The following is a 288,358-nucleotide window of genomic DNA, read 5'->3' as shown; positions in this document are numbered from 1 at the left end:
CTCGCCCGTGAGTGAAAAGGGGATTGGTGTTGGGGATTGATTGTCCGTGACGCCACCCACGGTTGTGGTGAGGTTGTGACACCACCGCTGCTCTGGACGGGGATCCCGGGAGTGATGACAGGGAGCAGCTTGGATGTTGTTTTCTCCCCTCCGTGGGTAGGGGGATTGGTTGTCCCGGGGCCCGGTGAGGGCTAGGGAATGGATGGCAGGCGGGTTACGGGGCCTGGTGAGGTGCAGGGTCGCGGGGGCAGCGCTGTGCCGCACGGCACGGTGGTACTCACTCAGCCAGTAATTCACACGGAGTCTCTGGTCAAACAAACGGCTGGATGGACGGGTCCCACAGACGGCTGCGGTGTTTCTCTTCCCGGCAGGTTGATGGTCACTGCCTTTCCCTGCACCTATGTTGTATTACGGTTCCAATGGCTTCCCACTGGTCACCCGCTCCCCAGCTTGGATGGCTGCTGAAGGAGCCCCTTTTGTCCGCAGGCTCTGGCCCTGGGAAGTGTAGCCTTGGCGGTGACTGTGTTTCCCTCTACGGTGTGAGCTGTTGCCTTCAATCAGGTCTTGACTGCTGGGAAACCCTGGAGGTTCCCTTCGCTAACGGATTTGACCAATTTAACAGCGACTCCTAGCCTGGTCGGGGTCCGTAAGCCCTGCCGGATGGTGCTGGCTTCTCTTTACTCGCCGATCCGGTACCACCGGGCCACCGCCCGTCCACGGTCCATACGGTTTGCTCCAATCAGCCTCTCCTGCAGACGGTCACCCCCGTCTGCCAACCTTGCTGTATCGTCCGGGCCACACACCCGGACCGCCTTCAGTCTGCTCCTCTACCACTTCACTTCTCTCACTTCCACTTCAAAACTAATCTTCCCTCTTTTCCCGCCTCCAGGACTGTGAACTCCTTGGTGGGCAGGACCAACCGCCTGGCCCACCCCCTGGTGTGGACATCAGCCCCTGGAGGAAGGCAACAAGGATTTTGTGTTCGGCTTCGGTGTGCCTAACCGGGGTGTGGGGTGTGTTGGTGTAGTACCTGTGACGACCTGGCTTGTCCAGGGCGCCACACCTCCTTTCTAAGGGGGCGGTTCGTGAGGCGTCACAGCGACGTCACACAGAACGCGTCCAATAGAAGCGGAGGGGCGGAGATGAGCGGGACATAACATCCCACCCACTTCTTTCCTTCCGCATTGCCGGTGGAGGCAGGTAAGGAGATGTTCGTCGCTCCTGCGGTGTCACACACAGCGATGTGTGGTGACGCAGGAACAAGGAACAACATCGCTAATAAGCACTAAATGATTTTTTGTTTCAGGACGACCTCTCCGTGGCAAACGATTTTGACCGCTTTTGTGATCGTTTAAGGTCACTCAAAAGTGTCACACGCTGCAATCTTGTTAATGAAGCCGGATGTGCATCACAAACACCGTGACCCCTACAATAATTCATTAACGATATCGTAGCGTGTAAAGCCCGCTTAAGGATTACGTCAGAGCTACAGTGATTATTTTTTGTAAATTAGTGAACGAGTGACAGTATCTTGTCTTTCACTCTTTTTATGCCTTTTAGGTTTCCATTTCTGGATGACGGTGGTTTCAGTGGACTACTTCGGATCTGCATGGCTTTTATACTTTTTAATAAATTGGTGAACCAGGGCTAGAGTTGGGTGTGTGTTTTTTAAACTAAAGTATTTGTGTGTGTGTGTTTTTTTTCTTTTAACATACTTGGTAATAATTGAGGTGTCAGATAGATGCCTCTATTTATTTATTAAGAAGTACAATAAGTTATAAACGCATGGCACATAGATATCTGTCAGATATATATTTAGTGCCTTGAATATTTAGTTTACTGTACTTGCTAATAAATAAATTAGAAAAAAAAACACCTGGGGTCCCCTTATTTTTGATAACCAGCAAAGGTAAAGCAGACAGCTTCGAGCTGATATTATAAGGCTAATAAGATCCATGGTTATTGGTCCCTTCCCAGCCTAAAATAGCAGCCCCAGCAATGACGCATCACTTCAAATGCGCTAAGTCTGGCGCTACACCTCAGATCTTCCCAATTGACCTGGTTCGGTGGCAATTGGGATAATGGTAGTTGGGGTTGATGTCAGCAGTGTAATGTCAGCTGTGCATCAAACCATGGTGTTAGTAATTCAACTAACACCATGGTTAGGTTTATGTTTGTTTTTGGGGTGCGTGAGTTTTGTTGTCCCACCAGTCTGTGCTGTTTGTCGGTGGAGTTTTGTGACTACTGTCCTGGCCTGACCCTTGGGTGGTGGGTGAGGAGGGTGTTACATCAGGGTCTTGGACAGGTGATATTCAGGTCAGCAGAAAAATTGACATATAAAGGTGGTGTCACACACAGTGACAACGACAACGGCGTCGCTGCTACGTCACCATTTTCTGTGACGTTGCAGCGACGTCCCGTCGCTGTCGCTGTGTGTGACATTCAGCAATGAGCTGGCCCGTGCTGTGAGGTCGCCGCTCATTGCTGAATGTCCAGCTTCATTTTTTGGTCATCGCTCTCCCGCTGTGACGCACAGATCGCTGTGTGTGAGAACGAGAGAGCGACGAAATGAAGCGAGCAGGGAGCAGGAGCCGGCATCTGGCAGCTGCGGTAAGCTGTAACCAAGGTAAACATCGGGTAACCAAGGTGGTTACCCGATATTTACCTTCGTTACCAGCCTCCGCCACTCTCACGCTGCCAGTGCCGGCTCCTGCTCTCTCCACATGTAGCTGCAGTACACATCGTGTAATTAACCCGATGTGTACTGTAGCTAGGAGAATAGGGAGCCAGCGCTAAGCAGTGTGCGCTGCTCTCTGCACATGTAGCTGCAGTATACATCGGGTAATTAACCCGATGTGTACTGTAGCTCGGAGAATAGGGAGCCAGCGCTAAGCCGTGTGCGCGGCTCCCTGCTCTCTGCACATGTAGCTGCAGTACACATCGTGTAATTAACCCAATGTGTACTGTAGCTAGGAGAGCAGGGAGCCAGCGCTCAGTGTGCGTGGCTCCCTGTTTTCTGCACATGTTGCAGCACAGCGACGCGTGTCGTTATGATCGCTGCTTCGGCTGCTGTGTTTGACAGCTAAGCAGCGATCATAACAGCGACTTACAAGGTCGCTGCTACGTCACAGAAAATGGTGACGTAACAGCGATGTCGTTGTCGCTGTCGTTTAGTGTGAACCCAGCTTAAGAGGCACTGCAGACTAGAAGGTATATGAAGGGATTTATTTTATTTTTCTTCTGTACATGTTGGACAGAAGATAGGGACATGCTGGGGTCCCAGACCTCACTACCATCGAGTGTACCTCTGGGTTGAGAGTCAGCTCAGGGTCCTACCTATTCTGTGGGCCAGCTTAGTGATTCCTATCTAGTCACATCTTAGTCACCAGAGCGACATCATCCTTCTAAAAGCTCACTCACCCAAACTTTAAATAATTATTCCCATCTCCAAAATCATATCCTCATATGTTGTAGGTGTAAAAATAATTATTTGAATATTTGTATTATTGTTATTATTATTATTATTATTACTATTATTATTATTATTATTATTATTATTAGTGTAATGCAAAAATAATCAAAATGGTTATCACCCAACAAGTTTTACCAAAAAACGATTCTTCCATCATTTTATGGCCTTTTCAACATAAGCTGGATCTTAAATAGTAAAATGTAGCTAATTTTTCACTTATTTGCAAATTGTGACTTCTTTACTATGTCAAAGTGTCGTTATATGATGCATTATGTTCTTATTTTTCCATGTATATTTAATGATTATAAATTTATGTTTTTGTTTCATTTATTGTTAAGTAAATAGCAAAATAAAAATTTAACTAAAAAGAAGCACCAGTACCTCTCCTAAAGAGTTCCTGACACTTGGTTCAAAAGTTACACGTTTTTTGTTCCTTTTTTATTCCTGATTCCCTCACAATTCTATTTTTTTTAATAAAATGACACTATTCATTTTAGCAAATAATGTGCTTAAGACCAAAGAAAAAAATTATAAGTAAGTTGAAATGGTTAAAAAAAGGAAATCCTTTCATTATTGTTTATTTCTTTTTTTTTACGGTATTCATTGTCCAGTGAAAATTCCGTATTAACTTGATTCTCTGGGTCAGTTTGATTATAATATCAACCTTGAATAATTTCTTTCTTTGTTTTTAAAGTGTTGAAAACAATTAGGTAAAATTAGTAGAAATTGATTTGTGTCACCAATTTCAAAGACCGAGAACATTTTTATTTTTCTGTAAAAGTTTGTGTTTTGCATTGTTTAATTTTAACTGCTTAGTGGGAGGAATATATATGGTTAATTTGTTATTTTACAATGCACCCAGAGACTTGGTTTACTACGTTGTCAGCGTCTGCGTTCCTTTTGAGTGAGTACCGGATCATCCCATGGTCCCAGCGAGCCTGCGCTCCCCTGAAATCCATTCCACCATCCAGAGTCCCGGGGCCTTCCCTACCCGTGGAGGGTAACATCATCTGCCTGCCCCATTCCATCACCCCGGGTACTCTCAACGGCAGCAGCTGTACTCCCTATTACCACACACCACGGGTGGCATCACAAACTATCTAATCCCCTGTAAATAACCCACCCATCACATTTTAGAGTGACCCTGAGCCCCAGGGACCAGAGACCCTCAAGCCACGAGTAGTGACACCCGGATCTGAGCGGTTCGACCGCTGCTGGGGCAGTACATCTCTAAAAACATTTGGTGTCACGAACAGGATTCAGACAGGACCCACTAACCTGGGTGACGTGTGCCTTGAAAATCCAAGCTGCGGTGTTAAAATCCCGTTCCCGCAATTTTCCGCCATCTTTGGCGCCAAAACGCCATCTTTCAGACCAAAAGCGCGCAAAGCTGAAGCCCCGCCCTTCGTCCTGAAACTGTGGCCAGAACCAGAAGTTCCCAGGGGTCCCTAACGCAAAAGTGAGTGGCTGGTGAAAACGAAGGGGGCGTGAGGGGATGTAGCAGCGGAAGTGGAGCAGGAACGCTAGGACTCTGCCATAAAGTTCCTGGACACCGCAGAGGCAAGATGGTGGCAGCACAAGACGGATCACTAGAGTGTGCTGCTCCTGGGACCATGGCCTGGATAGAACAGCAAACAGAGCAACTCTGCAGGAGGATGCGGACGCAATTCCTCTATATCCTAGACCATTGGAGGGAAGAGATGAGGAGCCTGGCAGTGGCGGTGCGAGCTTGTGAGATAGAAGTCCCACGAGAGGAGCAGCTAAGCAGTTACCCAGTCCCGGTTGATCCGGCCCACTTGGCCGTGGGATCCGGTCTGCCCCCGCCCGTTGCAAGCATCCAGCCACTGTCATCCTCGCCCTCGGCGGATACTGAGCCTCTACCCTTAATGCCGGCAGCGGAACCTCCAGTCCCCGCCTACGAGGAGCAAGCTGCAGAGCCCCTGACCTTGCTACCTGACCAGGCCATGACAGTGCTTGTTCCAGAACCGGCTTGACCTGATCCGGCCGCATCACCGGGCCCGTACCCCAATACAGAGCCCCCGAACTTTGCATCCCCGGCTGCGGAACAGCCGGTTTTTCTATCCACCATAGTCGAGGCAGAGCCTGTAGAGATGCCAGCTCCGCCGCTGCATGGCATCCCGGCTGCTGGGGCCGCAGGAGTCCACTCGCAATCAGCACTAGTGGAAAAGGTGCAGCCCGACATTAGCGCCCATGATTGGGAAAGGCATTGGCGGCGGCTGAAGCGGCTGCATGCAAAAGTGTTTGCTTGGGAGCGGCGCAAGAGAGAAATGGCCGCTCGTCTCAACAGGGAGGAGAAGCACGCGGGCAAAATTACTGTTTGAGTCGGGGGCCCACAGGATTGTGGCCCACTGCAGCGTTGTACCCTGGATGAGACGTTGGTGCCGGCTGTCCCAGATTGTCTACTTCAGTAATGGTAGCGGGACCTGGCTATCTAATTCTACTGTTGTGTTTTCTTTTGTTATTTTTCTAAGTTTATTTTCCTGAAAATGATAAGTAAAATTTGAAAAATGCTAAAAATGTTGATTATCCGGGAAAGTCATTTTAAGTTTATGCTCAAAACATATAATGCTGCCCTTCACCTCTCCAAACACCCTCATCACCTCTCTAGCCAACAATCCTAAACGACTCTTTGATACTTTCCATTCCCTCCTCGGACCAAGAGTTCTGGCCCCAACCACCAACCTCAGCGCAGATGACTTGGCCAATTATTTTAAAGAAAAAATTGACCATATACGCCAGGAAATTTCCTCACAGCCTCATAACACCACACATTGTCTGCCCTCCTACACTTCACCTAGCTCACTTTCACTCTTTGATCCAGTCACAGAAGAAGAAGTCACCAGGCTCCTCGCATCTTGTCGCCCTACTATCTGCACCAGTGACCCTATTCCCTCACATCTCCTTAAATCTGTCACCCTAGCTGTCACCACTCATCTAACTAAAATATTCAATCTCTCTCTCTCCTCTGGTGTCTTTCCCTCCTCCTTCAAACATGCCAGCATACACCCATTACTTAAAAAACCATCCCTGGACCAAAATTGTGCCGCTAACTATAGACTTGTCTCTAATCTCCCATTCATCTCAAAACTCCTGGAACGCCTGGTCCACTCCCGTCTAATTCACTACCTGTCAGATAATTCTCTCCTCGACACTCTACAATCCGTTTTCCGCTGCTTACATTCTACTAAAACTGCTCTTACTAAAGTCTCTAATGATTTAAAACTAACAGCTAAATCTAATGGTCACTACTCCCTGCTGATCCTCCTGGATCTCTCTACTGCATTCGATACTGTGGATCACCAGCTCCTCCTCACTATGCTCCACTCTATCGGGCTCAAGGACACTGTTCTTTCTTGGTTCTCCTCTTACCTCTCTGACCGCTCACTCACTGTATCCTTTGCCGGATCCTCTTCCTTTCCTCTTCCCCTTATGGTCGGGGTTCCTCAGGGTTCAGTCCTTGGCCCCCTCTTTTTCTCTCTATACACAGCCCCTATTGGACAAACCATCAGCAAATTTGGTTTCCAGTACCATCTCTATGCTGATGACACCCAACTGTACACATCTTCTCCTGACATCACCCCTGCACTATTTCAAAATACTACCGATTGTCTGTCCGCTGTCTCCAACATCATGTCCTCCCTCTATCTAAAACTGAACCTGTCAAAAACTGAACTTCTTCTGTTTCCTCCCTCTCCTAACCTTCCGAAACCCAATATTACCATCTCTGTGTGTGGTTCTACAATTACGCCCCAGCAGCACGCCCACTGTCTTGGGGTTATATTTGACTCTGATCTCTCCTTCACTTCCCACATTCGTTCACTTGCTCATTCTTGTCAATTCCACCTCAAAAACATCTCGAAAATTCGACCTTTTCTTACTGTTGACTCTGCAAAAACTCTTACTGTTTCTCTCATTCATTCTCGCCTGGATTATTATAATTCTTTACTAATTGGTCTCCCTGTTACTAAACTCTCCCCTCTCCAATCCATTCTGAATGCCGCAGCCAGGATCATTTTCCTCTGCAACCGCTTCACTCATGCCTCTGCTCTATGCCAGTCATTGCACTGGTTGCCTATCCACTACAGAATCCAACATAAATTTATCACTCTCATTCACAAAGCTCTTCATGGTTCTGCACCACCCTACATCTCCTCCCTCATCTCTGTCTATCACCCCACCCGTGCCATCCGCTCTGCTAATGACCTAAGACTGACATCCTCAACAATTCGAACCTCTCACTCCCGTCTTCAAGATTTCTCACGAGCTGCACATATGCTCTGGAACACACTACCAAGAGCAATCCGATTAATTCCCAACATCCACACCTTTAAGCGGGCCCTAAAAACTCATTTCTTTAGACTAGCCTATCACCTCACTGCCCTGATCTAATTTAGTCCCTTTCTGCCCTTCCAAAAAATTTACTTCAAATTCTTGTCCCCTGTAACTATATCAATTCTGGCCAATGACGGGTTCATGCAGCTGCTTTTGAATCCCCAATTAAATCGATGGCTGGACCATATATAACAAGCTTTTCTCCCCCCGTTCACCTTTTGTGCCTCCCCTATTTCCTCATAGACTGTAAGCTTACGAGCAGGGCCCTCACTCCTCCTGGTATCTTAATTTTGTTATTTTGTATTGTCTCATATTGTCTGTACATGTCCCCTCTGAATTGTAAATCACTGTGGAATATGTTGGCGCTATAGAAATAAAACTTATTATTATTGTCTGCCAATTATTTAAAAGTTAAACATGGACCATGGCTGTGGGACAGGCAGCAGCCAGTACAAACTTGTGCTTTTGTATATAGTTGTGCCCAGTGCACCTACCAGAGTCATCTTTTGAGCTTCCAGGACTTCAACCCTGTCACGGAACCAAGTAGGAAGCAGTGGGCTTCAGGTTGTTTGGGTGAAGGGTTGAAGGGAGAGGCACAATGGGAATGGATTGTCGCAGGAAGGGGCTGCAGTGGAGTAGGCTGAGCCACTGACGGCTGCTACAACCGGTAGCGTTCCCACAGTTCTCTTAATAAAAATGAACTCTACGAGTTTTACAATGTAACGTAATGTGCCTCCCCTGTGAGGGAAGTGAAATTGTTAATTAAACTTATTATTTTTTCTCTTTTCCAGTTAGCAAAATGAACCTCTGGTTGTCCTGACGCTCAGGGACGAGCTACGTTTAACCAAGGGGGAATGTGATGCCCCTGGACTAGTCAGGGCTAGAGATGAGCGAACCTCTAGAGGCTTGAGTTTGGTTCGGTTTGTCGAACGAACCTCTCGAACCCCATTGAAAACAATAGGAGGCAATCACAAACACATAAAAACACATAGAAAACACCTTCAAAGGTGTCCAAAAGGTGACAAACAACTCACAAGACAACACAAACACATGGGAAAGTGACAAGGACAAATACTCATGCGAAAACAAAACAGCTGGATGAGGAAAAAGAGCAGGAGACACCGATCTATGAGTATATGCAAGTGAACATCGATGCCATTACTGTGCAACTTGAGCCTTGCTCATTTTAGGCTTCCAATCTGGATAAATGGCCTGAGATCGCCACTGACGCCTTGGGGATTTTGTAGTGTCCCGCAGCCAGCGTTTTCTCGGAACGTGTCTCCAGTGCTGCTGGGGGTGTGCTGACAGATAAGCGCACGCATCTGTCCACTGAAAATGTGGACAGACTAATGTTCTGCAAGATGAGGAAGTCATGGATCACAGAGGACTTTTCTACCCCTGTGCCATCCAGGGGAGGCGAAAGTCTGGTGTATTTTTGAGACTGCTTCATGCAAAGCATCTTTTTAAGATTGAAAATGGGGGACAACTGATGTCAGTCAAGTGGTGTGTGTCTGTCTGTGTGTGGCCCAAATTTTGGAAACGAGGGAGACTGTGGTTGGAGTCCCCTTTTTTAAAAAAAATGAACCAAGATGAAGAAGTCATGGATCAGAGAGGACTTCTCTACCCCTGTGTCATCCAGGGGAGGCGAAAGGCAGGTGTATTTTTGAGAGTGCTTCATGCAAAGCATCTTTTTAGGATTGAAAATGGTGGACAACTGATGCCAGTCAAGTGGTGTGTGTGTGTGTGTGGCCCAATATTTGGAAACGAGGGAGACTGTGGTTGGAGTCCCCTTTTTTTTTAAAAAAATGAACCAAGATGAAGAAGTCATGGATCAGAGAGGACTTTTCTACCTCTGTGTCATCGAGGGGAGGCGAAAAGGCAGGTGTATTTTTGAGAGTGCTTCATGCAAAGCATCTTTTTAGGATTGAAAATAGTGGACAACTGATGCCAGTCAAGTGGTGTGTGTGTGTGGCCCACTTTTTGGAAACGAGGAAGACTGTGGTTGGAGTCCCCTTGCTGTGCTTTACCTGATTTTAGAAGGGCATGACATGCCTAAGAAGTTGACTTTCAGCATCTGCAAGCTGTTGGCTACCGAAATGCTGCCTATCCACCCTTTTTACACAGAGGATTTTAGAGACCTTATGCCCATCGCAGTGCCCCAAGAGCCGATGCCCAGTCGCCACTCCTTCCCCAACAAAAGCGTGCCCGCGCTAGACCAGCATGTCACACACAACATCACCGCTTCCTTGAGAAACTCTGTGTGTGACAGGGTGCATTTCAACACAGATACTTGGACCGGTAAGCATGGACAGGGGCGTTACATGTCGCTGACTGGACACTGTGTAACTATGGTGAGAGATGGAGAGGGGTCTGCTATACAAGTCTTGCCATCCCCACGAGTTGTGTGTCAATCCTTCCTCTGTATGTAGAAGTTCCTACACTGCTTCTGCCTTCTAAACCTCGTCTAGGTCCTCAACCTCAGCTCAAAACCTGTATTGTAAGGCCACCGGCATTGTAACTGGAGATGAGCGAACCGGTTGCGGTTCAGCTCGAGCTTGGTTCGTCGATTGGAGGTCTAGTTCGAGTTCGGTTCGGCGAACCGCTCAAACCCATAGGAAACAATGGGAGGCAATCACAAACACATAAAAACACCTAGAAAACACCCTCAAAGGTGTCCAAAAGGTGACAAACAACTCACAACACAACACAAACACATGGGAAAGTGACAAGAACATAAACTCATGCGAAAACAAAAGAGCTGGACAAGGAAAAAGAGGAGGAGACACAGATATATGAGTATATGAAAGGGAACATCGATGCCATTACTGTGCAACTTGAGCCCTGCTCATTTTAGACTTCCAATCTGGATAAATTGCCTAAGCTCACCACGTACGCCTTGGGGATGTTGTCGTGTCCCGCAGCCAGCGTTCTCTCGGAACCTGTCCTCAGTGCTGCTGGGGGTGTCCTGACAGATAAGCACACGCGTGTGTCCACTGACAATGTGGACATACTAACGTTCACCAAGATGAGGAAGTCATGGCTCTCAGAGGACTTTTCTTCCCCTGGCTCATCCAGGGGAGGCGAAAGGCACGCGTATTTTTGAGAGTGCTTCATGCAAAGCATCTTTTTCCTTTTGAAAATAGGGGTCAACTGATGCCAGTCAAGTGGGGTGTGTGTGGCCCAATTAGTGGAAACGAGGGAGACTGTGGTTGGAGTCCCATTGCTGTGTTTTAAATGCTTTTAGAAGGGCATGACATGGCTTAGAGGTTGACTTTCAGCATCTGCAAACTGTTGGCTACCGAAATGCTGCCTTTCCAACCTTTTTAACCGAGGATTTTCGAGACTTTATGCCCATTGCAGTGCCCCAAGAGCCAATGCCCAGGCGCCACTCCTTCTCCAACAAAGGCGTGCCCGCGCTACACCAGCATGTCGCACAAAACATCACTGCTTCTTAGAGAAACTGTGTGTGACAGGGTGCATTTCACTACAGATACCTGTCCCAGTAAGCATGGACAGGGGCATTACATGTTGCTGACTGGGCAATGGGTTACTATAGGGAAAGATGGAGAAGGGTCTGCTGTACAAGTCTTGCCATCCCCACGAGTTGTGTCAATCCTTCCTCTGTATGTACAAGTTAATACACTGCTTCTGCCTCCTCAACCTCGTCTGGGTCCTCCACCTTGGCCCAAACCCTGTGTTGTCAGGCCACCCTTCCTTGTAACTGCGCACAAGGAATCCCACACACCTCCTTTCTATGCTGGCAGCAAAGCTCAATGCCATCAGGCGGTCAAATGTTTACTTTGAAATGTATGGGAAATGTGAGTCACACCGCTGAGTAGTTGTGGACGGTTAGCTCTGGAGACCGAGTTTCATCAATGGTTGTCTCCACTCAACCAGGAGCCAGGGAAGGCCGGGTGCGACAATGATGCAAACATTGGTGTGGCCCTTCGCCGTGACAATGTGACACATCTGCCTTGTGTGGCTCACGTGTTGAAACTGGTTGTCCAGCAATTTTTAAAGCACTATCCTGGCCTACATGGCCTTCTGCAGAGAGCACGGTGTAACGCCTTCCTTGATCCACACACTCAGATGGGCTGTAAAGGATAGGCTAGAGGGAAGCCACTCACCAAGCAGGACCCCCAGAATCCTGAAACCCTTTAACCCCTATACAGGGATTTGGAATTACACAGGGCCCAAGTTGATCAATACCTGTGGAAGGCTGCAGTTCCAGAGAATAGTAGTCAGGCAGGGTCAAAACATTAATTGAGGAAGAGGAACGGAATGGGATGGCCAGGACTTAATCAGAAAACAAGCATAGGTGAAATACGAATCGGCCAATGAGGTACATAAACAGCAAGCAGGAAAAGTAGTCAGGTAACAAGCACACAAACTCATAAAACTGAACTGGGGGTAACAGTAACAAGAAGTTCATAGCTATGTCTGGCAGTGGTCTGCAGACAGGATGGGCCTAAAAAAGGGTGTGGTGTATTCCCATTGGTTGTAGCTGAATGATAGTACTTCATCTGTGAGATACCCACCACCTACATTCAGCCTGTGGTTCTGCATCTGTCAAGGTAATGCAGCCCAGTGGGTGAGCATAACCTGCGTCCACCTGCACCGCTGGCATCGACTCCTCTCCCATCATCAGCACTATGCACGAAAGGAACACGTTGTCACCTGCCGACCGGAGTACAAATTGATTGAGCGGACTCCGGTGGTGACTTAACAGCCGTGTACGGCAATAATGCAAACCTGGCTGCGGGCCTTCGTGAGGGCAATGTGACACACGTGCCTTGTATGGCTCATGTGTTGAATCTGATTCTACAGCAATTTTTAAACCACCATCCCGGCCTACATGGCCTTGTGCAGCGGGCAAGCTCGCTATGTGCTCACGCCCATCGTTCGCACCCAGCAGCTCAACAACTTTTATCACTCCCGAAGTCTTTTGGTCTGGCGGTTCAATGCCTGAAATGCGATGTGCCGACATGCAGGAATTTGAATCTGCACATGTTGCAGCGTCTGTGGCAGCACCGCCGAGCCCTGCTGAAATACGTTATGACGTATACCCTGGGCTAACTTGATCCAGAGGTGGTGCAGCTCACGCTGCTGGAGTGGTGTCAGATCAAGGACCTATTCACCCTTCTACACAGTTTTCAAATGTCGACGAAGATGTTTAGCACTGGCGATGCCATTCTCAGCGTAACAATTCTGGTCATCTACATGATGGAGCACACTGTAAGCATTATTCGGAGTCAGGTGTTGGGACAAGAGAAAGGGGAGGAAGTACAGGAGGAGTCATATGCGGAAGGGATAACAAGATCTCCAAGGTCCAGACGGTCAGCGGCAACTAGGCGGCATTCATAGGACAGTGGGGGAGAGGGATTAACAAGGATGCATAGAATCAGAAAAACTGTTGAGGAAGGTGCAGGAGCCCATGAAGAAATGGAGGACGAACTAGCGATGGGCATGGAAGACTCAGCAGATGAGTGAGAGCTTGCTCACATTTCGGTTGTGCGAGGTTGGGGGGAGAGGGCAGAGGAAGGAGGCACGATTTTCACCTCTCTGCCACCAACACAGCAAGGACTTGGTCCTCCTGGATGCACAAGATACATGAGCGCCTTCTTGCTGGACTACCTACAACATGACCCTCGCATTGTCCAAATTAGAAGTAATGCTGACTACTGGGTTGCCACACAGTTAGATCCCTGGTACAAGACAAAATTTTGCGAAATAATTCCGGCCATAGAAAGGGACGCACGTATGCAGGAGTATAAGCAGAAGGAGGTACGCAATCTTATATCTGCTTTTCCAGTAAACACCAGTGCTGCACAGAGTCAATCTCAACGCTTTGTCATGGATAGGAGGAAATGGTCTTTTACTTGTCCACATCTGAGGGACCGAGGGCTGGCTGCTGTGCTGAGACGGCGTTGAGTAGGGTGTCCCCTCAGAGTTGCACTTTTGGTCATATACAAAATGAGTTGAAAAAGGACAGATGCTGGTGGAAAGGGTAACAGGTGTGTTGGAAAGGGGAAAAAAGTTTGTGTCCGTGGGTTTGGTGGTTAAGCAACAGTAACATTTGCTGAAGAAACAACATCTGTTATGGTGGGAATGGCAGATTTGGATAAGGTGGTATATACTATGTTACCGCTATATAAAAAATTAAGAAGAAAAGAAAGAGAAAGGTATATATCCCCATCGCCAGTAGGTGTCCACCGTGCTCCAAATGGAAAAGGAGAGGTTTGACACTGGAAGGTTAGGTGGAGGATACAGAGCTGGGTGACTCTGAAACTAATAGTAGCCTTAACCGAGTTAGACAACACTCGAATCTGGAGACTGGGAGCCCTGTTAGCATCACAGGGTCCACACGCCCACCCAGCCCAGGAACTCCCTGTTAACAACACAGGGGCCCTTGGGTACGCTGTTCGTGTGCGTAGGCACCACACCTGTGGACAGCAGGCGCATCAGCAGCAGCAGGCCTGTTAATGCCACTGGGCTGCACTAGCAGGACTGGTAGGACAGGAGCTGGTCTTAACCGTTCTGCGTTACCAACTGTGGTGGCAGCCTGCATCGACGCCCTATCCCTGCCTACCTCTGGCCTAAAGCCGCAATGGGTTCAACACATGGAGGTGTGCTCTTTCGGAGCATAATAGAAGACTGCGCACCTCCTTGTTGGCTCCAGCCCCTTTTATAACCTGGGTCCACCCCAAAATGAATGAGTTTTCAGATTCCGTTTGAAACTTGCGGGTGTAGCAGATAATCTGACGTGTTGAGGTAGCGAGTTCCAGGAGACAGGGGAAATGTTCTGCACATATAGCCAGAAGCTTTGTGAGTCGGATCCAGGCCCCGATGAAAAAGGTGCTGAGCCTAATCTACACCCTCATTTCCAAACAGTAAATCCTCCTGGTGGAGACAATGAAAAACATGATGAGGAGACACAGATACCTGATTGGAACGACAACTTTACTATTCGGTCAGGGCAGGAAGAGGTTGTCTCGGAGGACTCAGGACGAGGGGAATGAAAACACACAGGGTGATTGATGAGGTTGGAGACCACACTTACTGTCAAACCAAAGTCATCTAGTCGATGAGGTCAGCAGAGGAGGTGGAGGAGGATGCTACTGACGACGAGGTTACGTTGCGTCTTCCTGGCCAGAGACAAAGTACTGGAAGCACGTCAACAACTGAATCCTGGGCCACAACTTTGCCTCTGAGCAGAAGTCGTGTTAGCTATGCAGGTCGCATGGGCTGTAAGCCTTGCCTAGCCTGGGACTTTTTGGACATCGCAAAGGATCACCCAAGTCATGTAATCTGTAAGATTTGTCAACAATCTCTAAGTAGAGGGCAAAAACTCACACCTTTGACTAATTACTCCATGAAGTGTCACATGGATATGAATTGATAGCGTGAAGGTGTATTGCTCAGCTTTAGCCACTGTCAATGCAACATGCTTATTTGCCGTTCATTGATGCATTGTTGCAGACTACACACAAGGGGCTGCTGTTTTTTTGGATCTGCCTTTGTCTGTTTGGTCACTATAGCAAAAGCAAATTGGTCTTCGGGTGTGGACTTGGAGATGCTGTCTATGAACAGAAGGAAAAGCTAAAGGTGTGTGTTACAGCAAGGAGCCACCGCGGAAACACTTCGTTCAATTGTGAGGGGAGTCGTGTTGTACTTTGGTGAGGAGTACCGTAACGCCAGTGAGCAGCATCCTGTGCCACAGACCAACATTCTTCCGGTGCTGTCTATACTGTTTACCGTGAGAGGAGCGTAAAGTCTGTATTTCTGGCAACTGGACATCACAGTACCCGGGTACGGTAGACTGTGCCCAGACAGTAATGCGTGTGTTACGGGGGGCTGTCTGATAATAAAACCTAAAGGAATATCAGACAGTCAGGGTCCACCATGCAAAGACTCTGCTGCAGACTATGGCAGAGTGCAATACCTCTGTTAAACTCACAGAGGAATATAATTAGTAAATAAGGCAATTCCTCCCTTACTTGGAGGGTGTGTGGAATGATCTCTGTTAATGATCAGAGAGACAAAAGCAGTGAGTGTGAAATGGCACCTACCTACGTCCGTTCCTCTAGTGGTGCCAGGAGACGGACAGCAGCGTAAGCCGCACAAAGCTCCTACCTGCGTTTGCTCCACTAGTGTGCGAGGACACGAACCACTAGATATGGCACCTGCCTAGGTCCGCTCTTCTACTGGTGCAAAAGAGACGGACAGCAGCATAAGCCGCACAAAGCTCCTACCTCTGTTCGCTCCCCTAGTGTGCGAGGATACGAACAACTGCCAGATGCAGTATAAGGAACGTTACCCTAGCGGCAACGTCCACCTACGAGTAGAATCACAAGGCCCAGCCGGACCATGTGCCTCAAGCACCTGCCTATGTCCACTCCACTAAGAGGTAAGGATACGGACTCCAGCCGAAGCTGTAAGGTATAAGAACGCTACCCTGCTGGTAGCGCTCACCTAACATAGACAGAGAGATGCCTAGAGGGACGTGCACAGGGCGTCTACCCTCATGCATGAACCAAGAGGACTGAGCGCCGGGCGGCGTGCGTCAGGGTCTTATATAGACTTTGTGCCTCATCCAAGATGGAGGACACCAGAGCCAATCCGCTGCCAGAACGACAGGAATGACGTCACGCTGGCCTATCACCGAGCAAAGCGTCACAAGCACATGACCAGCGACCAATCAGCATAGAAGGTGTCAGAGACTTGTGACCACGTGTCACAAGCACATGACCAGCGGCAAATCAGCTTAGAAGGTGTCAGAGACATTTGACCTCGTGTCAGCGATGATGTCACCCGCACATGTGCAATGGCTCCAAGATAGGACTTAGTCTCCAGCGCTTGCACATGTGCAGTAGCAAGAAATCCGAAGATAGTCTCCAGAGCCACAGCAACCATAACAGTACCTCCCCCTCAAGGGCCCCCCTCCCGGTGACGCAGGTAATCGGCAAGTAAGTCGGGAGCCTGGACAGCCTCCTCAGGCTCCCAAGAGCGATGTTCCGGGCCGTAGCCCTCCCAATCTATCAAGAAGAACCTGCGCCCTCTAACCATCTTAGAACCAACTATGGCTCGTACCTCATAGCTAGAGCAAGAGGAATCAGAGGCAGGAGAGTGCACTTCACGAGCGTGAGGTAAAATAGCCGGCTTTAGCAGTGAAACATGGAATTTATCATGGATCCTAAGATGGACGGGTAACTTCAATAGGTAGACTACAGGATTTACCTGTCGAAGAACCTCATAAGGACCTAGGAAGCGAGGAGCAAATTTGACAGAGCTCACTCTAAGTTTCACGTGTTTTGCAGAGAGCCACACAAAGTCCCCTGGAGAAAAGACAGGAGCCGGGCGACGAAACCGATCGGACACCATCTTCATACGGTCCTTAGCTGCTTGGATCGACTCTTGAGTCCGATCCCAAACCTCTCTGGCATTAGTTGCCCAGTCGGCCACAAGAGGAGGAGGTGCAGCAGCGGGAAACGGTACCGGTACCCTAGGGTGTTGCCCATTATTGAGTACGAATGGTGTCTGCCCAGTGGCTTCAGCCAGCGAATTGTTAAGGGCAAATTCTGCCCAGGGTAGGAGGGAGAACCAGTTATCATGGTTCTCAGCAACAAAGTGTCGAAGGTATATAATCATGGATTGATTGGTACACTCAACCAAACCATTGGTCTCCGGATGGTATGCCGAAGAGAGATTCAACTCAATTTGCAGAAGGCTACAAAGATCTCGCCAGAAACGAGAAGCAAATTGCGGGCCTCTATCACAAATGATATGATCTGGCATCCCGTGAAGCCTAAAGACATGCTTGAGGAATACTTTGGCTAGTACCCTGGAAGATGGGATTCTCGATAACGGTACGAGATGAACCATCCGGGAGAAATGGTCCGTAATGACCCACACAAATCTATGTCCCTGTGAACACGGAAGATCACCCACAAAGTCTATGCCTACCACCTCCCATGGTCTATCTGGCACTGGTAAAGGATGCAAGAGCCCAGCCGGTCTCTGCCGTAACGGGCGGTTGCGAGCACACGAGTAGCAGGAACCGACAGATCTCTTGACGTGGCTGGCTAAGTGTGGCCACCAATACCACCTCTCCAGTAACTCTCGTGTCCGTCTAATACCAAAATGCCCACCCACCTTTGAGGTGTGGGCCCACGACAGTATATCATTCTGTCGATCCGGCGGAACAAAGGTCTTGCCCGGTGGGATTTGGTCTAACGTCACAGGGGAGAGCGTATGAAAAACCCTGGAGGGAAGAATAAGACGAGGTTCGTCAATCTCTTCCTGGGTAGAAAGCATAGAGCGAGACAGGGCGTCTGCCTTGTTATTCTTACTCCCAGACAGATAGTTGATGGAGAAGTGAAAGCGGGAGAAAAACAAGGACCAGCGGGCTTGGCGAGGATTCAGACGCTGAGCGGTTTGTAAGTACGTCAGATTCTTATGGTCTGTATAGACCTGAAAAGGATGTTTCGCTCCTTCCAGCAAGTGACGCCACTCCTCCAAGGCTAGTCTCAGGGCGAGCAGTTCCCTATCCCCAATGGTATAGTTTCTCTCTGCCGGTGAAAAGGTTTTAGCAAAGAAGAAACATGGCCTTTTTCTACCTGCGCCGTTCTTTTGATACAAGACCGCACCAGCACCCACTGAAAAGGCATCAACCTCAAAGAGGAAGGGCTTATTCTCATCGGGTCTTTGAAGAATGGGAGCAGTTGAAAAGTGTCTTTTTACTGCCTCAAAAGCCTGGGATGCTTCAGTAGACCAGACTTTTGGATTAGCACCTTTCTTAGTCAAGGCCACCAAAGGGGCCACCAAAGTAGAGAAATGGGGTATGAACTGCCTGTAATAATTTATGAATCCTAAGAAGCGTTGCACCGCCTTCAAGGAATGAGGTTCGGACCATTCCAGGACAGCAGAGAGCTTCGCAGGATCCATAGCCAGACCCTCTTGTGAGATAATGTAGCCCAAAAAAGGCAAGGATGACTGCTCGAATACACATTTTTCGAGTTTAGCAAACAATGAGTGCTCCCTTAAACGGGAAAGGACACGAACGACATCCTGACGATGAGTCTCCAGATCAGGAGAAAAAATAAGGATGTCGTCCAGATACACCACGACGGAGGATAACAGTAAATCCCTAAACACATCGTTTACGAAGTCCTGAAATACTGCGGGTGCATTACATAACCCAAAAGGCATGACGAGGTATTCATAGTGACCGTCTCGGGTGTTAAAAGCGGTCTTCCATTCGTCACCCTCTCGAATTCGTACCAAGTTATACGCACCCCGCAGATCCAACTTCGTAAAAACCTGAGCTCCCCTCAGTCTGTCAAAGAGCTCCGAAATTAAAGGTAACGGGTATTTGTTCTTTATTGTGATTGCGTTGAGACCCCTATAATCTATGCAGGGACGCAAATCACCCTCTTTCTTCCGAACAAAGAAAAACCCAGCTCCCGCAGGAGAGACAGACTTCCGAATGAACCCCTTCTCTAAACTCTCTCTTATATAGGTCGACATGGCCTCTGACTCAGGTATTGACAGGGGGTAAACCCTGCCCTTAGGTGGAACCGAACCTGGGATAAGGTCTATGGCACAGTCATACGGCCTATGAGGTGGAAGAACCTCAGCACCCTGTTTGGAGAACACGTCAGCGAAATCCAAATAGGGTGTAGGTATGGGAGAGAGATCAGTTGATGCAACCGCAACGACCTTAGGTGGTAAGGGAAGACATCGGGACTGACATTTCGAACCCCAACTAATAATGCTGTCGGACTCCCAGTCAATTAGAGGAGCATGAGTCCGAAGCCATGGGAGACCCAGAAGGACGTCGTCTATACCCTCAGGCAAAACAAGAAAAGAAATCTCCTCTATGTGACCCTGAGACAGGGAAAGGCGCAAGGGAACTGTCCTCAATGTAATGGAGTCAGACAACATAGTCCCATTAACAACACGGACAGGAATAGGCGCCTCTAACATGATAGAGGGAATATTGTGTCTCTTTACAAATCCTGAGGACACAAAAGTCCCGTCAGCTCCGGAATCCACAAAAGCCATAATAGGCCATGTATTCTCAGAGAATGAGAGCTGACCTGGGATACTACACTTAGAGGGTGCAGAAGACGTCTCTTGTAACTCCCCTCTAATGGTTACTAAGCCTGGGAGTTTCCCTGACGGCTAGGACACTTGTTGGCATAGTGCCCAGCCTGACGACATACGTAACATATAGGAGGACCAGACTTGCGTAGTCTGGAGGACGTATGACCTAACTCCATAGGAGTGGGAGATGTTTCAGATGCTGAGGAAGATGGTAGTGGAGCCTCAACAACTGGAATAGCCCGATGCTTAGGGCGTGAGGAAGAGACCTCGAGTCTACGTTCCCTATGGCGTACGTCGATCCTCGTTGCTACTGTGATCAAGTCCTCCAGAGAAGCAGGGACCTCACGAGTAGAAAGAGCTTCCTTGACATAGCCTGCCAACCCTCTCCAGAAGATAGGAATCAACACCTTCTCTGGCCAATCTAGTTCTGCCACCAGAGTTCTAAAAGCAATGGCATAAGAACTAGTGGATAACAAACCCTGAGATAGATCTAACAGTCTCAGGGCCGCATCATGGGTAACCTGCGGACCCATGAATACCGCCTTAAGAGCATCAAGAAAGTCTTGATGTCTCAGAGTAACCACATCAGAGCACTCCCATAGGGGAGTCGCCCATTCTAAGGTTTTGTCCTGAAGTAAGGAGATGATAAAGCCTACTCTGGACCTCTCCATAGAGAAGCGAGAAGAGTTGACCTCTAGGTGTATCTGACACTGACTAATGAAACCACGACATGATCTGGCATCGCCAGAATATCTGTTTGGCAGAACAAGTCGAGGATCATGTGCAGATGTCACCATGGTCTAAGGTTTATCCTCTATACTCTTGAGCCGTGACTCAAGTACTTGTATGTAACGGTGTAACTGCTGATATTCTGCCATAACTGCCAGACCCTTGGCTCAGTCCTAATGTTACGGGGGGCTGTCTGATAATAAAACCTAAAGGAATATCAGACAGTCAGGGTCCACCGTGCAAAGACTCTGCTGCAGACTATGGCAGAGTGCAATACCTCTGTTAAACTCACAGAGGAATATAATTAGTAAATAAGGCAATTCCTCCCTTACTTGGAGGGTGTGGGGAATGATCTCTGTTAATGATCACAGAGACAAAAGCAGTGAGTGTGAAATGGCACCTACCTAGGTCCGTTCCTCTAGTGGTGCCAGGAGACGGACAGCAGCGTAAGCCGCACAAAGCTACTACCTGCGTTCGCTCCACTAGTGTGCGAGGACACGAACCACTAGATATGGCACCTGCCTAGGTCCGCTCTTCTAGTGGTGCAAAAGAGATGGACAGCAGCATAAGCCACACAAAGCTCCTACATCTGTTCGCTCCCCTAGTGTGCGAGGATACGAACAACTGCCAGACGCAGCATAAGGAACGTTACCCTAGCGGCAACGTCCACCTACGAGTAGAATCACAAGGCCCAGCCGGACCATGTGCCTCAGGCACCTGCCTATGTCCGCCCCACTAAGAGGTAAGGATACGGACTCCAGCCGAAGCTGTAAGGTATAAGAACGCTACCCTGCCAGTAGCGCTCACCTAACATAGACAGAGAGATGCCTAGAGGGACGTGCACAGGGCGTCTACCCTCATGCATGAATCAAGAGTACTGAACGCCGGGCGGCGTGCGTCAGGGTCTTATATAGACTTTGTGCCTCATCCAAGATGGAGGACACCAGAGCCAATCCGCTGCCAGAACGACAGGAATGACGTCACGCTGGCCTATCACTGAGCAAAGCGTCACAAGCACATGACCAGCGACCAATCGGCATAGAAGGTGTCAGAGACATGTGACCACGTGTCACAAGCACATGACCAGCGGCCAATCAGCTTAGAAGGTGTCAGAGACATGTGACCTCGTGTCAGCGATGATGTCACCTGCACATGTGCAATGGCTCCAAGATAGGACTTAGTCTCCAGCGCTTGCACATGTGCAGTAGCAAGAAATCCGAAGATAGTCTCCAGAGCCACAGCAACCGTAACAGCGTGCATGCAACACTTTGTTTTATTAGCAAAACACATATCTGTTTTGGGTAGGCCGACTATATTGACAATAAGACTTGCTGCCTCTGCACTGTAAAATTGTCACGTACAGTTTAAATCATAGAGGGACAGTGACACATGTTTGCATTGACTGTTGCTTTTCAAGATTTCCATGACTGTGTTTCAGAGCTGTGTGGTTTGCATTCTCACTGTTATAATCTGCCTTACCTGTGAGGCTTCAGCTAACGGTACCTTCACACTTTAGCGATGCAGCAGCGATCCCACCAGCGATCTGACCTGGTCAGGATCGCTGCTGCGTCGCTACATGGTCGCTGGTGAGCTGTCAAACGGGCAGATCTCACCAGCGACCAGTGACCAGCCCCCAGCCAGCAGCGACGTGCAAGCGACGCTGCGCTTGCACGGAGCCGGCGTCTGGAAGCTGCAGACACTGGTAACTAAGGTAAACATCGGGTATGGTTACCCGATGTTTACCTTAGTTACCAGCGCACACCGCTTAGCTTAGCGTGTGCAGGGAGCAGGAGCCGGCGCTGGCAGCGTGAGAGCTGCGGAGGCTGGTAACGAAGGTAAATATCGGGTAACCACCTTGGTTACCCGATGTTTACCTTGGTTACAGCTTACCTTAGGCTGTCAGAAGCCGGCTCCTGCTCCCTGCACATTCAGGATTGTTGCTCTCTCGCTGTCACACACAGCGATGTGTGCTTATCAGCAGGAGAGCAACAATAAAAAAACGAACCAGGACTGTGTATAATGAGCAGCGATCTCACAGCAGGGGCCAGATCACTGCTCAGTGTCACACACAGCGAGATCGCTAATGATGTCACAAAAAACGTGACTCAGCAGCGATCTCAGTAGCGATCTCGCTGTGTGTGAAGTACCCCTAACAAGGGTATTCAGGGGGGTTAATGGGTTTTGTCTATGTTTATGTAGATAACTTGAAAGCTATTGTGATGCGCCACTGGTAAGTCGTGTTCGCACACACACACACACACACGCACAAACACACAATTACTGCTGCAATGCAGAGGGATTAGCAGGTAGTACGCAACAGAATAGATTGTTCTATTATTTCAATTTTATGCATGGTTCTTATTGTTTGTTTTGAGAAAGTTAAACAATCATTTATCAACCCAACTGTCTAGAGTCCTTTTCCTGTTGCGTGGTTTTGCTGCATACTGGGGAGCCCACCCTGTACACGACTTAAAATGAAGCATAAGTCGCAATGGGAATTTCACTGTGCTACAATGCGGCCTAGCGGGGCTGTGCAAGCACCGCCTGCCCCATCATGTGCATCTGCGTGCTCTTCATCCTCTGTGACTGTGGGGACAGCAGTCACACATGCTTTTTCACACTGAACTTCCACCCCTTTACCCGTAAGCGGGAGTGTGATTGGCAGGTCGTCACTTGTTTTGGAAGTGGAAACAGATGGTATTGTTGAGCTGTCAGACATCGAGAGAACCACCATTGGATGAAGGAAACATTATATCCACGCCTGCACCTTCGTCACAGATTGGCTGGACTACCTGCAGTTAATAATTGTGTTCCAGAAATGGAAAGGAGTGTAGAATGCCCATGTGTTGCACCTTGCTTGGCAGCAAAGGAACACTAAGGTAATATCCCAGACAATTGTTGTATGCCCCTAAAACTGTCAGCACTTTTGTAAATTAAAATTGCGTACCACAAATGAAAAGGAGTGTAGAATGCACATGTGTTGTAACTTGCTTGGCCGCAAAGGAACACTAACTTCGTTTTCCAGATAATTTTAGGATGGCAGAAAGAGTCAGCTCTTTGGGAAAATTAAATAGCGTGGCAAAAGTGGACAGGTAGGTACAGTGGCCGTGTTCTCTGGGTACCAGGACAGTAAAGGAAGCCTCACTTTCTATCCCTCCTAATGATCAAATGCAGCAAGGAATTCCCTGAGTTTGCTATAAAATTAGCGTAGCAAAATGTGCATGAGGGTAGAATGCAGAGGTGGTGGGACTTGCTTGGCACAAGTGGCACAATAATGGAGTACAGCAGCCACTCTTTGGATGGTACTAACTGGCAGCACTGTTTTCAATTAAAATGGCTTTGCAAAAATGTGCAGAAGGGGAGAATGCAGAGGTGGTGGGAATTACTTGGCACCAGTGGGACACTAATAGAGTACAACAGACACTTTATGGATGCCACTAAGTTTCAGCAGTGTTTGCTATTATAATAGCTTAGTAAAAATGAGCAGGAGGGTGGAATGCAGAGGTGCTGGAAATTGCTTGGCACCAGTGGGACACTAATGGAGTACAACAGCTACTTTTTGGATGCCGTTAAGTTTCAGCAGTGTTTGCTATTATAATAGCTTAGTAAAAATGAGCAGGGAGTGGAATGCAGAGGTGGTGGGAATTGCTTGGCACCAGTGGGACAATAACGGAGTACAACAGCCACTTTTTGGCTGCTACTAAGTTTCAGCAGTGTTTGTGTAGCGCCCTGGACAAGCCAGGGGCCACAGAGAACAACACCCACACACCCCACACTCCCGGTCAGGCACACCGAAGTCAGACACAAACCCTTGTTGCCTTCCTCCAGGGGCTGATGTCCACACCAGGGGGTGGGCCAGGCGGTAGGCTCCGCCAACCGAGGAGTTCACAGTCCTGGAGGCAGGAAACTGTAGTCAGTTTAGCTCAGGCAGAGCTTGAGCGCAGAGCAGAGTTAAGTGCAGCGAGTAAAGGTGTGCTGAGCTACTGCAGGTGTCCGGGTTGGAGCCCGCACAGATCAGCAAGGTTGGCAGACGGTGGTGACCGTCTGCAGGAGTGGCCTATCGGAGTCTACCGTAAGGACCGTGGACTGGCGGTGGCCCGGCGGTACCGGACCGGTACGCAAAGAGAAGCCAGCACCATCTGGCAGGGGCTTACGGACCCCGGCAAGGCTAGCAGTCGCCGTGAATTTGCCAAATTCGTTAGCGAAGGGAACCTCCTGGGTTTCCCAGCAGCCAAGTCCCGACAGAAGTCCAACCAAGAGAGGGAGACACCGCCACCGCCAAGGCAACCGTTTCCCAGGGCCAGAGCCTGCGGGCAAAAGGGGCTCCTCCGGCCCATATCCAAGCTGGGGAGCGGGTTACCGTTGGGAACCCATTGGAACCGTTTACCGTACATAGGTGCAGGGAAAGGCAGTTATCACCAACCTGCCGGGAGAAACAACACCGCAGAAGTCTGTCGGACCCGTCCATCCAGCCGTGTGTTTTACCGAGAACTGTGTCCTCATCATTAGCTAAGTGAGTACCACCGTGCCGTGCGGCACAGCGCTGCCCCCGCGACCCTGCACCTCACCAGGCCCTGTAACCCGCCTGTCATCCATCCCTACCCCCTCACCGGGCCCTGGGACAACCAACCCCCTACCCACGGAGGGGAGAACTAACAACAAAGCTGCTCCCTGTCACCGCTCCCGGGATCCCCGTCCAGAGCAGCGGTGGTTTCACCAATATCACCACAATCGTGGGTGGCTTCACGGACAATAACCAAATCCCCCACAAGCAATCCCCCCCTTTTCACTCACGGGCGAGGAGCGCCGCCCCAGTTCCCGGGATCCGGCCTACTGCTCGAGCCACCACCGAGCAGCCGCAGCAGCAGCAGCCGGACCCGAGCAGTGGGAGAGCACAGCGTCCCCTCCTCCGCCCGCGACAACTTGGCGTCACGAACAGGATCCTATCGTTCTACCAACTGGTTGAAGTGCGCCTTGTGTGACCGCCAGAGGTGTCCTGCTGAAAAATTTGAAATGCAGCCATCTTGGGCGCGAAAAAATTCCCGCTCGAGCGTCTCCTCGAGTAGTGGAGGCGCGAAGGCCAAAACCCCGCCCCAGTAGAGGAGGAGCCGGGAAGAGACTAAGGGGGACTGATGGCGTCTGGCCGCATGTAGCGCGCGGCTATAAAAGCAGAGACGCCAGGACTCTGCAGCGATACCGGGTTCCTGGAAGACTTCATTGCTAAGATGCACAGTCCGACTACCATCGAGGACGCTTCCGCACCCAGCACGGCGATGTGGCTGAGAGACCGGACTGCCCCGCTGAATAACCGTCTGCAAGCCCACATGCAGCTCCTCCTGCAGGAGTGGGAGACCGACATGGCGGACGTGGTGGCTGCTATGCGGAGACGCGAGGTGGAAGAGGATTTGGAGGAGCGGGTAAGAGACCCACGCCCCTGTATTCCCGAGGGATCGGCCACTGCGGCTGAGGAGCCCGGCCTGCACCCGCTCACCCTGCCTCCCTCCCTGCTACCCATGTTAGCTGCTGCCGCCCCGCCACTAGGCCCGCTACCTATCCAACCGGTAGCGATACCCTGCCAACCCGCCCCGGCGGACCAACCAGCTGCAAACGCTCAGGACTCCCCTGAATCACTCCCGTGGGAGCCGCTGGGACCGCGGCCCCTTAACGAAAATGTGCCCGAAGTCCCGGCAGTGGTTGCGCCAGACCCCGAGCCCGGGACCGTGGCATGGATGAAGACGTTCTACCAACGTCAGCAAAGTCAGATATACCTCATGATGGAGCAGTGGACCAATTAAGTGGAAACACTGGTTGCAACTACCTCAATATATGGGAAGGGAGCAGATGTGACGGAGCCGATAGGTAGCCCACGTCCCCATGTCCTACCAGGACTGGCCACCGCGGCTGGGGGGCCCGGCCCTGTCTCGGCCCTCGTATCATCAGTACCATTATCCTTGGGGCGCCTCAGTGTTAGCCAACCTAACCTACTGCCCCACGCTACTGTGGAAGGATCTGATGTGCTGGATACTGGAAGCCAGGAGGCTGCGGCAGCTGGCGGCAACCTGCCTGACGCAGAGACAAGTGATAGTGACTCCAGTGACTCCAGCTCCGGTGCTGAGCCCACCCCTGAAAGTGAGGAGGCAAGTGAGCGTCTCCGCTACGTGGGAGAACCGGTTGTTTATTACACCGCGCGTAATGGTGGGAACGGATACCGGGCACCCCTGTCACAGCAGGCATGTCACTGCATGTTTGATATGCTGGTGGCGGAGGATGGGGCCGCCTCATCAGAGGAATACGAGTAAGGGCAGCGGAGTCCCGTTGCAGTTGTCCCCCGTTGGGACCACAAAAGTACCTTTTAAAGTTTTGAAAAAGAATGAAAAAGAACGAAAATCAACCGAAATGTCATCTGATTTGCTACCTGATTGTTAGCCTGAGTGAAACCGGTCGTTGCCGGCAAGTGGTCCCTGTTGGGACCCCCCTTTTCAAATAATGCGTAGAAACTACTACGAATAGGCCGGGGAACTAGCAGGGCAACCACAAACTTGTGGCATGTAAACAATGTTGTTGTGGCTTTCACCGTTACCGCCTCCGGAGAGGCAGATTGGAGGAAGGGCCCACAGTGGAGCAGGCTGGGGCCCAGCCACCACCGGAACCGGTGGCGATCCTCTGGGGGTTTCAGGGGTTCCCCATGGACGTGGGTCCCCTGAAAAGGACAGAACCCGCTCGGGCAACTTGTGCTGGACTGGGGTCAAGGGGTGCTGCCTGTTTGCTTAGGGGCAGCATCAGGGCCAGGTTGCTTGGGTGGGAGACAGCGGAAGCCATAACCGTTTAGTAACATTTAAATAAGAGTACCTCCCGATGTGGGAAGATGTTATTTTACTTGTAATGTGTTACCGTTTTTCTATTTTTCAGTTGTGAAAATAAAACCGGTGATGAACGGGCAGCCCGCGGACGGTCTGCATTTAACTAAGGGGGAATGTGGCGCCCTGGACAAGCCAGGGGCCACAGAGAACAACACCCACACAGCCCACACGCCCGGTCAGGCACACCGAAGTCAGACACAAACCCTTGTTGCCTTCCTCCAGGGGCTGATGTCCACACCAGGGGGTGGGCCAGGCGGTTGGCCACGCCCACCGAGGAGTTCACAGTCCCGGAGGCAAGAAACTGTAGTCAGTTTAGCTCAGGCAGAGCTTGAGTGCAGAGCAGAGTTAAGTGCAGCGAGTAAAGGTGTGCTGAGCTACTGCAGGTGTCCGGGTTGGAGCCCGGACAGATCAGAAAGGTTGGCAGACGGTGGTGACCGTCTGCAGGAGTGGCCTATCGGAGTTTACCGTAAGGACCGTGGACAGGCGGTGGCCCGGCGGTAACGGACCGGTACGCAAAGAGAAGCCAGCACCATCTGGCAGGGGCTTACGGACCCCAGCAAGGCTAGGAGTCGCCGTGAATTTGCCAAATTCGTTAGCGAAGGGAACCTCCTGGGTTTCCCAGCAGCCAAGTCCTGACAGAAGGCAACAGTTCAACCACGAGAGGGAGACACCGCCACCGCCAAGGCAACCGTTTCCCAGGGCCAGAGCCTGCGGTCAAAAGGGGCTCCTCCGGCCCATATCCAATCTGGGGAGCGGGTCAACGTTGGGAACCCATTGGAACCGTTTACCGTACATAGGTGCAGGGAAAGGCAGTCATGACCAACCTGCCGGGAGAAACAACACCGCAGCCGTCTGTGGGACCCGTCCATCCAGCCGTGTGTTTTACCGAGAACTGTGTCCTCATCATTGGCTGAGTGAGTACCACCGTGCCGTGCGGCACAGCGCTGCCCCCGCGACCCTGCACCTCACCAGGCCCTGTAACCCGCCTGTCATCCATCCCTACCCCCTCACCGGGCCCCGGGACAACCAACCCCCTACCCATGGAGGGGAGAACTAACAACAAAGCTGCTCCCTGTCACCGCTCCCGGGATCCCCGTCCAGAGCAGCGGTGGTGTCACCAATATCACCACAACCGTGGGTGGCGTCACGGACAATAACCAAATCCCCCATAATCAATCCCCCCCTTTTCACTCATGGGCGAGGAGCGCCGCTCGAGTCCCCGGGATCCGGCCTACCGCTCGAGCCACCACCGAGCAGCCGCAGCAGCAGCAGCCGGACCCGAGCAGTGGGAGAGCGCAGCGTCCCCTCCTCCGCCCGCGACAACTTGGTGTCACGAACAGGATCCTACCGTTCTACCAACTGGTGGAAGTGCGCCTTGTGTGACCGCCGGAGGTGTCCGGCCGGAAAATTTGAAAAGCCGCCATCTTGGGCGCGAAAAAATTCCCGCTCGAGCGTCTCCTCGAGTAGTGGAGGCGCGAAGGCCAAAACCCCGCCCCAGTAGAGGAGGAGCCGGGAAGAGACTAAGGGGGACTGATGGCGTCTGGCCGCATGTAGCGCGCGGCTATAAAAGCAGAGACGCCAGGACTCTGCAGCAATACCGGGTTCCTGGAAGACTTCATTGCTAAGATGCACAGTCCGACTACCATCGAGGACGCTTCCGCACCCAGCACGGCAATGTGGCTGAGAGACCGGACTGCCCCGCTGAATAACCGTTTGCAAGCCCACATGCAGCTCCTCCTGGAGGAGTGGGAGACCCATATAGCGGACGTGGTGGCTGCTATGCGGAGACGCGAGGTGGAAGAGGATTTGGAGGAGCGGGTAAGAGACCCACGCCCCTGTATTCCCGAGGGATCGGCCACTGCGGCTGAGGAGCCCGGCCTGCATCCACTAACCCTGCCTCCCTCCCCGCTACCCATGTTAGCTGCTGCCGCCCCGCCACTAGGCCCGCTACCTATCCAACCGGTAGCGATATCCTGCCAACCCGCCCCGGCGGACCAACCGACTGCAGACGCTCAGGACTCCCCTGAATCGCTCCCGTGGGAGCCGCAGCCCCTTAACGAAAATGTGCCAGAAGTCCCGGCAGTGGTTGCGCCAGACCCCGAGCCCGGGACCGTGGCATGGATGAAGGCCCGAGTGATTAGTTCTACCAACGTCAGCAAAGTCAGATATACCTCATGATGGAGCAGTGGACCAATGAAGTGGAAACACTGGTTGCAACTACCTCAATGTATGGGAAGGGAGCAGATGTGACGGAGCCGATAGGTAGCCCACGTCCCCATGTCCTACCAGGACCGGCCACTGCGGCTGGGGGACCCGGCCCTGTCTCGGCCCTCGTATCGTCCCTACCATTATCCTTGGGGCGCCTCAGTGTTAGCCAACCTGACCTACTGCCCCACGCTACCGTGGAAGGATATCTGATGTACTGGATACTGGAAGCCAGGAGGCTGCGGCAGCTGGCGGCAACCCCCCTGACGCAGAGACAAGTGATAGTGACTCCAGTGACTCCAGCTCCGGTGCTGAGCCCACCCCTGAAAGTGAGGAGGCAAGTGAGCGTCTCCGCTATGTGGGAAAACGGGTAGTTTATTACACCGCGCGTAATGGTCGGAACGGATACCGGGCACCCCTGTCACAGCAGGCATGTCACTGCATATTTGATATGCTGGTGGCGGAGGATGGGACCGCCTCATCAGAGGAATCCGAGTAAGGGCAGCGGAGTCCCATTGCAGTTTTCCCCCGTTGGGACCACAAAAGTACCTTTTAAAGTTTTGAAAAAGAATGAAAAAGAAAGAAAATCAACCGAGATGTCATCTGATTTGCTACCTGATTGTTAACCTGAGTGAAACCGGTCGTTGCCGGCAAGTGGTCCCCGTTGGGACCCCCCTTTTCAAATAATGCGTAGAAACTACTACGAACAGGCCCGAGAACTAGCAGGGCAACCACAAACTTGTGGCATGTAAATAATGTTGTTGTGGCTTTCACCGTTACCGCCTCCGGAGAGGCAGATTGGAGGAAGGGCCCACAGTGGAGCAGGCTGGGGCCCAGCCACCACCGGAACCGGTGGTGATCCTCTGGGGGTTTCAGGGGTTCCCCATGGATGTGGGTTCCCTGAAAAGGACAGAACCCGCTCGGGCAACTTGTGCTGGACTGGGGTCAAGGGGTGCTGCCTGTTTGCTTAGGGGCAGCATCAGGGCCAGGTTGCTTGGGTGGGAGAGAGCGGAAGCCGTAACCGTTTAGTAACGTTTAAATAAGAGTACCTCCCGATGTGGGAAGATGTTATTTTACTTGTAATGTGTTACCGTTTTTCTATTTTTCAGTTGTGAAAATAAAACCGGTGATGAACGGGCAGCCCGCGGACGGTCTGCATTTAACTAAGGGGGAATGTGGCGCCCTGGACAAGCCAGGGGCCACAGAGAACAACACCCACACAGCCCACACTCCCGGTCAGGCACACCGAAGTCAGACACAAACCCTTGTTGCCTTCCTCCAGGGGCTGATGTCCACACCAGGGGGTGGGCCAGGCGGTTGGCCCCGCCCACCGAGGAGTTCACAGTCCTGGAGGCAGAAAACTCTAGTCAGTTTAGCTCAGGCAGAGCTTGATTTCAGAGCAGAGTTAAGTGCAGCGAGTAAAGGTGTGCTGAGCTACTGCAGGTGTCCGGGTTGGAGCCCGGACAGATCAGAAAGGTTGGCAGACGGTGGTGACCGTCTGCAGGAGTGGCCTATCGGAGTCTACCGTAAGGACCGTGGACGGGCGGTGGCCCGGCGGTACCGGACCGGTACGCAAAGAGAAGCCAGCACCATCTGGCAGGGGCTTACGGACCCCAGCAAGGCTAGGAGTCGCCGTGAATTTGCCAAATTCGTTAGCGAAGGGAACCTCCTGGGTTTCCCAGCAGCTAAGTACTGACAGAAGGCAACAGTCCAACCAAGAGAGGGAGACACCGCCACCGCCAAGGCAACCGTTTCCCAGGGCCAGAGCCTGCAGGCAAAAGGGGCTCCTCCGGCCCATATAAGCCAGGGAAGGAGTCTTGCGAGGATAATTTGCATATTCCCAGTGCCTTCTGGGATAAGTGAAGAGTCACCGCGAGCTCAAGGAGAACCGGGTTTTGGCCGTTACAGCCGGAAGGAAGACTTCTGAAAGCCAGGGAAGGAGTCTTGCGAGGATAATTTGCATATTCCCAGTGCCTTCTGGGATAAGTGAAGAGTCACCGCGAGCTCAAGGAGAACCGGGTTTTGGCCGTTACAGCCGGAAGGAAGACTTCTGAAAGCCAGGGAAGGAGTCTTGCGAGGATAATTTGCATATTCCCAGTGCCTTCTGGGATAAGTGAAGAGTCACCGCGAGCTCAAGGAGAACCGGGTTTTGGCCGTTACAGCCGGAAGGAAGACTTCTGAAAGCCAGGGAAGGAGTCTTGCGAGGATAATTTGCATATTCCCAGTGCCTTCTGGGATAAGTGAAGAGTCACCGCGAGCTCAAGGAGAACCGGGTTTTGGCCGTTACAGCCGGAAGGAAGACTTCTGAAAGCCAAGGAAGGAGTCTTGCGAGGATAATTTGCATATTCCCAGTGCCTTCTGGGATAAGTGAAGAGTCACCGCGAGCTCAAGGAGAACCGGGTTTTGGCCGTTACAGCCGGAAGGAAGACTTCTGAAAGCCAGGGAAGGAGTCTTGCGAGGATAATTTGCATATTCCCAGTGCCTTCTGGGATAAGTGAAGAGTCACCGCGAGCTCAAGGAGAACCGGGTTTTGGCCGTTACAGCCGGAAGGAAGACTTCTGAAAGCCAGGGAAGGAGTCTTGCGAGGATAATTTGCATATTCCCAGTGCCTTCTGGGATAAGTGAAGAGTCACCGCGAGCTCAAGGAGAACCGGGTTTTGGCCGTTACAGCCGGAAGGAAGACTTCTGAATTTTAGCCTGTCTTCTTCATTGTGAGCGTGAGTGAGCAAAGTGTGAGCAAAAGTAAGTGTGAATAGAATTGTTTGTATTTAGTTGTTTAATTACTTAACATTTGTTTAGTGCTATCCCCATTAGAAAATGTGCTCCACTATTGCTAATGCGATCCAGTGTACATCTTGTCTCATGTATGCAGTCCTTGAAAAGCCGTTCGAGGGTGCATACTGTTGTTCGAGATGTGCGCAAGTTGCACGTTTGGAAGCCCAGATACTGGATCTAAATGAGCAGCTGGCAACTCTGAGATGCATTAGCAATATGGAAAGGAGTGTGCTGCTCACTGAGCAGCAGCTTGCTGGGTCAGATGTGAGGGAGGATCGTAGTAGGGAGCGGCAGGACGGTGAGGTAGGTAGCTGGGTGACAGTTAGAAAGGGGGGTAAAGGGAAAAGTACTAGGGAGGCTAGTCCTGAACTGACACACCCCAATAGGTTTGCAAACTTGGCAGATGAGGGGGATGTCATTACAGGGGTAGCATTGCTGCAGCAAGGCATGACCTCTGAACGCCAGAGGAGTGTCTGCTCCAGTAAGGGGGGGAATAGGAGTGCAGGGCAGGCAAGACAGGTACTGGTAGTGGGGGACTCAATTATTAGGGGGACAGATAGGGCAATCTGTCACAAAGACAGGGATCGCCGAACAGTGTGTTGTCTTCCTGGCGCTCGAGTTCGGCACATCGCTGATCGGGTTGACAGATTACTGGGAGGGGCTGGGGAGGACCCAGCGGTCATTGTACATATTGGCACAAATGACAAAGTTAGAGGTAGGTGGAAGGTCCTTAAAGATGATTTCAGGGAATTAGGTTGTAAGCTTAAAGCATGGACCTCAAAGGTGGTATTTTCGGAAATACTACCTGTGCCACGAGCCACACCAGAGAGGCAAAGAGAGATCAGGGAGGTTAACAGGTGGCTCAAGAATTGGTGTAGGAAAGAGGGTTTTGGGTTCCTGGAGAATTGGGCCGACTTTTCAGTTGGCTACAGATTCTATGCTAGGGATGGGCTGCATCTTAATGGGGAGGGTGCAGCTCTGCTGGGGCAGAAAATGGCTAGAAGGTTGGAGGAGTGTTTAAACTAGGAATGGGGGGCGAGGGTATTCACTTTATAGAAGGGGAATGTAGTGCAGATAGTGACCAGGGCACAAGTAATGAAATTGGGGGTGGTACGGGGGGAAGGGTTAGGACAGTCAATACAGTAAGCAGGAATATAGGTACAGAGTCATACGTAACGTGCATGTACACTAATGCCCGAAGCCTCACAAATAAGGTGGAGGAATTAGAATTAATATTGTTGGAAGAAAATTATGATATAGTGGGGATATCAGAGACATGGCTGGATGAGAGCTATGACTGGGCTGTTAATTTACAGGGTTATAGCCTATTCAGGAATGACCGTACAAATAAGCGAGGGGGAGGTGTGTGTCTATATGTAAAATCATCCTTAAAACCCATCCTGCGTGACAACATATGTGAGGGTACTGAGAATGTAGAGTCCCTATGGGTGGAGATAAGGGGGGGGAGAGTGAATAATAAAATACTGATAGGGGTGTGTTATAAGACGCCGAATATTATGGAAGAGGTAGAGAATCTCCTCATAAAGCAAATTGATAAAGCAGCGAGTCTCGGAGAGGTAATTATTATGGGGGACTTTAACTATCCTGATATAAATTGGGGAACAGAAACTTGCAGTTCCAGCAAAGGAAATAGATTTTTGATAACAATGAAAGATAATTACCTTTCACAAATGGTACAGGACCCCACAAGAGGGGGAGCACTACTAGACCTTGTACTAACCAATAGGCCAGACCGCATATCAAATATACAAGTTGGGGGTTACTTGGGGAATAGTGATCACAAAATAATAAGTTTTCATGTATTCTTTAGTAAGATGTATAGTAGAGGGGCTACAAGGACACTAAACTTCAGGAAAGCAAATTTTAAACGGTTGAGAGATGATCTTAGTGCAATAAACTGGGATGATGTACTAAGTAATAAAAGTACACAAAGCAAATGGGAGACTTTTATGAGCATCCTGAATAGGGCTTGTGCAGAAAATATACCCTATGGGAACAAACATGCTAGAAATAGGAGGAAACCCCTATGGCTAAATAGAGCTGTAAGGGAAGCAATAAAAGAAAAACAGAAAGCCTTAAAAGAATTAAAGAGGGTAGGTAGTGATGAGGCATTATATAATTATAGAAAATTAAATAAAATATGTAAAAAGCAAATTAAGTTAGCTAAGTTTGAGACAGAGAGACTCATTGCGAGAGAAAGTAAAAATAATCCTAAAATATTCTTTAACTACATAAACAGTAAAAAACTGAAAAGCGATAGTGTTGGCCCCCTTAAAAATAGTCTTGGTGAAATGGTGGAAGGGGATGAGGGTAAAGCCAACCTGCTGAATGACTTTTTTTCTACGGTTTTTATACAAGAAAATGCCATGGCAGATGACATGACCAGTGATGCCATAAATTCACCCTTGAATATTACCTGCTTAACCCAGCAGGAAGTACGCCGCCGCCTCGAAATCACTAAGGTTGACAAATCTCCGGGCCCGGATGGCATACACCCCAGAGTACTACAGGAATTGAGTTCTGTGATAGATAGACCATTATTTTTAATCTTCTCAGATTCCTTAATAACAGGGTCGGTACCGCAGGACTGGCGCATAGCAAATGTGGTGCCAATATTCAAAAAAGGGACAAAAACTGAGCCGGGAAATTATAGGCCGGTAAGTTTAACCTCTACGGTTGGTAAAATCCTTGAGGGTTTCTTGAGAGATGCTATACTGGAGTATCTCAAGAAAAATAACCTTATGACAGAGTATCAACATGGGTTTATGAGGGATCGATCCTGTCAAACTAATTTGATCAGCTTCTATGAAGAGGTAAGTTCAAGCCTGGACCAGGGAAATGCAGTGGATGTTGTGTATATGGACTTTTCAAAAGCTTTTGATACGGTGCCACACAAAAGGTTGGTACATAAAATGAGAATAATGGGGATAGGGGAAAATATGTGTAACTGGGTTAAAAACTGGCTCAGTGATAGGAAACAAAGGGTGGTTATTAATGGTACGTACTCGGACTGGGTCTCAGTTCATAGTGGGGTACCACAGGGGTCAGTATTGGGCCCGCTTCTTTTCAACATATTTATAAATGACCTTGTTGGGGGCATGCGGAGTAGAATTTCAATATTTGCAGATGATACTAAACTCTGCAGGGTAATCAATACAGAGGAGGATAATTTTATATTACAGGGAGATTTATGTAAATTGGAGGATTGGGCTGAGAAGTGGCAATTGAAGTTTAATGTAGATAAATGTAAGGTCATGCACTTGGGTAGAGGAAATAACATTTATGATTATGTACTTAATTGTAGAACACTGGGTAAAACAGACACAGAAAAAGACTTGGGTGTATGGGTGGATGGTAAACTTCACTTTAGTGGACAGTGTCAGGCAGCTGCTGCCAGGGCTAATAAAATAATGGGATGTATTAAAAGAGGTATAAGTGTTCATGAAAAAAATATAGTTCTACCTCTGTACAAGTCACTAGTGCGACCGCACTTAGAATACTGTGTACAATTCTGGTCACCGATATATAAGAAGGACATAGCTGAACTGGAGAGGGTGCAAAGAAGAGCGACCAAGATTATTAGAGGAATGGGGGGGCTGCAATACGAAGACAGGTTATTAAACTTGGGGTTATTTAGTCTGGAAAAACGAAGGCTTAGGGGAGATCTAATCACAATGTATAAATATATGAGGGGACAGTACAGAGACCTTTCCAAAGATCTATTTACACCTAGGCCTGCGACTGGAACACGGGGGCATCCGCTACGTCTTGAGGAAAGAAGGTTTAATCATAATCACAGACGAGGATTCTTTACTGTACGAGCAGTGAGACTATGGAACTCTCTGCCGCATGATGTTGTAATGAGTGATTCACTACTAACATTTAAGCAGAGCCTGGACGCCTTTCTTGAAAAATTTAATATAACCAGTTATGTATATTAGATTTTATGACAGGGTATTGATCCAGGGAACTAGTCTGATTGCCGTATGTGGAGTCAGGAAGGAAATTTTTTCCCCATTGGAACTTGTTTGCCACATTGGGGTTTTTTGCCTTCCTCTGGATCAACATGTTAGGCTACAGGTTGAACTAGATGGACTTAGAGTCTCCCTTCAACCTTAAAAACTATGATACTATGATACTATGATATGATATCCAATCTGGGGAACGGGTTACCGTTGGGAACCCATTGGAACCGTTTACCGTACATAGGAGCAGGGAAAGGCAGTCATGACCAACCTGCCGGGAGAAACAACACCGCAGCCGTCTGTGGGACCCGTCCATCCAGCCGTGTGTTTTACTGAGAACTGTGTCCTCATCATTGGCTGAGTGAGTACCACCGTGCCGTGCGGCACAGCGCTGCCCCCGCGACCCTGCACCTCACCAGGCCCTGTAACCCGCCTGTCATCCATCCCTACCCCTCACCGGGCCCCGGGACAACCAACCCCCTACCCACGGAGGGGAGAACTAACAACAAAGCTGCTCCCTGTCACCGCTCCCGGGATCCCCGTCCAGAGCAGCGGTGGTGTCACCAATATCACCACAACCGTGGGTGGCGTCACCGACAATAACCAAATCCCCCACAATCAATCCCCCCCTTTTCACTCACGGGCGAGGAGCGCCGCTCGAGTCCCTGGGATTCGGCCTACCGCTCGAGCCACCACCGAGCACCCGCAGCAGCAGCCGGACCCGAGCAGTGGGAGAGCGCAGCGTCCCCTCCTCCGCCCGCGACATTTGCTATTATAATAGCTTAGTAAAAATGAGCAGGAGGGTGGAATGCAGAGGTGCTGGAAATTGCTTGGCACCAGTGGGACACTAATGGAGTATAGCAGCCACTCTTTGGATGGCACTAACGGGCAGCACTCTTTTCAATTAAAATGGCTTTGCAAAAATGTGGGGGGGGGAATGCAGAGGTGATGGGACTTGCTTGGCACAAGTGGCACAATAATGGAGTACAGCAGCCACTCTTTGGATGGCACTAACTGGCAGCACTCTTTTTAATTAAAATGGCTTTGCAAAAATGTGCAGGAGGGGAGAATGCAGAGGTGGTGGGACTTGCTTGGCACAAGTTGCACAATAATGGAGTACAGCATCCACTCTTTGAATGGCACTAACTGGCAGCACTCTTTTCAATTAAAATGGCTTCGCAAAAATGTGCAGGAGGGTACAGTGGCAGGGTTGTGGGTCAGTGTAGAGGAAAGGATGCCTCACTTTCTATCCCTCCTAATGGTGAAATGCAGCAAGGAATTCCCTGAGCTTAGGTACACAGATGCTGTTATCTGAAGCTGTATACAGTGTTTCCATGGACCTGACTGTCACCTATGGCTCTGAGCCTGATGAAATTAGCCCTGAAAAGGGCTGAAATAAACTTCTGTCCCTAATCTGTAGAGCGCTGTGTGAATAGTGTACACAGCCGGACCGGCGACAGGAGCTGCGTGAGCGGTGACTGTCACCCAGACGCAGAAGGCAGATAATGGCGTCCTGAGGGAAAATGTCCGTATTTATATTGCAAGGACATGTGACATGGACAGCCTATGACACTTGAACTTGCTTGTCTGGCAAAAAGTCCACTTAGCCGTGTGTGTGTCTGGAATTGCCTGACATGCTGGCTCGCCCCACTACACGCGCGCTTAGAAAAAAAAAATTGGCGATCAGCATTTTCTCAGCACCACAGATCTAAAACCCGTCCCCCCCGCACACTATACGCTGAAATTTGATAATAGTGTGAATCACAGAGTGACTCACACTATTACAGTTAAAAGCCAGCTAGTAATTAGCTAGGCTTTTTGCTGATAGAACTGTTCTCGAACGTAACTCGAGTTGCCGAACTTTTAGCAAAAAGCTCGAGTTCTAGTTCTATCTAGAACACCCCCCAAAATCACTCGAACCGCACTCAACTCTAGTTATAACCAAGACCAACTAAGCTGCAATGCCTTGCACATGAGATAAGAGACATAGCTAATCAGGATAACTATACTACTTTTCTAATTGGAGGTATTTGCTAATATTATTATTATTACACCTACCACATGTTGATATAGGATCTTGGAGATGGAAATACTCCTTTAGCCTCCGGGAAATCCTTATAATAGTTAGTTAGTAATGGCTGCCTGATAGAAAAAGCTTGAGTTTCCCCCTTGCAAAACCAAGCCAGTAGACATACATCATGTTCAGATAGAGCAAAGATCAAAGCAGGTGCACTACAGTGGTAAGCAGAAATCAGGCAGAGGTCTGGATGGGCAACAGACAAAAGAATGAAGCCAGAAAGCAAGCAGTGTCATAACCGCAAGGAATAGACACAAACAAACTATAACGGAATAGGAACAAAATGCTCCAAATTGCTCAGTCCCAGGTCACTGGCGGACACAGACAGAAAAGGGCCCCTCCATAAGAACAGTATATGGGTTCTTTGCAGTCTAATAGCTCATTATAATGCATAATAATGCATCATAATGCACTGCTCTGTGCCAGTCATTGTACTGGCTGCCCATATATCACAGGATCCAATTCAAACTGCTTGTTCTCACCCATAAAGATCTCCACAATGCGGCACCCCCCTACATCTCCACCCTCCTCTCTGTCTATCACCCCACGCGTTCTCTACGCTCTGCAAATGACTTTCGACTAAGGCTGCTTTCAGACTACGTATTTTTAACATCCGTCATGAACGTTTTTTTAACGCAAAAACGGATCCAGTGCAAATGCGTTTTAATTTCAATGCATTTGCAATGGACTCGCGTCAACATGCGTTCACATGCGTTTGTGTGCGTTATAGTGAGGATCCAGCGACTTGCAGTTTTTTAACTTTTTTCAAAAACGCTACTTGTAGCGTTTTTCAGCTGCGTCTAAATACTGCAAATTGCTGGATCCTGACTAAACAGCACGCAAACGCATGTGAACGCTGGCATGCTGATAGACAGGATCCTGCTTGCTCTACTGAGCATGCACAGAAACCAGCCTCGCGTGATCAGTCCCTCTCTTCACCTCCCTCTCTTCACCTCCCTCTCCCTCTCTCTCCACCTCCCACCTTCCCCCTCCCTCTCTCTCCACCTCCCTCCCTCCCCCTCCCTCTCTCTCCACTCCCCCCCGCCTGAGAGCGGAGGACGCTCGTAACCAAGGTAAACATCGAGTAACCGCGGTCTTAGTTACCCGATGTTTACGTTGGTTACGAGACTGCACAGCTGTCAGAAGCCGGCTCCCAGTATATCACGTTCAGTTCCCCTCACTCCCGATCACATGACTCCAATGCCCGCCCATAAACTTAAAGTGACAGGATCTTGCAAAATAATACATGCGTTTGCATGCGTTTTTTTGCTGTAAAAGCAGGATCCGCTTTTGCAGCAAAAAAAGTTCATGACACAGTTTAAAAAAACGTAGTTTGAAAGCAGCCTAACATCCACACTAATTCGAACCTCCCACTCCCGAATCCAAGACTTCTTCCGAGCTGCACCAAACCTCTAGAATGCTCTACCCCAAGAAGTTAGGAGATAATGGCTTCCTGGACCAGTTGGCCAGAGCCTTGAGATGCATTTGGGTGCCATGGAGTTTGACGTGGGTTTATTGTCTGATAAGTTGTGGAGGGATTAGGTGAAATTAGTTCGGCTAGGGAGTGTGATAGGCCGCCCTAAAAAGATGCGGTTTTAGGGTGCGTCTAAAGCTGAGTAAGTTGTGATTCATATCCCCCATTTTCTTGAGATGGCTGGATTGTCATTGTAAATAAGCACTTGTACCTTGTCCCCCCCCCCATCTCATTGTAGATTGTAAGCTCTCACGAGCAGGGTTGTCTTTTTTCCCTTTAAATATTGTATTTTCTATAACTGTTACTTGTTTGTATATGATCCTCCTTAATTATAAAGTGCAGCGGAATATGATGGTGCTATAGAAATAAAGATTATTTTTACAATACCACCTGTTTGGGAGGTGGAAATGGCCTCCTTTACCTCTTGGGCCCTGTGCGACTGCACAGTTTGCACCAAAGATAACTCTCCCACTGCCCAGAGCGGTGTGAAAAAACCTAAGACATAACAAATAAATAAATAGTGCTCTTAGGCATTGGCTGGTTACGAGACCTAGAGGTGGTGCATGTGCAGATGTCAGAAGTAGACCAGTGCTATGTAGGAGGAGAGCAGCGGCCTTGAAGAGGACACCGGTTACCACAGTGGTAAGTCGGCATCTCGTTACAGATAAATAGATATTATATTAATGATGTTTTCAGTTTCTCTTTAATTGAGGACAGGATGTATCATTTTTAACTTCCTCTTGTTAATTATCATAATTAGTTTTTGTTTCACATACTTCACAGACTGTATGAAAATAGATATCCCTAAGACAAAACTTTCTTAGCAAAAATAATAGCATGTTTTCATTAACGCTGACCTCTCGCCATGCCATACGCAGGCCCCTTACGTCTCAAAATAAATGAACCCGCACTGTGCAGATAGCTAGGTATGCACATGAAGCAAGATCCTTCCCAAAGATAATTGCTACAACAGAAATTAAAAGTGATTTATCTGTGTGTCATGATAAATAGATGCCTAGTTTATGCAGATAAACCGGATCCAAGGTCACTATGGAATACAGAGAACAAAGGACCATTATCTGCAAAACAGATCCACAGCAAGCAGTGTCTTCAGCTTTATCCACATTACACACACACGCAAACATATATATATATATATATATATATATATATATATATATACTTAAAAGAAAAATTTGTATACGCACATCCAGTATATGATTATTTTGTTTCTTTTTATTTATTTTTTAGCAATGTAATATACTGTTAATCAACTGGTCATCCTCAATAGCATATTTAGCATAACACTTCACTTTAAAGGCCACTTTACATGCAGCAACATCGCTAGCAATGTCGCTGCCGATCGCATCCGCCCCCGTCGTTTGTGCGTCACGGACAAATCGCTGCCCATGGCACACAATATCGTTAGGCCCCGTCATACGGACTTACCTTCCTAGCAACGTTGCTGTGGCCGGCAAACAGCCTCTTTTCTAAGGGGGGGTTTTGTGCGGCATCACAGTGACGTCACACGGCAGGCATCCAATAGAAGCGGAGGGGCGGAGAGCAGCCGCATGGAAGACACGCCCACCTTGTTGCCGGAGGACGCAGGCGATGTGTGCTGCCTCAGGAACGACGAACAACCTGTGTCCTGAACCAGCAACAACATTTGGGAAATGAACAACGTGTCAACAATCAATGATTAGGTGAGTAATTTTGATCGTTATCGGTACTGGTTTGCTCCTAAAAATCAAAATTTTTATTTTAATTATTTTGTAAATCCACCTTTGGCTTTCAACACTTCCTGAATCCTTCTGGACATGCATTCGATCAGATTTAAGCATGTCTCGACCGAAAATTTGATACCAAGTCTCTTCTACATATTCCCAATGTTGGTGCATACTGGTAGACTCACTTGTCTATATATACACCGCTTTTTCTTCAACCCTACTCACAAGTGTTCAATTGGTTTGAGGACTGGGCACTGTGGGGACAATCCAGCACCTATACATCATTCTCATTGAACCATATCTTCACCAATCTCGAAGCATGCTTCGGGTCGTTCTTCTGGTGGAACACTATGTCGTCCTTTTCATACCCATATAGTACTCGAGTGTGAAGTATCTTGTAGGATACTCACATATAGCTCAGCATTAAGACCACCATCAATCCTGGACAAATATCCAACGCCTTTGGCTGTGAAACTACCAGATATCATCTGGCTTCCTCCACCGAACTCGACAGTTGCTTAAATTTCTTTGTTAGCCTGTTTTTCCCTTGTTTCTTCGAGACCCATTGCACCCATCAAAGCCCAGTCTATTGGCTTTTATTCCAAATCACCAGTTTCCAATCTTCTATTGTCTAATTTTAGTACTTTTTTGCAAACTTGAGCTGCACTTCTTTTGGCAATATTGAAGTCGAGACTTCTTCATCTTTAATTGGTCCACCATTCCAGACTTGTGTAACCTGCATGGCATAGTGCTTGAATGTATGTCTGTGATGTCACTATTCCAATGCATAAAAGCCATCTCCATTGCCATGTTTTTCAAGCCAAAACTGATAGTCCTTGTGATGAGCCAACTTATTGACTCTGATATTTTGCCTGAACGTCAAACTCTTTTCTTTTGAATGCATGGACGGACTTTATTTTGTATTCTATCAACTGCGATGACACTCACCTGATGCAGTTTGGCAATTTTCTTGGCTGAGAGACTGCTATTGATGAGATGGATGAGGTAGTTTCTCTTTCTTGGGAAATTTTCTTCTCTGTTGTTCCTCCATTTGAACCAGTCACATCTCACTTGGGAATCAACCTAATAACACACTGAGCTATTAGGGAATGTGAGAACAGGTTGTATCTTGTAGGAGGTGTGCCGCCCCTACATCAGCAGTCGGGCTGCTTGGATCCGGATCCGCAGTGGCTCGAGGGGTTTCCGGACCTGGGGGTCGCATGGACACGCAAATAAAAAGGGATTTATATTTACGGGGATTGCTGTGGATACTTCGTGACGCCACCCACGGTGTATGGTAATATGGAGTACCACCGCTGCTGTTGGGAGGCACCCGAGGCGATGGAGTGACAGCTGGTTGTTTAACCCCTCCGTGGGTAGTGGTGGATACCCCGGGGCTCAGTTTCCAGGACACGGGGAGTGATGTAGGCCGGAGGTGGCGTGCTGGGCCGGACCGGGGGATGTTCGTGTACTCACTGTTGAATAATTGCACACAAGTCTGTTGGTAAACCAAGGTGTCAGTGGCCGGCTACCGCATCCGAGTGTACTTGGGTCCCACACCTGGCTGGTGTACCGATGTCCCTTCCTCCAGCACTCTGTAATTTTCCTCACTTCTGGACAACTCCGTATGGAACGGGGAAGTCCGCTCCCGGTATGTTCTGGTTGGGAGACGTGCCCACGAAAACTGACCCTTGGGATCTCAATGGGTGTTTGCGGATATCCTATCCCCCGTGGTGGGCTGCCGTTTCGCTCTATCTGGGCTAACACTTCTAGAGCAATGTCTAGAACCTTGCTCCCGGCCTGGTGAATTAGAGAAGGGGCTTGCAACCGTCTTCTAACTATGTTCCAGGTACCTGGCCTGTGCACGGTTTCCGGACCGGATCTCCACTGTCGGTACCACCGGGCTCCAACCCTGTCACGGTCCACTTTGGATTTTCCACGACACGGTCCACTGCTTGCCACCTACCAGTAGACCAGGGCCACTACCCTGGCAACCCTCCACTAGGCTCAGCCTTGACCTCCACAGTCTGTCACTGTCACAGACTCTTCTCCACTTGACCTCCAACTTCCACTCTAAACTAGAACTCTCTCTGACTTGAACTACTGTGTTCCTGCCCCCGTATCATCAAGACCCCTAGGTGGGCGCTCGCAATCTGCCTGGTCCTGCCCACTAGTGTGTTCTTCCTACCTTCAGGGGGGTGGCTAGGATTTCGTGGCTGATGGTACCTAGTGTGGGATGGTGTTATGTTGGGTGAATTATTCTTTTGTGACCACCTGGTGGCACCAGGGCGTCACACATACATTAAGAAAAAGATTTTTACATCATCAGGAGCAAAACAGTAACAATGCAGTGAAATGACAAGCATTTGCATAATCAATCATATGCTAAATGGTTGCAAGTCATATTTATGTATGAGATAACCAAAATGATTGTCTATAAAATGAAGATAGTTTCTAGTGATGAGCCAGCACTACCATGCTGGGGTGCTTGGTGTAACGCTTGTCACTACCTTACGGGGTCACATGAATGGTAGTCAGAAAAGCCAGGGTCTGGTAACAGGAGGTCACATCTAATCATAAAAGGTAAACAGAGTCAGGGCACACACCGAGGGTCACAATACCAGAAGTGCTCGTTGTAGTAAAAGGGAACAAGCAAAGCCGTAGTCACATAATGGTCCGGGGTTCAAGATAGGAATGCATGACGAGATTGGGGAGTGGCCAGAGGGAAGTCCAATAACAGTCTGGGGTCAGAATACCAAGATCAGAATACTAGCAGACACACAAACGATGGCAAAACAGCAGAGCCAGAGAATACAACTGGCAGAGTTCTAGGGGAGCATGCTCAGTAAAGACGCCTGAACAATTACCAGGAAGGTGAAACAGCTGAGTAACCAGCACCTCCCAGAACCAAGCAGGACTCCAGTATAGTGACCAAGCTGCCAGTTCATTAACAAGGATGATGCTGCAAGGATGATGGCAAGATGCTCTGAACAAGGAATGGACGCACTGTAAGATCTGTAATTGCCGGACAGCATCTCCAAAGGAAAGATGCTCTGCACAAAGAAATGGACATACTGTCAGATCTGTAAGCAGTTATGAGCAGTTGGATGCTCAGATGAGCGTGACTTGAGTACCCAATTATAATGCAAGTCAATGGGGAACTCAAGCATTTTTCCAGAAAAAATGCTTGAGTTCCCAATTGACTTCCATTGTACTGGAATTGCGCCCATCAGAGCATCCAACTGTTCTTAATGAGTACTAGGTATCTAAGCATGTCAGTGCTCACTCATCACTAGTAGTCTCCAGTTCGAAACTCTAGTGGATGGTGAGATATGGAGCCTGAAAGTCAAAAGTTCAAAACATTGTTACTCTTTTGCTCGTCAGTATAAAGCCAGCTTTACACCTTGCAATTATGTGTGCGATCTCGTATGTGATGTGTCACACCCAGGTCGCATATGCGATCTACTGAGATCGTACATAGGTCGTGTATTTGCTGTCACACGTGCGTTAGTAGTATGTGTTAAATTGGCCAATATTGTGTGCGATATTTCAGATCATGTGTTCTGTGACGTATGTTTTGGGGTTTTTTTGCATTTAGAAAGCAAATGTTACAAATTGGGGACACCCTTTTTTTTTCAAATAACAAATCCTTCAATCAACGCACGTAAGTTCGTAATTTCTGTAATAAACTACACCTGACCGATGTGCGATGTTTTCGTGACTATAAAAGGCTTTCAATGCATGTTTAATGTGGCAAACCACATATACGCTACCGCACGTGCGTTCTGAAAGGGGATTTTTTTTTTTCCCTTGGTTTGTCCTTCTTGTTTTACAAACTTGCAAGGTAATTATTTTTATTCTTTGTTATTGTTAGATTTTGTTTTACAAATAATTTAGTCAAATATCAAAGGTATGCTGCTTTAACTTTCTTAAGAAAAGTTGATTTCTATACGTAATTTATTTTTTTTTTTTCTTTGAAAAAAAAATATGTGCTTTTACATGTTCACTAAAAAATTCCTTTTCATCTCCTATCCAGATGTGTACAACTCATAATGAAGCGTTTATTAGACAGTTCATCGAGAAATATCAAGCTTTGCCATGTTTATGGCAAGCTAAATCTACAGACTACAGCAACAAGATAGTTAAACGTAGAGCATATCTTGAGTTTGTGGAAATAGTGAAAATTCATTACCCAACTGAACAAGTGGATATAAATGTTGTTAAAAAAAATACAAGTTCTACGGACCGTATTTTAAAAAGAACTTAAAAAAATAGAAGAATCCAAGCGGTCTGGCTCAGGAACATATGATATTTATGTTCCACGTCTATGGTATTTTGATTTGTTATTATTTATACGTGATCAAGAAATTCCAAGAACAAGTTCAAGCCTACTCCCAATGCAGGAGGATGAGACTGAGCATTTTCAATCAGAGGTTTTTTGTTTGTTTTTTTTTTCCTTAATAATTTTTTTAAAAGCCTTGTTTTGTTTGGTTTTTTTTTCTTAAAATAGTGTTTTTCAGAAACATTTTATTAGTTATTAAATGTTTAATGTTAACTAAAAAGAAAAAAGTTTACCTAATTTTTTAAACTTTGGTAACCCAAATATTTATTATTACAGAACCGTAGTAACGCAAGCCAGCCAACCCGAGAAGAAACCATAACAACCCAGAATGAAGGTGAAGAGCCGTTTGAAGGCGTTCAGGAAAGCTCAGCTTCAACATCAAGTATGAGATTATTGTCCCGTCGCAAAAGAAAGCTGCCACTACCTCCGAAATCAACTGATTTAGTTGGCTTGTGCCACAATATCATAGAAAAATGTAATAAAAAAAACAGTCAGCGGTTTTGCACAATATCTGGAAGAAAAAATGCAAGATATGGATAAAGAACAAAAGCAACATGCCGAGCGAGTGATCTTGGAAGTGGTACGGGCTGGAATAGATGGGGAATTAAATGCTTCTTCTACATACAATATTGCTAATCAGGCTGGGCCATCATCGTTTTTTACTGAGGCTTCAAGCCAAACGATGGAGGTGGAGGAAACACCTTCCAAGATCACATCCAGACCTCAAAAATGCCGAGCAGGTCACAGAAAATTCAGATTTTTTTTTTAGTCAATTTTTCAGGCCAATACATTTTTTCCATTATTTGCTTGTCAGATGGAGAAATAGTGTTTGTAATATGTGAAATTAACATAATTAAAACTTATTTCAAGCCTTATCTTGTTATCTTTTATATTTTTTTGGTTTACTCATAATGAAATAAAAGTTAAAACTTAAAAAAAAAAAAATTGGAAATAAAAATCAATGTTAAAAAATAATATTTTAATTATAAAACAGATATTTTTTTCAGCACAAAATCAAGACATAAATATTATATTATTGCATTTAAATAAATGTATTGAATGTTTATAACTCACACCTTTTTTAACACAAAAAATTATTCTATGTAAGCCATAAAAGGATAACAGAACAAAAATTAAAAATTGAAAAATAATCAGAGAGAAATGATGATTAATTCTCACGCTAAAAAATTACAACATTTCCTCTTGCCAACTTACAGTACCAGTGCTATTGACGTAACTACAATAATGGTCTCTATTGGCAACGGCTTCCATTCTCCTACTACCAGTAGAACGTGGAATTTGCAAGGATGCTAGATTGGCATCATGTTCTTGCCATGATCCTAGTGTAATATTGCCATTTAAATTATTATCTGCATCTGCATAGCCTGATGGCATATAGCTTGCGGAATCCCTTTTTCGGAGGAAATTATGCAGTTTGCAACACGCTAATACTACACTATCAATTGATGTTAACTTCAAATTAATAGGCGTATACAAAATTCGAAAACGGCTGGCCATAATTCCAAAGGCGTTTTCAACAACGCGATGAGCACGTGAAAGCCTGTAATTATATATTCTACGTGCTCTATTCAATGTTGCCATAGGAAATGGTTTTAACAAATTTTTGTGCAGTGGGAAGGCCTCGTCGCCTATTATAACAAAATTTAAATTTTCCACGGTTTGTCTGTTATTAGGAAATGGGATTTGAGAATTAAATAGCCATTGGCCAAACAATGTTCTTTCTAATACTCCACCATCAGAGACTCTACCATTAATTCCGACATCAACAGTTACAAACTCATAGTGTGCGTTCACCAGGGCCATGAGAATAACACTAAAATAGCCTTTATAATTAAAAAAAAAAGAACCACTGTTGTGGGGCTGAGTGATGCGGATGTGTTTCCCATCTATTGCGCCTCCGCAATTAGGAAACTGCCATAGATGTTGGAAATTTTTGACCAATCATTTGCATTTTTTGGAAATTGCATATACTGTATTCTCTTAAGCAATTTATCATAGCGACACAAGTTTCGGGGATGAGGCTACTGAGAAGGGACCGTGATATTGCAGAGGAGAACTGTATGTCCGTTAATGAGTGTCCAGTTGTCAGGAAACGCAGGGTGACAGCTACACGCTCTTCAACTGGTACCGAATGTCTCATAACTGTGTCTTGCCTTTGTATGAATGGTATAACTTTCGAAACAATGTACAAAAAAGAATCCTCCAACATCCTCAAATAATTCCGGTAATCGTGGAGATGGGTGTCTTGCAATTCCCTTAGGAGGTGCATATGGGTTATTACTGGTCGTCGAATAAGCCATTCTCGTGACCAAAGTCGCTGGACTTGTGAGTTGTCTGCCCTAGTTTCTTCCTCCTCCTCTATGGACGCTGTGTGAACCAACCCAATGGCTAAAACAGCATATTCTTGATCTGACAACATGATCAACCTAATGGAAATGATATTGTTAAATTTAAATAAATGCTATTTGTGGCTTTCTATTTTTTTATAATGATTATTATGCATAAACTTTTGAAAAAGAAAAAAAAAATCTTCAACAATTATATACAATAAAATGAATACCAAACAGTAATAAAAAAACAGTTGATTTAAAAACCAAAATTATATGTAAAAAATACAAAAAAACTTAAAGATTCTAGGCAATAAAGATAACAAATTTAATTTAAAATAAAACAAAAAAAATAAAAAAAAAAATAATAAAATAAAACTTACCTAAAAAAAAAAAAGAAGGGAAAGCACAATGTATGCAATGGAGAAAGATCGCAATAAGGACACCGATGCGCTCGCACGAAATACAGCAGTATAAACACACACATACATCATTGCAGTTTAACAAAGCATTGCAAAAACCTATTTAAGGAGTCATTACGCCGTAACGCATGTGCGATTAATTACCTTGATGGCACTTGGCGTACAAAATTGATATGCAAAGACACACCCCCACAGCTTATGACGTTACAAAGTTGGAATTAATAAATCGTATGATGGATGTCACACGTTACAATTGACTAGTTTCGTACAACCAAAGGTTCAATATATGAGGAATGAACGACGTGTATGCGATCACCGTATTTGCGTTCAATCTTGATCGCACGTAGGTGTCACACGCAACTGCGGCACGAACGATGCCGGATGTGCGGCACTTACAACTTGACCCCGGCGACGGATTGAAAGATATATTGAAGCATGTAAAGCAGGCATAAGGGCGTACGATCTTTTGTAGCTGATAATGGCAGGTAGTGTGGTAGTTATAGATCATTAAGGTGGACAGTGTCGTGGTTGTAGCTCATACTGGCAGACAATGTGGAGTCAATATACCATAGGAAGTTTAGTTAGGGCATAGTATGGACATATATTTTTATGCAGAGGGCATTTTAATAACACTCATATTTTTAAGGGCACTGTGTCAGGATGGCATGCAGAAGACCGAAATTGATGGAAGTCTACAAAGACGAGCTGTGGATGTGAAAATCATCATGTCAAATAGCTAAGATTGAGATGAAAAGAGACAGAATTACTCCAATCAGAGAATGTCATCTATAAGGTACCTGGGTGTAAATGTTTATTTGTGATCGTGCCTGCTTCTCATCAGTACTGTGGTTTATGTATGATCGCCAGTCTGATGATGGCTGGTAACAACAACTTTCAGTATCTTCTTACCATTTTTACGGACATACTGGGACTGTAGGTTCATTTGATGCAAATGTATATGGGGCTCACTTGACATTACAATTGATTGCTATAGTAAGCTTGGTTCTTGTATTCAAGTACTAATGGTGGTTCTGGTCATGTATTCCATTATTGATTATGGTTCTAGTGATGTATGACTGATGATGGTGCTGGTGTATTCATTTTCTGATTCTTCTGGTGCCGTATTCATGTACTTATGGTTGTTCTGGTGATGTGCTCAGGTACTAATGTTCAAATTGTCTCTCCAGTAAAGGAGACAAACTCTAGCACAGCGCCACCTATTGGAAGTAGCGATCCTAAAAGTCACAAGTGGATTTTTAACAATCCTTTGCAATATGACTCAGGATATATAAGCCAGATCAGAATCCCAATTTGCAGACACGGTGTTTCGGGGTGCTTGCCCCTCGTCAGTGCAAAGTATGGGGGTGTCTGATCTGGCTCATGAGAAAGCTATGTGGGGACCACGGGGGGACACTATTCTCCTTAAGGAGACTTTGCAGGTACTAATGGTGGTTCTGGTGCCATATTCAGATGCTAATAATAGTTCTGGTGCCATATCCATATACTAGTGATGGCTCTGGTGTAATATTTATGTATAGAGCAAAGGAAGAAGTTGGAGCGCACCACTATACCAAAATATGCAATTGGGTGCACCCTGGTACAGTGAATGGAGGACCATATAACAAAGAAGAAAAGAGCACTGCACAAAGAACCAGGGGCACACCTATTGTAATATAAATATCAAATAACACCTTTATTCAGTACACATGACAAAATATTGTTTAAAAACATTTAAAACATGACCTTTGAGGAAGGATTCTCCAGTCGTGCTGTGTGTGTGTTATCCACCAATACCATCTGTAAAGAATACACGGACTGCATGTGACTTGGTTTAAATTGGCCACAGCAGCCTTTATTACCTATTATTTACATTCTAAACACAAGGGGGTGCCGTCCAACGGGCGACCCCAACAAATAACAATAGGTAACACAGTAACCAATACAGTAAATATATAACCCTGAGTAGGCCCAGTCCAGGAACAACTTCTCACCCCAATATCCCTGGCCGCAACACACCGACCCAGAGATGAGGTATTAATCACCAATGGATTAATACCCCCAACTTTGCAGAACCCCGTGCCTGCAACGTCCCGGAACCCGGAGCCACCATACCAAGATGGTGTCTCTCTGTCCAGTTACCATTGCCTTCAACCGCCTCCGGAACAGACCTACCCCCTGCTGCTGTGACAAAGAAAACAACCCAGCCAAATCCCCTCAGTAGTAAAACACAAAGGAGGGTGGGTGGGGATCGCTCCATATCCGGAAGTCAAGAGAGAGGGAGTAAGACAAAGTTCCTTACTTACACCCCTCATCTGCCCCACCTCTTCCTCCAGAGAACTCCACCTACCCACCAATCCCTTTTTCTGCCCTATACACAACAATTCCTGTTCCTATTAACCCCATCACTCCTTCCCTTCTCTCTAGTCATGTCGCCCCTCCACCCTATGGGTTCCATGGCTTTCTAGACATGAAAGAAAACACACACAAAGCGGAGCCTATCACAAAGAGTGATCGTGATAATGGTAGACAATGGAAAAATCAATGAATTATAATAATAAACCCTGTGTTCAAACAGTATCAGATATCATACAATGACATATAAGAAGTATAATGACAAAATAATATCATAGGACCATCTGGTAATAAGAAGAGTCTAAATGAAGGCTGTGGGGTATACTGAGAAGAGGCAAATGTACGACGATCACACTGCTCGTGTGCCTGTGGATATGTGCGACGTAAGTAGTATTCTTTATTTTATCAATCCCTACATTTTGAGAATAATGTGTGGGAGGGGACCATCATACAGTGTAGGGGGTTTATGGTGTGAACATACTAGGTGGCCATTAGCTATGGGTGACAATTATGAGGGCTTTGGAGACCATCGTGTTTTGGGGGGATCTACTATGTGGGCATCAAACTGTGGGGGGTGTACTGTGAGGGTATCATACTGTGTGCGGTTGTACTGTTGGGATATGATACTGTGGGTTGGATAACTGTGTGGACATTATACTGTGTCGAGTCAGTGTGGGGGCATTATACTGTTTGGAGGTCACTATGCAGTCATTCTGTGGGGCACCATAATGCATGCCTATAGCAGTGTAAAAGGAATAATGATGACATAGTAAATGATAAAAATTATACCATAATAAGTACATAATGCACAAGATTACATCAAAGTACAAGAAGTACTAGAAGACTTTTACTACATTTACCAGTGTTCTGCATTCAATCATCTATGCTCCCCTTCCATGGTCCATAGCTATGACTATCTACTTCTAATTGAAGGTGGGTTTTCTTGGATTTGCTTGTGGCTGCGTAGCATACACCTGCTTCCATCATAAACATGAATATTCATTGGATTAAAGGTTTAATAAAACCTTCCAAAACTCTTACATTTATTATTAATAAAGGGAAAATACATTTTGCTTTGGAAAGACTATTGTCTTAGTGTTGATGATCATTCTCCAACTTTAAAGCACTTAGAATAAGCAGCCTTTGTTGCAGCACAGTGTCTGTACAAAGGTGTGTGACAGCTGCATTGTGCGAAAAACAGGCAGAAGAAAAATCACCCAGCCTGGAAGCTTTTTGCTGGGAAGAACACATGTTGCTGTCAGCTACAAACCGTATTAAGTATGTTTTAATGAATCATTGTTGTTCTCATATTTGCTATCAGTAATGACCTTCACTATTGAGAGACTCATGGTCTACCTTACACAATAGCCCATAGCGCAGGGCTCAAGATGGATCCTATCACTGCCACAACTTCTATATTTATCACTAAAACAAACTGCTCGGTGTTGCAGAAGAGACACCCCCATATATCACAGGGGCAGCCGTCCATATTTTGAAATGCACAGCTTTCCTATTCCGTCTCTTTCTAGACTGCACAATGGCCATGCACCCGTGTTCAGTTAATATTTTTGATAAACTTCCACTGACAAAGGCCTTGATTAATGACGGTTAAAAGAATTGAATCAAGAGGAGGAAAAGACAGGGCCAAAAAGGAGACGGCAAGGCTGATGGAAAATAGCGTGTGCACAGAAATATATGACGGACCCTCCTTTTCTCCATGCCAAGTAATTACTTGTACCGACCTCTTGTAATAATTCCTATTACATCCAAAACGGAAAAGTCAGTAACTCACAGTCCGGAGAGCAAGGTGAAGGCAAGGCCAGGGGAGCATGGATCAATATTTCATTTACTCAAAGCACTTTGCTTCTATTACTGTATCAAATTCTTTCACGGTGCTTCAATGAGAGAAATGAGGTTTGTGGACAAAATATGGATAAGTGTCCCTAAATTCCAGGCAGTGCAAGTGAAAAGCCCACCTGCTGTGCTCAGGATCGAATGTTACCCCCTCCTGAGACAAAAATTCAATGTTATTTTCACCAGCGATAGGAGCACAATTTATCAGTTTAGACAGATACATATTTAGTTTTCTACAAAATTTTAAAGAATTCAAAAACATTTCACTTACGACTGAGATTTCAGCATCAGATCGCTGACTTTTCCCCAGGGTCTTGATTTTATTTTTACCCCAGTACATGACTACAGTTTTTTTTTTCCTTTATCTTGTAATGCGATGTAGGCAGACTTCTTGCTTGGTGAGTCCAGAAATTGCTTATGTGTTATCCTCCGGTATCCAAGCATTAAAAAGCAGCAATTAAACTAATTAAGTTAGGAAGAAGGTATTATGTTTTGATTGAATGTTGAAACGTTTTGTTATTGCGATCTCATAGATATATTTAACTATTCGGTGTTCTGCGCTTCGACTAAAATTCCTGATGTCTTATATAGCAATCATCTAGTCTTATTGTAATGGATAAAACTATGGGGGGCCAATATCTGAGACTCATTAAGGTTGCCATTAAATTTCCCTCTGTGACACTGCATTGTACAAAAATATCAACAAATCTGATTCCATTTATTACTTTTCTTTAAATCCAATATTGTGTTAGTTTTATCTTAGTACACAGTATATAAGAGAGAAAATAATACAAACTATGTATCTATGTGAAAGAAGGAAAAGCGCAAAATAGAGTCTTATTGTGACAAAGATGAGACATCGGGATATGGTTGGACTCACCTGGGAGGGTTGTATCAGACAAAACCAATGGTAAAAATCTCAGAACCACACCAACAGCAACCCCAGTACTGTTTTTGTTTCAAAGAGCTTCTCCAAAACGTGTAGAATAAAGAAAGTTACATATCAAAGATCCTGCATTCTTCTTTGTCCCACAGCAGCACGGCTTTTAACCCCTCCAGTAAACTATGTATCTATGTAGCCTTATTCTTAGGGTGGAACTATGCTACCATCAACATCCATTATTGGTCATTACACCATTCCTTGTAGTCATTTTCACCATCATTGCTGGGGGATCATCCTGAGCTGTCATTCAGCATTGGGCCCATTGCAGTTAGTTACGCTGCTTATATATTACAACTCTTAAATAAGATTATTAGGAAACTTTAAAATAACACAAAATTAGTAATTCCATTATTTTTATTTTAAGATCAAGTCATGAATCATTCACAACAATTAAGCATGGATTTAATCACAATTTAGAGAGATAGGTTTATACTTGTACAAAGCCTTGCAAAAGTATCCCCCCCCCCCCCTTCTCGGCTGAGTCCAGGCAAGGAGAGCATTAATCAGAGAGGCAGCACAGAAACCAAAGGTAACCCCACAGAGACTCAAGTATATGTCCATATGACCACTATAAGCTGTACACACCATAGAGCTGACCTTTATGGAAGAGTGTCCAGAAAAAAGCCTTTACTTATAGGTAAAAATTGGAGACTCCCCTTTGAGTTTGTCAAAAGACATGTAAAAAATTGTTAAAAAGAACAGAGAGTCCTCAGTGGTTGAATACCTTTTGAGGACTCTGAGTTCTTTTAAACAATTTTTTTTATCTCTACTGGCTAACACGGTACAAAGATATATTTTACCTGTAACAAAATACATGTGAGAGACTTCTCAAATGTATGGAGATAGGTGGTTTGGCCAGATGAAACCAAAATTGAACTTTGTTAGGTCTGGCGGTAAACCGACAGATTATTATCACCCCAAGAACAGCATTCCCACAGTGAAAAATGGTGGTGACAGCATCATGCTGTGGGATCATATTCAGCAGCAGGAACAAGCAAAATGGCCCAAGTTGAGGGAAAGATGGATGGTGCAAAATACAGGGATATTCTTGAGCAAAACATATTTCAGTCTGTCAATGATTTGAGACTGAGAAGGAGGTTCATCTTCCAACTAGACAATGACCCAAAGCATACTGCTAAAGCTACACTCGAGTGGTTTAAAGGGAAATGTGGACATGTATTGGAGTGGTCTAGTCAAAGCCCAGACCTTAATCCAACTGAATGTGAGAATGGTCATACTTGAAGATTGATGTTCACTAGAGGAAACCATCTAACTTGAAGGCACTGGAACAGTTTTGCCTTGAGGAATGGGCAAAAATCCCAGTGGCAAAATGTGGAAAGCTCATAGAGACTTATCTATAGCTGCAGCTGGAATTGCAGGAAAAGGAGGCTCTACAAAGTACTAACTTTATGGGGGTGAATAGTTATGCACACTAAAGTTTTCACTTATTTTGTCCTATTTGTTGTTTGCTTCACAATAAAAAGAAAACCAAATTTTCACAGTTGTAGGCATGTTCTTTACAAAAAGTGATGCAAACACTCGAAAAAGAACAGAGAAATTCCAAGTTGTGAGATAGCAAACCACGAAAAATAGCAAAGGCAGGCTTGGTCTGGCCCACTGGGAAATCGGGGAATCTCCTGGTAGGCATGTCCTCCTGCCTCCTTGACATTGCTTGCCGACGCTGCCCTGATTACATGCACCGAGGGGTGCACACTTTATTCTATACCAGGCGGGCGGCTGCACTGCTCATCAGCAAGTGATGTGAAGAGCAGGTGCAGTGCCTTCATGTCACCAGTTGATGAGGCTTTAGTTGCAGTCATCGCGCTGTGCTCCCTCCAGGCAGCACAATAACAGCTGACTGAGGCCGATGGGACACAGCTGTCCCGCCCTCACCTGTTCACAGCATCTTGGCTCCTCTTCCCTGCCCTGGGCATTAGGGGATTAGCCTAATGCCGGCGTCACGCGTACGATACATCGGGCGATATGTCGTCGGGGTCACATCGTTAGTGACGCACATCCGGCATAGTTAGATATATTGTACCGTGTGACACCTCTGAACGACTGTGAACAAGCAAAAATACTCACCTTATCATTGCTTGTTGACACGTCGTTCATTTCCATAATATCGTCCCTCCTTTTGCGCGTCGGTTGTTCATCGTTCCCGAGGCAGCACACATCGCTCCGTGTGACACTCCGGGAACGATGAACACAGCTTACCTGCGTCTCGCTGGCAATGCGGAAAAAGGAGGTGGGGGGATGTTTACTTCCCGCTCATCTCCGCCCCTCCGCTTCTATTGGCCGGCCGCTGTGTGATGTCGCTGTGCCGCCGAACGTCCCTCCCCCTTCAGGAAGAGGATATGTACCGCCCCGCAGCCTCGGCTGCGACCGCCGAGCCGCTCAGGTCCGTGCTCATGTACTGTGGGTTGTGGCTTGAGCCTCTCACGGATCCGGGGGTCACGTCGCTCTGAAAGGGGTAGTGGCGGTGCACGCAGGGGTTTGGGTGGTTGTTTGCTGGAATTGATAAAGTTCGTGACGCCACCCACGAGTTGTGGTGATTGTATGATGGCCACCACCGCTGCCATTGACTAGGCCTCCCGGGGACGGTGTTATGCAGCTTGGTGTTAACCCCTCCGTGGGCAGGGGGCGATGGTCCCAGGGGCCCGCGGGAAGGTGAGAGCCGGGGTGCAGGGCGCAGGGTCGCGATGCAGCGCGGTGCGGTGCCTGATGGCACTGGTGTACTCACTCTGACACAAGATAACGGAGTCTCTGGTAAACCAAACGGTAGAATGGACGGGGCCCACAGCCGGCTGCAGTGTTTTCCCTGGATGGGTTGGTGATGGCTGTCGTTTCCCTTTCACCTATGTTATGTTGTGAATGACTCCTGTGCCTGGACACTGGTAGTCCGCTCCCCGGCATGTAAGTGTCGTGGGAGCCCGTTTGCCCGCACGCACTGGCCCTTTCTATCTCTTGCCTTTGGTGGTGGCACTTATCCGGGATGGTTGGGCTGTTGCCGTCAATCAGGGTTTGGGTGGGAATGAACCCCTGAGGTCCAGACCACAATCAGTAAATTCGACTATCAGGGCGGCTTCTAGCCCAGTCGGGGTCTGAGTACCCTGCCTGGTGCTTGGCTCCAATCGGCTCCCCGCTTCGGTACCGGCGGGCCACTGCCCGACCCCGGTCCTATGGTTCCACCGACCGTACACCAACTCCTGCAGTTGGCCACCACCGTCTGCCAACCTTGCTGGAGGTGCCTGGGCTCTGACCCAGACACCTAAACAGTCCATGGCAGGCCTTGTCCCAGGTCTGCCCTTGACTTTCCCTCCTCACTCCTTCACTGTCTGCTCACTTCCACTCCCTGTCTTACTGTCTGTTTTACTATCTGTTGTGTTTTCCCGGCTGCAGGCCTGTGAACTCCTTGGTGGGCGGAGTCAACTGCCTGGCTCCACCCCACCTGGTGTGGACATCAGACCCTGGAGGGTGGCAACAAGGATTTTTGTGTGACTGGTGTCACCTATCCGGGGAAGGGGTGTGTGTGATGTTGTGTCTGTGACTACCTGGCTAGTCCAGGGCATCACAGATGTTCGCCGCCCACAGCGAGGTCGTCCGAGAGGTAAGTGCATGTGACAGGGGGTTAACGACTTTGAGCGCCACGGGCAACTAATTGCCTGTGACGCACAAACGACGGGGGTGGGTACGATCGTAACGTGTGATGCTGGCCTAACACTGATTGGTTGCTGGGCAGGCAATCAGCGTTAGTGTTCAATGTGTGACCACACAGCACAGCGCAGGCAAGGAGCTGTACTGTGATTGGTCAAGCCCCTGCCCAAACAGCGTCTGTAGATTGTGCAGAGGGACATTGCTGGCTCCAAAGTGTGACAGAGTAGTGCATACAATATATAATACATCTGACAGTTCTCCAGTCACTGCTATTACATGCCCTGAAGCAGTAAGGGGAGGGGGCCCTCACACCATATAAAGGTGATCTGACGCCTTGGCAAAACCAGGTAGTCACAGAAGTAGTCCACCCTCCTTGATTCCAACACAAAAAACCCACACCCAGGTACAACACACAGCCATTAAAGCCTAGCCACCCCTTCTTCATGACAATAGGGACACACCAGTGGGCGGGACCAGGCGGATGGGAGCGCCCACCTAGGGGTCCTGAGGTGTAAGGGGCGGGAAAATAAGAGTTGAGTTCAGTCGAGTTAAGTTGAAGTTGAAGTGCACTTCAGTCTGGGACTGAGAAAGGAGAAGTTGACCATTGACAGTGGAGTCGGGGGTAGGGGCCCCTGTACTACCTGACTAGGTGGCAGACGGCAAGCAGGACCATAGGCGACAGAGATCCGGTCACGGGAGACCTAAAGTGGACCGGGGCAGGGTTGTAGCCTGCAGCGACAGCGGATATCCGATCCGGAGGCCGTGCACAGTCGGAGTACCTGAACCCTAGGACGAGGACGGTTGCAAGCCCCCTTGTTAGTTGACTAGCCAGGTAGAAGGTTTAAGGCCTTGTTCCACAGAAGCCCAGAAAGCGAAACGGAAATCCATTGCGGGGGGCATAGGGTGTCCATCAGAACCCACAGAAATCCCATGGGTCAGATTTCGCGGGCCACAGCTCCCAAACATACACAGTACCGGGAGTGGACTTACCCGTTCCAAGCGGAGTTGTCCCAGAGAAGACACAGACACTGAGTGCAGGAGGAAGGGACCCCTGTTTGCTACACTCGAGTGTGGGACCCGAATACACCCGCCAAAGGTGACCGGACACTGTCAACTTGGTTTACCACTGGACTTGTGTGTGATTCTTTGAACTGTGAGTACACCATTGATCCCTGGTCCAACCCGGCACGCCACCTCCAGCAGCCATTACTCCCTTGTATGTGGGCCCCGGGATGACACCTCCCCTACCCGTGGAGGGGATCCCACCTTGCTGCCCCGCTCCATCAGCCCCGGGCGCCCCATCACCAGGAGGCGGCGGTGCTACCAATACCTCACCGCAACCCACGGGTGGCATCACCGACACATCAATGCCCTGTAAATACTCCCTTCCTACGGTTGTGAGGATGGACGGCCGTGTGAGCCCGGGTCCGGTCACCACTCGAGCCACAGTAACGAACCCGGATACGAGCAGCCCCTGCAGCAGCAGTGTGGCCCCCATCCGCAACAACCCGAACCTGGTGTCACGAACAGGATTCCTACCCCATCTACAAACCTGGATGAAGTGCGCCTCCTTCTGAAATGTAGACCGTGAATCGTTACAAAATTTTGGACTGCCGCCATCTTGCCCGCCATATTTGGCGCCAAAAACAAAAACATTGTCATCTTCTTCCCCAAAAAAGGCGCAAAGCTGAAGCCCCGCCCCCTAAGAACGCGGGCGGAACCCGGTGACTCCCAAACCAGGAAGTTGAGAAGGACAGTGAGTCCCGCGAGACTACTGTCGAAAACCAAGGGGGAAAGACCGGAAGGATGTCGGCGCCTGATGGTGATGGTGGAGCTGTGGCTCCTTCCGCGGTGCAGGATGACGGAGAAGCGGCAGGCCCTGCTCCAGTCACAGGAGTGGTGGAGCCTGCAGTCCCATCGGTCACCCCAGTGATGTTGCCTCCCGGTGCCGTAGTGGCTGCAGCCACTGAGGCACTGCCTGCAGTACCGGCACTGGAATCCGCGACCCCAGATGAAGGTGACCCGTTGGCGGCCTCGAATCAGGACAAACCGGCCGGTGAGGATTCTGAATCAGCGGAGTACAAAGAAAGTGATTCAGGTACCAGCACCCCGGAAACTGCATGGGTCCCTCGATTTGGCAGGAACGGCTACAGGATGTCCTTGTCATCACGGGCGCTCCGTATGTGGGAAATGTATGAAGTGGAGGCATAGTCCTCTTCAGAAGAAGAGCCCCCGTCCGCTGCCATTGATGTGATGGTGCCAGTTTGCCGGCGCTGTGGTCTGCCTGGGCACTTTTCTGGAGTGTGCCCGGGAGGCGCCCGGCCTTAGAGGGACCGGAACCCGAAAAAGTTACGATTTTAACCTGCGTTCTTGTTGAACATTCTCATATTCCGTGGAGGCGGCTATCTGGATCCCCAGGTGGAGGGGGACAGGACAGTTAATGTTTAAGGACTCGCATTCTTGGTGAACTTCTTCATCCCGCCTGTTAAAGGTGAAGAGGCCATCGGGGTTCGGAGCAGTGTGACACGTGGAGGTGGTACTGGAGAACCTTGGTGGAGAATAATGAGTAAGGTAGCGGATTCAGGCTACCCTTTTCCAGTTAACCCGTTTCCCCTGTTTTAAAGTTAATTATGGACTGGAAGAGGCCTCTCAAAAACTTTCTTGGGCCTTGTACATAACCTATCTACCTTTTTGTTGCCCCACCACCAGGACTGTAACTCCTTTGGAGAGTTTGGTTGAAGGAAGGGCCTGCGGTGGAGTCGGACTAGGCCCAGTCATCAATTAAACCGATGGCTAACCTCCAGGCCAAGGGTTCCGGACCGTGGAACTCTTAAGGTGGACTGGTGGGTAAGGGATTTTTACCCGGACACTATGGACAGCCACAGGAACTCAGGGCGGTGTGACACCTGTGACTAGCGGTGGCACTGAGGGTGGGTTCAGGTGTTTTGGGTGGCGGGTGAAAGGGAAGCAGGAGATAATGTTTTTCTTTTCAACGTTTAAGAGATGGGCCGCCCTTATGGGATGAAAAGTTTTAAAAATGTTTTAAATGTTTATATGTCACATTTTTTCTAATTGCAGAAGCATAAAAAATAAACGGCAGTGGCCAGACTGCTCGAGGATGGGCTGTATTCAACCAAGGGAGAGTGTGACGCCCTGGCAAAACCTGGTAGTCACAGAAGTAGTCCACCATCCTTGATTCCAACACAAAAAAAACACACCCAGGTACAACACACAGCCATTAAAGCCTAGCCACCCCCTCATGACAATAGGGACACACCAGTGTGCGGGACCAGGTGGATGGGAGTGCCCACCTAGGGGTCCTGAGGTGTCAGTGGCGGGAAAAGAAGAGTTGAGTTCAGTCTAGTTAAGTGGAAGTTGAAGTGCACTTTAGTCTGGGACTGAGAAAGGAGAAGTTGACCATTGACAGTGGAGTCAGGGGTAGGGGCCCCTGTACTACCTGACTAGGTGGCAGACGGCAAGCAGGACCATGGGCGACGGAGATCCGGTCGCGGGAGACCTAAAGTGGACCGGGGAAGGCTTGTAACCGGTGCCGACAGCGGGAATCCGGTCAGGGGCCGTGCACAGTCGGGTACCTGGACCCTAGGACGAGGAAGGTTGCAAGCCCCCTTGTTAATTGACTAGCCGGGTACAAGGTTTCAGGCCTTGTTCCACAGAAGCCCAGAGAACGAAATGGAAGCCCAACACGGGGGGATAGGGTGTCTGTCAGAACCCACAGAAATCCCATGGGTCAGATTTCGTGGGCCACAGCTCACAACATACACAATACCGGGAGTGGACTTCCCCGTTCCAAGCGTAGTTGTCCCAGTGAAGACACATACACTGAGTGCAGGAGGAAGGGACCCCTGTTTGCTACACCTGGGTGTGGGACCCGAATAAACCCGCCGGAGGCGACCGGTCACTGTCAATTTGGTTTACCACTGGACTTGTGTGCGATTCTTTGAACTGTGAGTAGATCATTGAACCCCGGTCCAATCTGGTGTGCCACCTCCAGCAGCCATCACTCCCGTGTATGGACACAGGGCCCCGGGACTACACCTCCCCTACCCGTGGAGGAGATCCCATCTAGCTGCCAGGTTCCACCAGCCCCGGGCGCCCCATCACCAGGCAGCGGCGGTGCTACCAATACCTCACCGCAGCCCACGGGTGGCATCACCGACATATCAATGCCCTGTAAATACTCCCTTCCTACGGTTGTGAGGACGGACGGCCGTGCGAGCCCGGGTCCGGTCACCACTTGAGCCGCAGTAACGAACCCGGATCCGAGTAGCCCCTGCAGCGGCAGTGGCCCCCGTCCACAACAGAGACACAGGGGGAGGAAGGGGGGAAAATGCCCACAGTAAACACCTTACTGACATCTGTACATGTACTGCATAAGTCAGTAGTGGGTTATGGTGTGCACACAATAGATGTGGGGGAGTCTCCTATGTATTATAGTCAATGATCCACTATAACGGGGAAAGCAGCTAACAGGTATTTGCATGTAGCTGTAGGGTGGGCCCCTAGAGACAATACCCCCAATGGGCCCCAGACACCCCAGTCCAACCCTTGGCAAAGGGGTGAATACTTTCGCAAGACACTGAATATTGATCATACTTTAGTAAAACAATTCTAATGAGGGTTTTGTTCACAAAAAATAGTGTATGTGGCTGAAATGAATCCACTAGATGACGCTAGGTTGACATAGCGCTAAGCGGGTAGGTGAAAACTGATACATGGATTTGCCTGATTAATTGGGTAAATTAGGTTGTGGACCCATAAATTAGTTTTTGTGCCAGAAACACTTAAGTTATCTGTCCTGTCTGCAAATATAATATTATATTTTATTATTTGACCACAGGAAAAATCTGCAGTGTGGACAAATCCTTAATGGACCAAGTATTTTATGCTGGTTCATAAAGGGAGCAAACACAATAAAAAGAGGAAAAATGTTTTGTTCTGTCTTTTTTTTATACTTACTTCTAATATTGCAGTAAAATTTCAGACAGTTCTCTCAATAGATAATAATTCACTGAATGTTCCATTTCTTCTCTATACTTTGATTGGACCAGGACACTGATTTTACTTCCATACTCCCACACATTGAGTTGTACGTATTGGAATTCAGAGGTAAAAACATCTAGAGTCCAGACTATGTCTCAAGGGTCACATGTATCTCTGTGTTACCTCCTGCCTTCTCTGCCAAAATGCATCAGGCTGCCAAGTTAAACAATGTGGTATCGGAAATCCTGACTAATTTTTACATTGCAGATGAGATGTAGTGTAATAGCTTTTGTACAAAAGGCGTACACTAGTATGGCCAGTTAACAGACATATGAAATTATGGTAGAATTTTTTCTTAACCAAGAGGAGACAGTATTTGAATATATCAATGTATAGATTTTCCCATTGTAAGAAATTATTAGTTTTAGAGATGGTGTGACAACTGGAATCATTTATTTGGGCATGAGCATCTCAGTCTTAGATACTTGTGTAATTTAAAACTGAAAATAATCATTTTTTTCTGTATTTACAAAAGAACAGAAATGAGGTAAATGCGACACAAATGTAACTTTTTGGAAAAAGGATAAAGACACCTGACCTGTCAGGTAATTAGACTTCCAAAACCATGGGAGAAATTGGAGCCCCTTTTTTGCAGATTTAGCAATTACCCCTCTCCTTGAGGTCTAAAACACACTTCCGCAAAAAAAGTCCATATGACACGGTACGTTTTTCAGGTCCGTGTTCCGTATTTTTGGGGCGTTTCTCCGGTACGTATGGTATCCGTGTGATGGCGTACACGAACCGTGTGTGCGTGTGGAATGTCCGTATTGAAATAAAATACATACGTGTGCTGTCCGTGTGCTGTCCGTTTATAAAGGCCCGCATTCTTACCCAATTAACGTTGTTAATCATTCATCATGAGATCCTGGTGTTTTTGTTTGCCATCAATTGACCTGATAGATTGGTAACAAGTGTTTCAAATTTTGTGATGAAAAACGGACACGGACGATACGTGCTGAATACGGACATACTCCGTGTGCGGTCCGTGCAGGCACGGACCCATAGACTAAAGCGGGTCCGTGCCTGCGTGTTGCTGACCAAAAACGGACATGTCGTCCGTGTAGAAAAGCGCACACACGTACTTACGACACGGACACACGTTCCGTGTGATTTTACGTGCATGTGCCATCTACCATTGAATAACATGGGTCTCCGTGTGTACGTGTCTCCGGTACGTGCAAATACGTACTGCACACGTACAAATTACACGGATGTGTGTTGCGGGTCTTAACGATTTAGCCAAAGGAACTTTAGTGTATTAAGGCAGTAATGTGGAATGAAAAGGTCAGGAAGAGCGTAGCTAGATGGTGTTATCATGTTGGTCCACCATGGCACCTAAATTGCACCAGGTGAAGGAAATCTTGGCTATGGTTATAGGATCTGTCTCTCAGTTCCAATTCAGACTAAATGTTATTGAGATCAGAAGCCAACCAAGTCACACAAGTTCCCACACAGTTTTACAAATGAAGCTTTCACAAACAGTTGTATTGAATATTCAATTCAAGCTTGGCCCAGACCCTTAAATACAACCTAATATCATTGACTACTCTCTGTTACTAATTACAAAGTAAGGGCAGGGGTGATAGTCCAACTGGGAAAGATGCAGGATTACATCCCTTTCCTCCTTTCTGAGCTCAATTCACGTCTTCAGATACAATTGAGAAGGATGCCGACCGGTGCTGCTGGGGAAGGAGCTATAATCTGCACAGATATATACTGGTAAGTCAAGAAAATGTAATGTTATTGTGCCGCCCCCGCGACAGCCAACGGGCAGCTCGGACCCGCATCCGCAGTGGTTCGATGGGTCTCCGAATCTGAGGCGGCGTCACGCGGCACCCTCGGAAATAAAAGGGGGAATTGTCCCTGCCCGGTTGTAGCACAAGGCAGCCGGCCTGCTCTCTGTAGCAGCACCGTGCTCCCTGCCCCTACCCCTTGCGACCGGGGTTCCAGCTCCTTCTAGCCAGGCCAACATCTGGCACCTGGGACAGGTACAGGAGTCCTGCTCCACAGCGTGACCTCTCACTGTCACTGCTGAACTTCAACTTCTCCACTGCACTGACACTTCTGCCCTCCTTCTACCAGCCCTCCATCTGGGTGGCCCTATTCCCCTCAGGCTGCCCAATGGGTGTTTGGTGGGTGTGGTGCAGAGTGTTCCTCAGGATTTGTGTATGTGACGCCCTGGACTAGCCAGGTAGTCACAGGTAAGCCCTTGCACAAACACCCTACCCTTAAAAAGGTATCAGCAGCCAACCTAAAAACCCTGAGTCACCCCTCTCAGGTCTTGACGTTCACACCCGGAGGCGGAGCCAGGCGGTTGGCCACGCCCACCGAAGAGTTTGGTAGCCTGAGGGGGGAAAAACACAACAGATCGGTTAGGGAAGTGGAGTAGAGAGGAGTACCATCTGTCAGGGATCTAGGTAGGAGCCCAGATACCGTGTGGCCAGGAGGCAGGCGGTGGTGGCCGCCTGCAGGAGCCGGGAAGACAGCCGGTGGAACTGTCAGGGACTGGAACAGAGTAGCGGCCCGCCGGTACCGAACCGGGGAACCGAACGGAATCCTGAGCACCAGGAGGGGTACTCAGACCCAGTACGAGGCCCAGAAGTCACTGGACAGAGTCAAATTCACTGACTGGGGTCTGGACCTTAGGTTCTTTCCCACCTAAGTCCCGACTGAAGGCAACAGCCCAACGAGGGGGATAGAAAGACACCGCCCAATCATAGAGATCCCACGGGCCTGCGTCTGCGGGCAAACAGGCTCCCCGACATCCACTAGCCGGGGTGCGGACTCCCGTCGCTGAAGCGAAGGAAGTCAGTATTCTACTACAGAGGTGCAAGAGAAAGGCGGGAACCACCAACCTAAGTAAGGGGCAAAACGCAGCCGGCTGCGGGCACCAACCACCATCCTTTTGGTTTACCAGAGACTCCGGTGTACTTATAAGAGTGAGTACAACAGTGCCCTCAGGCAGCGCATCGCACCGCACAATCCCGCCCGCACTTCACAACCACCGGGCCACGGGACCATCACCCCCTGCCCACAGAGCGGTTAAGACCAGGCTGCACAACACCATCCCCGGGAGCCTAGTTAATGGCAGCGGGGGTGTCCCCATTCACCACAAGCCGTGGGTGGCATCACGAACTTAACCCCCAAACAACCGCGGCCCCGGCCGTGAACCTCCCCACCGAACACCACCCCTCACGTAGCGCCAGCATCCCTTCAGAGCGACCAGACCCCCGGGTCCGGGAGGAGCTCGAGCCACCCACCGACGAGCCTGAATCCAAGTGGCTTGGCAGCCGGCCGAGCCCCGGGGCGGTACATATCGACTCTTCTGGCATCACGAACAGGATTGAACCCATCCACTTACCGGTGGAAGTGTGCCTTGAATCCGACGTCAGCGGCGGCCCGCTGAAAAATTGCAGAATCCGCCATCTTTAGGCGCGAAGTTTCCCACCACAGCTGTCTTGCCGCGAAAAGAGTGGGAGAGTGAAGCCCCATCCCCTGGGAACAGAGCGGTGCAGGAAAGCGCGCGGCTAAAAAGTGAAACTGAGCAGAAAGAAAGCGGAGTGCCCCGAAAAGACCAAGGGGGAGCGGAGAGAAGATGTCCTCACCTAATGTGGATGGCGGAGGGGTGCCAGCCGCTGGAGCGGCGGCACCCGATGAGGGGAACGTGGTGGCCCTCGCTCCGGTCGTGAGCGGGGAAGGCTGCGGGTCCGGTGGTCGCTCAGGTAATGCCAATCTCCTTGCCCTACGTGCCCGGTGCTGCCTGGCTACCCCAGTACGATGGGAAGCCTGATGCGTTGCATGTGTTCCGGAGAAAGATATGCACAATCCTTGATTTGTATGCCATGACTGGTAGACAGCGTGCGACGGTAGTGCTTGGGCAGCTGACCAGCGCGGCCGAGCAGGAGGTGGAGACCTGGACAGACACGGACCGGGCCTCGGTGACCACTATCTTTGAGAAACTCCAGACTGCCTTTGAAACCCGCACTGAGGCCGAGTTGCGAATGCAGTTCTACCAATGTCGGCAGCGGCCTGTGGACAGTATAAGAGACTATGGCTTGCACCTGCAGACAGCCCTCTGTACGCTGAAGCGGGTGGACACCATCAACGAGGCCCACAGCAACAAGATGCTAGTGGAGCAGTTCCTGCAGGGACTTGGGTCTGCTGAGGATCGCAAACAGCTGCGTTTGTGGACTTTGGAGCACGCCGACCTAGACTTTGCAGTACTAAAGGAGCGGGCCATCAAGGCCCTACAAGCACCAAATACTGGCGCTCCTGATGCAACCCCTTGGCCGGTCGACATCGCTCCCATCTCGGTGGTGCCCCCGCTGCTGGCCCTGCCGGCCCCTGCTGCAGCCACCAGAGCACTGGAAGAGTTGACCTCGCAAGTCCGGTGCTTGAATGAGGACGTCGTCCGGATCCTCACCGCCTTCCAGCTACCAACGAGAGACAAGCCCCTGGAGAAGATCCAGCTCGCCGACAGCCCGGAGGACGTCCCCTGGATGCAGCGGAGAAAGAACAATGACCCACGGTATGGCCCACCTGTCTGCTACAAGTGCAACAAGCCCGGCCATTATGCTAGACGGTGCCCGTTAAACGAGAAACCCCTTAGGCCAAGGGCCAATCCTCAGGAGTAGACCCTCACGGCCCAGCTGATTGGTGAGATCGGTACGTTGGAGGCTGCCCCATCATCTCCTTGGCGGTGGATGGTGTCCCGATCGTGGCCCTACTTGACACTGGATCAAAGGTAACGACTATGCCCTACATGTTATACCAGCGATATTGGGATGATAGTGAACTTGCCCCTCCCGACGATAGCCTGACTATTATTGCAGCCAACGGGCTCCCTATGACCAAGGTGGGATTCAAGGAGGTAACCCTGACTGTGGGACGGACGAAGCTGAAGCGCCAAGGGATGATTGTGGTGCTGAATGAGTCCAGTGATCGTAACCCGAAAGTGGTCCTTGGGACCAACGTGATTGAGCACTGCATGGGAGAAGTGTTTAGCCTGTTGCAGCAACTGTTTGCCACTGCAGGAGGGGGTCGGCAGAGAGCACTGCAGCGTGAGATCCGGGCCCTCCTGCAGCGACAGCAAGTGAACCTGACGGGTGGAGAGATTGGTGGTGTGCGGGTGATGTACGCAGCACCACTGGTGGTGCTGCCAAGGAGCGAAATGATGATTTGGTGCAGGGTAGTGGTAGGCCCCCAGGGACGGGATTACCCAGCGATGGTGGAGCCCTCGCCTTCGGAACACTGGCACACAGTAATGGCAGCCAGGGGGGTGATTGATGTCAAGAAGGGGAGAGTGCCCGTGAGAGTACTGAATTGCGGGGAGGACGAGGTTAGGCTCCCCCGCTACGCCACCATAGTCAAGCTGTTCACCATAGACACCCACGCCATCCATGCAGCCGTCCCTACTGCCCCTACACCCAACCCGAGCAGTGACATTCCACCCGTGCAGCTAGAGGAGTGGTGCCAGGAGTTGCATGTCAGCACCGAGTCTACACCTGGGCACCACAAAGAGGGGGTATACAGGGTAGTGCAGGAGTACGGGCAGGTTTTCAGCAAGCACCCTTTAGACTTCGGGAGGATTAAGGGGGTTCAACACAATATTCCCATGGGCACACATCCACCCATCAAAGAAAGGTACAGGCCAATCCCACCAGCACACTATCAGTGCGCCAAAGACATGTTGAGGAAAATGAAGGAGGCAAAAGTCATCCGGAATAGTTGTAGTCCCTGGGCAGCTCCATTGGTGCTGGTGAAGAAGAAGGATGGCACCATGAGAATGTGTGTGGATTACCAGAAAATCAACCAGATAACGCATAAAGATGCCTACCCTCTTCCCCGCATCGAAAAGTCATTAGCTGCACTGAAGACTGCTAACTATTTCTCTACCTTTGACCTTACTATTGGCTACTGGCAGGTGGTGGTTGCACGGGAAGATCGCGAGAAGACCGCGTTTGCTACCCCCATGGGACTCTGTGAGTTCAACAGTATGCCGTTTGGGCTGTGTAATGCCCCCGGGACCTTCCAGAGACTCATGGAGTGCTGCTTGGGGCATCTCAACTTCGAGACTGTTCTATTGTATTTGGACGACGTGATTGTGTATTCCAAGACGTACGAGGCCCACCTGGAGCACCTGGCAGAAGTGTTTGCGGCCCTCTCCAAGTATGGGATGAAGTTGAAGCCCTCCAAGTGCCATCTGCTGAAACCCAAGGTGCAATACCTCGGGTATGTGGTGAGCGCGGAAGGTGTAGCCCTGGATCCTGAGAAGATTACTGCTATCCAGAGCTGGCCGTGACCAACCACAGTGAAGGAGGTGAGGCAGTTCCTGGGCCTGGTGGGCTACTACCGCTGTTACATCAAGGGGTACGCAAAGATGGCCGCGCCTATGCAAGACCTCCTCGTGGGACAGACCAAGAATAAGAGAGCTCCTGGACCCCCGTTTGTCTAGGGCGAGAAGCACGAGGAGTCGTTCCACCAGTTGAAGTCGGCTTTGACAGGGGAGGAAATCCTGGCTTACCCTGACTACAGCCTCCCGTTCATTCTTTATACTGATGCCAGCAATGTGGGCCTGGGTGCGGTCTTGTCCCAGGTCCAGGACTGGAAGGAGAAGCCTATGCCAGCCGGAAACTCCGGCCAACAGAAAGGAACCCCGAGAATTACAGCTCCTTCAAACTCGAGTTCCTAGCACTTGTGTGGGCGATAACCGAATCTTTTAAGCACTACCTCGCGGCGGCAAAGTTCACTGCCTACACAGACAACAATCCATTGACACATTTGGATATGGCCAAGCTGGGCGCTCTGGAACAGCGGTGGATTGCCCGACTTTCCAATTATGATTTCACTACCGAGTGCAGGGCTGGCCGCAAGAACACCAATGCGGATGCGCTGTCTTGGATGCCACACCTGCCTGACGAAGGGACGGAGGAAGACGGCCTGGAGAAGATTGAGCTACCCGCATTCCATCGGCCACGGGGTGAGAAGCCATGTGTCAACCAACAGCAGGCGAACCTCGATCCGCTGCCCAGCCAGGGGTGGCAAGAAGCTCAAGACCAGGAGCCTGCTGTCCAGTTGGTCAACACAATGATTGCACAGGGCTCTTCCCGGATGGATCCCATGGCCCCCTCTGAAGGTCAGCGGCTGTGGAAGGAGAGAGACCGCCTGTACCTGCATCAAGGGAAGCTGTATAGGGAGTTGATCAACCTGAAGACCCACGAGAAAGTCTGCTAGTTGGTGGTACCCCAAGCCTGTGTGCCCAATGTCCTGCAGGCCTACCATGACGGCGCAGGACACTTCGGCTGGAAGAAGCTGGAAATGCTGCTGAGAGAGCGGTTCTACTGGAGCGGGATGCGAGGGTCCGTGGAGGCCTGCTACCGAGAGTGCGGGCCCTGTACACTGCTTAGACGGGACGAAGACAGCCAGAAGGCCCCACTGCAACCAATTGTTACCCACCAGCCACTAGAGTTGGTCGCCCTGGACCACGTCAAGCTTACACCCAGCCGGAGTGGGTACACGTATGCCCTGACCATCGTGGACCACTACTCAAGATTCATGGTGGTCGTCCCCATCAAAGATTTAACCGGTCGCACCGCCGCCCGAGCCTTTCAGGCCTACTTCTGCCAGCCCCATGACTACCCAGAGAGGGTGCTCAAGGATCATGGTCCAGCCTTCGAAGCAGAGGTGTTCCAAGAGTTCTGCCACTTGTATGGGTGCAAGAAGATCTGCACCACGCCCTACCATGCCCAAACTAATGGGATGTGCGAGAAAATGAACCACCTGGTCCTGAACCTCCTAAAGACACTACCGTTGGAGGAAAGGAATCTGTGGCCAGAGAAGCTGCCTGATTTGGTAGACATGTACAATAACACCCCCTGCAGTTCAACCAAGTGCACACCCGCATACCTGATGAGAGCCCGACCAGGGCAGCTGCTGGTAGACCTAGAGATGGACATAGAGGTTCCCGAAGCTCTTCCCTCTACTGCCAACTGGGAGGCCAAGCGGCAGACGCAGTACCGACGGATCCAAGAGTATGTGGAGAGGAATCTACGCCAGACTCGAGAAAGGCAGGAGTAGCGCTTTAACAAGCGGGCTCAAGCTGCCCCCTTTGAACCTGGGGATGTGGTACTAAAGCGCAAAAGGAGGGCGCACAAGCTCGACGATCAATGGGAAAGGACCCCATACGTCATGCAGCCTACCGGATGGGAGAATGAGAAGACTTACCTGAATAGCCGCGACTAGGGGAAGACCACGGCCACCGTTTCCAGGGATCACCGGAAGAGATGCCCGGAGCCCCTGAGGCTGGTAGATGAGGCCCCTGTTCCCATGCCAAGTAGGGAAGAAAAGAAAGAGGTGATCTGTACTGTGATGGGTGACTTCCCAGCGGATTGGCCTATGCAGAATGGTGCGGTGATTGTTCCATTGATAATGTTCCCCCAATCAGCGGAAAAAATGGAGACGGAGACACCCGCCAGCGAGCCGCCCGAACAAGCGCCCAGGGATACACCTATACCACGCCCCCGCAGGTCTCTACCCGCCATACCTGACACACAGGAAGAGGGACTGGTTGGGCCCTCTACCCCGCTGCCTCCCCCTGATAACACTGGGCCCAGGAGGTCCACACGCCCTAACATAGGTAGGCCCCCGCTTATATACAGGGAAACTGCCATTTAGGGGTGCCACGTGTTCATTGTGTAAATAGATGTATGAATGAGTGTCAATCATCCGAGACTTTCACTTGATTAACAAGGACCTGAATAAAAGGATAGCGGTTCCAGCTACCCCAGTTGTTGTTGTCCCCGTTGGGAACATACTGTCCGTCCCCGTTGGGACTTTGCTGTTTTACCCCGTTCTAACATAGACAAGGCCGTGAACTTGCAGGCCACCCAAAAACTTTTGGGTTTGTAAATAATTCCCGGACCGCCCTATCCCGTCCTACAGTCTCCGGAGAGGCTGGTTGGAGAAAGAACCTGCGGCAGAGGAGGCTGGGGTCCCGTCACCAATGCAACCGATGACAACCCTCCGGGTCCAGGGGTCCCCTGGACATGGGGCCTCTGCGAGACTGCCGGGTAAGGAACTTTTTACCCGGCCCGTATGGGCAATACCCTGACCTTGACCCGTTCCTGGACTGGGGAAAAGGGGTGCTGACCTAGTTTTAGAGGCAGCATCAAGGCTAAGGTTTGCTTGGGTGGGCAACTGGAAGGACCCGGTCCCGTTCCCATTAATAAAACTGTTTTCCATGTAACGTTTAAGAATGTGCCTCCCGTAAGAGATGATTCTCCAAAAACATGCCTGAATTGTAAAAAGTTTGATATACTTGTACTTGTGTTTTCCCCGTTTTATCTATTGCAGAAACAAAAATAAACCGGTGGTGGTCGGGCAGCCCGCGGACGGTCTGCATTAAACCAAGGGGGAGTGTGACGCCCTGGACTAGCCAAATAGTCACAGGTAGGCCCTTGCACAAACACCCTACCCTTAGAAAGGTATCAGCAGCCAACTTAAAAACCCTGAGTCACCCCTCTCAGGTCTTTACGTTCACACCCAGGGGCGGAGCCAGGCGGTTTGCCACGCCTACCGAAGAGTTCGGATAGCCTGAGGCAGGAAAAACACAACAGATCGGTTAGGGAAGTGGAGTAGAGAGGAGTATCATCTGTCAGGGATCTGGGTAGGAGCCCGGATACCCTGTGGCCAGGAGGCAGACGGTGGTGGCTGCCTGCAGGAGCTGGGAAGACAGGGACCATCAGGGACCGGGACGGGGTAGTGGCCTGCCGGTACCGAACCGGGAAACCGAACGGAAACTGGAGCACCAGGAGGGGTACTCAGACCCAGTACGAGGCCCAGAAGCCACTGGACCGAGTCAAATTCACTGATTGGGGTCTTGACCTTAGGTTCTTTCCCACCCAAGTCCCGACTGAAGGCAACAGCCCAATGAGGGGGATAGAAAGCCACCGCCCAGGCATAGAGATCCCACGGGCCAGCGTCTGCGGGCAAATGGGCTCCCCGATATCCACTAGCTGGGGAGCGGACTCCCGTCGCTGAAGCGAAGGAAGTCACCATTCTACTACAAAGGGGCAAAACGCAGCCGGCTGCGGGCATCAACCACCATCCTTTTGGTTTACCAGAAACTCCGGTGTATTTATAAGAGTGAGTACAACAGTGCCCTCGGGCAGCACATCGCACCGCACCATCCCGCCCACACTTCACAACCACCGGGCCCCGGGACCATCACCCCCTGCCCATGGAGGGGTTAACACCAGGCTGCACAACACCGTCCCCGGGAGCCTAGTTAACGGCAGTGGTGGTGTCCCCATTCACCACAAGCCGTGGGTGGCGTCACGAACTTAACCCCCAAACAACCGCGGCCCCGGCCGTGAACCTCCCCACCGAACACTACTCCTCACGTAGCGCCAGCATCCCTGTAGAGTGATGTGACCCCCGGGTCCGGGAGGAGCTCGAGCCACCCACCAACGAGCCCAGATCTGAGCGACTCGGCACATATACACCTGTTGGCAGTAACACCAAAGTGACAGGACCTGTAACCAAGGAGGAGCGGGAACCATGCAGAAGGGCAGATTGCACGGCACCCTTGTGATGACCTGATAGGCCATACCTCCCAACCGTCCTGGATTCTGCGGGACTGCCACGATTTTAGAGGTGTGTCCCGCAGCCCCACGGCTCACAGCTGATGTCCCACCTCCTCCCCTCAGTGCAGTGAATAAATTAAATTATCATTGGCTCTGGATTTTCAGGGTGGCCGGAACTCAAACCCGAGGAACCGTGAATTCATTGTTTCAAAGGCAGCAGCTCTACCACTGAGCTACTGCCTGACTGTATTGAAACCCCTAGGAAGATTTTGTTATCTTGACCTCTATATTGCAGGTGAGACACCAGAGGGAGATTATTCAGCTGAAAAGATGGATGGAGGGATGGATGGATGAATGGAGGGATGAATGGAGGGATAGAGGGAGGGATGGATGGATGATAGAGGGATGAATGGAGGGATAGAGGGAGGGATGGATGGATGAATGGAGGGATGAATGAAGGGATGAATGGAGGGAGAGAGGGAGGGATGGATGATAGAGGGATGAATGGAGGGATGAATGGAGGGATAGAGGGAGGGATGGATGGATGATAGAGGGATGAATGGATGATCGTGGGATGGATGGATGATTGAGGGATGGATGATAGAGGGATATATAGATACATGACAGATAAAAGATAGATACATACATGATAGATAGAATCATAGATAGATAGATAGATAGAATCCTAGATAGATAGATAGATAGATAGAATCCTAGATAGATAGATAGAAAAGAAAAAGGAGCCAGCACGATCTGAAATTGGCATGCATCATATAAAAAGTGAAAATTCACAGATTTATTCCAACTGTACTATAATAAAAAAAAATGAGATTTTTAGCAAATAATTGATCAACTTTTTGAGCCACCCCTGCCAACGTCACGGCAAATCTCAATAGGGGGGTCCTACTCTATATTCTGTATTTCATGTGAAATGCGGCCTCCTAGATAAAGTTAAAAGCAGAACCATAATGGAGCACACATACCTGTAACCTGTATATAGCCGCTTCTATGTTGCAAAAGAGGCAATTGTGGATAGAGGCCAGCCCAGGTCCCAGCATGTGGAGCAAGCTCTACACATACCAGAACTATATCACAACTGATCCTCCCAGTGCCAAACAGCAACCATTGATAAAGGCGGACCAGATCCAAGAATGGTGCTTAATTAGCATTGCCTGTGGAAAGGGGTGAGGTAACTGAATCTGAACAGCTACCAACAGGAGGAATACATTGCAAACCAAAATCAGGCGTGCATGGTATGGTGATGGTCAGTCACCAGAATTGTAGCATAACTACAGTCATAACAGAGAAAAAGGAGCCAGCACAATCTGAAATTGGCATGCATCATATAAAAAGTGCAAATTCACAGATTTATTCCAACTGTACTATAATAAAAAAAAAGAGATTTTTAGCAAATAATTGATCAATTTTTTGATAGATAGATAGATAGAATCCTAGATAGATAGATAGAATCCTAGAAAGATAGATATATAGATAGATAGATAGATAGAATCCTAGATAGATAGATAGAATCATAGATAGATAGATAGATAGATAGATAGATAGATAGATAGATAGACAGATAGATAGACAGATAGAATTCTAGATAGATAGATAGATAGATAGACAGATAGATGGATAGATAGATAGAATCCTAGATAGATGATAGATAGATAGAATCCTAGATAGATAGATAGATAGATAGCTATAATCCTAGATAGATAGATAGAATCCAAGATAGATAGAATCCTAGATAGGTAGATAGATAGATAGATAGATAGATAGATAGATAGAATCCTAGATAGATAGATAGATAGATAGATAGATAGATAGATAGATAGATAGATAGATAGAATCCTAGATAGATAGACAGATAGATAGATAGATAGATAGATAGATAGATAGATAGATAGATAGATAGATAGAATCCTAGATAGATAGATAGAATCCTAGATAGATAGATAGAATGATAGATAGATAGATAGATAGACAGAATCCTAGATAGATAGATGGATAGATAGACAGAATCCTAGATAGATAGATAGATAGATAGAATCATAGATAGATAGATAGATAGATAGATAGAATCATAGATAGATAGATAGATAGATAGATAGAATCATAGATAGATAGATAGAGAGATAGAATCATAGATAGATAGAGAGATAGATAGAATAATAGATAGATAGATAGATAGATATAATCATAGATAGATAGAGAGATAGATAGATAGAATCATAGATAGATAGATAGATAGGATAGAATCATAGATACATAGATAGAATGATAGATAGATAGATAGATAGATAGATAGAATGATAGATAGATATAATCAGATAGATAGAGAGATAGATAGAATCATAGATAGATAGAATCATAGATAGATAGATAGATAGAATCATAGATAGATAGATTGATAGATAGGATAGAATCATAGATAAATAGATAGAATGATAGATAGAAAGAATGATAGTTAGATAGATAGATAGATATAATCAGATAGATAGAGAGATAGAATGATAGATAGATAGATAGATAGATAGAATCATAGATAGATAGATAGAATCATAGATAGAATAATAGATAGATAGAATCATAGATAGAGGGATAGATAGATAGACAGATAGAGGGATAAATATAGATAGATAGATACTGTATCTCAATGTAGGTGAAGGAAAGAGTCAGATTAATTTGTTCCCATAAAATTACTATAAAGAAATGAGAAAAAAAATACAAATACAATTTTTTTTTTATCTTCACCACCTTGGATTCAAACCAGCAACGTTCAAAACTTGCATCCAGCAGCCTCCTAGCTGCTCTAGCTGTTGGGCCACTAGGATTGATGATGTCAGAGGGAGGATTTTACATAAATGAACCTACAATGCAGCCTCTTACACAGCAGATTACACAGGACACAGCTTCATTGTACACAGAAGTGTCTCTATCTCCTGTATTCTAGAGAGAGAGGAAAAGAGGATTTTTTTTCTTCTAATAAAATTACTAAAAACAATAAAAAAAATAGAATAATGTAATTTTATTACACTTTTTTATAAAATAATAAACATCACAAATCAGCAAATAACATGGACATATTTGGTGTCCCTGTAATCGTAATGACCTGACCAACACAGCGATCAGGTTATTTATGGGGATCGGTAAATGGCGGGAAAAAAATGGCGAAATTTATTATTTTTCTTTATTAAAACCCATAAAAAATGTAATAAAAATGTATCACTGATCCCGTGTTCACACATAGCGTAAATGCTGTGTTTTTTTCTGCCGCTGTCCGCACCACAAGTGCAATAACAATCTCCTCTGATTATTGCGTGTTTGCGGTATTTTTTACGCATTGTTGCCCTTATTTGATACGTGTTTGGTGCAGATGTGAATCCTGAAGATTATAAAGAAAGAAACACCAAATCCGCACAGTTCAGCAGCGTCTTTAGACACCAGGGGCGGAGATTTCATGACGTCTCATCCACTTTGCTTGCACAATTAGTCCATATTCACATGTAGTGTAAATGCTGCATTTTTTTCTGCTGTTCTTTTGCACATTTATTCTGCTGTGTTTAATTGTCCAAGTAAAGTGGATGTGATTCCATTAAAAGACGCCGCTGAATTCTGCGGTTTTCGGCAGTAATACTCACCAAGTGAAGTTGCGAAAGTCACATCCAGGATGTGTTCTTATGCCTGATGGTCCTGAGGAAGGGAGCTGAGACTCCAGAAACGCGTAGACCTGTGCAAAATAAAGATCCATTAATCTGAACACCTGAGAAGTGATCATTGGCGCGGCTTAAAAAAACCCTATTTTCCTCGATTGTTCTCTGCTTTCTTGAAAAGTTGGGAGGTATGACATAATCATGTCAATGGTGTTTTATTGCAGAGGCCTGGAGCGCAAAAGCATGAAGACAGAGCAAAAAATATCAACAGCAGTGAGCAGAATCAGTGTAGCTTTATTGTTATTTATTCTCCATTGTTGAGAGGGAACAACAAAAGAGGGGGGTACTGTGTAAAGGATACATTGAAGAGGGAGCAGAGAGGGGACTGTGTTGTGGGGCAGTTTGAAATGGGAACATTGTGGAGGAATTTAAATGTTCAAAGGGGACATTGTGGGGGGTGTTGACATGTGGAGAAGGGACAGTAGAGAGGTGAAGATGGGACAGATTGAAGGGGTAAGTGGAGAGGGAACAGTATAGGGGAAGACAGAGTGTAGAGGGCCTGAATCAAGGGCTAGTGTGGAGGCTATTGTAATGGGATCAACAATTCAGACTGCATCATTAATGTAGAAATGGATTTGAATACTGTTTCAGCAATTGCCCACAAGGGGGCAGTGTCAGACTGTGCAATCACAAACACAGAGCTGGGAAATCCCCTACTGCAGCTTGTGTGTGAAAACCAGGAAGAAAAAAAAGTGCGGGAAGGTTGTTCAGCTCCAGAGCTCAGCCAGAGGAGAGCTGCGTGTGGTCTCCCTGAACAGAGGGCTCTTTTGCCACCGGAGTCTTGGAGAAATCACCCTGTGGAAGTGGTTTCTGCCATTCCCGGTCTGCAGGACTTTGTTTTCACCAAGGATCTAACCGGACTGCAGAGCATCGCAACCAGAGTGTAAGTGCAGGGGCTGTGACCTCCCTTCTTCTGCTCGGCGTGCCCCGAGACTAAAAGACTGATTAGAATCCGTTACCAGCGGGGGAAGATCAAAGGAAAAGACCGAGGAGCTGCATCCCTTCAGCGCTGCACCGGGACCCATCATCGTGAGACCCCAGGCCTGCAACGTGGGAGCGGCATCTTCTTCCGGGATAGACTGGTACGTGATTGTAGGGAAAGTTAGGGAAAGTTGCCGCCATTTCTTTGCTGTTGTTTTTCCTTTCTTCTTGCTGCGTACCCGGAAGGAGTGAAAATCCAGGGACTCCACTATACTCATGTGCGCAGATAGTTCGGTTGATTGTATTATAAATATGTTTCCTAGTAAAGAAATGTTACTACCGGTAAAATCTGAGTATGGGGATTTTGTTGGAATAGAGCATACACACACACCCGTGGCCCTACCACCGGTCGCTTCATGTGGCGTAGTCGGCAGGATGTGTGACCAACAAAATCATCCCCCGGTAGTAACTTATAACCGGACAGCTCCCCCGCCGTCTATTGTCAATCAGGTGAGGAAGTTTGACGGACGGAACTATCCTGTAACTGAATGGACTGAACAACTTAAGATAGTGGGGGAAATGTATAACACTGATCCTAAGACCTTAGCAGAAATGGCCATGCTAACATTAGAAGGGGAAGCGTGGACGACAGTCAGGCTGGAGACGGTTAGGGGCCAGCGTACGTTGGATGACTTGGTGCGGGTGCTGGAGAACACCTATGGGCCGACCACATATGTGGGAACATTGTGCTATATGTTCTTCCGGCGTACTCAACTCGAGTCGGAGGACATTCCTCAATATGCCAATGCCCTTCAAGTGCTACTAGAACAAGTCGGTAGAAACGAAGAACAGATAGCTAGTATGGGTACCCGTGACCTGGTGTTGAGAGATCAGTTCGTGACCGGATTGAGAGACCCGTACCTTAACCGCTCATTGCAAGATCTACTCCGGATAAATCCGGCCTTTACGTTCGCTGAGGCCAAACAAGAAGCTATAGAACGTTCAAGGGGACCTGTCGTGGAGACACAGACATATACCGCGGCTTGCAGGTCCATATCTGGTATCGGGACTCCGAACAGCAACACGGAAGAACTGAAACAGATGGTGGCAGAGTTGCAGAAACAGGTGTTACAGCTCACCTTAGACCAACAGGCGGGCCGGCAAGCGAGACAACAACCCAGCCGGCCGATGGGAAGATGCTGGACATGCGGCGATCCCCGCCATAGAGCCAACCGTTGCCCCCAGAACTTTCAAGCTCCTCCACAGTCCGATCTACCAGAACCAGCAAGTCATGTCCCACAACAGTGGCCGCCTTTAAACTAGACGCCCCTGCCAAAGAGGCTCACTCGGCAGGGGATGCCAAAGAGAGGGGTGTAGGAAAACAGAGCCAGCCACGGAACAAACTTGCATCAAATAGCCCCATCCTGGAAGTATTACTGGAAGGGATCGCCGTACAAGGGTTAATGGATACTGGGTCTCAGGTATCCACCATCTCCGAGCAGTTCTACGAAGAATGTCTAAAGCCGCGGGTTGCCTATGACCCTGATACCGCCATCAAGATCAAAGCAGCCAATAATCTACCCATTCCGGTGACGGGAGTTGCCTGGATGAACACCGAAATCTGTGGCCAAGATCTCGGAAGAGAGGGATAATTGTGGTCAGGGAAGGCTTTGCATGAGAAACGCCCATGATTATTGGGATGAACATCTTGAAAGACCTGAATCTCGTGTTGTTTACCAAGAAGGGGCCCAAGTACTGGCAAGAAGTGACCGCACATAGGCCCATCCGCCGTGCCTTTCAGCAAGTGGTCCGGACCTGCAACCTCCAGCGAATGACAGAAGAACAACTGCCGCTGGCCACGGTCACCGTACCCCGCCATACTAGGATCACCTTACCAGCTGGGAAAGAGACAGTTATCTCACTACCCCTTAGCACCATGAGACAGTTTGAAGGCGTGGAGGTGCTGATTGAGCCGCGCTCCCCGAAGGAAGGGAAGCTGAATCCACTAGTCGCTCGAACTCTAGCAGTAGTGAGAAAGGGAGGAATTCCTGTCAGGCTGGGCAACACGGCTAACGTGAGCGTTGACCTAGAAGCCGGGACACAGCTCGCCCGAGTCTACGCTCTAACCGAAGAGGTGAACCCTATGAGCCCCCTCCAGTTTGTACCGTCTACAGAGGGAGATTGGACAGTGACGGTCTCTGCCATGGCCGCTGTCGCGGGTGACACCAACGCGGGGCGAGAACTACGAGAGAAGTGTCAGTTGGACGTATCCCAATACTCCAAACGAGAGGTGTCCCAGGTGGAAGAGCTACTTCAAGAGCATCAGGCGTCCTTTGCCCGGCATGACACCGACTTTGGGTGCACCACCAGTATCAAGCATGAAATCCCCACCGGTGACACTGCTCCTATCCATGAAAGGTACCGCCAAATTCCTCCCCAGCAATACCAAGAAGTGAAAAATCTCCTGAATTCCATGTTACACGCGGGAGTGGTACGAGAAAGCCAGAGCCCCTGGGCGGCACCGGTAGTGTTAGTCAAGAAGAAGGACGGATCCCTGAGATTCTGTGTGGACTACCGCCGTTTGAATGCTTGCACCATCCGGGACTCGTACCCTTTGCCAAGGATCGAAGAATCCCTGACAGCCCTGAAGAAAGCCAAATACTTCTCTTCGTTGGATCTGGCCAGCGGATATTGGCAGGTACCTATGCATGAGAAAGATAGAGAGAAGACTGCTTTCATCTTACCCATGGCCTGTACGAGTTCGACCGGATGCCCTTTGGTCTGAACAATGCGCCGGGGACTTTCCAGCGGCTGATGGAGCGCTGCTTGGGAGACTTCAACTTCGACTTCACCCTCATCTACCTGGACGACATTGTAGTCTATTCGGCCACATTTGAAGAACACCTGCAGCAGCTGGGCCGTGTGTTCAGTAGGTTGAGGGAACATGGCCTGAAGTTGAAACCCAGCAAGTGCCGTCTTCTGCAGCCCGAGATCAATTACCTGGGCCACCGGATCTCAGCCGAAGGTGTCCAGCCATCTTCAGAGAAGATAGCCGCCGTACGGGATTGGCCGCAGCCCACAAACGTCAAGGAGGTCAGGGCTTTCCTGGGGTTGGCCGGCTACTACCGCCGGTTCGTCAAAAACTTCGCCCGACTTGCTGCACCCTTGCATGACCTGCTTCGAGGGACCACCAACAGCCCCAGAGGACGACCCATCAGCTGGGGACCCAGCCAGGAAGAGTCCTTCCAAGCCCTAAAGAGTGTCTTAACGTCTCCCCCCATCCTGGCATATGCGGACTACAACCTGCCCTTTCAACTACACACCGATGCCAGTCTACAGGGTCTAGGGGCAGTACTCTCACAGGTACAAGAAGGCAAGGAACGGGTCATAGCCTATGCCAGTCGGTCCCTACATGAGGGCGAGAAGAACCCCACCAATTATAGCTCGTTCCGGCTGGAGCTGTTGGCCCTAACGTGGGCTATGGCGGAGAAATTTGCAGGGTACCTCACGGGGACCGAAGTACTAGTCCTGACCGATAACAACCCGTTGGCCCACTTAGAAAATGCGAAGCTCGGAGTCATGGAGCAGCGTTGGATGGCTTGGCTCTCCAAGTTCAATTACAAGATCAAATATAAGGCTGGAGCTGAGAATCAAAATGCGGACAGCCTGTCTAGAGTGTCATACCCCTTACTCAACCGAGACCGGGATGAAGAATTAGAAGGGGACGAGACGCCTGACTTTGCAAAGCTCGCCCAACAGATGGTGGATTACCGCCAGTTCGTTGTGGGCGAAGCTGGAACTCCAGTGGGAGTCGCCTTGCCACCCCAGGAGTGGTGCAGGATCCAGGACCAGAACCCTGAATGGGCTCTACTCAAACAATGGGTGAAGCGGCAGCAGAAGCCTCCCGCCGATATACGGGCACGACTGTCTACCGGGACCTTGACCCTGCTCAGTCAGTGGGACCGGCTGATTCTGAGAGAAGGAGTGCTATACCGGAAGGTTCTCTTGTCGCACATGCTGGAGGAATGCACACAAGTTGTGGTGCCTGATTAATTGGCCCGTGAGATGGTGGCCCAAGCCCACAAAAGGAATGGACACTTCGGAATAGACAAGACCTTTCGGTGGATTCAACAGTCCATCTATTGTCCGGGGCTCCGCAAGCTGGTTGAAGACGTCTGCCAGACCTGTCGCACCTGCGAACTACACAAGTCCCCTGAGCAGCGTGCACCTGTTCAGACAATTAAAACATCCAGGCCCCTTGAGCTGTTGATGGTGGACTATCTGCTGATTGGGACGGCGAGCAGTGGCTATCAGTACTGTCTAGTCATGGTGGATCACTTCACAAAATTCGCTGTCGCTGTCGCTACCAAAGACCAGACGGCTGAATCGGCTGCTCGGGCCATCTGTCGACAGTTCATCCATGTCTACGGGTGCCCGGAGAGGTTGCACTCCGACCAGGGGGCTTGTTTCGAAGGCCGAATCATCGAAGAGCTGCATCGGATGTATGGGATCCAGAAGTCGAGGACCACTCCTTACCACCCACAAGGGAACGGTGCATGTGAACGCTTCAACCGGACCCTACTCTAGCTGATTCGCACCTTGGCCGATGATAAGAAAGACCAATGGCCCCAATTCCTTCCTGATCTAGTATGGGCCTACAACAACCAGGTCCACTCTGTGACTGGCTACACCCCACACACCCTTCTCTTTGGCCGCCCCGGAAAATGGGTCCATGACCTGAACCTATTCCGCCCTGGAGATGATGTCTGCCATAACTACCCCTCCTGGCTAAATGCTCACCGACAGAAGATGGAGACTGTACACCAGCTGGTGAGCCAACAAATCCGGGGCCAGATACATGCTGACCCACTCCCCGTGCAAGAGCAGCCCTTGAAGTTGGGACAGCTAGTCCTGCTCCGTATCAAGAAGCCCCAAGGAAAACTTCGAGCCAAGTGGGAGACTGAGGTCTACCGGGTAATCGAACGCCCCTACCCCAACGGGCATGTATACCGAGTGCGGGGTGAAGACAGTCGCAGCATCCGCACTGTGCACCGAAATATGTTGCTTCCCTGCCGATCCCAGCCTGACTCCCCTACCACAGTACCCGGAGGGGGTGACGCTACCAACACGACTGACGTCACGGACGTTTCCCAGCATAGTGATCACATTGACTCTGAGATCGGTGACCCACCTACACAACCCAGTTCTTCCCCCGGAGTGCTGACTGAAGTGGGGCGTAAAGACAGTGACAGGGAGGGGAACAACCGACCCTTGAGACGCACTGACCGCACCACTGCTGGGATCCCGCCCGGGCGGTCTTACATGGACCAGTATGTATGGCCCACTTCTCAACCAACCCCTGTGACATCTGCAGTCATTGCTGCCTGGGAACCGACGGTAGTTGACAGGGACTGCCAACCTTTAAGTGGGGGGGTATGTAATGGGATCAACAATTCAGACTGCATCATTAATGTAGAAATGGATTTGAATACTGTTTCAGCAATTGCCCACAAGGGGGCAGTGTCAGACTGTGCAATCACAAACACAGAGCTGGGAAATCCCCTACTGCAGCTTGTGTGTGAAAACCAGGAAGAAAAAAAAGTGCGGGAAGGTTGTTCAGCTCCAGAGCTCAGCCAGAGGAGAGCTGCGTGTGGTCTCCCTGAACAGAGGGCTCTTTTGCCACCGGAGTCTTGGAGAAATCACCCTGTGGAAGTGGTTTCTGCCATTCCCGGTCTGCAGGACTTTGTTTTCACCAAGGATCTAACCGGACTGCAGAGCATCGCAACCAGAGTGTAAGTGCAGGGGCTGTGACCTCCCTTCTTCTGCTCGGCGTGCCCCGAGACTAAAAGACTGATTAGAATCCGTTACCAGCGGGGGAAGATCAAAGGAAAAGACCGAGGAGCTGCATCCCTTCAGCGCTGCACCGGGACCCATCATCGTGAGACCCCAGGCCTGCAACGTGGGAGCGGCATCTTCTTCCGGGATAGACTGGTACGTGATTGTAGGGAAAGTTAGGGAAAGTTGCCACCATTTCTTTGTTGTTGTTTTTCCTTTCTTCTTGCTGCGTACCCAGAAGGAGTGAAAATCCAGGGACTCCACTATACTCATGTGCGCAGATAGTTCGGTTGATTGTATTATAAATATGTTTCCTAGTAAAGAAATGTTACTACCGGTAAAATCTGAGTATGGGGATTTTGTTGGAATAGAGCATACACACACACCCGCGGCCCTACCACCGGTCGCTTCACTTTATTTACAATGGAGAACGGTCTTACAGTTATAGTCCATAAGGTAGTATGCTGTGACAGTTACAGTTCATAATGGGCATGGTATAGCTATTATCTATATATATAATTGCCTTATTCTGTCTGTCTGTCTTGCTCCAAAATTGTGTCACCGTGACAGTGTCTCCGTGACAGTGTCGTTAGAGTGATAACTGTCGGATTGGCCGCTGGGCTCAGCCTGGCCCTGCCCCCCCCATGTATTAGCCGCTCGCCCCGGCCCTCCACACGCATCTCCCGCTCCAGCGTACTCCGGCTCCCGGTACACATGTGCAGGGAGCCGGCATACGCTGATGCCTCGCCCGCTCGCCCACGCCACACGTTGGCACACTCGGCCACGCCCCCGGCGGACATAACCTTGCGATACTGGGATCGTGATGGAGCCGGTGTACGCTGGTAACCATGATACACATCGCGTAACTATAGGGAGCCGGCATACGCTGACACCTCGCCCGCTCAGCCCCGCCCCTGGCACATGTTGCCACGCTCGGATCCGCCCCCGGCGGCCCCAGCATGGGGGATGGAGCACGATGGGGGGTGTGTAGCATGGAGGATGGAGCACGATGGGAGGTGTGCAGCATTGAGGATGGAGCACGATGGGGGTGCGCAGCATGGGAGATGTAGCACGATGGGGGATGCACAGCATGGGGGATAGAGCACGATGGGGGGTGTGCAGCATGGGAGATGGAGCACGATGGGGGGTGCGCAGCATGGGGGATGGAGCACGATGGGGGGTGCGCAGCATGGGGGATGGAGCACGATGGGGGGTGCGCAGCATGGGGGATGGAGCACGATGCGGATGCGCAGCATGGGGGAAGGAGCACGATGGGGGTGCACACCTCCCCCCAAAACACACACACCGCCACACGCGCACCGCACAACACACCACACACACACTGGGAACCACAAACACCGCCCTACACAGACACCCACACACACACAGACAACGCCGCACACACACAACACCCAACAAACAAACACCGCGGCATACATAAATATACGCACATACCGCGCAACACACACATTGCACAAAACATACCTTCCCCCAAAACACACACACGCACTCCACACCCACACAAACCGCGCAACACACTCAGCACCACACACACACAACGCTACAGACACACAGCGCTCCACAAACAACGCAACACACACAACGCAACACACATACAACACCACTCTCACACACTCCCACACCCAGACAACACCCAGAATTTACAGCGCCCTACACAAACACTTGGTAACTACACACAACAACATCTATATATATATATATATATATATATATATAACACAAATCATACATTAACTACACAATACGTAAATTCTAGAATACCTGATGCGTTAGAATTGGGCCACCTTCTAGTAGTTCATAAGGGAGAACAGTGTTTCACTGTAATTCATAAGGAAGGACAAGTGTGTAGGTCATAGTTCAAGGGAGGGATGGTATGGAGGCAATATTTTATAAAAAGATGATAGTGTGGAGGATATGCATCATAAAAGGGACAATGTAAGAGTCATTTCTTTGTGCAGGGTGTGCAGTGAGGGGAAACTATATAATTAGCAGCACAGTATAGAGCTTATTTTATATTCAGGGAGCTTCATAATGTCAGTGTTATTTTTAATGGCACTGCTTTAGGATATGCTGCATATTGCTTGAGAAGAGCAAAATCTGCAAAAACAAGTTGCGGTTGTGAAAAATCACCCTAGCATCTGCACCAGATGAAGAAGAAAATAACTTTCCCAATCAGAGTAGATGTCACTTATAAAGTACCTGGATTTTAGGGTGCATCAGCACCAGTCAATTTAACCCTTTACCCCAATCAAAGCCAGTGTTACAGTGGGCCAAACTGGGCAACTGCTCAAGGCTCTCACTCCCTTGGTGGCTTCCAGCATCTACAGCAGTAGATTCACTGATTGTCATCAGTGTAGTTCCCTATGTGGATACCGCTTGAGGACCTCTAATGACATCATGATTATCTGACTTGTTATGTGCCCGTGATGTTGTGACTGTCAAGGGTTGAAGAGGAAATGAGATGGTGGTAAGTCCTCTAAAGTTGTGTGTGTGTGTGTGTGTGTGTGTGTGTGTGTGTGTGTGTGTGCGCGTGTGCATGTGTGTTTAGAATATATGGGCTTCTGTTGATACAGTATTTCAGAAAAGTGAGAACACCCCTCACATTTTTGTAAATGTCATGTTATATATGTCCATGGGACAACATTGAAAATCTGACACTTTAATACATTGTAAAGTGGTCAGTGCACAGCTTGTATAACAGTGTAAATTTGGTGCCCTCTAAAAAAGTCAACATACAGCTATTAATGTAAAAATAGCTGGCAATAAAAGTGAGCACATACCTAAGTGAAAATGACCAAATTATGGCCAATTAGCCATATTCCCTCTCTGTTGTCATGTGACTCATTAGTATTACAAGGTCTTAGTTGTGAATGGGGAGCAGGTGTGATAAACTTGATGTTATCGCTCACACACTTTCTTATTCTGGTCATTGGAAGTTCAACATAGCACCTCATAGCAAAGAATTATCTGAGAATCTGAAAAAAAGAATCATTGCTCTACATAAAGATGGCTTAGGCTATTAGAAGATTGACGATATCCTAAAACTGAGCTGCAGCAAGGTGGCCAAGACCATACAGAGGTTTAACAAGACAGGTTCCACTCAGAACAGGCCTTGCCATGGTCGAACAAAGAAATTGAGTGCACGTGCTCAGCGTAATATCCAGAGGTTGTCTTTTCAAAATAGACATGTGAATGCTGCCAGTGTGGCGCCCCTGAGGATTCTGGTTGCCACAGGGTACTGCAACTCATTTAAGGTGCAATATCCATCCCGGGTAGGGAGAGGTTAATGTCTGGCATGTCTAACTTAAACTACACAGTCAGAGAATGAGTACAGCCCAGGACAGAGAACAGAGCAGACAGCTTTAAGAGAGCAGCGTTTAACAGGCTGGCCCTGGGATGGGAGATAGGTGGAGATAGTCCCAGTCTCCAGGAATGAGACTTAAAGAGGGCGAGAGACAGAGGCAGCCGGTGGAGATGTTGGAACAAGAGGATATGGTAGCTGAGGTCGAGCCTAACAGTTCCCACAGTGCTAGCGCAAGTCGCGGTGCAGGACCCTCGGTGAGGACACCTTCACGGACTCCAACAAATGTGCAGGGGATGGGAATTTCTTGTCCCATCGTCCAGTACCCACTTTCCCGGAGCACAGTTACATATAGGATCCGGGGTCAGAGCTACGGTCGGACCCCATGGCAAGGATCCGTGTCACCTGCATACGTGACGTGACACTTAACACCGACAGCGGAGTCCCCAAATTGCTTCAGGCTATGGGGAACCGTGTGTCAGCGCAAGGAAGAAGGTCTCATACATTTCCACAGACACCGCGTGATTGCCTCTGATTCACCCGGGACTGGCTGGAGTCTATCCATGGCAGTGGAGAGCAGGACCTCCGGGGCATCTTAAGAACTGTGAGTAAACAGAACTATGAGCCGCAGCCCGCTGTATCGTCCTTGTCATTGCCGGTGCCGCCGCCCCGTGTTTTGGCGCCATCAGCCGTCCCCATCGTCCTCATCCTCCCTGGGGCTTGCTCCATTTGTGGAGAGCTGAACTATCTGAGCTGCGTTAACATCAGCCCCAGGAGAAAGCAACATTTCGCAGCGGCGGCTAATCCCTAGCCGCATATCACGGGTGGCGCTGCAAAGCATCCCACATTCCCATCCAACACCTCCCCTGGAAGAGGAAAAGTCACAGGAAGGGTCGGTGGCGGAGTAGGCCGCAACCGTAGTCACTGCTGCAACCATTGACACGCTTCCCAGGGACCCTTCGCCCTCCTTCCATCTTCCTCTACAACTTGCACCTGCTTTTTTGTCATTTACATGTAGCCGACGGGCCACGGAGCCGGGTCAGGCCAGTCACAGCAACCCCACAAAATCACTGGCCCGGTGACAAGAAACCCCTTAGGCCCCCTGGGGCGCTACACCAGCATTACTGCAGAGGTTACAGTGGTGGGGGTCAGCCTGTCAGTGCTCAAATCATATGCTGTATACTGCATCAAAATGGTGTGCATGGCTATAGTCTCAGAAGGAAGCCTCTTCTAAACATGACGCACGAGAAAGCCCACAAACTGTTTGCAGAAGATAAGCAGACTAAGGACATGGATTTCTGAAACCATGCCATGGGGTCTCCTCATGAGACCAAGATAAACGTATTTAGTTCAGATGCTGTCAAATGTGTGTGGCAGCAAGCATGTGAGGAATACACAGACAAGTGTGTATTGCCTACAGTGTAGCATGATGGTGGGAGAGTCATGGTTTGGGGCTGCATGAGTGCTGCCAGCTGTGGGAGGCTACATTCATTGAGGCAGCCATGCATGCCAACATGTATTATGACATAATGAAGCAGATCATTATCCCCTCTCTTCAGAAACTGGGCCAAAGGCAATATTCCAACATGATAATGACCCTAAACACACCTCCAAGACGACCACTGCCTTGCTAAAGAAACTGAGGTTAGAAGTGCTGGACTGGCCAAGCATGTCTCCAGACCTAAACCCTAATGAGCATCTGTGCGACATTTATAAAGCAAAGATGGAGGAGCGCAAGGTCTGTAACATCAACTAGCTTTGTGATGTCATCATGGACAAGTAGAAGAGGCCAATTCATGTGAGCCCATCAACCACGGTAAGGTGACTTTGTTGTGGTTGATGGGCTCACATGAATTGGGCAATTTATGCGCTAAGTACCTTCATTTTTCTATGTATATTCTATATAGCATTAATGCTGTTAAATTTCATATGTTCTATGATTGCATATATTTTAGTGCTTACAGAGTGCTGCTGTATTCTTTTGTTTGTGTACAGTATACGTACATGCAGATTTGCTCATCTGTGTGGGACTTCTTATCAAAAGACATCTGGAAACCTGCTTTTTAGAGCTGTTTACTAGACCTGGCACTAATGCACCAATCTGGCAAACAGCGCAAGCCATACGTCACTGGTGTGTGAGCCACATGGTTGGGGATCCGTACATAATATGATTATACGAATTTTTCTCTCGTGAAAGTAGGGTGGGGATACATAGTTTGTTCCTTAGTTTTTTGGTCATATTTGTATTTAAAGTCTAAAGAATCATTCATTTCATCATCTATAAGATGTACAATGGACTGTGCACTTTAATTTAACACCAGTCTACATTACCTTTCCATGCCTTCATGTCTGCTGTTTAAATTTATCCTTCCGTATCCAGTAATGGATGAATTCTCTGACAGATCTTTGATAAAAGGAGATATTTCATTCTTAGCTCACTCTACAAAGAGCAATGTATCTAATAAATCACTTCTCTACTTTTCTTTCCAACATCTTAATAGTTCATAATCCAATTAATGACTTCTAGAGTGATTTCCTCTTACCAGAGTCCTTCTTTATTATTTTGCAAATAGTAATTACTTCTTCCTCTGTCTACATTATCACTGACATGGATAAATGCCAATGTCCAAGTGAGATGCCACAGGCCTGGCAGACCAGAGAAATTATTCTTCTAAGCACTTTATTGACACTGTGCAGCGGAGCAAGGATCCAAAAATCTATCTATATATCATCTGTCAATTAATATTTTACATCTATCTAAACAATGTATTAAAACATCACTAAAAAAAGTGATGACTTTTATATGACCACCAGTGATAGTTCAAAAGGGATGAGCAAACATGAACTGTAACGTTTGGGGTTTGTACCGAAGACCGTGTGTCCGGGTCTTGGACCCAAACACAGACTTTTTAAAAAAGTCTGAGTCTGAGTTTAGTGTTCTGGGACTGTTCGTACATTAACAAAATTATTTGAAAGGCTGAAGCGCAGCTATTCAACAAGCTTTATTGCATGGGGAAATTGCCTTTACGTTGCTGTGAATGATAAAGAAAAAATATTAAGTGTGGTCCCTTTTATTTTTGATAACTTGCATAGGTAAAACAGACAAATTAATGAAAAATAAATCCTGGACATTCCGATGTAATCCAAATAGTAATGTCTGACGACGTCCATCAAATCCTATATATCCTATTGGTGACCGGCAGTAACCCCTGTGCATACTCGTTCTGAGAATGCTGGTCACTGGTGGTCAGCGGTAGGTATGGAATTTCTCATGCTTGTGAGAAATTCCGAGCTGCCACTGATCAACAGTGACGTATGGAGCCTCGTTCTGAGAAAGTTCTCAGAACGCAGCTCTATAGTATTCAATGGAAGTCGTGGGACATTACTATTTGGATTACTTCTAGGAATTTTTTACCATTAATAAATTGGTGAATGAGGAAGTATGGGAAAGTGTTCATTCAAATAAACTTTTTTTTTTCCTGTGTGTTTTTTTAACTCTATACTTGCTGGGTTATTAATAGGGGTGTTTGATAGACACCCATTACTAACCCTGGGGCTTGATGTCACCTATCAGTTCAAAGCTGACAACAATGCCAAAAGTATTACCCTATTTGTCAATGCACCAGGGCTATCAGGAAGAGCCGAGTAAATTATCAAATTGGAGCATCTATTGGATGTTACATTTCTGGGGTGGCTGCGAGCTGTTTTTTTTCAGGCTGGGAGGGGACAAATTACCATGGGCATTCCCACCTTGATAACTATCTGTTTCACCTTGGCTGGTTATCAAAAATAGGGCAGAGCCCACACAGATTTTTTTTAATTATTTATTTAAATAATTTTAAAAAACGGCATGGGATTCCCTCTACTTTTGATAACCAGCCAAGGTAAATCTGACAGTGGAGGGTCGCAACCCAAGCTGCTGCTGTTTCTGCGCTGGTTATTAAAAATAAGCAGGAGCCCGCTTTTTTTTTCTTATTCCCTATCTGCATTTGTTTGCAGGGCAATTGTGGCGCCCCAGGACCTGGTCACCACAACAGCATTGCCCTTCCAAAGGGTTAATGCTGAGCCTGGAGGTAATTGGGAGATCTATTGGCCAGTAAGTGTAACACCCAACGCAGTTCTCCCTCCGGCCAGCAGGGGGAGCTCTGAACCTGGAACTTCAGGGAGCATTCCTTAAGTCTGGCTGGAGGGAGGAAGTAGTGGTTAGTCTGTAGACAGGAGTGAAAGAGGACAGACGGAGAGTAGTGCTGCCTTGTAGAACTGGGGCCTAGAGCTGGAATAGCTTGGCCCAGTGAAGCAAGAGGTGCAGAGAGGCACAGAAGAGACTCAGACATCGGAGTCTGTGGTTGCCAGGGCATAAAATCCATCCCTGGTAGCTGAATCCGGAGGGCAGGAGAGCTGCACGCCCCTGGCCCAGAAGTAATCTGAAGGTACAGCTGCATTCCAAGGGCCCGGTGTGGACTCCAGCAGAGAAGCACCAGAGAGGGCCTGCGCAGTCTACCACACAGAAAAGGGGACGAACCACCAGTCCCAGCAGCAAGAGGGCAATTGCGAACCCAAAGTGCAGTGTCCTAAAACAGCAAAGAAAGATTAGGGAGTAGGCCTCATACTTAACTGGCCAAAGATCACCCCAGGCACTTCCAGGCCGGCCGGACCATCTTTACCATCTGTGACGGTCTCCCTGGACTAAACTGCTGCCGAGTAAAAGAGGAGAAGGTAAAGAGACTACCGTTTGTGCCTGTTTCTTTCATTGGTTGTCGGCCCTGCACCGTGTTAGTCACACAACACCATAGACTTCCACAAGCACCAACTGTGTCCCGGGGCACCGCTCCACCTGTGGGGAGCAGTATCACCATTGCTGCCACTTCATCACCCCGGAGGCCCTACACAGCAGCGGCGGCTTAATAGCCGCATACCACAGGTGGCGTCACGAACACAAACTTAAAGTCGTCAGCCACATATTCTACTGACACCCACCAGGGCCACGGAGCCGGGCCCAGCCACCACTGACTACCACCGGACTAGTCCGGCCCGGCACCGGGTGTCCCATAGCCCTGGGGTGGGCGAGTCACAATCACCTCCATTATGCTTCCTTCTGGAGCCCCCTAGTTCTTACTACTACCATTTTACAGCCATTTTAAAGCACACATGTTCATGTATCCTAGGGATCAGCGTCTGGGGTCAATTTTAGGTCAAGTGCGGGTCCTGAACTGAAGTTTTAACTTTTTTCAAACATTCTCGGTTACCATGCCGCTCAATACATCATAATATAATGACATTATGTGAAACCAAATGAGTACAGGAAATGCCCAAGATTTCTAACTCTCTATATCACATCTCTCTCAATCCATACATCCATCCATTCATTTATATATTCATATATCTATAGTCTTTATCTATTTAAAATTTGCAAACATTTAAATCTAATCTCATAGATAATACATTATATTACAAATTTTCCTTTTTTGCTGCATTTTCTTTTTTCCCTGTCGTTCCATGTTAAAATGTATTTTGAAATATTGCAGTGCTCATATTTCTGTAAACAGTTTTGAACTCAGACTCCAAATTCAGTTTCATGAAGCAGAAGTACGTCCACTTCGCTGTGGAAATCATAATTAGACCCCATTTAGATGTCACAAAAAGTAAAAATCAGGACCCGCATGGGTTCAAATGTACCCGAGTGCCGGGCCCAGCCCAGGATTCTCAGAGAATTCCGAATTCCGGGTATTGACTCAAATCCAGTACTTGGGTAATGAAAATAAAATAAAAGGAAAAATACAGCATATGGCTACATGCTGAAGGTCCTAGCCATGTGTTTATCATGGCTGTGGATCAAAATAAGAGGAACTGCATGCGGCTTTTTTTTTATTTATTCATTTAAATTATTTAAATAAATTATTTTTTAAAAGGCGTGCTGTTCCCCCAATTTTGATACCCAGCCATAATAAAGACCAACAGCTGGAGGTTGGTATTCTCGGGCTGGGGAGACCCATGGTTATTGGGCACTGCAGCCTAAAAATAGCAGCCTGCAGCTGCCCAAGATTGTCGCATCCATTAGATGTGACAATCCAAGCACTTTATCTGACTCTTCTGAATTGCCCTGGAGTATTGCCAATCGAGGTAATAAGGGGTTAATCGCAGCTCACAGCTGCCAGCCAATAAGCCCTGGATTAGTGATCGATAGTGGTCTATGAGATCCTCCCATTACTAATCTGTAAGTGAAAGGAAACTAGCACCGAAAAAAATGCTTTATTTGAAATCAAGGGCAAAAGATCACCCCTTTTAACCACTTAATTAACCCCTAAAACACCCCTTCAGATCCGACGTAATCCACACGAGGTCCTACGACGATTCCAGCTCTGCTACATTACTGAAGGCACAGAAAACAAGGAGAGACAGGAGTGTTTCAGAAAAAGAGATAAAACCAGCTTTATTAATCTCAAGTATTAAAATCAGTATCATACAAGGTGCAAAAAATGTGACATACAATAAAAGCTGCAAACATGTAGTGACCGGTAAGGAGAAATGGAAAAGGCCTGAACCATTGCTGGTAATACACTAACTCAGTGCTCCCAGAATAACCTCCTAGCTATTGGAACAGCCAAATGGCAGAACAGTGAATCCCAGTAGGAGGGAGGGAGAGAGACCGGAGAGATCTATATTTACCAGTCAAGTGTGGCACTGGAACGAGCAGGCGGTGGGAAGGGAAACCCCCAGGACATCCGACGTACGTTTCGCTACGTTATGTTTGCTTAATCTGGATGGTGCAGTGATATGACGGCAGGGCCCTTTTATGGGCATATACACGGTCACATGACCGGCGTTCACAACCAATGTGTTCTTTAAGTGCGGCGCATGCGTGGCTGCATCGCCCATCACATACGCCCACCGCCAGCGTCAAGAACCACGTGGGCGTCCGGTCACCCCAGCAACCAGGACGCACACGCAGGCCCATAAGACGCCGCGGCGGGGGCAGGAGGAGGCGACCAAGCCAGGCATGCGCACATCCGACACGGAATGGTCAAACATACACAGAAAAGGTAAATGGATGAATACCATATACAATGATAGAACAAACGTGACGGTTGCAGAGTAATATAAAGTCCAGAATACTATAAATACATGTTCGCGTGGGAAAGATTCTTTATAGTACATCCATATGGGTGATCCATTCCCATGAGAGTCAATTGGTCGAGAACAGGAAAAAAATAGCAAATTTCCAAATCCATAGGGATAAAGGGCACTGTCGGGTGAAAAAGATGAATAAATAAATACACAGAAAAATACACAAATAAAAACAATAAAAAACAAGAGGAATTTACAGAATATAAACACATATGTAAACATGAATGTACACAGGAATTACATGTGCACATCCATGTGTACCCACCAACATGAGAAAGATGGCATAGAAATTTCATAAGAAGGAGGAAAAACTCAAATTTTCATTCAAGCCTTTGGGGCTCAGGGTATCAAGCGTAACTATCCACCTAGCTCCCTTTGGGCCAACACTTTCTTTGTGTTGCCCCCTCTGATGCCTCCGTGTACCAGATCAATACCACGTACCCTCAGAGACCCAGCGTCACAGTTGTGATATTGACGAAAATGTCTCGGTAAGGTTTTCAAGGAGGTAACATCCACCGCCACCCTCGCTGCAGCAATGTCTCTCACATGTTCCCTAACCCTCACCCGAAGTTCACGGGAGGTGAGTCCGACGTATATTTTAGAGCACCCACATGTAGCATAATACACCACATGGGAGCTTCCACATGAAATATAATGATTGATATTGAATTCACGTGTTCCGTGGCTTGATGTAAATGTGGAACAGCGAGAGACATTGCTGCAAGCGAGACAGTGCGTGGTTGCCCGGGTGACGCGTCCCTGGGCCCGCGCGTGCGTGCTGTTGGGCTTGGCGAGTTGCCGTTGGCGGGGCGCAAATGCTGTCACTTGGTTTATCCTCGTAACCGCATGTGCGCTCTGTCTGGCCTTGCTGTGAGCGGCGTATGGGCGGTTGCCGGGGGAACGCGTCCCTGGCGCTGGGCATACACGCTTCGGCGGGCCAGGCGGGCGGAAGTTCCGGCACTTTGGAGTGTTACCTCATTACACGTCATACGCCATCAACCTGATTGCTGCCAATTGAAGGGGCTATATATAGCCTCCATTATACACATGCCACCAGGATCTCCCTCCCTGAAGAAGCGTGTAACCCGTAGCGAAACGCGCGTTGGTGGTCCTATGATCCTGTTTGGGGGGTTCTTGGTGGCCTAGGAACGTTCCTTGATTGCACCTTTTTTGCACTTGCACATTAGGTAATTATGGCTCCTTTAAGCATTACATGGCATATGTGTTTACAACTGTTTTCCAGAATGAAATGTATCTGTTATTTGCCGCATGTATTCATTATTTTGCTATTTATTGCATAACACATACTATCTGGAAACCATTTTTTCTAATTACATGGCCTCAGTTCCCCTTTTCTTCTCAACTCTTTTATGATTGATTTTATAACACAATTTTAAACTGTGTCTGTCAGTGATTTTCTAATAAAGTTGTATTGTTTTTGCACAAAGTACTCTCTTTTTCTCATTCTTAAGACATCCCAAACAGGTCCGAGGATGAGTAGCCCTCCCCCCAAGAACCCGTGGGCGCATCACATCCTCCCAAGCCTGCATCCTGGACAAGCCCCCCTGGTCCCCATCTTGTAGTAAGTTCCCATCTTGAAAAAATGTCCCTCATACTGTTCCCAATATTGTAGTAATGTCCACCATCCTGGTCCTCATCTTGTAGTAATGTCCGCCATCTGGCCACTTTTGACATACACATTAACAAAACACAACAATTCTTCTCACCTGTCCTTCACTCCCTGGATGAACAGTATTCTGTTCTCTATACAGCTGGGTGGCATATAGCAGTGACGTTATACACCACATGCGATGGGCATGCCAACATCAACTGCTGGCTTCTAATTGGCATGTGGCTGGTATAGATATTGTGGTGCATAGAGCTAGTCTAGGTGCCGTGATACATCTCACAGCTCAGATACGTTTCATATGGATGTGCTTCCTGCTAAAAAAAAAGCATCTAGACTGGGCCTTGATCACTTCAGGAGCTCTGTGGCCTATGGGCCACATGTGTGAGACCACTAATTTACATTAATTCACTTAGTAACTTCTCTCAAGACTTGTCCCAGACTCTCAAGACTCTCAAGACTGCCTCACTGTATTGCTTCCCTGCCCAGCAGCCTATTTTCCTGTAACTGCTGCATAAAAGAAATAACAATATATTATGGAATTAAAGGAGTTATTCCCTTTTAAATCTAAATTACCTTTTGATACATTTTGTTTTTGAAAAACAAATCATGCTGTACTCGCCTTCCAGGTACAATGGCAAGTTTCCGCCACCGTTCCCTGTGTCTGGCATTGGCTACCCTGCTGACTTCAGGTTGACAGCCCAGCAGTCAGTCAGTGGCGTTCGGTCTACATGCTCAGAGCTGCTAAGCTCATTGATTGGCTACCGTGCTTTCAATGTAACATTAGTGCCGAACCAATGCCACATACCTGGAGCAGCAGTGGAGCTGGGAAAGGTAAGTACACTGTGTGCAGAATTATTAGCAAATGAGGATTTTGATCACATGATACTTTTTATACATGTTGTCCTACTTCAAGCTGTATAGGCTTGAGCGCAAACTACCAATTAAATCAGGTGATGTACATCTCTGTAATAAAGAAGGGTGTGGTGTAATGACATCAACATCCTATATAAGGTGTGCTTAATTATTAGGCAACTTCCTTTCATTTGGCAAAATGGGTCAGAAGAGAGATTTGACAGGCTCTGAAAAGTCCAAAATTGTGAGATGTCTTGCAGAGGGATGCAGCAGTCTTGAAATTGACAAACCTTTGAAGTGTGATCACCAAACAAGCAAGCGTTTCATGGCAAATAGCTAGCAGGGTCGCAAGAAGCATGTTGGGCAAAAAAGGAGCAAAATATCTGCCCATGAATTGAAGAAAATCAAGCGTGAAGGTGCCAAGATGCCAATTGCCACCAGTTTGGCCATATTTCAGAGCTGCAATGTTACTGGAGTATCAAAAAGCACAAGGTGTGCCATACTCGGGCGGCACGGTGGCTCAGTGGTTAGCACTGCAGTCTTGCAGCGCTGGGGTCCTGGGTTCAAATCTCACCAAGGACACCATCTGCAAGGAGTTTGTATGTTCTCCCCGTGTTTGCGTGGGTTTCCTCCGGGTACTCCGGTTTCCTCCCACACTCCAAAGACATACAGAGAGGGACTCTAGATTGTGAGCCCCATTGGGGACAGTGTTGCCAATGTATGTAAAGCGCTGTGGAATTAATAGCGCTATATAAATGAATAAAATTATAAAATTATTATAATTATTATTATACTCAAGGATATGGCCAAGGTAAGGAAGGCTGAAAAATGACCACCTTTAAACAAGAAACAAAAGCTAAAACGTCAAGACTGGACCAAGAAATATCTTAAAACTGATTTTTCAAAGGTTTTATGGACTGATGAAATGAGAGTGACTCTTGATGGGCCAGATGGATGGGCCAGAGGCTGGATCAGTAAAGGGCAGAGAGCTTCAATCCGACTCAGATGCCAGCAAGGTGAAGGTGGGGTACTGGTATGGGCTGGTATCATCAAAGATGAACTTGTGGAACCTTTTCGGGTTGAGGATGGACTGAAGCTTAACTCCCAGACCTACTGCCAGTTTCTGGAAGACAACTTTTTCAAGCAGTGGTACAGGAAGAAGTCGGTATCGTTCAAGAAAAACATGATTTTTATGCAGGACAATGCTCCATCACATGCATCCAACTACTCCACAGCGTGGCTGGCCAGTAAAGGTCTAAAAGATGAAAAAATAATGACATGGTCCCATTGTTCACCTGATCTGAACCCCAAAAAGAATCTGTGGTCCCTCATAAAATGTGAGATTTACAGGGAGGAAAAACAATACACCTCTTGGAACAGTGTCTGGGAGGCTGTGGTGGCTGCTGCATGCAATGTTGATCGTAAACAGATTAAGCAACTGACAGAATCTATGGATGGTAGGCTGTTGAGTGTCATTAGAAAGAAAGGTGGCTATATTGTTCACTAATTTTTGGGGGTTTTGTTTTTGCATGTCAGAAATGTTTATTTCTAAATTTTGTGCAGTTATATTGGTTTACCTGGTGAAAATAAACAAGTGCGATGGGAATATATTTGGTTTTTATTAAGTTGTCTAATAATTCTGCACAGTAATAACTTGCACAAACAGATATCCTCCTAAGATAGCCACATCTAAAAAAAAACCACTCAAACTTCCAAACGTATTAAGCTTTGATATTTCTGAGTCTTTTGGGTTGATTGAGAACATAGTTGTCGATAAATAATAAAAATAAATCCTCTAAAATACAACTTGCCTAATAATTCTACACACGGTGCACGTCTTTGTTTGTTTATACATCAAAGTGCAGCAAGGGATAAATGCCTGCACACTATTTTAACTGGATTCTTATGAATTGTAACTTGGGCTTATTTTGGAGTACGGCTTGTAATTTGAGTATCCTAAAAACTTTGAAATATCATGCTAGGGACTTATTTTCAGGCTAGGTCTTATTTTGAGGGAAATGGTATATAACAGGGAGGTAGTGCAATGCTGTATTAGCTTATCAAATATCCATATCTATACTAGGGGTTGAAGCGTTGTTGTTTCTGTATTTGTAATGCCAAAGTAAAGCAAGTTGATCATTATTGGATGCAAAAGCCGCCTTCTTTTACTAGTATAATATATGACAAGTGGTTGGGGAGAGCTCCATTACAGGTTTTTCATTAGGGCCCGGGTTGCAGTTACCCCTGTAGTATTTGCAGATCATTAGTTTCCTGAGCCCTGTGTTCTCCTGAAGAATGCTGCTTAAATACTGTTATTTGACCAACACAACACCAAAAATCATCAGCAGCCTATTTTTCTTCCACCAAGTTGCTTGTGCCTCATAATAACCCAGTATCCATCCAATCTTTCCTGCAGACAATCAATAGATTTGCCTGGAAACTATACAATTGGCTTTAGGTGCTCGACTGCAGCCAGAGGTCAGCAATGAGTGGAAACGCATGGGAAAATCAAATCTATTCTTCTTGTTCTTGCAGGAACTGTTGTTGAATTCAATAAATAACAAATCCTTTTTTATTCCATAGGGAGTCATGTCCAGGTTTTAATTGCAGCTTGTGCCAGGTGGATGCTACCTGCATCGTTTTCCTAAATTGTTACATATTTCACTTAATACTTCATGTACAAATTGCACCTTAGATTTCCCTTAAACGTTTATATGGTATACTAGAAGGTGGCCCGATTCTAACGCATCGGGTATTCTAGAATTTATTGCGTAGTTACTGTATGATTTTTGTTATATATATAGATGTTGTCTGTAGTTGCCAAGTGTTTGTGTAGTGCGCTGTAAATGTTCTGGGTGCTGTCTGGGTGGGGGGGGTGAGAGCGGTGTTGTATGTGTGTTGCGTTGTTTGTAGAGCGCTGTGTGTCTGCAGCGTTGTGTGTGTGTGTGTGTGGTGCTGTGTGTTGTGTTGTGTGTGTTGTGTTGTTTGTGGAGCGCTGTGTGTCTGCAGCATTGTGTGTGTGTGTGGTGCTGTATGTGTTGCACGGTTTGTGTGGGTGTGTGTGTGTTTTGGGGGGAGGTATGTTTTGTGCAGTGTGTGTGTTGGAGGGGTAGTCCTGGAGGGAGAGGAGTATAATAGTAGGAATAATCCTGGGGGAGAGGAGGATAATAGGAGGAGTAGTCCTGGGGGGAGAGGAGGATGATAGGAGGAGTAGTCCTGGGGGAGAGGAGGATAATAGGAGGAGTAGTCCTGGGGGGAGAGGAGTATAATAGTAGGAATAATCCTGGGGGAGAGGAGTATAATAGGAGGAGTAGTCCTGGGGAGAGAGGAGTATAATAGGAGGAATAGTCCTGGGGGAGAGGTGTATAATAGGAGGAGTAGTCCTGGGGGGAGAGGAGTATAATAGGAGGAGTAGTCCTGGAGGTGAGGAGTATAATAGGAGGAGTAGTCCTGGAGAGAGAGAGGAGGATAATAGGAGGAGTAGTCCTGGGGTGAGAGGAGGATAATAGGAGGAGAAGTCCTGGGGGGAGAGGAGTATAATAGGAGGAGTAGTCCTGGGGGGTGAGGAGTAAAATAGGAGGAGTAGTCCTGGGGGGTGAGGAGTATAATAGGAGGAGTAGTCCTGGGGGGTGAGGAGTATAATGGGAGGAGTAGTCCTGGAGGTGAGGAGTATAATAGGAGGAGTAGTCCTGGGAGGAGAGGCGTATAATAGGAGGAGTAGTCCTGGGGGAAAGGAGTATAATAGGGAGAGTAGTCCTGGAAAGAGAGGAGGATAATAGGAGGAGTAGTCCTGGGGGAGAGGAGGATAATAGGAGGAGTAGTCCTGGGGGGAGAGGAGGATAATAGGAGGAGGAGTCCTGGGGGGAGAGGAGGATAATAGGAGGAGTAGTCCTGGGGGTGAGGAGTATAATAGGAGGAGTAGTCCTGGAGGTGAGGAGTATAATAGAAGGAGTAGTCCTGGGGGGAGAGGAGGATAATAGGAGGAGGAGTCCTGGAGGTGAGGAGTATAATAGGAGGAGTAGTCCTGGGGGGAGAGGAGGATAATAGGAGGAGTAGTCCTGGGGGTGAGGAGTATAATAGGAGGAGTAGTCCTGGAGGTGAGGAGTATAATAGGAGGAGTAGTCCTGGGGGGAGAGGAGGATAATAGGAGGAGGAGTCCTGGAGGTGAGGAATATAATAGGAGGAGTAGTCCTGGGGGGAGAGGAGGATAATAGGAGGAGTAGTCCTGGGGGTGAGGAGTCTAATAGGAGGAGTAATCCTGGGGGGAGAGGAGTCTAATAGGAGGAGTATTCCTGGGGGGAGAGGAGGATAATAGGAGGAGTAGTCCTGGGGGAGAGGAGTCTAATAGGAGGAGTATTCCTGGGGGGGTGAGAAGAATAATAGGAGTAGTCCTGGGGGGAGAGCAGGATAATAGGAGGAGTTGTCCTGGGGAGAAAGGAAGATAATAGGAGGAGTAGTCCTGGGGGGAGAGGAGTATAATAGGAGGAGTAGTCCTGGAGGTGAGGAGTATAATAGGAGGAGTAGTCCTGGGGTGAGAGAAGTATAATAGAAGTAGTCCTGGGGGGAGAGGAGTATAATAGGAGGAGTAGTCCTGGAGGTGAGGAGGATAATAGGAGGAGTAGTCCTGGGGGGAGAGGAGGAAAATAGGAGGAGTAGTCCTGGAGGTGAGGAGTCTAAGAGACAGTGCTGGGTCACTTGTTGGTCTCCTGCTGTGCAGAACACATCAGCGTGTGACAGCGGGAGACCAACAATCTGAATGGGCAGGGAGCCGGCATACGCTGGTAACCATGATACACAATATTACCCGATGTGTACCATGGTTACCAGCATACCCCGCCCCCCGCACGGACGGGAGCCCACACCAGTGTACGCTGGCAACCCCAGCAATGCGAGGGTATGTGTCGGCTGGGTTGCCGGTGTACGCTGGTGTGGGCTCCCGGGGGTACAGCACTCACCTGGGAGTCGGGGCTCTGTGTCGGTTTAGGGAATGCGTGCGGGGAGCGGGGCCAGAGTGAGCGTGCAATGCGTGATGGGGGCAGGGCGTGGCCGAGTTGCCAATGCGTGCAGGGGGCCGGGGCGAGAGGCCAATCCGTGTGGGGGGCGGAGACTGGGCGAGCGGCCAATCCGTGCGTGCCAAGCCGAGGCGAGGCGAGCAGCCAATGAGACGCTTGTCACGGTAACGACAGAATTTTGGAGCAAGACAGACAGACAGACAGACAGAATAAAGCAATTATATATATAGATAAAATATTTGACAGATGGAAAGACTGCGACTTATCCATTATTTTGGATTGTGTGAACTAAGCCTTGGGTAAGGGCAGTCCTGCTCTTTTCTTGAGAATTTGAGACTATGGCCATGTGCCCACAGGAGCTTGCTTCTGCGGATTTTGCAGCGGAAAACCTTCAGATTTATCTGGATTTTCCAGATAAATCCGCAGGTTTCAGCATGTACAGACACTCCCCATGTTATCCTATGGGATATGGGGAGTGCTCTGTCCACGTTGCGGAATGTGCGGTTGCGGAATATACTGCATGTCAATTATTCCTGCGGAAATCCCCTGCCTTGGTCCCATACTTACCTGCCTTATAGCAGACACCCGGTCATTTTCCCTCGGTGCACAGGAGCAGGAAGGAGGAGGTGGGCGGGGCCTGCACGAGCTCCGGTCATGTGACAGCCGGAGCTAGTTCAGGCCCGCCCACCTTCTTCTTCACAGTGTAAACACGGCTGGAGACTGCAGAGAAGTGCGTTATAGGAAAATCTGTCACCTGGTTTTACTTGGTAATCTTAGAGCTCAATGATGTAGAGATAGACACCCCAAATTTGAGTGATGTGTCTGTAACACCCCAGGGGGTCAGGGGAAAATACTCGTCACCGGGCCGGTGAGGATCAGGGGATGTCACAGGTGGCCCTGTCTGGTTTCATGACCCCAAGGTGTACACGGGGGAGAGGGGAGATGAGGAAGATGGTGGAGGTTCATTTTGTGATGCCACCTGCAGTATGCGGCCAGGGAATTAGCCGCCGCTGCTGTCCCTGTCCTCCGGGATGGATGGTAGTAGCAGCTGAGGTATTTGTGCTCCCCACAGGTGGAGCGGGCCCCAGGGAGGATGATGAGAGGAGTATCGATGGCGGGCGCCGAGGCGTGGGGCGGCGGCACTGGGAATGACAGACAGACACAGTCCCTGCGGGTTCCAGGTGTTTTCCTCACAGTTCTTTAATTAACCCTGTTGCTGCTCCAAAAGCATTGGTCACCGGTGTGATGGGCCCCAGCCGATCCCGAGCAATTCGAGGTCACCGCTGTTGTTCCCACTGTGAGTCCTTTCTGGTCAGGGTCCCTCCAATCCCAGTTTATGTGGAATGTTGAACGCGTCGTGGGTGTTTCCGGCACTCACCGCAGACCCTGCAATCCCTTGTAGTTGTAGGGAACCCAGGCTGAGCTGGATGCTCCAAGCCATGGGCCCTATGGCGCTCCCAGAAGAGTGAGGTAGAAGAGAGTGGACCGAGGTCCCAGTGTGTGTCTCACCCCAAGCTGTGCCCGGGGATAACTAACTATGTGTGAAGATGCTCCTTCCCTATTCCACAAGTGGTGCCCGACCCCTAGGTGGCTGGCTCAGGGACCGGGAAAGTCCCATGCTTCATGATGGACGCCCCCCTATCTACCCCAGGTCATCTCCCCAGTGGGAAGGCACCTAACTGTTTGTGGTGTGTGAATGTGAGAATCACCAGCGATTAACCTCTCCTTACCCGGGATGAGTACTAAATCTTAAAGGAGATTATGAGATTAATTCCCAATAAAAGAGCCATGAGGTAGACCATGCTGCCGGCATATGTATACCGACAGCGTGTATGCACTACTCACATTTACCACAAAAAACAGGAGGAAGGCGAGTATATATGCAAATATGAAAATTCTTTATTAATTAGAAAGGTGCACACATAAACAACAGCAATTGATCAAAATTTAAAAACAACTACCAGTTAATCATGGGGGCATGTGGTATTGAAACCAGTGGGGTATTTTCTATCTGTCTCGGATAGCCGTGGGAGAGGTGACACAAACCACAGGGGAGAAGTATATAGTAATTTAGAAAAACATGAGGCAGAAATATGATGATATATTATCTGTCTGTCTCAAGTAGCCGTGAGAGAGGTGACACAAACCAAATAAGAAAGGATGGTATGTTGTAAATTGGCTAAATATGAGACAGAGATATGATGAAATAATTTTCTATCTGTCTCCAGTAGCCGTGGGAGAGGTGACAATAAGCCACACAAATGGTAATTGGCAGAGCGTGAGACAGAGGCGTAATGATATGGTCAAACTCCACCTGTATGTATAATAAGATATGAAAGCATCCATATAGCCAGAAGGATCCCAGATAACAAATACAAATAAAGTACTGCACAGTAAATTTCATGTAATGCATTTATCAAAAAAGTAAGGGACCACAGACTGACCGGGTGCAAAAGGAGGGGAAAAGCTCCGGTCAACTCAGGAGGAGTTGTCTGAGGAGACTGGAGTATCAGGGGAGTTAAACCACAATCATTAGCACATCAAAAACATTTTACATGCTTTAACACTAGAACTACTGAGGTAGTCATTTTGACTACTTTGCACCATGTATTTCTATATAGGTGTCACGAGTTAGTACATGTCTCCAAGTCTATGTCACCTTCCTCATAGGATATGATATTCCATGAAGAGAGGCACTCTCATTTTGGTTATTTGGAGCATACTGTATGCACTTCGCTCCTGCCTGGATCTCATGTTTCTGCTATTCAGGAAGAAGTGAAATTATAGAGATTGGGGACAAGTAGAGGAATACGAGCTTTCACTTCTAGATACTTCACTTTTACTGACTACCTTTGGGGAGAGAATAAAAACCTACAAATGTAATCTGTGAACTGCTGAGAAGAGATTCCTATCAGCATGAAATGATGTAAATGAAAGGGCAGGGAGCAGCCAAAGGCAAGGTCTTATCTCGGTCTTAATATCAGCCCTATGCTGGCTCTTTGATATACATCTGTTTTGAATTTGTCCTGAGTAAAAGCAACTACTTTTCTCTTGAATTCCAGCCTTACTTTATAACAAGTCGTCTGCTAAATATCCTATTATGTTGGTATTTTCTCAGTTGTATCTTGCTAGGATATTTTCAGTCTGAGAAAATAATTCTTCTTTGTGAAAACAATTTCACTAAAATTTTCAGACAATTTTACAAGAATTAATATTTTGAGAGGCTACAGAGGTGCTGTAGTGTGAGCACCACGTCCTTGGAGGCTGATGAGACTCCATGTCCCCCCTGCTACATAAGTTGTTACCAAAATTATTATTGTTACTGGTTAGTATAGGCCTTTTCATTCGTATTAAATCTGTGCATCTGTCTGGAAAAAGTCAACGGGCAGGATATCTTCTAATGCTGGATCCAGTTATTTTTATGTATTCTAAGTTAACATTTCAAGTGTTAATAAACCAGACGAGGAGGAAACATTAAATCTAACAGCTTGACATTACACCCTTATTCAAGATATTAAAAAAAGTAATAATATATTTTTGTATAATGCTTGACTTGTTGATGCTTTAGTACAGTGGTGCACAACATTTTTCTGTCCAAAGGCCACAATGCCTTACTGCACCAATCACAAGCACCACAAATTTATTTTAAAGTGGTAGTTACATAAATACATCACCAAAACCAAATTTTGAGTATTTGAGAAGGATTTGGAGAGTTTCTGCTCAATGTATGCCGACAAAAAGTTAGAGTAAACACACGCTAACTTATGCTAAGGTTTTTGAAGCAGACACTTGCCAAATCCAATTTGTAATCCCAAATCGCTAGGTTTTTACCCTTTTTAAGTTTTAACATAGCGATAAAACGAGTTATGGATTGCTACATTGTGTACAAGATAAGAACCACTGTCAGCACATGAATGCAGCATCAGAACCACCATCATTACATGAATGCAGCATTAGAACCACCATCATAACATGAATGTAGCATCAGAACCACCATCATTACATGAATGCAGCATCAGAGCCACCATCAGCATATGAATGCAGCACCAGAAACACCATCACTGCATGAATTCAGCACCAGAAACACCATCAGTATATGAATAAAGAGGCAAAAATACCATCAGAAAATGAATGTAACACCAGAACCACGATCAGTACATGAATGTGTGGCGCCCCTGTGGTTAGGCGCTACAGGAGAATACAGCACCTTAACAGCAAGGTGCAGTGCTCTTTGGTCACAGGTGAAAGAGAGAAGAAAGGCAAAGTCTTGTATTAGATTGAGTAACATTGACTCAGCAGCCCCTACCTTCATATTCCTGGGACTGTTTATATAGTAGGTCCATAGGGGGTGGAGCCTAGCTGAGCGTGAGACGCGATGTGGTTGCCAGGACGACTGGGTGACAGTTAGTCAGTTAACAGTCAGTCAGTAAAGAGTGACAAGCAGAGACGAGAGTAAATTGATGACTGAAAGAAGGGCTAGAAATAACATAGGTCTGACGTCCTGAGCGAGGGTACCCCGAAAGAAAAGAAAGACACAGGAAAAGGGGCAACCCAGACGGAAAGGGGATGCTTTAGGTCTGGCGAGAGCCGGCTGAAAAGTTCAGGTCGACACCGACAACGGAATCGAGGAGGTTTGTCAGGTTTATCCCCAAACCATTGACCATTAACCCGGGATCTTAAATAAGAGGAGTCCCGGTACCCATCAAGAGTCTGACTACTAACCCCAAGCCGAGTTCACGACGCTGTTGCAGGATAGATAAAGAAATCGTGCAGCATCAGACCCCTGGGAAAACCAGTGACGAGACTAACGAGTAGGTTAAAGAGGAAGTCACAGAGCCCTCAGAGCAGAGACTGAGAAAGAGACAAAGAAAGGTTACCTCAGAGAAAAACTCTGTCATTAAATCTCCTCCGAAATTTGTGACCATTGGCCTTCTGGTAACCAAACTGTTTCTGCTGTGTACTGTGCAAAACAAACCAGATGCCAGTAAAAAGGACTTGTTTACGCTGATGTGGACTCGGTGTGTCGTCTCTCCGCCGTTCGACAGGACCCTGCGACGTCAGAGAAGAAGGCAGCCATCACCGCTCGGTCGCTTCCCTCCTGGTCAGCGACCTGCCACCCTGAGGTAAAATAGCTCCACCTGTGGGGAGCTGAGAGATCTTAAGATGCCGTCACCATTGCCTCGAAGGCCGGCCCACGGGCAGCGCTGGTATATCCGCTTACCAGACATCACAGGTGGCGTCACGTATATCCCCAAAATCATCCCTGTACACCATTCCCCAGCCACAGAGTGAGCGCCCAGGGCACGAAGCCGGGACCGACCACCTGTGATAATCCGATCGAGAGTAAAGTAGCCGTAGTCCCAGCGCCAGAGTACCCCTACCGAAAACCCTGATTGTCGACTCAATTGGCGTCACGAACAGGATCGTACTTAAAAGCCAACAATGTGTGCCTAAAAAGACTTGATTGGCTATGTAAAGTGCGCACAGAACCGCCATAGTCATTGTAATTAAACGGCGTTTCTCATTGGTTTGAAATAGGAAGGTCTGTCTATGCTAAAGCCTAGTGTGTGCTGAACTTTGACTGTATCTAAAGGCTTTGCAACTAGCCGCAATTAACTAAGGGGCCACTGTCATGAGTAATGACAACGATTCCTGGGTCCCTGCAGAAGGAGGAGCCGCGCCAGTAGCCTCAATAATGCCAATAACCTTGCCATATGTGCCCGGAGCAAAATGGTTGCCAACCTATGAAGGGAAACCAGGCACTCTGACAGCTTTTAAGAGGAAAATATGTGCGGTGCTGGATATGTATGCTATAACCGGGAAACAGCGAGCCGCTATGGTGCTGGGACAATTAATCGGTAATCCAAATATAGATAAAATTCAAAAACAGCATATAAAATACACCTTTATTCCTAAACTTGCGGGAGCAACAATTATTACTCCAGAACACACAAGTCAGGTACTGAAAGCCATCACTAATAGAGGTGAAGAACACCCTGGTCACATAGGTTAACCCAAATAGGTGCGCGCCCAGAGGGGTCACGTATAGTGATGGCCACTAGAAATAACAAACACATGAAAAAAACTAAACAAACATAAAGGAAATTTGATGTTGCTGTAGGCAAAGGACAGTGGTCTAATTGGCAGAAAAAACACAACAAACAAAATAATACCTAAAAAAACAAAGTAACAAAGTACAGTGCACTCCATTGACTGTCAATGGTCAGTCATACAGATACATGAAATGCAATAAGATTTTAGGCATTATAAAAGGAGTGGTCTCACCCAATCCCTTTTGATGGAGGGACATGCAGTCTCTTGGTCCTGAGTAGTGGATACGTCCGCCATGTACTGGCCCTACCACCTACCAGATATAAAATAACAAAAGACTGCTGCCCCAAACTTCCGTCCTAACAAGGACGGACCACAACTAGGTCTCAAGCTGGACCCCTATGCTGACCCTGATGACATCCCGGCGTCCCGACGCGTTTCGTCACTAAGACTCCTCAGGGGACATGATAGTCGTCAGTCAGGTCCTTGCTGCCAGCCCTCACAAAACCATAATGTCAGAGGTTCTGGCGTGGTCAATATTGGGGTCATTTAAACCTATGGGTGATATCATTGCTCCAATCAGAAGCTACATTCCACCTGATGCTTATTCAATCAAGATCACGTGGATACCCTCATGTGGGTTTGAATTAAACACGTGTGGTCACACCCCCTATGTGATGTCACCGGCATTGCACCAACGTGACATCCATATTCTCCAAGGGAGCTGGTCCAATCAACGCTTAGGTGTATAGACACGACAGGTGCACGCTCAGGAGTCCTCCCCATGTCCCCTCCAATCGAGTGTTTACTCACATCCGGCCGGGGAGGCACATCTCGTGTGCGCCGGCATCAGGGGGGAGGGGGACTTCCTCTCTAGTCAGGTGTTTACTCACATCCGGCCGGGGAGGCACATCTAGTGTGCGCCAGCATCAGGAGGGAGGGACTTCCTCTCTAATCGGATGTTGATTCACATCCGGCCGGGGACGCACATCTCGTGTGCGCCAGTATCAGGGAGGGACTTCCTCTCTAATCGGATGATGATTCACATCCGGCCGGGGACGCACAACTCGTGTGCGCCAGTATCGGGGGGGAGGGACTTCCTGTGGCCCGTAATCATGTGATCGGGGATTTCCCGCATCACTTCGGGTCCGTCGTGTCAGTCATTCCACCTCCGGAGCAGCTCCCACATGCGTAAGCAGCAGGGGAGGTGCTTCCCATTATACATGGACACGTAATCGGAGGTGGGCGTGAGGACTGCACCACGCATCCCCGCCCGCTCCATGCCCAATATGGAGATAAGGGGGCCGCCCCCTCTCCATGGGGATACGGTCCGATCAACATATCAATGCCATAACGTGCATAGCCTCCCACCCCCATAAACAACAACTGTACAGGGGCAAAATATTGCGCAAAGGCATATAGCCATAGTAGGCTTCATCGGACAGATCACCATTATTCATGTGGGCATGTTTAGGGGGTATCTCAAACACCTGAATACCTTAAACATAGAGGTTACAATAAAATAATCCAACCCATCAGGATAATCAGATCCACAAGGTGTTGTTATATTATCACATATGTATGCAACTGCAGTTGGCAGATGCATACATAATACTTGTGACAATTATTGATGAATAATAAGAAAAGGCAAGGATAAATTTCTTGCCATAATTCCAATGAATACAAAAGGTATAATTAGAATAGGATGGCAGCGAACCACTGTCCATAGGGAACTAAATAAAGCTGTTGAATAGTAGCTGCTCATTTAGGCCTTTGGGGGAGAGGGTTTCTAGCTGGAAGATCCATTTTGTCTCCCTTTGCAGGATGAATCTATCCCAATCCCCCCCTCTCTTTGGTCTCAGGACTTTGTCAATTCCGGTGAACCTCAGGACAGTAGCATCTCCGCCATGTTTTTCAGTGACGTGTCTAGCCACCGCCGTGTCCCTGCGATGTTCGACGTCACCAAGGTGTTCACCAATCCTCCGTCTGAATTCATGGATGGTTTTTCCGATATATTCAAGACCACAGATACAATCAATCTTGTAAATAACCCCCTGTGTACGGCAGTTGATAAAGTGCCGGATAGCATACTCTCTCAAGTTTACATTGCTTCTGAATGTCTTGGTGGTCTGTATCACCGGGCACGCAATACAACCTGAGCACCTAAAACATCCCTTAACCCCTCTTGTCAGCCAGTTGTCCTCGACTGACCGTGCAAAATGACTATGGACCAGCCGGTCCGAGAGGGATTTACCCCTCTTATATGTAATTTGCGGTCTAGTCGGGAGAATTGGACACAGGTCCTTGTCCATTTGCAGAATGGCCCAGTGTTTACCTAGTATCCGACGTACATTATCCGCCCCGTTGTTAAAGGTGGTTATAAATCTGGTTATACCGAACTGAGTCTCCTCTGTTTTTTTCGGGACCAGAAGTTCAGTTCTAGGTCTTTCCCTTGCCACATCATAGGCTCTTTAATGATGGTCTTTGGGTATCCCCTCTCCTGGAACTTAGCTCCCAGGTCATTCACCTGTGTGTGGAAATCACCTTCTCTGGAACAATTTCTTTTAACACGAAGAAACTGTCCCTTCGGTATACCCCTTTTTAGATGTTGTGGATGACTACTGTCCCATCGGAGAAGGGAGTTAGAGGCTGTCGGTTTGTAATAGGTGCAGGTCTGTAAATTCCCCATCAGATCCTTCTGAATCAGAACATCCAGAAAGGGGAGAGAGCCACTCTCCTCAAAAGCTGATGTAAACTTTAGACCAATAGTGTTCCTATCCAGACCCGCCACATAGTCAGACAACTCATCCCTGGCGCCATTCCAGACCACCAGGATGTCGTCTATGTAGCGGGCCCAGATCTCAAAATATGATGTTAACTCCTCCGTTTCAGATGTAAAGATCATAGTCTCCTCCCACCAGCCCAGGAGCAAGTTGGCATAGGATGGGGCACAAGGGCTCCCCATCGCGGTGCCCCTGAGCTGGTGGTAGAAACGGCCATCGAAGAGGAAGAAATTCTTGGTCAAGCAAAAGTCAAGGAGTCTCAAAACAAAGTCATTATGTTGCTGATACTGAGTACCCCTAGTCGAGAGGAAGTATCTCACCGCCTCCATCCCTTTATCATGTGGGATGGAGGAATAGAGAGCCTCGACGTCAATGCTGGCGAGAGTAGCACAAGATTGAACGCTAATACCCTCTAACTTGCGTAGAAGGTCTGGTGTGTCCTGAACATGGGACTGCAGGGCCAGGACAAAAGGCCTCAAGATTTTGTCAAGATATATTCCACAATTCTGTGTGAGACTGTTGATCCCCGAGACAATCGGTCTCCCTCTCAGGGGATTCAATCCCTTGTGGATTTTGGGGAGGCAGTAGAAGGTTGCCATCACAGGATTTTTTTGGAGCAAAAATTCGTATTCCGATCTGTCAATAACTCCTATTGACAGTCCCTCATCCAAAATCCTTCTCAACTCTTCCATGTAGGTCCTAGTGGGATTCCCTGGGAGAATCTCATACGTATCCTTGTCACTCAGCAATCCTAAACAGAGATCAACATATCTGTCCTTATCCATGACGACCACATTGCCACCCTTGTCTGAGGGTTTTATGACAATGTGGTCGTCACTCTCCAAATTTTTCAAAGCCTGGATCTCCAAGCTATCAAGATTATACCTGGAGTAAGAGCCAGTCACAGAAAGACTCTTAAGCTCATCTGTCACCAACCGCTCAAAAATGTCAATCGCTGATAAATCCCCAGCGGTAGGTGGCATCTTAGAACTTTTATTCTTAAGATTTGTGAAGGGGCCAAGACCCCTCAAATTAGGGTCCTCTTCCTCCAAACTACTCAAGAGCCTTACATCTGGAAGTAAATCAGATGGAATGTCAAGATCTTGACAGACCCTGGCATCCTGCCTGAGAAAATGCTTCCTCCACCTCAGTTTCCTAAGAAACAAACTGAGGTCTTTGATGGACTCGAAAAGATCAAAATTGGAGGTTGGCATGAATGATAATCCCCTTTTCAATAAACCAATTTCTATTGGGCTAAGTATCTTATGGGACAAATTGATGATCTCTATATTGGGTGTCATTTCCCTCTGTGGAATTGCCGGTTCCTCAGAAAATGGGGCTCAAAGGACTGAGTGGGGGAGGTGAAGTCCACCCTTTCCCCAGGTTTAAAACCACCCCTGCCTCTACCTCTGCCCTTATTTTTGTATTTCCTGGACTTCCTGAAGTTTTCAGTATCGGAGGTTTCAGTGTCCGTAGAAGATGGCACTGTATGAGGGATATCTGGGCCTGGTTGATTATTAAGGACCTGATAAGCTCGATTGTCTTTAAAGTCCAAAATATCCCTGTTATACTGTTTGTGTTTTCGTTCCTTAAGATGGTATTGGAACCTTTCCAAACTATCCTGTAATTTCTTTTCTTTACTGGTAAAGTCTGGCTCACCAGAATATTTTTTAGTGACTTCAATAGATTCCCTAAGTTTGGCATTCAGCTGTGAGAGAGTGGCCCTCTCCTCCTCCAGCATAATCTGCATCAATCTCAGGGAGCTATTGGTGGCCTCTCTCTCCCAATTGGCCACAAACAAACAAAGAACAACAAAGAAGCACTTTTATACCGTGGCCCAACTGACAGTTGAATTCTCAGGCCCCTTGGGACTATTCCGGCCTTAATGTAGCTCTCCAGGGACTGAACCTCCCACCAAGAGGCAATTTGGTCCCTGTACACTTGAGTCAATTCATTAAAGGCTGCCCCATAGGACGGTATATATTTCTTCTGTGTGAACTCTATTTAAATTTGTGACCATTGGCCTTCTGGTAACCAAACTGTTTCTGCTGTGTACTGTGCAAAACAAACCAGATGCAAGTAAAAAGGACTTGTTTACGCTGATGTGGACTCGGTGTGTCGTCTCTCCGCCGTTCGACAGGACCCTGCGACGTCAGAGAAGAAGGCAGCCATCACCGCTCGGTCGCTTCCCTCCTGGTCAGCGACCTGCCACCCTGAGGTAAAATAGCTCCACCTGTGGGGAGCTGAGAGATCTTAAGATGCCGTCACCATCGCCTCGAAGGCCGGCCCACGGGCAGCGCTGGTATATCCGCTTACCAGACATCACAGGTGGCGTCACGTATATCCCCAAAATCATCCCTGTACACCATTCCCCAGCCACAGAGTGAGCGCCCAGGGCACGAAGCCGGGACCGACCACCTGTGATAACCTGATCGAGAGTAAAGTAGCCGTAGTCCCAGCGCCAGAGTACCCCTACCGAAAACCCTGATTGTCGACTCAATTGGCGTCACGAACAGGATCGTACTTAAAAGCCAACAATGTGTGCCTAAAAAGACTTTATTGGCTATGTAAAGTGCGCACAGAACCGCCATAGTCATTGTAATTAAACGGCGTTTCTCATTGGTTTGAAATAGGAAGGTCTGTCTATGCTAAAGCCTAGTGTGTGCTGAACTTTGACTGTATCTAAAGGCTTTGCAACTAGCCGCAATTAACTAAGGGGCCACTGTCATGAGTAATGACAACGATTCCTGGGTCCCTGCAGAAGGAGGAGCCGCGCCAGTAGCCTCAATAATGCCAATAACCTTGCCATATGTGCCCGGATCAAAATGGTTGCCAACCTACGAAGGGAAACCAGGCACTCTGACAGCTTTTAAGAGGAAAATATGTGCGGTGCTGGATATGTATGCTATAACCGGGAAACAGCGAGCCGCTATGGTGCTGGGACAATTAATCGGTGCAGCAGAGCTGGAGGTGGAGTCATGGAAAGATACTGACAGAGACTCCGTAGAAAATGTATTTGCCAAGTTAAAAGCTGCTTTTGAGAAACACACCCGGGCTGAGTTGAGGATGATATTCTACCAACGTGACAAGAGCCAAAGGAAACCATCAGAGATTATGCCTTACGTTTACAGGTAGCACTCCTGGCCTTAAAGCAAGTGGATCCAGCTAGTATGGACGACGAGGAAAAAATGCTTGCCGAACAGTTCTTAGCTGGCTTGAGGTCAGAAGTCAGTCGTCAGCAGGTGCATATGTGGGTCTTAGATCACCCTGATGTTGACTTTGATGCTATAAAAGATAGAGCAATAACAGTATTAGGCTATGTGCACACGCTGCGTTTTTTTGACGCTGCGTTTTTGTGCGTTTTTGGCCGCTAAAAACGCACAAAAACGCACCTGCGTCGAAAAAACGCGGCAAAAAACGCACGCATTTTGCCGCGATTTGGTGCGTTTTTTTGCTGCGTTTTGCTGCGTTTTTGCTCACTGCGTTTTTTATCAGTGAACAAAAAAAAAAAAGGTCTGATGTCATTTCCTTCTTCAATGTGTTCTTCATTCTCCACTAGTGTATGCAGAAGAGCAGACAGCTGCAGAACTACAAGGCTCAGCATCCTCGATCCAATAGTGTATGCAGGACAGCAGACAGCAGCTGTCGAACTACAAGGCTCAGCATCCTCCATCCAATAGTGTATGCAGGAGAGCAGACAGCAGCTGTCGAACTACAAGGCTCAGCATCCTCCTTCCAGGACTGTATGCAGGATTTCTTTGCCCCCCCCCAAAAAAAAAAATGACGTGGGCTTCGCCATATTTTTGTATGCTAGCCGGGTACAGCAGGCAGGTACGGGCTGCCCCCAACCCCCAGCTGCCTATTTGTACCCGGCTGGGAACCAAAAATATAGGGAAGCCCTTTTTTTTTAAATTATTTCATGAATTTCATGAAATAATTAAAAAAAAAAATGACGTGAGCTTCGCCCCATTTTTGAGTCCAGCCGGGTACAACTAGGCAGCTGGGGATTGGAATCCACAGTGCAGGGTGCCCATGCTTTCTGGGCACCCCCGCTGTGAATTGCAGTCCCGCAGCCACCCCAGAAAATGGCGCTTTCATAGAAGCGCCATCTTCTGGCGCTGTATCCAACTCTTCCGGCTGCCCTGATGCCGGGTGGCTAGCCAGGTAATAATGGAGTTAGGGCTAGCTGTATATTATCAGCTAGCCCTAAGCCCGAAATTCATGGTGTCACGCCAATATTAGACATGGCCACCATGAATTTCTAGTAAAGATAAAAAAAAAACACAACACAGAAAAATATTTTTATTAGAAATAAAACACAACATAATTAGTGACTCCATCTTTATTGAAATAAAGAACCCCCCTCCGCAGTAATCCTGGGTCAAGGGTCCCGCGCCGTCCAATCCGGATCCAATATCATCTGATCGGTTTGCTGGAAGGCAAAGCGATCAGATGATGTGTCAGGTTAAAGGATGTGAATCCCATCACACATCAGCTGATTGTATAAAAGCCGATTATACAATCAGCTGATGCATCAGTAGAAAAAAAAAAAAATAATACTCACTTATGTGCTGAATTACCGGCAGCTCCCGGAGCGATGGGGCGGGAGTCTGATCCTGTCCGATCGCTGCAGCAGCTGCCGGTAATCAGGGATGAAGTCTCCTGACGCATCCGCTGATACCGGCCGGGCGCCCGCGTCAGCCCGAGACTCGATCAGCTGATGCGTCAGGTGACTGCATCAGGTGATCCATCGCCAGGTCCTGCAAGCAAGGTCCTGCCCCGGGGAGACTGCACACAGCCGGAGCGGGAGCGGCGATACCGTGACAGGAGCTGGGAGCGGGCATGGCACCGCGAGGCTGCAGACAGGTGAGTATAACTTTTTTTTTTTTTATTCTACTGTTAACTTTTGTTTTCGCAGCCGCTTCCACCTCCTGCCTGTACATGGCGCCGCACGGCAGCATACATGCACAGGACGGGAGATGGACGCGGCGGTGACGGTACCGGGAGGATTCTGTCACGCTCCCCGGGTCCTCGGCTCCCCTCCCCGGGTCCTCTGCTCCGCTCCCCGGGTCCTCAGCTCCGCTCCCCGGCTCACCTGCCACGCTCCCCGCTCTCCAGCCTCCGGTGCCCGTCCTTCCCAGGCCCCCTGGTCTCCGATCCCGGCGTCCGACGGCTTCCCAGGTCCTGGCCGGCTCCCCTGCATCCTCCTCTCAGCTTCCTTCCCTGGCTTCTGGCACCCGGGCCGCGCGCATGCGCATTAGGGCGCGCGCGCGGTCACTGACCCTTTCTTAAAGGGCCAGCGTCCATTAACAGGAAATGATGCAGAACAGGTACAGGGTATAAAGGGGTTATTGTCCAAGGGGGCGGGGCCTGATCTTCGTGTTTTCCCAAGCTAGGAGTCAGGTCTCCTTGTGTTTTGTGAGATACTTACCTCTCTATCTTCTAGAGCCGATCCTGCATCGCCATCCGGTCCTGCGGTACCTCGAACCCCGAACGCTGCCCATCTGCCATCCTGACAGTCCGTACCATCTCGGATCCCTGCGGTGACCCGTCATCTCGCTCCAACGGTTCCGGACCCCGCCTGACACCATCACGGCTTCCGAACCTGAGATCCGTCACCCGGACCACCATCAGTGACCTCGTGGTCCCAGGGACTTCTCCGTATTCTCCCAGTGCACGGACTGTCCTGCTACCTACAGTGCTCCGGCTGCCGGACTCCTTTCCCTCATCCGGGAGTTCAGCCCAGTGGATCCACCTCCAGGGTCTACCCGTCCAACTGGCCCTAACAGATTCATGCTTCTGTCTATACTGACAGAAGGAATCCTCTTCCTGTACACGTCACTTTACTACCCACCTCCTGCGCTTATAGCTGCGTTTTTGGTCTTAGAAACGCACCAAAACGCAGCTATTTGCGTTTCTCATTGCGTCTTTCAACATCCCATTGAACTCAATGGATGAAAAGCGCAGTGAAAAACGCGGGAATAATTGACATGCTGCGTTTTTGTGGTCACCACAAAAACGCAGCTGAAAAAAAACGCTGTGTGGGGACAGCAAAAATGAAAACTCATAGACTTTGCTGGGGAAGCAAAGTCATGCAGTTTTGAGGCCAAAAACGCACCCGAAAAACGCGCAAAAACGCCGAGAAAAACGCACCGTGTGCACATAGCCTAACAGTACAATTTCCTGGCCAAGTCAGTGGACCCATCCTGGCAGGTTGATACTTCTCCCGCCAGCATAACAAATGTTTCCAAAGATTTGGTAAAGGTTGTAAAGGTGGCTGAGACTTCAAGCAGAGAGGATGATTTGCGTAACCAAGTACAGCAGCTGACTAAAAAGATGGACTTTGTGTTAACACTCTTGCAGAACCAGCCAGGGTCACAACTACCCAGTAAAATACAGTTAGCTGATTCTCCTGAGGATGTTCGATGGATGAAGAAAAGGCACATGTCGCCCGTGGAGGGGACCAACAAGTCGCCCGTTCAGGGGACCAACGCACGATTCCAACGCAGAGCCATGGACCACACGGATTCTTCAGGACAACCCGTCTGCCTTCGTTGTAACAAGCCAGGCCAATTTGCAAGAGGATGTCTTTTAAACCGGCGATTCCTGGGGCCCAGGGCCGAGCCTCAGGAATAAGACAGTCAGCCCCAAAAGACTGGCGTAGTCGGTACGTAGGAGGCCGCCCGTACCTTAATATTACACTAGAAGGAATCCCCATGTCAGTTTTTTGGACACTGGGTCACAAGTAACCACCATCCCACATATATTGTACAAACACTATTGGTCTGATGACGATCTTAGACCCCCAGATTCTAGTTTGGTTATACTAGCAGCCAATGGACTACCACTAAACCAGGTTGGGTTGAGGGAAGTCACATTTAAACTGGGGAGAGTAGAATTAAAAGACCAAGGATTATGTGTGGTAGACGATGACCGTAACAACAAATGCCCCTCCATGGTACTTGGATCAAATGTAATTGAAAACTGCCTTGGGGAAGTATTGTTTTTGCTCCGACAGATTGCTGTGACTGCTGATCATGGACAGAGGAGAGTGCTACATCGTGAGATTCGAGTCCTGACACACAGACAACAGGTACAATATGTCTAGAGGGGAAATTGCCAGTATACGGGTTACAGACCAATTTCCTATTGTGTTACCACCTAAAAGTGAAATGATGATCTGGTGTTGAGTAGCTATTGGTCTTAGAGGAAAGGAATACCAGGCAGTTGTAGAACCAGTATACTCAGAGCACAGACCTACGCTGCTGACAGCCAGAGGGGTGGTGGATGTACGCAAAGGAAGAGTACCAATTCGTATCATAAACTGTGGGGAAGAGGAAGTAAAATTACCCAGGTACGCTACAGTAGCAAAGCTGTACACTGTCTGTGACAGTCATATACAGGCAATAAAGCCTTTGCCCCCGTCAAATCAAGCAGAGGACAACAACTCCAAGGGACAGCTGGAGGAATGGTGTCAGCAGATGCATGTAGGGACTGATATCACCCCTTCCTATCAAAAACATGGAATCTATCGGGTAGCACAAGCATTTGAATAGGTGTTTAGTAAGCATCCGTTAGACTTTGGGAAGGTCGAAGGGGTACGTCATCACATATCCACAGGGAATCATCCCCCAATTAGTCTGAGACATAGACCCGTGTCACCAAAACACTACCAGTGTGTAAAAGAGATGCTGTGGGACATGAGAGAGGCAGGGGTTATAAGAGATAGTTGTAGTCCCTGGGCAGCACCCTTAGTCCTAGTTAGAAAAAAAGATGGCACTATGAGGATGTGTGTGGATTACAGGGAAATAAATAAGATCACTCACAAAGTGACCCGTTACCCCGTATAGAGGAGTCTCTTGCTGCATTGAGGACTGCTAATTATTTTTCTACATTAGATCTCACTAGTGGATATTGGCAGGTCTCCGTGGCAGAGGAAGACCGAGAGAAGACGGCATTTACAACACCAATGGGCCTATGTGAATTTAATAGGATGCCGTTCGGATTATGTAATGCACCAGGAACATTTCAAAGGCTCATGGAATGTTGCCTGGGACACAAGAACTTTGAGACCGTACTCTTGTAGCTAGACGATATAATCGTATACTCCAAGACCTATGAAGATCACCTGGAACACTTGGCTGAGGTATTTGCATCTCTAGCAAAATATGGAATGAAGCTTAAACCATCAAAATGTCACCTGCTGAAACCAAAAGTCCAATATCTTGGACATGTAGTTAGCGGAGATAGAATAGCACCAGATCCAGAGAAGATAACAGCTATCCAAGATTGGCAGAGACCAACCACCATCAAAGAAGTACGCCAGTTCCTGGGTTTGGTAGGATATTACCGGAGATTTATAAGGGGCTATACGAAAATGGCAGCATCTTTACAAGGCCTATTGGTAGGCCAAACTAATTGAAGAAGGTCAGAACCATCATTGGTATGGAGTAAAGAGCAAGAAGATTCCTTCCAACAGATGAAGACTGCTCTGACTGGTGAGGAAATATTGGCATATCCTGATTACAACCTACCATTTGTCCTGTATACCGACACAAGTAATGTAGGCCTAGGAGCAGTATTATCTCAGGTACAAGATGGAAAAGAAAGGGTAATTTCTTATGCCAGCAGGAAACTTCGACCCACCGAAAGAAACTCTGAAAATTATAGTTCTTTTAAGTTGGAGTTTTTTGCCTTGGTCTGGGCCATAACGGAAAGGTTTAAACATTATCTGGCTGCTTCAAAATTCGTCGCCTATACGGATAACAACCCATTGACGCATCTGGACACTGCAAAACTCGGTGCACTGGAGCAACGCTGGATGGCCAGATTGTCAAATTTTGATTTTATCATCAAGTACCGGACAGGCCGTAAAAATGCCAATGCTGATGCCCTGTCTAGGAATCCTCAGGCATATCTACCAGGATCAGAAGTATAAGAGGATGACTTGGAGGAAGTAGAACTCCCAGCTTTCCATAAGAACAGAAAATGGGAAGTGACAAAGGCCGTTATCTATCAAAACCAGCAGAATATAGCATTGAACCCGTTGCCTCACTATAATTGGAAAGAAACCCAAGATAGTGATCCGGCAGTGAGCCTAGTGAAAAAGCTAGTAACCGAACCAAGCTGCAAACTTGACAAAGATTCCCCACTAGAGGCCAAGCAATAGTGGAAAGAAAGAAGCAGGTTATTTATCCATCAAGATAAACTGTGCAGAAGATATATTAATCCTAGTACACATGAGATGGTTTGGCAAATTGTGGTTCCAAAAAGAGACACCCAAATGGTGTTAGATATGTATCATAATCAATCAGGACATTTTGGATGGAAGAAGTTGGAGATCCTGTTACGTGAAAGATTTTACTGGATTGGCATGAGATCTACTATAGAGAAATGGTGTAGAGATTGTGGACCATGCTCATTAAGAAGTAAAGACCGTAATAGTCAGAAGGCACCACTACAGGCCATCATTACCAAACAGCCATTAGAGCTGGTAGTCCTTGATCACGTCAAGCTCATACCCAGCAGATCCGGTTATACTTATGCTCTTACCATGGTGGACCACTATTCCAGGTTCCTAGTAGTAGCTCCAGTGAAGGACTTAACGGCTCAAACAGCGGCAAAAACATTCCAAGCCTATTTCTGCAGACCACATGGATATCCAGAACAGGTATTAACAGATCAATGCCTGACTTTTGAGTCTGAACTATTTCAAGAATTCTGTAAATTATACGGATGCAAGAAAATTCGTACTACACCTTATCATCCTCAGACTAATGGAATGTGTGAGAAAATGAATCACATTGTGATAGAGCTGCTAAAAACCCTGCCCTTGGACGAGCGGAACAGATGGCCAGAGAAGTTACCAGATCTAGTTGACATGTATAACAACATTCCATTAAGCTCAACAAATTGCACCCCTGCATACCTTATGAGAGGAAGACCAGGAAAATTGCCGGTGGATTTGGAGATGGACATAATAGCTCCTGAAGAAAATACCTCAGATGCAGATTGTGAAGTAAAAAGAAAGGAGCAATATCAGAAAATACAGGAATGTGTCGAGAGAAGCCTGGAAAAATCAAAGGAAAAACAAGAAGCAAATGTTAACAAAAATGCTCAAGGAACACCCTTACTACCAGGTGAATTAGTCTTAAAGAGAAAAAGATGACTGCATAAGTTAGATGATCAATGGGAAGCAGAACCCTACACTGTACAACCATCAAACTTCAACAACCAGAAAACCTGTTTGATTAGCAAAGACAAAGGTGAAATAACAGCAATGATGTCCAGGGATCATTTAAAGAAATACCCTCAACAGTTGCCACCAGTAGAGAGAATTCCTATTCAGAGAAAAGAAGAGAAAGAAAGAATAGTCAAGACAATTTTAGGAGAACTTCCTGCAGATTGGCGTATACTTGATACCGATGGTGACTTTTCCACAACCCAGTGAAACGCCCAGAGCAGAAGAACCACCCGTTGTAATGGAATCAGAGATTTCTGCAGTCGGTGTTCCTGCCATTTCCACTAGGAGAGTACGTAGACCCTCAAGTATACCAATTTTACGCACGTCAACACGTATTAACTTTGGCTGTCCACCGCTTAGATACAGAGAAAAAAATGTAGAAAGTGGAATATGTAAATAGTTGAATAGGTAGAGAGTATTAATATATAAAAGGGGTAAAGGAAGTTTGCATAATGCTGTATAGGGGTCAGGAAGGTGACTCCAGGGCCAAGAGGCCTACAGTGATTATGACTGATATGGAACCTCACTACACTTAGAACTCTTAAACTAAAGCACTCGTAACTGTTGATATATTTTTTTTTGTGTTGATGCACTTTAAGCGAAGACCGAGCCACAGGACTGGGTGTGGTAAAAGTTTCTTTAACATCTTACGGCCAATGGACTAATGCCATATGAACTGGTGACCTATCTTATTCAATTTTTGTAGTTTTTATTTTTAAGACTGTTAAAAAAAAAAAAAAAAAAGTAGAGTAAATATTACCAACATGTTATGGTTAAATTATAAGAAAATGTTTAGCTTAACCCAAACCTTGTTGCCACACTCAGGGACGAGTGTGATTAACTAAGGGGGTATGTGGTGACCCTGTGGTTAGGCACTACAGGGGAATACAGCACCTTAACAGCAAGGTGCAGTGCTCTTTGGTCACAGGTGAAAGAGAGAAGAAATGCAGAGTCTTATATTAGACTAGAAGGTGACCCGATTCTAACGCATCGGGTATTCTAGAATTTATTGTGTAGTTAATGTATGATTTTTGTTATATATATATAGATTTTGTTGTGTGTAGTTGCCAAGTGTTTGTGTAGGGGCTGTAAATGTTCTGGGTGTTGTCTGGGTGAGGGTGTGTGAGAGCGGTGTTGTTTGTGTGGAGCGCTGTGTGTGTGTTGCGTTGTTTGTGGAGCACTGTGTGTCTGCAGTGTTGTCTGTGTGTGGTGCTGTGTGTGTTGTGCGGTTTGTGTGGGTGTGGGGTGCGTGTGTGTGTTTTGGGGGAGGTATGTTTTGTGCAATGTGTGTGTGTTGCATGGTATGTGCGTATATTTGTGTCTGCTGCGGTGTTTGTGTGTTGGGTGTTGTGTGTGTGCGGCGTTGTCTGTGTGTGTGGGTGTCTGTGTAGGGCGGTGTTTGTGGTTCCCAGTGTGTGTGTGGTGTGTTGTGTAGTGCGCGTGTGGCAGTGTGTGTGTGTTTTGGGGGAGGTGTGCACCCCCATCGTGCTCCATCCCCCATGCTGCGCACTCCCCATCATGCTCCATCCCCCATGCTGTGCACCCCCCATCGCGCTCCATCCCCCATGCTGCGCACCCCCCATCGCGCTCCATCCCCCATGCTGTGCACTCCCTGTCGTGCTCCATCCCCCATGCTGCGCACTCCCCATCGCGCTCCATCCCCTATGCTGCGCACTCCCTGTCGTGCTCCATCCCCCATGCTGTGCACTCCCCATCGTGCTCCATCCCCCATGCTGCGCACTCCCCATCGTGCTCCATCACCCATGCTGCGCACTCCCCATCGTGCTCCATCCCCCATGCTGCGCACTCCCCCTCATCGTTCTCCATCCCCCATGCTGCGCACCCCCCATCGTGCTCCATCCCCCATGCTGCGCACTCCCCATCGTGCTCCATCCCCCATGCTGCGCACTCCCCATCGTGCTCCATCCCCCATGCTGCGCACTCCCCATCGTGCTCCATCCCCCATGCTGTGCACTCCCCATCGTGCTCCATCCCCCATGCTGCGCACTCCCCATCCTGCTCCATCCCCCATGCTGCGCACTCCCCATCGTGCTCTATCCCTCATGCTGCGCACCCCCCATCGTGCTGCACAGTCACACATCAGACAGTATACACGCACACATCTGATCGCATACACGCACACACCCAATCGCATACACGCACACACCCGATCACATACACGCACACATCCGATCGCATACACGCACACACACGATCGCATACACGCACACACACGATCGCATACACGCACACACACAATCGCATACACGCACACACACATTGACGATATCGCACATACGCGCTCACACACTCACAACATCCAGAGATACCACATGCTTCCGGCCATGTGATCCTCCGGCAGGTCCTGGAAGCTCACTGCACGCACAGTATCGCCGCCGAGAAGCAAGCGATATAACTGGATGTTGTGAGTGTGTGGATGCGATCTGATGTGTGTATGAGGTGTGTGTGAGAGTGAGTGTGATCTGATGTGTGTGTGTGTGTGTGTCTGTTCTTATGTGTGTGCGTGTGTGTGTGTTCCGCCGCTGCAGGACCTTGATGCGCTCACCTGCTCCCGGTCGGCTTCTGGTGAGTATGATCGGGGGTCTTCTTTCTTCTGTCTTCTCTCTTCTGCACATGTGTACCGGGAGCCGGTGTACACTGGTAACCATGCTACACAATATTACCCGATGTGTACCATGGTTACCAGCGTACACCGCCCCCCGCACGCAGGGGAGCCAACACCAGCGTACGCCGGCAACCCCAGCAATGCGAGGGTATGTGTCGGCAGGGTTGTCGGCATACGCTGGTGTGGGCTCCCGGGGGTACAGCACTCACCTGGGAGTTGGGGTTCCGTGTCGGTTCGGGGAATGCGTGCGGGGGGCGGGGCCAGGGCGGGCGTGCAATGCGTGAGGGGGGCGTGGCGTGGCCGAGTTGCCAATGCGTGCAGGGGGCCGGGGCGAGAGGCCAATCCGTGTGGGAGGCAGAGCCTGGGTGAGCGGACAATCCGTGCGGCGGAGCCTGGGTGAACGGCCAATCCGTGCGGGGGGCGGAGCCGAGGCGAGCGGCCAATGAGAAGCTTGTCGCGGTAACGACAGAATTTTGGAGCAAGACAGACAGACAGACAGACAGAATAAGGCAATTATATATATAGATATAGATTGAGTAACATTGACTCAGCAGCCCCTACCTTCATATTCCTGGGACTGTTTATATAGTAAGTCCATAGGGGGTGGAGCCTAGCTGAGCGTGAGACGCGACGTGGTTGCCAGGACGACTGGGTGACAGTTAGTCAGTTAACAGTCAGTCAGTAAAGAGTGACAAGCAGAGACGAGAGTAAATTGATGACTGAAAGAAGGGCTAGAAATAACATAGGCCCGACGTCCTGAGTGAGGGTACCCCAAAAGAAAAGAAAGACACAGGAAAAGGGGTAACCCAGATGGAAAGGGGACGCTTTAGGTCTGGCGAGAGCCGGCTGAATAGTTCAGGTCGACACCGGTATAACGTAACCGAGGAGGTTTGTCAGGTTTATCCCCAAACCATTGACCATTAACCTGGGATCTTAAATAAGAGGAGTCCGGGTATCCGTCAAGAGTCTGACTACTAACCCCAAGCCGAGTTCACGACGCTGTTGCGGGATAGATAAAGAAACCGTGCAGCATCAGACCCCTGGGAAAACCAGTGACGAGACTAACGAGTAGGTTAAAGAGGAAGTCACAGAGCCCTCAGAGCAGAGACTGAGAAAGAGACAAAGAAAGGTTACCTCAGAAAAACTCTGTCACTAAATCTCCTCCAAAATTTGTGACCATTGGCCTTCTGGTAACCGAACTGTTTCTGTGTACTGTGCAAAACAAACCAGATGCAAGTAAAAAGGACTTGTTTAAGCTGATGTGGACTCGGTGTGTCGTCTCTCTGCCGTTTGACAGGACCCTGCGACGTCAGAGAAGAAGGCAGCCATCACCGCTCGGTCGCTTCCCTCCTGGTCAGTGACCCACCGCCCTGAAGTAAAATAGCTCCACCTGTGGGGAGCTGAGAGATCTTAAGCTGCCGTCGCTATCGCCTTGGAGGTCGGCCCACGGGCAGCGCTGGTATATCCGCTTACCAGACACCACAGGTGGCGTCACATATATCCCCAAAATCATCCATGTACACCATTCCCCAGCCGCAGAGTGAGCGCCCGGGGCATGAAGCCAGGACCGACCACCTGTGATAACCCCATCGAGAGTAAAGTAGCCGTAGGCCCGGCGCCAGAGTACCCCTACCGAAAACCCTGATGGTCGACTCAAATGCATCACCAGAATCACCATCAATGTTCCCCCACATTACCTCTCTACAAAATAGCACACACACACACACACACACACACACACACAGCCCTTCTCTCAAAATATCCCCCACTCTGCCCATCTCTATAATATCCCCCACACTACCCCACTCCAAAATATCCCCCCACACTGCCCCCTATATAATAGCTGCCCCACAGAACATCCCACACACAACTTCTCCATAATGTCCCCCTAAATACTGCTCCATTTTATATCTCCCCCAAATTGCCTCTTTTCAAATTCCCCCACCCCATTTGTCCCTTGGTATACTATGCCCCATTTCCCAATAACCTCTAATTGCCCCATATTGTAACAAAATGTCCCATAATGCCACAAATTACCAATAATGTCCTAAATTGCCCCATGATGTAGCCCATAATGTCCCAAATTGCCCCCATAATATCTTATACTGCCCCCATAATGTTCCATTTGTCACATTATGTGCCCTCATAGTAAGAATTCTTCCCTCCCCTGGCCCCTTATCTAAAACAATATGACATTTTATATTACCAGTGCCAACATCTCTGCTGTGCGGCCCCGGCAGCAGTGTGATTATGTCAGCAGTGTGCTTACCTCATCCCGCCGCTGCACATTGGGCGGTACTGACGAGCCCTTTCTTTGCCCCAGTCACGGCATCGCAGTGTTCAAATATATTTGCGTCTTTCAAACACAAATATTTTTGAATATGAGAGAAGAAGCTGTCTCATCCTGGACTGCTCCGGTGGCCGTATGCTGTGCACACCTGTTTAATAGGATTTGCCGGACATGGTGATCTCTCTATTTACAGTAGTACTTTTTTTTTTTATAAATTTACAGTAAGTATTACTTTAATTCACTTATTGACACAATACACAATCCAATTCGCAAAAATATTTAAAATAATACACACATTAACAAGTGATTAATTAACATCCAATCAGAAAACTAACACATCAGACCAATTATCACAAGCAATAAAACATTATAATTTGAAATCAGTTCCTAATCCCTAGCAATGGTAGCAATGGTGATATTAAAAGTTAAAGTGCTTCTAATAGGTCTATGCATTCACATCCCTCTCAGTTCTTCCCCCAGTGAAGCTACGTCGTTAGACATTTCTTATTAAGGGATCACCTGGTGACGTGGATTTCATAAGTTATAGCTCTGGATGTGCAGCACAACCAAATGTAATGGCGCAGCAGATCAGCATTTGATGGACAATATGTGGATGAACAAGGACCAGGAAAGCAGGAAATGTAAGATGACAGACAAACAAGTAGATTAGGTAGCACAAATGAACCAGAGCCAAGTGTACATGCATATAGGAACAGTAAATGTATAGGAAACTGACATCTTCAAGTAGGGGTGCAGCTAATCAAAGGAATAACAGAGAACTAAATACAGTCTGGTATCTTCCAGCAGAGAAATGGTTAATAGCAGCGATTTATGAAATCTGAGACTTGTAGCAAGTAAAGATTTAACCTCAGGATAGCAGATTAGTATCATCAACTGGAAAATTGATTGAAGAGAAGGAGTTGCAAAAAGTTGGTAACTAGCTTGCTGAGAGGTAGGTGTGGACAACACCTAGTAGCTAGATTGAGCTTGGAAAAAAATGCTAGTTATGTAGCATGAAAGTGAAGAGTAGCAGAAGAGTAGCAAAATCCTAACAAACTAGAGGCAACTGTAAACAATGCTACTTATTGCTCAAGCACCTGGCACAAGTCTGATGCAGCCTAAAAAAAGCCTAAGGTGATGATGTCAGAGGAGTCAATGGAGTTCACTGCATTACATGATAAATCTGTCATGGACTACTGCAAAAGGATATAGCTATAGCGTAAGAGCTGGAGTTGGTAGATGTGAGTAATACTACCATGTTTTTCCAAAAATAATCTCTACCCCAAAACTAAGCCCTAGCAGTGATTTTCAGCATTTTCTGAGCTATGTGATTGAGTGATCTGATGTGTGCGTGCGTGTGTGTGTGTGTGTGTCTGTGTGTGTGTGCGATTTGATGTATGTGAGTGTGTCGGCCAGAAGCAGGGAATGCAGCATGGGGCATACCTGCTGGGAGCGCCCGCCGAGGATCACAGGAGGACCTGGGAGTCACGCAGACATTAAGGGTCTGGTAAGTATGAGTCTCCTGGGAAGTGGGGGGGGGTCTGCTTTTTTGGGGGGTAAACTTACCTCCACCCATCTTTCTCCAAGAATAAGACCTACCCCAAAAATAAACCTGTCACAAACCACCGGGGGGGTCACTCAGAAATCCCCCGCGCTGGCTACCAGTACGTCACAATCGGGGGGTAACAAGTGGGGGTCACCCCTCCTTTATACCTCCCGACCGACAGACAGAGCACGTGACGCGCTCTCTAGCGCCCCTCTTATAGTCAGGCCAATTATGGAATTGCCCGACCATAAGCAAGGAGGCCGCTATACTACTTATGCCGATTATTGAAGGGTCCCCGGTGAGAGTAGGGTATATATTCCCCCGACCTCCGCGGGCGGAATATATAAAATCTCCCCGAATCTCACTGGCCTCCCCACAATAATCCTTGGCACAAACTCGCTGCCACCAACCGCTTCACGGTAACTATTAGCCGAACACACAGACGTGGGATTCAAGATCGAGATAACAGAACAGCCCAAGATTAATTATATAATTTAATCAGCCTAAAGCACACTAGAAACTACAATATATACAATAGGGAATCTACAGAATATACATATGTCAGAGTACAGTTACAATCAAAGCATGGGTTACAAACAGGCATACACAGTTCCAGCAGTTACCTTGTTGCGTCTGGCCACAGGGGGGCGCTGTACCCAGGTTTCTAGGATCCTTCCCACAGATGTTTCCTACACGTGCCCCCAGCGAAAAGAACACTGGAAAATGGCCGAAGTAGGGTTATCAACCTGGACAAATCCAGGTCCCCTCCTACCTTCGTGACCTCAGAGGGAGCACTGCTCCACCCCTGGCTTGAGTTATGGACAATCCACAACATGGAATATGGGCCATAACTTTGCCTGGGAGCGTCGTAGGCGGACGCCAATGCTCTCATTGTGACAGTTATGAATTTAGCTACAGAACGAGGGGACTCATGACCTGTCTGCCAGTTCCCCATTGGCTGATATCACGCCTGGGGCATTTCCCAATGTCCTGCTCCCATAAAAAGGGTGTGCCGGCATCGTCCGCATGCGGAGACACCATTTTTATGGTTGCCATATTTATCGGAAATATGGCTTGCGAGATATGAACCATTTTTTACTGGAGTCGTTCTGTCTGGCTATTTCCATAGCCTTGCTAACTAGCTAGCAGCCCCCACTACAGGGTCACGGCAGGGAGTCATCCTGTGTCCATTGTCCCCAAGCCACCTAATTTCCATATCACAGGACATGGCCATGGAGGTGTAAGTGGAACACTGAGAACAAGAAGGGAGGGGGCACTGCCAGGGAGTGATGAGGGATTATGACTGGAGTCATAATTCATCTTCATATCCCGGGATTTGCCTCACACCTCCCCCCTTTTGAGGGCGCTAGGGGGCAGCACACTCCGGTGTTCCCCCGTGCGCCCGTCCGCGACCTCTCCTTGTCGGGACAGCCCGTCTGCGTTACCGTGGTCACGGCCCCTTTTGTGGCGAATGGTGAAGTTGTATTGCTGGAGCGCAAGGCTCCATCGCAACAATCGCCCATTCGTCCCAGAGACGGTGTGCAACCAGCTGAGGGGATTGTGGTCCGTCTCCACGATGAAGTGGCGCCCGTATAGATAGGGTTGCAGACGCTGCAGGGCCCACACTATGGCCAGGCACTCCTTCTCCATCGTGGAATAGGCAACTTCCCTTGGTAACAGCTTCCTGCTCAGGTGCAAGACTGGGTGCTCTTGGCTCGCAGAGTCCACCTGGCTGAGCACCGCACCGAGGCCGAAGTCACTGGCGTCGGTCTGTACTACAAACGGCCGCGTGAAGTCGGCTGCCTGTAGCACGGGCGGGCTGGACAGGGCGTCCTTTAGGGCCCGGAAGGCTGTCTCGCAGTCCATTGTCCAATCGACTGCAGAGGGCAGCTTCTTCTTGGTGAGGTCCGTCAAGGGCTTTGCCAGGCTACTATAGCATGGAACAAACCTCCTATAGTACCCAGCGGTCCCCAAGAAGGACATCACCTGCTTCTTGGTCCTGGGGGTGGGCCAGGATGCGATGGCTTCCACTTTCTCAGGCTCGGGCTTCAGTGTTCTCCCACCTACCCGGTGACCGAGGTACTGGACCTCGCTCATGGCCAGCTGACACTTTCCCGGCTTGATGGTCAAACCTGCCCGGTGGATCCGCCTGAGCACCTGTGCTAGATGCTCTAGGTGGTCCTCCCAGGTGGGACTGAAGACGGCAATGTCATCCAGGTACGCGGCCGCGTACCCTTCAAGTCCCTTGAGCAGGGTGTTGACCATCCGCTGGAAAGTGGCAGGGGCATTCCTCATCCCGAATGGCATCACCGTGGACTCGTACAGTCCAAATGGGGTAATAAAGGCAGAGCGTTCCCTGGCCTTGCGAGTCAGGGGGATCTGCCAATATCCCCGGCTCAGATCCATGATGGTCAGGTACTGAGCCCCGGCCAACTGATCGAGCAGGTCATCGATGCGTGGCATTGGGTACGCATCGGCGACCGTGACCGCATTGAGCCCCCTGTAGTCCACGCAGAACCGAGTGGTTCGGTCCTTCTTAGGGACGAGGACTACAGGCGAGGCCCAAGCGCTGTTGGATGCCTGGATCACCCCCAGCTTCAGCATCTCGTCAATCTCCTGGCGCATGTGTTGCTGCACCTCCAGGGAGACCCGATATGCTGAACGCCGGATCGGGGGATGATCCCCAGTGTCCACGTGATGGACAGCCAAGTCAGTCCTTCCGGGCTGGTTGGTAAACAACCCCCGGAAGGGGAGGAGGGTGGCCCACAGCTGGGACCGTTGGTCTTCCAAGAGCTGGTGGCCAACCTCCACATCCTCAATGGATCCGCCTGCCCTAACCTGGGCTAGCATATCCAAGAGGGTTTCCGCTTCTCCCTCCTCGGGCAGGTTGCACACGGGGAGCGCACATGCCTCCCGCTCATGATGTGCCTTCATCATGTTCACATGGAAGGGCTTCCGCCTTCCACGGGCAGGGTCCAGGGTGACCAGGTACGTTACAGGGTTGAGCTGCTGGTACACGAGGTATGGGCCTTCCCAGGCTGCCTGAAGCTTGTCCTGTGGTACGGGGACCAGTACCCACACCTTTTGACCCACTTGGTAGGTCCTCTCACAAGCGTTCTGGTCGTACCAACGCTTCTGATCGGCCTGGGCTTGAGCCATATTGTCGTGTACCAGTTGCGTCAAGGCCTGCATTTTGTCCCGGAAGCGCATGACATACTCGATAACCGACACTCCAGGGGTGGCCAAATCCCCTTCCCAAGCCTCTTTCACCAGAGCCAGGGGGCCCCGCACACGTCGCCCGTACAGGAGCTCAAACGGTGAGAATCCTGTTGAGGCCTGTGGAACCTCCCGGTAAGCAAATAACAGGTGTGGGAGATACCGCTCCCAGTCACGCCCATGGGAGTCGACCAACATCTTAAGCATCTGCTTTAAGGTGCCATTGAACCGCTCGCACAGGCCATTAGTCTGTGGATGGTACGGGCTGGCCACCAGATGTCGCACCTGGACTTGCTTACAGAGGGCCTCCATCAGCTGGGACATGAATTGGGTCCCCCGGTCAGTGAGCATTTCCTGGGGAAAACCCACTCGGGAGAAAATCTCCAGCAATGCGGTGGCCACCTTGTCAGCCCGAATGGACGACAAGGCCACTGCTTCTGGGTACCGGGTGGCATAGTCCACTACCGTCAGTATGAAGCGTTTCCCGGAGCTGCTGGGGATGGCCAGCGGGCCGACCAGATCCACAGCCACCCTCCTGAAAGGCTCATCGATGATGGGCAGAGATACCAGTGGGGCTTTGGGGCGTGGCCCCGCCTTCCCCACTCTCTGACAGGTTTCACACGAACGGCAGTAGGCAGCCACATCGGCCCCCATTTCTGGCCAGTAGAAATGCTGGTTTAACCTGGCCTTGGTCTTAGCGATCCCTAGGTGTCCGGCCATCGGAATCTCATGTGCGATCTGCAACAACTCCGTCCGGAACGGATAGGGTACCACCAACTGTCGGTCCCTGGGCCACGCCTCCGGTGAACCCTGCTGGACCGTGGCCCGGTACAGCCGTCCTTGGTCCCAGACCACTCGCTCCGGGTCCGAGTCCGAGGGAGGCTGGGCCGCCTGCTCCTTAAGAGCTTTCAGGCTGTCGTCAGCTTCTAACGCTGCCTGAAACCCCTGACTAGATGTGGCCAGAATCGACGAGACTGTCACATCTTCGGTCAGTACCCCGGGACCTGTGTCCTGGCCTCCACCTGACTCGGCTGCCACTTGGTCAGAAGGGGAAGAGCTATCGGACCTCCGGGAGGCCCCTTGGCTTCCAGCACTCCCACTGCGGGTGACAGCGGCCACAGCCGCTGCGACCGTGGGTCGTGCCTGCTCCTCCTCCGTTCCTGACCAAGTCGCCGGTTCAGGCAGACCTACCTGGCTTCCTGACACCCCGGTTGTGGGGGAACCATGCACCGAGATCTTACCTGGGAGCACTTCCGCTCCTGGACCGGCCCCAATCTCACCTGCCTGTTCCCCTCCTGCAGCAACAGAACCCCGCTGTGAAATCTCTGGGGACCCCACATTTGCTGTGGTAGCCCCCACCCCACACACTGGTCCTCCCCCTGCAGCACCCTGCTCTCTGCTTATCCCTGCAGAGGGCAGCAGATCCCAGCTCACAGGCTGATTACTTGTAGAGGCATTGTCACACCTTTCTCTGACCCCCTCCCCTGTCACAGCTGCAGCTGTGTGTGTGTCTATGGTGTCTATGCAAGCAGAAATATCAGAGTTCACTCCCTCCTCCCTTACATCATTCATAGATAACACATTAACATTGTCCGGAGGCATGTCAGTACTGGCTGAAGGTTCAGCCCTTGGTTGGGGCCCAAACTGGGAGGTTATCTGCCCCAAATCTGTCCCAAGTAGCACGTTTGCGGGGATCCGATCAGTTACCCCCACCTCCCTCACCCCTCGCCCTGCGCCCCAGTCCACATAAATGTCAGCAACAGGCAGCGCCGGGTCAATGCCTCCAATCCCGGAGACAGCGAGGGTTTTCCCAGGGATCAAGTCTTGGGGGGACACCATCTCAGGCCGCACCAGAGTCACCTCCGAGGCGCTGTCTCGCAGTCCTATGGTCACAGACCGGCCGACGGTGACAGGTTGGAAGCTGTCCAGGGACCTACCACCACCCCCACCCACACAATACACCTTGGGCGGCCCTTGGGACGGGGACGGAGTCGGGGCCTTGGGACGCTGAGGGCACATGGCCTTGAAGTGTCCAGGTAGGTTGCACTGGTGGCACCGTCTTGGTTCCGCCACGGGCCTGGAGAGGGGAGTTGAGGGGGACACCCCCTGCAGTCTAGGGGCAGGTGGGGCAGTCGCAGAATTCATCTTACCCCCTCTCCAGGTGCTGCTGGTGGCCGCTCTCCTGGCCTCAGGGGCCCGGTTGTTGGTGTAGTCATCGGCAAGGGCAGCTGTAGCCGTGGACCCCTTTGGCTTCTGGTCTCGGATGAACTGGCGGAGATCCTCAGGGCAGTTCCACAAGAGTTGCTCCGTGATGAACAAGTCCAGGATCTCCGGTCCGGTGGAAAGTTGCAGGCCTTGGGTCCAGTGGTCGGCAGCTCGGGCAAGTGCCCGCCTGTGGTCAGCCCAGGAGTCCTTTGGTCCCTTCTGTAGGCTCCGGAACTTCTTGCAGTAGGACTCTGGGGTGAGGTTGTACTGTTGGATCAGGGCCCGCTTGATGGTGTCGTAGCCCTGATCTGCCTCAGCAGGCAAGTCCCCAAGGATATCCAGGGCCTTACCCCTTAAACGGGGGGTCAGGTATTTGGCCCACTGCTCCTTGTCCAGATGGTGCTGCAAGCAAGTCCGTTCAAAAGCAGTCAAGAAAGAGTCCAAGTCTCCATCCTTCTCCAGCACTGGGAAGTCCTCAACACGGACCTTTGGAAGTTTGGTGTCTTGAAGGTCACGTGTGGCTGATGAGGGCCGGAGCTGAGCTAGCTGCAGCTGGTGGTCACGGTCTGCCTGTTGCCGTCGCTCCGCAGCCTCACGCTCTGCCTGGCGCTCTTCACGCGCTGCCTGCCGCTCTGCCCTGCGCTCTGCCAGGAGTTCCTTGTAGCCCTCCTGGTCTCCAGCCTGGAGAAGGGCCATAGCCATTTGAAGAAGGCTATCCGAGCCTCCCAGGCTCGGTGGAATGGCACGTGGTGATCTGCGGCCCGCTGCGGAGCCTGGTGCTTCACTGTCCATTGCAGAGCGGAGGGCTGGCATCTGGCTCGTTGAGGACCCTTGGGTGAGCTGCTCCTCATCTTGTCCAGCAGTGCCAGGTTGTGCAATGTCCTCTGCAGAGCTGTTTTCTGGCGTCGAGCTCCTGGAGGACTCGTGGGCAACCTCCTCATTACTGTCCACAGCACCGTCCTCCCTCTCTTCGGCTCCTGCTTTAGCATTGGCCAGTTGCCTAGCTCTGCTCCTGGTGCCATCAGCCATTCTTGCAGACTTTTGGTCACTGACACAGAACTGACACCTGATGCCTCCACACACCTTACAGTATCTGCACTCTGACACTCTAGTGTTGAGCTAGTCTGAAGACCCCAGCAGCCACAGCTGCTGCAGGCAGTCTTTAGTGTCTGGGAGTATGGGTCTCACACTCACACACACTATTATCTCGATCCCACCGCTATGCCACCAATATGTCACAAACCACCGGGGGGGTCACTCAGAAATCCCCCGCGCTGGCTACCAGTACGTCACAATCGGGGGGTAACAAGTGGGGGTCACCCCTCCTTTATACCTCCCGACCGACAGACAGAGCACGTGACGCGCTCTCTAGCGCCCCTCTTATAGTCAGGCCAATTATGGAATTGCCCGACCATAAGCAAGGAGGCCGCTATACTACTTATGCCGATTATTGAAGGGTCCCCGGTGAGAGTAGGGTATATATTCCCCCGACCTCCGCGGGCGGAATATATAAAATCTCCCCGAATCTCACTGGCCTCCCCACAATAATCCTTGGCACAAACTCGCTGCCACCAACCGCTTCACGGTAACTATTAGCCGAACACACAGACGTGGGATTCAAGATCGAGATAACAGAACAGCCCAAGATTAATTATATAATTTAATCAGCCTAAAGCACACTAGAAACTACAATATATACAATAGGGAATCTACAGAATATACATATGTCAGAGTACAGTTACAATCAAAGCATGGGTTACAAACAGGCATACACAGTTCCAGCAGTTACCTTGTTGCGTCTGGCCACAGGGGGGCGCTGTACCCAGGTTTCTAGGATCCTTCCCACAGATGTTTCCTACACGTGCCCCCAGCGAAAAGAACACTGGAAAATGGCCGAAGTAGGGTTATCAACCTGGACAAATCCAGGTCCCCTCCTACCTTCGTGACCTCAGAGGGAGCACTGCTCCACCCCTGGCTTGAGTTATGGACAATCCACAACATGGAATATGGGCCATAACTTTGCCTGGGAGCGTCGTAGGCGGACGCCAATGCTCTCATTGTGACAGTTATGAATTTAGCTACAGAACGAGGGGACTCATGACCTGTCTGCCAGTTCCCCATTGGCTGATATCACGCCTGGGGCATTTCCCAATGTCCTGCTCCCATAAAAAGGGTGTGCCGGCATCGTCCGCATGCGGAGACACCATTTTTATGGTTGCCATATTTATCGGAAATATGGCTTGCGAGATATGAACCATTTTTTACTGGAGTCGTTCTGTCTGGCTATTTCCATAGCCTTGCTAACTAGCTAGCAGCCCCCACTACAGGGTCACGGCAGGGAGTCATCCTGTGTCCATTGTCCCCAAGCCACCTAATTTCCATATCACAGGACATGGCCATGGAGGTGTAAGTGGAACACTGAGAACAAGAAGGGAGGGGGCACTGCCAGGGAGTGATGAGGGATTATGACTGGAGTCATAATTCATCTTCATATCCCGGGATTTGCCTCACAAAACCCTTGTGCTTTTTTTAGGCGGCAAAAAAGTATAAGGACAGGGTCTTATTTTTGGGAAAACACAGTACTATTGTTGACAAACTAATTTGTCCTAACATCATTTTAAGGGGGTACATGTGAACATACCAATTCAGAAGTCTTAGCATCTCAAGACCAAGGCTTTGATACCATAGTGGCAGACTATGTGGTTTCTATGTAACAATGCAAGAAAGTGGCATCAGTCCAGGTGGCTTCCATCACCCTTGCTAATCTGTGGCGAGAACTTAAGCAGAACTGCTCTCTCTCTCAAATATCTTCACTTTAGGTGTTGTGTGGATGAATTGTTCCAAGGAACATGACAAGGGTGGTGGGAACAATTATCAGATCCTTATGCCCTGGGATGAAAAGTCTGGCATTATGCTTAGAGTCACATTTTGATTCTTGCCGTGGAACACTCGCTACTTGTAAGGCTAGGTTCGCACACTGCGTCTTTTTGACGCTGCGTTTTTGTGCGTTTTTGGCCGCTAAAAACGCACCTGCTTCGAAAAAACGCATAAAAAAACGCACGTGTTTTTACCGCGATTTGGTGCGTTTTTGGCTGCGTTTTGCTGCGTTTTTGATCTCTGCGTTTTGCTGCGTTCCTGCGTTTGCGCAGGAAAGAACTGACATGTCCATTTTTTTTTTTTAACTCAAAAACGCAGGTAAAAAAAACAGATGTGTGCGGACAGCAAAAATGAAAACTCATAGACTTTGCTGGGGAAGCAAAGTCCTGCAGTTTTAAGGCCAAAAACGCACCCGAAAAACGCGCAAAAATGCAGCGAAAAACGCACTGTGCGCACATACACTAATACTGCACCGTCATTAGATTCTACATTCTAATCAATATGGACCTTTCCTCGTTACATAATCATTTATGGTAGATTATTGAGATGCTCACTGTTAATAAATGACTCATAATGTGTTCTCATATACAACTCTAGAGTCAGAATATTAAGACATTTATCATCAAAGGGCAATTTGTACTAATATTACCCAATTTGTGTTCCAATTTATATCCAGTATTTCTGTTTATGATGTAATTTTCTCATTTTGCTTTCCATTTATTAGATAGAAGACTTCTGAACATGAAGTGTTTACTTACGGGACAGTTTTCTTTGTAATTGGGCTCTATAAGTAGAAGTTAAAATATTCTTGAAGAGTACCTGTCGCCTGTCTTGAGCTACTCTTTTTAAGAAAACAGAGGGCAACTTTAGATATGATTTTACTAAATATATAAAAATGGTCAGAAGTGTACCTAAAGGCCGCTTTACACGCTGCGACATCGCTAGCCGATGCTAGCGATGTCGAGCGTGATAGCACCCGCCCCCATCGTACGGTCGATATGTGGAGATCGCTGCCGTAGCGAACATTATCGCTACGGCAGCGTCACACGCACATACCTGCCTAGCGACGTCGCTGTGACCGGCGAACCGCCTCCTTTCTAAGGGGGGCGGTTGGTTCAGCGTCACAGCGACGTCACTTATCGGCCGCCCAATCAAAGCGGAGGAGCGGAGATGAGCAGGACGAACATCCCGCCCACCTCCTTCCTTCCTTCCTCATTGCTGGCGGGACGCAGGTAAGGAGAGATTCCTCGTTCCTGCGGTGTCACATGTAGCGATGTGTGCTGCCGCAGAAACGAGGAACAACATCGTACCTACAGCAGCAACAATAATTGGGAAGAGGGGGGAATGTCACCGATTAGCGATTTTGAACGTTTTTGCAATGATTCAAAATCGCTAATAGGTGTCACACGCAATGACATCGCTAAAGCGGCCAGATGTGCGTCACAAAATCCGGGACCCCAACGAGATGGCTTTACCGATCTCGTAGCGTGTAAAGCCACCTTACTGCTAGGCTAAGGCAATACTTAGGTCTGAACTTTTGGTTTTGGGTTCTCAGCCTGCAGATTGATGTCCCAGAACATGCCGTGGCCCCACTCATTGTGAAATTGTGAAATTTTGCAATCACAAAATCTCCTTTGAACTAAACCAGCACTGCTGCATCATTTACTAAACAGTTATTAATCAGTATCCACTCTAATGATGTTGAAATAAATCATTTACTGATTAGTAAATGATGCAGCAGTGTGAGCTTAGTTTAAATCAAGAAATCTCAAAATAACAGGTGAGATCTTCCACTTTGCCAGTAAGTGAAACACAGAGGGTTATGTAATCCCACCTCATGCCAAGAGCCCATGACCCAGTAGTCTGAATACAACTTTTGCAAGAAAATTGGGTCCTTAAGGGCTCTTTTCCACTTGCGTACCGCTTCCAATGCGGGAACATCGGAAGCAATATGCTAATGACCCTCTGCTGCAGTGTATTGCGATCGCATCACAGGAACGGAGAAGATGGAGGGAGCACTTTCTCCCATCTCCTCCATTGTCTGTTTCTGCGTGCACTGCACTGCAGTAACATAACATGCAAGTGCAGTGCGATTTTACACACACATGAGCCGAGACTTGGTGCAAACGCAGCATGCTGCGATTGTACCTAGAGCCCGATTCCTGTGGAGAAAAAATGGGACAGATAAAACTGTCTCATTGATTAACACTGGTGCGAGTCCAATAAGATTTTTTATCGGATCGCACTCGCACAGGAAAATCGCAGATGGAAAAGAGCCCTTAAGGGTGCTTTACACGCTGCGACATCGGTAACGATATATCGTCGGGGTCACGTCGTTAGTGACGCACATCCAGCGCCGTTACCGACATCGCAGTTTGTGACACAAATGAGCGACCATCAACGAGTATAAAAACGTGAAAAATCGTTGCTCGTTGTCACATCGCTCATTTCCTTAATATTGATGCAGCGACAGGTACGATGTTGTTTGTTGTTCCTGCGGCATCACATATCGCTGTGTGTGACGCCGCTGGAACGACAAACATCTCCTTACCTGCCTCCACCGGAAAAGGAGGAAGGAAGGAGGTGGGCGGCATGTTCCGGCCGCTCATCTCCTCCCCTCCTTTTCAATTGTGCGGCGGTTCAGTGACGCTGCTGTGACGTCGCTGTGACGCTGAACAAACCACCCCCTTAGAAAGGAGGCGGATCGCCGGTCACAGCGATGTCGTAGAGCAGGTATGTGCGTGTGACGCTGCCGTAGCGTTAATGTTCACTACGGCAGCGATCACCACATATCGGCCGTACGATGGGGGCGATATGTGGCTAGCGATGTCGCAGCGTGTAAAGCACACTTTAGCCTGATACTAGGGACGCTTCTGGGTTGTTATTCACCTGTCCTGATACCTGCACTGGACTTTGCTCCCTGTTTACTGGTCCACCCAAGTTACTCTAGCATCTCTGAGGTTAGTTGACACCTGCTTGAGTTTCCAGCCTATTTAGTAAGTATAGCACCTCCCTATCATGTGTTTTTGCAGGAGCTAGCCTTCTTATACTCTGCTCCAGCCAGGTGGCTAATTATCCTCCTTGTATATTCAACCTGCTTTTCGGCACAAACTACTACTTCCTAGCTCAGTCCAGTGAAAATTATTGGTTTTGTTCTCTCAGGTCTGCTGAGTCATGCTGCAATTTCTAAAAGTTTCAAACTAATTTCTGCTCTCAAAGTACCAGATTGCATATGCACATTATTGTGTTTAACCATATCCCTGCTGCAAGTTAACTGTTTGTACTTGTCTCTGCTGTTCCTGTGGTTAACTGCAGCCCTGCTGTCAGATACCCAATTACATATACTTCTCTACTGTTAAAATATGTAACTTCCCTGCAGCTGCATCTACTGCTTCCAGCTTCACCTGCCCATCTTATATCCAATATACCTTGCTGTATTGGTCCTCACTAATCCATGTGCTGTCCAGCAAATTTAGTTCTACTGTATCATCACATCTGGTCCATGCTGCTCACCCTGACATTTAGTTTAAGGAATCCACCTCACAAGCTGGGCCCAAAACAACTGGGGTTTTTTATACATACATATAATTAGTAAAATCCACTGTCTGTGGCTGCCCACTGTAAATAAAAAGGCAGCCACAGTTAATGGATAAGTACTGTTTTACCTCCCAGCACATAAACTATTCCATCCAAGGACAGAGTCTCCAGCTATCTCATCTTTATTACGTTTTCACACAGCAGGGAGAAGGGAGAAAATGAGCTTTTACAATTTCTACTCAATTTTAGGATCTCTGATTGCTATCAATGAATTCAATCATTCATGTTTACATCCTTAGGCTGAAATCATGTTCTGATCAGTTGTAACAGAAAAAGATTTCCATGTGAAAGCTCTGATACAACTTAGAGGAGACCGCAAGTTTCCTTTTGTACTCTGTTACAATTAAGTACCAGAAATGCAGTTTATTTAGAATTTGTGTTGGATAAAAGCTGGATAAAAGGAATGTAAATGAAGTTAGATGTTAAAATTCTAATAATTAATTAAATATTATACACAAAGATAAGGAATCTGTTTTTTAAGCTGTCCATGGTACTGAAGTAAATCATTCTTATCTATAGTATAAAGCTGGTGTCACACACAGCGACAACGACAACGACGTCGCTGCTACGTCACCATTTTCTGTGACGTTGCAGCGACGTCCCGTCGCTGTCGCTGTGTGTGACATCCAGCAACGACCTGGCATCTGCTGTGAGGTCGCCGGTCGTTGCTGAATGTCCAGCTTCATTTTTTGGTCGTCACTCTCCCACTGTGACACTCACATCGCTGTGTGTGACAGCGAGAGAGCGACGAAATGAAGCGATCAGGAGCCGGCACTGGCAGCTGCGGTAAGCTGTAACCAGCGTAAACATCGGGTAACCAAGGGAAGACCTTTCCCTGGTTACCCGATGTTTACGCTGGTTACCAGCCTCCGCTCTTGCTGCCAGTGCCGGCTCCTGCACTGTGACATGTGGCTGCAGTACACATCGGGTAATTAACCCGATGTATACTGTAGCAAGGAGAGCAAGGAGCCAGCGCTAAGCAGTGCGCGCGGCTCCCTGCTCTCTGCACTGTGACATGTAGCTGCAGCACACATCGGGTTAATTAACCCGATGTGTACTGTACCTAGGAGAGCAAGGAGCCGACGCTAAGCGCGGCTCCCTGCTCTCTGCACATGTAGCACAGCGACGTTATGATCGCTGCTTCTGCTGTGTTTGACAGCTAAGCAGCGATCATAACAGCGACTTACAAGGTCGCTGTTACGTCACCGAAAATGGTGACGTAACAGCGACGTCGTTGTCGCTGTCGCTTAGTGTGAACCCAGCTTTACTCCAAAAAAAGATTAGGGTGTTTAATCTGTAATCTATCTACATCAAATGTTCAAGAATATTCTCCGCATTTGGTGAATTAGAGCCATCATTGATAACACCATTCACAGCGCTCTGTGCAAGATAGATGGATAGAAAGACAGACAGGCAGACAGGCAAGGAGACAGGCAGGCAGGTAGATGGATGGACAGACAGACAGACAGACAGACAGACAGACAGACAGATAGATAGATAGATAGATAGATAGATAGATAGATAGATAGATTGGGAAGGATAGGCTTCTACTTATACTTACCAAAATTATATTTAATATTTTTTATATTAAAAAAATCTGACCTTTCATTCTAACTCATATCTAATATATTTATTAGATGAGATAGACAGAAATTTAAGATATATGATAGCTTAAACTTGAGCTTGGAAAGGTCCCAACTTTCAAGGCTGAAATGTTGCATGAGCATATTAAGACTCCTTTTATTTTGAATTTCTGTAGGAGTGTTGCCTTTTCCTATTTCTTGAAAAATTAATTAGTTAAAATTAAATAAGAAATACATACAACATTGAGATAGAAAAATAGGAATTAACAATACAGATAAATGATAGACTGACAGGTAGATATAAATAAATAAATAGATAGATAAAAAATAAAATAAATAAATCTTTATTTTTATATAGCGCTAACATATTCTGCAGCATACATACATCAGGAACACTGTCCCCATTAGGGCTCACAATCTAAATTCGCTATCTGTAAAAGGTGCTTTACATGCTGCAACATCGTTATTGATTGCTAGAGATGTTGTGCGCAATAGCACCCGCCCCCGTCATTCGTGCGACATTTGGTGATCGCTGCCGTAGCGAACATTATCGCTACGGCAGCGTCACACGCACATACCTGTTCAGCGACGTCGAAGTGACCGCCAAACAAACCCTCCTTCATGGGGGAGGTGCTTTTGGCGTCATAGCGACGTCACTAAGCGGCCGCCCAGTAGCAGAGGAAGATGGAAGGTGGAAGATGCCATGCACCTTCTTCCTTCCTCATTGCCGGTGGACGGCAGGTAAGGAGATGTTCGTCGTTCCTGCGGTGTCACACACAGCTATGTGTGGTGCCGCAGGAACGATGAACAACCTCGCTACTGACTGGACAACAATTTTTGATAAATGAACGACATGTTACAGACCAACGGTTGTTAACTCTTTTGCGATCATTTAAGGTCGCTCATAGGTGTCACACGCTGCGATGTCGCTAATGACGCCAGATGTGCGTCACCGTGACCCCGACAATATATCATTAGCGATGTCGAAGTGTTTAAAGCACCCTTATGTCTTTGGAGTGTGGGAAACCAGAGAACCTGGAGGAAACCCATGCAAACATGGGGAGAACATACAAACTCCTTGCAGTTGTTGTTCATATGGGATTCGAACCCAGGACCCAAGCGCTGCAAGACTGCAGTGCTAACCACTGAGCCACCGTGCCGCCTGATAATTGATAGATAAATAGATAGATAGATGATAGATACAGTGCCAGATTATAGGCAGGGCTTACGGGGCTCGAGTCCCAGGGTCCCCACCAGAAGAGCTTCTAAGGCTGCCCCCACCACCATCTTTGTGGCCACCATTTTATTAACAATTGCAGGGGCTCACTCGCCTTCATTAGTTCTGCGGCCCCCGCAGAACACCCGGTCCACACTGGTACGCAGTCCACAGCGTTCACTGCGTGCTCCTGGTTTAAAGTCTATTTGTGGGCGGAGGTACCGCACGGTGTGCCCCAGTCCCACAGATGAACAGGAGCAGCAGTGCAGTGCCAGCTAGCGTTACCCAACACAGTACTGCCTTCCAGCGCTGTATGGACCCCCTCTCCACTGTGACCTAAAAGGTATGTCCCAACCGCCTCCCCCCTTCCTCCTGAGTTGCATGTTCCCCCCTGCCACCCCGGGATTTATGGGCCCCAGTGAGCATCATGGGCTATTCCCCCCAGATCTAGATGTGCTGGCCCCCCAGAGCCGTATGTGCTGTCCTCCAGAGCTGTGTGTGTGGCTCCCCAGAGCCGTGTGTGCACATATCTCAACTGCCCCCACCATAAGCTACAACCCTTGTATAAAAAGGAGATAAATAAAACAGTGTGTGCAGCAGAGCTGTGTATATGTTCAGCAGAGCTGTGTGCAGCAGAGCTGTGTGAGTTTTTAGCAGAGATGTGTGTATGTGTGCAGCAGAGCTGTGTGTGTATATGTACAGTAGTGATTTGTGCAGAAGAGCTGTGTGTATGTGTGCAGCAGAGCTGTGTGTGTGTGTGTGTGCAGCAGAGCTGTGTGCAGTAGAGCTGTGTGTATATATACTCTTTGGGCAGTAGAGCTGTGTGAGCAGCAGAGCTGTGTGTATGTATGCTTTTTGGGCAGTAGAGATGTGTGTATATATACTCTTTGGGCAGCAGAGCTGTGTGTGCACCAGAGCTGTGTGAATACGTTCTCTTTGGGCAGCAGAGATGTGTTTATTCAGCAGTGTTTTGTGTATTATAGTGTTGTGTGCATGAAGGCAGCAGAGCTGTGTGTGCTGATGTGTCTGTACATAGGCAGCAGAGCTCTGTGTATTCAGTATGTACTCTTTGGGCAGCACAGTTCTGTGTGTACATACAGCAGTGCTTTGTTTGTAGTAATGCAGTGTGCATGAAGGCAGCAGAGCTGTGTATGCTGCTCTGTCTGTACATGTACAGCAGAGATGTGTGCAACAGTGCTATGAGGGTGTGTGGATGAAGCAGAGCTGTGTGAGTGTGCATGTATGCATGCATCAGAGCTGTGCGTGCGGCCCCCCCCCAGTGCCATCTGTGCGGCCCCCCCCAGAGCCATATGTGTTCCCCCCCAGAACTGTATGTGTCACGGGCCGGGGCGCAGACCACGGCAAGGGGGGAGCTACTCGAGACGCTCAGATCCGGGATCGTGGCTGTGGCTCGAGTGGCAGCCAGATCCGGGGCTCGTGCAGCAGCCCGTCGCCCACAACTTAATAAAGGGGTTATTTACAGGGGAGAGTTTGTCAGTGATGCCACCCGTGGGTTGCGATGATAGTTTGGTGACAACGCCGCTGCCTTGGTATGGGGCACCCGGAGCTGATGAAGCGGGGAAGCAGGATGGTATCCCCTCCTCGGGTAGGGGAGGTGTTGTGCCGGGGCCCAGGTGTAGGTGGAATGCAGTGCTGGGGCACAGTCTGCAGGCTGAACCGGATGATACCGGTGTACTCACTGTTTTTGAATAAGTCGCACAAAGTCCAAGTAGTAAACCAAGTGCCAGATATTGGAAGCCTCCGGAGGGGTGTGCTTGGGTCCAGCACACTGGCCCTTCCTCCTGCACTCTATTTTGGTGTCTCGTGTGTTGACTAGTCCGCATGGAACGGGAAAAGTCCACTCCCGGTGTCTTTGCTGTGGGAGCTGTGTCCCGCGAGATCTGACCCTTGGGATTTTTGCAGGCACTTGCAGACGCCCCATCCCCTGCATTGGGCTTCCGTCTTGCTATATCTGGGCTACTAGTGGGACAAGACGTGGAATCTTGTCCCCTGCTGGTTAATCAGAAAGGTACTTGAAGCTGTGCTCGCCCTGGGGTCCAGGTACCCCGACTGTGCACGGCCTCTGGACCAGATTCCTGCTGTCGGCACCGGCGGGCTACAACTCTGCCCCAGTCCACTTAAGGTCTGCCACGACCGGATCTCCATCGCCTGTGGTCCTGCTCTGCCGTCTGCCACCTAGTCAGCTCAGGTACTCCGGTAGTCCGGGAGCTACAACCCCACAACTACCACTTCACTCCTCTCACTTCCTCTGTCTCAGCTCAACTCCTCAACTCATCTGACGTATTCCCTCCTCTGACACCTCAGGACCCCTAGGTGGGTGTCACCATCTGTCTGGCCCCGCCCACTGGTGTGTCCCTATTGTCCTGGGGTGGTGACTAGGCTTTTGTGGCTGGTGATTGTACCTGTGTGTGGGTTGTGTTGGTAGGACAAGGAGGAGAAAGTCCTGCATCTAGAAGTTTGATGCAGTCTCCTGTGACAACTTGATTTTGTCAGGGTGTCACATATGGGCCCCCCAGAGCGCTATGCCACCCATCCCATTAATGTGTATGCCCCAGAGCTGTTTTCCACTCCAGTAACATCTATGCCCCTTCAGTAACATGTATGCCCCCCCAGTAATGTCTATGCCCCTTGCCCCTCCTGCATACCTCCCAACCGTTCCAGATACAGCGGGACTGTACCGGATTTGAGCGAGTGTCCCGGTGTCACGGCCGTGAGCCATGTGTCCCGTGGCTCCGCCCACCCACTCTCTCCCCGTCTGAGTTTCTCCCCCTCTTATCCCCATGAGCAGAGCCGAGCGCTACTTCACTGCTCTGGCTCTGTGTGCTGTTGCTTCATGGTATGGGTCGGCGGCAGCTGCACTTTCCTGGCTGCCGGCGCTTTAAACCCGGCACCTGCAGCCAGTTCACTGCTCACTGCTGGGCTGCTTGTGTACGGAAGTGTATCTGTGGGCGGAGCTACCGCACAACATGCTGAGCTCTGTCCACAGATGAAGAGACTGGAGGAAGAGGAGCTGTAACACCAAGGAATGATGTATGTGACCCCCCACTTACCCAGAGCTGTATGCCCCAGCCCTCTCCTCACCAGAGCTATAGGCCTCCAGCCACCACCCCTCACCAGATCTGTATGCCCTTAGCCCCCCCCACCAGATCTGTATGGCCTTTAGCCCCCTCACCAGATCTGTATGCCCCCCTGCCCCTTCACCAGATCTGTATGCCCCCCAGCCCCCTCACCAGATCTGTATGCCCCCAGCCCCCCCATCAGAGCTGTATGTCCCCCCAGAGCTGTATAAGACCCAACACCAGAGCTATATGCCCCTTAGTAATATCTATGCTACCAGTAATTTGTATGCCCCACAGTAAAGTGTATTTCCCCCAGTAATGTGTATACCCCTTAGTAATGTGTATGCCCCTCAGTGAAAAACACAGACGTTCTTCACTGACGTGTTAAACACGCATACAGTATGTCCCTTCATACTCCGTGGTTCACGGCACACAGTGGTTGTCCATGTGCAATCCGAGATACGTGATCTGAACTCCATGATTGGACATGGACATATGCTCACCTGCCCCCGCTCCTGCTCTCCGTGGTGCTGAAGAGTCCCGCGATTCAGCATCCAGCCATCGCTCTCTCTCACCTCTGCAACTACTTCCTGGTCGGCTCTGGCTGCAAAAATTAATATGCATGCCATAATGAGGCAGCCAGGAAGAAGCAGAGAGCAGCTGCCGAACTCAGCATCGCTGGAGAAGGTGAGTTGAAAAAGCTTTTTATTTTAAATGTCCATGTTTTTCTGGTACATGTTTCACGGATCACACCATAGTGTGGTCCGTGGGATATCAGTGATGCCAGAAAAAAACGGACATGTTTCTGTGCGGCAATCACGGATACGCATGTATGCCGCACGGAGACACGGTCAGTGAAAAATCACTGATGTGTGTTCAGACCCATTGATTATGATGGGTCTGCATAGGTCAGTGATTCTGGTACGTATAAAAACTAGCACATACGTACCAGAATCACTGACGTCTGAAACAGGCCTAATATGTATGCCCCCTCAAGTACTGTCTATGCCCCAAAACCCTCCTGTGCTGTATATACTGTAGCCCCCAGCCCCTTCTGTGCTGTATATACTGTAGCCCCCAGCCCCTCCTGTGCTGTATATACTGTAGCCCCCGGCCCCTCCTGTGATGTATATACAGTAACCCCAGCCCCTCCTGTGCTGTATATACTGTAGCCCTCAGCCCCTCCTGTGCTGTATATACTGTAGCCCCCAGCCTCTCCTGTGATGTATATACTGTAGCCCCAGTCCCTCCTGTGATGTATATACTGTAGCCCCAGCCCCTCCTGTGATGTATATACTGTAACCCCAGCCCCTCCTGTGCTGTATATACTGTAGCCCTCAGCCCCTCCTGTGCTGTATATACTGTAGCCCCCAGCCCCTCCTGTGATGTATATTCTGTAGCCCCAGCCCCTCCTGTGATGTATATACTGTAGCCCCCAGCCACTCCTGTGATGTATATACTATAGCCCCCAGCCCCTCCTGTGCTGTATATACTATAACCCCAGCCCCTCCTGTAATGAATAAACTGTAGCCCACAGCCCCTCCTGTGATGTATACACTGTAGCCCCCAGCCCCTCCTGTGATGTATATACTGTAGCCCCCAGCCCCTCCTGTGCTGTATATACTGTAGCCCCCAGCCTCTCCTGTGATGTATATACTGTAACCCGGCCCCTTCTGTGATGTATATACTGTAGCCCCCAGCCCCTCCTGTGATGTATATAATATAGCCCCCAGCCCCTCCTGTGATGTATATACTGTAGCCCCAGCCCCTCCTGTGATGTATATAATATAGCCCCCAGCCTCTCCTGTGATGTATATACTGTAGCCCCCAGCCCCTCCTGTGATGTATATACTATAACCCCGGCCCCTCCTGTGATGAATAAACTGTAGCCCCCAGCCCCTTCTGTGATTTAGCCCCAGCCCCTCCTGTGATGTATATACTGTAGCTACCAGCCCCTCCTGTGATATATACTGTATATATACAGTGTGTGTATATATATATATATATATATATATATATATAAAAATATATATATATATATATATATATATATATATATATATATATAGTATATAAAACTCCCATCCTCCCTTGTGATACATACACAGCGGTGTCAGAGTGCACTGTGCGTGGCTAGGTCTGTTCAAGTGATACCAAGTGATCACATGCCGAGGAGGAGCTGACAAGCAGGGTAGGTGAGTGCGGCTGCTGCCGGCTTTCCCATATTATTACCTCCAATGTGTGTATATGTATGATGTATATATCTATGTATGTCAGTGTAGATGACTGTGTATAGATTTGTCTGGTTATATGTATTTTAGGGAATTTGTCTTCAAATATGTACCGTATATGTGCGTATGCCTGTACCCACGATCAGGACTCACTGTGTCCCGGAGGCAGGCGGTCCTGACCTGCGGGGCTGCACGTCTCCTCCGCAGGAGACCGCAGCTGCCTGTGCCCACAACCAGGACTCACTGTGTCCTGGAGGCAGCGGGTCCTAACCTGCGGGGCTGCATGTCTCCTCCGCAGGAGACTGCAGCTGCCTGTGCCCACGATCAGGACTTACTGTGTCCTGGAGGCAGTGGGTCCTGACCTGCAGGGCTGCACGTCTTCTGCGCAGGAGAACGCAGGAGACTGCAGCTGCCTGTGCCCATGATCAGGACTCACTGTGTCCTGGAGGCAGCGGCTCCTGACCTGCGGGGCTCCACGTCTCCTCCGCAGGAGAACACAGCTGCCTGTGCACACGATTAGGGTTCAGTGCACTGCAGTCTCCTGCTGTGTTCTCCCTACGGAGGACGCATGCAACTGCAGCAAACAATTGATATGCTGCAGTCTGGAAAGACGCTCCGCAGGTCAGTGTTTGCTGCAGAAAAAACAAGCACAATGGGCACAGGATTTCTAGAAATCCCTCCACTGTGCTTGTACTGTACTACGCAGCGTTTTGGACACAGCAAACACATGCTACATCCAAAATGCTGCAAACACTGATCGTGGGCACACAGCCTTAAACAATGTGATCAGCAGTGCTGAAAAGGATTGGATGTGGGCGTGACAGATTGCAAAATGGGTGTGGTTAGGGGTGTGTCCTAAAATTGTCCCTCTTTTTCATCTTTAAATGTTGGGAGCTATGCTCCTGCAATGTATATATTGTAGTCCCCAGACCCGCCTGTGATGTATATACAGCAGTACAGTGTGCGCGCCCATGTCTATTAGCAACTGCCAGCATGCAGCAAAGCCACATGTCTTGGAGGAGCTGGATGGAAACATGCGAGAGGTGAGTGAGGCTTCTTGCGACTTACCCATATTAATACCTCTAATGCGTCTGTGTATGATGTATGATGTGTATCTATGTATGTCAGTGTAAATTACTGTGTATAGATTCATGTCTGTTTATATGTATTTTTGGTAATTTTTATATGTATGTATGCCTGTATGTGTATGTATCTGTATGTGCGTGTCTGTGTGTGGATGGGGTCCACTGAGACTCTTTTGCCCAGGGGCCACAAAAACCTGGAGCGGGCCCTGGCTGTCTTAACATTGGGATCAATACAAAAAATGTGAGTTAAGGATGATTTACACGCTGCGACATCGCTAGCGATCTCATTAGCGATGTAAGATGCCAGATCGCACATACAACTTGCCGAGATCACACATGCGACCGGCGCTACAAAAAAAAAATGACCTATGTGCGATCTGGCGTGTTACATCGCTAACGAGATCGCTAGCGATGTCGCAGCGTATAAAGCAGCCTTAAAGAAGTTGTCCAGTTACCAAAACTGATTTTTTTTTTTCTGATAAATCTTGCTAATATGTGCCCCTCAACACATCTATTATGTTTTTTCAGCAAAATTACCTTTTATTGTGCACTAGCAGCACATGCTCATTGCTGGCTCCAGCTCTGATGGGGTTAATCTCTCCTCTGACTTCCTGTGTTCAGTTCCTACAAGTCCCAGAATTCTTTATGGCTCTAGGGCGGTGTCTAGCTTATCTAACACACCCATTGTGTCTAATACACCCACTCTGCTCTCCACCCAAACCCTCCTCCCTGCCTCTTCCCAGTGGATGTGCACTGAGAACAATCACACAGAGACAGCAGCAGCTCTACACAGCCAGGGGAAGAAAGTGTGTGTGCGCGTATATACAGTGTGTGTGTGTGTGTATATACAGTGTGTGTGCGCGTATATACAGTGTTTGTGTGTGTGTATATACAGTGTGTGTGCGTATATACAGTGTGTGTGTGAGTGTGTATGTGTGTGTGTATGTCATACTCACCTGTCTGCAGGGTCCCGCATGCCTGCTTCCAGCCCCTGTCTCGGTACTGCCGCTTCGGCTGTGTGCAGTCTCCCCGGGGCACGTACGAAGCTTGCAGGACCTGGCGGTGGATCACCTGATGCAGTCACCTGACGCATCAGCTGATCGATTCTCGCGGTGCCGGCGGCCGGCTATCAGCTGATCCTGCCGTCAGGGGACTTCATCAGCTGATTACCGGCAGCTCCTGCAGTGATGGGCCAGGATCAGACTCCGCTGCAGGAGCTGCCGGTAATCAGCACATAAGTGAGTATGTATTTATTTATTTTTTTTTTTTTTCTACTGATGCATCAGCTGATTGTATAATCGGCTTTTATACAATCAGCTGATGTGTGATGTGATTCAGGCCCTTGAACCTGACATCATCTGATCGCTTTGCCTTCCAGCAAACCGATCAGATGATATTGGATCCGGATTGGACGGCGCGGGACCCTAACCCAGGATTACTGCGGAGGGGGGTTTATTTCAATAAAGATGGAGTCACTAATTGTGTTGTGTTTTATTTCTAATAAAAATATTTTTCTGTGTTTGTGGTATTTTTTTTATCATTACTAGAAATTCATGGTGGCCATGTCTAATATTGGCGTGACACCATGAATTTCGGGCTTAGGGCTAGCTGATAATATACAGCTAGCCCTAACTCCATTATTACCCAGCTAGCCACCCGGCATCAGGGCAGCTGAAAGAGTTGGATACAGCGCCAGAAGATGGCGCTTCTATGAAAGCGCCATTTTCTGGGGTGGCTGCGGACTGCAATTCGCAGTGGGGGTGCCCAGAAAGCTTGGGCACCCTTCACTGTGGATTCCAATGAAATTCATGAAATAATTAAATAAAAAAAGGGCTTCTCTATATTTTTGGTTTCCAGCCGGGTACAAATAGGCAGCTGGGGGTTGGGGGCAGCCCGTACCTGCCTGCTGGCTGTACCCGGCTAGCATACAAAAATATGGCGAAGCCCATGTCATTTTTTTTTTCTTTTTGGGTAAAAAAATGCATACAGTCCTGGATGGAGGATGCTGAGCCTTGTAGTTCTGCAGCTTCTGTCTGCTCTCCTGCATACACTAGTGAATGGAGGATGCTAAGCCTTGTAGTCCTGCAGCTGCTGTCTGCTCTCCTGCATACACTAGTGAATGGAGGATGCTGAGCCAAGTAGTTCTGCAGCTGCTGTCTGCTCTCCTGCATACACTAGTGAATGGAGGATGCTGAGCCTTGTAGTTCTGCAGCTGCTGTCTGCTCTCCTGCATACACTAGTGAATGGAGGATGCTGAGCCTTGTAGTTCTGCAGCTGCTGTCTGCTCTCCTGCATACAATGAACATTTTGAATAAGGAAATGACATCAGACCTTTTTTTTTTTTCATCAACAATCTTTAATGGCATTGTGCACTGATTAAAAACGTAGTGAGCAAAAACGCAGCAAAAAACGCACCAAATCGCGGCAAAAACGTGACATGCAGCACCGCAGATGACAGAGCAGAGCAAGTTGGTGACATGCTCTGCTCTGACACATAGTGTGCTGCATGTCACTGTATCCACTCTGGGACTTGTTGTGCAGGTGACCGGATGATAGATGTCACTAACTTGCTCCACTCTGTGACTTCTGCTGCATTGTTCCAACTGTATACACTCTCACCTGAACAAGTCTCAGAGTGGGGCAGTTATTGACATGTATCATCCGGTCACCTGCACAACAAGTCCCAGAGTGGATACAGTGACATGCAGCACACTATGTGTCAGAGCAGAGCATGTCACTGTCTCCACTCTGGGACTTGTGCAGGTGACCGGATGCTACATGTCACTAACTGTCTCCACTCTGGGACTTGTTGTGCAGGTGAGAGTGTATACAGTTGGTACTATGCAGCAGAAGTCACAGAGTGGGGCAGTTAGTGACATGTATCATCCGGTCACCTGCACAACAAGTCCCAGAGTGGAGAAAGATAGTGACATGCAGCACACTATGTGTCAGAGCAGAGCATGTCACTGTCTCCACTCTGGGACTTGTTGTGCAGGTGACCGGATGCTACATGTCACTAACTGTCTCCACTCTGGGACTTGTTGTGCAGGTGAGAGTGTATACAGTTGGTACTATGCAGCTGAAGTCACAGAGTGGGGCAGTTAGTGACATGTATCATCCGGTCACCTGCACAACAAGTCCCAGAGTGGAGAAAGATAGTGACATGCAGCACACTATGTGTCAGAGCAGAGCATGTCACTGTCTCCACTCTGGGACTTGTTGTGCAGGTGACCGGATGCTACATGTCACCAACTGTCTCCACTCTGTGACTTGTGGTGCAGGTGACAGAGTGCAGACAGTTGGTCCCATGCAGCAGGACAGATGGCAGAGCACAGCGGTGACATGCCTGTCAGTGTCTTGCTGCCGGGAGGAGCAGATGATCACACTGCCTGACACCGGCCACTCTCCTGACATTGCAGCAGAGCAGGCGGGTGGACAGTGTGATCACATACTTACGTGCAGGGGGGGATTCAGCTGAAGACACCCCCCCCCTGTACTGCACACTGGTGCCCCGTGCCTCACCATCTGCAGGACGCCGGCTCCACACTGACGTCCTCCGGATCCTCCCCTCGATACTGGGCTGTGATGTGCGGTAGTCACCGCCCACAGCCCTGTCACTCAGTGTGAGTGGTGCCAGCCTCCTCTGACGTACCCGTCTTGTTTGAGAGACCGGAAATGCCGGGACGTCAGAGGATGCTGGCGGCCACAGCTCCAGGGGGTCATGTGACAGGCACTGAGCGTGCAGGATAGCGCCGCTCAGTGCCAGAAATGGAAACAGAAGCCAATGGAGAAAACGCCTAGAAAGGTAAGTAGAACTCCTACAGAAAATAAAAAAAATGGGTGAACCACCCCTTTAACTCTACTTTCTGTGTATATATAACGGCTGTGAGTGATCCTGGACTGTGTCTGTATTGTAGTGCTGTAAATCTGAATGTGGTAGAACAGGATAAGACGCATGCTCATTGGATTTATATCTAAAAGCTACAGTTCGTGCTCTACTGTTATGGCTAAAAATGTTAACGTTATTGGACCTTCACCAGATTTTCCGCCCAGGAGCCCCCACCAACCTTAATTTGGCCCTAGATAGATAGATAGATAATTGATAGATATTATACAAATGATAAGCATATATTGAATGTGATTTTGACCTGATGAAGGAGAAAGACATCTCCAAAATGTGTTGTTAATAAAATCACCATCGATTTTTCTTGAAGTTTCCTCCTATTCATGGCAGCACAGTATTAACCCTTCCTGCACCATCCTGAGTCTACACATGAGAGATAGTAGAGATGTAATAAAGCTTACCATAATGTAGGTACACACAAAACTGGGATATCATAAGACAAAAAAGTGTAATATGTCACCTAACTTGATATCACACAATCCCATATTCAGTTTTACGTTATCTTAATCCTCTTAAAAGGTCTATACAGGACTTTTTTCTTTCTATGCGGCTTAGCACATATTTTCAGGTAATTGCGATCTACCTTGCCTGTACTGCCTTTTGACAATCTCTCTGGACACCGGCTGTCAATCAACATAACGTTGGCAGTGACATCCTGTCGACATAACAGAACTGAAGAGAAGGAACTGCTCTGTCTGTTGTGATGACGACACAGGAACAGGTGAGTTACCAGCAGGAGTAGTTCATATTTGTCGCAGGGCAGAACATGCAGGTAGTTTGCAACTACCTGTCAATAAAATCTTAGCCCTTTAGGGGGAAAAGGGCCACAGATAACCCCTTTAAGTAAGATAATAATTTGTGAGAACTTATGAAGGTGATGTGTTTTTTGTCATAGTAAATAGATACACAATATGGATAGATGACTATGATCTAGATGGACATGAGATAACTGAAAGATAAATAGATGGATTTTTACTTTTACAGTTTTGCTTTTCTTATGACGTGGATGTGGAGATCCTAGATGCACTTGCATTATGTAGATGCATACAGAGATATATACATAGGCAGATACTTTATGTCTATTATTTATCAGAATGGATGCAATGTATGGCAGACATCTCATCCTGCCTCTTCACGGCCCATCTTTATTTTTCGGCTCTCGGTGCATTTTGTGGTCCTGCTTTGTCTTCTGCTGTTCCTTCGTGTCTGACTGTTAAGTGACGCCGCTGACAGGGCTGACACCACCAATCAGCTTCTACTCAGCAAGGTCACTCTTCTGGCCTGCCTGGTGATTGGCTGCGCTGCCCCGGCCTGTTATTACTGTCTGTTTTGATCGGAGGCAGAAGGAGGTCCCCAGTCAAACAGAGAAAAGGTCTTGAAGAAGGTAATTAAATCCTGTCAGAGGCAATTATTGGTTCCAGGGCCATGGCTCTGAGACTGAATGCAGATGATCTGAAGCTTTATTCTTTGAGAAATTCTAGAGGGTTTCTGGCACTGATCCCCGAGCCTCAAATGAAACAGCCTTTCTGGAAAACAATAGCGTCTTGTATGTGGAATTACACTGTAGATTTTTTGAAATCATCAGTTATTTTCTTGCATCCGTTTACTCCTAATTTCTTTTCTTTACATTTCCATAATGCAGTGAGACCTTTGTATATCTCCTCACTGTGAGCCGCTCCTGTGAAGACGGATTCAGTTCTGCAGCTCCTGTAACAGACTTTTAATAGGGGTTAAAGTATACTGTATTTCTATGTAAACAAGCGGGGATAACATGCAGATACTGTATCTCATGGGAAGAGCGCTGCGAATACAGCTGAACTGCAGGGTCAAAACTAGCAATTTTTACAAATATGTTTCAGTTTTGTGATATTACGGATGTCAGGTACAATATGCTGTATAAATCCTGTTTAGTGTTAGCCTGATAGATACCAAATTATCAATTTTAGAAAAACAGATTTTTTTGACATTGGGGATCGGAATAAGACAAAACTGTAGACTTCGAAGACCATTAATAAAACCTTCAGTATACTGAATTGATTAATAAGTGCGACACAACAACGCTCAATATTTGGAGCATTTGTCAGTCGATTCCAACTTTATCCAGCAGTAAATAATAAATAAATAACAAAAAGAGTAAACAAAAGTCTTTCCTGGTCCCTACCCACCGCTGTGACCACTGCTGCCTGTCTCCTGTCGCCTGTGGTCTTATTTTACCTGTTCTTCTCCAGCTCCATTAACATCACTTTCTAGATGGAAGCTCTGATGTTACCGCCAATCATTCTACTACATATTTCCTTATCAAAGCTCATATGACTCAGGAATCTTAAAGGTTTGTCCAACCTTGAGATACAAGTCTGGCTTTACGCTATATGACTGCAGACTTGTGAATCCTTAAAGCATGTGCATAAAGTGCTGTGAGGATTCTCCTGTGCCAGCGTCGGGAGCAGGCAGTCATGTGAATGCAAGTATGCAATTTTCATATTTCTGCCCACATTCCAACTAGACATGTAATGAGTGACGCCACACTAGTCGGTACCTGACCACATATATGGGAAATCGCATACTTGCAATTACATGCCCTCCCGGCACCAGCACCATAGAATCCTTAACGTATACAGTGCACGTGCTATGAGGATTCACAAGTCTGCAGTCACATAGTCTGACTGCAGACTTGTACCTAACAACCCCTTCCTCAAATTTCCATACCTCCTAACCTTGCAAATTACAAAAAAGACATGGGTAGTGTGACGCCCTGGACCCCAGGGGTCACAGAATAACATCACATACACACACACCCCCTCCCCTGGTCAGGAACACCTGTCAAACAAAACCCTTGTTGCCTCCCTCCAGGGTCTGATGTCCACACCAGGTGAGGCAGAGCCAGGCGGTTGGCCCCACCCACCGAGGAGTTCACAGGCCTGGAGGCGGGAAAAGTAGTCGGTCGAGTTCAGGAGTTGAAGTAGAGAGGTGGTAGAGAGAGAAGGAGAGACTGTGTGTGTCTGGGTCGGAGCCCAGGCACCATCAGCAAGGTCGACAGACGGTGGTGGCCATCTGCAGGAGTTGGTGGAGGTCTGCGTAACCGTAGGACCGGGGTCGGGCGGTGGCCCGCTGGTACCGAACCGGGGAGCGGATTGAAGCCAAGCACCAAGGTAGGGTACTCAGACCCCGACTAGGCTCGGAAGCCGCCATTACGGTCAAATTCTCTGATTGTGGTCTGGACCTCAGGGGTTCATGCCCAGCCAAGTCCTGTCAAAAGGCAACAGCCAACCCGTCCGGATAAGAGCCACCGCCAACGGCCAGAGATCCAAGGGCCAGCGCCTGTGGGCAAAACGGGCTCTCCCAACACGTACAAGCCGGGGAGCGGACCACCCGTGGGAATCCATAGGGGTCAAACACTTACACATAGGTGCAGGGAACGACAGCTACCATCAACCCGTGCGGGGAGAGTGAAGATACTGCAGCCGACTGCGGGCCCCGTCCATCCAGCCGTTTGGTTTACCAGAGACTCTGTTCTTGACTACCTGAGTGAGTACACCAGTGCCATCCGGCACAGCGCTGCACCGTAACGCTGCCCCGCATCCACGCTGCCTCCCCGCATCGGCACCTGCACATATCCCCTCCTCCCTACTCCCCAAACGGGGCCCCGGGACCAACAGCCCCTACCCACGGAGTGGTCAACACCTTAGCTGCTCTCCACAATCGCTCCCGGGATCCCCCGTCACCAGCAGCGGTAGTGCCCACCATCACCACAACTCATGGGTGGCATCACAACCGACATCCCACCACCAAACCTCCCCTTTTCACTCGTGGGCGAGGAGGCACTGCTCGAGCCCCCAGGTCCGGCCCCGTGCTCAAGCCACCGAGGAGCAGAAGCACCGGACCTGAGCGCCAGCGATTCCCAGGTGAGCGGCGTTCCCGACCCCTCCGCCCGCGACAACTTGGCGTCACGAACAGGATCCTACACATCTACTTACCAGTAGAAGTGCACCTTGCAGTCCCCGCCGGCGGTATCCGGCTGAAGGTTTTGAAATTCCGCCATCTTGGGCGCGAAAAGTTCCCGCTCGAGCCGTCTTCTCCGAGCAGGGAAGGCGCGAAAAGTGAAGCCCTGCCCCCAGGAGAAGGAGGTGTCGGAGAGAACCAAGGTGGGGGTCGAGAAAAAGATGTCTGCGCCTGACGGGGCTGTCAGAGGGGCGCCGGTCGTGGTCGCGGCGGCACCCGGAGATGGTAATATGGCAGCCCTCGCTACCACCGCAGACGCGGGGGGGGCCGCGGGTCCAACGATCGCCCAGGTAATGCCGATCTCCCTGCCCTATGTGCCCGGTGCTACCTGGCTGCCGCAATATGATGGGAAGCCTGATGCTTTGCAGGCCTTCCGGAAAAAGATTAGCCCGGTTCTTGACCTGTATGCCATGGCTGGCAGGCAGCGGGCAGCGGTAGTGCTAGGGCAGCTAACCGGCGCAGCTGAGCAGGAGACGGAGACCTGGACCGACGCGTTCCGGGCCTCAGTGACTACCATTTTTGATAAACTCCAAACCGCTTTTGAGACCCGCACAGAAGCAGAATTGCGGATGCAGTTCTGTCAATGCCGACAGCGACCTGCAGATAACATAAGAGACTATGCCTTGCGCCTGCAGACTGCCCTCCTTATACTGAAACGAGTGGACACCATTAACGATGTGGACAGCAATAAGATGCTAGTGGAACAATTCCTGCAGGGGCTGGGGTCCACGGAGGACCGCAAGCAGCTGCGGCTGTGGGTCCTGGAACACCCCGATCTGGACTTTACCGTATTGAAAGAGCGGGCTATCAAGGCCCTGCAAGCCTCAAACCCTGACACCCCTGATGTAGCCCCGTGGTTGGCTGAAACCGCTCCTGTCTTGGTAGCACCTCCCCTCCTGGCTCTACCGGCCACTGCAGCACCCGGTGGACTGATGGAGGAGCTGGCCGCACAAGTCCGCCGCATGGATGAAGACCTCGCCCGGATCCTCGCCGCACTCCAGCTCCCGACGAGAGTCAAGCCCCCGGAGAAAATCCAGCTCGCTGATAGCCCGGAGGACATCCCCTGGATGCAGTGGAAAAAGATCAGCGACCAGCGGTATGGATCCCCTACCTGTTACAGGTGCGGCAAGCCTGGTCACTACTCTCGGCGATGCCTGTTAAATGAGCAACCCCTGGGGCCAAGGGCCAATCCTCAAGAGTAGACCCTGGGTCTCAGCTTCCCATACACGGTAAGTTTTTTAACTGCATGAGAGGACACACACAAGCTAGGGACCCCAACGTAGAGAAATACTTTGGCGTAGTGTTGGGGCTCTATTGCATTGATCAATTCAGTAGCTAAATTTCTCTTTATTCATATATTCATGGCAGTAATGCAGGTTCCATTTTTCACATTTCATTCTTCCATATAGCTATTGAATTTTTCATGTCAGTATTCACACAGCAGTTTCTGCTATTCCATGTATTCCCCTTACATAGTCACTGGTGTGCATACCTTATCTCCCCATAGTGATGTTTTTTAGGTTCTTTGCACCCAGTTCAGACATAGAATGGAGTTCCAAACGTTATTTCTTATTTGTTAGGAATTACATGTAGGCACTGAAGCTACACCCACGCATCACAAGGAGGGGGTATACAGGGTAGTACAGGAGTATGAGCAGGTTTTCAGCAAACACACGCTAGACTTCGGGAAGATTAGAGGGGTGCAACATCATATCCCCACGGGCATACATCCACCCATCAAGGAAAGGTATAGGCCAATCCCACCAGCACAGTATCAATGCGCTAAGGACATGTTGAGGAACATGAAGGAGGCAGGGGTCATCAGGGATAGTTGTAGTCCCTGGGCAGCCCCACTGGTACTGGTGAACAAGAAGGATGGCACCATGAGAATGTGTGTGGATTACCGGAAGATCAATCAAATAACGCATAAAGATGCCTATCCTCTCCCCCGTATTGAAGAGTCGCTGGCTGCGCTGAAAACTGCTAAATATTTCTCTACCCTCGACCTTACCAGCAGATACTGGCAGGTGGCGGTTGCACCAGAAGATCGTGAGAAGACTGCATTTGCCACCCCTATGGGACTCTGCGAGTTCAACAGCATGCCGTTTGGGCTGTGCAATGCTCCTGGGACCTTCCAATGGCTTATGGAGTGCTGCCTGGGACGTCTTAATTTCGAAACTGTCTTACTGTATCTGGATGATGTGATTGTGTATTCCCAGACTTACGAGGCTCACTTGGATCACCTGGCAGAAGTGTTCGCGTCCCTTGCTAAGTATGGGATGAAGCTGAAACCCTCCAAGTGCCATCTGCTGATGCCTAAGGTGCAGTACCTCGGACACGTGGTGAGTGCAGAAGGTGTTGCCCCCGATCCTGAGAAGATTACTGCTATCCTGGACTGGCCACGGCCGACCACAGTGAGGGAGGTGAGGCAGTTCCTGGGCCTGGTAGGCTATTACCGCCGCTTCATCAAGGGGTACACAAAGATGGCTGCCCCAATGCAAGACCTCTTCGTGGGACAGACCAAGGGTGGTAGGGCCCCTGGACCCAATTTGTGTGGGAAGAGAAGCATGAGGAGTCCTTTCGCCAGCTGAAGTCAGCCTTGACAGGGGAAGAAATCCTGGCGTATCCTGACTACAGCCTCCCGTTCATCCTTTACACCGATGCCAGCAATGTGGGCCTGGGGGCAGTCTTGTCCCAAGTCCAGAACGGGAAGGAGAAAGTGATCGCCTACACCAGCAGAAAACTCCGGCCCACAGAAAGAAACCCCGAAAATTACAGCTCCTTCAAGCTTGAATTGCTAGCCCTGGTGTGGGCAATCACCGAAATATTTAGGCATTACCTTGCGGCGGCAAAATTCACTGCCTACGCGGACAATAATCCGTTGACCCATCTGGATACAGCCAAGCTAGGCGCACTGGAACAGCGGTGGGTGGCTCAGCTGTCCAACTATGACTTCACTATCAAATACAGAGCCGGCCGCAAAAACACCAACGCGGACGCGTTATCCCGAATGCCCCATCTGCCTGACCGGGGGTCGGAAGACGACGACCTCGAGGAAATCGAGTTGCCCGCGTTCCACCAGCCGAAAAATTTTGTGTCAATCAGCAACAGGTGAACCTGGACCCGTTACCCAGCCAGGGGTGGCAAGAATCCCAGGACCAGGCGCCTGCCGTCCAGTTGGTCAAGACCATGATTTCACAGGGCTCCTCCAAAATGGATCCCTCAGCTCCCTCTGAAGCCCAGCGGCTGTGGAAAGAAAGAGCCCGGCTATACCTGCATCAAGGGAAGCTGTATCGGGAGCTGATCAACCCAAAAACTCATGAGAAGGTGCCAGCTGGTGGTTCCTCAGGCCAGCGTGCCCAAAGTCCTGCAGGCATACCATGATGGCGCTGGACAATTCGTTTGGAAGAAACTGGAGATGTTGCTGAGAGAGCGGTTCTATTGGAGTGGGATGCGGGAGTCTGTGGAGGCCTGGTGTCGAGAATGTGGTCCCTCTGCATTAGGAAGAAGGGAAGAAGCCAGCCAGAAGGCTCCCCTACAGCCGATCGTCACCCATCAACTGCTGGAATTGGTCGCCTTGGACCACGTCAAGCTCACGCCCAGCCAAAATGGGTATACCTATGCCCTGACCATCGTGAACCACTACTCGCGGTTCATGGTGGTTGTACCAATTAAAGATCTGACAGGCCGTACCACAGCTAGAGCATTCCAGGCCTACTTCTGTCGACCGCATGGGTACCCGGAGAGGGTGCTCACGGATCAGGGTCCGGCCTTTGAAGCAGAAGTGTTCCAGGAGTTTTGCCAGTTGTATGGGTGCAAGAAAATCAGGACCACGCCATACCATGCTCAAACCAATGGGATGTGTGAAAAGATGAATCACTTGGTCCTGGGTCTCCTCAAGACACTACTGTTGGAAGAACGAAACCTGTGGCCGGAGAAGTTGCCTGACCTGGTAGACATGTACAACTGTTAAGGTGAACTCTTAACCAGAGATCACTAGTTGCCTACTGCCTGGTCTAATTGGTGTGGGTCGAGTGCATGCTTGAAAAATGAGATCAGACACAGTCGGATATGCATCTTTCCTCGACAGAAGTCAGCCCATGCTCTGCTTTATTACAACTGAGCTTGCTCTGATATAACCTTGCAAAGGGGCATGTCCGGATGTGTTCACTGGTCAGTGGGTCGAACAATGTATTAGTCCATGAGCTGATTGGTAGGCGTCATTGTAGGCGGGTCTATGACATCATTGGATGGATCCATGGCGATGGTGATGGGAGGGATGTCATCTGGTGGATCCATGCTGGATGGTCTGGTCTGTAATGTCATCTGATCTTTGGTTTGGTCTGCTCTTATATGGTATCTTCTTACACCTGGACATTCCTTGCATTCCAGGCAAGGTGTGGAGAAACAGGCAATGACAGCCACCTTTATATCTGTGTCATGTATATGATCTGAAACCTGAATTATGTAAGGCAAATCGACATATTTCCCACAATGCTCTATGAGCATTGTGGGAAATAACCACAATGCTCATAGAACCTCTATAACCAGAGGTTAATTAAGTATTTCATTTTATGGCTCTCCTCAACAGTCCCCCCTAAATACTTTATTAACCTTCTGACCCTACCGTGGTCCTCTAACACATCAGGTCTAATGCTTTAACTGCAACTTTTTCATTTTCCTATCCGCTATACAAGCAATGCTAAGCCTTTGCCCCCGCTGGTACAGACTGCTAATCAGAAAGTTGATCACATCCCGCACACACAGTTCACAGAGGCACAGGTAACGAACCAGTCCTTAGAACAGACTATTTAATGCTGACGAGCTCACTCAGATTTCGAGATTAATCGATTAGAAAGAGTAAGGCAATTGTAAGAATAAGCTTCTTACTGTTATGCTGCAGCTTTTAGCGTTACTGTTTCTGAAAGACTGAATCTCAGTCAACATCTGAGTGCTGTCCGCGTCTTCGAGACTTTTCTACCCGAATACACCTGATTGTATCACAACACTAATGGATCTCTTCTTGTCTCGGGTCTATAATCTACCACCAGGAGGCCTTTAACAAGATTTCCCTTACACATGGATCCGATTACCTTCAGTAACACAGAGTAGCACTTTTACGGCTTCAAATACCAACAAATAAGACAATACCAGTTACCTACAAGTGTATGTTATCCTTAAAAAGTCACTTAAACCCTTAAAATAATTGATTGGTTCAGGTCAGATAATGTTTTTTTCCACCATGAGCCCTTATTTGTGTAATGTTCCTGTACCCAATGTTCCCTTACTGCTATCCTGGACTGGCCACGGCCGACCACAGTGAGGGAGGTGAGGCAGTTCCTGGGCCTGGTAGGCTATTACCGCCGCTTCATCAAGGGGTACACAAAGATGGCTGCCCCAATGCAAGACCTCTTCGTGGGACAGACCAAGGGTGGTAGGGCCCCTGGACCCCATTTGTGTGGGAAGAGAAGCATGAGGAGTCCTTTCGCCAGCTGAAGTCAGCCTTGACAGGGGAAGAAATCCTGGCGTATCCTGACTACAGCCTCCCGTTCATCCTTTACAACGATGCCAGCAATGTGGGCCTGGGGGCAGTCTTGTCCCAAGTCCAGAACGGGAAGGAGAAAGTGATCGCCTACACCAGCAGAAAACTCCGGCCCACAGAAAGAAACCCCGAAAATTACAGCTCCTTCAAGCTTGAATTGCTAGCCCTGGTGTGGGCAATCACCGAAATGTTTAGGCATTACCTTGCGGCGGCAAAATTCACTGCCTACGCGGACAATAATCCGTTGACCCATCTGGATACAGCCAAGCTAGGCGCACTGGAACAGCGGTGGGTGGCTCAGCTGTCCAACTATGACTTCACTATCAAATACAGAGCCGGCCGCAAAAACACCAACGCGGACGCGTTATCCCGAATGCCCCATCTGCCTGACCGGGGGTCGGAAGACGACGACCTCGAGGAAATCGAGTTGCCCACGTTCCACCAGCCGAAAAATTTTGTGTCAATCAGCAACAGGTGAACCTGGACCCGTTACCCAGCCAGGGGTGGCAAGAATCCCAGGACCAGGCGCCTGCCGTCCAGTTGGTCAAGACCATGATTTCACAGGGCTCCTCCAAAATGGATCCCTCAGCTCCCTCTGAAGCCCAGCGGCTGTGGAAAGAAAGAGCCCGGCTATACCTGCATCAAGGGAAGCTGTATCGGGAGCTGATCAACCCAAAAACTCATGAGAAGGTGCCAGCTGGTGGTTCCTCAGGCCAGCGTGCCCAAAGTCCTGCAGGCATACCATGATGGCGCTGGACAATTCGTTTGGAAGAAACTGGAGATGTTGCTGAGAGAGCGGTTCTATTGGAGTGGGATGCGGGAGTCTGTGGAGGCCTGGTGTCGAGAATGTGGTCCCTCTGCATTAGGAAGAAGGGAAGAAGCCAGCCAGAAGGCTCCCCTACAGCCGATCGTCACCCATCAACTGCTGGAATTGGTCGCCTTGGACCACGTCAAGCTCACGCCCAGCCAAAATGGGTATACCTATGCCCTGACCATCGTGGACCACTACTCGCGGTTCATGGTGGTTGTACCAATTAAAGATCTGACAGGCCGTACCGCAGCTAGAGCATTCCAGGCCTACTTCTGTCGACCGCATGGGTACCCGGAGAGGGTGCTCACGGATCGGGGTCCGGCCTTTGAAGCAGAAGTGTTCCAGGAGTTTTGCCAGTTGTATGGGTGCAAGAAAATCAGGACCACGCCATACCATGCTCAAACCAATGGGATGTGTGAAAAGATGAATCACTTGGTCCTGGGTCTCCCCAAGACACTACTGTTGGAAGAACGAAACCTGTGGCCGGAGAAGTTGCCTGACCTGGTAGACATGTACAACTGTTAAGGTGAACTCTTAACCAGAGATCACTAGTTGCCTACTGCCTGGTCTAATTGGTGTGGGTCGAGTGCATGCTTGAAAAATGAGATCAGACACAGTCGGATATGCATCTTTCCTCGACAGAAGTCAGCCCATGCTCTGCTTTATTACAACTGAGCTTGCTCTGATATAACCTTGCAAAGGGGCATGTCCGGATGTGTTCATTGGTCAGTGGGTCGAACAATGTATTAGTCCATGAGCTGATTGGTAGGCGTCATTGTAGGCGGGTCTATGACATCATTGGATGGATCCATGGCGATGGTGATGGGAGGGATGTCATCTGGTGGATCCATGCTGGATGGTCTGGTCTGTAATGTCATCTGATCTTTGGTTTGGTCTGCTCTTATATGGTAAGAAAACTGTACCTCATAACCATCATCTATCACAGAAATAATAAGGCACAATTGCCCTTAGTAGGGCAAAACATGTACCTAGCACATACTCCTATACAACATCAAAAACAGAAGAACCATGGAGTAATAAATGGTGCAAAAATAGTGACAATTTTTATTCAAATATATGGGGGTGAACAAAACGCAAGAAAAAGGATGAATACAAATGGCCATATAAATACAATAAAATACATAGAATGGGGGGAGTATAAGAATAGAAAATAGCCCCAGGGGCAGCGGCAGCAGCATGTATAGAAATGATCACAGAATATCAGTGCATATACCTGAATAGCTGTTGTTATGAACAAAACACCACCATGACGGCATGTAATAATCATAAAGTGCTGAGTGCTTAAGGGGATTCAGTGCAAAAAATAGCAGCATGCAAAATTTATAAAGTGCCAAATGCAAACATACAATGGTCATGCTGCTAGAAAGCACGATGCATATATAGAATCCACTGTGTTTCCTGCCATCAGCATAGTGCCCTGTTAAACAATGCACAGAAAGCTGCTTGCAAAAGATGCTGGTAACAAAGCAAAGCCAATTCCCCAGGTAAGGAGACCCCCCATAAAGGAAAGCCCCCTATAACCTCCAACGTACGTTTCGCCAGGTAAATACTGCCACTGTGGGCACTGCTTCATCAGGGAGGACAAGGCGAGGGTATCTTCTTACACCTGGACATTCCTTGCATTCCAGGCAAGGTGTGGAGAAACAGGCAATGACAGCCACCTTTATATCTGTGTCATGTATATGATCTGAAACCTGAATTATGTAAGGCAAATCGACATATTTCCCACAATGCTCTATGAGCATTGTGGGAAATAACCACAATGCTCATAGAACCTCTATAACCAGAGGTTAATTAAGTATTTCATTTTATGGCTCTCCTCAACAGTCCCCCCTAAATACTTTATTAACCTTCTGACCCTACCGTGGTCCTCTAACACATCAGGTCTAATGCTTTAACTGCAACTTTTTCATTTTTCTATCCGCTATACAAGCAATGCTAAAGGTCCAGTCACACTAAGCAACTTACCAGCGATCCCAACAACGATAGGGATCGCTGGTAAGTTGCTAGGAGGTTGCTGGTGAGCTGTCACACTGCGACGCTCCAGCGATCCCACCAGCAACCTGACCTGGCAGGGATCGCTGGAGCGTGGCTACACGAGTTGCTGGTGAGCTCACCAGCAACCAGTGACCAGCCCCCAGTCTCCTAGTTACAGCACACATCAGGTTAATTAACCCGATGTGTGCTGCAGCTAAATGTGCACAGAGCAGGGAGCAGCGCACACTGAGCGCTGGCTCCTTGCTCTCCTACTTACAGCACACATCAGGTTAATTGCCTGATGTGTGCTGCAGCTAAATGTGCACAGAGCAGGGAGCAGCGCACACTGCTTAGTGCTGGCTCCTTGCTCTCCTAGTTACAGCACACATCGGGTTAATTGCCTGATGTGTGCTGCAGCTACATGTGCACAGAGCAGGAGCCGGCAGCACAGGCAGTGAGAGCGGAGGAGGCTGGTATCAAAGGTAAATATCGGGTAACCAAGGACAGGGCTTCTTGGTTACCCGATGTTTACATTAGTTACCAGCCTCAGCAGAAGCTGGCTCACTGCTCACTGCACATTTAGTTGTTGCTGTCTCGCTGTCACACACAGCGATCTGTGCTTCACAGCAGGACAGCAACAACTAAAAAATGGCCCAGGACATTCAGCAACAACCAACGACCTCACAGCAGGGGCCAGGTTGTTGCTGGATGTCACACACAGCAACATCGCTAGCAACGTCACAAAAGTTGTTCGTTACCAGCGATGTTGCTAGCGATGTTGCTTAGTGTGACGGGGCCTTAAGCCTTTGCCCCCGCTGGTACAGACTGCTAATCAGAAAGTTGATCACATCCCGCACACACAGTTCACAGAAGCACAGGTAACGAACCAGTCCTTAGAACAGACTATTTAATGCTGACGAGCTCACTCAGATTTCGAGATTAATCGATTAGAAAGAGTAAGGCAATTGTAAGAATAAGCTTCTTACTGTTATGCTGCAGCTTTTAGCGTTACTGTTTCTGAAAGACTGAATCTCAGTCAACATCTGAGTGCTGTCCGCGTCTTCGAGACTTTTCTACCCGAATACACCTGATTGTATCACAACACTAATGGATCTCTTCTTGTCTCGGGTCTATAATCTACCACCAGGAGGCCTTTAACAAGATTTCCCTTACACATGGATCCGATTACCTTCAGTAACACAGAGTAGCACTTTTACGGCTTCAAATACCAACAAATAAGACAATACCAGTTACCTACAAGTGTATGTTATCCTTAAAAAGTCACTTAAACCCTTAAAATAATTGATTGGTTCAGGTCAGATAATGTTTTTTCCCACCATGAGCCCTTATTTGTGTAATGTTCCTGTACCCAATGTTCCCTTATCGTTATTTCCCATGTATCATCCCCAATCTAGAAATTCTCCATAAAGTTCTATGTGAGATAATCCAGCACTAGGTGACCCTCATTCTGCTGGTACGATGGACTCTTTACAGCCGCTGTTGTGTGGGTTTTCCCTCAAGCTTCATGGAAGTCGCTGTGGTTGGGATAAGCTGGATCGGTCCACCTGATTCTGACTCAGGGATCATTCTGACTTGTCTTTTTAGGATCACCCAGTCTCCTGGCTGGAGACCACGTGCTCCTAACACTGATTTAGGATCTGGAATTGGAGGATACACATGTTTAACACACTATATAGGCAGTTGTATACGGCTCGTACATCACTGGTCAGGATATCACACTGTATCTGCAGTATCTGTGAGAAATATAATCACGTTCTAGGTACTAAACCAAAAATACCTTATATAAAGATCTAATTATTAAAGGAAAACGAACATTTGTTACATGATTTGCAGCGTTCACCATTATCTTGTGGATCGTTACATGTTTATGTTATAATCATTAAAATTCCAAACAACATCCACCCATGTGACTATAGACACAATTAAATATTCCAATAAAGGAGGGGGCAGGGATTGGGGCAATAGCCCTAAACTCTCCCTACCTCGCAGCGGAGGTCGGCACCCTATAAGGCGAATTGGCGCCCCCGCTCACCGACGGCTCACCCTCCCTATCCCTACACTGCTAAGGTAATACGTGCTGCTAATGTCAGTGAGGGAATATAGAAACCGTGAGATACCGGGGATAGAGAGGCGGCAATATGCAATTATACGTATCCAATTCCTTCCAAAAGATTAAATATTCACACTCTGTATTTACATAGCTGTTTGGTAGCTTAAATCAATATGATACAGCAAAATTGAAGGACCAAACCCTAAAAGAAATTAAATATCTCACATGTATAACATGTACCTACTGTATCAATATAATAATAAGGCCAGGTAAAGTCATGAGGAGATCTCGTCCAATCACAGACTCTCCACTGTACAATTCACACTCAGGCTAATAAAATAAACGCATATTTATCAGACACTTAGCATGAAAGAAGCGCAACGCATTTCTCCCCTCTTCACAGTGGCAGATGGGTTCATCAGGGGCATCCCCAGGTACTGACCTCTATAATGACCTCTGCTATAGGATATGTACTTTTACCACTTTTTAGGAACTCCATCTTTACATACCACCAGCACCATGAGTTTTTCAGCAGTAACGTTTTCCACACTGGATATGTTTCAGAGCAGACCTGAAAAGAAATTCACACAACACGCACAAAACTCATATAAACCTACTCATGGTAGATGTATATGACTAATCTGCAATCACCGGAGCAGTAGAGCGGATGAGGGGGTGTTTCTACGAGGTCTTTGCAGTTTTTCTACCTTAATAGGCACACATCTTACAAGACTGGAGGTGTCTTGCCACCTGGGTACTGAGCAGTGGTGCCGCCAATATCTTGTCCATCCCAACACCTTTGTCACATGGGTTACCTGGGCCATTATTGAGTAGAACGCTCACGGCAGAGAAAGCTTACCGCCCTTTATCCACAGACCTTCCTCAGTCACTGGCTCCCTGCGTCTCACACTCCGTTCCTTGCTGAATCGCTTGTTCCTGTAAGGATTTAAGAACACAAGGAGTGACCAATGTCACGGACGACGTGACAGGAGCCACCGAGGTACTGGTCTGCATTGTATAAGGACTCTCAACTCTAGGCCCATTCACTGCTTCTTTGTTGTGCACCTGTGCGAGCATCTCCTCCGGCTGCTGCCTATATCCACATTTTGACTATCTTACCCCCCTCCGCTCTACGAACCACAGTGATCGCAAATCTTCATCTCGTTCTCCTATTCCGATGAGAGAGGAGTGGTTTGATTTTTAATACCTCATGTTGCGTAACCTCAGCATATCCAGTGCAGAATCAACCAGCATCTTGGTATCTGGATCCATCTACGGAAAAACTCAAAATCTGCATTAGCAATGGCCTCATCTGAGACATGTTCAAAACCTGACAATTCTTGTTACATCAGAGCAATCATGAGATGTATGTAAATCTGCTGTATCCTCCTTACAGATAAAAATATAAAAACAACTTAATAGAAAAACCCAATCGATGAACAAATTAAAACCTTAAATAATATGTGTGTCTTTCCACATCATCTTTCCCCCCCTTTTTGAATCTATTATCCAAAACATAATTAGATTCAAAAAGTGTGTGGCCCCGGAGCTCTACATTTAGGCATGAAAGTCACATTGTATAGATTGTACCTAATCAGGAACACCAGAAATATTGTTTTTATCTGTAACTTAATAATGGAAAACCCTTTCAATGGCTTTTATAACCTTTGCTTGGACCACAGAAATCTGCATTGCAATCATTCTTTCTATAAAAAGAAAGCAGATTATTCAATACATTAAATATAAAACACAGAATTCCATAAATCATCCACATTCCTTAAATCAAATTATTGTAATTATTAATAAATGATTATTATTATGATTATTATTATTATTATTATTATTATTATTATTATTATTATTATTATTATTATTATTAATAACTATAATAATAACGTAGCACAACCTCTGGATATTGGACGTAGGGGCGTTCATATTTGAAACATTGAGGAGATTATCAGGAAATTTTCAGCATCTCTGTGATAATTCTGTCCATAAATACTATTACTTTTTTTTTTTTTTTTTTATAAAATGCTGATTTACCATAGAAAAATTATCTAACAGACTTCTATGCTTGAAAAGCTATCAATGAATCTAAACATGTCCACAGTTAACTTTTATTTCTTTGGGATAAAATTAGTAAAATAAAACTATTGTCAATGACCTTTTTCCAATATAAATTGCAATGAATTAAATGCAGAAAGCTCCCTTTTTTTTTTCTTGGGCTGCTCTCACAATAGATCGAAGGTGAGATAATAAGCCTGCACTACAGGTTTTTTTTTATCTCTAAAAGTTGCTCCTTCCCCCAAAAGCCAGAAACACACTGTTCATTTCCCTGGACACAAGTGAAATCAATTTCCCTCCTTCTGTTGGATTTTTTTTTTCCTTTCTGCAAGACAACTCAACATTACGACCTCTTTTCCCATGGATATATTTATTTATTTATTTAATTATTTTTAAAACATTCAACTCTCAGGATTATTCGCCACATTCGTAATTGGAATATGTATTATTTATCATGACATCTGCCGCAAAGGTACGTTATTTTAAGGTTTTTCTCTTATTTTATTGCTTACTAAATAAGATATTGCTCCTTGTGACTGTCCTGACTCAATCCAAGCTGCACACTGGATCTATATTAAGTGTCTTCCATAACTACCCAATCATACAATATTCCATCTTTTAGTGCTATAAACATTTACTAACACTTCATGTTATTCAGTGGCTGCAGTTTTGTCAGCTGCACTGGAGGGCTCCATACAGATTTACTAACAAAATGGCCACTGCCAGAATAGCACATGGCTTCTTTGTGTAAGGGCGGTTGAACCACATGAGAGGGGGAAGGGAGAAACTGATTTTACTTCTGCTAAACTTACAAGTTTAACCAATTATCCTTCCTGCCTATATTCCATACTCTATACATATACACACAGATTTACATATCCACAGTCCTGGTCCAACTACAGTTAAAAACACTAATTTTTCTGTCTAAGTATGTACTACTCCATTCAGCCATGTGCTTCATCCACCTTTTTAAAATCTGTAGGAACATGTGGCAGAGAAAAGGGAAAACTGACCTCACATCTGCTCAAACTCTGTCTCCTCATATTCTATAGTCTGTACTTATACATATATATATATATATATTTATACACACACACACATATGTCCTAGATCTAAGTCTAATTATAGATAAAAACACTTATTTTTCGGTCTAAGTATATAGTACTCCATCCAATCCATTGCTCAAACATTTACAGAGCACATGGTCTTCTTCACACAAACCCCTGACTCACTTTGTTTTCTTTGTCTCAATCATGCTGTAGCCATGTGCTTCGTCCACCATTTTAAAATCTTACCTAAAATGTCTGCCTCCATGACTAGCACATGGTTTATCACAGGATTGCAGCCTAGAGTCGCCACATCTCAACACAGTCCACTCATCCGGATTTTTTCCGACCACAACTACACACAACTTGAGCACTAAGTAAAGTTTTGTTAAGTCTGCAGCAGGCGCCTCGTCACGGTGTCCCTGCCCAGTTTCTACATGGTCCGTAATTCATCAAGACACCAATGGTGTCACCCCTGGCTACAAGGTGCCCGTACCAGCCGATTCACGTCCAGCGCTTTTTCTAGACCCCAAGACACCTCATACCAATTATATCACCCAAGCTTGCGCTAAGCCCCAATGGTATCCGTACCAGCCATTTCACGTCCAGTGTTAGGCCCCAAGACTACCACGTACCAGCCACAATGCGCAACTTAAACGCTATGCCCCAATGGTATCCGTACCAGCCATTCCACGCTAAACTGCGCTAGGCCCCAAGATTACCACGTACCAGCAGTCCCACGTATTTCCTCACAGAGCCATAAACTGTACCACAGGCGACAACCGTATACTATACCACAGACAAAATCCTTTACCATATCAACAAATTTGAGAGCCCGTGAAAAACACGTGCCTAACCTGACCAATTAAAACCTGCTCTATATCTCTAGGTCTTGTACCAAACCGTATTAACTACTTAAGTCTCCACTAGAACCACAAACCATATCACAGGCGACAACTAACAGAACTCACAAACCCACATGCTCTCTTAATTTCCCCTCTTCACAAATACACACAACAGGCAGCAGGCAACTGAATACGTGACGGTTCTTCCGAGATTAATATGGCCAATAGCCGTGAGACCCGTCTGCCCGTCAACAGATACCCCAACAAACCGGACACAGTCAGGCAATCAGTGCCACACACCCCACCGAGACCACGGGAAGACTACAGATTATGAAAAATCAGCAGACTTACCATACTCTTGTTAAGAAGTGATCAGTTTCCTGGGGTGTCCAGCACGTCATGCCATTCCAGTTGCCGGTTCATCAGGATTTCAGGTGTCTACGTCTATTGGCTCCACGTTGGGCACCAATAATGTTAAGGTGAACTCTTAACCAGAGATCACTAGTTGCCTACTGCCTGGTCTAATTGGTGTGGGTCGAGTGCATGCTTGAAAAATGAGATCAGACACAGTCGGATATGCATCTTTCCTCGACAGAAGTCAGCCCATGCTCTGCTTTATTACAACTGAGCTTGCTCTGATATAACCTTGCAAAGGGGCATGTCCGGATGTGTTCATTGGTCAGTGGGTCGAACAATGTATTAGTCCATGAGCTGATTGGTAGGCGTCATTGTAGGCGGGTCTATGACATCATTGGATGGATCCATGGCGATGGTGATGGGAGGGACGTCATCTGGTGGATCCATGCTGGATGGTCTGGTCTGTAATGTCATCTGATCTTTGGTTTGGTCTGCTCTTATATGGTATCTTCTTACACCTGGACATTCCTTGCATTCCAGGCAAGGTGTGGAGAAACAGGCAATGACAGCCACCTTTATATCTGTGTCATGTATATGATCTCAAACCTGAATTATGTAATGTAAATCGACATTTTTCCCACAATGCTCTATGTCCAGAGGTTAATTAAGTATTTCATTTTATGGCTCTCCTCAACACAACAACATTCCCTGTGGTTCTACCAAGTGTACACCCACGTATCTGATGAGAGCCCGACTGGGCCGGCTGCCGGTGGACTTGGAAATGGGCCTGGACGCTCCGGAGGCTCTTTCCTCCACTGCAAACTGGGATACCAAGCGGCAGGCGCAGTACCGACTGATCCAGGAATATGTGGAAAAGAATCTGCATCAGAGCCGAGAAAAACAAGAGCAGCGCTTCAACAGACGGGCCCCAGCTGTTCCCTTTGAGCCTGGAGATGTAGTGCTGAAACTGAAGAGGAGAACCCATAAGCTTGATGATCAGTGGGAAAGAACCCCGTATGTCATACAGCCCACTGGATGGGAGAACGAGAAGACTTATCTGATTAGTCGCGACCATGGGAGAACCACGGCTACAGTTTCCAGGGACTACCTGAAGAGATGCCCACACCCCTTACGATTGGCAAATGAAGTCCCAGTCCCCATACCGAACGGGGAAAAGAAAGAGGTGATCCACACAGTGATGGGCGACTTCCCCGTAGACTAGCCTATGCAGAACGGTGCGGTGATTATTCCGGTGATAATGTCCCCACAATCCGTGGAAGAAGTGGAAACAGAAATAACCGCCAGTGAACCACTTGAACCAGTGCCCAGGGATGCACCTATACCAAGCACCCGTAGGTCTCCACCTGCCATACCCGACAGACGGGAAAAGGAACCAGTTGTCTCCTTTGTCCCAGTGCCCCCGAATGACGTCATTGGGCCCAGAAGGTCCACACGCCCCAACCTAGGTAGGCCCCCGCTTAGGTATAGGGAAACTGCCTTCTAGGGGTGCCGTATGTTGATTGTGTAAATATCTGAATGAATGAGCAATAATTATCCGAGACTGTCACCTGATTGAGAAGAACAGTTGTCCCCGTTGGGACCCACAGTGTGTTAGCCCATTGGCTATGAAAAGTTTGGCCCCCGTTGGGACCTTAAGTTACATGCTTGCCTTAAAAGCCCATGCCCACATGAGAAACTACTCATGAACACGGTCGAGAACTAGCAGGCCACCCACAAACTTGTGGGCTTGTAAATAATTGTGGGCTGGAGTCCCGTTGACCGCCTCCAGAGATGCAGGTTGGAGGAGGGACCCGCAGCAGAGCAGGCTGGGGTGCGGTCACCCCAAGGACCGGTGACCATCCTCTGGGGTCAGGGGTCCCCCTGGACGTGGGGCCCCCTGAATGACAGTCGGGTGCGAGATACCATGCCCGTTCCCGCTTGGGCAACCTGAACCAGGTTCTGTTTTCCGGACAGGGGAAAAGGGGTGCTACCCGCTTCTTAGGGGCAGCATCAAGGTTTAGGTTGTTTGGGTGGGGAAGCGGAAGAAATGGGACCCGTCCGTGTTATTAAAAGTGTTTTTGTTAATTTTTGCAACGTTTAATGACATGCCTCCCGTAAGGGAAGAGTTGAAAATGCATACTGTTCTTTGTTATTTATCTTTTTCAGAAGAAAAATAAAACCGGTGATGGACGGGCAGCCCGCGGACGGTCTGCGTTTTACCAAGGGGGAGTGTGACACCCTGGACCCCAGGGGTCACAGAATAACATCACATACACACACACCCCCTCCCCTGGGCAGGAACACCCGTCAAACAAAACCCTTGTTGCCTCCCTCCAGGGTCTGATGTTCACACCAGGTGGGGCGGAGTCAGGCGGTTGGCCCCACCCACCAAGGAGTTCACAGGCCTGGAGGCGGGAAAAGTAGTCGGTCAAGTTCAGGAGTTGAAGTAGAGAGGTGGTAGAGAGAGAAAGAGAGACTGTGTGTGTCTGGGTCGGAGCCCAGGCACCATCAGCAAGGTCGGCAGACAGTGGTGGCTGTCTGCAGGAGTTTGTGGAGGTCTGCGTAACCATAGGACCGGGGTCGGGTGGTGGCCCGCTGGTACCGAACCGGGGAGCGGATTGAAGCCAAATGTTACGGGGAGCTGTCTGATAATAACTGAAAGGAGTATCAGACAGTCAGGGTCCACTGTGCAAAGACTTTGCTGCAGACTATGGCAGAGTGCAATACCTCTGTTAACTCACAGAAGGATATAATAAGTAAGTAAAGCAATTCCTCCCTTACTTGGAGGGTGTGTGGAATGATCTCTGTTAATAATCACAGAGACAAAAGCAATGTGTGCGAAATGGCACCTACCTAGGTCCGCTCTTCTAGTGGTGCAAAAGAGACGAACAGCAGCATAAGCCGCACAAAGCTCCTACCTGCGTTCGCTCCACTAGTGTGCGAGGACACGAACCACTAGATATGGCACCTGCCTAGGTCCGCTCTTCTAGTGGTGCAAAAGAGACGAACAGCAGCGTAAGCCGCACAAAGCTCCTACCTCTGTTCGCTCCCCTAGTGTGCGAGGATACGAACAACTGCCAGACGCAGTATAAGGAACGTTACCCTAGCGGCAACGTCCACCTACGAGTAGAATCACAAGGCCCAGCCAGACCATGTGCCTCAGGCACCTGCCTATGTCCGCTCCCCTAAGAGGTAAGGATACGGACAGCAGCCGAAGCTGTAAGGTATAAGAACGCTACCCTGCCGGTAGCGCTCACCTAGCATAGACAGAGGAATGCCTAGAGGAACGCGCACAGAGCGTCTACTCATATGCATGAACCAAGAGGACTGAGCACCATGCGGCGTGTGTCAGGGTCTTATATAGACTCTGTGCCTCATCCAAGATGGAGGACACCAGAGCCAATCCGCTGCCAGAACGACAGGAGTGACGTCATGCTGGCCTATCACCGAGCAAGACGTCACAAGCACATGACCAACGACCAATCGGCATAGAAGGTGTCAGAGACATGTGACCTCGTGTCAGCGATGATGTCACCCGCACATGTGCAATGGCTCCAAGATTGGACTTAGTCTCCGGCGCTCGCACATGTGCAGTAGCAAGAAATCTGGACTTAGTCTCCAGCGCTCGCACATGTGCAGTAGCAAGAAATCTGGACTTAGTCTCCAGCGCTCGCACATGTGCAGTAGCAAGAAATCTGGACTTAGTCTCCAGCGCTCGCACATGTGCAGTAGCAAGAAATCTGGACTTAGTCTCCAGCGCTCGCACATGTGCAGTAGCAAGAAATCTGGACATAGTCTCCAGTGCTCACAGCAACCGTAACACCAAGCTCCAAGGCAGGGTACTCAGACCGCGACTAGGCTTGGAAGCCGCCGTAGCGGTCAAATTCTCTCATTGCGGCCTGGACCTCAGGGATTCATTCCCAACCAAGTCCCATAAGAAGGCAACAGCCCAACCCGTCCGGATAAGAGCCACCGCCAACGGCCAGAGATCCATGGGCCAGCGCCTGCGGGCAAAATGAGCTCTCCCGACACGTACAAGCCGGGGAGCGGACCACCCGTGTGAATCCATAAGGGTCAAACACTTACACATAGGTGCAGGGAACGACAGCCACCATCAACCCGTCCGGGGAGAGAGAAGATACCGCCGCCGACTGCAGGCCCCGTCCATCCAGCCGTTTGGTTTACCAGAGACTCTGTTCTTGACTACCTGAGTGAGTACACCAGTGCCATCCGGCTGCACCGTAACGCTGCCCCGCATCCACGCTGCCTCCCCGCATTGGCACCTGCACCTATCCCCTCCTCCCTACTCCCCAACCGGGGCCCCGGGACCAACAGCCCCTACCCACGGAGGGGTCAACACCTTAGCTGCTCTCCGCCATCGCTCCCGGGATCCCCCGTCACCAGCAGCGGTGGTGCCCACCATCCCCACAACCCATGGGTGGCGTCACAACCGACATCCCACCACCAAACCTCCCCTTTTCACTCGTGGGCGAGGAGGCGCTGCTCGAGCCCCCAGGTCCAGCCCCGTGCTCGAGCCACCGAGGAGCAGAAGCACCGGACCCGAGCGCCAGTGATTCCCAGGCGAGCGGTGTTCCCGACCCCTCCGCCCGCGACAGTAGCGCTCTGCAGGAATATTTATGTTATGTTAATCCAGTTCCATAGGATTCCCTAATTGTCTATATGTGCCCACACATAAATATGGCTCTTAAGACTGCTTTACATGCTGTGACCTCGCTAGCAAGATCGCTAGCGTGCGTACCCGCCCCCAGCACAGCCGCACAACATCGCTCGAACCCGTCACACGTACTTACCTGCCTAGCAACGTCGCTGTTACCAGCGAACAGCCTCCTTTCTAAGGGGGTGATTCGTTCGACGTCACTAAGCGGGCGTCCAATCGAAGCGGAGGGGCGGAGATGAGCGGGACGAACATTCCGCCCACCTCCTTCCTTCCTCATTGCCGGCGGCCGCATGTAAGGTGAGGTTCCTCGTTCCTGTGGTGTCACACATAGCGATGTGTGCTGCCGTAGGAACGACGAACAACATCGTACTTGCAGCAGCAACGATATTTGGGAAATGGACGGCGTATCAACGAGCAACGACAAGGTGAGTATTTTTGCTCGTTAGCGGTCGCTCGTACGTTTCACACGCGACGACGTCGCTAACGAGGCCGGATGTGTATCACGAATTCCGTGACCCCAACAACATCGCGTTAGCGATGTCGTTGCGTGTAAAGCGGCCTTTAGTGAAACCAATGAGTGTTCCCATATGGTATGTTACCCCTTTCATAGCCTCCACACTGCTACCACAACACACATAGTATGATGGCCCCCACAGCACACATATACACAGTATGACTCCCCCACATCCTCCCAGACACATTATTATGGCCCAATAGTACATTCCTCTAAATAGTATGATGTTCAGTGACTATGTCACTTAGTCCAGGGTCACAACCGTATACATCGGATGAGTGGTATCCAATTTTTTTTATCAGCTAGCACTCTGACCTTATTCAGTGGGGCAGTGCTGACTAATTTTTTTTTTCTTACACCAATTCCTGTCCAATTTGACTAGTAAATTAGATGAGACTCGCCCATTCAAGTCTATGGGTGTGAGAACAAAATCGGATGTCACAGTATAGATTTTAACATTACCATTCTGTTTTAAAAGACACTGTTAAAGCTGTACATGATTAAAGCTGCTGAGAAAAAAAAAACAACAGGGACAACAAGTGAGAAAAAAATTGTCCAAGCTTTCTGAATGAAAATCAGACTTATTTTTTTGTATACTCTTATGACCCCAGCCTCAATGTAAGTTTATGAGAGCCTCTTTTGACTCACATAGACTTACGTTGAGAAGTAACTTACGTATCAGCAAACACTGGAGTTATCTGGCCGGTCACAGCTACAATCATGTGGAAGAGCAGCGGGGAGGCATCAGGAACAGCAGATGATGGAGGCAAGTAAGTATTTTACTGCACAAAGGGAATATACATTGCTGCCACCTATCCAGTGGTGAAAAAAATACAGAGTGGCACTTAGTGACCAAATGTAGAACTGGTGGAGGAAGGTTGAACTAGATGGACCTAGGTCTTTTTTCAACCTAAGTAACTATGTAACTTTAAAATCAGAAAATTAGATTTGTTTACAACAGACACTTGAGCGCTGCCTCTCCATCATTGCCCCCACTCTTTGCTGACAAGGCTGCAGCAGTGACATTATGATTGCAGCAAGTGACTGCTGCAACTAATCATATAGACACATTAAATTATGTATTAATTTTGGGTTATCTCTATAGGTTGGTAATTGTGTGGGTTTGCATTACCTCTAAGGTTACTTTATAAGATAAGCTACTGTATATATTAATGTATCATATGTGTTACAGTTCAGGGTCCTGTTGTGCTTCAAACCAGTCTAGTCCCGTCATTGACTCTGACATTGGTGTCGGTCAACTCCGCAGCACTACCTGGCCATTGGTTATGGCATTAGGTGGCTAGAGTTTTGTACCATCCTGAGCCTAAGTGCTCATGCAGCCATAATGAACATGTGCGTGATGTCATCAATGACAAGGCGGCCACTGATTGGTCATCAGTGACATCAGCGATGAAGTGGCAGCCGCTGATTAGTCATCATGACTTCAGCAATAACGTGGCAACCTCTGTATGGCTGCAGCCAACGCCATTACCACATGCCATGTGGCCTGGGCCAGGGAAGCAGCTATAAAAGGTCTATAGCTTCGCCCATCGGTGTGCGAGCATCACATAATGGATTCTGACAGCTAAGGCTGTTTTCCTGGCTGTTAGAGTGATTGGGTTCCCGCGCCATTTTCCTGCAGTGCTTGTGGCAGGTGTGTGTATGGATAAAGCCAGTGACTACATCAGGGCTAGGCATCGGTGCAAGATATTCGTATCTGTGCACACTTGTACTTTGGTACAGTGAGGGTCAACCATTGTCCTATCATTCCTTGGGTACCGGGTAACACTAACCAGGTAACCCACGTGGTCTGACGTGCCTCTTTCACAAGTGACCAGTAGTCTGCAGTGCCAGTGGAAGACTTGTATATATGTGCCAGCCCTGGGTACCCAGTGACGCTAACTGGGTAGCCTACTCAGTCTGACGTGCCCTCTACACACATGACTAATTCCTTTGTACCTGTACACGGTCTGACGTACCCCTGTACGCATGTGACCGATTCATCAGTAATGTCCTAGGCTTCCCAGTGATGTTAACTGGGTTACCTCTTGGTCTGACGGGTTCCTACACACGTGACCGATACTTGTTGTGATTCCTTTTGGTTTTGACGTGTCCCTACACACGTGACCATTACCTGTGTACCTGTGAGGTTAACAGGGACACGCTACACGTTTGGGTGTGCCCTTAAACATTCCCTACGTTTCCTCTGGGTTCTCCTGAGTTGCTGTATTTTGTTCTCCTGTCCCATAGTGGCTTTTATACCTGCATGGCGGACTTTGGGTGATGATTGATATCACACTTTTTATATTCAATCATCCCCCTCCGTAACAGTACACTCGTGCCCACAGTCCTCCGGACATGGTGGATGTTTAGCAACTACAGAGATACATCCAACAGCTGGAGACACGCCTTAGGGTTTTCGAACAGTCTTCACCAGCTGTGGATGTTGCAGATCTGATCAAACAGACTGCATCCCAGGCTGTAAGCCATACTGCGTTATTGGCCTCATCTAAGCCCATGCCACGGCTGTCCCTTACCAATAAATTCACAGGGGACAGTAAGGCTTGTCGTGCTTTCATAAATCAGTGTTTGATACACCTGGAGCTCTTGCCTTCACAATACCTCACAGAAAGAGCCAACGTGGGGTTTGTGATATCGCTCCTTGCCGATCGAGCACTGACAGGGGTCACTCCGCTCTGGAAGCGAGAGGATCCAGTGACTAACCGGGCCACTGATTTCTTGTAGGCGTTAACGGCTGTGTTCCTGGGTCCCCAGGTAGTCCATTACTCTGCCTTACGTCTCCTGGACCTGGTCCAGGGTAGACTACCGATAACTGTTTATGCCATTCAGTTCTGGATCCTGGCCGCTGAGTTGAAGTAGCCAGAGAAGGTCCTGTTACCGGTATTTTGGAAGGGGTTGTCGGGGCATGTGAAAAACGCTTTAACCACCAGGGAAATACCGCCGGACCTGGAGACCTTGATATCACTTGCCACGAGAATTGACACGTGCCATTCTGAGCACCAGTTGGAGTGTGCAGAGTCGTTCTCGTGTGCGGCTGGCCCCCTATTCCCCCAAACCTGAGGCTACAGCTACGTACCCCGAACCTGAGCCCATGGAGATAGAGCAGACAGGTGCTAGGTCCACAACGCCAGTGGCAAAACCGGTTTGCTTCGCTTGCAAACAGACAGGTCACTATGCCAACCAGTGCCCTAAAAAGGTTGAAAAGCTGTTGTATACCGCGTCTGTCAAAAGGGAAACTCAGGACTCCTCATTGGTCCTGTCTGTCCAAGACAATTGGAGGGGTGTCGTCTCCTGACCCGGTGAAGGTATCCAAGCCTCCGCACTAGTGTCCCTCCTTGGCTAAGGGGGTCTCCAAAAAGACAGCAGAGACATCATCCTCACTTCTGCAACCCCAAATCCCATACCAGTTCATCATACCAGGTTCCCCAGTGGTCTTCCGACCAGCCCTGACTCCCCAGATAGGGAGCGGTCCGTTTGCGTGGTGGTCAGATCTAAACGGGTCTGTAGGAGGCGGCGATATGCGGTGGACTGGGATGGCTTTGGCCCCGAACATCGGCCCTGTGTGGCAGCTTTCGAGCGCCGGTCTGGGGGGGCACTAGCTGGGAGGTAATTTTACGGTTCAGGGTTCTGTTGTGCAACAAACCGGTCCAACCCATCATTGACTCCCACATTGGGGTCTGTAAACTCCACAGCACCACCTGGCCGTCGCTTGTGGCATCAGGTGGCTAGAGTTTTGTACCATCCAGAGCCTAAGTGCTCATGCAGCCATACTGAGTATGTGTGTGATGTTATCAATGACAAGGCGGCCTCTGATTGGTCATCATGGCTTCAGTAATGACGTGGCAGCCTCTGTACGGCTGCAGCTGATTCCATTACCACGTGCCATGTGACTTGGGCCAGGGAGGTGACTATAAAAGGTCTACAGCTTCTCCCATCAGCACGCGAGTGTCATACTGCATGCTGACAGCTAAGGGTGCTATCCTGGCTGTTACAGTGATTGGGTTCCAGTGCCATTTTCCTGCAGTGCTTGTGGCAGGTGTGTGTATGGATAAGGACAATGACTAAATCAGGGCTAGGCGTAGGTGCAAGGTATTCGTATCTGTGCACACATGTACTTTGGTACAGTGAGGGTCAACCATTTTCCTATCATTCCTTGGGTACCCGGTAACGCTAACCAGGTAACCCACGTGGTCTGACGAGCCCCTTTTGCATGAGACCAGTAGTCTGCAGTGCCAGTGGCAGACTTGTATATATGTGCCAGCCCTGGGTACCCAGTGACGCTAACTGGGTAGCCTACTCGGTCTGACGTGCCCTCTACACACATGACTGATTCTTTTGTACCTCTACACGGTCTGATGTGCCCCTGTACGCACGTGACCGATTCAGCGGTAATATCCTAGGCTTCCCAGTGACATTAACTGGGTTACCTCTCAGTCTGACAGTTTCCTACACACGTGAATGGTACCTGTTGCGATTCCTTTTGGTTTTGACGTGTCCCTACACATGTGACCATTACCCGTGTACCTGTGAGGTTAACAGGGACAGCCTACACGTTGGGGTGTGCCCTTAAACATCCCCTTTGTTTCCTTTGGGTTCTCCTGAGTTGCTGTATTTCGTTCTCCTGTCCCATAGTGGCTTTTATACCTGCCCGGCGGATTTTGGGTGATGATTGATATCACACTTTTTATATTCAATCGTCCCCCTCCGTAACAGTACACTCGTGCCCACAGTCCTCCGGACATGGCGGATGTTCAGCAACTACAGAGATACATCCAACAGCTGGAGACACGCCTTAGGGCTGTCGAACCTGCCCGGCGGACTTCGGATGGCGATTGATAGCACACTTTTTATATTCAATAGTCCCCCTCCGTAACAATATGTAACATAATGTAAAGCGCTGCGGATATGTTGGTGCTATATAAATAAAAATAATAATAAGTTTTATTATTTTCTTTTGTATTACACAAAATCATATTTAAAAACAAATGTTTTTATCTTTTCTCATTTCAAGAGCGAAAACATTTCTTTTTTAATTTGGTAAATTACTTAATCTGCAGTTTATACATTTTTATAGGTCATTATGAATGTGGTGATAATATTTTTATAGATATATACAGTGGGGAAAATAAGAATTTGATACACTGCCAATTTTGCAAGTTTTCCCACCTAAAAAGAATGGAGAGGTCTGTAATTTGTATTGACAGTACACTTCAACTGTGACAGAATCCCCCCAAAAAGCCAGAAAGTCACATTGTATCATTTTTAAATAATTAATTTACATTTTATTGTATGAAATAAGTATTTGATCACCTACCAACCAGCGAGAATTCTGTCTCACACAGACCTGTTTTTTTTTTCTTTAAGAAGCCCTCTTCCTCTCCACACACTCAAGCAATCACACTCCAACCTTTCCACCATGGCCAAGACTAAAGAGCTGCCTTTGTCAGAGATCTGTTCTCTGAGAAGGGTTGTCAGGAGCTGCCACCGCACAGACCTTTTGACTAGAGATGAACGATGTTCGAGGCTCGAGGTTCGCCAATTTCATGTTCGAGTGATTTTGGGGGGTGTTCGAGATTTTCCACGAACTCGAGCCTTTTGCTAAAAGCTCGACAGTTCGAGTAGCGTTCGAGAACGGTTCGATCAACAAAAAGCCTAGCTAGTTAGTAGCTCGCTTTTCACTGTAATAGTGTGAGTCACTGTGTGAATTATCAAAATTCAGCGTATAGTGTGCAGGGGGGACGGGGTTTAGATCAGTGTTGCTGCTGAGTGCTGAGAGAATGCCGATCGACTTTTTTTTTTTCTTTTTCCCCTAACCACGCGTACAATGGGGCGGGCCAGGCTGTCAGAAAATCAGAGAGACACACACTGCAAAGTGGATTTTTGCCAGACAAGCAAGGGCATGTGTCATAGGCTGTGCATGGCACATGTCCTTGTATTATAAGACAAGGACATTTTCCCCGTTGCCGCCATTATATCTCTGCTGCGTGTTGGTAACAGTCACCGCTCCCGCTGCTGCTGCTGTGTGTGCTGTAGAGATACAGTGCAATCTACACAGCGCTTTAGGGATTAGGGACTACTGGTTATTTCAGCCCTTTTCAGGGCTGATTTACAGGCGTTCATAGCCATAGCTGCTAGGCAGGTCTGTGCAAACGCTGTGTAGGGCTTTAGATAACAGCGTCTGGCTACCTCAGCTCAGGAAATTCCTTGTTGCGTTTTTCATTAGCAGGGATAGAAAATGAGGCTTCCGTTGCTGTCCTGCTACCTACAGCACCCGTGCATTCTACCCACCTGCCCATTTTTGCCACGCTATTATATTTCCCCAAAGAGCTGACACTTTTTGGGACATCCTAAAAGTGTCTGGAATACTAAGTTAGTGTTCCTTTGCTGTCCACTGACCCACAGCACCAGTGCATTCTACCCACCTGCCCATTTTTGCCACGCTATTTTATTTCCCCAAAGAGCTGACACTTTTTGGGACATCCTAAAAGTGTCTGAAATACTAAGTTAGTGTTCCTTTACTGTCCACTGACCCACAGCACCCGTGCATTCTACAAACCTGCCCATTTTTGCCACGCTATTTTATTTCCCCAAAGAGCTGACACTTTTTGGGGCATCCTAAAAGTGTCTGGAATACTAATGTCAAGGGAGGAATTTGGTTGAAGACTGCTAATGGAGTCCTCGTTTGGGATATGCAGAGACGGTGCCGTATTAGCTGTATATCAGTGCCAATATATGTCAATGAATATAAGACAATGAACACACAGACATGCTCTCTCTCAGCCAGTGTCATCAACTGAGCTAGTTTAATTCGATAGATCCAATTATACAGTAAGTAAGCATGAATAACCTTGAAGCTAACAAGGAGTGCTTTCACTCCCCAATTTCTTACATCACATTGCCTGCCCTCCCGTACATTCCTTCTGTGTGAACATTACTGATAACACTTTTACAGCTTCACATTCTGGCTTCATCATCTTTAGTTAATTCCTTCATGATTATACAACTTTGAATTATACTATAGGTCTGTGCAATTGCTACATAGACAGACTGATAATTATACAACTACATCTACATTTTGATTAATTATATACACAGATATTCTTATTACATTTGAACAAACAAGCTATAACTCAGGCGACTTCCACAATCCCCCCTTAATAAAATATCTGTGAATATTATTAACCTTAAATTTTAAAATTTTTACTATTGAGATATATTTTATTATTTGAGACTTATTTGTGACTTATTGCTCTTGGGACTTTAATTATATCTATATATGTGGGCTTTTCATGAGATCGGTTTAATTTACCACTACAGACTTTAACTCTCCCTTTAAATACCTATTTTATACATTAAAAATAACTTTTTGATCTATAGGGGCTATTAGAATTGGCGTTATTACTCTTATTAGGGCACATTTTCCTGATCAAAAAAGATTGAATCTAAACCTTATTTAAAAATTAGCACATAATTAAAAAAACAAAAAAACAAAAGGACATTTGGTACAAATGATTCATGGTTCTTCTTTCCGGATATAAAACAAAAAGGAAGATACTTGGTCAGTGCTAGTCCACTTAGGGCCACTTTGTGAACCTGGATAATCTGCTCTTGATAAAAAAACAACAAAAGATGATGAGGCTTCATGTATACAGTTTGTGGTGCAGACTTGGAAAAAACCTTCTGGGATAATGGGTAGAATAGCGGCCGCTCTCTGCCTCGGTTATTTTGAGTCCATTGGTTTTTGAGATGTGACGTTAACTCACGTGTCACTGCCAGTGCTCAGCAGACTAGGCCGGAAACACATCAGCCTGATGGGATAGGCTGTTCCAAAACTTTTCCAGAGATGAGAGAATCCATAGCTAGCATTTTATATTAAGGAAAATCATTGAATATATTCATATGAGTTAGTAGGAGACAAAAACATTTGTAAATGGTTAGATTACATTAACCAAACCACATTTTTGGGTCTATAAAATGGCTGAATTAAGTATTTTTGACTACTCAATTCGTACCCTCAACAGTTCCCCCTTGACTCACTTCTGCCATTTCCAAATACTAAGGGTACTGTGTTCCCTTAGGAAAAGAGGAAGAAAGATCTGTTGGGAAATCCTGCTTGACTGAACGTTGAGACATGGGTGGAGAGGGGAATGGGATTTCTTCACCGGTTTGAAACCAAGGACCCCTAGGCAAGTCCTCACCCTTTGTAGTTGGACTTTCCCATGTCTCAAGGTTCTCTAAGTCCTCTCTTCTAACTATTTCGGCAATGATGGTTTGGGACTGTACAGGTCTTTTTGTAAAGGATAAATATGAGCAGGACACTTAGTGCAGCTCTGGTGGATCGACCCTTCTGCAATGCGGGGCGTGAATCCATGTTGTCCTCCCGTTGAGTTTTATCGAAATTTCTGTGTCCTTTTAGGATTAATCAGTCTCCTGACTGAAAACCACATACTACTAACTCTGATTTAGGATCTAGAATTAGAAAATACACTTGTTTATTTCTCTAATTAATCAATCATATGAAAATTATACGTGCTTTGCGCTAGACCAAAAAAAAAACATTTTACATTGGAACCTGTTTATTACTAAAGAGAAACACAAGACACACTAAAGAGAAACACAACACGCATTGATTTACAACTTATTAGTTTGTTTTTTACATACCACTTGCATTATGTGGATTTTCAGCAATGACGTCGCTTTCTGCACTGGAAAGCCTCTGACCAAACCTGGAAAGAAATCTACACAACACGCACAGACTTGCACACAACGTGCTCATGATAAACATCTATAATCAGTTTGCAGTCTCTAAGAATCGGTAGAGCAGGTGCAGGGTGTTTCTACGGACTCTTTACAGTTTTTCCTCATTGTTTTAAGAACGTGTTTCACAAGACCGGGTGAGTTTGCCTACCTGGGTACTGAACCCTGGCGTCACCAAAGCGCACACTGATATCCAACTTTCACAGATGTTAGTCCATGTTACTTGGGCCATCATTAAGAAAAGATCTTATGGCAGAGAAAGCTTACCGCCCTTCATCCACAGACCTTCCTCAGTCAGCTGTCTCCTTGCATCTTGCACTCCACTCCTTGTTGGTTCGCTTGTTCCTGTAGGGATTTAAGAACACAAGGAGTGACAGAAGTCACTGACATGACAGTTGTCACCGAGGCATGGTCTTTATGCATGGTAAAGGACTCCTCAACTCTAGGCCCGTTCACTGCTTCTTGGTCAGCTGCACCTGTGCAGGGATCTCCATCCGATTCCATCAGCTCAGATATAGACTTTCTTTTCGGCGTACCTAGCTTATTTGACAACAGGAAAGATCTACATCCTACATGCATTTTGACTCTTACCTAATACTGCTCCACCCATTTAGAGAGGCATGAATGCATCACTTTCACCTGTACCGATAGGAGGGGAGAGAGTGTCTTAAATTTAGACTAACTCATGTTGTGTAACCTGTAGCATAGTAGCATATCCAGTGCAGAATCGACCACCATCTTGTTCCATCTATAAAAACAAAACTAAAAGAAATATAGATTAGATCATTCCTATAACAGACATATATTTCTACATTCATAATAATCCAATAAACATGACATAACTGTTGCAAAAGAAATGCCAGCTTTAAAACCTGCTTTAAAGCCTATCCAATATGTTTGCTGCTGGAAAAATGTAATAGATATCTACTTCCTCCCTTTTTATTTTTTGTTTTTATATACTACTTTGGCAAAATGTATAGGTCTATAACAGTAAGCAATATGATTAACCAACCGATAAATATAACATACTCTACTGTGAAAATTTGAAACCTTACAACAGGGTTCATAGTTATTCTGTATCTACAAAAGAAAAGGAAACTAATTAATCTTGGCAGTTGGTATGCAAAAATACAAAACAAAAACATTACCATAAAAACAAAAACAAAAAAAAACAACTAATTTGTATATTTTAAAAAATACACTTTTCCCTGCAAAATTAATTTAATTATTTAAATAGCAGCAGAACACTATTGATAATCTCCTATGAAATTTTGAACTCTAAGGATTAAACAAAATCCACTCCACCAACCGGAAAAAGCACTTGTTAGTACATAAGACAGAAACAGCTTTGTAAATCTGCTGAAACTACCTTTTTTTTTTTTCTTCTTTTGCAACTTGTGATAACCAGCAGCTACTGTATACCCTCCCACACATCCCTGCAGGAGTGCGAGAGCATCATTAAAATAGGTGGCTGGGACTGGAAATCACTGCAACAAAAACAAGCAGTCCGGGGCTCCCCCTGTGTCATTAGGGAAGGTTGGGGCAGACTCCTGAGTGCAGCCAGACTGCGGGCAGTATCTTGGGAAATCTCCTGGGACTGATTTAAAGGGATACTGTGATACTTTGGGAAAAGGCACCCCTGGCTTCAGGTAGATCATTACTGAAGCTACAGGGAACACCTTTATTGTGGATTTGTGTGTTGCAAGTTTTGGTTACGGTTTCGAGGGTTCCTGGCCAAACACTGAGATTTGGGGGTGTGACACTTTCTTTGATAGTGACCGGGCTGACCACAACGCCAACAATTCTGTTGCTGGCTTTGTTGATTGGGAGCTATGTATACGGGGTTTGGACCTTGTTGGGGCATGGGCTGTGGCGGGGGCTGCACCGGCGCATTTGTATACACCAATTGATCTTGAGCCCATCTTTTTAAAGCGGCACAATACTGTTGTCCACTTTGGAAAGTGGTGTCATCGGTGCCTGGGGGCATTGGGAGATGGGGTTCCATTAAGGGCCAAAAACTGTCTCCTGCATTTATCTTGGTGAGATTAACTAGGTCTTTCCGAGCAGCTGAATATAACTGGTGGACCTGTAGTATCTTCCTATAAAATCGCATAAGGTTAATGTCGGGATCTGGCAGGCAAGGGATTAATGCTGCTGACTGGATGGGGTTGAAAGGGACATATTATTTAAATGAGGGCTGTTCTTCGTCAGGTTCGGGGTAAGGCTCACTATGTGTCCTAGGGGAAAAAGCGGGATCCAAGGGGAGGGGATTGATAACTGGGGAGCATGACGGCAGACTGACCGGTGAGGGGAGAGACGGCATTGCAGGTATGGGAGGGACCAGGGGTATGGGTGTGGAAAGGGTTAAGGGATGCTGTCTAGTGACTGCAGCATCTGTGAATATCTCCGGGATGGGGGAATAGAATGGGGATCTGGGGTAATATATAGAAAAACACAACATCTCCTAGCTCATCATCTTCTTTGACCTCAATATATCTTTCTGATAGCAATATCTGCGTTATTCTGTTAAACAATTCAGTATCAATCAACAAATAATACTCTGAAAATCTCCGGGGCACAGATGCACAGCTGAACTGTCTCCAGCACGTGCCACGCCCTAAGGAATGTTTACTAAATCCATTCTGTGAATCCTCAGATTTCTTAACCTTATCTTCTCCATTCTAAACATTTTTGCTATCTTGGTGGTGTCTGGATTACACTAATTTATGACTATGCGGTGAGCGTTGGAGCCCAGCTGGAACTCAAGGCTACACCTCTATACTATGCTGGCAACTCCTCAGCTATATAGTAATAAGGGTATCCCGCGCTTGGAGGAGGGGTACAAAATGTATTCCCTCCGGACTTGATCAGCTGCACCAATATTTTTTATTGTCCTAATCCCTATCTTCTTTCATTGAGGATCTGTCTCATGAAAGGAGGAGGACGTACAAAAATGTACATGCATATACAAAAATGTCGCGACCTCCGGACTTGGTCAACTGTATCAAATTTAAAGTCCTAATCCCTATCTTCAGTCACGGGAACGCCCCTCGTCTTTAATTACAGACCGGGTCAGTCTAACTAGCTATATCCGGCTACCACCGTCTTTCCTGCCCTAACAACCATCCTGTGGATCCCGTGTGACACTCGATCCACACCTCAGGGCTGGGATCGTGCTCTGAGCTCCAGCGGGCACTACCCCTGAGTCACAATCAGGAACCTTTTAACACCGATAAGGACACACAGCCCGTCACTTCCTTCCCTCCAAGAACAACCACAACGGCAGTGAATACAAAATACGTATCACTCACCGAGGGTTGTAGGGGATCAGCCTGGTTGGAGCAGAGGGAGGTCTCAGTCCGTTACATCCAAACGATTGGTATTTGCAGGTCGGTAATATGTCCTTGAAGGAGCTCCACGCTGGTGCGCCAAACTGTCAAGGGAGGAATTTGGTTGAAGACTGCTAATGGAGTCCTCGTTTGGGATATTCAGAGACGGTGCCGTATTAGCTGTATATTAGTGCCAATATATATCAATGTATATAAGACAATGAACACACAGACATGCTCTCTCTCAGCCAGCGTCATCAACTGAGCTAGTTTAATTCGATAGCTCTAATTATACAGTAAGTAAGCATGAATAACCTTCAAGCTAACAAGGAGTGCTTTCACTCCCCAATTTTTCACATCACATTGCCTGCCCTCCCGTACATTCCTTCTGTGTGAACATTACTGATAACACTTTTACAGCTTCACATTCTGGCTTCATCATCTTTAGTTAACTCCTTAAAGATTATACAACTTTGAATTATACTATAGATCTGTGCAATTTCTACATAGACAGACAGATAATTATACAACTATATCTACATTTTGATTATTTATATACACAGATATTCTTATTACATTTGAACAAACAAGCTATAACTCAGGCGACCTCCACACTAAGTTAGTGTTTCTTTGCTGTCCACTGACCCACAGCACCCGAGCATTCTACCCACCTGCCCATTTTTGCCACGCTATTTTATTTCCCCAAAGAGCTGACACTTTTTGGGGCATCCTAAAAGTGTCTGGAATACTAAGTTAGTGTTCCATTGCTGTCCACTGACCCACAGCAACCGTGCATTCTACCCACCTGACCATTTTTGCTACGCAATTCTAATTGAAAACTGTGCTGCCACTGTTAGGGGCATCTTAAAATTGACTGCGATAGTCAGTGTTGGTTCTTCAGCTGTCAATAAAGCTAGACCACCTCTGCATTGTACACACCTGTCCATTTTTATCTATGTAATTCTAATTGCAAACTGTGCTGCCACTGTCAGGGGAAACCTAAAATTGTCTGGGATACTACCTTAGTGTTCCTTTGCTGCCAATCATGATACAGCACCTATGCATGCTACACACCTGTCCATTTTTGCTACGCAATTTTAATTGCAAACTGTGCTGCCACTGTTAGGGGCATACTAAAATTGTCTGGGATAGTCAGTGTTGGTTCTTCAGCTGTCAATAAAGCTAGACCACCTCTGCAATCTACACCACCTCTCCATTTTTGCTATCACATTTTAAGTGTCCAATCTTGTTGCTCACAAAATGAGTGGCAAAAGGACAGATTCTGGTGGAAAGGGGAACAGGCGTGTTGGAAAAGGAAAAAATGTTTGTGTCCATGGGGTAGGTGGGAAAGCTACATTAACATCTGCTGAAGAAAGGCCATCTTCCAGCAAAAGTAAGATGTCTATTACTTTCCGTGGACAATCGGATGTGCTCCTTTTTTAAGGAACCGAACAACTGTAACAAAGGTAGATGATGCACAAAAAAAGAACATGCTTGAATGGATCTCAAGTGCTCCAACAAGTGGCCTCTCCTCCACCTCAACTTCAACATCCAAAAAACAACAGTCCTCTGAGTTGTCACCCCAATCGCACTTGCTTTCTCCCAGCTCTCAAGTCTCCACCCGCCCTGCAGAGTATGGTGTAACAGAGATGGCTGAGTCTGCAGAGCTGTTCAGTCACACTATAGCCTGGGAATCAGAAGTCTGCTTCCAAGCTACAGTGAGTAGAGAACAGGAAATGGTCTGCAGCGATGCCCAGAAGCTTTGTGAGTCAGATTCAGGCTCTGATGACCAAGTTTCTAAGCATAATGTAGACCCTCATTCCCAAACTGTAACACCTGTTGGTGGAGACAATGAGGAACATACTGAGGACAATGAGACACAGATACCTGATTGGGATGACAACTTAACTATTCAGTCAGGGCAGGAAGAGGTTACGTCTGAGGGCGAGGGGAGTGCAAACACAACGCTTGATGATGAAGTTCTAGATCCCACTAACTGTCAACCCACAGTCAGGTACTCGAGGAGGTCACCAGAGGCGGTGGAGGAGGATGCGACTGATGACGCAGTTACCTTGCGCCTTCCTGGACAGAGTCAGAGTACTGGAAGCACGGCAACAACTGCAACCTCAGCCACAACTCTGCCTCTGAGCACAAGTCGGGGTGGCTCTGCAGGTCGCATGGGCTCTAAGCCTTGCCTTGCCTGGTCCTTTTTTGACATTGCAAAGGATCTCCCAAATCATGTGATCTGTAAGATTTGTCGCCAATCTATAAGTAGAGGCCAAAACCTCACTAGTTTGACAACTTCTTCCATGAATAGTCACATGAATAACAAGCATAAGTCCCAGTGGGAAGCTCACCGTGCTACAATGCGGCCTAGCGGAGCGGGCCAACCACCGTCTGCCCCTTCAAGTGCATCCGCGCACTCTTCATCCTCTGTGACTGTGGGGACAGCTGTCACACATGTTTTTCCACGCACACCTTCCACCTCTTTAAACGCAACAGGCAGTTTGCTTGGCAGGTCGTCAGTTGTTTTGGAAGGGGAAACAAGTGCTGGTGTAGAGCTCTCTCAGACATCAAGAGCACCAACTTTGGATGAAGGCAACATCATGTCTCCGCCTCTCTCAGACATCGATAGCACCAACGTGTCTACGCCTGCACTTTCCTCACAGACCTGCAGTTTTCCAGAGACACCCTACTCAACATCGTCTCCACACAGCAGCCAGATCTCAGACCTTCAGATGTAGACAAATAAAAGGCCATTTCCTCCGAGCCATGACAAAGCTGAGGTTGACTTTATCCCTCTGTAAGCTCTTGGCTACCGAAATGCTGCCTTTCCGCCTGGTGGACACAGAGGATTTAGAGTACCAGATGCCCAGTCGCCACTACTTCTCCAAGAAAGGTGTGCCTGCACTACACCAGCATGTCACACACAACATCACCGCTTCCTTGAGAAACTCTGTGTGTGACAGGGTGCATTTCACCACCGATACTTGCACCAGTAAGCATGGACAGGGGCGTTACATGTCATTGACTGGGCACTGGGTAACTATGGTGAGAGATGGAGAAGGGTCTGCTGAACAAGTCTTGCCGTCCCCACGACTTGTGCGTCAATCCTCTGTATGTCAAAGTTCCTCCACTACTTCTGCTTCCTCAACCTCGTCTGGGTCCTCCACATCCTCCCCAAGCCTGCTTGGTCAGGCCACCTGCGTTGTAACTACGCACAAGGAATCCCGCACACCTCCATACTATGCTGGCAGCAGAGCTCAATGGCATCAGGCGGTCTTTACCTTGAAATGTCTTGGAAAAAAGAGTCACACAGCTGAGGAGTTGTGGTCAGCTCTTGCAAGAGAGTTTAATGGTTGTCTGCACTCAACCTGCAGCCAGGAAAGGCCGTGTGTGACAATGCTGCAAACCTTGGTGAGGCCCTATGCCGAGGCAAGGTGACACACGTGCCTTGTATGGCTCACGTGTTGAACCTTGTTGTCCACAATTTTTAACCCACTATCCTGGCCTAGATGGGCTTCTGCACAGGGCACGGTCACACTCTGCTCACTTCCGCCATTCAAGCGCCGCAGCTGACCGACTTGCATCGCTCCAGAAGTCTTTTGGCCTGCTGGTTCATCGCCTGAAATGTGATGTGCCGACACCCTGGAATTCGACTCTCCACATGTTGCAGCGACTGTGGCAGCACCGCCGAGCCCTGGTGCAATACGTTATGACGTAAAGCCTGAGCCAACGAGATGCAGAGGTGGGGCAGATCACCCTGATGGAGTGGTCGCAGATCAAGGACCTATGCACCCTTCTGTACAGTTTCGACATGGCGACGAATATGTTTAGCGCTGATAATGCCATTATCAGCATGACAATTCCAGTCACTTACAAGCTGGGACACACGCTAAACACTATTCGGAGTCAGGGGGTGGGACAAGAGGAAGGGGAGGAAGTACAGGAGGATTCATATGCGCAAGGGATACAAACATCTACAAGGTCCAGACGTTCAGCATCACCAAGGTGGCAGCCATGGGATGGTGGGGGAGAGGGATTTACAAGGGCGCATGGTAGCAGCCAAAATGTTGAGGAAGGTGCAGGAGACCAGGAAGAAATGGAGGACGAACTCTCGATGGGCATGGAAGACTCAGCGGATGAGGGAGACCTTGGTCAAATATCGGTTGAACGAGGTTGGGGGGAGATGTCAGAGGAAAAAAGAACGGTTATCACCTCGCCGCCAAAAACACAGCGAGGACTTGGTCCGCATGGATGCGCAAGACATATGAGCGCCTTCTTTCTGCACTACCTACAACATGACCCTCGGATTGTCTGAATTCGAAGTAATGATTAGAGATGAGAGAACCGGTCGCGGTTCAGCTCGAGTTCGGTCCACCGAACGAGCGTCTCGTTCGAGTTCGGTTCGGCGAACGTTCGACGAACCGAACTCGAACCGCATAGGAAACAATGGCAGGCAATCACAAACACATAAAACACCTAGAAAACACCCTCAAAGGTGTCCAAAAGGTGACAAACAACTCACAACACAACACAAACACATGGGAAAATGACAAGGACATATACTCATGCGAAAACAAAAGAGCTGGACAAGGAAAAAGAGGAGGAGACACAGATATAGGCATGGCACACCCTTCTAAAATCATGCAAAACACCGCAAGGTGACTCCAAGCGGAGTCTCCCTTTTTTCCAAAAATTGGGCCACACACACACCCATCCCTTCAGTGGCGGCACTTGTGCCCCAGTTTTACACTTTACAGCTAGATTTGCATCAAGCACATTCAAAAATACGCCATCCTTAACCGTCCCCAGGATGACACCGGGGTAGGTAGCTAAGTCTTTCCTGATCCCAGCTCTGTTCATCTTGGCTCCTTTTAAAAAACACAGCAAGCAAGGGTTACTCCAAGCAGAACGAAGAAAAAAAATTATTCAGCTCACCCGTATATGTATCCGCTCAGTTCAGGTGGGATGCAGGATGTCCACCGGACAGGCAGGTCCGTAGAGGCAATAGCAAGGGGAAAGGACGGGACTCAGCACCAATTCCAGGATAGCAAAAATATAAATCCAACGAAAAAAATATATAAAAGTGTAGAAACTTTATTCGATGATTAAAAATCCAAGAAAAACATCATCGGTTCCATGAAAACATCATGGCTTGACGCGTTTCGGACAGTTGGACTATAGATAAGTCCTTAATCATAAGCATGCTTATGATTAAGGACTTATCTATATTCCAACTGTCCGAAACGCGTCAAGCATGATGTTTTCATGGAACCGATGATGTTTTTCTTGGATTTTTAATCATCGAATAAAGTTTCTATACTTTTATATATTTTTTTCGTTGGATTTATATTTTTGCTATCCTGGAATTGGTGCTGAGTCCCGTCCTTTCTTCTTGCTATTTACTCCAAGCAGAGTCTCCCTTTTTTCCAAAAATTGGGCCACACACACACACACCCTTTCAGTGGCAGCACTTGTGCCCCAGTTGTTCACTTCACAGGTACATTTGCATCAAGCACATTCAAAAATAGGCCATACTTAACTGTCCCCAGGATGACACCGGGGTAGGTAGCAAAGTCTTTGCTGAACCATGACTTGTTCATCTTGGCTCTTTCTAAAAAACACAGCAAGCAAGGGTTACTCCAAGCGGAGTCTCCCTTTTTTCCAAAAATTGGGCCGCACACACACCCACCCCTTCAGTGGCAGCACTTGTGCCCCAGTTGTACACTTCACAGCTAGATTTGCATCAAGCACAATCAAAAATACACCATACTTATCCGTCCCCAGGATGACCCCGAGGTCGGTAGCAAAGTCTTTCCTGATCCCAGCTCTGTTCATCTTGGATAATTTTTAAAAACAATGTAAGCAAGGGTTACTCCAAGCGGAGTCTCCCTTTTTTCCAAAAATTGGACCACACACACACCCACCCCTTCAGTGGCAGCACTTGTGCCCCAGTTGTACACTTCACAGCTAGATTTGCATCAAGCACATTCAAAACCACGCCATACTTAACCGTCCCCAGGATGACCGCGGGGTAGGTAGCAAAGTCTTTCCTGATCCCAGCTCTGTTCATCTTGGATCATTTTTAAAAACAATGTAAGCAAGGGTTACTCCAAGCGGAGTCTCCCTTTTTTCCAAAAATTGGGCCACACAGACACTCACCCTTTCAGTGGCAGCACTTGTGCCCTAGTTGCAAACAGAATGTTTTGATTTGCATCAAGCACATTCCAAATCCACAAGCATTTACTCTCCCCAGGATGACACAGGGGTAGTAAATTCCTTGTGGATCCATGACTTGTTCATTTTGATGAACGTTAGTCTGTCCACATTGTCAGTGGACAGACGCGTGCACTTTATCTGTCAGCACACAACCAGCAGCACTGAAGACACGTTCAGAGACAACGCTGGCAGCTGGACACGACAAAATCTCCAAGGCGTAACTGGAGAGCTCTGGCCATTTTTCAAGATTTGAAGCCCAATGCCAAGGCTCCATTTGCAAAGTCATGGCATCGATGTTCATTTGGAGATACTCCTGTATCATCCTCTCCAGCCGTTGACTATGTGTCAGACTTGTTGTCTCTGGTGGCCTTGCAAAGGAGGTTCTAAAAAAATTATGAAAAGATTCAATAAAATTGCTGTTACCAGCACCAGATACGGTGCTACTGGTATGGGTAGACTGTTGAAGATGACGAGACCGTCCCATGTTTGTCAAGTTACAACTGGGAGATTCACTCCCTGCACCTGCACGGTTGTTTGGTGGAAAAGCCGAGCTAAGATCGAGTAACAGCTTCTGCTGATACTCCTGCATACGTGCGTCCCTTTCTATGGCAGGAATTATGTCACAAAATTTGGACTTGTACCAGGGATCTAATAGTGTGGCAAGCCAGTAGTCATCATCACTTCTAATTTTGACAATACGAGGGTCATGTTGGAGGTAGTGCAGAAAGAAGGCACTCATGTGTCTTGCGCAGCCATGCGGACCAAGTCCACGCTGTGTTTGTGGCATAGAGGTGCTAACCGTTTTTTCTTCCTCTGACATCTCCCCCCAACCTCTTTCAACTGAAATTTGACCAAGGTCTCCCTCATCCGCTGAGTCTTTCCTGTCCATGGACAGTTCGTCCTCCATTTCTTCATGTTCTGCTGCACCTTCCTCAACATTTCGCCTGCTACCATTCGCCCTTGTTGATCCCTGTCCCCCATGGTCCCATGCCTGCCGCGTTGGTGATGATGAACGTCTGGACCTTGGTGATGTTGTTGTGTCTTGCGCATATGAATCCTCCTGTAGTTCCTCCCCTTCCTGTTGTCCCACCCCCTGACTCCGAATAGTGTTTAGCGTGTGCTCCAGCATGTAAATGACTGGAATTGTCATTCTGATAATGGCATTGTCAGCGCTAAACATATTCATCGCCATGTCGAAACTGTGCAGAAGGGTGCATAGGTCCTTGATCTGAGACCACTCCATCAGGGTGATCTTCCCCACCTCTGCATCTCGTTGGCCCAGGATATACGTCATGATGTATTGCACCAGGGCTCGGCGGTGCTGCCACAGTCGCTGTAACATGTGGAGAGTGGAATTCCAGCGTGTCGGCACATCGCATTTCAGGCGATGAACCGGCAGGCCGAAAGACTTCTGGAGCGATGCAAGTCGCTCAGCTGCGGCGGTTGAACGGCGGAAGTGAGCAGACAGTTTTCGTGCCCTGTGCAGAAGGCCATCTAGGCCGGGATAGTGTGTTAAAAATTGCTGGACAACAAGGTTCAACACGTGAGCCATACAAGGCACGTGTGTCACCTTGCCCAGGCGAAGGGCTGCACCCAGGTTTGCAGCATTGTCGCACACGGCCTTACCAGGCTGCAGGTTAAGTGGAGACAACCATTTATTAAACTCAGTCTCCAGAGCTGCCCACAACTCAGCCGCTGTGTGACTCCTATTTCCAAGACATGTCAAGCTAAAGACTGCATGATGCCGTTGCGCTCTGCTGCCAGCAAAGTAATGAGGGGTGCGTGATTCCTTCTGCGCAGTGAGAACGCTGGTGGCCTGACCAGGCAGGCTTGGGGCGGAGGTGGAGGACCCAGATGAGGTGGAGGAGGCAGAAGCAGTGGCGGAACTTGGACAGACAGAGGATTGACACACAAGTCGTGGGGACGGCAAGACTTGTGCAGCAGACCCTTCACCATCTATCACCATAGTTACCTAGTGCCCAGTCAGCGACATGTAACGTCCCTGTCCATGCTTACTGGTCCAAGTATCGGTGGTGAAATGCACCCGTTCACACACAGAGTTTCTCAATGAAGCGGTGATGTTGTGTGCGACATGCTGGTGTAGCGCGGGGACACCTTTCTTAGAGAAGTAGTGGCGACTGGGCATCTGGTACTGGGGCACAGCGACAGACATAAGGTCTCGAAAATCCTGTGTGTCCACCAGGCGGAAAGGCAGCATTTCGGTAGCCAAGAGCTTACAGAGGGATAAAGTCAACCTCTTAGCTTTGTCATAGGTCGCAGGAAATGGCCTTTTATTTGTCCACATCTGAGGGACAGAGATCTGGCTGCTGTGTGTAGACGGTGCTGAGTAGGGTGTCCCTGGAAAAATGCAGGTTTGTGAGGAAAGTGCAGGCATAGACATGATGTTGCCTTCATCCAACGTTGGTGCTATCGATGTCTGAGAGAGCTGTACACATGCACTTGTTTCCCCTTCCAAACCAACTGACGACCTACCAAGCAAACTGCCTGTTGCGGTTACAGTGGTGGAAGTCGTGCGTGGAAAACCAGGTGTGACAGCTGTCCCCACAGTCCTAGAAGATGAAGAGCGCGCGGATGCACTGGAAGGGGCAGGCGGTGGATGGTTCGCTCCGCTAGGCCGCATTGCAGCACGGTGAGCTTCCCACTGGGACATATGATATTTATTCATGTGACGATTCATGGAAGAATTTGTCAAACTGCTGAGGTTTTGCCCTGTACTAACAGAATCACGACAAATTTTACAGATCACATAATTTGGGCGATCTTTTGCTATGTCAAAAAAGGACCAGGCTAGGCAAGGCTTAGAGGGCATGCGACCTGCTGATCCACCCCGACTAGTGCTCAGAGGCACCGTGGTGGCTGAGGATGCAGTTGTAGACGTGCTACCAGTACTCCGACTCTGTCCAGGAAGGCGCAAGGTAACTTCGTTGTCAGTTGCATCCTCCTCCACCGTCTCTGTTGACCTCCTCGAGGGCCTGACTGTGGGTTGACAGTAGGTGGGATCTAGAACTTCCTCATCAATTGTTGTGTTTGCACTCCCCTCACCCTCAGACCGAGCCTCTTCTTGCCCTGACCGAATATTTAAGTTGTCATCCCAATCTGGTATCTGCGTCTCATCATCATCAGTATGTTCCTCATTGTCTATAACAACAGGTGTTACAGTTTGTGAAAAATGGTCAACATTATGCTCAGAAACTTTGTCCTTACGGCCTGAATCAGAGTCACAAAGGTTCTGGGCATCACTGCAGACCATTTCCTGGTCTGTACTCACTGTAGCTTGGGAGCAGACCTCTGATTCCCAGGCTATAGTGTGACTGAACAGCTCTGCAGACTCAGCCATCTCAGTTCCACCATACTGTGCAGGGCGGATGGAGACTTCAGAGCTGGGAGAAAGCAAGTTTGATTGGGATGACAACTCAGAGGACTGGTGTTTTTTGGATGCGGTAGTTGAGGTGGCGGAGAGGGCACTTGTTGGACCACTTGAGATCCATTCAAGCATTTTCCTTTTTTGGCCATCATCTACCTTTGTTCCAGTTGTTCGTGTCCGTAAAAAAGGGAGCACATCGGATTGTCCACGGTAAGTAGTAGACATCTTACTTTTGCTGGAAGATGGTCTATCTTCAGCAGATGTTAATGGAGCTTTGCCACCTTCCCCACGGACAAACCCTTTTTTTCCTTTTCCAACACGCCTCTTCCCCTTTCCACCAGCATCTGTCATTTTGATACTCATTTTGATTGCGACAAGATTGTGCACTTAAAATGTGGTAGCAAAAATTGAGAGGTGGTGTAGATTGCAGCGGTGGTCTATCTTTATTAACAGCAGAATAAACAACAATAACTATCCCTGACAATGCAATACGTCCCTTAAACTGGCAGTATAGTTTGCTAGTATAATGGCTTAGTAAAAATGAGCTTGAGTGTGCAATGCAGAGGTGATGCACATAGATTTGCACCAGTGGGACACTAAAGGTACCGTCACACTAAGCAACTTACCAGCGATCCCAACAACGATAGGGATCGCTGGTAAGTTGCTAGGAGGTTGCTGGTGAGCTGTCACACTGCGACGCTCCAGCGATCCCACCAGCAACCTGACCTGGCAGGGATCGCTGGAGCGTGGCTACACGAGTTGCTGGTGAGCTCACCAGCAACCAGTGACCAGCCCCCAGCACCGCGTGGAAGATGCTGCGCTTGGTAACTAAGGTAAATATCGGTAACCAGCCCGATATTTACCTTGGTTACCACTGCACGGAGCTACATGTGCAGAGAGCAGGGAGCAGCGCACACTGAGCGCTGGCTCCTTGCTCTCCTAGCTACAGCACACATCGGGTTAATTACCCGATGTATGCTGGAGCTAAATGTGCACAGAGCAGGGAGCAGCGCACAATGCTTAGCGCTGGCTCCCTGCTCTCCTACTTACAGCACACATGGGGTTAATTACCCGATGTGTGCTGCAGCTACATGTGCACAGAGCAGGGAGCAGCGCACAATGCTTAGCGCTGGCTCCCTGCTCTCCTACTTACAGCACACATCAGGTTAATTAACCCGATGTGTCCTGCAGCTAGCTACATGTGCACAGAGCAGGAGCCGGCAGCACAGGCAGTGAGAGCGGCGGAGGCTGGTATCGAAGGTAAATATCGGGTAACCAAGGACAGGGCTTCTTGGTTACGCGATGTTTACATTGGTTACCAGCCTCTGCAGAAGCCGGCTCCTGCTGCCTGCACATTTAGTTGTTGCTGTCTTGCTGTCACACACAGCGATCTGTGCTTCACAGCAGGACAGCAACAACTAAAAAATGGCCCAGGACATTCAGCAACAACCAACGACCTCACAGCAGGGGCCAGGTTGTTGCTGGATGTCACACACAGCAACATCGCTAGCAACGTCACAAAAGTTGTTCGTTAGCAGCGATGTTGCTAGCGATGTTGCTTAGTGTGACGGGGCCTTAATGGAAGTCCAACAGCCACTTTTAGGATGCCACTAAGTTTACTCAGTGTTTGCTAGTATAATGGCTTAGTAACAATGAGTTTGAGTGTGCAATGCAGAGGTGATGCACATAGATTTGCACCAGTGGGACACTAATGGAAGTCCAATAGCCACTTTTAGGATGCCACTAAGTTTACTCAGTGTTTGCTAGTATAATGGCTTAGTAACAATGAGTTTGAGTGTGCAATGCAGAGGTGATGCACGTAGATTTGCACCAGTGGGACACTAATGAAAGTCCAACAGCCACTTTTAGGATGCCACTAAGTTTACTCAGTGTTTGCTAGTATAATGGCTTAGTAACAATGAGTTTGAGTGTGCAATGCAGTGGTGATGCACATAGATTTGCACCAGTGGGACACTAATGGAAGTCCAAAGCCACTTTTAGGATGCCACTAAGTTTACTCAGTGTTTGCTAGTATAATGGCTTAGTAACAATGAGCTTGAGTGTGTAAAGGGCAGGAGGGTACAGTGGCAGGGTTGTGGGTCTGGGTAGAGGAAAGGAAGCCTGCCTTTCTATCCCTCCTAATGGGGAAATGCAGCGAGGAAATCCCTGACCTTAGCTACACAGACGCTGTCATCTTGTGTAGCTGTTAAAATCTGTTTTCACGGACCTGACTGTCACCTATGGTTCTGACCCTGCCGGTATTAGCCCTTAAAAGGACTAATAGAAACTTCTATCCCTATTCTGTATAGCGCTGTGTATAGAGCGTACACAGCAGTATCGGAGACAGGAGCTATGCCAGCGGTGACTGACACCAAGACGCAGAAGGCAGATAATGGCGTGCTGGAGGAAAATGTCCGTTTTTATAATGCAGGGACATGTGGCATGGACATCCTATCACACATGCCGTTGCTTCTCTGGCTAAAAGTCCACTTAGCTGTGTGTGTGTCTGGGATTGGCTGACATGCTGGCCCGCCCCACTACACGCGTGCGCTTAGGGAAGGAAGACAAAGAAAAAAAAAAAATGGCGATCGCCATTATCCATACAGCAGTGATCTGAATGCGCTGTTCCCGCACACTATACGCTGAAATTTCATAATAGTGTGAGTCACAGAGTGACTTACACTATTACAGCGGAAAGCCTGCTAGTAATTAGCTTGTCTTTTTGCTGCTAGAACCGTTCTCGAACGTATCTAGAACTATCGAGCTTTAGCTCGAGTTCTAGTTCGATCCAGAACAGCCCCCAAAATCACTCGAGCCGCGAACTGGAGAACCTCGAACCGCGCTCAACTCTAGTAATGATGACTACTGGGTTGCCACACTATTAGATCCCTGGTACAAGTCCAAATTTGCCGAAATAATTCCAGCCATAGAAAGGGACGCACGTATGCAGGAGTATCAGCAGAAGATGTTACGCAATCTTAGCTCGGCTTTTCCACCAAACACCCGTGGTGCACGGAGTGAATCTCCCAGTTGTAACTTGCCAAACATGGGACTGTCTCATCATTATCAGTCAAACCGTACCAGCAACACTGTATCTGGTGCTGGTAACAGCAATTTTATGGAATCATTTCATAATTTTTTTAAACCACCCAATGCAAGGCCACAAGATACAAGAAGTCTGACACATAGTCAATGGCTGGAGAGGATGATACAGGAGTATCTCCAAATGAACATCGATGCCATGACTTTGCAACTGGAGCCTTGCTCATTTTGGGATTCAAATCTTGAAAAATGGCCTGAGCTCGCCACTTACGCCTTGGAGATCTTGTCATGTCCCGCAGCCAGCGTTGTCTCTGAACGTGTCTTCAGTGCTGCTGGGTGTGTGCTGACAGATAAGCGCACGCGTCTGTCCAGTGACAATGTGGACAGACTAACGTTCATCAAGATGAACATGTCATGGATCCGCAAGGACTTTACTACCCCTGTGTCATCCTGGGGAGAATAAAGGCTGATGTATTTTTGAATGTGCTTGATGCAAATCTACCTGTCCAGTTTGCAACTGGGGCCCAAGTGCTGCCACTGAAGTGGTGTCTGTGTGGCCCAAGTTTTTGAAAAAAGGGAGACTCTGCTTGGAGTCCCCTTGCGGTGTTTTTAAAAGTGAGCCAAGATGAACAAGTCATGGTTCAGCAAAGACTTTGCTATCTACCCCGGTGTCATCCTGGGGACAGTTAAGGCTGGCGTATTTTTTACTGTGCTTGATGCAAATCTACCTGTCAAGTTTGCAACTGGGGCACAAGTGATGCCACTGAAGTGGTGTCTGTGGGGCCCAATTTTTGGAAAAAAGGGAGACTCTGCTTGGAGTACCCTTGCAGTGTTTCCAAAATGAGCCAAGATGAACAAGTCATGGTTCAGCAAAGATTTTGCTACCTACCCTGGTGTCATCCTGGGGACAGTTAAGGCTGGTGAATTTTTGACTGTGCTTGATCCAAATCTACCTGTCAAGTTTGCAACTGGTGCACAAGTGATGCCACTGAAGTGGTGTCTGTGGGGCCCAATTTTTGGAAAAAAAAGGGAGACTCAGCTTGGAGTACACTTGATGTGTTTTACATGATTTTAGAAGGGCATGACATGCCTATATCTGTGTCTCCTCCTCTTTTTCCTCATCCAGCTGTTTTGTTTTCGCATGAGTATATGTCCTTGTCACTTTCCCATGTGTTTGTGGTGTCTTGGGAGTTGTTTGTCACCTTTTGGACACCTTTGAAGGTGTTTTCTATGTGTTTTATGTGTTTGAGTGTGCCTCCCATTGTTTTCAATGGGGTTCGAGAGGTTTGTCGAAGGGACCGGCCGATCAGGCTGAGGGACCCGGTCTGCCCCTGCCCTCTATATTGCCTCCCTCGCCATCCGTATTGGTTGCTGCTGACCCCCTGCTCGGTCAGTTGTCATCAACACTGGCAATGGAGTTCATCCCTCCAGCACCCGAGGACCCGCCTGAAGAAGCCGCCGGCGGTCAGCCCATCACCGCATTGGAACCAACACGAGCTCCGAGAAAAATCAGCCTCCGGAGGGTGCCCTGTCCCGCTTTGAACCCGCCGGTCCCATAAGAAGCCGCGCCCCAGTCGACAACGACTCCGGCGATCTGCTGGCCAAGATGGAAGTGGCTGCTGACCAGAAGTTGGCCCAGCGGGCAAAGCTGGCCACTCCCAAAACCCAGGCCTTGGCTGAGGCACCGCGGGGCTGCAGCTGTCAGGCAGCCGAGCAGGCCACGACACAGCGGGGTTCCCCAGTGAAGGTGTCAGTCGTGGCCGGCACGGGGGAACTCCCGACCCCCGCGCAGAGTGAATTGGAGCAGGCAGACGCTCCATACTGGGAGCGGCAGCAGCGCCAGCTGGGCCGGGAGATCGCCGCCCGCGAAAAGAGGAAGGCGGAGGTGCTGTCCCGGACCTACACGGAGAAAGATAACCTCCGCAACGCCACCTTTCGGGTAAGGGGCCTGGCACACGAAGGACAAGTCCGGCACTTCGACCCCCGAAGAGGATGGGGTTTCATCTTAGAGCCGGGCCTGGAAGCAGAGATCTTCGTGTCCCTGAGGGACGTCTACCCACACCTTCCTATTGGCTATCCCGACCGGGACCGGGAACACAGAGAATTGGTGACATACACCCAACATTGCGGGGAGAGGGGGTGGTTCGCCCTTTTCACTTGAAGTGACCGCGAGACCCCCCGGGTCCGGAGATCCTCGAGCCACTCACAGAAGGACCGGATCCGAGCAGCTCGGCTGCTGAGAGCGGGGCGGTACACTATAATATTATTAGGATCTGATAAGGGGATGAGTGGAAAACTGTATTTAATACACCTGAGGGTAACTTTGAAAATCTGGTGATGCCCTTTGGTTTAACCAACGTTTTGTCAATGATGTATTCGCTCACCTGTTGGGTAAATTTGTTATCGTATACCTGTATGACATCCTTATTTATTCTCTAGATCTCAGGTCACACATGGAACATGTTAAACAGGTATTGCAGATACTCAGGGCAAACAATATCTACATCAAGCTTTATAAATGTGCATTCGCTTTTCAGGAATAGAGATGAGTGAACCCTTCAAAGTTTTGATTGCCAATCTTTACCAAAATTCCCGGTGTTCACCGAACTGTTTGACAAGCAATTCGGTGAACATATCAAACCCAATGAATTCAATGGGAAGCCAAATGTATGTGGTGTAAAATGGTATAGAGGGCTGTAAAAGAAAAAAAAATAAGGAATATAGCAAGACATACAATATTTTCACTTTATAAGATAAACCCCAAATTTAGAGGAGGAAAATACGAAAAAATCATTTTTAATGTTAAAATGAGGGTCCGTCTTATAATCCTAGTGAGTCTTAATCCTAATGCTCACCAGGGGGGGCCAGCGGTGGTGGAGTGGCTCTGGAAGGTCACAGGAGGAAGGGAAATGCTGTGGACTCAGAGGAGGGGTTGTTGTGGCTCAGTAGAGTCGCCAATACTGTGGGCTCAGGAGTGTCACCACTGCAGGTGCCATTGATCTGCCAGTGCGCTGCAGGGGTATCACGGCAGCAGGCGCCATTGATCTGCTGGCGGTCTACGGGGGTGACACTGCAGTGGCGTGACTCAGGAGGGTTTCGGCTGCAGGTGTCATTGATCTGACTGTGGGCTCTGTTGAATCGACCGCAGCCGCAGTTGAAGAGATGGACTTCAAGAAATTGGCTGCGGAGGCGGTGCATGCGCAGATAGGACTGCATGGCCATTTTCTTGAAGTCCATCACATCAATCTGTGCACATGTCACCTCTGCGGCCATTTTCTTAAAGTCCATTGCGTCAACCACGGGCGATTCAATGGAGCCCGCAGTCAGATCAATGCACCCACCACCCGACACCCCCACAGACCGCCTGCAGATCAATGGTGCCCACCCTTCACCACTGCCACTCAGGTAAGCCATATTTGTTTTGTAAGACACACCCCCATTTTATCCTTAGTTTTGGGGGAAAAAAGTGCGTCTTACAATCCAGAAAATACAGTACTTACCGAGTCTCCGACACAGCTGTAACTGCTCCCGTGGCGGTACTTCTGGGGCCAATCATTATCCCGCATACATATTCACTGCTTTCCCCAACAACTGGCATTTCTGATTGGCTGCAGTCAGATCTCACTCCTTGACAGAGTCTGTGATTGATTTGTATCACAGACCCTGTGGGTCTATTTATCGTGGTGTAAAGTAAATAAATAAAATTGTGTAGACTGCTATTTTTAGGCTGGGTGGGGGGCAACACGCTTGGGTCTCCTCAGTCTGAGAATTCCAAACACCAGTTGTCAGGTTTTATCATGGATGGGTATCTAAATCGTTGGGGACCACACGCCGGTATTTTAAATTATTTATTTAAATTACAAAAAATAAATGCATGTGGTTCCTCTTATTTTGATACGCAGCCAAGATAAGTGCATGCGGCTGCAGCCTGAAGCCGTGGGCTTGATCTGTGCTGGTATCAATAGATGGGGGGACCCGACACCAATTTATTTATTTTACACCCTGATATAATAGACCTACAGAGTCTGTGAAAGTTGCAAGGCATTTTAGACCCCCCACCTCAAAGACTCAAACCTTCAAAGTTAATTTAGACCCTAAAGCCTCAAAAATAAACCTGATGTTGTGGAGATAAAGTGAAAAAATAAAAACATAAGCAATCTTGTTAAATTCCCCAATTTTTTTTTACTTGACCCAAGAATTGAAATCCCAAGATTAATTTACATCCTCAACTTGATCTCCAAAATGTTTTTGATCTCAGACCCACACAGTTAATTCACACAACATTTACACCCAGGATGTAATTCAGTCTCCAGACTTAAGCCCCTAATGTAATACAGAACCCAGACCCAATCAAGGAGACATAACTAGAAGTTGAAGGGCCAGCGCTGACATCCACCACAGAAGTGCATCTTGAGGCAGACATCATCTTCTGGGTACAGACCCCGTCACCTCAATCAAGATCTCTAAATGCCTAGCAGTACTGCTGGGAAGCTACATCAGATGCCTGCAAAGAATGGTCAATGCTGAATAGCCTATTGGGTTGCTGCTGTGTCATTGAGCTGCTTAGCATTCTGCTCTGCATTTTCAGTAGTCAAATTAAATATTGCTTCTCGTCAGTGTTTGCAGTCACCCTTTAAAAGTGGGCACCTCAATTTAATACCCACCAAGATTCAGCATAGACTTTAGGAGGGGATAGGTTTCAGGGCCATCTCTATTTATATAAGTCCACTGCTGTCCGCGGCATTGGCAGTGATTTGTAACCACACCTTCGGATTTCCCACAAATGTGTCTGAATGAACTATCTGAAGTTTCTTAGCACAAATAGGTTATATAGCAGAAGGCAACCAAATCAAGTGCCATTGGAAGACGCTAAAGGTGCTCTGAAGTGCCTCATTGAATTTGGTCAGTCTATGGGACTGCCAGAGTTATCTAAGTACCTTTTAATGTTAACTGCAAGTCACCAGTATTTTATCACTTAGCTTTATTTTGAACTGTTCAATGGCAATTATTAGGGGAAGATGTGGTTAGCAGTTAATGGGAATTTGTCAGCAGTTTTTTGCTTTGTAATCTTAGAGCAAAATAATGTAGGGGCAGAGAGCATGGTTCCAGCAATGTGCCACTCACTGGACTGCATGGTGCAGTTTTGATACAATTCCTGTTTTCTCTCTTGTAGATGTCATAGTGGTCAGAATGGTGAGCTGTATAAAACCCCGCCCACACCACTGATTGGCAGATTCTTGTGTACACTATACATTATGAGCAAGCTGCCAATCATTCATGTGGGAAGGGTTACACAGATTAGCTGGACTGGCTGCATGAGAGACCTAGTCAGACAGTAATAATCTCCTGCTGATAAAACACCAATTGTGTTGAAACTACAACACAAAGTCTAATAAGTGGCACGACCTTCAAATCAGGCTCTCTTGCTCTATATTAAGCTGTTCTTAGAATAAATAAGAAACACCTACTGATAGATTCTCTTTAAATGACATTAATGGACATCAAATAAATGTAAAATACAGGGAGGGCAGAAGTAGCTGGTGTTTCACCCCTTTTGAATAACAGAAGGGGCAGGGGTATATGGTAGGCGTTTATCGCAGTAAGACAATCCCTTTAAGCACAGATATAGTTCATGATATGTCATCATAAAAAGGGATTCAACAAATTCAAAACGTTGAAAGGTTGAACTTTTTCAGGTTGTATACTAGACTGTTTTACTCTTTAAATGTCTTTCATCCATTCTGTCCTCTAAATGTCTTTTTTAGTAGTCTACTATGCCTTACTATTACAGCCAGAACTAAGCTAAATGCTAAAAAATAACTATAATTATTTTATAGAGTTACTTAACACTGTACAACCGTCAGATTACATTAAACTAAAGGTCATGAACACAATTTTGAGAAAGTAAATTATTGAGTTGTAATAATATTGCAGCCTCCTACTTACATGATCTCAGACAGAAAACCCGGCTGTCCTTGTTATATGTTCAGACTTGTAAATTAAGAAAGGTGTGACAGGAGCTGATGTATCCTGACAGGACACTAATGAATAATAAGAGGTGTCATTGTATTTCGATTGGGCTTGAAGGAACTAATGGGAAATTGTCCTAGACAATGTCTTCAATCTTTCGATTCCATATAAAAGAAAAAGCTATAGAATGGCTGACAAACTCACCGATGGTTGAACTCTTGGGTTCCCATTAGTAACAAAACACTATCATATTCTACTGAGCTCCACATGACATATATTCATATGGTCCCTATTGATATGTGATCTGATTTCCCTCTCTCGGGCACATACCTTGTACTGAATAGGCAAAGTTTCTTATACAAGCAAGGGGTGAACATACGAGGTTACGTAAATGTTGCCTGAATTCTATAAATCACTAAAGACTCATGAGATTCTGATGCCTAAAATAATGAAAATTTTAACCATTTCTTAGATATAATTGCTGATAATTGCTGAGAGCTTCAGAGCCTATTACAAAATCTGTAGCATCGTCCCTCCACCATTTATTACTAAAATCTAACCAAACACCTGAAACAAGCAGCATGATGGCTCAGTGGGTGGCATTGCTTCTGGGTTCAAATGCCACGATGGGTTCCATGGGTTCTTCATGGAATTAGAGTGGGTTTCGTCCATGTTCCCCAGTTTCCTCTGACATTCCAAAAACATACTGTCATGCTAGGTACAGGGAAGTATCAAGTAAACTGCGAAATTGAAGGGAAACCCTGTGTCTAGGAAAGGGAGAGATGGTGACCCCTGACCATACCTAACACTGGTCCCTGGGGTTCCTCACCGCCCTTGACAGATTCCACACCTATGCGCCAAGCCGGATACCTAACCGTAGGTATTCCTAGTTTTGGACCCTAAATAGGGAATGGGTGGGTTGAGCTCTTTGTCAACCCCACTAAACACTAGAAAAGACACAAGGGGGACACACAGGGGGAAAGTGCATTAACTACTTATCTACAGATGACACAGGTAAATGTTCATCACAGTTTCAGCCACAATATCACAGATGAATACAAGTCACCTGCTTGCAACCAGAGCTTAAATAAACTGAATAGTATCACCAGCACAAGCCCAGGAAAGATGGGAGTATTTAAACACATGGAGTATACTGATAATCAGTAGCTGGATGGAAGAAACGCTCCCCTGGATCTTAAAGGTGTAAAAATGAAAACCCAGCAGGAAAGCTACCTAATACAATGCATACTAACAGCAGGAAAAATAGAAAGTCAGGGATCATTTTGCACAGCCAAGCACTGTGACCTTCTATTGCCAGAAACCACATGACTGTCACCAGTGAAACACCCGTGACACACTCTAATAGGGAATTTAGATTATGAGCCCCAATGGGTACAATGATGATGATGTCTGTAAAGTGCTGTGGGATATGATGGCATTATATAGGTGAGTAAAATAACAAGCAGACACCCTTATTAGGCTGTAATTGATTTAACCCCTTAGAGACAGAAACAATTTTGACCTTAATGATAAGCCCCATTTTTCAAATCTGGCACATGTCACTTTACAAGGTAATAACTGGAACGTTTCAACATATCCCAGTGATTCTGAGAATGTTTTTCATGACATTTTGTATTTTATGCTAGTTGGAAATTTGTCAATATTTTTTTGTGTTATTTTGTGAAAATATCCAAAATGTGATGAAAAATTTGAAATTTTCAAACACTAAATGCTTGTACTCTTATAACTAGACAGCCATTCCACACAAAATAGTTAATACATTTCAATGTGCTTTCTTTGTATCAGTCATTTTCCAAATTTGTATTTCGTTACGATGTTAGAAGGTTTAAAATTTGGTAGTAATTTTTCTTTTTTTTTCAAGGAAATTTACAGATCAGATTTTTTTATGGATCTAATGAATTTTAACGTAAGGGTTCTGTATATTGGAAAATCATCAAAAGTGATAATATTTTAAAAACAGCAGCCATCAAATTATTCTAAACTGCAGTCAGGAAATTTGTTAACCCTTCAGGGGATACAAAAGAACTAAGGCAAAGCAAAATGAAATATGAAAAACATATTTTTTTCCAATAAAATATTGCTTTAACCACAATTTTGTGCGCTAAAAAATGCCTGAAAAGTCGGACACTGCCAGATTAGAGGCCAGATGGAGTACAAAGTGACACTATCTGTCTCATTATAGTGAAAGGTTCTGTTGCGGGTTTTATCTGAATCACATTTTGGGAGATTTAATGTACATGGAAACCCCCAATGTAAGCGCTCAGCAGAGAGCACAGGATAAATGTGAACCTAGCTTTGGACTAATTTTTGGGAGGCAAAATGAACAAAGAAACAGCAATTTTTTTTTATTTTTTTGACAGTCAGAGCTGTATAAGAGCTGCTTTTTTGAAAGACAAGTTGAATTTTTTTTGGCACCGTTTTGGATAGCAAAATATTTTTTTATCACGTTTTATTCAGATTTTTTTGGACAAAGAAAGAACAAAAAAAACTGTAGTTCATCATACGGTGAAAGTGATAACTGATTTGTTCTTTGGGGCAATTAAGTTTGATACTTTTGCACAATAAAAACAATACTTTACAAAAAATGTATTTGTTTTTGCATTTCCATATTCTAAACGCCATAACACTTCTGTTGTTATGCCTACATAAAATGTTAGTAAATAAAAAATAGCTGTTCGGTCTGCTGGAGCACTAATAAAGATATCTGCCAGAGGATTCTTTTAGCTAAAATAATTCTCTGGTAGGTACTGTATCTTTATTAGCGCTCCAGCAGACCGAATAGCTATTTTTTATTCACATATTCCCTTCAAGGCAAATTCGGCAGGAGCTGCTTTAATGATAGGAGACTGCCCAGAGTAAGGCATTAGTGTTTTAGGTATATCCGACATCCGTTTTTAAAACGGATGTCACACGTATCCATGTTATTCTACACTGTACTCACACGGTCGTATTTTCACACGGACTGTGTGACCTCTAATCACCCCGCAGGCATGTCCGTTTTTTTTGCCGGTAGCATGAGTGTCACACGGATCGTATACTGATGTGATCCGTGTGAAATCAGTGTGACACGTACTGGAGAAAACGCGGGTCTGTTTAATAAAAAGATTTTTCTATATTTACCTCTCTCCAGCGATGTTGTCTCCGGCTTTGCTGCCGCCCACTCCTGACACCGCTCATTATACTCGCTGAATATTCACTCCACTGAAGAGCTGGAAGCGGGGACAGCGTTGGGGACTTCATTGCCTGGGATCGCATCGCTGGGTGGGTATACAGCAGAGTGTGTGTGTGTGTGTTCAATGTATACATGCATGTGCGCTATGTGTCTGAATGTGCTCAGTGTATCCATGTGTGTCTGCTTTATGTGTATACATTTGTGTGTATACGTGCTCAGTGTGTGTGTGTGTGTGTTTGTGTGTGTGTAGTGAGGAGACCTGGAAGCCGGAATATCGCATGGACATCATCAGGGACTCCTCACAGTTCCCAATGAACTCTGATGAACCCATGAAGCTGTAGCGCGGGTGTCGCGGGGGTCATCAAGATGTCATCAGGGTTCATTGGAAACTCTGATGACCTCCTGGATGTCACCGTGCTTGCAGAATACTCACCTGTCCCCGCGATGCTGTCCTCGGTGGTTCTGTGCCCGGCGCTGTCCCCAGCGCTGCTCCGGCTTCCCGGTCCTGAGTGCGGTGAATAATCGATGAATATAATGAGTGGGGTCGGGAGCGGGAGGCAGCAGAGCCGAAGGCAGCAGGTAAATATAGAAAATCTTATTTCACAGACCTGTGTTTTCTCCGTTACCTGTCACACGTATGCAAACACGGATGTCGCACATGTGACACACGTATTACACACGTATGACCATAACCATGCGTGTGATTGGTACCTGATTAAACACGTCTGAAACCAGCCTAAGGCTATGTGCACACAGTGCGTTTTTCTCGGCATTTTTGCGCGTTTTTCGGGTGCGTTTTTGGCCTCAAAACTGCAGGACTTTGCTTCCCCAGCAAAGTCTATGAGTTTTCATTTTTGCTGTCCCCACACATCTGTTTTTTTATAGCTGCGTTTTTGTGGTGCCACAAAAGCGCAGCATGTCAATTATTCCCGCGTTTTTCACTGCGCTTTTCATCCATTGAGTTCAATGGGATGTTGAAAGACGCAATGAGAAACGCAAATAGCTGCGTTTTGGTGCGTTTTGGTGCGTTTCTAAGACCAAAAACGCAGCTATAAACGCAGGAGGTGGGTAGTAAAGTGACGTGTACAGGAAGAGGATTCCTTCTGTCAGTATATACAGAAGCGTGAATCCTCCCGGTACCGTCACCGTCGCTTCCACCTCCCGTCCTGGGCATGTATGCTGCCGTGCAGCGCCATGTACAGGCAGGAGGTGGAAGCGGCTGCGAAAACAAAAGTTAACAGTAGAAAAAAAAAAAAAAGTTATACTCACCTGTCTGCAGACTCCCGGTGCCATGCCCGCTCCCATCTCCTCTCACGGTATCGCCACCCCCGCTCCGGCTGTGTGCAGACGGCCGGGAAAGCTCTGATGGATGCAGGACCTGGCGATGGATCACATGATGCAGTCACCTGACGCATCAGGTGATCGTAAGTATCGCGGTGACGCGGGCGCCCGGCCGGTATCAGCGGATGCGTCAGGAGACTTCATCCCTGATTACCGGCAGCTGCTGCAGCGATCGGACGGGATCAGACTCCCGCCCCATCGCTGCAGGAGCTGCCGGTAATCAGCACATAAGTGAGTATTATTATTTTTTTTTTTTTTTGCACCGATGCATCAGCTGATTGTATAAACGGCTTTTATACAATCAGCTGATGTGTGATGGGATTCAGGCACTTGATCCTGACACATCATCTGATTGCTCTGCCTTCCAGCAAACCGATCAGATGATATTGGATCCGGATTGGACGGCGCGGGACCCTGACCCAGGATTACTGCGGAGGGGGGTTTATTTCAATAAAGATGGAGTCACTAATTGTCTTGTGTTTTATTTCTAATAAAAATATTTTTCTGTGTGTTGTGTTTTTTTTTTATCTTTACTAGAAATTCATGGTGGCCATGTCTAATATTGGCGTGACACCATGAATTTCGGGCTTAGGGCCAGCTATACAGCTAGCCCTAACCTCATTATTACGCGGCGAGCCACCCGGCATCAGGGCAGCTGGAAGAGTTGGATACAGCGCCAGAAGATGGCGCTTCTATGAAAGCGACATTTTCTGGGGTGGCTACGGGACTGCAATTCACAGCGGGGGTGCCCAGAAAGCTTGGGCATCCTGCACTGTGGATTCCAATCCCCAGCTGCCTAGTTGTACCCGGCTGGACTCAAAAATTGGGCGAAGCTCACGTCATTTTTTTTTAAAATTATTTCATGAAATTCATGAAATAATTTAAAAAAAAGGGCTTCCCTATATTTTTGGTTCCCAGCCGGGTACAAATAGGCAGCTGGGGGTTGGGGGCAGCCCGTACCTGCCTGCTGTACCCAGCTAGCATACAAAAATATGGCGAAGCCCACGTCATTTTTTTTATTTGGGGGGCAAAGAAATCCTGCATACAGTCCTGGAAGGAGGATGCTGAGCCTTGTAGTTCGACAGCTGCTGTCTGCTCTCCTGCATACACTATTGGATGGAGGATGCTGAGCCTTGTAGTTCTGCAGCTGTCTGCTCTTCTGCATACACTAGTGGAGAATGAAGAACACGTTGAAGAAGGAAATGACATCAGACCTTTTTTTTTTGTTCACTGATAAAAAACGCATAAAGACGCAGTGAGCAAAAACGCAGCAAAATGCAGCAAAAAAGGCGTGCGTTTTTTGCCGCGTTTTTTCGACGCAGGTGCCTTTTTGTGCGTTTTTAGCGGCCAAAAACGCACAAAAACGCAGCGTCAAAAAGACGCACTGTGTGCACATAGCCTAATAGAGATTCTGCTGGATATCAGATACTAGAACGGGAACTCCGTGACCTGCGGTGCTGGTGCAACCTCGTGCTGTCAGGAGACCAATATAAGCCCGGTTCAAGTGATCACACACACAGCGCTATTGTGAGGAGAAGTGATCCGTCTCCTAGGAAAAAACTCAAACTTCTTACTGGGGTTGTGCGGGGGCGCACAACCCTACAAGGTAAGCAGTGACAATAAGCAACAAAACTTTATAATTCACGGGTGCTCCTCATTGTGCCTCTCTTTTTTTTCTTTTTTTCTTTAATCATGCATAAAATGTTAGGGCTTTTTTTTAATTCTTCATTTAAACCCTTCATGATCTTGGACTTATTGGTATGTCAAAGGTTGTATCCCTTGCTTTAATGAGGGCTTGCACCCCGAGCCCATATCTTTCCCTGCATGTGTCATCTGATCTGATCAGCCGACATGTGCCATCACTAGGCACAGGTGGACCGGAGACCTGTTAGCGACTGTTAACTTAATCTCTGACAACTAGATTTAACATGCACCAGCAGGGGGGCACATCATTCTCATGTGATGGTGGGATGCCAATAGGTTGTAATGACATTACAATTTATCTGTCAATGCTGCGAGCGACATTCATAGCAGACCATGACTTCTGCTGTACAGAGCAGTGTTCGTGCTGATGCTCTGATCTGTACAGCACAAGTGAAAAATTAACAAAAAACACAAAAGTTCAAATCACCCCCTTTAGCCTATTGAAAATAGAACAATAAAAATACACATATTTGGTATCACTGATGTCAGAAATGTTTGATGAAAATGTAAATTAAACCGATCTGAAAACAGCATAACAAAAAAAATGAAAAAAGCTGGCATTACTTTTTTTGACCTTAGCATCATTACAATAGAATACAATAAGAAGCAATCAAAATACTGCATCTACCCCAAAATGGTATCAGTAAAATATATGATCATAAGATCAAAATACTCATTTGCCTAATAATTCTGCACACAGTGTATAGGAATATTTGAAAACAAGAGATATTTAGTTTATGTATTGGCCAATGCATGTGAGCCCCGGTAACCAACGGCAAGGTAATCTCTGTATATCAGGAACCTAACTTGAATTGCCACTATCTGGGTAAAAAAATCTCCATATCTGTCCAACTAGACTCCAGCTATAAAGGGGAATGAATACAGCCTGGTTATAGGGCGGAGTGCTCAATCAGAAAGAAATGCACTACAAATATACAAAAAGACTGACCCAAATATCCAATCAGTGTGAACAGGTGCTAGCTGAGCTGAAAACACATTATAACTATGCTATAGGAATATCTGAAAAAAGCTCACATGCATTGGCCAATACATATGCTAATATCTCTTTTTCAAATATTGCTATAGCAGTAATGCAATATCAGAGCCCCCTTATTTATTGTTAGTATTTTGGTGTGCAGCTGTATATGTTTAATAGTTATAATGTGTTTTCAGCTAGCACTTGTTCACACCTATTGCATGTGCGGGTCAGTCTTTTTGTATATTTGTAGTAAATCTCTTTCTGATTGAGCTCTCCACCCTATAACCAGGCAGTGTTCATTCCCCTTTATAGCACGAGTCTAGCTGCCCAGACATGGAGGTTTTAACCCACATAGCATAATTTTGCCCAGACATGGACCTTTTTACCCAGATAGTGGCATTTTAAGTTAGGTTCCCGATATACAGAGATTACCTTGTCGTTGGTTATCAGGCTCAACGTGCATTGGCCAATACATAAGATAAAAATCTCTTTTTTTTTCCAAATATTTCTATAGCAGTAATGCAATGCCAGAGTTCACTGTTAGCATCTTGGTGTGCAGCTATATATGTTTTGTAGTTATAATGTTTATTCAGTTATAACCTGTTCACACCTGTTGGATGTGTGGGTCAGTCTTTTTGTATATTTATGGTCAGAAGTTGTGTCACATCCTCTTAATGCAAGTCTATGACAGCCAGAACAAGGCCAAAATGAGCCTCTCATAGACTTGTATTAAATCATTACGTCTCTAATGCTTCATGAAACATTGGAGCTTCCAGTAGGTCACAAATCACAGGAGACTAACCACAGCGGCAGCGAAAAAGGTGAAGCTGCTGGAAGGTAAGTCTGTGCCTTTGGCAGGGGACTTAGATGTAAAGCACCACTTTTCTGGTACAATAAAAAAAAATGTTGGAATGGTGCTTTAATCCCTTCATGACAGGGTGATTTTCCGTTATTCATTTTTGTTTTTTGCTCCCCTTCCTCCGAGAGCCGTAAGTTTTTTATTTTTCCTTCAATCTTGCCATAGGAGGGCTTGTTTTTTGCAGGACAACTTGTAATGTTAAATAAAACCATAGGTTTTACCATATATTATACTGGAAAAAAGCAAAAAAATCCAAGCGCGGAAAAATTGCAAAAAACATGTGATTGAACGATTGTTTTGGGGGTATTTTATTTATCGTGCTTATTATATGGTAACTTAACTTGAATTGCCACTATGTGGGTAACAAAATCTCCATATCTGTCCAACTAGACTCCAGCTATAAAGGGGAATGAATACAGCCTGGTTATAGGGCGGAGTGCTCAATCAGAAAGAAATGCACTACAAATATACAAAAAGACTGACCCACATATCCAATCAGTGTGAACAGGTGCTAGCTGAGCTGAAAACACATTATAACTATGCTATAGGAATATCTGAAAAAAGCTCACATGCATTGGCCAATACATATGCTAGTATCTCTTTTTCAAATATTGCTATAGCAGTAATGCAATACCAGAGCCCCCTTATTTATTGTTAGTATTTTGGTGTGCAGCTGTATATGTTTAATAGTTATAATGTGTTTTCAGCTAGCACCTGTTCACACCTATTGCATGTGCGGGTCAGTCTTTTTGTATATTTGTAGTACATCTCTTTCTGATTGAGCTCTCCGCCCTATAACCAGGCAGTGTTCATTCCCCTTTATAGCACGAGTCTAGCTGCCCAGACATGGAGGTTTTAACCCACATAGCATAATTTTGCCCAGACATGGACCTTTTTACCCAGATAGTGGCATTTTAAGTTAGGTTCCCGATATACAGAGATTACATTGTCGTTGGGTATCAGGCTCAACGTGCATTGGCCAATACATAAGATAAAAATCTCTTTTTTTTTTCAAATATTCCTATAGCAGTAATGCAATGCCAGAGTTCACTGTTAGCATCTTGGTGTGCAGCTATATATGTTTTGTAGTTATAATGTTTTTTCAGTTATAACCTGTTCACACCTGTTGGATGTGTGGGTCAGTCTTTTTGTATATTTATGGTCAGAAGTTATGTCACAAGCTCTTAATGCAAGTCTATGACAGCCGGAACAAGGCCAAAATGAGCCTCTCATAGACTTGTATTAAATAATTACGTCTCTAATGCTTCATGAAACATTGGAGCTTCCAGTAGGTCACAAATCACAGGAGACTAACCACAGCGGCAGCGAAAAAGGTGAAGCTGCTGGAAGGTAAGTCTGTGACAGTGGTCAGGGGACTTAGATGTAAAGCACCACTTTTCTGGCACAATAAAAAAAAATGTTGGAATGGTGCTTTAATCCCTTCATGACAGGGTGATTTTCCGTTATTCATTTTTGTTTTTTGCTCCCCTTCCTCCGAGAGCCGTAAGTTTTTTATTTTTCCTTCAATCTTGCCATAGGAGGGCTTGTTTTTTGCAGGACGACTTGTAATGTTAAATAAAACCAAAGGTTTTACCATATATTATACTGGAAAATAGCAAAAAAATCCAAGCGCGGAGAAATTGCAAAAAAACATGTGATTGAACGATTGTTTTGGGGGTAGTTTTCACCGTGCTCATTATATGGTAACACTGATGTGTGGGAGTGGTGCCTCAGGTCGGTATGAGTTTGTAGATACCAAACATGTGTAGGTTTATTTTTATCTAAAGGGTGAAAAAAAATTTCAGAAGTTTGTCAAAAAACCTGGCACACTTTATGGACCATATTTCGTGACCCGTAGCATTCTCATTTTTTGGGATCTATGGCTTAGTGACAGCTTATTTTTTGCATCTCGTGCTTTGATTTTTGCACAGATGTGCTGTTTTGATCGCATGTTATTGCATTTTGCATAAAATTTGCGACAACCAAAAAATGTAATTTTGGCGTTTGGAATTTTTTTTTGCCACTACCACCATTTACCAATCACAATAATTGATTTTATATTTTGATAGATCAGGCATTTCTGAATGCGGCGATACCAAATGTGTGTATATTTTTTTTTCTTGTTTAATTTTCAATGGGGCGAATGGGGGGTGATTTGAAGGTTTATGTTTTTTATTTAAAAAAAAAAATGAAACCTTTTTTACTTTTTTTTATTTTTATTTAACTTTATGGATCAGCAGTCTGATCGCTTGTTGATTTCTGTTGATCAGTAGCTGCACAGCTCTGATGAGCAGAAATACAGCGTTCCTGTGAGTGTCGGCGCTCTGTGAGCTCTAACCTAACAGGAAATAAGTCATGATTGCAACAGAAGTTATCACATGACCCGTCACTACCATGGCAACCATCCGCTCACCGTGATCGCATTATGGTGCCTCCGATGGCAATGAAATGCGCATTCCCCGCTGCAGCCATTTAAATCATGCAGTCACATTTTGACTAGTGATGGGTGAATCCGAACTATAAAGTGCTGGATCCGTACCGAACACATAGTGTTCGTGCACATGATCCCAAACAGGAGCTTTCCTGGGAAGCTCATGTTACAGTTCGGGTCCAGGGGCAGTAAAAACAAGCACATTATTAAAAAAAACATTGTGATTATACTTACAGGTCCCACTACGCGTCCTGCAGACTCTGTCTCCCGGCTGCTTCAGCTTCCAGGTCCGATCATTAACTTCCGGGGGTATTCACTGCACTGCTGTCACTCAGCAGTCTTCAGTCATGTTTGAGGTGATGTCAGGGTTCACCTGAGTCCATGGCTCATGGACTCGATTGAACTTTGACTATCACTGTGCGAGTCTTGCATTGGTATTGTGGCACCCCTGAGGCTTCAGTCGCCACAGGGTATTGCATCTCACTTAAGGTGCAGTACTCATCCCAGATAAGGAAGAGGTTAATTTCTGGTGTTCACCACATTCACAAACCAAACACAGTCAGGTGCTTTCCCACTGGGATTGGCCTAGGGTAGACAGGGGTGTGGCCATCACGAGGCATGGGACTTTACCGGTCACTAACACAATCCCTGGGGGGCGGGCACCACTTGGGGAAAAGGAAGAATCATCTTGACCCTTGGGGAGTTTTACCCCGGGCACAGCTTGGGGTAAGGAGCACAGTCAGAACCTCGGTCCAGGCATTTTCTTCTTCACACTTCTGGAGCACTGCAAGATCCACAGCTTGGAGCAGGTAGCTCAGCCCCGAGCTCTACAAAGCTACAGGGGATTCAAGGATCTGCGGCGAGTGCAGGAAACACCAGCAGCCCGTTCTACGTTCCATCCATGGGATTGGAGGGACACCGACCAGAAAGGACACACAGTGGGAACACTGACGGTGACCTCCGAATTATCCGGGATCGGCTGGGGCCCATGACGGCAGAGACCGGCACTCGAACGGTGACAACCTGACTGTGAGTAATAGACCTTGAACTGCAACTACTGAGTCAGCCCTTCATTGGGCCTAGCTCTAGCTCTACCTGTGGGGGGCTGAACCATCCTGGCTGCGACACCATCCACCCCAGAGGACAGCAACCACAGCGGCGGCTAATCCCTGGCGGTGTACCACAGGTGGCGTCACGAGACAACTACTACTTCCAATATCCTCATCATCCCACCATCCTTCTCCACTTTCCCCTTTTGTGGACACCTCAGGGTCACAAACCAGGCAGGGCCACCCATGACAACCCCCTGATCCTTACCGGTCCAGTGACGAGTATTCCCCAGACCCCGTGGGGTGTTACAGTATCACCCGTCACGGTGCACAATCTCCTGACATGTATTTCCATGCAACTGTGGTGCTCCTTTCAGGAGAGTAACTATAAAATGCATACAGCTGCACACTGAAAAGCCAAAAACGTATAAGGGAAAATATGGTACTGCATTACTGCAAAAGAGAGATATTTAATTTATGTATTGGCTAATGCATGTAAGCTCGGTCACCAACGGCAGGGTAATCTCTGTAATACGGGAACCTAACTTAAATGCCACTATCTGGGTTAAAAACATCCATGTCTGGGCAAAATGCCACTATTTAGACTACAAACCTCCATGTATGGGCAGCTAGGTTCCTGCTATAAAGGTTATGAACACAGCCAGGTCTTAGGTGGATTACAGAGATTACCTTGCTGTTGGTGTCCGGGCTTACATGCATTGGCCAATACATAAACTAAATATCTCTCTTTTGCAGTAATGTAGTACCATATTTTCCCTTATACATTTTTGGCTTTTCAGTGTGCAGCTGTATTCATTTTACAGTTACTATGTTTTTTTCAGCTATTACCTGTTCACATTTGTTGGATGTGTGGGTCAGTTTTTTGGATATTTGTAGTGAGTCTCTTTCTGCCTGAGCACTCTGCCCTAAGACCTGGCTGTGTTTATAACCTTTATAGCAGGAAATAGCTGCCCATACATGGAGGTTTGTAGTCCAAATAGTGCATTTTGCCCAGACATGGATGTTTTTAACCTAGATAGTGGCATTTAAGTTAAGTTCCCGAATTACAGAGATCACCTTGCCATTGGTTTCCAGGCTTACATGCATTAGCCAATACATAAACTAAATATCTCTCTTTTGCAGTAATGCAGTACCATATTTTCCCTTATACATTTTTGGCTTTTCAGTGTGCAGCTGTATGCATTTTATAGTTACTATGTTTTTTCAGCTAACACCTGTTCACATTTGTTGGATGTGCGGGTCAGTTTTCGGAACATTTCCTGTCGGGAGAATGTTAGGCCATGCAGGGTGATGTAATGTGAGACTCGCACGAGTCACACGCAAGTAGAATCATACTCTCACTGTCAGTCTGCTTCTCGCTCTGTATAGATGCTTGTCTGCACAGAGTGATGAAGCAGAGCTGACATTGCTCTCTCTGCTTCTGATTCTGTATAGACACTTGTCTGCACAAAGTGATAAAGCAGCGCTGACATTGCTCTCCCTGTGGATTACGTCACACTAAAGATTTTTTATAATAAAGATGGAGTCTCTAAATGTTTTTTTGTTTTATTTCTAATAAAAAATGTTTTTCTATGTGTTGTGTTTTTCTTTTTACTAATTACTAGAAATTCATGGTGGCCATGTCTAATTTGGCATTACAACATGAATTTTGGGCTTAGTACCAGTTGAGAATACAAAGCTGGTATTAACCCCTTTATTACCCAGCATGCCACCGCCATCAGGGCCGCTGTATGAGTCGGGTAAAGCGCCAGGAAATGGCGCTAAGAAATAATGCGCCATTTCCAAGGGCACCTGCAAGCTGCAGTTTTTAGCGTGGGGGCCCAAAACACTTGGGCCTTGCCACGCTGACAATCCCAGCCCCCAGCTGTCTGGTTTTACCTGACTGGCGATCAAAAAAAAGCGGGAGCCCATGCATTTTATTTGTAATTATTTTTTTAAATAATTAGAAAAAAATAATGGGCTTTCTGTATTTTGATTGCCAGCCAAGGTAAAGCCAGGCAGATGGGGATGGCAGCCCGTAGCCATCTGCTTTATCTGTGCTGAAAATGAAAAATACCATAGAGCGCTATGCAATTTTTTAAAATGATTTATTTATTTTTACACTACTATATGTGTAAGGGTCTTAGATACATGAGGTCCAACAATGTATTAAAGACACACAGCAGCCGTCCCTCACTTGGGATGCTGCATTGTGTGCCAGAGCTACTCACAACTAGAGTCAAAAACAGGAGAAAAACGAGTAAAACTGCTTCACAAAATATGTATTTTATTTTTGTTATTATCTTAATTTATATTGTATCAAAAATAGATAAGAGAAAATACATATATAAATATATATGGGGTCAATAATAGAGAGAATGAGGCCAAGAGGAAAGATGTTAAAAGGGCACAGACATAACCTGCAAGGACATTTAAAGAAGTATTATCAAAAAGACACAGAATGTCACATAGAGATTATATCAAACAAGGATAAACAACAATGTTAACTGCACCATTCCTACATGCTATCATGCACAAATATCACACTTATATATGATTAAAGCAATACAGCAAAGTCTCATAAGAGAAAGATCATACAGGAATAGATAAGCCAAGACTCGAAATCTACCCACACCATATATAAACACTGTCATTACCAGTGTGTAAAAAAAGGTGGGGAGATGTCAAAAGGATCTGTTTTGGCCAGTTGTATATCAACCATAACATTTATTGCCTAAGGCAAGAGCCATATATGTATACATTTATCTCATAAAGCGTATAACCACACCGTGTACAGACACTATTAGTAAATAACCCATTACACGTGTATAAACCAGAGGGTGTCAGAGGAGTCTGTTTTGGCAGGTTATGTATCAAACTGCAACATCAATCACATAGAGTGAAAACCATATATGTGTGCACTTAACTCATAGGACATATGACACTTGTATATACAAAGTGGTTGCAAGTAGGGTCCTGCCCATACAATGTCCCTCATTACCAATCATATATCAGTACTCTGGGTCAGCGTTAATCAAAATTTGCCCATGATATTACGGCAGAGGGAACACAGAAATGGCAGGAGCCTCATACATACCACAATGTGCAGTCAGCATATGTAAAATAGACCTAGAAGGTTTGTCAGGTGAGGAAGGGTTAAGTCCCCCAAGAAACTCCGACGTACGTTTCACAGATAGCTTGTGCGCTGTTGCTTCATCAGCACTCCCTGATGAAAAAGCTTAAACACTTTGACTTCAACTTTACGTACATTACCATCTTTGCTTGGGAATGTCTTGGTGACGAGACCAAGTGGCCACTCATTTCGGTGTGCCTGGCTGTCTTTCATGACTACAACATCACCAGGTTTGATGAGTGGGTCATCCCAATCAGATGTATCTTGGGTGAAGTCTCTCAACATTTTACCTTGGATTGTCACAGGAGCTTCGAACCCCAGATGATCATACAAGCTATTTATAAAAGACAGAACACCTCTGCGTGTGAAGGGCTTCTTTTCTCTGCTTATCCAGAAAGTGAATACGTTCACCTTCAAATCCCAGAGCAAATCTAGACTCCACTGCTTGGAAAGAGAGTCAGTGCTTAGGTCCAAGTCCTTCAAATCACTTCAGTAGTAGAGATGAGCGAACCGGTCCCGGTTCGGCTCGAGGTCGGTTCGCCGAACGGAGGTCCCGTTCGAGTTCGGCTCGTCGAACGTTCGACGAACCGAACTCGAACTGCATAGGAAACAATGATGGCAGGCAATCACAAACACAGAAAAACACCTAGAAAACACCCTCAAAGGTGTCCAAAAGGTGACAAACAACTCACAACACATGGGAAAGTGACAAGGACATATACTCATGCGAAAACAAAAGAGCTGGACAAGGAAAAAGAGGAGGACACACAGATATATGAGTATATGCAAGGAAACATCGATTCCATTAATGTGCAACTTGAGCCCTGCTCATTTTAGGCTTCCAATCTGGATAAATTGCCTGAGCTCGCCACAAACGCCTTGGGGATCTTGTCGTGTCCTGCAGCCAGCGTTCTCTCGGAACCTGTCTTCAGTGCTGCTGGGGGTCTGCTGGCAGATAAGCACACGTGTCTGTCCACTGACAATGTGGACATGGCTCTCAGAGGACTTTTCTTCCCCTGGGTCAGCCAGGGGACGGGAAAGGCACGCGTATTTTTGAGAGTGCTTCATGCAAAGCATCTTTTTCATCTTGAAAATTGGATCAACTGATGCCAGTCAAGTGGGGTGTGTGTGGCCCATTTAGTGGAAACGAGGGAGACTGTGGTTGGAGTCCCCTCGCTGTGTTTCTAAAAGAACCAAGATGAACAAGTCATGGCTCTCAGAGGACTTTTCTTCCCCTGGGTCAGCCAGGGGACGGGAAAGGCACGCGTATTTTTGAGAGTGCTTCATGCAAAGCATCTTTTTCATCTTGAAAATTGGATCAACTGATGCCAGTCAAGTGGGGTGTGTGTGGCCCATTTAGTGGAAACGAGGGAGACTGTGGTTGGAGTCCCCTCGCTGTGTTTCTAAAAGAACCAAGATGAACAAGTCATGGCTCTCAGAGGACTTTTCTTCCCCTGGGTCAGCCAGGGGACGGGAAAGGCACGCGTATTTTTGAGAGTGCTTCATGCAAAGCATCTTTTTCATCTTGAAAATTGGGTCAACTGATGCCAGTCAAGTGGGGTGTGTGTGGCACATTTAGTGGAAACGAGGGAGACTGTGGTTGGAGTCCCCTCGCTGTGTTTCTAAAAGAACCAAGATGAACAAGTCATGGCTCTCAGAGGACTTTTCTTCCCCTGGGTCAGCCAGGGGACGGGAAAGGCACGCGTATTTTTGAGAGTGCTTCATGCAAAGCATCTTTTTCATTTTGAAAAGGGGCATCAACTGATGTCAGTCAAGTGGGGTGTGTGTGGCCCAATTAGTGGAAACGAGTGAGACTGTGGTTGGAGTCCCCTCGCTGTGTTGCTAAAAGAACCAAGATGAACAAGTCATGGCTCTCAGAGGACTTTTCTTCCCCTGGGTCAGCCAGGGGACGGGAAAGGCACGCGTATTTTTGAGAGTGCTTCATGCAAAGCATCTTTTTCATCTTGAAAATTGGGTCAACTGATGCCAGTAAAGTGGGGTGTGTGTGGCCCAGTTAGTGGAAATGAGGGAGACTGTGGTTGGAGTCCCCTCGCTGTGTTTCTAAAAGAACCAAGATGAACAAGTCATGGCTCTCAGAGGACTTTTCTTCCCCTGGGTCAGCCAGGGGACGGGAAAGGCACGTGTATTTTTGAGAGTGCTTCATGCAAAGCATCTTTTTCATTTTGAAAAGGGGCATCAACTGATGTCAGTCAAGTGGGGTGTGTGTGGCCCAATTAGTGGAAACGAGTGAGACTGTGGTGGGAGTCCCCTCGCTGTGTTGCTAAAAGAACCAAGATGAACAAGTCATGGCTCTCAGAGGACTTTTCTTCCCCTGGGTCAGCCAGGGGACGGGAAAGGCACGCTTATTTTTGAGAGTGCTTCATGCAAAGCATCTTTTTCATCTTGAAAATTGGGTCAACTGATGCCAGTCAAGTGGGGTGTGTGTGGCCCAGTTAGTGGAAACGAGGGAGACTGTGGTTGGAGTCCCCACGCTGTGTTTCTAAAAGAACCAAGATGAACAAGTCATGGCTCTCAGAGGACTTTTCTTCCCCTGGGTCAGCCAGGGGACGGGAAAGGCACGCGTATTTTTGAGAGTGCTTCATGCAAAGCATCTTTTTCTTTTTCAAAAGGGGGCTCAACCGATGCCAGTCAAGTGGGGTGTGTGTGGCCCAGTTAGTGGAAACGAGGGAGACTCTGGTTGGAGTCCCCTCGCTGTGTTTCTAAAAGAACCAAGATGAACAAGTCATGGCTCTCAGAGGACTTTTCTTCCCCTGGGTCAGCCAGGGGACGGGAAAGGCACGCGTATTTTTGAGAGTGCTTCATGCAAAGCATCTTTTTCATCTTGAAAATTGGGTCAACTGATGCCAGTCAAGTGGGGTGTGTGTGGCCCAGTTAGTGGAAACGAGGGAGACTGTGGTTGGAGTCCCCACGCTGTGTTTCTAAAAGAACCAAGATGAACAAGTCATGGCTCTCAGAGGACTTTTCTTCCCCTGGGTCAGCCAGGGGACGGGAAAGGCACGCGTATTTTTGAGAGTGCTTCATGCAAAGCATCTTTTTCTTTTTCAAAAGGGGGCTCAACCGATGCCAGTCAAGTGGGGTGTGTGTGGCCCAGTTAGTGGAAACGAGGGAGACTCTGGTTGGAGTCCCCTCGCTGTGTTTCTAAAAGAACCAAGATGAACAAGTCATGGCTCTCAGAGGACTTTTCTTCCCCTGGGTCAGCCAGGGGACGGGAAAGGCACGCGTATTTTTGAGAGTGCTTCATGCAAAGCATCTTTTTCATTTTGAAAAGGGGCATCAACTGATGTCAGTCAAGTGGGGTGTGTGTGGCCCAATTAGTGGAAACGAGTGAGACTGTGGTTGGAGTCCCCTCGCTGTGTTGCTAAAAGAACCAAGATGAACAAGTCATGGCTCTCAGAGGACTTTTCTTCCCCTGGGTCAGCCAGGGGACGGGAAAGGCACGCGTATTTTTGAGAGTGCTTCATGCAAAGCATCTTTTTCTTTTTCAAAAGGGAAGGTCAACTGATGCCAGTCAAATGGGGTGTGTGTGGCACATTTAGTGGAAACGAGGGAGACTGTGGTTGGAGTCCCCTCGCTGTGTTTTACATGCTTTTAGAAGGGCATGACATGACTTGGAGGTTGACTTTCAGCATCTGCAAACTGTTGGCTACCAAAATGCTGCCTTTCCAACACCTGTGGTTATAGACAATGAGGAACATACTGATGAAGATGAGACGCAGATACCCGATTGGGATGACAACTTAAATATTCGGTCAGGGCAAGAAGAGGCTCGGTCTGAGGGGGAGGGGAGTGCAAACACAACAATTGATGATGAAGTTCTAGATCCCACCTACTGTCAACCCACAGTCAGACACTCGAGGAGGTCAACAGAGGCGGTGGAGGAGGATGCAACCGACGACGAAGTTACCTTGCGCCTTCCTGGACACAGTCGGAGCACTGGTAGCACGTCTACAACTGCATCCTCAGCCACCACTCTGCCTCTGAGCATTATTCGGGGTGGATGAACAGGTCGCATGGCCTCTAAGCCTTGCCTAGCCTGGTCCTTTTTTGACATAGAAAAAGATCGCCCAAATTATGTGATCTGTAACATTTGGCATGGTTATCTTAGTAGAGGTCAAAACCTCAGCAGTTTGACAACTTCTTCCATGAATCGTCACATGAATAAATATCATATGGCCCGGTGGGAAGCTCACCGTGCTGCAATGCGGCCTAGCGGAGCGAACCATCCACTGCCTGCCCCTTCCAGTGCATCCGCGCGCTCGTCATCTTCTAGGACTGTGGGGACAGCTGTCACACCTGTTTTTCCACGCACAACTTCCACCACTGTAACCGCAACAGGCAGTTTGCTTGGTAGGTCGTCAGTTGGTTTGGAAGGGGAAACAAGTGAGTGTGTACAGCTCTCTCAAACATCGATAGCACCAACGTTGGATGAAGGCAACATCATGTCTCCGCCTGCACTTTCCTCACAAACCTGCATTTTTCCAGGGACACCCTACTCAACACCGTCTACACACAGCAGCCAGATCTCTGTCCCTCAGATGTGGTCAAATAAAAGGCCACTTCCTGCGACCCATGACAAAGCTAAGAGGTTGACTCTATCCCTCTGTAAGCTGTTGGCTACCGAAATGCTGCCTTTCCGCCTAGTGGACACACAGGATTTTATAGACCTTATGTCTGTCGCTGTGCCCCAGTACCAGATGCCCAATCACCACTGCTTCTCCAAGAAAAGCATGCCCGCGCTACACCAGCATGTCGCACACAACATCACCACTTCCTTGAGAAACTCTGTGTGCGACAGGGTGCATTTCAACACAGATACTTGGACCAGTAAGCATAGACAGGGTCATTACATGTCACTGACTGGGCACTGGCAAACTATGGTGAGAGATGGAGAAGGGTCTGCTGTACAAGTCTTGCCGTCCCCACGAGTTGTTTCAATCCTTCTTCTGTATGTAGAAGTTAATACACTGCTTCTGCCTCTTCAACCTCGTGTGGGTCCTCCACCTTGGCGCAAACCCTGTGTGGTCAGGCCACCCTTCCTTGTAACTGCGCACAAGGACTACGACACACACCTCCTTACTATGCTGGCAGCAGAGCTCAATGCCATCAGGCGGTCAAAGTTTTACTTTGAAATGTATGGGAAATGTGAGTCACACCGCTGAGAAGTTGTGGACGGTTAGCTCTGGATACCGAGTTTCATCAATGGTTGTCTCCACTCAACCAGCAGCCAGGGAAGGCCGGGTGCGACAATGATGCAAAAATGGGTGCAGCCCTTCGCTGTGACAATGTGACACACATTCCTTGTGTGGTTCACGTGTTGAACCTGGTTGTCCAGCAATTTTTAAAGCACTATCCTGGCCCACATGGCCTTCTGCAGAGAGCACGGTGTAACGCCTTCCTTGATCCACACACTCAGATGGGCTGTTAATGATAAGCTAGAGGGAAGCCACTCACCAAGCAGGACCCCTAGAACCCTGAAACCCTTTAACCCCTATACAGGGATTAGGAATTGCACAGGGCCCAAGGTGATTAAAGGTACCATCACACTAAGCAACTTACCAGCAATCCCAACAACGATAGGGATCGCTGGTAAGTTGCTAGGAGGTTGCTGGTGAGCTGTCACACTGCGACGCTCCAGCGATCCCACCAGCAACCTGACCTGGCAGGGATCGCTGGAGCGTGGCTACACGAGTTGCTGGTGAGCTCACCAGCAACCAGTGACCAGCCCCCAGCGCCGCGTGGAAGATGCTGCGCTTGGTAACTAAGGTAAATATCGGGTAACCAACCCGATATTTACCTTGGTTACCACTGCACGGAGCTACACGTGCAGAGATCAGGGAGCAGCGCACACTGAGCGCTGGCTCCCTGCTCTCCTAGTACAGCACACATCGGGTTAATTACCCGATGTGTGCTGCAGCTACATGTGCACAGAGCAGGGAGCAGCGCACAATGCTTAGCGCTGGCTCCCTGCTCTCCTAGCTGCAGGACACATCGGGTTAATTACCCGATGTGTGCTGCAGCTAAATGTGCACAGAGCAGGGAGCAGCGCACAATGCTTAGCGCTGGCTCCTTGCTCTCCTAGCTGCAGGACACATCAGGTTAATTAACCCGATGTGTCCTGCAGCTAGCTACATGTGCACAGAGCAGGAGCCGGCAGCACAGGCAGTGAGAGAGGCTGGTATCGAAGGTAAATATCGGGTAACCAAGGACAGGGCTTCTTGGTTACCCGATGTTTACATTGGTTACCAGCCTCTGCAGAAGCCGGCTCCTGCTGCCTGCACATTTAGTTGTTGCTGTCTCGCTGTCACACACAGCGATCTGTGCTTCACAGCAGGACAGCAACAACTGAAAAATGGCCCAGGACATTCAGCAACAACCAACGACCTCACAGCAGGGGCCAGGTTGTTGCTGGATGTCACACACAGCAACATCGCTAGCAACGTCACAAAAGTTGTTCGTTAGCAGCGATGTTGCTAGCGATGTTGCTTAGTGTGACGGGGCCTTAATACCTGTGGAAGGCTGCAGTTCCAGAGAATAGTAGTCAGGCAGGGTCAAAACATTAATTGAGGAACAGGAACAGAATGGGACGGCCAGGACTTAATCAGAAAAAAGGCAGAGGTGAAATGCGGATCGGCCAACAAGGTACATAAACAGCAAGCAGGAAAAGTAGTCAGGTAACAAGCACACAAAATCATAAAACTGAACTGGGGGTAAAATTAACCAGAGGTTCATAGCTATGTCTGGCAGTGGTCTGCAGACAGGATGTGCATAAAAAAGGGTGTGGTGTCTTCCCATTGGTTGTAGCTGAATGATGGTATTTCATCTGTGAGATACCCACCAGCTACATTCAGCCAGAGATTCTGCATCTGTCAAGGTAATGCAGCCCAGTGGGTGAGCATAACCTGCGTCCACCTGCGCCGCTGGCATCGACTCCTCTCCCATCATCAGCACTATTCATGAAAGGAACACGTTGTCACCTGGCGACCGGAGTACAAATTGACGGAGCGGACTCCGTTGGTGACTTAACAGCCGTGTGCGGCAATGATGCAAACCTGGCTGCGGGCCATCGTCAGGGCAATGTGACACACGTGCCTTGTATGGCTCACGTGTTGAACCTAATTCTCCAGCAATTATTAAAACACCAACACGGCCTACATGGCCTTGTGCAGCGTGCACGCTCGCTATGTGCTCACTTCCATCGTGCACACACAGCAGCTCAACAACTTTCGTCGCTACAGAAGTCTTTAGGTCTGGTGGTTAAACGCCTGAAATGCGATGTGCCCACACGCAGGAATTTGAATCTGCACATGTTGCAGCGTTTGTGGCAGCACCGCCGAACCCTGCTGCAATACGTTATGACATATAGCCTGGGATAACTTGATCCAGAGGTGGTGCAGATCACGCTGCTGGAGTGGTGTCAGATCAAGGACCTATGCACCCTGCTACACAGTTTTGAAATGTCGACGAAGATGTTTAGCACTGGCAATGTCATTCTCAGCGTGACAATTCTGGTCATCTACATGATGGAGCACACTGTAATTATTATTCGGAGTCAGGTGTTGGGACAAGAGGAAGGGGAGGAAGTACAGGAGGAGTCATATGCGGAAGGGATAACAAGATCTACGAGGTCCAGATAGTCAGCGGCACCTATGCGGCAGTCATGGTGAGGGAGAGGGATTAACAAGGGCGCATAGTATCAGCAAAAAGTGTTGAGGAAGGTGCAGGAGCCCATGAAGAAATGGAGGACGAACTGGCGATGGGCATGGAAGACTCAGCAGATGAGTGAGAGCTTGCTCACATTTCGGTTGTGCGAGGTTGTGGGGAGAGGGCAGAGGAAGGAGGCACAATTCTCACCTCTCTGCCACCAACACACCAAGGACTTGGTCCTCCTGGATGCACAAGACACATGAGCGGCTTCTTGCTGCACTACCTACAACATGACCCTCGGATTGTACGAATTCAAAGTAATCCAGAATACTGGGTTGCCACACTGTTACATCCCCGGTACAAGACAAAATTTTGCAAAATAATTCCTGCCATAGAAATAGACGCACGTATACAGGAGAATCTGCAGAATGTGGTACGCAATCTTAGATCTACTTTTCCACTAAACACCAGTGCTGCACAGAGTGAATCTCAACGCTTTGTCATGGATAGGAGGAAATGGTCTTTTACTTGTCCACATCGGAGGGACCGAGGGCTGGCTGCTGTGCTGAGATGGCGTTGAGTACGGTGTCCCTGCACAGTTGCACTTTTGGTCATATACCAAAATGAGTTGAAAAAGGACAGATGCTGGTGGAAAGGGGAACAGGTGTGTTGGAAAGGGGAAAAAAGTTTTGGTCCGTGGATTTGGTGGTTAAGCAACAGTAACATTTGCTGAAGAAACACCATCTGTTACAGTGGGACTGGCAGATTTGGATAAAGTGGTATATACTATGTTACCGCTATATAACGAAAATTAATAAGAAAAGAAAGAGAAAGGTATATATCCCCATCAGCAGTCAGTGTCCACCGTGCTCCCAGTTGGAAAAGGAGAGGTTGGCAACTGGAAGGTTTGGTGGAGGATACAGAGCTGTGTGGCTATGAAACTAATAGTAGCCTGAACCGAGTTAGACGCCATTCGGATCTGGAGACTGTGAGCCCTGTTAGCGTCACAGGGTCCACATGCCCACCCAGCCCAGGAACTCCCTGTTAACAACACAGGGGCCATTGAGTACGCTGACCGTGTGCGTAGGGGCCACACCTGTGGACAGCAGGCGCATCAGCAGCAGCAGGCCTGTTAATGCCACTGGGCTGCACAAGCAGGACTGGTAGGACAGGAGCTGGTCTTAACCGTTCTGCGTTACCAACTGTGGTGGTGGCCTGCATCGACACCCTATCCTTGCCTACCTCTGGCCTAAAGCCGCAATGGGTTCAACACATGGAGGTGTGCTCTTTCGGAGCATAATAGAAGACTGCGCACCTCCTTGTTGGCTCCAGACCCTTTTATAACCTGGGTCCGCCCCAAACCAGGGTGAACCACAATGCACCTCCTGGAGACAAAAGTAGAGTGACACGTCATGAGTGGCATAACTAGCGTCCTATTTGGAACCGCAACTTCAATGATGACCTCATGGCTGCCATGACCCAAACACCTCACCAGTCATCGTCTGACCATCAATAATGCGGTGACAAGTCATAGGGGTGGCCCTCTGCAAGCCATTTGGGAGGACACCTGATGCCCTGTGGTCTATATGTGCCCCCCCACATCAGGGGCAGGGCCAAAGAGTTCATTACCGGACCTAGTCTCTGATGCAGTAAGTGCCTGAGCATTCTCAGTAGCATGAAATACAGTATCTGAAAAAAGAATATCAGCTTTAGCATGGTGTCTAGGCACAAAACAGGACTTAGACCCGGCACGTAATGCAAGCACCTGTGCAAAGAGGGTTTTCACACTTAGTGTGGGAGCATGCGCTGTATCCCGAAATGAAGACTTAGCGTCAGGAATAGCACAGTCAGGCTGAGCATACTCACTAGGCGAAACACTGTAATTAGGCTGCAGCTGGGGTAAATCGGCACACGCATGCGCACTAGCTGCCTGTCCACACTTAGACGTGGAGGGGAAATTGCTCTTGGAGATGCTGTCTATGAACAGAAGGAAAAGCTAAAGGAAGCCTGACTTTCTATCCCTCCGAATTATCAAATGCAGCAATGAATTCCATGAGTTTGCTATAACATTAGCGTAGCAAAATGTGCATGAGGGTGTCATGCAGAGGTGCTAGAAATAGCTTGGCACCAGTGGGGCACTAATGGAATACAACAGCCAGTTCTATGATGCCACTAAATGGCAGTATTTTTTGCTATCATTATAGCTTATTAAAAACAGAGCAGGAGGGTGTCATGCAGAGGTGCTAGAAATAGCTTGGCACCAGTGGGGCACTAATGGAATACAACAGCCAGTTCTATGATGCCACTAAATGGCAGTATTTTTTGCTATCATTATAGCTTATTAAAAACAGAGCAGGAGGGTGTCATGCAGAGGTGCTAGAAATAGCTTGTCACCAGTGGGGCACTAATGGAATACAACAGCCAGTTCTATGATGCCACTAAATGGCAGTATTTTTTGCTATCATTATAGCTTATTAAAAACAGAGCAGGAGGGTGTCATGCAGAGGTGCTGCACATAGATTTGCACTAGTGTGACTAGACAAAAGTCCAATAGCCACGTTTAGGATGCCACTAGGTACACTGACTGTTTGCTAGTATAATGGCTTAGTTAAAAAAAGTTGGAGTGTGCAATGCAGGCAGACGTGCTGCAAATATCTTTACAATAGTGTGAATAGACAAAAGTACAATAGCCACATTTAGGATGCCACTAGGTACACTGAGTGTTTGCTAGTATAATGGCTTAGTTAAAAAAAGTTGGAGTGTGCAATGCAGGCAGACGTGCTGCAAATATCTTTACAATAGTGTGACTACACAAAAGTCCAATAGCCACGTTTAGGATGCCACTAGGTACACTGACTGTTTGCTAGTATAATGGCTTAGTTATAATGAGTTGGAGTGTGCAATGCAGGCAGACGTGCTGCAAATATCTTTGCAATAGTGTGACTAGACAAAAGTACAATAGCCACGTTTAGGATGCCACTAGGTACACTGACTGTTTGCTAGTATAATGGCTTAGTTAAAAAGAGTTGGAGTGTGCAATGCAGGCAGACGTGCTGCAAATATCTTTGCACTACTGTGACTACACAAAAGTCCAATAGCCACGTTTAGGATGCCACTAGGTACACTGACTGTTTGCTAGTATAATGGCTTAGTTATAATGAGTTGGAGTGTGCAATGCAGGCAGACGTGCTGCAAATATCTTTGCAATAGTGTGACTAGACAAAAGTACAATAGCCACGTTTAGGATGCCACTAGGTACACTGACTGTTTGCTAGTATAATGGCTTAGTTAAAAAGAGTTGGAGTGTGCAATGCAGGCAGACGTGCTGAAAATATCTTTGCACTACTGTGACTACACAAAAGTCCAATAGCCACGTTTAGGATGCCACTAGGTACACTGACTGTTTGCTAGCATAATGGCTTAGTTAAAAAGAGTTGGAGTGTGCAGAGGACAGGAGGGTACAGTGCCAGGATTGTGGGGCTCTAGGTAGAGGAATGGAAGCCTGCCTTTCTATTCCCTCCTAATGGGGAAATGCAGCGACGAAATCCCTGACCTTGGCTACACAGACGCTGTCTCTGTTTTCAGGACCTGTCACCTATGGCTCTGACCCTACCGGTTTCAGCCCTTAAAAGGACTGATAGAAAGTGCTATCCCTATGCTGTCTAAAGCTGTGTATGGAGCGCATACAGCTGTATCGGAGATAGGACTCAGGAGGACGGAGCTGCGACAGTGATGTCTGTGACACCAAAGACGCAGAAGAGATAATGGCGTCCTGGAGGAAAATGTCCGGTTTTATAATGCAGGGACATGTGACATGGACATCCTATCACACATGCCGTTGCTTCTCTGGCTAAAAGTCCACTTAGCTGTGTGTGTGTCTGGGATTGGCTGACATGCTGGCCCGCCCCACTACACGCGCGCGCTTAGGGAAGGAAGACAAGGAAAAAAAAAAATGCCGATCGCCATTATACAAACAGCAGTGATCTGAAGGCGCTGTTCACGCACACTATACACTGAAATGTCATAATAGTGTGATTCACAGAGTGACTTACACTATTACAGCGGAAACCAAGCTAGGAATTAGCTGTTTTTTTGCTGCTAGAACCGTTCTCGAACGTTTCTAGAACTATCGAGCTTTTGCAAAAAGCTCGAGTTCTAGTTCGATCTAGAACAGGCCCCAAAATCACTCGAGCCTAGAACTGGAGAACCTCGAACCACGAACCGCGCTCAACTCTATTCAGTAGTCTTGATAGGGAAAAGCTTCCATTAATTCTTTGCTGTTGGAAACAATCTTCTGCAACCTCTAAGGGTAAGTTCACACACTGCGTTTTTCGCGGCGTTTTTGCACATTTTTCGGGTGCGTTTTGCTCAGAAAACTGCATGAATTTGCTTCCCCAGCAAAGTCTATGAGTTTTCATTTTTTGCTGTCTGCACACAGCGTATTTTTTAGCTGCGTTTATGTGGGTTTTAGCTGATCGTAGGTCTCGTGGTAACGCCGGATCAGCTGATGCCGTCAGGAGACTTCATCAGCTGATTACTGGCAGCCCCTGCAGCGGGTCGGACGGGAGTCAGCACGGACGTGTGTGGTTGTTTTTTTTTTTTGCACTGATGCATCAGCCGAGTCTGTACAGCGAGCGCCGAGTGATGGATTCCCCGGCGCTTGCAGTCAGTTAATGACAGCTGCAGACAGGCCGGGGTGATCTCCGGAGTTCAGGTGAGAGCACCGGAGATTAGCCCGGGATGTCTGCAGCTGCCGTGAACTGAACCGCAAGTACCGGGGAATCAATCACTCAGCGCTCGCTGTAAAGTCCAGGCTGCATGCCGGAGCTCAGGTGACAGCTGCGGGGTGCAGTGCAGGTACCTGAATCCAGGCCTGGCATTACTGGAGTTTCCTCCGGTAGCCAGTCCGACGCTGCACAGACATGTGTAGTTTGTTTGTTTTTTTTCACTGATGCATCAGCTGATTGTATAAAAGCCGTTTACACAATCAGCTGCTGTGTCATGTGATTCAGGCCCTTGAACCTGACACATCATCTGATCGCTTTGCCTTCCAGCAAACCGATCAAATGATATTGGATCCGGATTGGACGGCGTGGGACCCTTGACCCAGGATTACTGCGAAGGGGGGTTCTTTATTTCAATAAAGATGGAGTCACTAATTGTGTTGTGTTTTATTTCTAATAAAAAATATTTTTCTGTGTGTTGTGTTTTTTTTTATCTTTACTAGAAATTCATGATGGCCATGTCTAATATTGGCGTGACACCATGAATTTCGGGCTTAGGGCCAGCTGATAATACACAGCTAGCCCTAACCCCATTATTACCCAGCGAGCCACCCGTCACCAGGGCAGCTGGAAGAGTTGCATTCAGCGCCAGAAGATGGCGCTTCTTTGAAAGCGCCATTTTCTGGGGTGGCTGTGGACTGCAATTCGCAGCGAGGGTGCTCAGAAAGCTTGGGCACCCTGCATTGCGGATTCCAATCCCCAGCTGCCTAGTTGTACCTGGCTGGACTCAAAAATTGGGCGAAGCCCACGTGATTTTTTTTTAATTATTTCATGAAATTCATGAAATAATTAAAAAAAAAAGGGCTTCCCTATATTTTTGGTTCCCAGCCGGGTACACATAGGCAGCTGGGGGTTGGGGGCAGCCCATACCTGCCTGCTGTACCTGGCTAGCATACAAAAATATGGCGAAGCTCACGTCATTTTTTTGGAGGGGGGCAAAGAAATCCTGCATATAGTCCTGGATGGAGGATGCTGAGCCTTGTAGTTCCGCAGCTGTTGTCTGCTCTCCTGCATACTCTATTGGATGGAGGATGCTGAGCCTTGTAGTTCAGCAGCTGCTGTCTGCTGTCCTGCATACACTATTGGATGGAGGATGCTGAGCCTTGTAATTCTGCAGCTGCTGTCTGCTCTCCTGCATCCACTAGTTGATGGAGTATGCTGAGCCTTGTAGTTCTGCTCCCCCTGCCTCTTCCCCCAGCATACAGTCCTGGATGGAGCATGCTGAGTCTTGTAGTTCTGCAGTTGTCTGCTCTCCTGCATACACTAGTGGAGAATGAAGAACATATTGAAGAAGGAAATGACATCAGACCTTTTTTCTTTTTTTTTCAACAAGCTTTAATCGCATTGTTGACTGATAAAAAACGCATAAAAACGCAGTGAGCAAAAGCGCAGCAAAACGCAGCAAAAGACGCGGTAAAAACGCATGCGTTTTTTCCGCGTTTTTTTGCCGTGGGTGTGGTTTTGTGTGTTTTTTGCCACAAAAAACGCACAAAAACGCAGCGTAAAAAAACGCAGTGTGTGAACTTAGCCTAATTAAACAGAGCAAGCATTTCTTGAGCTCTTCTATCTGTGGAAGCAGAGAAGGACTTCCAGAAGTCTGTTATTGAGGTCTGGGCTAGACAGTAGGGCATCATTTAATGAGATACCTTCACATCTGGCGTTTGAGTCAAATACTACTCTTATCTGACCTGGTTTCTTAGGATGATACACACCGAAAATGGGTAAGTAACAACACTCCTCAGAGTCTTGAAGTGGGGTGCCATTTCTGCATGGTTACTCTGGAATATCTTCTCCATGAAGGCAAAGAAATGTTCTCTCGTCTCTGGTGTCCTTTGAAGTTTATGTTTCAGGGAGAGAAATCGACCGTAGACAGGTTCTCTGTTATTGGGTAAGCGTTGTCTCTCGGGTCTGAAAGGTAGAGGTGCGACAACATTTTTTGACTAGTCTTTTACTATTTTTTGCTCCATGATGTTCAAGAACAGTCTGTCTTCTATGGACATTGCGGTCTTGTTGTCTTCTCTTGTCCTGTGGAAAACTGTACATCCTATGTGATTTTCCTCACCATCACAAGCGTGGTCTTCACAGCAAGGTTCTGCGAAAGAACAAGGCAGGGGTGCACTGTGTGGTAATTCTTTTACCATGAAACTGCTCTGACATGGCTGGAAGAGAGACGGACGTCCACCAGTGTACTGGTGAGCATACTGTTGACTGAGGTCGGCTTGTGTACTCCTCCTAGGCAGACATCTCCTATAATGACTCATCCTAGGTCAAGTTTCTGTGCATAGGGAGCGTTCTGGTGGTCATTAATCTGTCCTCTAGGCTTATGAACCTGTACCTCCACTAACAAGTCGCTGAGTTCCCTGAGCATTTCGTAACCTTTACTCACTATTTTGGGGAAAACATCAATTCTCTTATACAAAGCATTTTCTATAGCTTCTATTGAATCATAACACTCATCAAGTTTTTTCCATACCATACGAAGACCAGTGTCTGGGTACTTTAAGTTAATGTCTCTGATTCTTTTTGCGTGTTGAACAGATTCACTTCTGACCCACTTTACAAGGAGATCTAACTCTTCACTTGGAGAAAAACCCAAGTCTTTGATTGCATTCTGGAAGGAGGCTCTCCTATGATCTGTAGTTCTTAGCACAATGGGTGAACTCTACAAGTCCTTTGGTGACCAGCTCTCGCTGAGCAAAGAACTTTGCAAAGTCCATGATGCCTTGGTTAGTGCCATAATAAGCTGGTGTGCTGTTGTTGTACTACATGTGTGGTGCAACATCATACCTGTTAGGAGCTTCAGTCTCATTGTAGTCTGCATAATACCGTTCTGAAGTGAAGGGTGTCCCTCTAAGTCGGAATGGAGGTGGTGCCTTCTGTTCTGTAGAACTGTAGTTGTGGTCAACATAAATCTGTTGCATACTTTCTTGCTTGCAGTACTGAAGCCAGAGGTGGGATCTCGGATAGTCTATATAGGCTGGTTGATGTCGTGGATCAGGGTTGTCATCTATTCTGGGATGCTGGTGGGCATACACTGAGATGCGCTGAGTTGGATCCTGTTGATCTAGGTCTGGTCCATTTATGTTGCTGCATTCCTCAGATTCAGGATAGTCCATGGCTTCCAGGAACTCTGGTTTGGCTATTGCCACTGCTGCCTCCTCTTCTGCAATAAGTTTTTCCAAAGACGACTGCAGGCGCGCTCTCTCAGCCTCTTGTTGTGCTAGCAGGTGAGCGCTTTCTGCTTGCAGGCGTGCGCTTTCTGCTTATCGATCTGCTTGTCTTAGATTTAGTTGCATCTCTTGTTCAGCGAAGGAGGATTTTACCTTTGCAGCCTCAACTTCTGCACGAGCGAGAGCAGCAAACTCACTGAAAACTTGTTAGAGCAGCTTGCTTTGGACCTTGTCCTGAGTGAAGATACCCAGGTGGCAGACATTGCACACCTGTTTGCAGACGTAAGTCTATGCAGGAAGAGACTTCAGCGCGGATGGATCTGTGCTACACCTGTGGGGGGCTGCACACTTTACTTGTGACTCTATGGTGGCAACTGCTATACCCGTACGTTACACCGTGTGGGAGGTAGAGGCTCTATATAGTCCAATCCCCTAACGCTTGTGAATAGCATCTGTTTTACTGTTCTGTCTTCATGCACGTTCGCAGTGTATATTCTGACATACAGCATAAACCTTCTCTGTTTCCCAAGTAAGTAGACTGTTTCTCTGTAGTCTAAACATGTTTATTTGGTTAACAGTGAGTATATTTGATGTGGTAAAACTGTAAGAATATAAATAACAATAGTAATGGAAATAAATGTCTTGTTTAATGCATTGCACTATTTGACACCTTTAAGCAGCAGAGATTATTTTCTTTCCCATACTGTTTGAAACCTGTGGCTGCATAATAATGTCCTGAATTAGTTTTTCTTTAATTGGGCTTACCTGGCAAAATAATTATCACAGGTTTTTGAGTTCCAAAGAACCCTGAGATGCAGTACCAGCCGTGAGTTTATTTGAAAACCAAAAAATTAAATCTTTAAACTTGCAAAATCATTTGGAACGTGGTGTATACAGACATACAGTATATCTATCTATCTATCTATCTATCTAATTTCAGTAGTCTTACTTGAGGCAACAGTTTTAGACAAGTACAAGAAGGGAAGGTTATACTTAAAAACAAATTAGTTAAAATTTGCCTCACTTTGCTGACACTGGAGACAATTTGCTGGCACTCTCCTCAGCCGAACCTCTACCCCTCTGCAAAAGATATGGGATTTTAATGATGGATTCTTGAAGCAGATATCTTCCGTGTTGTTTTATATTTCTCTCTCAGCTCTTCAGAGATACAGAATTTATTGTAGAATGCGAAATGTATTAAAATAAGACAACTAGCTTAAGGAACACAGAACATTCTTTTAAATATTTTATTAAAATACATCATAATCAATGATCCATCTGCAACTGTGCTGTCTACTTACATTAGCTGAGCACTGAACCTCTGTCCTCTAATCAGTTATTGTGGATTGTGAGGTTTATTTCAGCAGATGTCAGGGAAGCCCGGCGAATTGGGAAATGCCCTCTGCCTGACCCGTAACTCTCTAGCTGCATGGCACAGTTATATAACATTCCACACAAGGGGAACTTGTCAGAGTTTACATAGAAGCAGAAATAGTAAACTATAGAATTTCACCTTACTCCATGCCAGCCTCCGCTATTATCCCTTGCCTTTTATCCAAATGGCAGTTTTCATCAGAATATCATATTTCAAGGGAACTATGACAATAGGGGTCAGTCCACCTTCACTCTTCTAACTATGAATGTGATCCAGGCTGCCAGCAAATTACAGGAAGAAACATAATATCTATTGTTCTTACATTTGTGGTATGTAATTTGTTTGTATGTACAGAAAGAAGTCTTGTCACCAGACATTTATTAACTTCTGTGTCAACAGCATATTATGTATCTGTATGTGTATAGTATGTGTGAATCGAGAAGAGACATATTGCAATGATTATGATGATTACAATCCATCATCTATCTATTTATCAAATCTTTATCACATTTTCATTTAATATCCATTATCTATACATTTACTTAGCTTCTTTCTTTTTATGCACATAGTTCCACTGAGCAAATCTTAATTGCTTTGCCAACATTTTATTTTTTATTTATTTTCTCAAACAAAGCATCTAAAGCACTGAGGAACAAATAAAAAACTGTTTTGGTACTTCGTGTACTAGGCTTGATTTTAGGTATAATCATTCCTCTGAATAAGAATATGGCATTCATTATTTTTCCTTTCACCTCTACTTTTTGAGATACTGTACAGTTATCCACACATGAATTTGGGATTTTTTCCTCGACAGGGATATTAATTATAGAATCAAAGATGGTATAAGGTATGTGACAAATATTTGAATGCTTATTAAAACGAATGTGCATTTATATTAGTATTTAGGCATTAGTCAAATACATAACTGACCATCTGTGATTATATATTGACTCGGTCAGTGGCGTTTTCTACAGAACAATCACATACTATTGCAATGGAGAAAATGATTTATTGCCATTCTTCTTGTAGAAAAGTGATTTTGTTTATTGCAACAATGTTCAAAGCTAGCTAATTAAAATGGGCGTATCAGAATATCAACCAAGCGCATGGTGACTGCTCATAGATAGTGCTAAGCGAATCCTATAGTGTGTGCTTTTATACAATGGAAACAAGTATAAATCAATCCCAATAGGTCACTCAACTAAGATGACTGAAAGCAAAAGACAATTGCTCTGATCTTATAGAAAATATCTTCCCATAGTCACCACTGGCCAATCTATGTAGATCTAAATATGGTGAATATTCTCTTGGGACAGCAGAATGGATACACTAAGTGTCCCTGTTTTATCTGTATCCGGGATAGTAGATCAAAAAATGAGCACTGGGGAGAGTGGCCTCTAAGATTACACATAGTAGGAGAAACAATGGAATTGCAGAACTATTGGTTGACAGGAATAACATCATTTTACCACCACTGTACATCAAATTAGGTTTAATGAAGCAGTTTATAAAGGCTCTAAACAAAGAGGGAAAATGTGCTAGCCATGGAGAAGCTAAAGGCAAACGACGCATAAAAGATCAGCGCCATCCATAGCAAAGATCCACACTTCAAAGAATAATTGAATGATGCTAAGGCAGATGCATGGCCTTCTTTCACTATGGTTGTACAGAATTTTCAATATCAAGGGTGCCAACAATTTCAGCCATTACTGTATATAAAAAAGGTTTGCTATTAGCTATAAACCAAAAACAATTGGAATATCATTTTATTACAGCCATACAAAGTTACTTAATTAATTTTGTTATTTTAAATGTATTTGGGGTGTAATAACCTGCAGGTAACGTGATACGCAAGGACTGCACGGAACCACGGGGGTTAATCAATGAAAATTTAATAACGTATTGCACAACACAGGTGGAGGAAAAGTGCGGGAAAGGAAGGGGAGAAAAGCGGGAAGGTGCACAGCAGTAGATATAATGTAATATACTTACAATTACTTTGAATAGCTTGTCAAGGCTGCAAAGCCTCAGATTGTCCTCCAAAAGCAAAACACAAAATCCTTATTAAGCAAAAAAAAAAAAAAAAACGCAGGGTCCTTGTTACCTTACTCGTATAACACAGTGCAGAGTCTTTTCCTATCTGTCCCTAACTAAAAGTAGTGTGCACAATTAACTGCAGGTTTCAACGTGGGGTACCTCGTCACCGTTGGGGCCCGTGTTCTGCCGGCAGACACCTGTAAAGTTCAGTCTTTGTCCCGGATCTGTAACTTGCCCGTGCTGTCTGGCACCTCGCTCCACATCCAGCCTTTCTTGGATCTGTGTCTTGGGGAGACGCCACGCAACACTCTCAGGTACTTGGACCTCATTCAGCAGAGCAGACTGCGGCCTTCTCTTCTTCAGCACGGCCGAACACACTGCTCTCTGCATAAACAGCTACAAAACAAGACTAGCTCCTCCTCCTGTCTCTCTTCACATCCTGTTCAGGACTGCATCAAGTAAATCGGACCAGCAGGGGCCTTGTGTCCGCTGTTCTTTGTTTTGGCAGCATGTGGCAGCATAACACAAGGGAAAGTCCACAAACAGTCTTCTAACCTATATATGTAAATGTTAACAGGTCTTACATTTCCCCCCCTCTTTAACCTCGGCCGTCCCGGCCGATACTCTCCTGAGGTGCTCTGCACAGGGGCACACGGTGGCAACTCCTGCCCTCCTTCACAACCTGTTGCTTGTGAGCCAATGTCTTAAAAGAGGATCCAGTGACAGAACACACAAATTCATCTGCCAAGTACCGATCAGGGGGAATACCAGCATTAGCCCGCTCAGTCCGGCGTGGTACTACGGCTAAGTCACCAGACGTCGGCGCCGTATCAGGGAGTACAGTATTCTCGTCACCATCTCTGGCAATTAGTGACTCCTGCTCTGCAAGGGTGGCACCTGTGTCTTGAACGGATGAGGGGGTGGATCTCTCCCAGTCTGCTGGGTTGTTCGGGGCCCACCACCATTCTTCATCATCAGAGCCCTTTTCAAGGGTAACAGGAACGGGCACGGGCACCGTCTCCGAGGTACTTTGTATGGTCCTGTCTTCTGAATAGCAGGGCCTCAGCATATTGCGATGCAGGATGAGGGTGCTGCCTCTTTGTTCACCTCTCACTTCGTATACTGATCTGTGGGGCGAGATTCTTCTGATCACAATGTAAGGCTCTGTTTTCCAGCGCTCGCTCAACTTGTATCTCGGGTGTTTCTCTACAACTAGTACTCGGTCCCCTGGCAAGAACGGGGTTTCACACACAGGTTTCCACTGTGGTTGTGTCTTTTCTTGCAGCCGCTTGGTGACAATTCGATGGATGGTCTCCAGCCGTCGACGGTGACAGTCAACCCAGGAACCCACGGTCTGACCTTCATTGATCTCGGGGGGAGCCAGGTTTAGCTCTTCAATGCCTCTTCCGGCTCTTCCAAACAGTAGCACGTACGTGGTGTACCCAGTGGTGGAGTGGACACGATTATTGTACTCCCACACGAGTTCTGCGAGATAGCCGGGCCAGTGATTCTTACAATCATCCTCCAATGTGCGTAGCATTTGTAGGAGGGTCCGGTTAAATCTCTCGCAGGCTCCATTGCCCTGTGGATGATAAGGCGTAGTCCTTGACTTCTGCATTCCGTAAATCCTTTGCAGCTCTCTCATGACACCGCCCTGAAAGCAAGCCCCTTGGTCGGAATGTATTTTTTTGGGGCAGCCGTACACCCGGATAAAGTCATCACTGATGGCTCGAGCAGCTGATTCAGCCGTCTGATCTCTGGTGGGCGTCACCACCACAAATTTGGAGAAGTGAGCTGTCATCACAAGGCAGAACTGATAGCCCTGGTGGGAGTGACCAATCTACAGATAATCGATCATGAGTACTTCCAACGACTCTTTGGTTACAATAGTCTGTACTGGTGCTCGCTGTGGGGGAGCCTTACTTAACTCGCAGGAACGGCACAGTTTACAGGCCTTCTCTACTGCCCGAAGCATCTGAGGACAGTATACTATTCTATGCAACCACTGGTAAGTCTTGTCCGGTCCGAAATGGGCTCCCTTCTCATGTGCCTCTCGGGCCAATGGTACTGCCATCTTCTGGTGTATCACTACCTGCCACCGTACTTCCAACTCTGTAGCTAGGTGCACCTTCCGATACAGCATCCCTTCTTGCACCGACAGCTTATCCTACTGGCTGAGAATCTGGAGGGCCACGTGCGACAGCGTGGCCCATATTTCCTTTCTAGGCTTGCGCTGCTGGATCACCCACTCTTTCACTTGAAGCAGTTCTGGGTCAGATGACTGGATTTTCACCCATTCCTCTCTGGTTTGGCCAAGCAGGCGTGATGTCGTGCTCGACATAATTTCCAGCATACGAGCCTCTACCACTTGAGCGGTGAATTTACTGAAGTCCGGAATTTCATCTTCCTCCAACTGTTCATCTCTCTCCCCCACTGGGGCTTCGGTGGTAACCCGAGAAAGGGCATCCGCATTCTGATTTTCATGCTTGGAACGGTACTGCACATGATAATTGTATCTGGAGAGTCGTGCCAGCCACCTCTGTTCCATTGCTCCCAGTTTGGCCGTGGAGATGTGAGCCAGGGGGTTATTATCCGTATAGACTTCAATTTGGGCTCCCGTGAGATATTCCGAGAACCTTTCGGTTATTGTCCATACTAGTGCCAGTAACTTCAGCCGAAAGGAACTGTAATTCTCGGGGTTGCGCTCGGCTTCCCGTAACGTCCGACTTCCATATGCAATCACCCGTTTAGTACCATTCTGTACCTGGGACAGTACTGCACCCAGGCCGTAGAGGCTCGCGTCTGTATACAACCAAAAGGGGAGGTTATAGTCTGCATAGGCAAGCACAGGGGCGCTAACCAAGGTCTCTTTCAATCGGTGTAGGGCTTCTGCTTGTCTTGGTCCCCAGCAAATTTTCTGTGCTTTTGGTCCTTTCACAGTCCCTCGGAGCAATTCGTGCAAAGGTTCTGCCTCCTTCACGAAATCTTTGATAAAACGACGGTAATATCCGGCTAGCCCCAGGAAGGGTCGAACCTCCCGCACTGTGCTGGTTGTGGGCAATTGTAGCACTGCTCTCGCTTTCCCATCTGAGGGCTGTACGCCGGCTTCCGACACCTTGTGTCCGAGATATTCAATCTCTTCCTGAAAGATCCGGCATTTTTTTGGTTTCAGTTTAAGCCCATGGGCCCGTAACCGCTGAAACACTTGGCCCAGGTTTTCTAGATGTTTCTCGAAGGTTGCAGAATACACTACCATGTCGTCCAGGTAAATCAACGTCGCCTCGAAATTCATGTCTCCAAGGCAACTTTCCATGAGGCGCTGAAAAGTTCCTGGGGCATAATTTAGTCCAAACGGCATGCGATTGAACTCGAAGAGTCCCATGGGTACAATAAATACGGTCTTGGCCTTGTCTTTCTCTGCCACAGGGACCTGCCAATATCCACTGGCTAGATCGAGGGAGGAGAAGTAACGTGCCTTTTCCAGCACCGACAGGGACTCCTCTATCCGGGGCAGAGGGTAGGAATCACGAACCGTGCATCCATTAAGCTTGAGATAGTCAACACAGAAGCGGGTAGACCCATCGTTTGTCTTGACCAGCACGATTGGGGCAACCCATGGACTCTGACTTTCTCTTATCACCCCGCTCTTCAGTGTCGCGGGCGGAGGAGGGGACGCTGCGCTCTCCCACTGCTTGGGTCCGGCCACTGCTGCTGCTGCGGCTGCCGCTGCTGCTCGGTGGTGGCTCGAGCGGTGGGCCGGATCCCGGGGACTCGAGCGGCGCTCCTCGCCCGTGAGTGAAAAAGGGATGGATTTTGATTGTGGGGATTTTGATTATTGTCCGTGACGACACCCACGGTTGTGGTGAAATTAGTGACACCACCGCTGCTCTGGACGGGGATCCCGGGAGCAGTGACAGGGAGCAGCTTTGTTGTTAGTTCTCCCCTCCGTGGGTAGGGGGTTGGTTGTCCCGGGGCCCGGTGATGGGGTAGGGATGGATTGCAGGCGGGTTACAGGGCCTGGTGAGGTGCAAGGTCGCGGGGGCAGTGCTGTGCCGCACGGCACGGTGGTATACACTCAGCCCAATGATGAGGACACAGTTCTCGGTAAAACACACGGCTGGATGGACGGGTCCCACAGACGGCTGCGGTGTTGTTTTCTCCCGGCAGGTTGATGATGACTGCCTTTCCCTGCACCTATGTACATAAACGGTTCCAATGGGTTCCCACCGGTAACCCGCTCCCCGGCTTGGATGTGGGCCGGAGAAGCCCCTTTTGCCCGCAGGCTCTGGCCCTGGGAAACGGTTGCCTTGGCGGTGGCGGTGTCTCCCTCACTTGGTTGGACTGTTGCCTTCTGTCGGGACTTGGTCGTTGGGAAACTCAGGAGGTTCCCTTCACTAACGAATTCGGCAAATTCACGGTGACTGCTAGCCTTGCCGGGGTCCGTAAGGCCCTGCCAGATGGTGCTGGCTTCTCTTTGTGTACCGGTCCGGTACCGCCGGGCCACCGCCCGTCCAAGGTCCGTGCAGTAGACTCCAATCAGCCACTCCTGCAGACGGTCACCACCGTCTGCCAACCTTGCTGATCTGTCCGGGCCACACACCGGACCAACTTCAGGCTCTTTTACTACTTCTCTACTTCCACTTTCACTTCTCAAACTGCCCTCACTCCTCTCCAAAGCTAATCTGCCTGGTTTTCCCGCCTCCAGGACTGTGAACTCCTTGGTGGGTGGGACCAACCGCCTGGCCCACTCCCTGGTGTGAACATCAGCCCCTGGAGGAAGGCAACAAGGGTTTTGTGTTCTGACTTCGGTGTGCCTGCTGGGAGTGTGGGGTGTTGTGGGTGTTGTTCTCTGTGGCCCCTGGCTTGTCCAGTGCGCCACATTCAGCATCTGTGCCAAAAGCTCTTTCACCTCTTGGTAGTACTTTGTTAGTATTTGTCTGTACCTTTCCCTGATCGGTGGGGCATCTCCCGTGGATATTTCGTGCTGAATCTTGTCAGTACAGCCGAAATCTTCTGCGTGATGGGAGAATGTGGCTTGATTCTCCCAAATAAAGTCTTCTATGGCCTGGGCTTGCTCCGAAGCGAAGGGGCTCAGGTCCACTCCCATCTGAACTAAGATGACGTAACTGTTCCACTGATCAGTGGGTTTCTCTTTTCTTTCCATAGAAACAGCCCAAGTCCAGGCTTCCCCTGCCATGGGCTGCAATTCAATCGATTCTGCGGTCGCCACCTCTTCAGGCGTCATGTAGTCATGGGCCAGACCAACTTCCGAGGTCAAGGTGTAGGCCTGTTCACCGGTGTTCACGCAACGGAAAGGGACTCTTCCATTTCTTACTGTTGCTAAAGTGCGAGCCACAACGGTTCATCTCCGTTCTCTTCACCACGGTAAGGCTCCACCAACACCTCCATCCCCTCGAGTGTACGGTGGGCCCCGACTGGCAAGGTGAGGACTGTCTCACGATTTGGAGGTAGAGTAATTGTTGTCTGTCTTGGGACTCGAACCCTCCCCACCGGGTAGCGGCTCCCACCATTCCTCCACAGTCCTCGGGCACGGATAAGGTGTTGGGAGACCTTTTGGGTGGGCCTGTTAGCAACTGTCATCTTCCAGTAATCACAGCCCCCCTTGTTGAAGAGCAACTGGTCTAATTCTTTCAGGACGTACATGCCCACTATAGCCGGCACCTCTCTGTCATACCGGCCCTCTGTTAACACAATCCCTTTTTTGCCTAAGTTCTGGCCACAGGCACGTATGTTCATCCACACGACCCCTACAACCGGAATGGGAAGATTGTTTGCAGCCCTCAGTTTGATATGTGCCCATTTGTCAATGGATATAGTTTGTCCAAAATGTTGGTAGAAGAACTGTTCTGGCATGGTGGTCACTTGGGACCCAGTATCCATCAGGCATCTTACTTCTTTCCCTTCAAATTCAAACGTGATTGTCAGCGTGCTGGCTGCTATATCTTCGTCTCTATCGTCTCTGCTCGACCTTGATAGGTATGCGTGCGGGTATTTGGCCGCGGTGCTGTCGTTCTTACTTCTGACGCCTGGGCTTGCATATTCTTCAGCAACTCTTGTAGAGCAGTAACAGTCTCTTGTAACTGATCCACTTTAGCCTCAAGTTGGCTCGGTTCTTGGTTTTTCTCACCCGGGAATACCTTATGCATACAAACTTCTCCCCAGGCGTTCTGCGGGTCGCAATTTTCAGTTTGTGCGCGAGAGACTGCTTCTTCCAATATTTCCTGGAAAGTTAGGTTTTTTTCTAACCTGGGCACCTTTGATCTTGGGGTTATGTAACCCACGGAGGAATTGATCTCGTAGGGTACGGTCAGCATAACCGGGGGTTTGTGCTAGCTCTGGCTCTGCTGTAAGCATTTGTCTCATTATTCTCTGGAGTGCATTTGCATACTGTGGCAGACCTTCTTCTTCACCCTGCAGCCTGTAGAACAGTTGCGCCTGTATATTTCTTGCTTCTGGTCTGCCGCCATACACTCTCTCAAGAATCTTCACCACCTGCTCTAACGTCTTTTGTTCACTCTCAGGGCGCAATAAAATAGTCTCTTGAGCATGGCCTTCAAGGGCAATCAACTGTATCTCCCCTTGATTTTCTGCAGTCACTCCTGCTACTCTCAACATGCCCCTCATTCTCTGCGCCCAGTCATGGAGAGGTACATTGTTGCTAGTAAATTTTGGTATATAGGTCAGCATAGCCCCCAGGGACAGTTGCCTTGCTGGTATTCCCCCATCAGGTTGTATTAGAACACCTCTATCAGCGACACCCCCTGTCCGTCCATTGTTCCGTACCAGCCTGCGTATCCTGCCGACTACGCCAAATGTAATAACCTGCAGGTAACGGGATACGCAAGGACTGCACGGAACCACGGGGGTTAATCAATGCAAATTTAATAACGTATTGCACAACACAGGTGGAGGAAAAGTGCGGGAAAGGAAGGGGAGAAAAGCAGGAAGGTGCACAGCAGTAGATATAATGTAATATACATACAACTACTTTGAATAGCTTGCCAAGGCTGCAAAGCCTCAGATTGTCCTCCAAAAGCAAAACACAAAATCCTTATTAAGCAAAAAAACGCAGGGTCCTTTTTAACTTACTCGCATAACACAGTGCAGAGTCGTTTCCTATCTGTCCCAAACTAAAAGTAGTGTGCACACTTAACTGCAGGTTTCAGCGTGGGGTACCTCATCACCGTTGGGGCCCGTGTTCCGCCGGCAGACACCTGTAAAGTTCAGTCTTTCTCCCGGATCTGTAACTTGCCTGTGCTGTCTGGCACCTCACTCCACATCCAGCCTTTCTTGGATCTGTGTCTTGGGGAGATGCCACACAACACTCTCAGGTACTTGGACCTCGTTCAGCAGAGCAGACTGCGGCCTTCTCCTATTCAGCACGGCTGAACACACTGCTCTCTGCATAAACAGCTACAAAACAAAACTAGCTCCTCCTCCTGTCTCTCTTCACATCCTGTTCAGGACTGTACCAAGTAAATCGGACCAGCAGGGGCCTTGTGCCCGCTGTTCTTTGTTTTGACAGCAGGTGGCAGCATAACACAAGGGAAAGTCCACAAACAGTCTTCTAACCTATATATGTAAATGTTAACAGGTCTTACAGGGGTAACAAAAAAGATTGCTTTCAATGATGTACATGGCCTATCTATCTATCTCGCTATCTCTCTATCTCTCTATCTATCTATCATTGTTGGCAATGACTGCCAGAAGTCTTGAACTTTTGGACATCATCAGACGCTGTGTTTCCTCCTTTCTAATGTTCCGCCAGGCTTTTGCTACAGCTGTTTTCAGTTGCTGTTTGTTTGTGGGCCTTTCTATCTGAAGTTAAGTCTTTAAAGTTTAGTCTTTACCAAATAAAATGCATGCTCTATTGGGTTGAGATCAGGTGACTGATTTGACCATGTAAGAATATTCCACTTCTTTACTTTAATAAACTTGTGGGTTGCTTTAGCTTTATGTTTTGGGTCATTGTCCATCTGTATTATGAAACACCGACCAATCAGTTTGGCTGCATTTGGCTGGATTTGAGCAGACGGCATGTCTCTGAAAACCCAAGAATTAATTTGTCTGCTTCTATGCTAGGTCACATCATCAATAAACAGTAGGGACTAGTGATGGGCGATCCCCTCGATGGTCGGGATTGGAGAGACTCACCCGATTGTTTTGTAAAGATCGAGATCGGGATCAAGATAACACGATCTTGCATCCGATCACCGATCTTGGACTTTACAGTTATGGGATGGGGCGGGGGGGGCTGTAAAATAAAGAATATAGTTAACAATAAACATTGTCATTATAATTACAGGTCCCGCGGCGCGTCCTGCAGATTGTGTCTCCCGCCGCTTCTGCTTATGAGTCCGGTAAGCACCGCTGACTAAAGGACCTTCTGTGACACCATAGCCATGTGACCAGTCAGGTGTGAATCTTGTATTACCTCATTGGTTACAGACTGGTCACATGGCTATGACATCATGCAAGGTCATGTAGTGGATTACTATAAGAAACAAACCCCGTTAAAATTTAACTTTTAATAATAATAATATTAAAAGGTCAAAGACCAAAACTACAAAACATATCACAAATAATGTACAGAATGTATAATAGCAAATGCTACGTGGGAGACAAAAAGATTCTGACTGGCCCTAAATAAGCCCTAATAAATCTCTCCCTACCTAGCAATGGAGGGTATGATACCCTAAGGTTGTGGCGCCCCCACTCACCGATGGGAAACCCTATATAGCCTTAATAAGCCCTGCACAGATCAAACAACAACATCACTAATTTAAATAAACTGAAGACCCCCATCAATTCAGATGGAGAGTCAAATAAACTTATCTGAAAAAGTCCAGAGACAAGGTCCCGACATGTTTCCTCCCAAAATGTGCCAGGGATTCATCAGGGGACAACCAAGGAGCAAAGAAACAATGCAGAAGCCTCCCTGGGGTGTTAGACAGGTGGGGCAAGAGGGAAATACCTCTAAAGTCCTGTACTGTCAATGGATAGGGATGGGCGAGCATGCTCCTCAACTGGCAGCTTCTTTCAATAGTACCCTCAAAACGCCAGTATCAACGTCTACAGTGAAAAGGTGACTCTGGAATGCTGGCGTTCAGGGCAGAATGGTAAAGAAAAAGCTATATCTGAGACTGGCTAATAAAAGGAAAAGATTAATATGGGCAAAAGAACACAGACATTGAACAGAGGAAGATTGGAAAAAAGTGTTATGGGCAGATGAATTGAAGTTTGAGGTGTTTGGATCACACAGAAGAACATTTGTGAGACTAAGAACTACTGAAAAGATGCTGGAAGAGTGTCTGTCAAGCATGGTGGAGGTAATGTGATGGTCTGGGGTTGCTTTGGTGCTGATAAAGTGGGAGATTTATACAATGTAAAAGGGATTTTTAGAAAGGAAGGCTATCACTCCATTTTGCAATGCCATGCCATACCATATGGACGGCGCTTGATTGGAGCCAATTTCATCCTACAACAGGACAATGATCATCCCCAATCTCACCACAGTGCTCCTCTCGACCCTAACCCATCTCTTCAACCTATCACTAACAACTGGTGTATTCCCTTCATGCTTTAAACATGCCTCAATCACACCCATCCTCAAAAAGCCCTCCCTTGACCCTTCCTCTGTGTCAAACTATCGCCCCATATCACTTCTCCCCTATGCCTCAAAACTACTGGAACAGCATGTCCATCTTAAACTGTCCTCACACCTCTCTTCCTGCTCTCTCTTTGACCAGTTACAATCTGGCTTCCGACCCCATCATTCCACTGAAACTGCCCTGACCAAAGTCGCTAATGACCTACTAAATGCAAAAGCCAAGCAACACTACTCTGTCCTCCTCCTCCTGGACCTGTCCTCTGCCTTTGACACAGTAGACCACTCCCTTCTATTACAAATTCTCTCATCTCTGGGCATCACAGAAGTGGCACTATCTTGGATCTCCTCATACTTATCCAACCGAACTTTCAACGTCTCACACTCTCACACCACTTCCTCATCTCGCCTCCTATCTGTCGGGGTCCCCCAAGGTTCAGTTCTTGGACCCCTGCTGTTCTCCATTTACACCTTCAGCCTGGGAAAGCTCATAGAGTCCCACGGCTTTCAGTATCATCTCTATGCTGAAGATACGCAGATCTACCCCTCTGGACCTGACATCACCTCCCTACTAACCAGAATCCCACAATGTCTGTCTGCTGTTTTATCCTTTTTCTCTGCTCGATTCCTAAAACTGAACATGGATAAAACAGAATTCATTGTCTTTCCTCCTCCTTACTCAACTCCCCCCCACCTGACATATCCATCAATGTCATTGGCTGCTCACTTTCCCCAGTGCCACACGCTCGCTGCCTGGGAGTAATCCTAGACTCTGATCTCTCTTTCAAGCCACACATCCAAGCCCTTTTCACCTCCTGCCGCCTCCAACTCAAAAATATTTCCCGGATCCGTACATTCCTTTCCCAAGAAGCTGCAAAAACCCTACATGCCCTTATTATCTCCCGTCTGGATTATTGCAACCTCCTGCTCTGTGGCCTCCCTTCTAACAGTCTTGCACCCCTACAATCTATTCTAAACTATGCTGCCCGGCTAATCCACCTGTCCCCCCGCTACTCCCCGACTTCTCCTCTCTGCCAATCTCTTCACTGGCTTACCATTGCCCAATGACTCCAGTTCAAAACACTAACCATGACATACAAAGCCATCCACAACCTGTCTCCTCCCTACATCTGTGACCTAGTCTCCCGGTACTTACCTTCACGTAACCTGCGATCCTCACAAGATCTCTTTCTCTACTCCCCTCTCATCTCCTCTTCCCACCATCGCATCCAAGATTTCTCCCGTACCTCCCCCATACTCTGGAATGCTCTGCCATAACACATCAGACTCTCGCCTACCTTGGTAAGCTTCAAAAGGAACCTGAAGACCCACCTCTTCCGACAAGCCTACAACCTGTTGTATCCCTCAGTCTGATACAGCGCCGCACAATCAGCTCTACCCTAACCTACTGTATCCTCACCTATCCCTTTTAGACTGTGAGCTCTCACGGGCAGGGACCTCTCTCCTCCTGTACCTGTCTGTGTCTTGTATTGTTTATGATTATTGTACCTGTCCCTATTATGAACACCCTTTTCACATGTAAAGCGCCATGGAATTGATGGCGCTATAATAATAAATAATAATAATAATAATGAGACAAAGCACACCTCCAAATTATGCATGAACTATTTAGGGAAGAAGCAGGCAGCTGGTATTCTATCTGTAATGGAGTGGCCAGCCCAGTCACCAGATCTCAACCCTATTGAGCTGTTGTGGGAGCAGCTTGACCGTATGGTACGCAAAAAGTGCCCATCAAGACAATCCAAATTGTGGGAGGGGCTTCTGGAAGCATGGGGTGAAATACCTCCAGATTACCTCCACAAATTAACAGCCAGAATGCCAAAGGTCTACAAAGCTTAATTGCTACAAAGGGAGCATTCTTTGACGAAAGCCACGTTTGAAAGTGAAAATTATTATTTCAAGTAAAAATCATTATTTCTAACCTAGTCAATGTCTGGATTATATTTTATATTCATTATGCAACTCATTTGATAAATAAAAGTATGATTTTTCATGGAAAAGACAAAATTGTCTGGGTGACCCCAAAGTTTTGAAATGTAATGTATATATATATATATATATATATATATATATATATATGTACCTAATATATAGTTGTATAAAAGTAAATAAATAGTTTTAAAAGATTACATAGCACTCGGTTTTTTTTGGATTCTAAGCGTTCTCTGCGCAGATAAAGTGGACGGCTATGGGCTGCCACCCCCATCTGCCTGGCTTTACCTGACTGGCGATCAAAATGTGGGCTCCCGCCGTATTTTGATCACCAGTTAGGTAAATCCAGGCAGCTCAGGGCTGGTATTCTCTGCAGTCCGCAGCCCCTGGAAATGGCACAGTATTTGTTAGCGCCATTTCCAGGCTCGTTACCTGGTCTTGTCCATCGGCCCTGGTGCCGGGTGGCATGCTGGGTAATAAAGAGATTAATACCAGCTTTGTATTCTCCAATGGTACTCAGCCCGAAATTCATCATGTCTCGCCAAATTAGACATGGCCACCATGAATTTCTAGTAAACATTAAAAAAAAAAAACAACACAGAGAAAAAAAAAATTATTAGCGATAAAACAAAAAAACATTTAGAGACTGCATTTTTATTATAAAAAAATCCTTAGTCTGACGTAATCCACAGAGAGAGTCATGTCAGCTCTGCTTCATCATTGTGCACAAACATAGTCTATACACAGTGAGAAGCAGAGAGAGCATTGCCAGCTCTAATACATCGCTCTGCACTGAGCGACAAGCAGGCGGACAGTGAGGGTATGATTGCACTTGCTTCTTGCATTATGTCACCCTACACCTGACGCTCTCAGGACAGGAGTGCTTCAGCTGCATGTAAATAACATGCAGATGACCCGCTCCTGTTGGGAGATTGTGCGCCGCGATGCGACACTCGCACAGTGACAATGAAACTTCAGTTACCAGGAACTTTGATGACGTCATAGTCATGTGACTAGTTTGTAGCCAATGAGGTAATACAACATTCAAACCTAACTGGTCACATGGCTATGACATCACGGAAGGTCCTTTTAGTCAGAGGTGATTACCGGGGGGCACAGCGATGATAGGACAGACGCGGAAGCAGAAGCGGTCGGGATGATACACAGTCTGAAGGACGCGTTGCGGGACCTGTAAGTATATGATCATAATGTTTTTTACTAATGTGCTTTTTTTCTTACAGCCCCTGGACTTGATCTGGATCCGATCTGTAACACAAGCTTTCCAGGAAAGCCCGTGATCGGGATCATGTACACGATCACTATGTGATTGGTACGATCCCCGATCTTTACAGATTGAAATCGCCGATCACTACTAGGGACCCAGTGCCACTGGCAGCCATGCATGCCCAGCCATCACACTGCCTCCACCGTGTGTTACAGATGATGTGATGCTTTGGATCTTGACCTGTTCCATGCATTCACCACACTTTTTCTATCATTCTGGTAGAGGTTGATCTTGGTTTCATCTGTCCAAAGAATGTTCTTCCAGAACTGTGCTGGTTTTTTAAGATTTCTTTTAGCAAAGTAAAATCTAGCCTTCTTATTCTTGAGACTTATGATTGTCTTGCACCGTGCAGTGAACTTTCTGTATTTCCTTTCATGTAGTCTTCTCTTTATGGTGGATTTGGATATTGATACACCTACACCTGGAGAGTGTTGTTCTCTTGGTTGGATGTTGTGAAGGGGTTTCTCTTCACCATGGTAATTATTCTCTGATTTTCATTCACTGTGTCTTCCAAGGGCGTTCAGGTCTTTTTGAATTCTTGAGATCACCAGTGCTTTCCATCTTTCTCAGGATGTACCAAACTGTAGTTTTAGCCACTCCTAATATTGTCTAATTTCTATGATTTTTTTTCTACTTTCGAAGATGAAGGATGGCTTGTTTCACCTGCATGAAGAGCTCCTTTGATCGCATGTTTACTTCTCACTGAAAACTTAAAAATGCAAGCACCACAACCCAAATCAACTTTAAACCTTGTATGTGCCTAATTGAGAATGAGATAACAAAGGAAATGTCCACACCGGCCCATGAAACAGCCCGAGAGTCAAATGTCCAATTCAATTTGGGCCTTTTAAACCCAAGGTGGCACAAAAGAGCTGAAACTCCTAAACCCTTCATCAAATTTTAATGTGGATATCCTCAAATGAAAGCTAAAAGTCAGGACTTTATGTCCATTATATAACGATAAGGCCGCTTTCACACTGCATTCATATCCCGTTCAGAGGCCCCATCAGGGCTTCCGTTCAAACCTCATGCAAAACGGGTTTGGACGTATGAGCCGATGGGGCCATTGACTATAATGGTGCAGTTAGAGTCACCATGTGCTCTGTTGTGCACCATTTTTGAGAGTATACGCTTATTGGAGGCGGACGCCCAGATGTAGTACACTGCGTCTGGGCGTCCGCCTTCAGATCTATCTATCTATCTATCTATCTATCTATCTATATAGGAGGACAAACTATATGAACATTGTTTGCAGAAGAATGCACTGTACAATGGACAAGATTGCCCTGTGAACAGCTTAACAGAGTACATAGCTAAAGATAGAGAACTTTTACTCTAAAGGCCCAGTCACACACAACGACTTACCAGCAATCCCGAAAACGATGCAACCTGATAGGGATCGCTGGTAAGTCACTGGGAGGTCACTGGTGAGATGTCACACAGTCAGACCTTACCAACGATGCAGGAATGATACAGGTTGCAGTAGCGACCTGTATAACGATTTCAGCAGTCACTGTGACCTTGTCACACAGTGTCAAACACAGCTATGTGTCCTGCCCAGCAGGACATCGCCTTTGAAGAAAATGGCCTGGACCATTATGCAACGACTCGCAATCTCACAGCAGGGGCCTGATCGCTGGTAGATGTCCCACATAAAGAGATCACTAACGGGATCGCTACGGCGTCACAGAAACCGTGACTCCGCAGCGATCTCGCTAGCGATCTCGTTATGTGTGATGGTACTTTAAGGCTGCTTTCACACATCCATTTTTCGCCGTGCGGCACTGACTCACCCACCCCAGGGCTATGGGACACCCGGTGCCAGGCCGGACTAGTCCGGGGGTCGTCAGTGGTGGCGGGGCCCGACTCCGTGGCCCTGGTGGGTGTCAATTAAATATGGCTGCAGTGTTGGAGGTGAATAAAGTTTGTGTTCGTCGTGACGCCACCTGTGGTATGCGGCTATTAAGCCGCCGCTGCTGTATGAGGCCTCCGGGGTGATGGAATGGCAGCAATGATGGTACTGCTCCCCACAGGTGGAGCAATGCCCCGGGGCACAGTTGGAGCTCGTGAGAGTCTATGGTGTAATGGAAGGCTAAGCAGATGAAATAACAGAGACAACACCGGAGGGTGCAATTCCAAGATCTTTACTCACACTTCCTGGTAGGTGCACACTGGTGCCTTCAGATGGCTGGAACCCACTGTCAGGGACCTCCGCCGTTTCTGGGTGATTTCTGGAATGAAAGCCGGTACCCTTCTCTCTAAAGTGTCTCTGTCTTCAGCTGTCTCCTTAAGCCTAGCTCTTTTAGGATGAACCTGCTCGGCCTCCACTACAGCCTCCAGGCTGGGAGCTCGCCTGTCGGTTACTTGCCCCCTTTCTAGAGGTTCTGCTGTGGGCTGTGGCCCGGGGAGTTTGCAACTTTCCCTGGGCCTCGGTTTTCACTGTTGGAGATGATTTTTCACTCCTTCTGTTTCTAGGGACCGTCCCCTGTTGCAGCTTGATCCCTCCACCGATGTTCCTGTGGAACAGGCCACCGCAGCTCACCAGCTATCCGTGGCCCTGGAATCCCTTCGTTCCCTGCTTGGTGTCACCTGGACCCTCTGAGTCCCAGGGTCTTCACCAGGAAGCGTCCCTTTCTTTACTTAGCTCTTGTCTGACAAGAGCTTTTCTTCTTCTTCTCCTTCTTGTCTGCCTCCTGCAGACCTCCTCCTCCTTCCTCCCTCTCTCTCTATCTCACTAAACCTGACCTTCCTTTCCCTGTCTGCTCTCTGATGGCTCCTCCCACCTCCCCAGTTGCTAGGGTCTACTCTATAGGAGCAGGGATGGGTCTTACGGCCCCTCCCAGCATACAGCATGGGAGGGTTACTGCCACTGTCCCTGGTCCCAGTGTGTACCTATCAATGGGTGTTGTGTAGATTTGCCAGGGGACCGGCGTTCACTCCTTTCCTCACCCAGAATGGGACATCACACCGCTGGATGGGGTTCAATGTCCTGTGGCGACAGAAGCCTCAGGGGCGCCACAGCACAATTCGGCGCTTTGCAGGAAAAACACATCCGTTTTTTTGCCGACGTGTGCGTTTTTTCCTCATAGACTTTTATTAGCGCCGTATTGAGCCGCATGTACTCGGGTTTGATCCAGTTATTGCCGGATGCGGCAAAAATCATCACTCCGGCGGCTGCACAGGACGCAGAGAGTAACGTTATTTGCCAGCGGCAACTAAATAGCAGTGGATGTGGCGCTGTGCGGCATGGTGCATAATGAAAGTCTATGGGCGCCAGATCCGGTGGCATGTGTCAAACGCTGGAAGCATGTATCGGATCTGGTTTTTACTTCTGAGCATGCCCAGAAGTGATATAAATTCATTGCTTGTCAGAAAATTATTCACTCACTCACTCTCTCACTCACTGACTCACTCACTCACTCTCACCCACTCACCGATCACTGGCAATGCGCTGCACAGCTGTCACACTGCTATGGCGGCTTCTCCTGATTTGAAAATGCCGGCCGCTCATTATTCCATCTTGTATTCACCGCTTCCCCCGCCCACCGGCGACTATGATTGGTTGCAGGCAGACACGCTCCCATGCTGAGTGACAGCTGTCTCACTGCAACCAATCACAGCCACCGGTGGGCAGGTCTATATCTTGCAGTAAAATAAATAAATAAATTTTAAAAAAAACGGCCTGCGGTCCCCCCCAATTTTGATACCAGCCAAGATAAAGCCACACGGCTGAAGGCTGGTATTCTCAGGATGGGAGCCCCACGTTATGAGGAGCCCCCATCCTAAAAATATCAGCTAGCAGCCGCCCGGAATCACCGCATCCATTAGATGCGACTGTCCTGGGACTCTACCCGGCTCATCCCAAATTGCCCTGGTGCAGTGGCAATCGGTGTAATAATGAGTTAATGGCAGCTCATAGCTGCCACTAAGTCCTAGGTTAATCATGGCAGCTGTCTATGAGACACCCCCAATGATTATGATTAACGTGTAAGTTAAAGTAAATAAACACATATACCCAAAAAATACCTTATTTGGAATAAAAGACAATAAAAACACCCTCTTTCACCATTTTATTAAAATTCCCAAATACCCCTGCAGGTCCGACGTAATCCACAGAGGTCCCACAACGCTTTCAGCTCTGCTACATGAAGCTGACAGGAGCGGCAGTAGAACATCGCCGCTCTTGTGAGCTCCACGCAGCAATTGAAGTGAATAGTGCTGTCAGCTGGGACGTCACTGAGATAGTGCCGGGGTGTGTGCGGTGATGATGGGGGCTGTAGTGCCTGCGTGTGTGCGGTGATGATGGGTGCGTAGTGCCTGCGTGTGCGGTGATGATGCGTGTGGTAGTGCCGGGGTGTGTGCGGTGATGATGGGCGTGGTAGTGCCGGTATTTGTGCGGTGATGATGGGATCTCTCTCTCTCTCTCTCTCCCCGCATTACAAAATTAAAAAAAAGGATCCATTTTTTTACCGGATTCGTTGCATCAGTTTTTACACAATCTGAGATGGATCCGTTGCATCAGGTACAAACCGGATTGTGCCTAATTGGAAAAAACGGATGTGTGAAAGCAGCCTAAGTTGTTCCATACGGGACTGTAAGTCCCATATGGAACAACTCTTTAAATGTCTTATTACCACCTCAAGATTTTTGAGTTCAAGGAATTATTCTGACTCCGCTCCTGTTTCTATGTATTGCAATATAATACTAAGAATACACTCACCAAATTATGGGTGTCATTAGCTGCAGATAATGGAGAATTTCACCTTTGCACATTGGAGTCAGTGGAAAACACATTGCTACAAGAGCAATTAGTGTCCAGTCTTGAATGCACTTTAAATAGCAGTTTATATACTAAGTACATATCAGTAAGCCAAGAGCCGCTATTATCTTCTGCACGCTGTGTGCAGCTGTACACATAGAGGCAGTCATCCCTGCAGAGCTGATTGCTTGCGGCAAAATATACAGCTGAATTTCAGTGGCCTTATTGGTCCTAGACAAGTGTAAATTTGTCACCGTCTCTGATAGCTCTTAATGGGCCAACACGGAAACCTAATAGATATGATGTTGTGTACAGAGTCTCGGTCTGGCATCTCTCTGTCTTGTGTCTGTATTATTACAACCTATCAAGGAGAGACTGGCTGTATCACCGAACTGGGGCAACAGGAGGAGAATGGACAGAAGGGGAGTTATATCTCATTGTGTAAGGCCTCATTCATATGTCTGTATTTAAATACGTATGTGAAAACATGGAACTGGTGTCCATCAGTATGACAGCCATGTGTATGTTTTTATCATCAATGTCATCAAAGGTTTTCATAGATGGATCCAAAAAAAAAAAAATCACAAAGCTGCTCCTGTCCTATTCAATGTTATACATGTACAGCACGATGATAAGACACTGATGAGGCACCGATGATGCCTTCTGTGTATGTGGTTTTAACAACACATTGACTTTGCATCCATCATAAAGGAAAAAATAGACATGTTTCCGCGTCTCTTGTGTGGACACATGGTCCAAGAAAAGTACGGACACGTTAGTAACATCATAAATTATAATGGGTACGTACTGTATCTGTGAAAAAACGGATACAACATGCAACAGCCACACAAATGTCTGAATGTGGCCTAATGTGTGTTCGAAACACATACTGTCACGTCTCCACCAGAGTCTGCTCCTACAACCTCAGCTTCGATTACCAGACACTGCCTTATTCCCGCCGTGGACTGTGCTGATGATAGGAGAGGAGTCAGTGCCAGTGGCTCTTTTGGGGGCGCAGGTGTGACGCCCTTGACTAGCCAGGTAGTCACATACATACCAACATACACACCCCCACCCTAGGCAGTTACAACAGTCAGACAAAAACCCTTGTTGCCTCCCTCCAGGGCCTGATGTCCACACCAGGTGGGGCGGAGCCAGGCGGTTGGCCCTACCCACCGAGGAGTTCACAGGCCTGGAGGCGGGAAAAGTGTCAGTTCAGTCTTGGAGGTGAAAGTGAGAGGAGTAAACACTTGAGGTGTCTGGGTAGGAGCCCAGGCACTGATAGCAAGGTTGGCAGACAATGGTGGCCGTCTGCAGGAGTTGGTGGAACTCCGCAGAGCCGTAAGGATCGGGGTCGGGCGTCGGCCCGTCGGTACCGGACCGGGGAACGGAGTGAAGCTAAGCACACAGGCAGGGCCATCGGACCCCGACCAGGCTTGGAGCCACCGTCAATAGTCAAATCCAAATGTGACAGGAACCCCAGGGGTTTCCTAACAACCAAGTCCCGATTGAAGGCAACCGTCCACCCAGAGAGGATATACAGCCACCGCCACAGGCTAGAGATCCAAGGGCCAGCGCCTGCGGGCAAAACGGGCTCCTACGGCACCTATACGCCGGGGAGCGGACTACCGATGGGCAGCCACAAGAGTCAGAACATTTCTAAAAGGTGCAGGGAAAGACAGCCACCATCAGCCGTCCGGGGAGAGCACAACAACAACACTGCAGCCGGCTGCGGGACCCGTCCATCCGGCCGTTTTGGTTTACCAACGACTCTGTCAGTGATTGTCTGAGTGAGTACACCAGTGCTGTCCGACACCGCGCCGCGCAGTCCCTGCAGCCCAGCCATCCGGCCTCCCCGTTACACCATCGGGCCTAGGGATCACCAACCCCCTACCCACGGAGGGCACAACATCCTAGCTGCACCCTACCATCTCTCCCGGGATCTCCGTTACCAGCAGCGGTGGTGCCATCATCACCACGTCCCGTGGGTGGCGTCACGAACAATCTCCCTAACCAAACCATCCCTTTTCACTCACGGGCGAGGAGCGCTGCTCGAGTCCCCGGATCCGGTCCACCGCTCGAGCCACCGAGCAGCAGCAGCAGAAGCTCCAGACCCGAGCGTGGTGAGCGCGTCCCCACCGCCCGCGACACAGGCTTCACCCATCTACTAAGCTGGGTCTCCCTGAGACCTGCAGTACCACTGACTGACTGTGGTGGCGTGTGCCTTCCAGCTGAAGTTACCACCTTTAAGCCATGGCGAATGAGAAGGCACCACAACCTTCTTATTCTTCCTCCAGTCCGCTGGTCACCACCAGATAAAGTCGTTTGGTATTACTACTGTGTCTCTGGTTCACACCCTGCTCTGTCCCTGTGTTTTGACCTTTGCTTGTTCTCTGACGACTCTCCTGCTTGCTGTTTTTGTACTTCGCTGCCATCTCCGGTTTGAACTCAACCTGATTTTCTGATTGCTCTCTTGCCTGACAATTTTGTCACTTTTTGTACCTCCTGGCTTTGACACTGCTTGGCGACTACTCTTCTCTGGACAGCAGCCTTCCATAGGCAGCAACCTCCTGGATCGTGTAATAATTCCAGATCCCTGTACAGGGGTTAAAGGGTTTTGGGGTTTTTGGGATCCTACTCAGTGGGCGGTTAGCCTCTAGTCTGTCCAAGACAGCCATCCTGAGTTTGTGGTGCTAGGCAGATGTCATACATACAGTACTTCCAACATAAAATGATGGAAAACGCCACTGGATTTTTTACCATTTGCTATAATGTGATGGCTGTCATTTTGTTGAAAAAAATAGTTCAGCATGTTTGTTTATTTTTTCACCCTTTGCATGTAATCCTAACTGGGACTTTGATGCAGATGTGAACCAAGCCTTAGGCGGGCTTTGCACGTTGCGACATCGCAAGCCGATGCTGCGATGTCGCACGCGATAGTCCCCGCCCCTGTCGCAGGTACGATATCTTGTGATAGTTGGCGTAGCGATAATTATCACTACGCCAGCTTCACATGCACTCACCTGCCCTCCGACCGTCGCTGTGGCCGGCGACCCGCCTCCTTCCTAAGGGGGCAGGTCGTGCGGCGTCACAGCGACGTCACACGGCAGGCAGCCAATGGCGGCGGAGGGGCGGAGATGAGCAGGATGTAAACATCCCGCGTACCTCCTTCCTTCCGTATAGCCGCTGGCGGCAGGTAAGGAGATGTTCCTCGCTCCTGCGGCTTCACACACAGCGATGTGTGCTGCCGCAGGAACGAGGAACTACATCATACCTGTCGCGGCACCGGCATTATGGAAATGTCGGAGCCTGCACCGATGATACGATAACGACGCTTTTGCACTCGTTCATCGTATCATCTAGGATTTACACACTACGACATCGCAAGTGACGCCGGATGTGCGTCACTTTCGATTTGACCCCACCGACATCGCACCTGCGATGTCGTAGTGTGCAAAGCCGCCCTTAGAGCTCTTTCACACATCAGTTTATTTGGCACTTACTGTATAACATCTGATAATTTTTGAGGACCAATTGGACACATCTCTTACTTTGATCGTCTTGTGAAACAAGCTCACCAATAGAAGTCAATATCCTTGTGAATAAAAGCGATAGCTCATGCATGTCATCAGTGTGATATCCCTGAATAATTGCTTAATGGGTAGGAGAAGGTAATTGTTATATACAGTATTGCCATACTAGACAAAACAAAACTCTATATTCAGGGATTTAGAAAAACTGGATGAAAAAGTCTATAATTATGGAAGTTATTTAGGTTGCCATCGTCTTTCCCAATAAAATGGTAATACAAGTATAGAGAGGCATTATCCATACATATACTGAAGGAAGAAATTTAGTGACATCTTCAGGTGATCTTTATTCTTGGGAATGGATGAGACTTGCACAGCTAAGCCTAGGTTTGCATGAATTCAGTTCAGTAAATTAGGGGTTAATCTTCACATCTTATAGACCGTATCAAGGACAATCATTTTGCTGTGTTTGAGCACAGGAGATGTCTGAGACAGAAATGGAAATAAAAGTATAGGCATAAAAATTGAACAGCATCATCCCAATGGGATCATAGATTCCGACTTATGAGAAGCACAAGTCAAATTGAATTTCTGCAAACACAGCCTTCTCTGATATCTTGCAGCTAGACAGTCATATGGATAAGCACTGATTAAAGTGAGGCTTGTCTCTAATCCTTCCTGAAGCAATGCTCTTCATGAGGTGACCATTTGTCAATTGACTAGACACTGAGATTCTATGAGATTGGAGGCACACGATGGTTTAATCCTAAAAATGTCAGCATGGAATCCAGTGTTTTATGGTAAAAATTATAGGATTATGGGATGCAATTGGACCTTAAAAGGATCATTGAAACAACCCGGGTTGCTGGTGCTAGAGGTCTTCTTCATATTTTGTCATTTGTATAGGGCTAAAAAGTCCCCTGAACGCATCCAGAAGCTGCTACATATACTGTGTTTCCCCGAAAATAAGCCCTAGTTCAGTAATGAAGTGTCCATGTAGCTAAAAACGTTAAATAATAATGCAGGACACTTCATTATAGACAGCGGATACCCCCAAAAGAGAAAAGAAAGAAGACCCCGCAATCATACTCACCAGACCCCGAAAAGGGAAGACCTGCGCTGGAACATATTGAGGACCTGTGGTGGAACGCACACCCACACACAACAGATCGCACACCCACACACAACAAGTCGCACACCCACACACATCAGATCGCAGACGCAATCACACATCAGATCGCATACACACAAAATCCAGTGATACCTATTGAGGACCCGTGGTAGAACGCACACCCACACACAACAGATCGCACAGCAACACACATCAGATCGCACACCCACACACAAATCACACACCCACACACATCAGATCGCACACGCAATCACACATCGGATCGCATACACACAACATCCAGTGATACCTATTGAGGACCCGTGGAAGAACACACACCCACAAACAACAGATCGCACACCAACACACATCAGATCGCACACCCACACACAACAAATCGCAAACCCACACACATCAGATCGCATACCCACACACATCAAATCGCACGCTCAATCACACATCAGATCGCATATGTGACGCCCTGGCCTATCAGGTCGTCACAGGGTATTGTGCAATCTGCCCTTCGGCACAGTATCCACCCTCCTTGGTTATGGGTCCTGGTTCTTTGGTGTTGCTAACAGCTTAGCCACTCAAAATCCTAGGAACACTTCGCACTTTACCCACCAGATACACCATTGGGGGGCCTGAAGGGAATAGGGCCGCCCACATGGGGGTTTAGTAAGGGGAAAGTGAAGAAAGTGACAGTTGAACTAGAGTTGAGCTTGGAGAGTTGAGAGTGGAGGTGGTGGAGTAGTGACACTCGTGAGGAGAGGTCACAGAGCAGAGCTCCTGAGTACTAGGGGGAAGACATTGGTCCGGGCCTGGTAGGAGCTGGAACCCCGGTCGCAGGGGATAGTGTCAGAGGGCACAGACAGCTGAGGAGGGCAGCCGGAGGCCTTGAGTTATCACCGGGCAGGGGCCAGGGCACGACGGGGTACGTGGACCCTAGGCCGGAAAGTAGCTTCATGCGTTCCGGTAATTTACCCGACGGGGGTGAAGACTTCAAGATTCATCCCCAACCCGCTCCAAAATCGGGGTTCTAGCGCACCGATGGGATAGGACTTTCCCAATACAGTCCAAAGAAATCCTACGCGTGAACCCTGAGAGCAAGCTCACTCCGTTGTGAGTACGGGTGAGCGGTACCCGAAGAGTTTTATACCCAAGGGTCCAACAGAGACAAAGGTGCCAAGGACAGGGCCACAGGCTAACAGCAACACCAAGGGCACGGACCCAAGTGTGCTCCCTACAAGTTGCAGTGGTGCTCAGAATTCTGGTTTACAAGCTGTCGATGTTGTTATTTCCTGGACTGAGTGAGTACACTGAAAACCCCTATTCCTATCCCCCACGGCACCCGAGCACCAACCATCCAACGGGCCCCAGGACACAAAATCCCTACCCACGGAGGGGTTAAACATCAGGATGCCACACCATCGTCACCGGGCTCCCCGACGGCAGCGGTCGTCCTTCACATTACCACACACCGTGGGTGGCATTGCGATCTTTCCAATCCCCCCTGTAAATATCCCCCCCCTTTTTGTCTGAGTGGCCGCGCGACCGCCGGGTCCGTAGACCCCTCGAGCCACCGCAGATCAGGATCCGAGCAGCAGCAGCCCGGCTGCTGGCAAGGGGGCGGCACACATACACACAACATCCAGTGATACCTATTGCTCTATTGCTTCCGGCCGGGTGGGGAACCTAAGACGCAGTGCAGTGGAGTGTAAAGAGCTGTGGTGGATAGAGATGAGCAAACCGGTCGCGGTTCGGCTCGAGGTTGGTTCGCCGAACGGACCTCCCGTTCGAGTTCGGTTCGTCGAACGTTCGACGAACCGAACTCGAACTGCATAGGAAACAATGGCAGGCAATCACAAACACAGAAAAACACCTAGAAAACACCCTCAAAGGTGTCCAAAAGGTCACAAACAACTCACAACACATGGGAAAGTGACAAGGACATATACTCATGCGAAAACAAAAGAGCTGGACAAGGAAAAAGAGGAGGACACACAGATATATGAGTATATGCAAGGAAACATCGATTCCATTAATGTGCAACTTGAGCCCTGCTCATTCTTGGCTTCCAATCTTGATAAATTGCCTGAGCTCGCCACGTACGTCTTGGGGATCTTGTCGTGTCCTGCAGCCAGCGTTCTCTCGGAACCTGTCTTCAGTGCTGCTGTGGGTCTGCTGGCAGATAAGCACACGTGTCTGTCCACTGACAATGTGGACATGGCTCTCAGAGGACTTTTCTTCCCCTGGGTCAGCCAGGGGACGGGAAAGGCACGCGTATTTTTGAGAGTGCTTCATGCAAAGCATCTTTTTCTTTTTCAAAAGGGAGCTCAACCGATGCCAGTCAAGTGGGGTGTGTGTGGCCCAGTGAGTGGCAACCAGGGAGACTGTGGTTGGAGTCCCCTCGCTGTGTCTCTAAAAGAACCAAGATGAACAAGTCATGGCTCTCAGAGGACTTTTCTTCCCCTGGGTCAGCCAGGGGACGGGAAAGGCACGCGTATTTTTGAGAGTGCTTCATGCAAAGCATCTTTTTCTTTTTCAAAAGGGGGCTCAACCGATGCCAGTCAAGTGGGGTGTGTGTGGCCCAGTTAGTGGAAACGAGGGAGACTGTGGTTGGAGTCCCCTCGCTGTGTCTCTAAAAGAACCAAGATGAACAAGTCATGGCTCTCAGAGGACTTTTCTTCCCCTGGGTCAGCCAGGGGACGGGAAAGGCACGCGTATTTTTGAGAGTGCTTCATGCAAAGCATCTTTTTCTTTTTCAAAAGGGAGCTCAACCGATGCCAGTCAAGTGGGGTGTGTGTGGCCCAGTGAGTGGAAACGAGGGAGACTGTGGTTGGAGTCCCCTCGCTGTGTCTCTAAAAGAACCAAGATGAACAAGTCATGGCTCTCAGAGGACTTTTCTTCCCCTGGGTCAGCCAGGGGACGGGAAAGGCACGCGTATTTTTGAGAGTGCTTCATGCAAAGCATCTTTTTCTTTTTCAAAAGGGAGCTCAACCGATGCCAGTCAAGTGGGGTGTGTGTGGCCCAGTGAGTGGCAACCAGGGAGACTGTGGTTGGAGTCCCCTCGCTGTGTCTCTAAAAGAACCAAGATGAACAAGTCATGGCTCTCAGAGGACTTTTCTTCCCCTGGGTCAGCCAGGGGACGGGAAAGGCACGCGTATTTTTGAGAGTGCTTCATGCAAAGCATCTTTTTCTTTTTCAAAAGGGAGCTCAACCGATGCCAGTCAAGTGGGGTGTGTGTGGCCCAGTGAGTGGCAACCAGGGAGACTGTGGTTGGAGTCCCCTCGCTGTGTCTCTAAAAGAACCAAGATGAACAAGTCATGGCTCTCAGAGGACTTTTCTTCCCCTGGGTCAGCCAGGGGACGGGAAAGGCACGCGTATTTTTGAGAGTGCTTCATGCAAAGCATCTTTTTCTTTTTCAAAAGGGGGCTCAACCGATGCCAGTCAAGTGGGGTGTGTGTGGCCCAGTTAGTGGAAACGAGGGAGACTGTGGTTGGAGTCCCCTCGCTGTGTCTCTAAAAGAACCAAGATGAACAAGTCATGGCTCTCAGAGGACTTTTCTTCCCCTGGGTCAGCCAGGGGACGGGAAAGGCACGCGTATTTTTGAGAGTGCTTCATGCAAAGCATCTTTTTCTTTTTCAAAAGGGAGCTCAACCGATGCCAGTCAAGTGGGGTGTGTGTGGCCCAGTGAGTGGAAACGAGGGAGACTGTGGTTGGAGTCCCCTCGCTGTGTCTCTAAAAGAACCAAGATGAACAAGTCATGGCTCTCAGAGGACTTTTCTTCCCCTGGGTCAGCCAGGGGACGGGAAAGGCACGCGTATTTTTGAGAGTGCTTCATGCAAAGCATCTTTTTCTTTTTCAAAAGGGAGCTCAACCGATGCCAGTCAAGTGGGGTGTGTGTGGCCCAGTGAGTGGAAACGAGGGAGACTGTGGTTGGAGTCCCCTCGCTGTGTCTCTAAAAGAACCAAGATGAACAAGTCATGGCTCTCAGAGGACTTTTCTTCCCCTGGGTCAGCCAGGGGACGGGAAAGGCACGCGTATTTTTGAGAGTGCTTCATGCAAAGCATCTTTTTCTTTTTCAAAAGGGAGCTCAACCGATGCCAGTCAAGTGGGGTGTGTGTGGCCCAGTGAGTGGCAACCAGGGAGACTGTGGTTGGAGTCCCCTCGCTGTGTCTCTAAAAGAACCAAGATGAACAAGTCATGGCTCTCAGAGGACTTTTCTTCCCCTGGGTCAGCCAGGGGACGGGAAAGGCACGCGTATTTTTGAGAGTGCTTCATGCAAAGCATCTTTTTCTTTTTCAAAAGGGAGCTCAACCGATGCCAGTCAAGTGGGGTGTGTGTGGCCCAGTGAGTGGCAACGAAGGAGACTGTGGTTGGAGTCCCCTCGCTGTGTTTCTAAAAGACCCAAAATGAACAAATCATGGCTCTCAGAGGACTTTTCTTCCCCTGGGTCAGCCAGGGGACGGGAAAGGCACGCGTATTTTTGAGAGTGCTTCATGCAAAGCATCTTTTTCTTTTTCAAAAGGGGGCTCAACCGATGCCAGTCAAGTGGGGTGTGTGTGGCCCAGTTAGTGGAAACGAGGGAGACTGTGGTTGGAGTCCCCTCGCTGTGTCTCTAAAAGAACCAAGATGAACAAGTCATGGCTCTCAGAGGACTTTTCTTCCCCTGGGTCAGCCAGGGGACGGGAAAGGCACGCGTATTTTTGAGAGTGCTTCATGCAAAGCATCTTTTTCTTTTTCAAAAGGGAGCTCAACCGATGCCAGTCAAGTGGGGTGTGTGTGGCCCAGTGAGTGGAAACGAGGGAGACTGTGGTTGGAGTCCCCTCGCTGTGTCTCTAAAAGAACCAAGATGAACAAGTCATGGCTCTCAGAGGACTTTTCTTCCCCTGGGTCAGCCAGGGGACGGGAAAGGCACGCGTATTTTTGAGAGTGCTTCATGCAAAGCATCTTTTTCTTTTTCAAAAGGGAGCTCAACCGATGCCAGTCAAGTGGGGTGTGTGTGGCCCAGTGAGTGGCAACCAGGGAGACTGTGGTTGGAGTCCCCTCGCTGTGTCTCTAAAAGAACCAAGATGAACAAGTCATGGCTCTCAGAGGACTTTTCTTCCCCTGGGTCAGCCAGGGGACGGGAAAGGCACGCGTATTTTTGAGAGTGCTTCATGCAAAGCATCTTTTTCTTTTTCAAAAGGGGGCTCAACCGATGCCAGTCAAGTGGGGTGTGTGTGGCCCAGTTAGTGGAAACGAGGGAGACTGTGGTTGGAGTCCCCTCGCTGTGTCTCTAAAAGAACCAAGATGAACAAGTCATGGCTCTCAGAGGACTTTTCTTCCCCTGGGTCAGCCAGGGGACGGGAAAGGCACGCGTATTTTTGAGAGTGCTTCATGCAAAGCATCTTTTTCTTTTTCAAAAGGGAGCTCAACCGATGCCAGTCAAGTGGGGTGTGTGTGGCCCAGTGAGTGGAAACGAGGGAGACTGTGGTTGGAGTCCCCTCGCTGTGTCTCTAAAAGAACCAAGATGAACAAGTCATGGCTCTCAGAGGACTTTTCTTCCCCTGGGTCAGCCAGGGGACGGGAAAGGCACGCGTATTTTTGAGAGTGCTTCATGCAAAGCATCTTTTTCTTTTTCAAAAGGGAGCTCAACCGATGCCAGTCAAGTGGGGTGTGTGTGGCCCAGTGAGTGGCAACCAGGGAGACTGTGGTTGGAGTCCCCTCGCTGTGTCTCTAAAAGAACCAAGATGAACAAGTCATGGCTCTCAGAGGACTTTTCTTCCCCTGGGTCAGCCAGGGGACGGGAAAGGCACGCGTATTTTTGAGAGTGCTTCATGCAAAGCATCTTTTTCTTTTTCAAAAGGGAGCTCAACCGATGCCAGTCAAGTGGGGTGTGTGTGGCCCAGTGAGTGGCAACCAGGGAGACTGTGGTTGGAGTCCCCTCGCTGTGTCTCTAAAAGAACCAAGATGAACAAGTCATGGCTCTCAGAGGACTTTTCTTCCCCTGGGTCAGCCAGGGGACGGGAAAGGCACGCGTATTTTTGAGAGTGCTTCATGCAAAGCATCTTTTTCTTTTTCAAAAGGGAGCTCAACCGATGCCAGTCAAGTGGGGTGTGTGTGGCCCAGTGAGTGGCAACGAAGGAGACTGTGGTTGGAGTCCCCTCGCTGTGTTTCTAAAAGACCCAAAATGAACAAATCATGGCTCTCAGAGGACTTTTCTTCCCCTGGGTCAGCCAGGGGACGGGAAAGGCACGCGTATTTTTGAGAGTGCTTCATGCAAAGCATCTTTTTCTTTTTCAAAAGGGGGCTCAACCGATGCCAGTCAAGTGGGGTGTGTGTGGCCCAGTTAGTGGAAACGAGGGAGACTGTGGTTGGAGTCCCCTCGCTGTGTCTCTAAAAGAACCAAGATGAACAAGTCATGGCTCTCAGAGGACTTTTCTTCCCCTGGGTCAGCCAGGGGACGGGAAAGGCACGCGTATTTTTGAGAGTGCTTCATGCAAAGCATCTTTTTCTTTTTCAAAAGGGAGCTCAACCGATGCCAGTCAAGTGGGGTGTGTGTGGCCCAGTGAGTGGAAACGAGGGAGACTGTGGTTGGAGTCCCCTCGCTGTGTCTCTAAAAGAACCAAGATGAACAAGTCATGGCTCTCAGAGGACTTTTCTTCCCCTGGGTCAGCCAGGGGACGGGAAAGGCACGCGTATTTTTGAGAGTGCTTCATGCAAAGCATCTTTTTCTTTTTCAAAAGGGAGCTCAACCGATGCCAGTCAAGTGGGGTGTGTGTGGCCCAGTGAGTGGAAACGAGGGAGACTGTGGTTGGAGTCCCCTCGCTGTGTCTCTAAAAGAACCAAGATGAACAAGTCATGGCTCTCAGAGGACTTTTCTTCCCCTGGGTCAGCCAGGGGACGGGAAAGGCACGCGTATTTTTGAGAGTGCTTCATGCAAAGCATCTTTTTCTTTTTCAAAAGGGAGCTCAACCGATGCCAGTCAAGTGGGGTGTGTGTGGCCCAGTGAGTGGAAACGAGGGAGACTGTGGTTGGAGTCCCCTCGCTGTGTCTCTAAAAGAACCAAGATGAACAAGTCATGGCTCTCAGAGGACTTTTCTTCCCCTGGGTCAGCCAGGGGACGGGAAAGGCACGCGTATTTTTGAGAGTGCTTCATGCAAAGCATCTTTTTCTTTTTCAAAAGGGAGCTCAACCGATGCCAGTCAAGTGGGGTGTGTGTGGCCCAGTGAGTGGCAACGAGGGAGACTGTGGTTGGAGTCCCCTCGCTGTGTCTCTAAAAGAACCAAGATGAACAAGTCATGGCTCTCAGAGGACTTTTCTTCCCCTGGGTCAGCCAGGGGACGGGAAAGGCACGCGTATTTTTGAGAGTGCTTCATGCAAAGCATCTTTTTCTTTTTCAAAAGGGAGCTCAACCGATGCCAGTCAAGTGGGGTGTGTGTGGCCCAGTGAGTGGAAACGAGGGAGACTGTGGTTGGAGTCCCCTCGCTGTGTCTCTAAAAGAACCAAGATGAACAAGTCATGGCTCTCAGAGGACTTTTCTTCCCCTGGGTCAGACAGGGGACGGGAAAGGCACGCGTATTTTTGAGAGTGCTTCATGCAAAGCATCTTTTTCTTTTTCAAAAGGGAGCTCAACCGATGCCAGTCAAGTGGGGTGTGTGTGGCCCAGTGAGTGGAAACGAGGGAGACTGTGGTTGGAGTCCCCTCGCTGTGTCTCTAAAAGAACCAAGATGAACAAGTCATGGCTCTCAGAGGACTTTTCTTCCCCTGGGTCAGCCAGGGGACGGGAAAGGCACGCGTATTTTTGAGAGTGCTTCATGCAAAGCATCTTTTTCTTTTTCAAAAGGGAGCTCAACCGATGCCAGTCAAGTGGGGTGTGTGTGGCCCAGTGAGTGGCAACGAGGGAGACTGTGGTTGGAGTCCCCTCGCTGTGTCTCTAAAAGAACCAAGATGAACAAGTCATGGCTCTCAGAGGACTTTTCTTCCCCTGGGTCAGCCAGGGGACGGGAAAGGCACGCGTATTTTTGAGAGTGCTTCATGCAAAGCATCTTTTTCTTTTTCAAAAGGGAGCTCAACCGATGCCAGTCAAGTGGGGTGTGTGTGGCCCAGTGAGTGGCAACGAAGGAGACTGTGGTTGGAGTCCCCTCGCTGTGTTTCTAAAAGACCCAAAATGAACAAATCATGGCTCTCAGAGGACTTTTCTTCCCCTGGGTCAGCCAGGGGACGGGAAAGGCACGCGTATTTTTGAGAGTGCTTCATGCAAAGCATCTTTTTCTTTTTCAAAAGGGAGCTCAACCGATGCCAGTCAAGTGGGGTGTGTGTGGCCCAGTGAGTGGCAACGAGGGAGACTGTGGTTGGAGTCCCCTCGCTGTGTCTCTAAAAGAACCAAGATGAACAAGTCATGGCTCTCAGAGGACTTTTCTTCCCCTGGGTCAGCCAGGGGACGGGAAAGGCACGCGTATTTTTGAGAGTGCTTCATGCAAAGCATCTTTTTCTTTTTCAAAAGGGAGCTCAACCGATGCCAGTCAAGTGGGGTGTGTGTGGCCCAGTGAGTGGCAACGAGGGAGACTGTGGTTGGAGTCCCCTCGCTGTGTCTCTAAAAGAACCAAGATGAACAAGTCATGGCTCTCAGAGGACTTTTCTTCCCCTGGGTCAGCCAGGGGACGGGAAAGGCACGCGTATTTTTGAGAGTGCTTCATGCAAAGCATCTTTTTCTTTTTCAAAAGGGAGCTCAACCGATGCCAGTCAAGTGGGGTGTGTGTGGCCCAGTGAGTGGAAACGAGGGAGACTGTGGTTGGAGTCCCCTCGCTGTGTCTCTAAAAGAACCAAGATGAACAAGTCATGGCTCTCAGAGGACTTTTCTTCCCCTGGGTCAGACAGGGGACGGGAAAGGCACGCGTATTTTTGAGAGTGCTTCATGCAAAGCATCTTTTTCTTTTTCAAAAGGGAGCTCAACCGATGCCAGTCAAGTGGGGTGTGTGTGGCCCAGTGAGTGGAAACGAGGGAGACTGTGGTTGGAGTCCCCTCGCTGTGTCTCTAAAAGAACCAAGATGAACAAGTCATGGCTCTCAGAGGACTTTTCTTCCCCTGGGTCAGCCAGGGGACGGGAAAGGCACGCGTATTTTTGAGAGTGCTTCATGCAAAGCATCTTTTTCTTTTTCAAAAGGGAGCTCAACCGATGCCAGTCAAGTGGGGTGTGTGTGGCCCAGTGAGTGGCAACGAGGGAGACTGTGGTTGGAGTCCCCTCGCTGTGTCTCTAAAAGAACCAAGATGAACAAGTCATGGCTCTCAGAGGACTTTTCTTCCCCTGGGTCAGCCAGGGGACGGGAAAGGCACGCGTATTTTTGAGAGTGCTTCATGCAAAGCATCTTTTTCTTTTTCAAAAGGGAGCTCAACCGATGCCAGTCAAGTGGGGTGTGTGTGGCCCAGTGAGTGGCAACGAAGGAGACTGTGGTTGGAGTCCCCTCGCTGTGTTTCTAAAAGACCCAAAATGAACAAATCATGGCTCTCAGAGGACTTTTCTTCCCCTGGGTCAGCCAGGGGACGGGAAAGGCACGCGTATTTTTGAGAGTGCTTCATGCAAAGCATCTTTTTCTTTTTCAAAAGGGGGCTCAACCGATGCCAGTCAAGTGGGGTGTGTGTGGCCCAGTTAGTGGAAACGAGGGAGACTGTGGTTGGAGTCCCCTCGCTGTGTCTCTAAAAGAACCAAGATGAACAAGTCATGGCTCTCAGAGGACTTTTCTTCCCCTGGGTCAGCCAGGGGACGGGAAAGGCACGCGTATTTTTGAGAGTGCTTCATGCAAAGCATCTTTTTCTTTTTCAAAAGGGAGCTCAACCGATGCCAGTCAAGTGGGGTGTGTGTGGCCCAGTGAGTGGAAACGAGGGAGACTGTGGTTGGAGTCCCCTCGCTGTGTTATACATGCTTTTAGAAGGGCATGACATGGCTTGGAGGTTGACTTTCATAAAATGCAAACTGTTGGCTACCAAAATGCTGCCTTTCCAACAACTGTGGTTATAGGCAATGAGGAACATACTGATGAAGATGAGACGCAGATACCCGATTGGGATGACAACTTAAATATTCGGTCAGGGCAAGAAGAGGCTCGGTCTGAGGGGGAGGGGAGTGCAAACACAACAATTGATGATGAAGTTCTAGATCCCACCTACTGTCAACCCCCAGTCAGGCACTCGAGGAGGTCAACAGAGGCGGTGGAGGAGGATGCAACCGACGACGAAATTACCTTGCGCCTTCCTGGACAGAGTCGGAGCACTGGTAGCACGTCTACAACTGCATCCTCAGCCACCACTCTGCCTATGAGCATTATTCGGGGTGCATCAACAGGTCGCATGGCCTCTAAGCCTTGCCTAGCCTGTTCCTTTTTTGACATAGAAAAAGATCGCCCAAATCATGTGATATGTAAAATTTGTCATGATTCTCTTAGTAGAGGTCAAAACCTCAGCAGTTTGACAACTTCTTCCATGAATCGTCACATGAATAAATATCATAGGTCCCGGTGGGAAGCTCACTGTGCTGCAATGCGGCCTAGCGGAGCGAACCATCCACCGCCCGCCCCTTCCAGTGCATCCGCGCGCTCTTCATCTTCTAGGACTGTGGGGACAGCTGTCACACCTGTTTTTCCACGCAAAACTTCCACCACTGTAACCGCAACAGGCAGTTTGCTTGGTAGGTCGTCAGTTGGTTTGGAAGGGGAAACAAGTGAGTGTGTACAGCTCTCTCAGACATCGATAGCACCTACGTTGGATGAAGGCAACATCATGTCTCCGCCTGCACTTTCCTCACAAACCTGCATTTTTCCAGGGACACCCTACTCAACACCGTCTACACACAGCAGCCAGATCTCTGTCCCTCAGATGTGGTCAAATAAAAGGCCACTTCCTCCGACCCATGACAAAGCTAAGAGGTTGACTCTATCCCTCTGTAAGCTGTTGGCTACCGAAATGCTGCCTTTCCGCCTAGTGGACACACAGGATTTTAGAGACCTTATGTCTGTCGCTGTGCCCCAGTACCAGATGCCTAGTCGCCACTACTTCTCTAAGAAAGGTGTGCCCGCGCTACACCAGCATGTCGCACACAACATCACCGCTTCCTTGAGAAACTCTGTGTGTGAACGGGTGCATTTCACCACCGATACTTGGACCAGTAAGCATGGACAGGGACGTTACATGTCGCTGACTGGGCACTGGGTAACTATGTTGATAGATGGTGAAGGGTCTGCTGCACAAGTCTTGCCGTCCCCACGACTTGTGTGTCAATCCTCTGTCTGTCCAAGTTCCGCCACTGCTTCTGCATCCTCCACCTCATCTGGGTCCTCCACCTCCGCCCCAAGCCTGCCTGGTCAGGCCACCAGCGTTCTCACTGCGCAGAAGGAATCACGCACCCCTCATTACTATGCTGGCAGCAGAGCGCAACGGCATCAGGCGGTCTTTAGCTTGACATGTCTTGGGAATAAGAGTCACACAGCTGAGGAGTTGTGGTCAGCTCTGCGGTCCGAGTTTAATAAATGGTTGTCTCCACTCAACCTGCAGCCTGGTAAGGCCGTGTGCGACAATGCTGCAAACCTGGGTGCGGCCCTTCGCCTGGGCAAGGTGACACACGTGCCTTGTATGGCTCACGTGTTGAACCTTGTTGTCCAGCAATTTTTAACACACTATCCCGGCCTAGATGGCCTTCTGACCAGGGCACGTAAACTGTCTGCAGTGCTCACTTCCGCCGTTCAACCGCCGCAGCTGAGCGACTTGCATCGCTCCAGAAGTCTTTCGGCCTGCCGGTTCATCGCCTGAAATGCGATGTGGCGACACGCTGGAATTCAACTCTCCACATGTTACAGCGACTGTGGCAGCACCGGCGAGCCCTGGTGCAATACGTCATGATGTATAGCCTGGGCCAACGAGATGCAGAAGTGGGGCAGATCACCCTGATGGAGTGATCTCAGATCAAGGACCTATGCACCGTTCTGCACAGTTTCGACATGGCGACGAATATGTTTAGCGCTGACAATGCCATTATCAGCATGACGATTACAGTCATTTACATGCTGGAGCACACGCTAAACACTATTCGGAGTCAGGGGGTGGGACAACAGGAAGGGGAGGAACTACAGGAGGATTCATATGCGCAAGACACAACAACATCACCAAGGTCCAGACGTTCATCATCACCAACGCGGCAGGCATGGGACCATGGGGGACAGGGATCAACAAGGGCGCATGGTAGCAGGCGAGATGTTGAGGAAGGTGCAGGAGGACATGAAGATATGGAGGACGAACTGTCCATGGACATGGAAGACTCAGCGGATGAGGGAGACCTTGGTCAAAATTAAGTTGAAAGAGGTTGGGGGGAGATGTCAGAGGAAGAAAGAACGGTTAGCACCTCTATGCCACAAACACAGCGTGGACTTGGTCCGCATGGCTGCGCAAGACACATGAGTGCCTTCTTGTTGCACTACCTCCAACATGACCCTCGGATTGTCAAAATTAGAAGTGATGATGACTACTGGCTTGCCACACTATTAGATCCCCGGGACAAGTCCAAATTTTGTGACATAATTCCACCCATAGAAAGGGACGCACGTATGCTGGAGTATCAGCATAAGCTGTTACTCGATCTTAGCTCGGCTTTTACACCAAACAACCGTGCAGGTGAAGGGAGTGATTCTCCCAGTTGTAACTTGACAAACATGGGACGGCATCGTCATCTTCAACAGTCTACCCGTACCAGTAGGACCGTATCTGGTGCTGGTAACAGCAATTTTATGGAATATTTTCATAATTTTTTTAGACCCTCCTTTGCAAGGCCACCAGAGACAACAAGTCTGACACATAGTCAACGGATGGAGAGGATGATACAGGAGTATCTCCAAATGAACATCGATGCAATGACTTTGCAAATGGAGCCTTGCTCCTTTTGGGCTTCAAATCTAGAAAAATTGACAGAGCTCTCCAGTTACGCCTTGGAGATTTTGTCGTGTGCAGCTGCCAGCGTTGTCTCTGAACGTGTCTTCTTCAGTGCTGCTGGGTGTGTGCTGACAGATAAGCGCACGCGTCTGTCCAGTGACAATGTGGACACACTGACGTTCATCAAAATGAACAAGTCATGGATCCAGAAGGAATTTACTACCCCTGTGTCAGCCTGGGGAGAGTAAATGCTTGTGGATTTGGAATGTGCTTGATGCAAATCAAAACATCCTGTTTGCAACTAGGGCACAAGTGCTGCCACTGATGGGGTGTCTGTGTGCCCAATGTTGGGAAAAAAGGTAGACTCCGCTTGGAGTAACCCTTGCTTGATGTGTTTTTTAAAAATGATACAAGATGAACAGATCTGAAGGCAAGATGAAGGCAACATCATGTCTCCGCCTGCACTTTTCTCACAAACCTGCATTTTTCCAGGGACACCCTACTCAACACCGTCTACAGACAGCAGCCAGATCTCTTTCCCTCAGATGTGGTCAAATAAAAGGCCACTTACTGCGACCCATGACAAAGCTAAGTGGTTGACTCTATCCCTCTGTAAGCTGTTGGCTACCGAAATGCTGCCTTTACGCGTAGTGGACACACAGGATTTTACAGACCTTATGTCTGTCGCTGTGCCCCAGTACCACATGCCCAATCACCACTGCTTCTCCAAGAAAAGCATGCCCGCGCTACACCAGCATGTCGCACACAACATCACCACTTCCTTGAGAAAATCTGTGTGCGACAGGGTGCATTTCAACACAGATACTTGGACCAGTAAGCATAGACAGGGTCATTACATGTCACTGACTGGGCACTGGCAAACTATGGTGAGAGATGGAGAAGGGTCTGCTGTACAAGTCTTGCCGTCCCCACGAGTTGTTTCAATCCTTGTTCTGTATGTAGAAGTTAATACACTGCTTCTGCCTCTTCAACCTCGTGTGGGTCCTCTACCTTGGCGCAAACCCTGTGTGGTCAGGCCACCCTTCCTTGCAACTGCGCACAAGGACTACCACACACCTCCTTACTATGCTGGCAGCAGAGCTCAATGCCATCAGGCGGTCAAAGCTTTACTTTGAAATGTATGGGAAATGTGAGTCACACCGCTATTACAGAGAATAGTAGTCAGGCAGGGTCAAAACATTAATTGAGGAACAGGAACAGAATGGGACGGCCAGGAAAGAATCAGAAAACAAGCAGAGTTGAAATGCGTATCGGCCAACAAGGTACATAAACAGCAAGCAGGAAAAGTAGTCAGGTAACAAGCACACAAAATCATAAAACTGAACTGGGGGTAAAATTAACCAGAGGTTCATAGCTATGTCTGGCAGTGGTCTGCAGACAGGATGGGCATAAAAAAGGGTGTGGTGTCTTCCCATTGGTTGTAGCTGAATGATGGTATTTCATCTGTGAGATACCCACCAGCTACATTCAGCCAGAGATTCTGCATCTGTCAAGGTAATGCAGCCCAGTGGGTGAGCATAACCTGCGTCCACCTGCGCCGCTGGCATCGACTACTCTCACATCATCAGCACTATTCATGAAAGGAACACGTTGTCACCTGGCAACCGGAGTACAAATTGACGGAGCGGACTACGTTGGTGACTTAACAGCCGTGTGCGGCAATGATGCAAACCTGGCTGCGGGCCATCCTCAGGGCAATGTGACACACGTGCCTTTTAGGGCTCACGTGTTGAACCGAATTCGCCAGCAATTTTTAAAACACCATCACGGCCTACATGGCCTTGTGCAGTGGGCACGCTCGCTATGTGCTCACTTCCATCGTGCGCACACAGCAGCTCAACAACTTTCATCACTCCGGAAGTCTTAGGGTCTGGCAGTTAAACGCCGTAAATGCGATGTTTCGACACGCAGGAATTGGAATCTGCACATGTTGCAGCGTGTGTGGCAGCACCGCAGAGCCCTGCTGAAATACGGTAAGACATATAGCCTGGGATAACTTGATCCAGAGGTGGTGCAGATCACGCTGCTGGAGTGGTGTCAGATCAAGGACCTATGCACCCTGCTACACAGTTTTGAAATGTCGACGAAGATGTTTAGCACTGGCAATGTCATTCTCAGCGTGACAATTCTGGTCATCTACATGATGGAGCACACTGTAATTATTATTCTGAGTCAGGTGTTGGGACAAGAGGAAGGGGAGGAAGTACAGGAGGAGTCATATGCGGAAGGGATAACAAGATCTACGAGGTCCAGATGGTCAGCGGCACCTATGCGGCATTCATGGTGAGGGAGAGGGATTAACAAGGGCGCATAGTATCAGCAAAAAGTGTTGATGAAAGTGCAGGAGCCCATGAAGAAATGGAGGACGAACTGGCGATGGGCATGGAAGACTCAGCAGATGAGTGAGAGCTTGCTCACATTTCGGTTGTGCGAGGTTGTGGGTAGAGGGCAGAGGAAGGATGCACGATTCTCACCTCTCTGCCACCAACACACCAAGGACTTGGTCCTCCTGGATGCACAAGACACATGAGCGCCTTCTTGCTGCACTACCTACATGACCCTCGGATTGTATGAATTTGAACTAATCCTGAATACTGGGTTGCCACACTGTTAGATCCCCGGTACAAGACAAAATTTGGCGAACTAATTCCTGCCATAGAAATAGACGCACGTATACAGGAGTATCTGCAGAATGTGGTACGCAATCTTAGATCTACTTGTCCACTAAACACCAGTGCTGCACAGAGTGAATCTCAACGCTTTGTCATGGATAGGAGGAAATGGTCTTTTACTTGTCCACATCGGAGGGACCGAGGGATGGCTGCTGTGCTGAGATGGCGTTGAGTACGGTGTCCCTGCACAGTTGCACTTTTGGTCATATCCCAAAATGAGTTGAAAAAGGACAGATGCTGTTGGAAAGGGGAACAGGTGTGTTGGAAAGGGGAAAAAAGTTTTGGTCCGTGGATTTGGTGGTTAAGCAACTGTAACATTTGCTGAAGAAACAACATCTGTTACAGTGGGACTGGCAGATTTGGATAAAGTGGTATATAATCTGTGACCGCTATATAACGAAAATTAATAAGAAAAGAAAGAGAAAGGTATATATCCCCATCAGCAGTCAGTGTCCACCGTGCTCCCAGTTGGAAAAGGAGAGGTTGGCAACTTGAAGGTTTGGTGGAGGATACAGAGCTGTGTGGCTATGAAACTAATAGTAGCCTGAACCGAGTTAGACGCCATTCGGATCTGGAGACTGTGAGCCCTGTTAGCGTCACAGGGTCCACATGCCCACCCAGCCCAGGAACTCCCTGTTAACAACACAGGGGCCATTGAGTACGCTGACCGTGTGCGTAGGGGCCACACCTGTGGACAGCAGGCGCATCAGCAGCAGCAGGCCTGTTAATGCCACTGGCTGCACAAGCAGGACTGTTAGGACAGGAGCTGGTCTTAACCGTTCTGCGTTACCAACTGGGGTGGTGGCCTGCATCCACCACCCGATCCCTGCCTACCTCTGGCCTAAAGCCGCAATGGGTTCAACACATGGAGGTGTGCTCTTTCGGAGCATAATAGAAGACTGCGCACCTCCTTGTTGGCTCCAGCCCCTTTTATAACCTGGGTCCGCCCCAAACCAGGGTGAACCACAATGCACCTCCTGGAGACAAAAGTAGAGTGACACGTCATGAGTGGCATAACTAGCGTCCTATTTGGAAACGCAACTTCAATGATGACCTCATGGCTGCCATGACCCAAACACCTCACCAGTCATCGTCTGAGCATCAATAATGCGGTGACAAGTCATAGGTGTGGGCCTCTGCAAGCCATTTGGGAGGACACCTGATGCCCTGTGGTCTATATGGGACCCCCACATCAGGGCCAGGGCCAAAGAGTTCATTACCGGACCTAGTCTCTGATGCAGGAAGTGCCTGAGCATGCTCAGTAGCATGAAATACAGTCTCTGAAAAAAGACTATCAGCTTTAGCATGGTGTCTATGCCCAAAACAGGACTTAGACCCGGCACGGAATGCAAGCACCTGTGCAAAGAGGCTTTTCACACTTAGTGTGGGAGCATGCGCTGTATCCCGAAATGAAAACTTAGCGTCAGGAATGGCACAGTCAGGCTGAGCATACTCACTAGGCGAAACACTGTAATTATGCTGCAGCTGGGGTACATCGGCACACGCATGCGCACTAGCTGCCTCTCCACACTTAGACGTGGAGGGGAAATTTGTCTTGGAGATGCTGTCTATGAACAGAAGGAAAAGCTAAAGGAAGCCTGACTTTCTATCCCTCCGAATTATGAAATGCAGCAATGAATTCCATGAGTTTGCTATAACATTAGCGTAGCAAAATGTGCATGAGGGTGTGATGTAGAGGTGCTAGAAATAGCTTGTCACCAGTGGGGCACTAATGGAATACAACAGCCAGTTCTATGATGCCACAAAATGGCAGTATTTTGTGCTATCATTATAGCTTATTAAAAACAGAGCACGAGGTTGTCATGCAGAGGTGCTGCACATAGATTTGCAGTAGTGTGAATTGACAAAAGTACAATAGCCACGTTTAGGATACAACTAGGTACAGTGAGTGTTTGCTAGTAAAATTGCTTAGTTTAAAAAAGTTGTAGTGTGCAATGCAGGCAGACGTGCTATGCAAATGTCTTTGCACTAGTGGGACTATAGCAAAGTCCAATAGCCACGTATAGGATGCCACTAGGTACACTGAGTGTGTGCTAGTATAATGGCTTCGTTATAATTTGTTGGAATGTGCAACGCAGGCAGATGCGCTCTGCAAATGTCTTGGCACTAGTGGGACTATAGCAAAGTCCAATAGCCACGTATAGGATGCCACTAGGTACACTGACTGTTTGCTAGTATAATGGCTGAGTTTAAAAAAGTTAGAGTGTGCAATGCAGGCAGACGTGCTGCAAATAACGTTCCAATACTGTGAATTAACAAAAGTACAATAGCCACGTTTAGGATGCCACTAGGTACACTGACTGTTTGCTAGTATAATGGCTGAGTTTAAAAAAGTTAGAGTGTGCAATGCAGGCAGACGTGCTGCAAATAACGTTCCAATACTGTGAATTGACAAAAGTACAATAGCCACGTTTAGGATGCCACTAGGTACACTGACTGTTTGGTAGTATAATGGCTGAGTTTAAAAAAGTTAGAGTGTGCAATGCAGGCAGACGTGCTGCAAATAACGTTCCAATACTGTGAATTGACAAAAGTACAATAGCCACGTTTAGGATGCCACTAGGTACACTGACTGTTTGGTAGTATAATGGCTGAGTTTAAAAAAGTTAGAGTGTGCAATGCAGGCAGACGTGCTGCAAATAACGTTCCAATACTGTGAATTGACAAAAGTACAATAGCCACGTTTAGGATACAACTAGGTACAGTGAGTGTTTGCTAGTATAATGGCTGAGTTTAAAAAAGTTAGAGTGTGCAATGCAGGCAGACGTGCTGCAAATAACGTTCCAATACTGTGAATTGACAAAAGTACAATAGCCACGTTTAGGATACAACTAGGTACAGTGAGTGTTTGCTAGTATAATGCTTGAGTTTAAAAAAGTTAGAGTGTGCAATGCAGGCAGACGTGCTGCAAATAACGTTCCAATACTGTGAATTGACAAAAGTACAATAGCCACGTTTAGGATGCCACTAGGTACACTGACTGTTTGCTAGTATAATGGCTGAGTTTAAAAAAGTTAGAGTGTGCAATGCAGGCAGACGTGCTGCAAATAACGTTCCAATACTGTGAATTGACAAAAGTACAATAGCCACGTTTAGGATGCCACTAGGTACACTGACTGTTTGGTAGTATAATGGCTGAGTTTAAAAAAGTTAGAGTGTGCAATGCAGGCAGACGTGCTGCAAATAACGTTCCAATACTGTGAATTGACAAAAGTACAATAGCCACGTTTAGGATGCCACTAGGTACACTGACTGTTTGGTAGTATAATGGCTGAGTTTAAAAAAGTTAGAGTGTGCAATGCAGGCAGACGTGCTGCAAATAACGTTCCAATACTGTGAATTGACAAAAGTACAATAGCCACGTTTAGGATACAACTAGGTACAGTGAGTGTTTGCTAGTATAATGGCTGAGTTTAAAAAAGTTAGAGTGTGCAATGCAGGCAGACGTGCTGCAAATAACGTTCCAATACTGTGAATTGACAAAAGTACAATAGCCACGTTTAGGATGCCACTAGGTACACTGACTGTTTGCTAGTATAATGGCTGAGTTTAAAAAAGTTAGAGTGTGCAATGCAGGCAGACGTGCTGCAAATAACGTTCCAATACTGTGAATTGACAAAAGTACAATAGCCACGTTTAGGATGCCACTAGGTACACTGACTGTTTGGTAGTATAATGGCTGAGTTTAAAAAAGTTAGAGTGTGCAATGCAGGCAGACGTGCTGCAAATAACGTTCCAATACTGTGAATTGACAAAAGTACAATAGCCACGTTTAGGATGCCACTAGGTACACTGACTGTTTGGTAGTATAATGGCTGAGTTTAAAAAAGTTAGAGTGTGCAATGCAGGCAGACGTGCTGCAAATAACGTTCCAATACTGTGAATTGACAAAAGTACAATAGCCACGTTTAGGATACAACTAGGTACAGTGAGTGTTTGCTAGTATAATGGCTGAGTTTAAAAAAGTTAGAGTGTGCAATGCAGGCAGACGTGCTGCAAATAACGTTCCAATACTGTGAATTGACAAAAGTACAATAGCCACGTTTAGGATACAACTAGGTACAGTGAGTGTTTGCTAGTATAATGGCTGAGTTTAAAAAAGTTAGAGTGTGCAATGCAGGCAGACGTGCTGCAAATAACGTTCCAATACTGTGAATTGACAAAAGTACAATAGCCACGTTTAGGATGCCACTAGGTACAGTGAGTGTTTGCTAGTATAATGGCTGAGTTTAAAAAAGTTAGAGTGTGCAATGCAGGCAGACGTGCTGCAAATAACGTTCCAATACTGTGAATTGACAAAAGTACAATAGCCACGTTTAGGATGCCACTAGGTACACTGACTGTTTGCTAGTATAATGGCTGAGTTTAAAAAAGTTAGAGTGTGCAATGCAGGCAGACGTGCTGTAAATAACGTTCCAATACTGTGAATTGACAAAAGTACAATAGCCACGTTTAGGATGCCACTAGGTACACTGACTGTTTGCTAGTATAATGGCTGAGTTTAAAAAACTTGGAGTGTGCAATGCAGGCAGATGTGCTCTGCAAATGTCTTAGCACTAGTGGGACTATAGCAAAGTCCAATAGCCACGTATAGGATGCCACTAGGTACACTGAGTGTGTGCTAGTATAATGGCTTCGTTATAATTAGTTGGAGTGTGCAACGCAGGCAGATGCGCTCTGCAAATGTCTTGGCACTAGTGGGACTATAGCAAAGTCCAATAGCCACGTATAGGATGCCACTAGGTACACTGAGTGTTTGCTAGTATAATGGCTTAGTTATAATGAGTTGGAGTGTGCAACGCAGGCAGATGCGCTCTGCAAATGTCTTGGCACTAGTGGGACTATAGCAAAGTCCAATAGCCACGTATAGGATGCCACTAGGTACACTGAGTGTTTGCTAGTATAATGGCTTAGTTATAATGAGTTGGAGTGTGCAACGCAGGCAGATGCGCTCTGCAAATGTCTTGGCACTAGTGGGACTATAGCAAAGTCCAATAGCCACGTATAGGATGCCACTAGGTACACTGAGTGTTTGCTAGTATAATGGCTTCGTTATAATTTGTTGGAGTGTGCAACGCAGGCAGATGCGCTCTGCAAATGTCTTGGCACTAGTGGGACTATAGCAAAGTCCAATAGCCACGTATAGGATGCCACTAGGTACACTGAGTGTTTGCTAGTATAATGGCTTCGTTATAATTAGTTGGAGTGTGCAACGCAGGCAGATGCGCTCTGCAAATGTCTTGGCACTAGTGGGACTATAGCAAAGTCCAATAGCCACGTATAGGATGCCACTAGGTACACTGAGTGTTTGCTAGTATAATGGCTTCGTTATAATTAGTTGGAGTGTGCAACGCAGGCAGATGCGCTCTGCAAATGTCTTGGCCCTAGTGGGACTATAGCAAAGTCCAATAGCCACGTATAGGATGCCACTAGGTACACTGAGTGTTTGCTAGTATAATGGCTTAGTTATAATGAGTTGGAGTGTGCAACGCAGGCAGATGCGCTCTGCAAATGTCTTGGCACTAGTGGGACTATAGCAAAGTCCAATAGCCACGTATAGGATGCCACTAGGTACACTGAGTGTTTGCTAGTATAATGGCTTAGTTATAATGAGTTGGAGTGTGCAACGCAGGCAGATGCGCTCTGCAAATGTCTTGGCACTAGTGGGACTATAGCAAAGTCCAATAGCCACGTATAGGATGCCACTAGGTACACTGAGTGTTTGCTAGTATAATGGCTTCGTTATAATTTGTTAGAGTGTGCAACGCAGGCAGATGCGCTCTGCAAATGTCTTGGCACTAGTGGGACTATAGCAAAGTCCAATAGCCACGTATAGGATGCCACTAGGTACACTGAGTGTTTGCTAGTATAATGGCTTCGTTATAATTAGTTGGAGTGTGCAACGCAGGCAGATGCGCTCTGCAAATGTCTTGGCACTAGTGGGACTATAGCAAAGTCCAATAGCCACGTATAGGATGCCACTAGGTACACTGAGTGTTTGCTAGTATAATGGCTTCGTTATAATTTGTTGGAGTGTGCAACGCAGGCAGATGCGCTCTGCAAATGTCTTGGCACTAGTGGGACTATAGCAAAGTCCAATAGCCACGTATAGGATGCCACTAGGTACACTGAGTGTTTGCTAGTATAATGGCTTCGTTATAATTAGTTGGAGTGTGCAACGCAGGCAGATGCGCTCTGCAAATGTCTTGGCACTAGTGGGACTATAGCAAAGTCCAATAGCCACGTATAGGATGCCACTAGGTACACTGAGTGTTTGCTAGTATAATGGCTGAGTTTAAAAAACTTGGAGTGTGCAATGCAGGCAGATGTGCTCTGCTAATGTCTTTGCACTAGTGGGACTATAGCAAAGTCCAATAGCCACGTATAGGATGCCACTAGGTACACTGAGTGTGTGCTAGTATAATGGCTTAGTTATAATTCGTTGGAGTGTGCAACGCAGGCAGACGTGCTGCAAATGTCTTGGCACTAGTGGGACTATAGCAAAGTCCAATAGCCACGTATAGGATGCCACTAGGTACACTGAGTGTTTGCTAGTATAATGGCTTCGTTATAATTTGTTGGAGTGTGCAACGCAGGCAGATGCGCTCTGCAAATGTCTTGGCCCTAGTGGGACTATAGCAAAGCCCAATAGCCACGTATAGGATGCCACTAGGTACACTGAGTGTTTGCTAGTATAATGGCTGAGTTTAAAAAACTTGGAGTGTGCAATGCAGGCAGATGTGCTCTGCTAATGTCTTTGCACTAGTGGGACTATAGCAAAGTCCAATAGCCACGTATAGGATGCCACTAGGTACACTGAGTGTTTGCTAGTAAAATTGCTTAGTTTAAAAAACTTGGAGTGTGCAATGCAGGCAGATGCGCTCTGCAAATGTCTTTGCACTAGTGGGACTATAGCAAAGTCCAATAGCCACAGATAGGATGCCACTAGGTACACTGAGTGTTTGCTAGTATAATGGCTTACTTAGAATGAGTTGGAGTGTGCAGAGGACAAGAGGGTACAGTGGCAGGATTGTGGTGCTCTGGGTAGAGGAATGGAAGCCTGCCTTTCTATTCCCTCCTAATGGTGAAATGCAGGGAGGAAATCCCTGACCTGGGCTACACAGACGCTGTTGCTGTTTTCAGGACCTGTCACCTATGGCTCTCTGACCCTGCCGGTACGAGCCCTTAAAAGGACTGCTAGAATGTGCTCTCCCTAAGCTGTCTAACGCTGTGTATGCAGCGCATACAGCTGTATCGGCGATAGGACAAAGGACGGAACTGCGACAGTGATGTCTGACACCAAAGACGCAGAAGGCAGATAATGGCGATCGTGAAGAAAATGTCCGGTTTTATAATGCAGGGACATGTGACATGCAGATCCTATCACACATGCCGTTGCTTCTCTGCCTCAAAGTCCACTTAGGTGTGTGTGTGTCTGTGATTGGCTGACATGCTGGCCAGCCCCACAAGACGCGCGCGCTTAGGGAAGGAAGACAAGAAAAAAAAAAAAAAATGGCGATCGCCATTATAGAAACAGCAGTGATCTGAAGGCGCTGTTCCCGCACACTATACACTGAAATGTCATAATAGTGTGATTCACAGAGTGACTTACACTATTACAGCAGAAACCAAGCTAAGATTTAGCTGTTTTTTGGCTGCTAGAACCGTTCTCGAACGTTTCTAGAACTATCGAGCTTTTGCAAAAAGCTCGAGTTCTAGTTCGATCTAGAACATGCCCCAAAATCACTCGAGCCTAGAACTGGAGAACCACGAACCACGAACCGCGCTCAACTCTAGTGGTGGAATGCATGGCGGACCTGCGGTGGAACACATCAATGCATTCCACAGCAGGTCTTTGTGCTCCACTGCACTGCATCCCGGGTTTCCCTGTGTATAGGATCTGATGTGTGATTGTGTGTGTGTGTGTGTGTGTGTGCGTGTGTGAGCTGATGTGTGTGAGCTGATGTGTGTGAGCTGATGTGTGTGTGTGTGTGCGTGTGTGAGCTGATGTGTGTGTGAGCTGATGTGTGTGTGAGCTGATGTGTGTGTGAGCTGATGTGTGTGTGAGCTGATGTGTGTCGTGTGTGAGTGTCGGCCAGAAGCAGGGAAGGACTTCTGTGTAGCATAACTGCTAGAAACACCTACCAAAAATCGCAGGATGACCTGGGAACCACGGAGATGTCTGTGGTCTGGTAAGTATGATTCTCCTACAAAATTAACTTTACCTCCTGAGCATAATAATACTTCACTATGACTCGCAATGTGCCAGAGATTGGAGATCCAGATTTATTTACTTTATAGACTTTATGTATTGATAAAAAAAACCTATGGTTAAAAGAAATAAATTACAAAGCTTCTCGTATTCATTACAGTATTAATAGCAGAAAGCACACAGACTGTACACTGATGCCAGCAATATGCTGTCTGTGATTTACATGGACCCATAAACTTGTCTCGGTACTTTTCTTCTGCGCTGCTGGTAAAATAACAAGACATGGCTACGTGATCTTTGAACAGACACACAATACGCAAAAAAAAAAAAACATGCACAGGTGAACACCACCATAGATAATAATGGGTGTGTGTTCTATCTGTGAAAACCACGGTTTCAATATATTCATGTATACATGGTACACGTTCACTTGAATGAGAAGTAAGAAGCTCTATGGCAAGGTACTTGTTAATAGTAACCAGTGCATATGTGACGCCCTGGACTAGCCAGGTAGTCACAGATAGCGCCCCGCACAACACCAGTCCCACACAAGATAACACCAGCCAAACCACATAAACCCTAGTCACCTCCCTCAGAGCTTAATGGACACACCAGGGGGGCAAAGCCAGGTGGTTGGCCACGCCCACCGAGGAGTTCAGAGGGCCTGAGGCAGGAAGTGCAGTTCAGTCTGAGGAGTGTCAGTGGAGTGAGGAGTGAAGGAGACTGACAGGTGTGAGGGTCGTAGCCCGCACACCTTGGCTAGGAGGCAGACGGTGGCCTAGCCTGCAGGAGTCGGGAAGACGGCTCGGTGGAACCGTGGTGGACCGGGACAGGATAGTGGCCAGCCGGTGCCGACCCAGGGAACCAACTGGAAACCGGAGCACACAGACCTGAAACGAGGTCCAGAATCCACTGGACAGAGTTAATTTACTGATTGCGGTCTGAACTATAGGCCCTTTCCCACCCAAGTCCCGACTGAAGACAACAGCCCACCGAGGGGGATAGAAAGCCACCGCACAGGCAGAGAGATCCCACGGCTCAGCGTCTGCGGGCAAACGGGCTTTCCCGACATACATACAGCCGGGGAGCGGACTCCCATCGCAGAAGCACAGGCAGTCTACACATACACTACACGGTGCAGGAGAAAGGCAAAGACCACCGAACTGGGTGGGGGACCAGATGCAGGCGGCTGCGGGCACCGACCACCATCAACGTTGTTTACCATAGACTTGTGTGTGAGTCAATAACAGTGAGTACAACAGTGCCATCCGTCCGCACACCACCCTGCACCGCCCAGCTCTCCCCAACGGGTCCCGGGGCCATCATCCCTGACCACGGAGGGGTTAACATCTTGCTGCATAACCATCTCCCCTGGGTGCCCCGTAACTGCAGCGGTGGTGTCTACACCTTCACCACATCCCGTGGGTGGCATCACGAACTCAAACACGGCTCCAGCCGTACACCTACCTACCACCCCCCTATGTAGCGCCAGCATCCTTTCAGAGCGAAGTGACCCCAGGTCCGGGGGCGCTCGAGCCACCCACCAATGAGCCCGGATCCGAGCGGCTCGGCTGCAGCCGAGCGCGGGGCGGTACACATACTTAACATGTACTTGATAATTTAG

Source organism: Anomaloglossus baeobatrachus, chromosome 10, assembly GCF_048569485.1.
Source record: "Anomaloglossus baeobatrachus isolate aAnoBae1 chromosome 10, aAnoBae1.hap1, whole genome shotgun sequence".
NCBI classification, from domain to species: Eukaryota; Metazoa; Chordata; class Amphibia; order Anura; family Aromobatidae; genus Anomaloglossus; species Anomaloglossus baeobatrachus.
The sequence above is the reverse complement of the archived record's forward strand: the minus strand, read 5'-3'. Positions refer to the sequence as shown.